Source organism: Patagioenas fasciata, chromosome 2, assembly GCF_037038585.1.
Source record: "Patagioenas fasciata isolate bPatFas1 chromosome 2, bPatFas1.hap1, whole genome shotgun sequence".
In the NCBI taxonomy this organism is placed as follows: Eukaryota; Metazoa; Chordata; class Aves; order Columbiformes; family Columbidae; genus Patagioenas; species Patagioenas fasciata.
The window spans coordinates 146831282-147119639 of NC_092521.1; the positions used below are offsets into that span (position 1 = coordinate 146831282).

Genomic DNA, 288358 nt, shown 5'->3' on the forward strand with positions numbered 1-288358 from the left:
TGAATTATCACACAGTCTGAGGAGGCTTTAGCCATGCGTGAGTCCTGGGGGAGGAGCAGGGGGACTCAGCTAACGGGGCTGTCCAGCCTCATCCTAGCTCCATGCCAGCTTCACCCGAAAAAGCACTCTTGGCTGTGGAGCTCCTGGACACCGGAGCAGTATCCAACCTTGAACTGGTTAGTTTTACAAACAATCTCTACTGAAGAACACTTAGGTGACTCCAAGAGATCGTGCTTTTTATGGTTTGATACAAATAGTGACATGGACTATAGAAGAGTCACCACACACAGGAATCCTAAAATTGTGTAGCCAAATTTATTCTCAATGTAGCTGTATTGGCACTAATGAAGTTACATCTGGGATGAATTGGGCCCTTAGCCTGTGAAAATGGAAACCTTATGAAAATCTATTACTGAGTTAATGACAATGCTGAGCAGTAAGTAATTTTCCAGTAGGTTCCAATACACAGTGGTAATAAATTTCAATGAGGAAATAGTTTTCCTTCTTTATTGGCAGCCAGCCCTGTTTAATCAGACTGCTAGAAGGTGGGAAGTGTCCAGAAATCCTAGTTGCTCTTTGCTTCTTGAGCACACTATCTTTTAGGGCTAGAAAACCTGACTATGTGCACCTGCAATGCACCAAAAGAGCAGCCTCCCGACAGGTCTGCTTTGCACAGCAGCATCCAGCCTCTCCCCCTGCTGTTTCCAAGAGGAACCCCAGGGACTGGTGGAGGAGACAAAACTGATGTCCTGACGGAAGAGTGGAAAGGGATAGCTCCCTAATGCAGTAATTATTACTTGAACGAGATATGGCTGGAAACAACTTCCAGAAAAGTCTGTAAGAAGAGTCCCACTGAAACATCACCTCTGCCTGAGATGGCAAAGCCTGGCAGCAAACCTCACCTCAGCAGGCAGAAAACCTCACCTCAGCAGGCAGAAAACCTCACCTCAGTAGGCAGAACAGGTGGAGAAAAACACCTGTTCCTGGTACAGGTCCATTTTACCCTGCACTCTTGAGAGCAACAACAAATGCAGAACTGTCTTTGCAGAAAGCCTGCATGGGGCACAGACGTGTTCACTATGTATTCACCTCCCTGCCTCAAATTCTCAGTTCTGGATTCAAGGGAATGCGTTGCCATGTCAGTGGACATTGCCACTGAAATTAATTTGGTCTGACTGCAAGACACTAGGTTTCATTGTGTTGCTGTAAAAAATACCAAGGAAGGAATAAAATACTTATTTTTAAAAATGATTTAATGTAATGTTCCCAAATGTTCACAAAAAACAATTTAAAAAAAGAGAAGGAAAAAAACAATACATAGAAAAAAGGTATTCTAATAGCTTTTGCTTTCTAACCTCTTTCCTATCACTGAGAACAGTGGTCTCTGTCTAGCTTTTAACCTTTCTTGCACCTCCATGAAAACTTCAGCTAAAGGATGGAAAAGCTGTAGTCTGTGCTGTCACTTCACACTAACCATACTCACATTATGATACATGTGAATATATTTCATTCACAACAGTCGTCATATCTATAAAGAACTCCAATGGCAGTAATATCTCTAAAGACCTCAAACAATATAATGAATTATAAACTATTCTAACTTTCTTTAATCAGAGTGAAACCGTTCCAGGTGTTCTTTAGCCAAATCACTTAAGCAATGTCCAGATTTCTCTACAAACAATGTTCCATTTGCTAGTTTATAGTTTCCTGTCCTTTGCCCTCTTTAAAACATGGGATTCAAATCTGCTACATCTTAATCTTCAGGAATCTCTTCCTGACCCTTGTGAACTTCTAGAAAATGTCGGTGAAAGGATTGCAGATGTGCCACTCCTAAAAACTTACGGATATACATTATCTGGACTTCAGGATCTGTCTGCTTTTAGTGCACCAAGAATTTTTATAGCTGGTACTGCTGTTATCTCTGACATGAGGGCAGACTCTCACCCTCCCTTTCCTTTCTGCAGACAGCTACAAATGAGCTGTTTAACAAATGTGCTCTCTCCCATCACCCAATATCTATTCCTCATTATGATTTCTCATTGACCCTATGATTATCCTTTGTTGTATACATATATAAGATCATTTAACATTTATCACACTAACCACATATAAATTCCAGAACTGGACAGTTGTAAGAGATTATTTTACAGGGAACCAAAGTCACTTATCTGAATGCTTTGCAGATGTGATCTTGGAGCTGCCTCTGAGTGCAGTAGGAGGAATGTTTACTGTGATCAAGAGCCTTCCACTGTATGCTGGAGAGTGACCACTCTGCAGGATGAGAATCAGCCACGGCCTTAGTCCTAAGTGGTACGATAAAAAAGTTATGCAAAGTGGGCAAAAAGATCTTTTGATGAAGTAAACATGAAAACCTATTTTTGATTCCTTTAGGAAAAACAAATGAACAAATGCTTATCTTTAGACGACTATACTCAGAAGAATATGGTGGGTTTGAGAAGCTTCCATTCATCACTCCTCTGTCACTTCACCTTGTGGTTCTCCATATGATTTCTGAAGCACTTTGGAAGAGCTGACAGTACCCTAACGGCTCAATAGATTATTCCAATGATGTCAGTGGCAATGGGGTTATTGTTTGTTTGCTTTTGAAAAGGTCTGACATATTTTACTTTCCTCAACAGCTTCCTGGAATTCTACAGCCTGTGTTTTTACACAAAATAAAGTGTACTTTGTATTTACTAGCACCTTTTCTCATTTACTCTCAGTGTATTGTGTTCTCCATAACTATAACCTACAACATACAATGAGGATGGAGAATGCAAAAAGCGACCAATAAGCCAACTGCCACTTAAGGCATTCCTTATGTTGCTTAACAATGTGCTGAAAGCTCCCCCAAATTTTGCCTATATTTTAAAAAGGTATCTTAAGATATAGTAGATATATTTAGTACACACTATAGGAATTAATCCAAAAATCATGATTAACAAGCAAAATCACTTCCGCTCATTGTGACATCCTTCTTTGCAATAACCAGGCCCCAAACATCCCCTGTAATAGAACTACAAGTCATTATTTTCACAAAGGAATAAGCACGAAAAGCCAACACCTTTGCATTTATGCATTTATTACTGTGCCCTCAGCAATGGATGTTAATTTGTGCAGTAGCAAACTAGAGTTTGCCAGTATGGAATGGACCAATCAATGCAACTTGTGCACAGCTAAACAGCAGCCACAAAGTAAACCCCAGGGGAAACGCTGTTCTGAAATGACTGACATTCACAGGGAAAATACAGCCTGTAAATGTTCAGTAGATGTAAGGGGGGATGTCATCACATCTCTTCATTTTTACATTTTTTTTTTTCTCCATGATTCTCCTTTGAGGTGCCCTTATATTGGGTTTGCATCTTAATTACACAAGTGTTAGTGTCTGATGAGTGTCCCGGTTTACAAATTAAGGGAAAGTTTATTATAAAGGGATTAGAATGTAGTAAAGTCAAGAGCTTTTGAAAGAAATTGTTCTTAAAAATTTCTTATTATTTGATTTTCTGCAGCTCATCCAATTTCATATTCATGAAGTAAGCTCTGACTTTTTCCACAGCAAAACAGAGACGGAACTGGTCACAGCCTATCAGATAAATGTATTTTCTCACCAGAAAAGCACACCTGTAACTTCATTTGGGGATGGCTGTTTTTCCCTGACAAATGTGACGTTAAGTTTGCAACCTTTCAGAAACCCTCAGTTTATCTATAATGACAAAGATGATGTTTTATGGTGTCACTGACCGATGGCGCAGGGCACCGAGGCCTCCCCGGCTGTGCAGCAGCTGCGGGCGCGGCGGTCCTGAGGGGGATCTATGCCAGGACCGGGTGAAGGTTTATCCGGTACCGCTACCCAAGGCCGCCGCGGCAACACCCACACCTCAGCGCCGCTCCCGCCGGGTGCGGCCCGAGAGCACCGCTCCTCACCGGAGCAGCGGCGCGAACTCGTCCCCGAGGCCGCCGGGGGGCGCTGCGCCACAGGCTACGCCGCCGCAGAGCGGCCCGGGGAGGGGAGCGGAGGGCGGCACGCCCGTGCCCGGCCCGGCCCGCCCGAGTCCGCGGGAGGCGGCTACTCGGTGGGGCTGGGGCTGTGCAGCATCTCAGGGTTCGTCCGCTCCGCTCTACCCGGCGGGCACGGCCGCGTCGCCACGTGTCCCCGAGCCCTCAGGCGCTGCGTACTCAGGGCCCCTGGAAGGCTCGGGGCAGCCCCACAGCCGCTGGTGGTCACCGGGGCGGTCCAGCGCTTCTCTGTGGCTTCCCCAGCCGCTGCGGATACCCTGTGCTCCAGCCCGGGGCATGCCGGGCAGGGCCCCACGGTGGCCGCTGCGTGGGGCCGGGGCCGTGTGGCTGAGCGGTGGCGCAGGGGCCTCCAGGCACGGATCCGCCGCGCCCGGTGCGCACAGCCCGAGCCCCCGCGCAGCGCGGTCACGGCGGGCTCCCGGCAGCACGGCCCGCAGCCGTGCGGTGGGTTCTGCTTTACAGAAAAAAGCTAACTCTTTGGGCTCACCTGATGCCCTTTTTTCCGTCCCCTCCCCTGCGTTTTTATACCTCGCTCTAAGCATTCTGCATTTTTATTTCTACTCTCAAAGCAAACAGAACAAGTGCTTTCTTCTGGTTTGTGCGTAAGCATAAGTGCCCTCTAGATATCATTCTAAATATGTTTATTTACTTTTTTTCTTTTACTTCATCGGATTTCATCTGCAATTTATTCATAATGAAAACAAGCGCTTTAACATTATGACAGCTCTTCTCAGCTCTGCTGCTTGACCGTGATTACACAGTGCTACCCGGAGCCCGGAGGCAGAGAAGTGTCTCAGCAGGGCTGGTTACAGCCCCTGACTGAGGCCCTGCTGCTCTTCCAGCTCCAGCTCCACAGCTGATAAAAACAACCACCATATGAAATTGAGGTTGGGATCGTTTGTGCTAGCACGTCTCGTTCATCCCAGTCACACTATATTTGGTCCAGAATTAGGGAGTTCTGACTTTCTGGATGCCATATTCACCTCTGAGAGTGAGCTGAGAGACCCACCAGTTGTGGGCAGCTGGCTGCAGCTGGCTGCCTGACTTTTGGCCAAAGCTGTTGTGTAGCTCTCTATTTTAAATGTAACAAATTATATATGTAAACATTTAGTAGGGTTTTTTGGTGTTTTTTTTTTTTTTTCCTCAGTCTTCTTGAGATATCATAAGCAGGTAGAAATGAGACTATGTTTTGCTTGATATTTCTAATCTTTAGGAAGTTCTGCGGAGTCTTTTTGCTGTGCCAAGGAAGCACTGACTGGCACACCCTATCTGAGGCTGTGCTCACCTTAGTGGAAGACAGTGTCACCTAGAAGGGAGATCTGTAAACTTTCTGTAACTGAAATTACCTTTGAGGGAAATAAAATATCTTTATTCATATTATCTGTCAGCCTTGAATTACGCTGTCAAGAGAGGACATACTAAATCAGGGAAATAATTTAGAAATATCCAGTTCAGTCGTTCAGTTCTGATTATTTTTGTTCTTCCACAACTTTCATAGTATAAAATAGGGAATTGTGAGAGTTGTCCCTTGAAAGAAATCTGAAATGTCCTGTAGCCACAAAAAGTTTTCTTCTCTACTTGTGTTTGACTTCAAAACACAAAGCCGTATTTGCTCTCTTTTCATGGGAGGACTGCACAGGTGACTGGAGAGTAAGTAGGACTAAGCCTTGATACGCAAGGCAAGTGAAGGTGAGTCAAAAGAATAACCAATAAAAGAATAAAAAGAGGTTTTTATTAAAAAACGTTAAGACCTTTTTTCTTCTCCTAACTGAATACTGACATACAATTAACTCCGTGATGCATGATGTCCATTTAGTTGATGGCCTCGCAAAGAAGTTGTAGCCATTTCCCACATTTGACTGGAGTCATGGGACCTTACAATAAACAGCATGTTGGCCAACAGGACCGAGCGCGGGCTGAGGGTGCACACGTGTTTCAGCACAATGCCATGGCAATGCCACGGTGCAGCCCGGCATGGGAGCTGGGTGCTCACCTGCCAGCGCCAAGTGCGGGCAGAATGAACACATCTGTCTGCACCCACCTGCCCTGAGTCCCCCCATGTCCCCAGAAGGTAAGAAAACGCATTATTGCACAGCACATGCAAATTGCCCTATGATATCTGTTTCACATTTGTGCAAATGGAACTGATTTCCATGTATTCCTGATTAATCTTTAAAACAACAAATCTTCAGGGTTTGCTAGCTGAAGCTAAGCTTCTAAAATCAACTGCCTTGCTGCTGATATACTAGAGTTCATGTGTAATTTCCCTTATCCTGTAGAGTGTGGGGAACTGGTACTTAAGTTGTTTTGAAGAGGCTATTTAGGAACTGAGCAATAGTGCTATGGTGCTGGGTGCTTGGGCAATGCAGCATTTGGGTTATGCCATCTTGTGCAACGCACAACCACTTATTAATTTACACAGAAACAATCTGAACTGGAATTCCAGTTCCCCACACTCCCATCTGAGACACACAAACAAAGCTCAACAGAAGAGGGTTTTACTCTCCTGACTGTACCAATAATCATCCCATACCCTCTGGAGTGTTTTTTCATAGTGCATTTATGGGACAAAGTTTTCCCACTAAAAATGGCTGCAGGAACATTCTCTGTTCATCAAAACATGAAACCAAGTGGCTGCTGCTTCTTGAAAAACATGAGGGTGTTGTTGTGAACACTGATCTAGAATTTACAGGGCAATGGAAAAAATAGCAACCTTTTAGGGAGGTTTAACTCAAATCCCCATGTGCGGCAGCATTGCCTACAGCCTAAAGCCAATTTAATTTTTCTTCCAAATCCTTGCAGTCTGATGCTGTCCTGTGGTTCTGCAGTTGTCTTTGGAAGATGCACAACAAATAACAAGAAGAAGGATATATGAGACATTACAGAGAGCTATAGGAAAAGGGCTCGCAACTCCAAGGAGGGGGAAACTTTGTGCATTTGGCCTCTGAAAACCAAAAAAATGTCTGCAGATAATATTTGCTTTTTCTACACTCCCTTGGGCAAACACAAATAAAGGGCAGAGGGAAATCATGTGTTTGGTTTTTGTTTTTGTTTGTTTTTTTTTTTTTTAAGCTATAGCCTTTGGTTACAAAGGATCAGATACTGTTTTAATCAGTTGATCTACTGAGGAGGGGAGCAGAAAGTTTTAGTCTCAAACTCCCAGAGAAGGTTGTAGAGCAGACAGGAAATCTGTGCGGTAAATGGGAATCTGCTGTGAACTGGTTGAAATGCTGAGAAGTTCTGGTCTGGGGAAGGAAAAAAATAAAAGAAGCCATCAGAATTTCTGAATTTGGTTTCATCTCCATTTGGAATGAAAAGTCAAAATTCATACTCCCCTGTATACCAAGTATTCCCTGAAGTTGAATTTTGGGAATTCAAAAGTGGACTTGTCAGAACATTTCATTTGAGTGAAGTCAGAGGATTTTGTCGTGATAAAGTCAAAGGACTTTGTTTCAGCTTGTGATTTGGAAGCTCATTGACACAGAAAATGCTGGAAGCCTGTTCTCCTGAGGATGTGTTGCTCCCTGAAGAATCGCATGGATTGTTTTGCCAAGCAAACTGAGGCAGATGATGTTAATTGCAATTTAACTCTGCAATGATGGCCAGCTTCACAGTAATTCAAAAGCCACTACAGCAGTCCAGTATGGGGCAGTTTAAAAATCCTCAGCACCTGCAAGGATGCTGGAATGTATCTTTGCTCTGAAATTCAGTGAAAAAGATAATCTGAAATATTTGCAACTGAGGTAGAGGAGGACAACCCCTCATCGGGCACTATGAGCAGCCTGCCCAGTCTTTGTTAGCCTAAGACAGTGATATATCAAAAACGTTTTGACCGCGCTAACATAAATGGCCTTGGTATAGTCAAATTTTCTTGTGTCCTTGGGAAACTGAAAACATAGTTGAAGGCACTGCAAAATACTGAAGACTCCTCAGCTTTTGCACGTAGTGATGATTCAGATTAATGTCTTCAGAAGGCTGTTTGAACAGCCAGCTTATCAAGGTGAGAAAATGACTTGTCTTTACTGTGGTTTCTCCTACTTCAGGAACTGGAGTACTTACAAGTTTACCTTGGCAATTAGTTACAACCTTATAATTACTTATTAGAGTACTAATGGAGCTGGTAATGTCCTTTTTTTTTTTTCTTCTTTTTTTTTTTTTTTTTTGTGCTACAGTATCATGAAATCTATTGAAAAACTTCTGTAATTTTCAGTAATATTTAAAATGAGCATAATTACAGGACAAGTCAAAGAAAATAGTTGTTAGTAACTGGGCACTTAATTGTGACTGGTTGTTAGTTTATAGTTGTAACTAGCAGTTGTTATCCGGAGGTCGGAATCCTTTAGAAAATGTTAGGACAGCCTTGCCAAACAAGCAACAACCCAGGCTTTGGAGGTAAAATAAGTGTGTTACAAGAAATAATGATGGAAGCTTTACAAGTAGATTAAATGTTTACCAGTCAGAACAATGAAAGAAGAAAGAGGAAACATTATCATTAACCTCAAGGAATTATAAAGGAAGCAAACTAACGAACCTGCAAGCAAGGAAGAGCAGGATTTGGACTAAGGACAGGTGTAAACAGACATATTATCTTTGCCCAAGAAGTCCATTGCTGCTGACTTTCATGAAAATAAAATCAGATGCAGATCCCAATATGTACTAATTAAAGAAGAATTTTTAAAAGTTATCTGACTAAATGCAAGCAAAATTTCACAGGTGAGTGGGTAAGGGAGAAGGGGACTATTGGCCACAGCTGGCAAAAAGCAAAGTGCACAGAACAAACAAAAATGAAGAGGGGGGACAATAGTGATTAACTGCAATTGAGCTCTTAATGGAAACAGATTAATTTCAGGTTCTACAAGAGAAAGGCATGAAATATGTACCCTGTTATCTGATCTGATACTGAGGAGGAGGGCAGTTATTTTAAAGCAGATTCATATGGTTGATAAGGAGGAAGGAAATAAAGACAAGTTTAAATTAAGACATGGGAAACCAGGGAGGAACAAAACAACAAACACTATCAAGGAGATGGACTAGATGACCTTGCAGATCTTCTCTCTCTCATGCTTCTTTGACTTCTTTGGAAGGCAGTGTGGGCTCAGTAGTGGATATGTAGGATACCATGTCAATGGCCAACTTCAGCAGACTTGTCCAGCTACACAGAGCCTGCTTTTCTGCAGGCTCTTTGTACTTTTAGAATGACGAAGTTACTAAAATGCAGCTCTGAGTTTCAGCAAATCATATCTTTAAAATACTGGCAACTAGTAGAGGTGCAGCTTTTCTCCTCGTGCAGTTCAAGTGTGCTGGTATCTGCATTGTGAATTATTTTGGCAAGAAGGCTGCTATAAAGTCTCCCTGGAGCCTTATCTTCTCCAGGTTAAACAGCCCAAACTCTCTCAGTCTGTCTTCACAGGTGACGTGTTCCAGCCCTCTGACCACCTTCATGGCTCTCCCCTCAACCCAATGTGTCTCTTATGCTGGGGGCCCCAGAGCTGCGTGCAGGACTCCAGTTGGGGCCTCATGAGAGTGGGCTAGAGGGGCAGAATCACTGCCAAGTCTCTCCATTTTAAAGACAAGAATGTTGTGTGGGACAGTGTCAAATGCTTTGCACAAGTCCAGGTAGATTTGAACTGGGCTGTCCTGGTTGTCTCAGCTCTATGGGGAAAAATAATGAGAAAATACCAGTCCTTGCACTTGGAACCATAGAAGTGTTGAAAGGAACTGCTAAGAGAATGGCTTCCAGTCACAGGAATGCCATCCAGGATTGAATTAAATCAAAAGGTACTAAGATGATAAACGCATATTTCCAGTGGTGCCCCCACTGTATTTAGATGAGTTGGACAGGATTTTTGCACTGGATGCCAATATATTGAATTTGATACTTGCAGAAGACATAACTGAGTACTCTCTGGTACTGGACAGATGTATATGGGAGCCCAGCTGAGAACTAGTGAAACTGGGTGTAGCCAGCCTGCTCGAGTGCCTGTCATCCCCAGCCCTCACTGGCAGTCTTCTCTCTCTGAGGACACGCAAGCTGAAGAAGCACTTCATTGGAGATAATTCTCTAGTCATCAGTCACAGAATTACAGGTTATAGTACATGTCTAGTGCTCATCTAAGTCCTTGTTTTTGGGCAGATGCAAGGTTGTTGCTTTCTGAGTTCTCCCTCCCAGCTGAACAAGAATGACCACAATGGTGGAGATGATGGTAAGGTACTTTCGAACAATCCATACACCAGTGACTTCCTTCCTAAGCACTTATTTTTTTTCCTGCTTGCCTGTAATGTTCTATTTTTATTTGCAGCCATGCTCTGACTGTTAAAAAAGACAAGCAGCTGCAGGGTGGTGTAACAGGCATGACTTCTGGAAAACATCTTTGCCAGAGCTGCACTTCATCCTCTATTTTCCTTCTCTCCTGGGGAACCCTCTTGCTCATACCTAGCTGCCCACCCCTGCACAAAAGGCATTTGAGAATCCCCCATCAGGGGTGGTAGATGGCCAGAAGGACCCTCAGCCAACTCTTTCTGGCCATGGTATCTTTTGGGAGTCAAAGATCCTTCTTCCTCCGTCTCATTGTGGTCAGGCCATTTCAGCCCCCAGGAGTTACTGTGGCAGCAAATGATTTGTGTGAGCGGAACCAGATGTCAAAAGCTTTTCCACTGGAACATCCCATGTCTTCTCTTTCAAGTCTGCTCTGCTGAAAGAACATCTGTATGTTCTAGGAAAATCACGGTACCTTTTTTTTTTTTTTTGTCTTTTATTTTCATGCAAAGGTCAAGGTGCTTCTGTACAGTGGGAAATAATCACAGTCTTATTAAAATTCATGTCCAGCTCTGCACATGTGTGGATTCATCAACAGTAAGGAAAATGTTCTCTCTCATCTGCATTAGCACCAGCCAGAGTGATGAGTGATTCCATCTCATGGGACATGGTCTCCCTCCATTTAGAGAGGAGATCAGCTGTTACAAATAGATTAGGTCAAAGGCTTTCAGTAGCCAACATAGCCCAATGGAAAGTGCAGCTCTCAGACTGAAATTCACTGAGGTGAAAAAGTATGCAGAGCAAACCCTGCACTTCTTGGCCTGTGTTCTCAGAAAGCCATGCTCTTAGTGGTATCAGGTCTATGCTACACCTACATGTCTCGCACAGTGAAAGCTCAAGTATGACATCAGTTGACATCAGCACTGCTGTGTGTTATTAACAGTACAGCAACTGTAGCTACTGAAACCATCTGCAGCAATTCTCTGTAGTTTTGCTAGAGTCAACATTGTCATTGGAGGATCAAGCACCATAGATGTCTCTTAATGAAAGCAATCTGGGGAGTGTCTGACCACTGAAGGCCAACAGATCTGTAGTGGCATTTTCCCTCAGGAACCTGTCCCTATTTTGGTTTGAACAACAGACCTTGATGTTTTGGAAGCTGTATTTTTCTGAACCCTTTGGAGAGGGAGGTTGTGTACTAACAAACTCCAGACACTGACTCCAGACAATGTTTACTAGTCCTGAGAAAACTGAGCTTTCATTAATATTAGTGACTGCTTTGTGGTGCACTGACTTGCTGTTCAGTGTTTGTAAACTTCTCAGTCTGTTCTTCCTGGGTCTGTGGAAGCTGCTACAGGTCCCCCAGGGCAACGATGCAGCTGACACTCAGCTCCTCCCGTCTGTCCTTTGCTTGGGCAAATCTCAGTAGCAAACAAATTGGAAAAACCAGGATCAGTTATCAGAAAAACTGTGAAAAGGGTGGAGGCTCAGGGTCCTCAGACTCTGTTGCAGCTTTAGCTTTATGAACCAACCGCATGTTCTCTACTTCCTGCCTCTGCATGAGCCCGTGGGATACAGTGTGTACAAACACAACTGGAGAAGCCCACAATACATACTGTCTTTTAATTGAGTATATCCTAGAGAGGGAAAGAATAAACATTAGCAAACAATTCTGACTTTCCCCTAACCTTTGTAATGAAATCATCCTATAATTTATTGTTTGATTTTTTAAAATGACTTTTTATTGGATGAACAAGCTCATGTGAGCATGAAAGAGTTCATCAGTCAAGAACTTATATACACAGCTCCTAAAGACTAGGCTCCTTCCTCCCCCCACCAAAAAAAGAGGAGGGAGTCATGAAGAATGCCTTGAGTTGGAATCCAGACAAAAGTGGAAAAAACCCACCCTTTTTGTGTTTTATGGCACTCCACTATCTTTTTAAAGTTATGTTTTCTGTGTCAGCACTCAGCAAATTTAAGGTGAGATAAAGTGTCCATTTTTTTTTTTTTTTCCCCCCTTCTTTTTGCCCCATAGCATCTGGGATCTTAAAACCAAAAAAATCCTTATGATTTATCAGCTCTAATTGTTTCGCAGTGGAGTTTCAGAGGAGAGATCATTAGCACACCCAGACATAACGCAGATGTTCCTGTGATGATATGTCAGCAGACGGAGTGTGTTTCTCTTTTGCCTGCTCCCTCCTTCTGATTCCTTATCTAATCTCATTCCCCTCAACACATTTGTCATTTCTGTTGGTGTGATGTTTGTTAGTGGGGGTGTTGGGGAAGGAGCAGCTTTGGCAGCGTGGCAGTGCCCCTGGGCCGGGCTGGTTCCAGCTGCCAGGGCGGGCAGGTCTCAGGGGTGGGCTGGCTCCTGCACCCCTGTGCACATTGAAACCATCTCATTTACTGTGAGGTGTTGTCTGCATGGCCACGACTATCACGACACAGGAAGGTGTGTCAGGATATGAGTAGGGTTAGCAGGGATTAGCAGGGCTGCAGGCAGCCAAATGGCTGTGTCTGTGTGTCACACTGAGAAAACCATCCCACCATCATTACCTGAGTAAAACATCTCAACTGCTGTCCTGGCTTCATGTCCCAGGGACGAGACCCTTTCCATGCGGCTCTTCATTTGCAGGTTGCCTGGGTGAAAAAGGCTCACAACATTTCAGTTTCTGCAGCATGCTTATTTAAGCACAGTATTATTTATGAAGATTTTCCTTTACAAATAAATGACCTCTGGCCTGAAGGAAAGCAATAAATGCTCTAAGTTATGTTCTCAATCCAGAATTAATCTGGTTGACTGGACAAGGGAGTAAAGAAGGGATGAAACAAGGGCTTAAATTTATAAAGAAGCAGTTTTCCCTCCAGCTGCCTGGCAATCTGTGCTGAGGAGTGGAGAACCTAGGGCACTCCTGAGCCTCAAACAGTAAAGAATAAAAATTGTGATTGTATCTAGAATTTTTAAACATTTTCTTTAAGGAAAAACCCTACAGAACAGAAAAGACAAGAAGGATCCCAGATAGCCATCTTGATAAGAAACATTTCCCAAAGAAAAATGAATAGAAGCTTTGCCAAATCAGAATACTTAGTGCATGGTTATATATAAAGTCCTTCTCCTTTCCCCCTCAAACCTATGCTGCATGCAAGATTTATTTTATTCTTGTCATGGCAAATAATTCCGTGGCTGTTTTCCATTTTAGGAGTAAAGGCCAAACTGTTAAAGTACAATTGCACCCATTTTAAGTTTCAGTATATCTGCACGCATAGTTATAACTCTTAAGACATTTGCAAGTGAAATGTCATACAGAGGCTTCATATCTCCTGCTGTATTTACTGTGTTTCTAATATGAGGAAGCCAGAAATGGGGTGAGAATGCTCATCGACTTCCAGCTTCCAGTTGCTCTTCCTGCTTTCATTAAGAAGGCTGAGAAAGACCTTGAAGAAGGGCTGAGGAGATCACAGCTGTTGCTCTCCCACCCTGGCCGAGATGTCCATGAAAACATGATCCCCCTCCTCTTTTCCACACTCCATCATTCTCCATCTGGAGAAAAGAAGGGAGGTTTTGGTAGCAGCTCTGACTTTGTGGTTGCAAAGGGAGGCAATTTGGGCTTCAGTGCTCCTGAGACTTCTATAGTTCAGAATTACCATTAAAATCAGTGCCTCCAAACAGGAATTCAGTTTTACAACTGACTAACAAATCCAGAATTGTCTTCTTGTGGCACAGATGCTCACATGCTTTTCCTGCTCTGTCTGCACATCACACCACTTCCCTGAATTACGCTCCTCATACTGCACTCAGCATTGGTTTCAGAGCAATGCATTTCATGTCTGAGCACATTTCTTTAAAGCAGAAAAGACACCTACAAACCCAGGGCCCACAGATGACTGCCTTGGGCACGGGAACTGAACCGGAGAAGGAAACAGGGTTGTCTTTGTCACTGGGGCTGACTGAAACCACTGCTGGTAGTGGGACACATTTTGTTAGTGTGGGTAAAATATTAATGATTTGGGATTAAATTAGTCCCTCAAAACAAAGTTGCTGTGAAATACTTCTGTCTGGAGCAAGTCCTGTAGTTTCCTGGGTAACCCTGTTTTCTGCATGGCTAATGGCTCTGGCTTCTAAGCTGCTGCTAAAGAGCTCATTGTGCTAATTGTGCAGTGGAGTAACAGATATTTTCTTTTGCCAGTCAACATGCATTGGTGGGAAATCTGTTCTTGTCTAGCTCTGTCTTGAAAATGAGACTATAACCTTGTTTGAGAAAAGCTGCGGCACTGATGGAAGGCAGACTTCTTTAAAACATTTGATATTGTGGGATACTTTGGTTACAAAGCAGCTTCAGTCAGAATCAGCATGGCCCACATTGAGTGGATTACCAACTACATAGCCAATATGTGTTGAAATATGATTTGGAAGCAGGAGAACAGTGGCAATGAAGTGTCATCACTGAGCAGGTGTATTTCTAGGAGGAATCCAGTTGTTCTCCCATGTTATTTAATGTTTTTAATAAATAATCCCATAGGAAACATGAGCATTACTCTAATATTAACATATATCATATAAAGCATTGATATTGATGCAGCGTATTGATAACAAACTCCCCATCCAAAGGAGAGGCATAAGAAGATGTAGCAATTATGTGCTGAAGAAAAACAAATTTGGACTGCAAATGAGGCACGGATTTTCAACAGTGAGGAGAACTAAATAGCTGGCAAATCACCTAATCAGAATATCTGTCAGATGAATTTAACATAGTGTGTAATTAATTCCCAGGTAACTAGGTGTTCAGGAGATGCAGGTAAGCACTCGAGCATGAAGAATGACAAAATCTGAGGCACAGTATAGTCTTTAGTTTTGTGATGATGGACTGTCAGGCCAGTGCGTAGCTGTCATGTCGGGACCGGTGGAATTGTTTCAAGAGTGAGCAAGGAGATCTCTATGTCTCTGTCCAAGCTTTTCCACAGTGTTTTTCATCATTTTTAAAACACAGTTGCTCCTCACATCCATTCTGGTGACATGTATAACTACCAGGAATAGTTACGGGACGTGGTGCAGGAACAAGTTGAGCACACATGGGAATGTTTGGAATGCCAGTTGCTAGATGCACTGCAGATGTTGCTCATTTGGAATACTGGTAGCTGTTCTGCTCACAGTTATTTCAAAAAATACAGTAAATACTGATATGAATAGCAAATTCCTTTCTTCATCAATACTTAGACCTTTGTAATAGCTTTGTTCTATGTTAGACAATTGAGAAAGGAAAGAAAAAGTGACTGCAGATAGAAGCTAGAATATCTCAGGTGAAAAAGAAGACCCATGATGGGGAAGGGTATTTTCTGTTCTCCACTGAATGGCATTTTAAAAAACAAGTAGAGTTCAATGTTTCTTCACAGAACCTTGTCCTGACTCTGGCATGCTTGTGGGAAAAGCAAAACAGGAACAGTGTGCAGGATATTGTACATTACAAATACTTCAGGCATAATGAATGGAAAAAATATATTTATGACTATAGATGTTATTACCTCACAGATTGTTTTTTCTCTTCTGACTTTCATTGTTTCAAAATTAGTTTGTTTATAAACTAACAAACTTATAAATTGTTGTTTTTAAGCACTTAAGTATCTGGGCAAGTTTCTGCTTTTTAACGAGGGATTGAAAAGTAAAACCAGATGCAGATAAACACTTGAAATTCAGGATCAGAAAGTTTTTGTTTAAAAAATCTTTAATGACAAACAACATCAGCCCGAGAAACAAGTGGTTTCTTGCCATTCACCTTCATCAAACAAAAATAAAACCCCAAGCCTTGAGAACTGCAGTCAGGCAGATATCCTAGATGTGCAAGAGATGCAGGCTGGATCCTCTGTACCTGTATTTCCCCAGGCTTCACATCATTAATTTACACCAAAGGAAAGTATTTTCTTTTTTTGTCTCTTCATCCAATATAATCCTCAAAATTCAGAGTTGTGCCTGAAGGTGGAATACGTCACCCTCCAAAGCAGCATCTGTAACGGATGAATGGATCTGTGAGGCTGTGGAAAACTCGGTACTTCTGAGCTCCAAGTCACCATCTATGCAAAGGGTTTCTTTCTCTGCCAAGCATGCCCGATGCCAGCTGACTTCAGTGGGATCTGCAAGCACTCTGCTTCTGAGAAATACATACCAAAAAGTAGCAGAATTATCCAATTATAAAATTTGCTGCTACTATTATGACTGTGGCTTCTTATAATTAGTTTCAAGGCAGGTAAAGTTTCTGATGCTGAGATGGTCCTGCTGATGCTCATGAGGCTGAGTGGGTTGCACCGACGTAAATCACCACCCATGCTCTCAGCAGGGATGCTGTTGCAGTCCCTCACTGGAATTCGGACTGGGGTCTTGAACAGCAGCAGCATGTATCTCTCCTTCCCAAGAAGAGGAGAAAAATGGCTGAGAGGAAGAAACTTCCGCATTACAGACATTCCAGTTGTTCCTTTGAGCCACAGCCATAACTCTCTCCAGATGTAACCCTTCACTTCTCCCTCTTTACAAGTTTATTTTCCTTGTAAGGAAGAAAAACATCGGAAAGATTTTTGATGGGTATAAACCAAACTGAGGAGTACTGAATGTAAAGAATGAAGAAGGCTTGATACAACATCCAACTGCAGCCAGTGAGCACAGTCACACACACAAAGCCATAGAAGTGCTAAACCACATCAGCTGCCTCTGTCTGGGTGAAGTTCATCTTCTTGGCTAACATTGCATGGGAGAGGAGTGTGTGTGTGCTGGTGCTTACACAGGGAGGGAAATCCTTGCCTTAATTTATGGCTTAAGTAAGAAGCTCTGTGGCGTCTGTAGCTCCTGCTGCAAGCTCTTGGCCAGATGGAAGTCTGAAGGTGCTGCACATATCCTGCCTGGGAGGTTTTGATCACAGCAAACATGTACATACAAGGCTGGGGCAGCTCCACATCTCTCATATGTCTCTGTAGATGCTCTCTGGCGCAGGAAGAAGGTACACAGTGAAAGGACTCCATGTTCACATCTTCTAAGTGTTCTGGTGGGAGTACAGTCATCATTTTGGATTTCACTTTAAGTTTTGGCCGTAGGCACATGCTCTTCCAGTCTTTCTGTGAAGAACACTTCCCACTTTTCATGGCTAGGCAGTCACTGCAGCTAAACTTCTGCCTAGGCCTGACAAAACAGTAAAACACCTTTAGTTCGACAGCCTGGGAGCCCTATCTGACACTATGACTAAGGGTAATGGCGAGGGGACCACAGTCAGGTCTGCTATTTTGGCCTTGTGGTAACAACATCGTGGCAAATATGAAGTGCTGATTGAGGTACGCTGTCTTTTAACCAAAATCACCAGCCTCTGCTCTCTACCCCAAGGAGTTGTGTCCACACCTGCTCAGGCACACTTGCAGCTGTGCCCTTCCCCAGAGAACCAACCAAGCCGAGAGAGGAGCTGCAAGAAGGAAGTGTAAGCCTTTACACAGGGGTAAAGCACAGCTTCTCAAGGAAAATTCAGGCAGATATTTAGCTTTTCCTGAGGTTGCAGGTAAGTCAATGAGCCTATCACATTGGTAAATTAAACAAAAACAAAAAACAAACAAACAACAAAAAAACCCCAACAAACAACATTGACATGAAATAGGTGAACCAAGTAATTTCTGCTGCCACTGATACCTGGCACCTCCTAGATGTTGCGCCAAATGTGGCATCATACTATTAACTTTTTCTTCTCCCAGAAGCCCTCCTGAGGCTGTCAGTTTGCAGAGTGGGGCTGATGCCCAGAGATCACCTCTGCCCTTGGGCTGCTGCTCCTTCACCCTTTGGTGAAATGAGACCCAAAAGGAAGCTTTAGAAGATGTGGACACACTAATTCTCTTGTCCAGGAATACTTACTACTAAGACAATCGCATAGGAACATAAAACATGAAAACTTTTACACATCAGCGGCACCAATCTTCATTTTTGAGAAGGCCCAGGAATAGAAGTAAGGACACGGGAGCAAGTGAAGACCTTCTGCTGAGGCGTGATGGACACCTGAATTGCCACTGCAAAACATCTCAGTCTGGAGCCTGCTGTTTTGGTAGGTGTGAGGTACGGTAAATCTTTTGCAAGGACAGTCTGAACTACTGATTCAATAATTCACATTTGAAAGACAAATCTGCATACACAGATGCAATAGGCAGGCATTATTCCATATTTTATGTCAACACATAGATATCCTACAGAGTATTGTTTTTCTTTTTTCCCCCCCTTCTCTTTTTCTTTGGTCTAGTTTATGTTTAGATTCTTATTAAAAACATGTGAAAGTATCACAAACATGAATTTGGCAGCCAAAAGTTAGGTCCCTAAAGCCATGTGTAGGTATCTAGAGTGGCTGATTTTCAGAGTGTGGCAAAGCAAAGCATTGATTTAGGTGCCTACATACAAATACAGGTGCTTATTTTGAGCAGTCAAATTGGAAAAATTTTGGCCAGTATGTTCGGGAAAGAAACACAAAAATTGTGAACTTCCGAGCATCTGACAAGTTAAATGCTTAAATGATTAGTGGAACATGGCAAGGCTGTAAACTTTCCAAGGCATTCACTGGGAATCTCAAACAAAATATTTGTAATTCGAGGCTTCTTCAAGTTCATTTGTTATTGGCAGGGGACCACATGCAGACTGACTGTTAGCAAACCTAAGGGTGATTTAAGAGAAATCTAGGAGCTTTAGTTCAACAGAGCAATTTGTACCACATATTCATTGGGGCTGCCAGGCCACAGAGGTATCCAGCCTTGACATTGCTTATTCTACTGCAGCTTCCACTAGATGCTCACACTTTATTTCACATACTCAGATGTGTAACAGCATGAGCATTCATTGCCAGGGTTTTTGCAACTGGTGCAGAATACCCTAAAGTCTGTGGGAGGGCCAAAGCCACTGAGCCTGCTCAGACCGTGCTGTACAATCACAGGCTCAAGAAAAGACCAAAGGAGAAAAGGACACTGCATGTGTAACAGCCTCTTTGCTACAGCACTCCACAAAGAAGAAAAAGTGGATACTAGGCTTTATTCAACCCATCAAGATCTGAATAACCATTTATTTCTCAGGAGCAGAGCATAATTAGATGATGAACATGTCTGAGAGGAGACACATGCTTCATCCTCCCCATGGCATCAGTACCACTGGCACAGAAAAGTATGCTGGACACCCAGGACCCTCAGGAGAGCGAGTGTCCTTCTGGCACCCAGGGAGAGGGGACCGTCCTGGGGTGCGGAAAAGATGTGGCCTTGGGAGGGTGCATCCCAGTGTCACCCAGTGCTTCACCCCTCTGCGATGCAGGAAAAAAAGGCGAAGTTGGAACCTGCTATTTCCTCCTTGGCACCAGAATTGAGTGTTGCCAGATGCGCCCATGGGAGTTGCTAGAGAGTAAACCCACAGCTATTGATTCCACTGGCTGTACAAGTCTTGGAGTAACTAGGAGAAATGTTCTGGATTGCCTTGATGGGCCAGATGACTGCTATTTAGGTATTAAGATGCCCGATTTAGGCATATTTCAGAATAGGAAGTCTGCTTATGGCCCTGGTGTGCTATGACCATTGCTTATTATACTGTTCATAATCGTGTCATTGTTTTCGTATGCTTCCTGTTTTATTATATCCATGTGCTGCTCCATATTTTATATTTGAAATGCAGGCTTTCCATGCCACAGATTCGCTCTGTGCTTAGCACACAGTGCAGGCATGCCAACACCCAATTTCTGCACTTCCCCCACAGCCCCTGGTGGAAGCACTGAACAGTTCAATGAAACAGTTGAGACAGTAGATAGTTCAAAAAAATGCTTCTTTTCTACTCCAAGAACCAGCATTTGAGTTATTTGCTTAATGGTGCCTGCCATTTATGGGAGCAGAAGTTCAGGACTTGGAGGCCAAATGAAGGTCCTGATTCTCTTACCAGTCCATTTAAGGTGTAGACATCATTGTCAGTATGCTGAGAAGACAGTTTTCATGAAGGCTTTAGACATCATCTTTACATCTGTGACACAACCCAGCCAAAACAAGAAACTACAACATTAACACAAAGGCCCCACTTCCACCCTCTTCTACTGATGGTGGTTTCATAGCAGCTTTGGATGCCAATATGAAGCGATCCTGCTAAGTTTAACGAAAGCCCTGCCTGGGCCAAGATTTTCACATGGTATCATATTTCTGGCTGCTCAGCTTCAGGCAGGTCTGATTTTTCAGAGGGCAGCCAGGGATTCAGTGCCCCAGCCACTTTACCTTCAACTACTACTTACTTGAGTTAACACCCCAGCCTGGATGTTGCTCAGGGACATGTTTTACTTCCTCAGAATCCTCTTTGATGATCTGATTAATGGTTGTTAATGTATCTGTACCCCCATTCTGGGCTGTGCATCCCTTTTGTTACAGAGGCAAAAAAGGCAACACTCGGGTGTGCAGTAGAGCAAAGGCAAGGCTCTACATTTATAACTTGTCACTGAAAAGCTCCAGAGTAACTTGTTGAGAAGTTCTAGAAATTACATGTAATTCCTAGATAATCTTTTGTTCAAAAGAAAAGCAAGCCTCTTCCCTTTGGTATCCATGGATCCAAAGTCGAAAAGAGAAGTATTTAATGTTACTAGTTCTTCCCACCAGAATTGTTCTACACAACAGCTTGGAAAACTATTTGTATGATATTTCAGTAGCTTTATATGTGACTGGATTGATGATAATGGAATGAGCAGACTTTTTCAGCAGGCCTGAGAGGAATAAATAGCTTCAATCACAGTACTCACAACTACTTTCTTCATCAGTTTGGTGATACTGTATTTCAGCAGTTATAACTTGTGCCCCTAATAAAGCAGGCATAAGCAGCTAAAAAATAACCCTATATGGTTTCACGGGTCTGTGGGGAAAGAAAAGGAGCAGTCACATTCTTCTCCAATACAGGCACTTGAACTTGCAGTAACTGCTCCCTCGAGGCTGACGTTATTCAGCATTGATATAGTATTGTAAGTCTGCTTCAGCTTTAGAGAAACAGGAGAGACCTGGTTTCCATCGGAAGAGTTTATTGTCTGCAAGACATATCCAGCACTGTTCTTTGGTGGCCCTGCTGCAGATGAGGACTTGAAGGATGATGTGCTCTGTCCAAAATTACATGAAGTTCATGGCCAAGCCAACACACAGTGTTTGCCCAAGTTCGGCCCAGCACCCAAGCACAAGGCTATCCCTTCCCTCCCATATCCCTGATGGATGGTGGCAGCAGTGGTTGCCCCAGAGGAAGCTGTAGGGCCTGGGGTGGTGGTGGGGAAGATGTTAATAAAACTCCAGGTACGTATTACATGGGCAGCTTCAGAGATGGGGCCTGCATTAGCAGCCAAGAGGAGCAAGCAGAGCTCAGCTAAGGAAAGGTCACTGGAAGACATTGTTTTGAGGGGTGGTCTGCAAGGAACAGGCCAGGACACTGTCCTGAGACATGGGGTATAAGGAGCAGAAAGAAACATGGGGCAAGAGATGTTACGTGGAGCAACAAGAGAAGACCGGAGAGATGGTTTATCATCAAGAAGGTGTATGAGTGTGTGAAACAGCAGGATATGAGTAACTTTGGGGATGCCGTTCCCAATATGCACTTGGGTATCTGTGATGACAGAACCATCGCAAGCTGTTCCTCACATGACCACTGAGCAGCCCTGTGAGAATCACATGGTGGCTCTACCTTCTCTGACAGGACTGGGCTCTGCCCAAGCCTCCCTGGGGAGGAGGCAGGGTGCCGCCATGGGGTGAGGCCAGCCTTTGGGAGACATGTGGTGCCGAGCTGGGGCCCCATCACATCACATCACATCAATCACATCACATCACATCACATCACATCACATCACAGGGATGGGGAGCAACTGGTGAGGTCAGGACTGGGGAGAGACCAGGGGAGCTGCTGGTGCTGCTGCGATGTGGGCAGGACAGAAGGATTTGTGGCTGGAAGTGCAGGGAGGAGGTGCCGGGCGGCCAGAGGGTGGGTGACCCCCAGGCTGTGGGAAGGAGCAAGGGCACACAGAGCGAGACAGAGGAAGAGAGTGCAGGGAGGAAATGGGGAGGCCAAGCACAGAGTGTAAGGGAGCCCCATCCACACGAGGCCTGGGGCAATGCCACACACTGGAGCTGATCCACATCTCTCTGGGCACTGCTCCTCCTTGGTAGCACTTGTTCCCCTTGCTGCCACCTCCCCTTCTACAGACCTCCTTAGGAGGTCCTTTTGGAGGGCTGAGGGGATGGTAGTTAAAAGCTTGCTGGCTCTTTTTCAGCATGCTTGATAAAGAAAACTCACATTTTTTTCCTGCATTTTTTTTCCACTCTACGAAAATTCCACTTCTGAGATAATAAAAACAGCTAAACATAATGTACATAAGACCAGTATATGCTTGGCATGGCCTGCCAACTGCAGCGATGACACTGAAGACTCCACAACATGTTTTGCAGATTCGCTCAATGAGCCAATGTATCGGAAACCTAATGGCTTCACACAGATGTTGTTTGCTTAAAATGGCTGGAGGGTCAAGTTCAGGCTTACTTTGTTCTACTAAATTACAGAACAAAGACTTGGCTGGTTGCTTAGTGAAATAATGTGTAATAGATACCATAGGACTGACTTTTTGTGTATATATGGACATTAGAAAAGTGGGGTAGAGACTAAATACCCCTTTCCCCCAAAATCAAGCAGAATGTATTCTCATCAATCACGTGGGAATTACCGAAAAGTTGCAGATATGTTCATGAGACAGGAGATACCCTCAGTTTTTTAAACAAGAAGCAGATGGAAAGGAGATGGCATTGAATCTCTGTGATCCAAACCAGTTGAGTGTGGAGGAGCCAACGGAGCATATAACATTAAGCAAGCAGCATCCAACAGAGCAGAGCGAGATGCTCCAGAAATGTTCAGGGCAGAGGGGATACATCCAAAGGACTGAGAATGATTACAGTGTCAGGATTTTCTGCTCTTGTGAGAGCAGCTGCTTCTTGCAGAGTGTGGAGCTTTCCCAGGCAGCCACAGCTGCTGTTGGAGTAGCCCAACCAAGGGAAGAACATGGTCCTTCCCCTTTGCCCTGTGCTCCTGCCGCATCTATCTGTTAGCGAGTATCTTGTTTCCACAAAAGATTTAGTTTTCACTGGTTTGAAAAAAATGTCTTCCTATTACCTTTGGATAGCACAGTGTGTACTACTCCAGTGAAAGATGCCATACAGCCTCAGCAAATACTGAAACAGTCACTTTGAAACAGCAGACATTGGAACAAATTCAAGTCTTATGTCTTTGCCACCTCCTTCCTTCTCTCAAAGTCAATGAAGTGAATACAGCCCTTCATTTAAGAATGAGAGGGATTCACAGATAACTCAATAGTTCTGTCACAGCTGCAGAGATATTTTTTTCTTTTGTTATCTAATTACTAGGGAAATAGCCTTCCTCAAACTTTGTATGACCAATTAATCAGCTGGTCACTGTGAAAAAAAATCACTGTGGTAAACCATTAGTCTTGTTACCTTCTGGGGGCACAACTTCTCCTGATCTGCTGTAGCTGAGCTTTATTTCAAATCCATCCATCTTACTAATCAACCTTTTTGTCATTCCTGACCTACTCTGTGGTAACATTTGTGTGTTTAAAGATTTGATTTCTTCTCTAGAACTTTCTAGCCCTACCCTCTAAGTCATTTATAGTTAACGTAGTGTCCTGCAGCCTCTTAATTGCTTAAATCCCCTGTGCCCAGCCACCTTGTGTTCATACTTGTACCCCTTATGCTTGAAGGGCAGTGCTTCCGTGGTGTCATGTTCTCCTCTACAAAAACAAATCCTTCCTAATTTTAGGCACTGAGAAAATTCAGTCTTTGTTCTTCTCCACAGGAAAGGTTCTTTCTGGTGTACTGAGTCAAACTGTGAATGTCTCATCCCACCGCATAGTTCAATGCTACGTTTAACCCATGGTCTGCCTGTTCTCATATACAGGGCATGTAGCAGAGCATGACAAACTGTTGGATCTTTACAAATAAAATCTTCTGATTTTCACATTAGTTGGCATGGGAGTGTTTGTTATAACAAAGCCAATAGCACCCTTGGAAGACTTAGTAGACACCTGAGATAGCTCCCGATGCCTATTCTGTGCCTAAAAATGGAAAGTCTAGATCTAAGCCTGGGCCTCCTGTTAGATTTCACTGCTAGTTTAAATCTATTTTCTTTCTCAGTTTCTACTATGCTGACCTGACTTTTCCTAAATGCTACTAAAATATTAAAAAACAACAAAAAAACCCAATCAGCAAGGCTATTTGAATAGTCAAGCGCTATCATATATACTTCAAAATGTAAAATTTCTACAATGGATATGAGATGAAATTCATGGAAACTCTTCGCAACTTCAGAGATTATTTTCTGATGCTCTAGGTCTAATGTGATAAATGGAAAATATTAACCTTCATGACTGGGAGACCATCAGAAGACAGATGCTGTTTGTGCTTTTGCCATGCACTTGATTTGGTTGCCTTTTATTTCTCTTGTGCAGGTTAAAGTGTGTCCTTCCCCTCCCAAGCTTTGCTGTCAGGATTGCTTGGTATTTGGTCTTTACAGTGACAATAAAAGAGGGCAGGCACAGGAGAAGTGGGGAATCTAAGGTTGATGTTTTGTTAATATGACTCTGAATATGAGTTTGGGCAAAATGCTGAAAAGTAAGCTGGGCTCTGCAATGCACTGACCATTGCACATGGCATCCTGAATCATGCTCTGCTGCTGTGATCCTGAGCTTGCTTCTGGAAAAGCAATCCTGCCTGACACAGACCAATTTCGGAAAGAGTTGCTGAAATCCACTTTGCAAACCATTACTGAAACAAAGAACAATACACACCAAATGAAATGTGGTGCATCAGTTAAGTAGATGCAACATGATTAAAGCAAATGAAACCATCTGAAAAGTGAGTTGAACAATTACTTCCATTCTTCTTTTCTAAAAATCACTGTGTACAGTAGGGTAGCATCTTGAATAGTTAAGTTCCCCCCAAATACAACATGCAGGCAAAATGAGAACAGTCCTTCAATATTAAAAGCATTCCTGCTGTGTCACATCATGGCGCCTGCATAAGCTAAATTCAAGACTTTTTATTGTCAAGAGGCACTACCATTACACTACATTTTAATATGGATCTTTGCCAACAATCATAAATAAAACACTCACTCATAATTCCTAAAGGCAGTGTGTCAGATGGCATTTAATGAAAAAAGTTTGCTACAATGTTGTGGAATCCCATAGCCAATAGCTGGTTGGGACTTTCTCTCCCCTGCATATCTCTAGGTGTTTTATTGGTTCTCAAAAGGCTTTTTAGTTAATGTGTGCCATGCCCATTAGGAGATCCTTCTTGCTAATGGATGAAAAAATCACAGTGAAAGGTAGAGAAAATCAGTGCCATTTTTAAGAGAAGTCTAACGTGGGAAACCTGGAAAAGCTGTCAGGGCAAAAAAGTTGGAGAAGACAGAAAAAATGGTAAATGAGTTACAGAATGGTGACAAAATTCTTGTTAACAAGCTGGTCCATTAAATGAAAATTGTGTTTGCTAAATACCTTTAAAGATTAAATCCGTAAGTGGCAGCATATCCAAATGTACTGATTCCTGTTATGTACATTCTGAAATTTTCATAAAACAGAAAATGTCACTTGACACTTGATACTTTTAAAATTCTGCTGTATGATGAAATAACTGGACAGCCTTCCTCAAACTCGGCAAGAAGCATGTGAACTGAAAGATGAATGTCCCTCTGTTTACTAGACTGGTGTGGTGGTCATAGCAATAAACAGTTTAAGAGGTTTTAATTTATAAAGTGACTTCCTGTTTTTTCTGTTCTCCCAACTACTGCTGTATTCTCAGCAATTAGCAGCTCACGACATACATTTGGAAGTGTAAGGCTGAATTACTTTTACAGAAGGCTGCATTTAGTAACTCATTACAAGGCTGACATCACTGAAACAAAAGTTCAGTCATGTAGGGATGTGGCAGAGGTTATCGTTCAGCACATTACTAATATACTGGGGGAAAGATTATGTCAACTGCCTGCTAGTGTCCACATCCAGGATGCAATCTCCCCAGGGGATAAACACTCTTGGCAAGCACTGAAACCCAGAAATCTCCTTTGCAAAGCTGTTTGCAATTTGCAGTCAAAGCTATCCACAACTCTGGGACCAAGACTACAGTCCTTGACAGCACACGGCTCCAGACATTTCCACAGGGGAAGTTTAATCTACAAGGATGTAGAAATATAAAACAAAGTTTTGCTCAAAGTAACTGTTTGTCAGATCATGTGCCTCTAATTTGGTTTCCAGTGACATTACACAGCTGCAGCCAATGGATTCCAGCCAGGCCCAGCAGTCACTGAGGTTCTTTTCTTTTTGGTTTAAATTTAGTATCTGAACATGTTTTGCCCATCATTGAAATGGAGAATAATTGCTCAAAAGTGAACCATAGATGATACAACTGCAAAGAACTTATTAGGTCACCTAGTCCCATCCTCAGAGCAATGCAGCATTGAAAACACATTGCAACAAATACTGAACAGAGCTGTGGTGTTTGTTTTTTTTTTTTTTCTTTTTCCTATTCCTTTTTCTTTATTGTAATAATTAATCAGTATATTCAAAAGTTCAAAAAACAACCACAAATGCCAGTGTAAACATGCTTCAGGTATATAAGTAATATAAAGTATTGCACATATAAAAGTCCTATGTTCAGTATCTTCTTATGGTGCTATTGCGTCAGAGTAGGAGCTGTGCAGATGATGTGACTGCAATGAGCTAGCTGATCTTATTTCAGAAGCTGCTACACACAACAATTCAATATTTACAAAAGCTAGAAGCTCACTGTTTTTTCATGGGAGGATGATTTTGCCTGGAATGTATGGGATACAGAGGTTTGCAAATGTGGGACAGGCTTGCTTTGTGGTGCTGTTTATCAGCAGCAGACACTACTAAAGCTAAAGAATCCATAATGGTCTTCTTGCAAATTTGCTTTAGATATGAACATGGAACATATCTTCTCAAGTTCCCTAGATCCTACTTCAATTTCACAGCTCAGCCTGCATGCAAGAAATGGTAAAACTGTAAAATGTCCTGCCAGACTGACAGAAGGGACAATGTCTCATGATTAGTCCTGTTCCCAAGTCTTAGGAAGCAGAAGGGCAGCTATCTAAAGGCAGTGGCAGAATGGATGAGCCCATTCGCCAATTAAGAAACTGAGATGGATTGGAAAGAAAAGCAACTCAGGAAAAGAAAGCGTGGTGTTTGTTTCAGAAAAGGAACAAACCCTCCTGAAGTTTACACACTATATATAGTTTCACACTCGTAGGACTCTAAGACTCAAGCTTTCTGCCACAAATTTCCACAGATCAGAGCTTAGAGCCTCTGCTGAGATAAGGATCATTTGCTGATGGAAGAGAAAGAATGAAGCCTCTCTTCCTTCAGAATCCTCGATCCAGAAAGAAAATAAATCCTAAATGTATATTTTTGCTCTTTACCTCAAAATGACTTTCCTTCTTTTTGTTCATGTTTGGCCGGCTGGCATCATATTTTCTGCATAAATACAAATACAGCCCACCTTCCGTGCAAGGCTTTGCTCAAGAAATAATTATATTCAGCCCTAGACTTTGTTGAAACGAACACGTTAAATAGGCTGGCAGCTTGTAGGCTGTAAAATAAAAGAAAAAAAAAAGGCAAAGATTTCTTTAGATGAACAAAGCGTTAAGGTCTACAACACACATTAAACAGAAGATACAATGGCAGTAGCCATTACATTTTAAGAGGCCATTTCAACAAACTAACAAAGATAATTTATCCTAGCCCAAAACCCCCAAGCCTTCTTAAGATTACCAGTATGGCTGTGATAATTTAAATCAGTATTTCACAAGGGGTTGTATCCCATGTCATCTGCACAGATGTCAGCCATTAGCAATGAGAGGACAACTCTTCCCCTGTGCTCCACTGTGCATGGATTTAGTTATCTGGGTGTGATACTGCCAGCTCTGGGTTTAAAGAGATACAACATGTACTTGTTTATCTTATGTCTTATCTTGTAAAATGTTGCATAAATCTTCTACTTTGCAAAACATTTTATAGCCAAGAAAGATGTGTTCTGTGTGTACAATGGGCTTACTTTTCTATTTACAGGCAAGGTAAGTACATGATCTCTATTTTTTTACTTTCTTGTCTCAAAATCTAAGTTGATGATTATATCAGATACTTATCCTGAAAAGGTGGAAAAATAAATTATTGTGCCCTATTTATAAAGTTCTTCATAGACTACCTTTGTTTTTCAGAAGTACTTTCACAGTACTGATATATTGCTTGTCTCCCTGAGCCATAATTTCATAGAAGTTCTTATTCTTAGGGAGGTGTCAAAGGTATTCTGCATGATACAGTAGCGTTCAGAAGTTTTGTTCTGGTCCATTTTCTAGACAATACAGAAATGGAGGTGTTCTCTCCTTGGGAGATTTGGGCTTGTTCTGGAAGCATCTCAGTATACCACACGTGTTCAAAAGCATCTGCTGAAATGTAGACTGGAATTTGGGATAAACATTCTGTTCAGTGGTGAGTATGTTTGTAAGGCAGTGATCAAGCTGCTTTCTTTGGCAAGGATGGCCATCATGTGGCATGTTCTCAGAACGTTGCATAGATCAGATTACGACACCACGTCACTTGCAGGTACAAAGGAAGACTGGTGGAAAGAAGCCTTCATTTAATCCTCATCATGTTTCTAGTCTCAGGCAGGATTCTGACTTGAACTGTCACTCTCTTCCTCTATGCATCAGTAGTCTTGTTATTTGTCAGCTGTTCCCTGTCAGCCATGTCATCTTGAGGAGGTCTAGCTCTGTCAAAGAAGCCACACTGCAGAAACAATCAACAGATACAAAAGTGTCATGGTAAGACAACCACAGGAAGACTCAGCTGCAGTTTCATTCTTCACTCAGTCAACCTGAAAGGTCAGGCACAACCTATGGCAGGCTGATAGACTGTGAAGCATTTTTGTTTCTATTCAAATCATTCTCTATGAAAAATTAAAGTTTTAGGTGCATTGAGCTTTAAAAATTCAAATGAAAGCTGTCTTTGCAGGAGACGTAAAGTTGGTTTGAATGCTGATACTGCCTGACTCTAATGAGAAAACTGCTAATTACATATCAGCACGACACTCATTCAGAAAAGATATTTAGATTGACAGATAGTAACAATAAAAGAGGTGGAAGATGTGCTGGGAAATGTGCACAGGACTGGGTTGTGACCTAGACTAATGATCACTAAAGGTGAGATTTGTCTCACCTAACTTAACTGCTTAAAAGTCACCCTTTTGGTCAAAAGGTCAAAATTATGTAGGCTTCACGAGAGGTCAAAGGAGAGTAACACCAAAGATCATTTCTCTCGTCCTCCCATGTTTTAGACATAGCTTTTTGCTGTTGTTAACTGTATAGGCAAATCTGAAAAAGCAGCATAGGATAGACAGCTAACCCATAACCTGTAGGCAGTTAAAGGCAGATGGATGAGCCATATCCCAACTTGAGAAGTTATTTTAACTTTTTTCTTTTCTTTTTTTTTTTTTTTTTTTTAACAACAACTGAGGCTATGGCCAAAAACTAAGTTTCCAGTAACTTGTCTTAAAACTTGTGAGGGGGAGTGTAACAACCAACACAGAGCTAGAAAACTTTAAAACCAGAAGATATGACATCCTAATATAAAAGGAAAACTTCTAAAATCTAATTCTCAAAGCTGGGAGTGTTGTTACATGCTGACAAAAACTGGAAATTCCTGAAGTATTCAGAGAAAACAAAGTTAGAGTCACTTCTTTTTGAACCTAAACATCCTGAAAAAGAGGATCATAGGTCTTGGGAAATGGAGCCAAACTCTGCATGCCCATTTATAACCAGACATTAATAATAAAGAAGGACTTTGAAAACAAGTTCCCTGCATAAAGGTCAGTGACACTAGCACGTCAGAAATGCCAAAACAAACAAGACACGTGTATTGTTGCTTTTGCTCCAAACTGTTAAAGATCACAAAATTCCAGCCTCTCTTTTTCTTATCTGCTAGTATCTTCCAGTCTCTTTCAGGGTTTTTTAGTGACAAAAATAACAGTAATAATGAAACATACCTTCCATAAAGCTAGGGTCAACATAGCTAGTACCAGTAGTCCAAGAAGTATTGCCAGAATTATAACCCATAAAGGGATTACAAAGGAGACATTTGGAGTGGACCAAATGACAGACGTTCTGATCTGAAATGAAAAGAACACATTAAATGAACAAAAATCAATCAAGTAAAGCACATCTGATGGTAGAATACAGAAGTTATCAGTATTCACTTCAATAGCATTTTGCAGATTAGAAACACCTATTGCTTGGAATTCTCCCATGTTGGCTTCATTTACCTCAAGTTCCTTCCCACTTGTTCATGATAGTTACTAGAAACGGGATTCGCACATATACAAAAGTCTTGTTGTATGAGACAAACAAATCATTTACACTTAACATAGTAGCAAAAAATACCCGCTGTGCAGATGCTTCAAGATTCAACGAGGAAAGTTCTACTCACATGTATGCAGGTACAGCCTAGGCCAGTACAACAGACTTACATTGAATTACTCTGCACCAGCGTTTGACTTCAGCCCAAACTCTTAATTCAAACCACAACAGATACCAGCTACATTATCCTCAATTTAATTTCTGTTGACAAACCAGTATACATTTTTTTTCATGACTTGCATTTCAGCTAAGAAGTCCAAAATGAACCTCAAGCAGAGTGCATTGTCCCTGTCACAAAGCCAATGCACAGTACAATGTTACGGTCCTTAAAAGAAGCCAAGCATGCAAATTGTTACCTAAATGAGAAATAAGCATGAAATGCTCCCGCTTATTGTCCGAGGCTCTATAAAGCAGCAGGGGCATATAACATGAGTTATGAAAGGTTTTAATTGACTCGGCAAACTTCTCTCTTTAGACTTCCATCTCAACAAAGAGTACTAATAACCCTTCTGTACTTCTCCTTCTGGGGCCACCCACCTGCGTCACCTCGTCCTCACTCTCCCTTCCATACCTTGTACCAATTTATTCTATGCTCTCAGACTCTGCTTGGAAGGCTCCTCAGTCTGAGCTTTCCTTAGCCCCTCAGCCACAATTATGTCCCTTCAGTTCAGTTTATTTTGACAAACTTCCTCTCTATTGTTAGCCTAGGAAGTTATTTCTCTTTGGGGTTTTCTGTTGGACCTCTCTCATTTACTGCTAGTCTCCCTTAAACATGATAAGTATGTGACAGATGGAAATTATTTTTTTCATTACGAGAATGAATGATCTCAATTTTGCTCAACACTATACTTATTAATTCATGGAACAGCATCCTAAGTTTGAAGACTGGACACGACTCTGTAGTCCAGTTCAAAGTCAATTCTATTTCTCTCACTTTTCTCCTTGATCCTCTCTCACACTTTCTCATGATCAGCATAATTTCCTAGACATTTCATTCTGCAAGCACCAGCAGATCTGTCTCCCAGCTACTGTCATGCTAAACTGGAAGACCCTTTGGAATAGTCCTTTTCACTTACATCATCTGTGCAGCCAACTGTCCCCTACTCTGACACAGCATTTAGAAAGATGGCAGTCTGCTGAGGTCACCTGATGAATATTTTTTTTATAGTATCCCTCACTGTTGTGGGACACAGATCACAGCTGAAACTGGGGACAAACACTTATATATGAGGGATACCACTTGCTTTCTACCAAAGCTTACACTGAGGGTTACACAGAAAATTCCAAGACACTGCCCAGTCCTTCTGGGGTTAGCACTTTGACATTGACTTGTACCCCGAAGATGAAATGCTTGCAGTGCTGGCCATACCGTTGTTGATCTAACAAACGCATTCAGCTCATATGTTTTTCTGATGCAGCTGTAAATAATTATTATTCCAAAAGACTTCAAAAATAGCATATACAAAGAAGTCATATGTTAGCCAATTAAAGCAAGAAAAAATATTTCGAGTCAAAAAGAATTAGTAAAAAGACCCATAAAATCACACCCCCAGGTCCCAACAGATATCTTCCTGGTGTGATCAAGTGATCAACTATGCCACTGCAAGGAAACCATTCCCTTCCCCAGGCTCCTCTTTGGGTTGCTTCTCAATCACTGTAGAACTTCATAGACTTTCTGTATCATTAGCTTCAGCACGAGCAGCACTCATTTAGTAAGGACAAAATGTTTTTGAATGGCTTTCCTTGTGTCTCAGAGTGGTACTGTATCTGCCATTAAAATGCAAGGGCAGAGAAAATGAGAAAACAGTCACCTGAACTGTCTGCAAAGATTCTTCCCAGAGAAAAACTTGTTAGGGAAAAAGATGAATGCAAGTAAAAGCTTATGTGGCCAGGGAAATCAGGAGGGATGCGGAGATGCATGAAGCCTGTAGCAAGCAATGAGCTTAGCCGTCCAAGGAAGAAAGCATCTCCCTTCTACTGCCTGAAAATCCTCCTGAATGCTGCCCTGAGGCAAGCCTTGAAGACCTGATCACATACCGCACAAGAGTTAGAAAGTGCTGACGAAAATTTAATGGGCCCCAAGACAGCAAAAACTGAAATAGATTAAAAATCCCAATTCATCCACACCGTGCACTTCCTCTGCTGGCAAAGGCCGTGGTGCCACAAGCAAGATGGCTTGCTAAAATCTTAAAACCATCTTGCCTCACCCACATCCTTTTCCCATGAATCCGTCTTTGTCTTGGGTTTTTGAAAGCAAGGCAAGGGTTGTGCTAAGTGCTTGAGATTTATTTCCTGAGCAGAGGGTTTTTTGTAGTTGTCAGTCTCACTCCTGTCTGTGTGCATTACCAGTAGTATGCAACGCCCCTGGGCTGCCACGTTTTATACTGTGTACAAAGGCTTGCACGGCTACTAAAGCAATTCCCAGTGAACAGTTTGACACTGCAAGTCCTGAACACCCACAGAGCTGAGGCAGAAGCTGGAGGGAAAGAAAGAAAGAAACAAAGCATCCCTTCAGTTTTGCCTGCCTCATTTCACCATTTCTACAGAAAATTGTTCCTTCTCCACCCCATGCTGTCCATAACAGTTTTACATATGATTTTGATTTAACACAAGTTTGCATTATTCGGCTTGGATTTCTGTTCTTCTCCATGTGGTAGGTTTAGTAGTTCAGGATCAGAGCCAGGAAACGTTTTTGGGGGGATTTATCTGTTTTCATCTAAGGCAGTCAATATGAAGAAGTGGAATTTTTACACAAGTGTTGTGTGTTGGCACTGTACATAAGATACATGTTGGCTTTCCTCTCCATTCAGGGCTGGAAGACTCTCTTATAGTGAACACTGAAAACTGTGGTTGCTTCTCTGTCAGGGGTGAAAAGCACCTCACAGACTTGAGAGGAGCCATCTGACTCTGGCTTTTCACACTGCCGAACCTCTCACACCTGTTGTCTGTAAAGCGGTGACAAGGAATGCCATCTGCCTCAAGAACCAAGATGAGGGTGAGACAAACTTCAGAGTTTGTTAGCCTTTGTCTGCTATTGGAAATAAAATCCAAGCTCATCGTAGCATAGACGCTGCCTTATAGTTTCACCTTCAGAAGCACTGTTGTGGCTCCATGAAAGTATTTCTACAGGGAGGAATTTATTTAACTTTTTCTTTTTTTTTTTTTTTTTTTTAATGTGCCACAGTAAAGCACATTGCAAGTAAATAAAAGAAAAAATTTTTTTGCCACTTTTTTGATACAGTTTGGATTTTTCTCCTGATTTTGGTGCTACTCAGTGTAGCTTCACTATTGTCTTTGATTCCACTGGAAGGCAGCACAATGCGGACAGTAGCATGTGTGGTAAGCTGCTTGTTCATCAGCAGGCCCTTGTGAATAGATGGGAATGAGGTTTTACCAGTGCAGACATTCAGAATTGATGGCCAGAATGCAGTGTCTGCTGGTGATATTCTCACAAAGCCATTTTTTCCCCTCTTGTCCTTTAAAAGACACGCTTAAAAATAAACTTACCAAATATATTAGTTACTTAATAGATTTACTGCCCATGATGACCTTCCTCTAATCTTTACTCATTTTGCCTACAGAGACTGAGAAACGGGAACTCTTTAGTACTCCTACATGTTCCCTTCCAACCTTGGCAGCATGATGTTCTTATACATTCTGCAAAAACGCTCAAAATAAAATGTAAAAGTGCCCTTGAGCTTGGAGTCATAATTAATATTGACATTTATGAATGTTTGTGCAAATATATTTAATAAGGAATATAAGCACATTTAAAATGAAAGCCCTCATCACCATGTAATAGCTAAAAAAGAGTTAAAGGCTTTAGTATGACATCAGTTTTACTCACTGTAGGACAATGGTCAAACAGTTTATCCTAAAGGCATCCCCTCTGAAGATCCCATCAAGCATTTAAGAAAAGCAATAATACTCAAGAATCATAAATTCAAATTGAAAAAATTAGTGCTTATTCTAACTCTATACTTTTAATAACAAAAAAAATTTTACCTTGCACATTATATTGATCAAATAGGATTGTATCATTTACCAGAATAATGCCTCTAAGAAAAAAACCTACAATTTTCTCTTGAATGATACAGCTATTAGCAAGGAAATACTACCAGTTGTACAATATGTAGTCGTAATTCCGAGCCTATCAAAATCAATAGAAATACTTTTTTTAAATTTCAGTGAATCTTGGTTTAAGCTCCACTAAGTTCCAAGCAAATTTTGATGCCATTTTCACTCTAATGTTCTACTATAAAAGACTGAGACTTTCTTACATTTAGGTAACCTTTCACATATCTATATATAATGACCCTCTGTTCAAATTATAGTCCTATATTCCGTGATGATGGAAATCAAGACCTCAGTGCTGCAAATCTGTAAGCATATACACATGACTGTGTAGATTACCAATGTGTATGGGATTCTTTATACAATTGAAATTAAATATATATATCAGCCTGAAAAATTGGAACCCAGTGCTGTATGAGTTAAATGAAGGTCATATGCTCTGTTCTTTTAGAATATATTCTCTTCACTGTATAAACTGTAAGTTGTTAGCTGATCATTTAAAATATATATTCTTTTGACAATTAATTTTAAAATATTAAAATCTTTATTCCACTTCCATCCTTGCGTTGTCTGAAAGAAAACCATAAACTTCCAAAGAAATCTTTGGAAACTTTTTAAAGCACAACCAGTGATCTTTTTCAGAAGGAGCAAAAATATTAAGCATTGCCCAACTTCAAGCAAATATTTCTTCTTGCAAGTGGAACATCAAAAGAGCTTGTGCATATAACACATCAAGCTGTAGAGCTGGCAAGCATCCACTGCCATGTCCAGATATGAAACGACATAAAAGCACTATCATTTTTCAACATTTTACAGTTGCCATTACAGGCATTTTGTTGTAAATCATCTGCAGCAAATAACAAGCATTATACTGGCTGGAGTAAGAGAATAAAATGCTTATCTGATCATTTGATAGATCATCTGACACTTGTTGAGAACAGCAGGCTATCACCTGGGGTAAAGCGCTTCAGTCCAGATGAAGGCACCACTATCAACAGAGTTCTGCACAACATGTGTTTCTGGTATGGAACACATGCTGCAAGAAAATATTAATAAAAAGAGCCTGAGTATAACTGTCAGCTTGGAGCCTTTGAACCTTTCTGGATGAATACTGCCTTGAGCACCAAACCTCTCTCGTGAAATCATGTCTGTCCTGACGATACAGGCTGGAGTCACTGGGCATATAGGACCGAGAATTCGCCTTGTGTCTCCCCAGAGCAAGTATTAACATTTATCAACCATTCAATCTGTGTTTGCTCAAAACAAAACTTTATAGCCTGTATCCTCTAAAATATATTCATTGCAAGCTGTAAAGTGCTTTTTTATGTTGCTTTTCCATGTAAGAAAATATTCTGTTCTCTACTGCATCTCAACAGACTGATATGATGTATTTGCATCAGGATTTAACTGGGAAAAGTTTGTACTGAGCTTATCTTTTAAAAGGACTATAGATGATAAATCTTTATAAAGGTGAGAACAACAAGTCTTCAACTTTCACATAACTCTTACAGTAGAATCAAATTTTGCACTCATATTTTGCTTATTTCTATCAGTAATAATGAAATAGAGTGAATTTTAACCATGGCATTAGACACCATGACAAGCAAATTCATTTACATTTCTGCCCAGACTCAACGCTTTGGCACTAGAAAACAATTAAATCAAACCTTTGCCTTCAAGATTATTTTTTCATATAATAATCCATGGCCATGCAAATCTTCCTTTGCAAACAAGGCAACTACTTCAGTATCTATCTATCAACCACATCTGTAGGGATCACCAGGTAATTTCATATTTGCAACTGCTGTGCTGTGACGTGGAAACCCTGGAGAGGCATGCAGACCTTTCTGAAAATCAGGGTATTGAAGAAGCTTAATACAGATAGGAGAGAAGTTGCCATAGATAATCCATAAGTTTGCGTGAGAGAACTGCTGACTGGGAGAAGAGTGAGACCTCTAAACCTGACAGAAACAAGATTCTGAATTTTGCACAAAAAAATTCTTCCAGATTTTTTTCACTCTAAGCAAGGTAATAACACACTTGCTTTCACAGTTTTCTAGTTTTCTTCTAGGTGAAAAATCCATCCTGATTGCAACAAAGCAGTCTGCAGATTAATGCAGCAAGAAATCGTTTTAAAATGGAATTAGTATCATATATCAGCAAATTCCACAGAAAGCAACAAAGGTATTTCCTTTAGGTATCATATCAGGAATTTACACTAGAAACACAGGAAAGACTGATCTCAATATTTTCATCTATAAAAACTCTCACAGCTGTGATCAGAATGACCAAATACATGTGCTTCACACAAAGATATCATTTTCAGTTACTTACTGCTATGCTTCCTTTGGGGAGCTTTGCTGGTTGCACTTTATACGGCATGCTCTTAACTTCGAAGGACACATTGGAAGAAAGAGTATAGAGATCGTTCTTTCTCTGAAATTACATTAATAAAAAGAAATTATTGAAACTCATACTTACACTTAAAAACACTATGAGAAATAACAGAAAAAATACAGAGCACTGATTTCCTAAGGCAAAGGTAGTTAATTTTGGTAAATGATACAGCAATCCTGAAAATTGTATGTGTCCACAAGACAAACACATAATGCAGCTGAAACACAAAGCCTGCATGTTCAAATGGGGAAGAAGGGTTAGATATGCAGAAAGACACATACAGTTGTTTCTCCTATTTCTCTCTGAAACAGGAGACTGGTGATTTTGAAGCATGGGGGAGGTTTATGGGGTGTCTGTATTTTATAATCTTGCCTCTGCTCGTCAATTCCAACAACAAACACAGGTATTTTAAGAAGATTTCCAGGTCTACATAGAGATCAGGCTGGTAGAGCTCCCTGATGGCCTCAAAGGCAGGCTGTGCCTTCCCATCAAAGACCAACAATAGGCACAAACATCTCTGAACTACACTTAGAGAGTGATCCATTTGCTATTGCAGCAAAGCTCAAAAAACCCAGAACAACTCACTTTGCTTTTTTACTATATTGTATAACTGCAACAGGAATGTATAGCAGTCATTGTTTAACTGCTGCCTAGTAAAATAGCTATATAGCTCTCATTAGGCACTTCAACAAACCCAAAGACATGCAGGCAAAACAAAATGTATCTGTCAGTTCTGTCTTACATTTATTCTTGCTTGTATCTATAAAACTTTATTAGATTAGATTAGATTAGATTAGATTAGATTAGATTAGATTAAGCATTACCTTCTCTGTTTTAGAATGACTAAAAACTGTTATACCATGCAGCCTATTGCTACGACTTTTAATTAGTGTTTTCATCTCATTTGGCAGCCAGGTAGGCTCTTACACACTATGTCTGACCAGTTGTGTGTCTCATCATGCTGTTCTGACCTTAACAATAACTCCTGCTATGTGCAAACTGCCTTGAAATGATAGTTAAGTGCTGGTGTGAAAAATATCTGTTATAAACCGGTGTAAGTGCTGACATGTGAATGTCCCTCAAAAAATTCTCAGTGGTTGCAACACTTACTACAATGGTTACAAATACTTTCCACACACATATTTTGAATCCTGTTGAGCTCTTAGCATCATTGGTACCTAACTGGAATTAGTTTTGAAGGCAAAGTACATCAAGTATCAAGTAAATCCTTCAGTTCACTTTGAATTTGACATCTATTTCACTGAATGTTATTTTGCTACAGAGAGAAGAAGCTGCACTGTATGTCCTCTTGTTGTTATCCCCGGGAAGGATGGCTGAGTGGTTACAATTATCTTCTGGAAGCCAACAAATCAGTTTTTAGTTCCACCTCTGCAACAGATTTTTTGGGTGATGCTTATCTTGTATTTCTCATCACATGTAAAGGACATTTGGGGGAAGGATAAGGCTCTACTTTTGAAAAAGTGCTTTGATATGCTCAAAAAAGCATTAGATAAGGGCTCAGAATTATGACAATGACTACATCCCCTTACATTAGGTTTCTTAAGGTAAACAATTTTAATCTTCTGTATGAGAATGTTTTAGAAGACCTTAATAATTTTTGCTACCTGTCTCAATCCTTTCTGAAATACAATGGCCAGAATTCAACACAGTATTTGACTACTGATTTACAGAAAGACAACCTTGCAACTAAAGCAATCTTTCATTTCAACACCAGGTTCTGACAGTCCAGTGTATTTGGAATGTCACCATCACTTCCTGAACACCCTTCTACAAAACTCTTTCTCCTTCCTTCTACTTCTTGCACATTTAGAAGTTCTACTCCATTGAAAAGACTCAGTTCCTATGTGATTACTCAACATCTTTTCCTCCCTGCTAGGTGGTGCTTTTCTCTTGAATGTCCTGTTGCATCAAAGCCAAAAACCCTCTCTAAAAAATGTTTCTCCCCTTTCAGCTGTTTTGTAGAGCAAACACTGAGGTAAGAAGATGTCATGATCTTTTGGGTTACTGTTTCTTTCCTTCACTGATGGAGAAAGGTTTGTTTGCGAACATGACCTGAAATAAGCATAACCTAAATCTTGAAGCCAACTTGGATGTAGTTGGATAACCATGGCCCAACTCAAAGTTTTCACTGAACTGCTGAGCTTGGAAGGCACCTCTGGAGATCATCTACCCCAACCACATGCTCAGAGCAGGGTCAACTAAAGCAGTATGCTCAGGGCCATGTCCACTTGAGTTTTGAATATGTCCAAGAATGGAGACTCCACAACCTCTAGGAGTAATCTGTTCCAGTGTATGACTACCCTCATGGTAAAATGGTTTTTCTTATGTTTAAATGGAATTTCCCATATTTCAATTTTTCATTCTTCCCTCTTGCCCTGTTAGTGGATTTCATTGAGAAGAGCCTAGTTCTGTCTTTACTCCCTCCTATCAGTTGTTTTACACACTGATAAGATCCCGCCTGAGCCTTCGCTGCTCCAGATCGAACAGTCCCAGCTCTCTCAGCCTCTCCTTGTATATCAGACACTCCAGGCCCTCAGTCATTGTTGTGGCCCTTGGTTGAACTTGCTCCAGTATGTCCATGTCTCACTTGTCCCAGGGAGCCCAGGACTGGACACAGCACTCCAGATTTGTCTCAGTAGTGCTGAGTAGAGAGGAAGAGTCACCTCTCTTGACCTTCTGGATGCTCTTCCTAATGCGGTCCAAGAGGCTGTCAGCTTTCTTTGCTGCCAAGGCACAGACAGCAGGCTCATGTTCAACTTGGTGTCCACCAGGGCCCCCACATTCAACTTGGTGTCCACCAGGACCCCCACATCCTTTGCTATTAATAGATCACTGCCTACCAGCTGTTTGGTACCCAGCCTGTACTGAGGCATTGGGTTATTCCTCCTGTGGAAGGAGGACTTTGCATTTCCTTTGGTCATACTTCATGAAATTCCTGTCAGGCCACTTCTCTAGCCTGTCAAGGCCTCTCTGAAGGCCAGATCACCTGAAAACTTGCTGAGAGTGTACTCTGTCCCATTATCCAAGTTATTAACGATGTTAAACAGTACTGGTCTGAGTATTGAGCCCTGGGGTACACCATTAGTGATGAACCTCCAGCTGGACTTCATGCTACTGATCATAACACTTTAAGCCTGGCAGTTCAGTTACTTTTGAATGTACCTCTCTGTCTACCTATCTTCATTCATTCTGACAGTGTCAAAAACCTTGCTAAAGTCAAGATAAAAAACAATAACTGATTTCCCCTCATCCACCAAGATGAACCTCATTTATCTCATTGCAGAAGACTATCAGGTTGGTCAAGCACAATTTCCCCCTTGTAAATCTATACTGACAACTCTCAATCACCTTATTGTCCTGTTTGCAAATGGTTTCCAGATTTTTTTTCTCCATCACCTTCTCAGGCATTGAGACGAGGCCAACTGGCCTGTAGTTCTCTGGATCCTCTTTCTTTAAGATAGGTGTGACATTTGCTTTCTTCCATTCTTCAGGAACTTCCCCCAGTCACCACAACCTTTCAAAGACAATTGAGAGTGGTCTCACACTGACTTTGGCCATCTCCCTCAACACATATAGGTGTATCCCATCAGGTCCCTTGGACTTCTGTATGTGCAATTTGTTTAAATGTTCCTCTAACCTGATATGCCTCCACTGAAGGTAAATGTTCATTGCTGCAGGTTTTCTCTCTGGTCGCAGAGGCCTCATGTTACTCTATGCAGATTTTACAAGTAAAAACCAAAGTGAAGGAGGCATTGAGTAACTCAGTCTTTTCCATGTCCAGTTTGGCAGAAGACTGTATTTCCTTTGCTGCTGATATAGAAGCCTTGTTGATGTCCTTTAAATCACTTTCTAGGCTCAGCTCCTAGTAGGCTTTTGCTTTCCTAACTCTGTGCCTTTGGACACTGCCTCTGTATTCCACACACAGCCTCTGCACTGGGTCAACTGACTCTGCTTCCACCTCCTTTATGTTTCCTTTCTATGTTTGAGTTTTACCAGGAGCTCCTTGTCCATCCATGCAGGCCTCCTGCCACCTTTCCTTGACCTCCCGCATGTCAGGATGGACAGTTCTTGAGCTTAAAGGAGGTGATTCTAGACAATCACTAGTTTTCCTGGACTCCTCTTTTCTTCAGAATCACCTCCAATGGAGTTCTTCCAAGCAGAACCCTCAAAAGGCTGAAGACTATTCTCCTGAGGTACAGGCTTGTAGTTCTGATATTTGCCTCGTCCATTCTATCTTCTTTTTAAAAAACTAGTCAAATATGTGAGTGTTTACTGGTGACATGAAGTCAGCACATTTATTGCCTTCTGGAACTCATTTGGCTATGCCATAATTTTGTTCTTTTAAAATACTGAGAGCAGCCAAATGTTTATTATCAGAACATTTAACCTCTTCCTGAGGGTTACACAGAGCATGAGCAATATGAAGAAAACTGCCTCAAATTACTACATAGGGACAGTCAAATCAGCTCCTTAATATAGATGGCATCTAATGAAAGAGAACTACCGTTGCTATCAACAGTGTTTGAAATGAAAAATTAAACCAATTTAATATTAGACTTGGCAAATAAGTATTTTTATATGCTTTCATGGTACTAAACATCTAGGAAATGATCTTCAGAAAAATAATTTTTCCTTATCGCACCAATTATTTTCCATTTTCAGACTCCAGCCATTCTTCATCTTCTGTTCTACAGCACTAGACTTGTCACACATGTTTCTGTAGTTGTGCAACAATTTGCATTCAGAAAAAAGCCTGAAAGAAAGCCTTGTTTTCAATTCTAAGTAATTCATATTACGCAGGATTCTTGATACAATTTTTATGATTTATAAAAGTAATTTGTAATAGAGAGAGGAGGATATGTTGTATTATAAAAGAAGTAGACATTAGACAGGCACTGACTGGCTATGGTACAGTAAAGGCATTAACTCTCTTGAAACATCATATAAAGGAAACACAGCACTTACAGAAAAATAAATCCTTTCACCTACTGTATGTGGTTTATTTTGTTTTGAGCTTATGTCAGCAATAAGAACATCAGAGGAGGTACTTCCTGTAGATTAATGCTTGGCTGGGGTTAATAACCTTTGGTTGTGACCACAGCTATCAACTTTCCTCAACCCTTCATTAGGCTCCTGGAAATGGTACACATTTCCATCGCTTTACAGCTTTAGAGCAATGGTGAATATAAAAAGATTAGAGAGTATTTTCCTGCATTCACAGAATTATGTGTTTGTGACAAAGGACTTTAAAACAATGATTGTGGCCAGCATCAGCTCTGAACAGGGTTTTTATTTGTACCAACACCTTGGAGATACAGGCAGCTGTCTCTCTCCTACAGCTTTGTTTATCATTCTCAAGGCATTTGTGAGAAACAGCATTTCTTTACTATACCATTTTTTAAAGAGCATGTATTTAAATATTCAGTGTTTACTGGAAGCAGCAGGACCTGTGGTTTGCAATTCAAGCTGAGGACCTCATCATGGCCCAGAGGACGGGGAAGAAGGAATTCAGTGTTAGTGAATGTGAGCAGCTAATGACCAACAGCAGGGAGCCCAGCCCCAGCTACACTGGCCTTGTGGGGTTCCCTTTGTGGTAGGACAAGCAGAGCTGCTCTTAGGCGCATCACTGAGACATTTGCCAGTATCCTGGCAAGCCGGCAAAACACAGCCATCCCCTTCATTGCTTGTGCAGTAGATCCCTACTGGTCTGCTTATTAAGGCTTCTCTCTTTCTCCATGCTTTTGCTTTATAAACAGATTTTTGAACTGAAGCCTTTGCTTTCTTTAACAAGTTGCAAGACACAGAAGCATCCAGAAATGAAGGAAAGTCTTCCCAATAAATATTCAGTGCAGTGTTGCCCTAAGTACAATTGACACAAACAGAAATAATGTGGGAAGTGCTGGAAAATCTTGGACAATTTCAAAGAAATTTCTCCAGGCTCCAGTGGAATGCTGGTGGTTCCTGTAGGAAGCTCAAAGACCTGAAGTTTCCCTAACAGGCATATGGAAGCATTAGAGAGCAGACTAAAATGCAGGGGCAAATCTGTTCCACAGGTAGCTAGACTGAGGGTAGGAGGAGCAAAACTTCTAGGAACTTAAAGAAGTCTGACAGGTCATTGTTCTTTTGCAGGTTTGAAGAGTTTAACTACTGGAAACACTCCCCAGAATGACTTTGTTCTACTGCCTCTACAGAGCATTGTTCAGCTTCTCTGAAGTACTTTTCTTCTGGTCAGATGTGGCCCAGTGGAGCCACCCTAATTGACGGGCATGCACTTTCTCTATTGCAAGCTGCACGTGGCAGTGGAATTTTCCCCATAGAACTTATGTCTGTTAAATATAGATTTCAGTTCTGTTATAGCAATATTGACCTTTCTTGATTAAAACTTGTTTCCATTCATATCTTCTGGAGTCTGGCACATTTTAGAGGCAAGAGGGTAAGCAATATGGTGTCACCTTCCAAATATATGCTTTGGGAATTCATTAGCTTGCTTTCTTTGACCCATACCTCCAAAAACCTGAACTACTGCCAATAAACAGAGTAGCTTATATAAATGCTGAGAGTAGAGGTCACACAACTATTGGTACTTTTATTAATTTGTTAAAAAATGGATGTGTGACTCTATGCATGGGCAAAAAGTACTTGTGTTATTTGTAACAAGAGGGTAAGTCCATCCAAATGCATCTGTGACCAAAGACAATGCACCTCTTCTGCAAGTCAACACATCCTCATTCCTGTCACTAACTTCTTACACTTTAGATATTATACCTTTTACAGTCTTTTAAATAGACTATTTTAAATTGCAACAGAGACAGATATTTTCTTGTGATTTCAGAACACTTTAATATACAGATTTTAATGGTCATCAATTTAAGATGTTTATTTCTTCATATACCTAATATTACCTGTACTTTAGCACATCTAGCAAGAGTCTCATGTTCTGTTCATTAACATTTTGGCATTATTTTAAATAACAATGAATGAAAGCAAAACTAGTCCACACCCAAGAAATGTCCAGCCAGTTCAGCTCCATGCCAACGTCTCTTTCTTTCTAGCCTTCATTCCACACAAACAATCAAATCCAGCATAATACAGAATTTTTTGCCACACAGAGTTTTCTTTTTTACTTATTTTGTTTTTTCAAATAACAATTGTTTGACATAATGGCAAATTTCTTTGGCAACTTCTTCCTTTTGTTATTATACGTGGCTTGAAAGGCAGTACCTCAAATTTATGGCTTTTAATTCCTAGTTTGAATTAAAATAATCTACTTAAACTTCCATGTATGGCTTATATATGACAATTAGTGAGAGACCAAGATAATCTCTCTCATTAATTTTTCTGGTGCTTTCCTACCTCTATCCACAGATAGGGAATTTAGGCTGGCTGCAGATTTATGCTTTGAAAAGACTAAGCAAGCTTCCCTTGATTGAGATGTTTTCCACCTGGCACAGAAAGAGGTTCTGTTCTGAGGCTAGAAAATATTGTTCCTTGGATCATGTCCCACTTACAGATGGAATAATTGCTCCCATAGTAAACAGGAGAAAAAGAAAAGTGATTGAATAAAGAAGCCTGTACAAGAGCTAGATCTCTCATCTGCCTTGCACCACCTCCACTGGTTCACCTCTGTTCTGACTTCCAAGCCCCTGCAAGCACACAGGTACTGCACAGTCAGTGTGGTCCCACTGCCCTGGTCATCTCCATGCTGCCTCCAATGGTCTTGGTGCAACTGAACTGAGCCCTTGTCCCAAAAGCATTACCTGGCTTAGAGGATTTCTACCACACTAAAAAGTCTCTGAATTCACCAGTACTAAAATATGGAGATTCTCAACAAAATTTATCATCAAACAAGAACAATTAAAACATGCACTCCAACAATAGGGTGACAGCTCCAGGTGCCAGGCAGTGAAGGTGAAGGGGAAAGAGAGGACTGAGAGGACTTCTAACTGATGGGCCAAGACAACAAAGTATTACATCAAGCTCCTTCTCATTTTCTATGCCCTTCCAGATCTATGAATTTCTTTTTATTTCTTTGCAGAGGTGCAGCTGCAGCAGAAGGGAACACCACCATTCTATAAAGCAGGGATGTGGGGTCTCTGAAGCTAAGGAAGGAATTGAATTCATGTCTTCCAGTCATGAGTTCTCTAACCACTACCCTACCAGCTCTAGCTTCTTCCACTGAGTATTGAATAAACAAAGTCCTCCTTAAGACTTGCAAGTAATGCTGTAGGTACCTCCTGAGTCATTTTTGGATTCTGCCTTCTGAGAGGACTGAAATATTCCTGCCTAATCCTGACTGGGGTGCCTATCCCCCTGATAAGGGGTAGCCCTCATGCCTCACCCTGATAGTTAGTGCAAGGTACCTCATTGTCTCTGTATAGTGTATAAGAAGCCTAGGTGTTTAGTTTCAGGTTTTGGATTCCAGTCTGGGACCAGGCACTTAAGATGTGGGTGTTGTAGCACTCATCATCTTTATTATGTTAAGCATATGTTTCCATATTTAGGCATCTAAAAAGAAACAGGAGCAGCACATGTTCAGAAGCATTGAAATAACAAGCAATTAACAGAGAAGCCAAAACACAGCTTTGTATTCTATGAGAGCACCCCATTACAGTTTGGCTGCCATGTTTCTGTTGCTTTTCAGCTTTCTCAGATTAAAACTACCTTTTTCTCCCGTCTAACTAAGGGAGTTCATGCAGTCAGTGATGCCAAAATCAAATATTTGGATCTATCTAAAACTCAAGAGAGAAACAATACAATTATATTCAATAACATTAACTTCAAAACTCTTGAGAACCTCACACACTCTATGTGGGGTTTTTTGTTTTGTTTTCTTTGTTTGTTGTTGTGTTGTTTTGGTTTGGTTTTGCTTGTTTTGTTTTGTTTTTTACATTACTGCCTCCCCAAGCTCTCACAGAAAGAGATTTTTTATCCTTGTGAGGAACTTTCAATACAGGCTGAAATAATAGTCAAGAATGAGCTGAGTTCCACTTCTCACAGTGCTCTAAGTGTGCAAAGACCTTGGAGCCTGCAAGGATGTTGCAAATCATACAGATGGTTCAGATTCATCATTTAGAAATACTTTTCAAACCAGATGTTTTACTAGCCAACTCCTGAGTCTTACATTAGAAAGTACCCATCAGAGTTCAAAGAACACTGGGCAAGATCCCCTTGGATGACTCAGAAATACCAGGATTAGACAAATGGGGACATAATAGAGCCCTAACAGAACACAACGTAACATAGCCATGTAAGGTTGTTTCTCTTTTGCAAGAATAAGGCTATTATTTGCTTGATCAGCAAGTCTGAAACCAAAAGTCAGCTTTACTAGAGGGTTGATATTTACAGCCAGGCTTTGAAGTTAATCCAAAAACGTCAGTGATTCTGCTTGGCCTTTGCACAATGTCTGTCTGTCTCTGTCTTTGTTGGCTGGTTGGGAAATTTGGGCTGCTTTATTTACTCAAACATGTCTAATCATTGCATGTCATTTAACTGTTATTCGTTATGGGGGTTTGGGTTTTAAGGTGACAGATTACAACTGTCAAGAGGCAAAGGGGTCAGCTCTTGTCAGTTAAACTAAGTGGAAGAGGAAGGAGTCACTCAATATATGACTAATCTTTTGTGACAACAAAATATACAGGCTGATCTATATAACTTTGATGAAAAACATTATTTATTTCATCCTAGCATTAATCAATCACTTTGAGTCAAATTCTTATCAGGTTTGCATTGGCATATCTATGAGAAGTAAATACATAATGTCAGTGTGTTCTCAGTTTTCATGAGCACAAACAATTTCTTCTGCAGACCATCACACCTTCATTTAGATTATAACAGTTGAGGTATGTTGTATGTCACCATTATCCTTCTTTGGCATATCAAAATTTTGTACATTAATTACATGTGTAAAAGAGTATGGGACATTGCTGTAGAGACAGCAACTTCTCTTTTAAGTTTCTTTACAAAACCATGACCGTGGGGTTCAGTCTGGCCCTTCAGCACGCCTTCCTGGTTCAGAATAACCATATCTTGATTATTTTGACTGTATTTGAATCCTCAGTTTGAGTTTGCAGATTTCAGCCTAGCTAAGAGCAATATTTTTTAAGGTTTACTTTAGTTTACTTCTGAAACAACCTTAGGAACTACCAGTTTGCAGGCTTACTAAGAGCAGATTATGACTTTTTTAGGAAGCTAATTATACTCTGCAGTCTTTTATGGTGATGGCTGTATAACTGTTAAGTTTAAAAGGGGCTGTGAAAAAGGGAACTGTTTTGAGGTGAGTGGGAGGAGGGCAATCAGATCCCATCACACTATTAGTCTCTCTTCTCAAGATATAAGTTTGCACGTGAAGAGGGGGTCATGTTATTCTGGCAACTTCTTAGACATAAATGGGAGGATGCAACACTTCTCTGGGGACTAGAATTTTTTACTTTGAAACAAGTTCCGTGGCTTTAAGTGGAGTTTTCTGAGCCTTTACAAAGCCTGTAAATTACTATCTGAAGGGAACAGAAATGCTTCCTAAGGATACAGATGAAAGGTAAAAATAAAAAGCTGTGTTTGATAGCAAGGGTGTGTAAGGGCAGTGGAGTAAGCAAAAGACGTACCTGTACTAGCATTTGCCATGAGGTCTCTGTACGCAGGGAGCCTACATGATGTCTCATCCTTGTGCCTGCCCACACGCTGGTGTGAGGTTCCACCTCTGCCTTGAGCTCACCAAGTGAAGAGAGGTACAGGAACAGCAAACCTGTGTCCCAAGGCACAGCTGTGACCCTTCTCCACCATCCAGACCACAAGGAGGGCAGAGAAGGGTGTTTCAAATCAGCTGGCTAAAGCATCCTCTGAAGACACTTGTCTGTGTTGCTACTGGCTACAGTGAGGCAACCAGCTCTGGCATCTAACTTCCAAATCACTAAAATTAGGTAAGATGAGTCCCACTGCTCATGTATAAAACAGGCCACTGAATTTCATGCAAATATCCTTCTTCTGAATGTAAGCCAGGCTAACTAAGCATATATTCTAGAAAAAGATTCCGTCTTCATTAAGAGATGCTAAGAAAACAAGACTTCATGTCTTCTGTAGTTAGTTTGTTCCAACTGTTACACATCCTCTGTCACAACCAAAAACTCAACACTCTGTTTCTCATTAAATTTGTTTAGTTTTGGCCTCTTACAGTTATTTCTTGTCACATACTAAACTGGACTTAGAAAAACTTTGAAGAGGCTAATTCCCACTGAAATAGCTGCAAATAGCCTAGAAATTTGGCATCTAAGGATCTGTGCAACGGTTTCATGCATGTGTTTATTTTTTCACAAGACCCTGGGTTTGGCCCTTACAGAGTTAATTAGATCTCACCAGCAGAATGGCAAACAGAATTACTTGAATGGATCCAGAATATGTCATGTCCAGATCCCAGTAAGGTAGCTAGCTAAGGGAGCTAAACTTTATCTTCTGCTTGGTGAAGAAGATGGGGAAGGTTCACTGTGACATTCCTTGGCCACTGCAGTGATCGAAATTATCACAGATTGTTCCAGGCAAGGATAACATCTCTGTTTCTCTTCATGTTTTAGGAACAGCGAACCAGTGCGGCTAAGCTCTTAAATGAGCTTAACAGGGACTAACAAGTGTGCAAAGGTCAAACAGTCTCTTACTGGAATTAGAAAAAAAATTGACTAAAATTCCCATAATATTTTCCAATACGTATATTTTACTAGGAGTGCAGAGATGCTTACATACTGATATTTTCTGTGTAAAATGTTGTAAAACCTTTACAAAAGCTTACACCAGAAGATGTCCATCCTAGTAACCCAGATTTGGAAAGACAGAGAGACATCCAAGCTGTCAGACTTTTGGGCTTAGATTTGAACCAGAGCCTTCCCTTATTTCCGACTAGTAGGTGACTCACTAAGGAAACCTAAATGAAGTACATCCAGCCTAGCCTTCCAAAGCCATTTGCCAAATATGCCTCCTCTTAAAAGCATTGTATTTGTGTTAAGGGAACTGAAGAGAGGATATGAAAGTTTATTTGGATTGGTCGTTAATAGGAAGAAAATGTACTGACAAATCAGGAATTAATTCACTTAGTATCTGAAACCATGTCCTTTGTTACTGAGCTAGAGAGAAATCCCTTTCTCTCAGGCAAGGCAAGATAGTTCTATCTTCTCTTCAGTCATAGCGGTGCCAATTGCTGTTGCAGAAGAAAAAGAGAATGTGACCTTACATCCTGACAGATAGGTGGAAAAGACCTTTAAATGTCATCCTTTTGGTAACCACTGCCATGGTCCAGAACCCTAAGAGAGACCTAAGGCTCCCAACACACACATCCATTGTGGATTTAGAGCCATGATGGTTAGCTACTGAGCTGGCATTTGGCTTTCTGGAAATACTGTCCCATCTGCTCTCTTGTTCCTCCAGGAAAGCAAGTTAAGTGGGGGAGTTTTTTTTTTTTTATTCTAATTTCACATTTGAGGAGAGGAAGAAATTAATTTAAAAGGTGTGAGGAGCTTAATTTAAAGCTCCTGTTGTAAGCTGAAGATCCTCAATTCTCCTCTTGCTACGGTAAGATGTACTGTGGGGATAAATCACTATTCTCCCACAGCTATGGGGAACACAGGAAGGTTCTTGCATTCCAGGTAGAAAGACTGGGGAATCCTAAATTCCTTGAAGAAGAAAGGTGATAATCAATCAGTTTGATCAAAACAAGGTCTGCAGTTATTTCCTAGTAACAGCAAACTGAATTATAAATGTCTGAAGGTACTGCCCAGTGTTAAAGGTATGACAACCATGTAGTATACCACAGACACATGGCCAGCTGCAAGGTAACAGCTGACAGTGCAATTCCTCTGCCTTACACAGTATAAATACAATTCTGTGAGCAGATAGAGTTGGAAATCCAAGAATTTTCAAAGAGAAGTTTATTTTCTCCATCGTCTGCATGGTCCCTTCTTTTTAGTGCTAAGTCACAGACTGTCAATACATGAGTGTTGTATGTCATATGAGCTTGACACATATGACTCTTCCCTAGATTAATGGAGAATGAACAACAATGAATTTTTAAGCTGGACACAATGTACGTCATCTACTGTTTGGCTCCAGCAAAAACCTTTCATCAGGAAAGATGTGATGAAAGCAGAGCATATCATGGAGATCTAAGGGATTATTGATTTGGGCTGGTCCAGGAAAGCAGAAACAAAACCAGGAAAGGTGTTTAAAAATAATCTTGGAGTTTTCTGGTAGGATTCTGCACATGAATTTGAAAGGGAGTGATAGTTAGAAAAAGAAATGCATGCGACCTGAACAGGAAATTGACAACAAAAAGGATCATTTAATTCCATCATTTGTGTTCTTAAATATCTGGTTAAGTAAAAAATGCTGGTGTCTTTGTGTATAGAAAGAGATTTTTGTGTGCATTACCTCCAGGAATGTTTGGGCCCATAGCCGGGATCTGATTTTTAGCGCTGCGCTCTTCCCTCTTTCCAGTTGTCCCACAGTGCAGGAAATGAAGACACACTTCACATTTGTACAGTTCTGTGTATAAATTATACGTAAGTCATACCTATGCTTTAAAAATGTATATATATAATCACTTTCAAATGCTATAAATTTGCAAAACAAGTCAACTTTCCCTTAAAGAGTTAAGTAGTTTGAAATCAGTAATTTAATCTAATAGACACAAGATACCCCATGAATCATTGTGAGAGCTATAAACCAAAGGGGAGATTGTTTTTGCACCACCAATGAAGACAAACAACTACTTGTAGTAATGAAAATAAAAGCAATAATTGTGAACAATATCTAGTTTGAAGAACTCTTAAAATGTCCAGGTATTGATCAATCCTTGGAAGCATGTGCTTTGTCTTTATTGGTTATTTTGTGATTTCAACACTACTTCTTTTTTTTTTTTTTTTTTCTGTTCTCTATTCCTGAAGTCTTCTTTATATTCCTAAATGTTTCCCCTCTTCTAACTTTCCTGGGTTTCTTATTGGTATTTACATGATAGCAGCCAGAACATTTGCTGAGATTCATTACTTGCTCTACTTGAAACTTGTTGTCCATGAAATGTTCCTGATGAGCAGTGATTCTGGCTCATATACAGGACTGAAGACAAAAGCCAAGACATGCAAGTCAAAACTATATACTCTGTTAAAATTTGCCAGAAAAATGTCACAAAAAAAGGTTGAAAGCTGACTGATGGCACTTAAGGGAACGAGCAGAGTCTTGTGGGGTAACCACAGAAATTATATGGTGGTTTGGGGCACAGAAAGGAAGAAAGATCTCATAGAAAAATAATTAAAAGTGTGTGTAAAAAAAAAATTATAGGTTTATATATACAAATGGGTTTATACCTGAAAAGTTTTAGCTTGATTCAGGAAGAAGGCTGAGATTTTAATTGACACATAGTTTTATAATAAGGCAGAGAATCCTTCTTTTACTTATGCTTTATTGACACTCATGACAGAAGTTCTTGTGACCTCGAAAGCAAAGCTGAGTTTTCACAAGTCCATTCCCCCAGGAGATCCCAGAATTCAGAAAAAGAGATGATGATGTATGTAACAGGTCTGAAAACACTCTTAAGGAATCCTCTATCCTTGCAGACAGCTTTCCCCACAAATCTCTATTGTATTACAAGTTAAGTAGAAGCTGTATGCTTAATCACTGTTTTCTGAATCTGCCTGAAAATGAAACTGTAAACCCTGGAACTTGCAACTATAAACCTTTTTTAAAAATGAATATGTCGAAGTATCTGTTTATTTGTCTTTTCAAGTTTAAACATCCTTCGACAAGATTTATTTATCTTGCAGGAAGGAGGAGAGCTGTTTTCATTAATCATAGTGACCAAAAGCACATATTAAAAAAATAAATCATTAGTATGCAAAAAAAGTCTACTTTTGGCTGACATTTTAGGACCTGAACACATTTTTCTATTTTTCTTAATAATGCATTTAGCCTGTAGTGATTTTCAGAACTCTGTAACATTAGAATTAATGGAAGAGAAACCAAATATGTAATAAACAGTATAAACAGAGTAAGAGTTTTGCAGAACATTTTCCCTCTCTGTGAAAATGTGTTGATGAAAATGAAGTTAACTTAAAATTTCTGACAAAAACATACCAATTTTAACAAAAAATAACCTTTGGCTAATCAGTCGTTTTCTAAAGCAACATTCATTTTCCATATATACTTCAAATGTGTTAAAAAAAATTAGTTTTTCTGGATCTGTAGAATGCAATGCTGAAGGCACATAAAATTGGAACAGCTTTCTAACTGAACAAATGACATATTGCTTTTCTATGCCCATCCTGAAAAAGTCCTGCTATATATCCAGTGGTAAGCACTGTACCCAAACCTATCCTAATTTGTGCTTATCAAAAGCATATTGTACTAGGAGACTGCTCATCAGAGTGGCAATTTTATATTACTAACTATGTAGCTAATTACTGTCTACATCAAACAGCTTTGTATTTTAAGATGCAGACACAGGATATACTTATTAACTTTGTTAAGCACTTTTATTTGCTGCAGCAATCTCTATGTTGGCAGCATATGAGCCTAATCACTGAGAAAGATAACTGATAATTAAGGTATTACTGAAGAATGGATTAAGTGTTCTGTGGTATTGACTGGTATGTCTTGGAAAGCCCAGGAATTTTTCCTTCAGCCCTGGTGGAATCAGATGCTTCCCAGGGTACTATGCTGATGAAAGAAATACACAGGAAACGACAGTGATTATTATTTAAAATGGGTTCATCTGTCATTTTGTTCTTAATAACGTTATAGTATTCGTTACTTTCAGATTCTATCTTCTTCCTGTTACAAAAATTGCCAAATTAACTTCCAGAAGCAGCATAATCGTTCTATTACTCGGGAATGCTTAGGTCTGCGAGGTTCTCTTCTTCCTACCAAATTCCAGTGATGTCAAGGAATTGAACCATGAGCTTGCAGTGAACAGCTCAGCAAGAGACTGGTCAGCATGGAAGAAACTCTGCCTGTGGTCAATAAAAATAAATGGAAAGCAGTGACTGCACGAATCCCACAGCTGACCTCAAGGTCACCGAGTTTGAACGCAGCCCCTGAGCAAGGGAAGCTGATACCTACAATGCTGAAGTCTGCTAAAGATGGGACACTGAATGCAGGAATGGGAAAAAACAATCTCCTGAAAATATAGCCAAGTCCAGCTGCTCAGGCACCAGACTGACTAATCGGAACTGTTTTCCTGGGAGAGAGTTCTTCGCTCTTGCTGCTGCATTGTCTGGAACGTTAAAAAACGCAGTGACCTGTCCCATTTGCCTTGCTTGTGGTACTGTAAAGGGAAACTCTTACCTTTCCATGTGTATAAATACTTTCCGAGGGGATCAAATATATTCCAAGCTATTTGTATGTCAGAAGCATTACTTTACATAAAAATGTTAATTTTAAGTGTGAGTTACTCCTTATGAAAGAGCCAGAAAGCTGGTAGTCAAGTTAACAAGAAGAGACCTACATTTCAAAAGTCAGAATCTGAAATTTAATTCGTGGAAGAGGGGCTCATTCTCTAAATCTATGTTGAAAGTCCCAGTGGTAAGTGTGCTGTTGGATGACCACAGAGGTTTGTCTACGAACAGCCAGGAATTTGGCACGCATGATATTTAATGTAAAAATCTGTCAAAAAAGGTTGGTAACCCATGGCATGGTGGTATGTAATAAACAGTATTTTAAACTGAAAGGTTGAAAATCACTCAGAACAGTATTTAAAAGTCTGTAAACAAATTGCAGTCAATCAACAGCCAGCTTGATACATTGCATGCATAGTTTATAGTTTTTAGACAGCTCACCAGTATTTTTGCAGTGTTTTTCCTGTGAGGTTCTGCCACTGTGACATCCCTTCTCTTGATGTAATGAGAAATTGTGGAATTATATAAAAAAGCAGCAAGTTCAGGAGTGTCTTGTGGAATAGCAAACTGCAAAGAGAAAAAATGGTAATGGTAATGACACAGTCATTCTAACATTTGTTCCCTTCTCAAGTGGTCTCAAACTTTGGATTAAAACTGTTTTTTCAATTTAACAGCACAGCCATGAGATTATACAGTCTTCAACTAGAGGCATGACTAGCACAGCAAGATATTGCCCAGTTATAAGAATTACAGTAAATAACATTTTTTTCCACTTTTTACTGGAGTCAGTTTCATTGCTGTACTTGTTTTTGTTAGATACCTGGGGACAGATTCTGATCTCTATAACAGGATAAAGTTGCTGCACTGAAATCTGGTCAGTAGTTCAGATCAGAATCTTCCTATTGAAATTTAATGATTTATCCAGCTTTAGAAAGTAAGAGAAAACAAAATCTGGATTCTAGCAACACAACTTTTGATCATTATTTGTTGTAGATTTATCTTGGTAACAACTTCATATAATGCAACAATTTGTTAATGTTTAATCTCATATTAAAATGCATTCTCTTTAGCTTTATCTTCACGGATTTTTATTCTCTGATTAAAAGCTATTTTTATTGTTGGCAGTTTGTCTTTAATTTCTACACAGAGTACTTATGGCTTCTTTGAAGAAGCCTCAGATAATGCCTGGAAACCCAATTGCTATGGAGGGAAAGATAAATTCTGATTTATGACAATCCAATAATGTAAAACTACAATAAAATCTATGTGGAAGCTTGTAGTAAGGTCTGAACTCAGCTAAACATAGACAAGACTATTCTTTAGATTATAAAGAGCTACATCAGATCCATCTTATCCATTCCTTTAATCTCTGAACAGAAAATACCTTAAACAAATTCCTAAAGAAAATGTTTGTAATTGCAAGAAATGTTGTAGCATGAAAGGGAAGAGAATAGCTATAAACACACAAACCTTTCCACACACTAATGCTGTGTAGTAGTGCATTTGCAAAATTTGTACCATTCATCCGATTACAATTATAAGGCACAAGAAGGAACTGTTTTGACATTGTCTGAAATCTGCATCAAAAAAAATCCTGCCAAGTGAAAGATACTATAGTTTATTAACAGATGAAAATCCCTTAAGAAAAAAATAAGAATATTTTATTTTTATGTTGCTTAATTAGGTTAACATTGTATTTTTGCACTAAAGGAACAGCTACATAGCTAGTAAATCTCTCCCTCAATGTGCTAACATGTGGGAATTCTCTTTCCATGATTCTTTCACCAGCATATACAGGCTTCTTTAATGACGACAAATTAAAAGAACCACAATATAATTATGTGTCTTTGAAGAAACCCTCAATATACGATCACAACTGATACATATGTAGGTCCATTTGAATACTAGATGATTTTTATATTTACTTTATTTTTTCATAGATCCTAGAGTGTTACCATCTTCAGTAGTGAATTATTACAGCAAAGGTTTGAAAACAGCCCCCTGTGATTAAGAGGAAACATATATATCTCTGCAACAATTTAAAAACAGAATTTCACCAGTGGCCTAGATGTTCAGGTTAAAGATATTAGTTTAACCTTCCTGAACCATTAGCATTGAATTGTACAACTCTGTAGCTATTTTATATGCCACATATTTTGCACACTATGCCTTATTTTAAATGGATTCTCAAACGCTCCCTTTAACTACAATGGAATGTCTTGGTTTCCCCACCAGGAAAACCTGCACTGCTTTCTTCTCCTGAGCCTTGTCATCTTGAGCAGATTTGCAGGTCTCTCCAGTTCTTCACTTCTCATTTCAAAACCCGCTTTATCTTTCCTCTTTTTCTAGCCCGGCAAAGCTCTCTGCCGCCATGTGTAACTCCACCAGAAATGTTCTGGAAGAGGACTGTGTATAAAAGCTGCTATACAAGAGGTGTCAGTGACCTTTCAAGAGCAATGCTTTCGATAGTATTATTTAGTCTCCAGACCAGGACTTACACACAGTAATAACGGCTCTGCAGCAGGAGGAGACACTGCCTCTGGAGGAGGTTAGCTCCTGCCAGTCATGTTAGTATCATACTTAGGATGTACCTTATCCATGTGGTGGATTTTAGCTGCTATGTCACTGTTTCCCCAACAGATGTCTCCCTCATGGTACTCCAGTGCCCAGCTGTTGAAAATGTGCCATGTGTGTCACCCTCTATTGTCTACCATAGTTGGAAACATGGCTCCATAAAACTACTTTTTGCCATTAGCCTGGGAAAAAAATGCAACTCATCAGGAATAATGACTCAGGACACAGGTCCATCTAGCTGAGCCCTCTTCTCATCAACACTGCCTGCAAGCAGATGTGGAAGGAAGAGTAAGAACAGGGCATGCATACATAATAACTTTCTTAAAACATACATAATTTCTTAATGCATACATAATAACCTTCTTAGTAACTTTCAGCTTCCAAGTGTTTTCAGCTCAGGGACTTCCTTATCTGCATGAAATTTTTATTCATTTTTTAATCTTCACTGGACTTCTCTTTTGTGAATTTGTCTAGTTTCCTCTTAAAACCATGTAAACTTCTAACCCTGAGTACTTCCTTTGGCAACAAGTTCCAGCCATCTAATACCTGTCGCATGAACCACCACTTCCTTTTGCTTGTTTTGAATCTGGCTCTACAGGCTTCATTTGATGCTCCAATTCCTGTGCAGTGAACACATTGCATTCCTGTGCAGAAACAGGCAGAGAGCCATCAATCCCCACCCACGCTCTTCCCGCCACTTCTGATCTTGGGAATCATATTTGTCTATAGTCACCTAGTTTCTAGACTGAAGCATCCCAGTGTCCTAAGCTCTTCCAGAGGGGAATTTGTTCCATATCTTTGATTAGTACTTTTGCTGCACTTTACACCTTTTGCAAGATTCCTAATATTATTACCCCTTCACACCCACCACTGACTTGAGAGAAAGATAAGCTACAGAAAACAAAAAGTCCCTAAATAGGTCTTCCCATATGTGCACAGGTTTGATTTCTCTGTGGAAGCACAAAGGAAACCCTTCTACAAGACAAGAAATTCAGCAATGAAACTGAACAATCTAATTCATTTCAAAGGGGAGATGCCCAAACACCCTAAGAGAGCTGGGTCTGAAGTCCAAGACAAGCCAGGCATATAATGTCCTTAGTCTCACATGGAATTTTAAGCCAGGCATCCTGCTGTTTATACAAAACCTGAAGGAAGCTGTCTCTGTATCCTCTTCCTGTCTGAAGCAATAGATAAGCATTACATATTTGAAACTTGATTTGTGTATTCATGCTGTTCAGTGCTTTGAAAAGCAGAAATAAGGAAAGGATGTCTAAATTCTTGCAATAATGATTGTGCATCTAAAGCCATATTCTGCTAAGACAGATGGACCATTATTTAATTATTACAGGAAGGCTTCACACAAGCCTCACAATAATTTAGTCTTGTAGTCTTATGTAACAGATGTAACCATTATCAAGTAGGAAAAGGAAGAATGAACTCAAAAATCTTAAAAATATCCAACCAAACATTGCCTGAAAATGTCACTAAGAACTGTGGCACTATTTTACCCAGGAGCTTTGCCCATCTGATAGCTACACTCCCATCTTAGCTTCTTAATTGAAACTTAGAACATGGTGGCTAGGGAAGGGGGATGCTGAACTCCTTTTCACGCACTTGCAACCTGATCCAACCACTGTTTTTGAGATGCTAAGCTTGCAAATACAAATGCAGCAGCTCAGCTTCTTGTTCCTTACCACTCTTGAAATATAGGTGGAAATGCGGTGAAAAAGATTAATAGAAAAAAAACCCTCTCTTTCCAAACTTGCTGTGTTTTGGGTACAAAATCGAAACATTTTCTATCTTCAGTTCCTTATGACTAATTTCCTTTTTCTTCCTCTAGAGAAACTAATCGAAAGAGTGGAATCCTAACCTCGTTCTGCATTCCTGGGTGAAACACAAAAATCAGGCCATAATGTATTTGGTATCCATCAGCTTTTCTATACACTTGTAAGTATATATTCTAGTTCTCTCTCTTAAGTTGAAGACTTGTCTTGTAGTTTTGTGGTCATGAACAATCGCCTTCACTAGAAAGATGTCTCCACTTTCATCCACTGTACCGAATTCAAACCCCTCCTGGTATGCAAAAGATGTATAGTACTTTTAGCATTTGGAACACAGTTCTCCCCACAAGATGTTTAACAGGCTACTGGTTAAACACAAGAAGTGTTGTTTACTCCAGAAATGTCTGGAAGCAGTTATGTTTGATAAATTGGATACCTTGTTTTTGATGGACTAATATGTAGAGCTGTGTTTTACTAAATTTTCTGACTTCGAGCCAAACCAAACTTTTGGGGGGATCTGCCATCACAAACATAGATCTAAAAACAGGCTTTTAGGTACTGGCATATCAACACTTTACTGAGGAGGCTGCTACTGGGCTTCCCCTTGTTAGTGTTTCCTCCAAACTCTGGGATGTCCAGCTCTGCTATAAATGAAGAAACACCCTCTACAACCACCTGAAAGGATGTTGTAGTATGGAGGGTGTTGGTCTTTTCTCCTAAGTAGCAAGTGATAGCATGAAAGGAAATGGCCTCATTTGTGCCAGGGAAGGTTCAGATTGGTTATTAGGAAACATTTCCTTGCAGAAAGGGTTGTCAGGCATTGGAACAGGCTGCCCAGGAAGTGGTGGAGTCACCATCCTGGAGGTGCTTTAAAGGTGTTTAGATGACGTTCTTAGGGACATGATTTAGTGCCAGAGTTAGGTTATGGTTGGATTTGATGATCTTAACACTTGTGAAAAAACTGGTAGAGGGACTTTTTCCTTTCTGCTAGAGTGATAAAAATAAATACAGAATCATTTCCAAGTAGAAAAACCACAAACCTGTCAGGTTACTGACAAAATTGTAACTTTTATGGCTTAATACTGATTAAGCCATAAAATAATTGTAGACTATAATAATTCTTTTATCAAGTGCCTGTACATTAAAACTTCCATTTCTGGGGTACATTCCATGCAGAATACCAGTTGACAGTTTAACTTCATAGGATATTCAAAGCATGTTCTTTATCTTATCATATACTTAGCGCATGGAAATGGTCCCGGGCAACAAAACATGCTAAGAAGCAGCTGTGCAGAAAGAGACCCGACTGCACATTAGTCAGCAGTGTGCCCCATCAGCAGCGAGGCCCAACACCATCCTGAGCTGTATGACCAGGAGCAAAGGCCGTACATTGAGGATGCGATTACTCCCCTCTGCTCAGCACTCATTAGACCACATACAACATCTGGTTTTGGAGCCTTAGCAGGAGACAGAGATCAATACACTGGGATGAGTTCAGCAGAGGGCTCCCAGAGATGCTCAGGACTGGAGCACTGAGGGACCTGAGCTTGTTCAGCCCAGAGATGAGAAAGCTTTGGGGGGACTTAAGCTGTCAAAGGGGAAGGTTATCACAAAAATGGAGCCAGGCTTTGCACAGAGGTGTGTGGTGGGATGATGACAGGCAATGGGCGTAAGTTGAAACAGAAGAGGTTCAGACTGGGTGTGGGTAAAAAATCTTTTCCCTGTAAGGGCAATCAAGAAGCAGCAGAATTTACCCAGAGAGGTTTTGCAGTCTCTGTCCTTGGGTGCTTTAAGGACCAGACTGGACAAAGCCCTGAACAACCTAACCTGACCTCACAGCTGACCCTGCTTGAGCAGGATGCTGGACCAGAGTACTCCTGAGGTCTCTTCCAACCTGAATAAGCCTATGATCCTGAAAAACAAATTAGCTGTAAACTATTTATATGGGAATAAAACCTAAAATTCTGTTACAGTCTTTAGAAATACTTAGCGCTACAATACCTGGTGGCTGTCTATTAAATAAGAAGCTCTGAGTAAATGTCCTTCAATTTAGTGATATTGCATTATTGTGTGATAAAGGATTTCCCCCGCTGCTAACAGGTTCAAGTGTAAGATCTTTCGATAAACAATCCAGTGGTAGGTTGTATCAGACTCAACTGAGGAGTTATGTGCATCCCTTGACATAGCAAAGGTTTACACCACCTTTGGGAGTGCCTCTGCTAAGCACTGCTGTATACTTGACTTCCTCAATTAAAGTACTTCTTAGTCCACAAGAATTTTCAGGGTCCCATCAGAAATGAAAAACTTTGTGCAATCTATTCAAAGCCATGTTAAAAATGACCCTCAAGGAAAACTCTGCAAATTTTCATTTAAAAAATTATCATCTTGTATCTCATGCTGTGATACTGAATCAAAACATGAGTTTCTTCTCATAAGAAGAGTACAGAAACCAAACACATACCATGCAACACAACTGTCACACTAAAAACAATATACACTATCTATATCTTGCTTTTTACCCAGGAAAATAATCTCATGTTCACTGTGAAAAACTCTCCAAAAGCCCCATCCCATTGTGAAGGGCAGGCAGAAAAAATGAAGCAAAATGCAGACAGGGATGGAAATAAAAGGGTCTGACTTACCTTTATTTGCATTGTATTAATAGGAGAGCTCGTTTGACAGTGCAATGGTCCGTGTGTCTGAATATGAAGAATGTAAAGAAGAAATTCTTCTCGACTGGACACAGGCCAACCGACATGGAGAACTGTATTGTTGATGGCACTTGGTCCTATATTGTGCAGCTGCCAAACAAATACCATCAGTACTTTCCAAGGCAGTAAATAACTACAAAAACCACAGCAACTACCACCTTGACATTTTCAATTTCTCAGTGTCCACAGCCTTGAAGTACTTTGGGAAAGATGTAGAGATCATTAATATAATTTTATTGATGAAGGATCTATGACAGGTAGGGGAAAAGGGCCTCTCCACATTAGCTACAAAGTCGGTGGCAAAACTGGGAGAACAACCTTTTCTTATCAGAGTCTGTATTCAAGAAACGCAACACTTTTCCCATTTTTTCATACATATGAAAGACCTGAAATTACCTAGAAAAGTATAAAAAACCCAAACCAAAACACACTAGCAGAAGACACTATACAAATATATACAATGAACCTTAACAGAACACACCTGAAAATAGTAGCTGAAACTTCAGGACACAAAGAATCACGTTTCAGGGTGCAGGAATAGAAGGTATAGCAGAGCTTAAAACAGCTTCTGTGGTTAAGAATTCTATTTTCAACACTTTTGAGTTCGAATTTCCCCAAAAGAAAAAAAGGGACTATTTTTTCTAAAGGAAAATGACAAGACATGATTCTTTTCTGGGGAAATGAGTATATAGAAATAATAGAAACCAAAAAATCTGAGATTTTAAATAGTTTTCTTATATCAGTTTACAATTTGAAAATATCTGATGACCACAGGAAGTTTTGATATGTGTTAACACTGGACATAAGAGCTAAAGAAGAAGAACGTCATGGAGCTTTACTCAAAGTTTCTAGAAATGTGAGAACATCTTTTTTTAAATGTCTAGAATTATTGTGATTGATAAGCTTTATTTTGAACCAAATAAAACCCACTTTTAATCTTATATCTTCCTCAGTGAAGGGCTTCGGGTGGGTGTTTGGGCTCTTTTATTCTTTGCTGATATCAATAAACCATGAAAGTGGTTTCTTTAATCACTTAATCACTTTAACTATTTTAATAAATTTGAAGTGACAGATATATTTCTGCAAACAGCCCAAATGTTTGAGACAGGAAGATTTGTTAGAGATTTTTCAGTTCAGAGAAATGTGTTAAGATGAGGAATTCACAAGTAATATTTTGTATTTCACAGTCTGCTTCATTATAGTTTAATATTAGTCATGCAAATTGTAATCTTACATTGCTGATTAAGATCAGCTGCTTATATTTTCTTGAGTGCTCGTTTGTGAATCATAACCATATGTGAAGCACCTTGTTTTAATAAAGGTCATCAGCACATTCCAAAGATCGACTGTATTCCATGTAGTTCACTCAATGCACTTTTTTCTAACCTGAACTCTTCTTTTTCCATCAATGAATCATCAATAGAAAAAAACAACAACAATACAAGGTAGAAATATGTATACTTCAAACACTGAGAATTATTTTCAACAGAACATTTTCTAAGCAATGAGGTAACAAGTTGCATGTATACCTACAGGGTTTTGTTTGTTTGTTTGTTTGGTTGTTTGGTTGGTTGGTTGTTGTTTGGTTTTTTCCAATTAGCAAAATGTTAAAAGAAACATATTTTTCCCTGTGGACAACAGTCACAGCTTTTAATGAGAAATCAATCAAATAACTGAAAATATTTGGCACTGACTGCAACATTTTTTAACTCTTGTCAAACACTCAAAATGTTTATAGATGCCCCAAATGTCAAGGACAGACTCCCAGCATAAACTGATATCTCCCCCACTAACACGAACAGATACTGGGGTTATGAATTACCAGATTAAGTCTGGGTCATGTGCTAAAGTCAGAATATTTACATTTGTGGCTTTATCTAGTTGCAAACAAAGGCAATAACCCAAATTCATCAGGGTTTCAATGGAAGTAGCATGAGGTCTTGTGGCAACATCTGTAATTTTTACCTCATAAATGTGTTCTACTAAAGGACCAACTTCTTCTTCTTTTGTAGGTTCATCTTTGGGTTCCCAGTTGTGAAGCGGCAAAATAATTGTTGGGGGGTGAGACACCCTGTAATACATAAAACAGGTTAAACCAGTAACTGGTAACACAGATCTGCTGCATTCCTTTCACAAAATATTAAGACCGCTATATAAACCTGAGCCCTTAAGGACATTTTATTTGGGCACATTCATTAGAATTAGGTCAGGTGAACAATGCAATGCTTTCATAAAGTACTACTCAGTTCTTACAGACTACTGAGGGTGTCCATTTAGTTTTATACTTCCTGTGGCAGATGGTCCATTCCAGATAAAGGAGTGACTCTTTCTCTATTTCCAGAGAGGAATGCAGCCTCTCAGGGACTTACATAATTCTCACTGATGAGATGTCTGAATATGTTATCCACAAAACCAGAGTAATGTTACATAAATAAATGTATTTTCTCATTTCCATTTAAAGCCTGTGGATATTTAGTGCTATGCATCTTCCTTCCCTGCAATACATTTTTAGATATTTATTTAACTGCCCTGACTGTAAATTCCTTATAACCTCTCTTATTAATCCTTTAAAAAAGTAGTCTATCTCATTTTACGGGTAGGAAACTCAGGTACAGATAGGGCAAATTACTTCCATAAGGTTGCAATGGAAGCTATTCTATCAAGAAGCTGAATTCCGGACTAGAGCTTGAAATAGCTCTCCAGGCTTCCCAATTGCTTTGCAAATGAAGTAGGAGCTAAGGCATTCCCTGAAACACTGTTGCAACTTGCAACATGTAAATCAAACAAAAATAAAAATATAGTGACTTAATATTAATATCTTCCTCTCCATCTACTATTTTTCCTTCTCTGCCTGACCTCAAGAAAGGACCAAGTACTCTTCTGTTAAACTTTGCTCTTTGAATCATGAGCATTTTGTTTTCCATAAAAACTGGAAGTTCCTTGGAGGAGTCCCATTCAGATGCCAACTTTAAGCTTATTCAGTTGCTGAGAAGTTGGGAAATCAGATCTCAACAATTTCTTTTAGCATGGTTGGTGACTTCTGGCACAGGCGTCTGTCACCTGCTAGCACTGGTGCTGTAATGCTAAGTATTGTCCTTTCTTTACAAGGGTCAGCTCTCACTCAGTTTTGCCAGTTTACAGAATCTTTACCTTAAAGAAAAGCCTTAAAACTTCAATGCTTGTTCTGTCAAAGCTGGAAGTTTGCTGACAGAAAAATGTTAAAATAGAATTGCTAATTACTTTTTTCAGAATATAACATTTGACTGATACGACGGACTTCTACCCACTGATGTTAATTTGCTTTCTGTTGAGTGTAACAGAGAAAGCATCACTGCGTATTACCCCTTCAAGAAGAAATTAGAAGACTGGATGTTTTTTTGTTGCAAATGTTGACATTTTGAAATACTTTAAGAAACAAACTGTTCCCACTTCCAGCTCTTGTTTCATCTACAACACATGAAATGTCTGATAGAAACTTTGCTACAGAATACAGCTCCTCACAGCAGCAAGGGAACCTAGAGGAGAATAACTTAATACCATCTAGCTAAAGTACAACTCTTCCTGAAATTCAGGGTATCCTGCTAACTCTAAATACTTGCCCCAACTTCAGAAGGCTGGCAGTTTGTACTGACAAGTATGCCAGAGGACAAATTTAAATGTCAAACCAAAAAAATAAAGGAAATGAAACATATTTATTAAAAAGTAATTTCAGATGAGGTACTTAGGCTAATTTGTTATCTTTCACAAATGGTCATGCATCCAATAAGAATTTTAATTATTGACAGTTGCTTGAGAATAGGAACTTTCCTGTGTGGTCACAAAGCCAAGACACAAAGACACAGAGACCACTAAGCCACTGCAAAAATTTGCAAAGCAGAAAGTGTACATAGGCAAAAAGAAGCAGGCATGAGGTTTCAAAATATAGCGTTTTCTATCATATTCCCTGTGCAGGGTTTTTCTTATCCATAGAAGTCCAAAATGCAAAGTCTAAATGTAGGCATTCAATTAAAATTATTATAAAGTATACAAGAATATGTCTTTTGACAGATTTTACAGTTATTTTGAGGACTTCTATTGACATGAAAATAGCAAAATCAGGTGAAATTAGACAGAAATCCTCTATTTGATTATTTTATTTTGCATTTAACTTAGAATATATTTAACATTTTAATGATTTACTAGACAATTACTTTTCCTAGACTTTTAGGAAACAGTGATCAGTCAAACAAGAGCACTGAAAAATAAGGTATGTTTTAAACAAAATGCTTATGTGGGATACACAGTAAGAATTCAACCAGCTGCAAATCCTCCCAGTCCAAATTACTTCCTTCCTGAATCCCACATTCTTCCAGTGCTCTTTCAGCAGTGGGAAAAAACAACTATAAAGCTCTTAAATTTTTGTAGAAAAAAAAAAAATAAGCAGAATAATCAAATCTCGGTTATTAGAGCAAGTGCTCATTGAATGAACTATCTAAGGAGTTATCTTAAATTTCTTTTGAATAGGATAATGAAGATTTCTTCCTGTCTCATAGAAGTAGTTTCACATAGGTCCACTGTGCCCGTGTGTATGCATGTATGCATACGCACAACTTGATAATTACTTACTTTTCCTCAGTAAAATCCACAATTATTCCAGCTCCACTTCATGCAACCCTGTGCAGAGCAGCAGGGAAACAAATGCAATGTATTTTCCAATCCAAATGTGGACATGGTCTTTTTTTAATTTTTATCTAGGAAACTGTGAGCAAATAGTTCCCTTGGAGCTGTATGCTCCAGCATCTCTGAGTAATTAGCAAAATCTGTCAACAAAGCTTTTGGGAATTTTCCTTTGTATATGCATGCTATAGCTAAAAAGAAAACTAAGACTTAAGAGAAAAGGAACTGGAAGTCATTCAATTAAATAATTCATCTATATCTAATGATCTGTTTCTTAGCATTGCAGGCAGTAGTTCAAGCCATTTTTCCACCTGTGGGCATGCTCTTTTTAAGAACTGAGGATGTTTTGTCCTTTTTTTTGAAGTCTATCTATTTACCTATTACAGAATTTTTCATTAAAAAGAACACACTATGGCACAGAAAGAACATGATGGAGGCAAAAAGTTTCCAAAAAGTTTTCAACGAATACAAAAAGTTTGTAAGATTTTTCTATGAAAGTGATGAGCAACCTCACTGAAAAAAAAACAAACAAACAAACCAACAAACAAACAAAACCAAACAACAGAATCCACAACACTGGAAGCAAGAAGCCTTACTGAGAAGTCTACTCTATGTGTCCATAACCATTTCATGGACATGCTGAAAATGAGCCAGTCCTTAATCTGGGTGTCCACCTATGGCAACATCCCTGGGAATTCTCAGGTGTTCTTGGTGGATAAGGCATTTGGAGTCATAATATGTCAAAAGCTTCACTACATATGATTGTTTTATGTGGAAATATTCAATACAAAAAAGGAGTTATCATTATGAAATGAAATGGTTGAATACTTACCCTCTGATCTGTACTTCAGCCATAGCGCTGATGTTGATATGGAGGTTTACTAAGTTGCTAGTGGGATTAATCTTGTTAGAACTGGAAAAGATACAAACAAGGGTTACAAACGGTTATTTAGCAGAACTCTAGACTGTTATAGATGCAGCACTGAATACCGCAAGGCCTACAATTAGGAAGCAACGCCATTGGACATATTAGAGCATGGGCTTGCTATTGCTACTCTTTACTCTTGTAGGACACTGCTATTTAAGTTTTATATTATTTGAGCCCATCACATGTTTAATAAATAAGCAAAACAAGCAACACAAGAATCCTATTCACGAATATGATGATACAAATTAATCTAGCTCAGAATATCACGTAAATTCCCTTGTTCAACTTGGCTATTTGTAAGGGTAGGAGTAGTTTAACAAACTACAAGGGGTGTTTCATGCATTAGAGGAAGGCATTGTTAATTAATAAGACAGGCTTTGTTACAATAAAATTGCTTTTTTTGACTCTCAAAACTTGTGACTTCTGCATGACAGACTCTCTGAAGAAAAATAACCAAAATAAACTGTCTTTACCTTTCTTATTTTCTCCCCTCCCCTATACAGATTGTTTACACTCTTAATCCCACTTAGCAGTAAAAACAGATCCCTGTGTTTAAAGTCTAGTGCTCTCGCTCGTTTTATTGTCTTTTCTTACCAGAAATTCTTAGTAGCAAAGGTAGTTTCTCTTACTGCAAAAGGTCATTCCTATGACTCTAGCCCATTCATGAAAAGTTTGCAGGTTCAAATTCACGAAGATAGTGAAAACAAATAATAACAGACTTAGAATTCATTCAATTACGGGATTAATGATACTAAATTTGGAGCTTTATCAAGCAAGTGTGGAAGTACTTCCTTGCTTCATGGAGACTAAGTTTCTGTTGCTGACACAGTTTACTGTTATCACATCTGGGCAGCATCAGTCCAATGGAAACATTCAGAGGAGGCCAGCACTCCCAGCAGCTGACTCCTGAGGAGTAAAGGGTAATACTGCTTTGATCCAGGCTTGCTGGTTACAAATTGCTAAAATTAGGAGCAGGTCTAATTTGTTTGTAAACTAATGCAGATTCCCTTCAAAAATTGTTTGAACTTTTGACGTAATCCTCTCTAGCCATTCCTTTGAGCAGAAAAGTACAAAAATTGCTTAAAGTATAAAAATTACTACACTACTGCTTTGTTAGAATAAGCTCCTCTCCAATTTGTATAATGGTACTGCTTTCTATAGAGTTAAAATACAGATTTTGATCATAGATATTTGGTATTCAAATCTTGTTTGTGTTTTCTAGTATTTTGTAAATTAAATAATATAAATAAAAGTGCCAGGACAGATCTCTCTCTAAGGCCTATATAATCGGCTAGTGAAATCCACATCAGACAAGCAATCAGATCTCAGGACACTACTCAGCCTCTTGCTTATTTCCTATAAGTGATGAACTTCAGTCTTGCAAACCCAAATATTGATTTCCAATTGATGTTTTTGAGTAAATTAAAGGTCTCTCTTTTGAACAACTCAGACAAGAACACAAATTCAGACATGTTCTGTGGTTCCCTTTCCTTCCATTTAGGGAATTCCCTCTTTCTTCCTTATGGATTTCTGTTTCCTTTTTCTTTTGAGATTGTTTTACCTGTTCACTAAGGACACAGAAATGCACAAACTGTAGCGCTGCTTGAGAAAGAATTTACAAAGAGTGAGTTTTAACTGTAACATTCCCTATGTAAGAAGGCTTTTGTTTCTTTGTTTGCTTGTTTTTGGTAGTGTTTATTTATTTAGGTTTGGTTTTCTGTTTCTTTGATTGATTTTTTAAGTAGTTGCATGCTTTTCAGCATTTTAATACCAGTCTGTGGTAACTGTCTTTTTTTTTGTGGCCCAGCAGATTTCCTCCCTTTACATTTTAGTGAGCCACAGTCATGGAGGAAGCATGAGATGTTGCTGTCTCCTGAAATTCAGACTTATTCCTCACTAAATCCTTGTCAGTTTTTCTACGAATCTGACTGCCCAAAAAAGCTCTGAACCTCTCCAATTTCACAGCATGAAAAGGGTAGTGGTGAGAGTCTCTGATACCCATTTCAAACTGTATTGTTTGCATTAATGACCTGACAGTGGACAGTGGTACAGACCGGGGACCTACATGCTAGATGTGGTATCTTGTATCTCTCCCTGTAGGAGTCCATGCCCAGGTCGATGTAGCCTCCAGCTTGCCAGCCAGGCCACTTGGAGAGAGTTGAGGCTTGACCAGGCACCTCTGTGTCTTTGGCTTTGCTGTCCCCTTCCCAAGTTTCTGCACGTCCTGTCTTTCAAGTGTTACATTATGGAAACATGACTTAAACATTTTAAATGTCTCAGGTATATAGTGAACATGATCTAGGGGCCAGACACTAGCAATTACAGCTCTGTGTGTGAGTCAGTGAGGGCCCCATCAGAAGCTCCGGTGTGTATTTGATGAAGACAGATAAAGCAGAAGCCTCGCCACATACTGAAGAAGTCCCAGGTTTGTTCTTGCTGCTGTCCTAACCTGTGGGTTTTTGTCCCCGTGGAGGAGGTACTGCTCAGCATAAACCTGAAGATTCTGCAGCAGTAATATGTCAGCTCCACAAATGTGGAGGAAACTAATGGGAAAATGATAAAGGTTCCCCCGCATCAAACTGAAACAGTTTTCTCTCTTCATACCAGTAAATCAGTTGAGCAGGTTTTAACTGATCTCAACTGATCTCCTTCTGGAAGTGACATGTCTTTATTTTTCTTTTTTTTTTTTTTTAAATTTCATTTTTTAATTTTCAGACAGTATGTTTTTAAATATAGAACTGTGTTACAAAGTGATCACTGCCCATTAATTCTGAACTGGAAAACGAAATGAAAATTTGGCAAATCTGTAGAAGATCCTTGGACCACTGAGCAAAATCAGTTAACATGAATTTTAACAAAATAAAACCCTCAGAATAAATCTAAAATTGATTTTACTAAAAGATAACAAGGCTCCAACTCCACAAATCCTCCTGAAGAAAGCTGCCATAGGTTAACCTATAAAATAACTACTGATACTGATTAGTTAGATTGACCTTCTTACATATTAAACTTCAGATCTCAATAGGAATTCAGAATTTAAATAACCATACTCTTGATAAAACATCTAACCTTTTTATTTGCAGCTCAAAATTGATGCTGAAATCTGCATTTTCAAAATGCTGAACAGAAAAGCGAATGCCTGTAGAAAACTGAGAAAGAAACAAAACAACAGGTTACTAAAAATGGTTGATCTCTCCATATCAGGAAAGCAGTTCAAGATTGCATTTCACTGACTTGTATAGGATACTGTTGCTTTTTAAAATTAGTACAAAACAATATCATCTAGCTGTTTTTGGGAAAAAATACCATCCTGCCTGTGTATGTCACCAGATGGAAAACTTGGCTGGACAGAGGAAAGATCAAGAGGAACAGAGAAGCACATTCCCAGAACACAGCGGTGGGCCCGTCTTCATCCAGACGGCCTTTGCTTTCCTTTGCCAAGCCAGAAGAACATAATGGCTGTCTGGCACCTCTCCTCCATGTCTCCATCCCTCCCTGCCTTCGTCCAGCTCTCCAGAGTTTCCTGCTCCTCCCGTTGTCTCTGTAGCTTTGACACGAGCTGTGTGCTTTAGGTGTTTCTTCTAGAGGCTAAATTAGCAGCTGCTTGATGTTCTAGTTCAATTTGGTTTGAGTTTTATCATTGCAGCTTCTGGGAGCCACAGTTCAGTTCAGAGGAATACAACTTCAAAGTCACATTTGTGGTTCAGTTTGCCACAACTTGCAGCGTGTGACCACAAAAGATAACCTGAAAGAGATAAGGGCTTCCACTGGTGCTCCCTTGTGTTTATGCAGACCTTGCTTCCTTTCTCCGATAATTTCCATTTCCTTTGTAAGGAGGGCATGGAGTAAAGCAGAACAAGTTTATTCAGAAGAGAGAATGGAACTGCAGGGCTAACTAAAGGAATATACAATACAGATGGTCTCTGTGACCTTCTCACTGGACACAGTTACAGTCCCTGTATGCAAGTGGCAGGGGAGCAGTGGGAGATGCCATGTACCCTCCCTTTTAGATTAATAAAAATGTACTTCAGTCTTTAAACTAATGCTTTTAATTGCCTCATTTCAATGGCATGTTTTGAATCTGGTAATGTTTGAAGTACAAATTTTGCATTGAGACTGAGAGCAAAGTCTACAGACTGTAATTCTGTGCAATTTCTCACTCCCTCACCTCCCCTCCTGCCTGATGGCAGAATTTCCTGCCAGATAACTTGCACACTGTGTTTTCATTTTTTTAAAAAAGAATGGTTACATATAACCATATTCTGCATGTGGAGAAATAATCTTCCTGATAAATTAATCAAAAGGCATTAGGAAATGAGGACATCATTCCTTCATCTCTGCCAATATCTGACTAGATTAGAGGGGAAAAAAAAAAGAAAACAAAAAGAGTTGTCTGCTTGGCCTGCTTTCCTTAACACACACGGGGCAGCATTGTCAGCAACGGGACAGGACACAACAATGTAGAGTTTATGTTTGGGACCTAGATTCAGTATCACTGAAGAGGTGGCGTTTTCCTCTGTGGGTATCATTTCAGATATTTAAGCAATGCTTTATCCCAAGCATTTATTTGTTTTTAATTTTCATTCGGTTCTCCTTCTTTCCTCGTGTGCAGTGGTGCCTCATTGAATCTTAATCCATCTCCAGAATGAGACTTAGCTAACATGTTTCAATTACTTCTTTCAGTTGTCCTATGCTGAAAGCAATATTGTCATCATAAAAGAAATGGCAACTTAAAATCTCTGAATTCAGACCATTTTAATTACACAGTTATTCATAGCTAAGCTCTCTTTTTAGAAGTAAAATCTTTAAGATGAAAAGATAATGCTCATTAAATTAAACAGAAGCTGAATAGCTAAATCAGAATAGAGATATGAGCTACCTTTAAGGCCACTTTTTGAAGATTATTTTAACAACTGCATTGATATTTCATTCACCTTTAAAAATATAACTTGATTCTTTTAAACTCTGAGACAAAAATTCCAAATATACAATTCAGCATTTCTCTTACTGTTTTTATTAATCAGTCTATATAAACTTGTTTCCACTTATAGCAGAAAAAAGATTTGATGAATCAAGCATAATTTTTTCCTCAGAGCAGACATGAACTCCAGTTTTGATGATCTATTATACCCCCGAGGCTTAATCCCTTATTTAATACAGAAACACACTCCTACTGTATGAGTCTAATAAGCTGCAGATGTTGCCTTTGTATGGTCGTATGACTTCGTTAATGTCAAGTAGTCCTTGACACTGCTACTAATAATGGGGCAAAGATGCTCACGTGCTCTTGCTGAAAACGCACTGAGGCCAAAGCAGTTAAATCTGTTCGATCCTATAACTTAGCAATCACTCAGCCTCCTTATTTTAGTAGAACATTAATTTTATCAGAATAGTTCAGTTTTACTTAAAATTTTCCAAGTGAAGTTAGTTTCATTAAAATAATTGCATTATTTTCCACATTAGTAACATCATGTATCTTTGAGATACATGGCATTTCTGCTATTACTGATAAGCTTTAATCTGTTATTATGTTTGACGAGATCTAAGAGTATGCTGGGAGACAGAGGGTTAGTTTTAGGTTTCTTTTGAAGTGTCTTACAGTGCACCTGAAAGATGAAGCTTCTGTGCTCTTGGAGCATCAGTTTAGCACATATCAAGAAACAGATAAGGTTCTTCAAGCCTCCCAGTCTTCTAATTTCTATTCATTTCTATTAACTTCCAAATTGTTCTACCAGAATTTATAATAAAACCTACATCTCACTTGCTAAGCCCATTGAACAGGCATTAGGAAGTTTGTCAATATGACCCATTTCAGTGTCATAAATAAGTACTTTGAGCAATCTTTGCCAGTGAGATGGTATCACAGACACTTAGTTTGCGTTCTGGGCCATAATGACAATGACGTATTTTGAAGATGGGAAGTGTTAGACAGCTCTGTAGAACACTGCAGTAATATCCCATGGGTTATATCACAAAATCCAAACATAACCCTCATACTCAGAAGATGATCTTACAGAGTTCAAGAATTCTAGGATTTCAGGGTGCTGAAAAGTCATAACAGTGACTCAAGAGTTAAGAGTTTCAGGAATGTTTGATTTTGACCTAACCCTCCCTTCCCTCTCTCTCACAACTTCCACAAAGAGTCCCTTTCGGACCGAATATTTTGAGAATAACTGATCTCCTGCCAAAGCAGAATTGTTTTTCAAAACTGGAAATGGATCAGAGCAGCCTTTCGTGATTTACACAATTTGTACAAAGGGCTGGTATTTCACTGTTGGAAGTACATTTGCCATCATAAATACATTTGGACTGAAAAAGCTCAAGTCCTTTCACCTTTCCTAAGCTTCCAGGAGAGCTGGTTTCAAAGAAGCTTCAAAGATGAAGTCTTGAAGCTTCCACTCACTATAATCAACCACTTTTGCCATCTGGCTTTGTAATGCTCTATCTTCATATGCCTTAATTTTCAAGGGTTGGATTGTTCTGTTATGAGCCAGAATGTCATTATACATGTTCTGAACCCTGCTGTTTTATTCTGCTATTTCTCTCTTTATGAAGTATTTTGCTCAGGAATATTTGGTAACAGTGCATTTATGGCAGACCTAGAGCTGATTCTGAGGAAAACCAGGATTAGTTACACTGTGATAACCCATAAGGAGGGAGGCGAGACTGGTACTACTTCAGTGGCCACCAAATAGCATTCCCGAAGTCTTCACACTGCAGGCATTTCAAGTCAAGGATGATGTAGCAACAGGGCGTTGGATTCACAGGGGGGAGCGTGAGGGGCTGTAGTCTATCTAATACCTTCACACTCAGACCTTTCCATTGCTTCTGTTTATGACAGTAAGCAAATCACAAAGATTTGCTCCTAGCTCGACATACAATGTCAGTGTCTCTCATGTTTAGTCTTCCTTTTCTCTCGCAAACCCATGGGGATTTATGCTCTCCTTCCCCCCCACTACACCCCACTCATCCACATTCTTGTCCAGTTTTATCTGTATCTTGAGAATTTGCATCTGCCATGAGACTAACCAGAAAACCACTAAGCAGATATCTAAATTTGTTGTTTTTTTGGTACAAGAAATTATCTGCCTTGAGATTTATCTAGTGCTTTGGCCCATCATTGCCTCCCATCATCCCATTATGAAAACTCTATTCTTCAGAAAGATTTTCAAGTACTCTTACTTTTTAGGAGCTTCATTTAGGAAAATAAAACAAAAACCTTTTAGCCCTATTCTCTATACTCATCCACTCCAATAACCATCCAGTCTGCCTTCTTTGTGCAATGTGTTTCCCAGAATATATTTCTAGTATCCCCTTCAGACTTCTAATTCACAGTAGTTCTACAAACAAGGATCCTCACCAGGCAGGTTCCCGCTCCCAGCGGATCCATTTCCTGGAGTTCATTTTTCAATGGTTTCCAGCTCCTTGTAATCCCGAAGAGTCTATCTGGGGCTGCTTGTGACCATGAAGGCAGTTGACTATGAGACACCTGGTCTCACACTCACTTTCTGAAGCTCTGTGACTGATATGACACTAACCTAATCAGCCAAACAAACTTGTTCTACCCCCAGTCTCCTATCACATGACCCATTTGGTTCTTCTATCGAGGGTCTGACTTCAGTGACAGAGGATCTGATGCTTCAACATCATAAGAAGCCAGGAAAATAACCCTCCATAGAGAGTCTGAAGAGTGAAATACTGGACAAACCTTAAGTTAGCAGGGGTTTTGTAAATATGGAAATTTCATTTGTTTCTTTGCAAAACCCCAGGGCCAATATGAAATGCAAACAGTGGCAGTTTTCAATTAAAAGCTGTTGCTTATTCCTCATATATGTTCATGCTGTTGACTGATTCACTATTATTAGGACAGCTTTTTATCTAGGTGTAAATACTTAGATTATTTGTGTCTAGTTAAATATTCATAGCACTTACAAATTTATAAGCAGTGCTAGAATTCCTTTGCAAGGGTATCCAAGACCAAATATTCCTGGGTTCAACAGTTCTGGGACTGCTTTGAACTGCTTTGTCATGAAATAGGGACAAGTAATGACAATTGTGGAAGGGGTAGCACTGTTTCAATCTTCAAACCTATGTTTAATCATTATCTACTGTCCATTGTCAGTCATTATTCAGTTCCTCTTTTGTCTAAAACCAATGCTACACATGTTCCATTTAATGTGCAGTATGATTTATGAATAGCTGTCTTAGGAAAATGTTTAGAATGACATTAATAACTTGAAGGGAAACTTGACTCCAATCACATTTTCATGGATATGGATCATGATATAAACTTATAAGACAACCCTTATGCACATGCGATGAGAATGAAGCAAAAAACACTTTCATTTACTATACATATCCTAAGTAGAAAGAACACTAAAAGGGAACGATAAACAGATCACATTATGGATTTGGATTCTCATTACATTAGTGCAAATTCTGTGACTTAAACCAAGTCACTCTCATTTTCTCTAGAGTAAGTGAAATAAAACACAGGCTCGATCATAATTAATCTTTTAGAATAACAAATCATTAGTTTTTCAGAATCACACTTCTGTATCTTATTACACCAACAATTTCCTGTCCAAGTAAATAATTTGGTTTAGGTGCTGCTTATTGGGACACATTCTGCTAATTGAATAGTTTTCCATTTTCTCCCCTTCAAAATTCAATTAGATAAAAATCAGTAAACACATCTGGTTTTCCCTTACGTTTGCGCCAGCCACCATGGGGTTCCCAAGATCACAAACCACCATTCTAGTTTCATTTTCCATCTTGTAATCACAGCTCAGTACACGCAGTGCCTGTAACAAAAGGACACCAACATGGAGGTCAGAGATCACAGTGAAATGTATCCAGTTGGGAAAGTGATGCCTTTTTGACTGTGACATTTCTTTTGATTTCAGACACCTGCTCAGTGCACTATCAAAACATGTAACTGGTTATTGTCAGACAATGGGGGAAAACCAATACCGGGGAAAAACAAACACGAAAAGTTTCCCAGTACCTTAAGAGCGATGATGAGATCACTCTTTAGTTTTAACATACTGCTTTGCTGTGAATCATTCCTATAGCTGTAATGATTTGACAGAGAAAAACAAGAGTAGGCAAAACTGGGTGAGGGGAAAAGGCCTCACACTAATTGCAATAATTGTATTATCCATCATTAAAAGTCTCTGTACTGAAATTCTGACATCGGTAGAACTTTATTACGGACTAAGTCTAAAACTTTATTTTCCAACCTATAGTAAAGTACTTAGAACATTAAATCCTTGTGCAAAAACATAAACAGCTACCTTTGTTTATAATTTAGTAATAAAGGAGATAGATTTTCACATTATCAGAAATTAAGGTGTTAGTTGTTTATGGCAATAGGTAAAATTTAACTATTTTCCCAGCAATTATTCATTCAAAGTCCAGTACCTAATATTTCTCAGGCAGTTTCATTTGGTAGCTTTGGAGATACACTCATATAATTTCCCTCTAAAGCTCTTAATGTAAAATGTATCCTATGTTTAGGGATTTTTTTGTTTTAACCCTTTAGTCTTTATCACTAGTTGTTATCACCTGTAAATAAAACAGACTGTATAAAAGGAGGAACAGCTATGTAACAGCTAGTAGAAGTTAGGAGACACACAGTAAGACAATGCAACAAAGTGGTTGGTTTTTTTCTCTGTTTTGCTCTCTGGCATATTAAATAAATTAAAATACTTCCATATATGAGCAGAAGTAAGCCAGCTTTGTAAAAGCAGGATGCAGCTAGTTGTTGCTATAGGCTCTCCCAGTACCTTTCCTCTCCCTTGTGATTTTCACAGATGAAGTAATACGTGCAAAGTCATGCTCTCTGTATAAAAAGATCTGGGCAGCCTCCAGCCCACTGACTACCTGTTCATTCCTATCTGTAAAAGCCAGCATGGACATGCTGACCTTATCATTTCCTGAGATTAAAAGAAAAGATAGGGCATGTCCAAAAAGGAGCCCATGTGAAGCATGCCCTCAGTACACACCTCACCGTCTACTGACACTTTTACAATTTGCTAGGAGGAAGCAAAGTTTGTTACACAGCATGTCCGGCACACTAATAGCCTTCGAAACCCATTCTAGCATTGAGAGTGGGTGACTTTTACACTCTTGTCAGCTGGTTAATTAGAGGTGGGAAACAATACATGGGAGAAGAAAGGGTGTTAACACAGGTGAAAACAGGCTTGTCTGGAAAACTGTTCATTTTAGTATGATGTGTGGGTTTATAGTTTTGATTTTGGTTGGGGGGTGGTGGTGGAACTGAGGTCTAAATGTTAGAAAATAAATATTCATTTGTATTTGATACTTTGAAGTTTCTTTATTAATGCTGTATCACACACACCATACAGAGTAAATCAGCCCTTCTCACACAATTTTTTGTCCCTCAAAGGGTCAGCAAATAGAGGAGTTTTACAAGTAGGTTTTCTGCAATTTGGAGGACATGCTCTTACACTGAAAATTATTCATGGTACAAAAGTTGTATGGACAGAATCACAAAAGTAATTTGTGCCAACGAAAGCTGTGACAAAGGGTCAGCTGTGGTAGAATTTCTTCAATACTGAGATTTATTGCCTTTGTTTTCTCACTGATCACCTTTTTTAGGTGCTTAAGTTCAAACCAGGAAAATTAAAACCAGGCAGGAATCAAGCAAGAGCAGAGACTTATATACCTAGAGTCAGTCAGTATCACTGAGTTCATATGTAGCTCAGCCAGATGGAAGGTTTAGCCACAAACCCTTCTACCTGCCACTGGTAGCAATTTATATTTTTATAGCAACACATGGTCTTTTTGGCAGTCTGGAGCAGAAGTAAAATCCCAACAATTAACACATGTGCTCCCAGGGTGCATTTTAACTAGAAAATGATTGGATGCTTTAAGTAATCCAGGCGGCCTACAAACTTGAAACCCTTTCTGGTGGTCTTAGTGATGAATTAGTAATTGATGCCAGAATAGTTAAGCACAACAGGCTGCAAAGTAAAACAACTCCTCTCTTTCCTTGATCAACACCTTCTGATCGTATTTTCTGAGGAAAAGTGGATGGATTAGCTACCAGGTACCAGACTCCGGCTTCTCATCTAGTCGATGTATGAAGAACTAGTGTTTGTCCTTACAAGGTTCAAATCACATCTCATCTAGCAAGCCACCCAGTATCTATTCTAAGAATTTTCAGGTAAGACAAGGAAGTTTCAGGTCTTTTTCCTATCTTAAAAGAGTTACATGCTTTAGTTCAGAAAGGCATGGGTACAATGGCTCAGAGCTTATCCACTGCAATATAAATCTGGCCGTCATATGCAACAACTCTGCAGTTCCCAGCTTGAGCAGAAACAGTTATGCCAAAATATATGTTTCTGGTGTGGAACAAATACCTATTAGGGGTTTGCATTTGCCTGATTTACTTCTACTAATTATTCCATGTGAATTGTGGTTCCTGCCATTGGTCATAAGGCAGGATTGAGCTGTTCAGTACAGGGAACTCTTTCACTGGGCAAAAGATTAGTGCACAGTATTCAGGCAACGGCTTGGGATTCAAACACACAGTCATGCTATTATAGTGTAAGAGCATACCACACAGCAAGTACATAGTGTCTCTGGACCTACTGTTGCCCGTGGAAACGTGAGGTAATATAACCAGGTTATACTTTTTTCATTGCAGCTAATTCCAGTAACTCCACATCTACTGCACATGGACAGTCATTACAAGCCAGCAGGTTTCCAGTAACCTGTAAAGCTGTGGCAATTTACTCATTCACCTGGTCTCTGGAGCTTATAAATGTTTCCACAATACAAAAAAGGAGTAACACATCTGATTTCATTGTAAGTCATTGTATTTCATCAATCAGCTTTTGACTGAAGGAAGTATCAGTAGGTGCAAGAATCAATGAAATTTCAAAATCATATCCTTGAGCTCAGACCACACACATTCACTTGGCTCTCCACTTGCGTATGATCATGTACATCTCTGCAAGATGCTCTCTCTTGATTTGGCTGCACAGTTTATGTGCAATATGCTATAGAATGAAGCCTGAAATAATGACAACTGAGGCAGGTCAGATGTATTCCACAAAGCTAAAAGGAAGAGGTAGAAGGCAAGTAAATTGTCAATTAGTTGTTGACTTTAACACTTTCTGAGTGTAATTCAAATGATATAGAATAACTCATGAGATTGTTCAAAAAAATCAGGAAGCATTCAAAAGATAAATCTGATTGTCTATCAGGCAGACTAAATCCAGAGTAGCTCCATAATAAAGTAGCCTACTATCCCGTATGAGAGTAGCTATTTGAAATGACCGCAGCAGAACAGAGTGATTTGATTCTAAAGATTTTTTTTTCAGTTTCATCAGAAATGTATTGAGGTTTTTTTTTTTTTGATCATTACATTTAATTTATTCTGCTCTCAGTCTACCTATTTTGCTGGCTCTGAGGTGAGTATTATCTCTGCCTCAATACAAGGAATTCTGCAGTTTGGAGAAAAACAACTACACAGAGGTCTGCAAACAGTGATGCATTGAACAGTCAAAGAAATCCTCAGTGCAGAGCTGTAAGAGCATAATTGCAACAGATTCTACCACAAACCCACCTGTCTGCTGAAAACACTCTGTATTAAAGCCTCAAAGTACCCACAGACCAAGAGATCTTTTTTTTTATACCTCAGTGTTTACTGCATACCAGTGTAATAATTTCTTCTGTGTTCTTGTCAAATGGTTCAAATGACCATATTTTTTAAAGCCCTATAGGTTGAATTAATTGAGCCTCTCTTTAATTTCTATTCATTTATACTATGACCTCTAAGAATTTTGTCATTCTGGTAACACATGGACCTCTAATACCAAAGATTCTGATGACTCTGAGGAAAAAAAATTGAAAAAAACCCAGCTAATTCTTATTTTTAGCGGTCTAATTATGTAATTTGTACATGCAGACAGATTGAATTAAATAAGAAAACATAACAGGGAGGATATAAAAGAATGTCTGAGTTTTAAAATGTGGTTTTACATTCTAAATTTTCTTTTTAAAATACAAAGATTGAATATTCCTCTTTCTCATATTCACAGCAGTTTTAGGTGACATATGACAGTAGACATATGACATATGACAGACATATGACAGTAGAAAAACAACTGAATACATACAAGAGGCAACCTCCATCAGCAGTTAAACACCAGCAAGTTTTAGCTTTGTCTTTTTAAAGAAAACTCCAATTCCAAATACACTTAGAAATGATTTTTTTTTATTTATTTAATGCAACTATAATATCATGAAGACTATAGTTTTAAAAATATATATTTAAAGTTTAAAAACAATAGAAAGAATAAACTTGCTTTCAGCACTATATGTAATCCTTATAGAAAATGTACTGGCAAAGCATAAGGGAAGATACTAAGAGTGACACAGATAGCAGGACTAATGTCTTGATCCTTCTGAGAAGGAACATGATGACATCTCTTTGAATGGAATAAGTATGAAAAATAAGAGAATATGAAATAAAGTATGTTTTGTAGTGAACTAAATACATGAAGGCAAAATGAAGGCAATTTTTCTATAAATCCAGAAGGATTCAGAATTTGACTTGTCAAAAATGTATTTCATCTTCTGCAAAAACTGAAGAAAATGAAAAAGTTGCATTATGTTTCCTGGGATTTTAAAAATTTATTTTCAAAATAGAAAGAACAGTAACACTCTTTGCCAACCCTTTCTACCTTCTTCTTATTCTTCTAAAAAACCAGAATCTCCCACCTCTTTTTTCCCTTCCTTTCCCCATGAGTCTACCATGCTGGCACTATGAAATACAATTTTTCCTAAAATAACGAAAAACCCTGAGTAACTTCCGTCCATCCAAACGATAGATATGTGCTAATGTGTGCTGTAGGGTTTGGAATAAGTGCCTCCCCTGACATCCTTGGTAATGGCGAAAAGAACAGCCGAAGATTTCTAAAGAGCAACACAGGAAAAATATAACCAGGTGTAGTATATTGAAGAGGAGTTAAGTTCTATAGATCACAGTCCAAAAAACCAGAGGCTATGCTACGAGAAAAAGAGAAAGAGACAACAGAAAGTAGCTGGTGTCTTTACTTATTTGTTTTGTGTATAAAGATATGCTCCTTAGAAGTGAGGTTGCAGGAAATTTCCATATTCTCATCTTCAGTGACATCATTAATTCTTGTCATTTTTTTTTCAAACTGGGTGAAAAGCCCCTTAATAAAGACACTGACAGAAGGAGAATAAGGAAATACCTTGTAAGTTACTTTCAGCTTCCTTAAAAACATTTGCCTTCAGAAAGGAAATTAACTTGCTTTCTCCCACTCTCACCCTTGAGGCCCTTCTGAACATTCCAGGCACTGACAGGAAAACACAAGCTCATGTTGCAGCAGCTTGGGAGACTTATGTGCAGATGAGGGGATTCAGACTTGCTGTCCAACAGAGAATACATGAACACTCTGCTTGTTTGCAGGATAGTGTTTCGTCTTTGCTCTTAAAAAACAAACAGACCCAAAAAGGAAACACACTTTGTTCAGTACAGCTCAGCAGGACTTCAGTCAATATTTGTCCTTCTGTGAACATCAACACATTTTACATTATTACTACTATTTTGGCCTACCCATAAGATCAAATAATTGACTACAAAGGAAATCAACTTTGTCACATTTAAACTACAATTTATGTTCAACTATTTAGGATATCTTAATAACGGTAAAACACTGGAGTTCTGGGAGTACAAGACAGAGGTGTCCAGGTGTCTGGGGTCCCACAGGGCTCATTACCTCTGATGAGAGCTGAGACCACAGGATCCAAGGTTGAGAGCACTCAGGGGATTCTGCACTATCACTCCCTGCTATTGGTAGGGTTTACTGGTTCAAAATCTGAATGATGTGAATACCTCTAGCCCTGGGACGAATGTGACAGTATTTATCTAGTATTACAACTAAGTTAACAGCAAGAAGCTGGACCTGAGCTGGCTCTGAACAGAATGGTCCTGACCTTGCCATCTTCTGGTCGCACATCTAATCTTTAGCCTGGATTGTGTGAGGAAGGATAGCTGAGAGTCGGTAGAATCTCCCTTCCTAAGAGACACCTCTCTACTTGCTGCTTTCAGCTCGTATAGCCTACATAGGTTAACCTCGCTCTCAGTTCTTCTGCTTTATTATTGCTAATATTTTGATTTTCATTTACCTTGTTGTTGCGTTCAACCCCAGTGTAATCTGCTTCAGGCGGAATCCTTATATGTAGCTCAGCTTCATAGGCTCCTTCCCCATCGTTCCTTGGATTTATCATGAGCATGATAAAGTTTTCTTCTCCAATTATTAGCTGATCTTTATCTCTACATAGAACATACTACTTGTCAGGAGCTAAAACACGCACAATTATGATTTTTGTATGAATAAAGAAGAAGAACGTTTTGCTCTCATAGTATCTGTTCTGGAAAATATTTTGTGAATACAGAATAAAAAAATTTCCATAAAAAGTGACCTCATGGAAAACTATGCCAGCACCATGGACAATCATAGTGGACTACTACAGAACTCAAAAGTTAGTTGTATAAAATTTCAGAGCCTGACTACTTTCTAACAAGAAAGAAGTATCTAGTGGAGAAATTACTTGCCACAGGGTTCCCATCAGCACTGTTTTCTGGAGGGCACAAAGGTGGTAGAATTCCAGTTTTCCCCTTGTGTCTATTGTAAAATGAACCATGACAGAAGATTTCCTGAGACCTGCAAGGGCACTGTGCCCTTTCCTTTCCCACCTATGTCCTGATTTTGATGGCATAGACAACTGTCAGAGGTTCCACACTTGACCTGCTTGGTATATTCCTCCCTCCACAGGAGGAACTGTTGCCATGTTTTGAAATTCTTTTATTCTGAGATTCATCTGTTCACTGTATACTGAGTTCAGGAGAACTGTGTCCCAAGCTCAAAGTAACTGGCACACTGAAATAAACAAACTTAGAATCTCCTTTGAACAAAAATTTGTAGTATCTCTTGACTGAGGGGTGACCTCATTAATGTTTATAAATATATAAGGGGTGAGTGTCATGAGGATGGAGCCAGGCTCTTCTCGGTGACAACCAATGATAAGACAAGGAGCAATGGGAACAAACTGGAGGTTCCACTTAAATATGAGAAGAAACTTCTTTTCAGTGAGGGTGACAGACACTGGAACAGGCTGCTCAGGGAGGTTGTGGAGTCTCCTTCTCTGGAGATATTCAAAACCCACCTGGACACCTTCCTGTGTAACCTCATCTAGGCGTTCCTGCTCCGGCAGGGGGATTGGACTAGATGATCTTTCGAGGTCCCTTCCAATCCCTAACATTCTTTGAATCTGTGGCATTCAGAGAACTAGAATCACTCCTAACAAACACCTGCAAACCTTATTTTCTATGATAACCATTAAACATCGGAAAGTGTTTGACAAAGATACATTTTTAAGTGTATATTTCTCCATTTCTTGGTTTTCTAGATGAAATGGATGCACAAATTAAAATCTGGAAATCAGGTAGGAATGAGTAGCTATACCAAACAACAGAACTGTGTTCTATATGTTTTGTTCTGTTAAAGCAGTTAGAAGTGTCTGGATTTTGCTATATACAGCATCATTTATTTTATTTAACTTACGGCATAGCAGAAAGCTGCAAGTCAGGAATGCACAAGTTGTCCTCCCCACAGTCGACCAGAATATAAGCCTGTATTGTTGTAAAAAAAAATACAGTTAGTACATGCTTCGAAGTCCAAATCACTTCATTAGATATCACTAAGTTAAATATCTTAAATATCACTAGCCCTGCCCTGGTGAATTAATGTCTTTCTCCTTTCCACAAGTTCCTTTCCACCTGAGTACTGTTGGAGACTATTTAGACTGTCAACCATATCCTTAGCAGAACAATATCTTTCAGGCTCTTTCCCACACTAACTTGGTTTCCATATTCTAGAATGCGATATTTTCACAGTTTTGTATGAACACAACAAAGTTTTGGAAATCCTTTAAAGGCCTGCCTCGTTCTATATTTATATTCAATTTACATTCTGAATTAATTAAATCCTTGTTGTGTAATTTCTGGACATGATATTTTCTTTTAAGGAAGATGACACACACAGAATTTGTAAATGCTTTCACATTTATATATTGAAAATGGCATGCAAAATTCGTACCTGTTCTGTTAACGAGCTTTTCTGGTAATAGTTCAATATTGGCTTCACAGACAAGCTATCTTCAAAACTGGATTCATCCAAACTATAATTCAAGTTTATATTGATGGGAGATAATTTATCTCTAAATTCTGTTTCATCCTGTGAGTGACAATCACATAATAAAAACCAATGATTTAATATAATTAGTTCAGATTAGTATGGTATGGCAACAGATTCACACTTCAGTCTTTATTGAAGGTAAAGATATGGTCTTTGACAGTTGCTGGTCAAATTCTGGCCATATGTAATGTCATTAGGAAAGTAAAGTGACTCACCATTAACTGGAATGCCCAGAACACATTGCCTCCACAGCCCCACATCTGGAAGAAGCTGGTTGAGCTGAGTGGACTCAGATTTTTTTCTAAGCATTAGCCAAAAATGAAGCTGTTTAAGAGAGACACACAGAACCAACTCCTATCAGCTACTGTCCTCCTTCCTTTTGGAATGGAAGGAGGACATGTGTGGATTTGTGGAGGTAATATTGTTGGCTTGTTCCATAACCAATAATTTATATGGATTAGCAATGGTAAAACCCCACCACCTTAATACCCTACAGATTCCCTTCCATACTGATTGAGACTCCTCCATTTCACCTCCCACTGTACTTCCAGGACCAGCCTTGGAATCTGCTTCAATTGTATGAGGTAATTCCAGGTGCTCCAATGACCCTTTCTCCTTCATAACTTCAGTTCCACAGTTCTAAAACCATTTAAAATAACCTAAAGATACTTAAAAAATATATAATTTTTAGGTCAATATTGCTGGTGACACTCCTTTAAAATATCTTTTGAAAATGAATTGGCATGACATTTAACATGCTTAGTTGATTATTCCACTGTGAATACTATAGCGTGAGCAATCTTGCCTTTTTGTATCAGGAGATGCAGTATTTAATCAGAGTTTCCAGAAGAGTGCTGCATGAGTGTATTTGTATACAGAGGAACTGTACGCTCTTCTTCAAAGGAAGTCTTTCTTTTATGTTTTCATTGACAAAAGATGAGCCAAAGATTTACATGGGAAATTTTGCCTGGGTAGAAGAATGTTCTGGACACCCCAGTGAGGCATTTCTCATCTCACATTTCCGTAATTTTGGGATCTAAGAACAATGAAAATTGTTCTTCCTTTTGCAGTAGCTCCCTTTTTTACTATTATCTTTAAATCCCTGATACTATTCAAATGATGACGACAGTCCAGAATATTTTAAACAACTTACTCTGAGATAAACAAGAAAGTCCTGGCAATGGAGCTGTTTTTGTCTTTCCATCACAATGGAGAAGTAATGATGTGACTGATGATAATCAAATAAGAGGGTCCTCTTGACAGCTCCTTTCTGTTTCAATGAATCTAATTGCAATTCACCTTTCAGCACTAAAGGATACAAGTAGATATATTATTTATTTATTTGATGTGGAAAGAAAAAATAGTAAACCATTAATTATATATCATAAATACTCTAACAAAGTCTTCCAGGTAAAACTAATCCATGCTTTAAGCGCCCCCCGTTTAGCAGCACACTAGTTTTTGATCCAAAGTACGGAATACATGTAATTTAAGCTTTCTAACTTCATTTACAGATCAGACATGTATGGGACGTCCATCTCTTTCCATTTGTTGTTGTTGTTTCAAAACAGAACATTCTTCGATGGGGTATGTTCATGGTTTTATTTGCAAAATGGTTTAAACTGAATCAAAAATCCTCGAAATGAATAATACAAGCTCTATGTTATATCTATATCTTTTTCACTGTATTTTCTTGCCTTAGGAGTATCTCACTCCTATTAACTTTCAAGGTGTAAGAAAAAAAATACATCTGAAATGGAGTGGGACATGGTAAATTATAAGAATATAAAACATTTCTTACCTATCTCATATGAAATACTTTGACCTTCAAAGTCTGCGCAGACTCTTATAGTAAAGCTAAATATAAAAACAGAAGGAGTAATTATTAGCAGAAAGAGATCTGACCTGGGAATCAGCAGTTCCCAAGTAATCCCTTCCAAGTTTTCCTTTCCTTTTCTTAAAAAGATGTTCACTGAGATCTGTATTTATTTACCTAAGATATTCCCTCAGTTAGCAAGTCTCCTATGCTCCAATAATAATCAAAGGATCTGAATATCTTCTTGGGACAGATATGGAGAAAAGTATCTGTTCCCGCTAATTCTTGAGATAACCTACAGAGATCACACTTGTAATACTATCAGCAAAGTTGCCTTCCTTATGTTGAGCTTCAGCAAACCCCCTTTGTGTGAGGCTGTCTGCAGAAGTCCTTTCTTATGCCATTAAACCTCACTTAACTGTAGCCTTCAAATGACACTATGGATGTTGATTCACGTTCCACGCAGAAATTGTAAATTTAGTCATATTCCTACTTCTTTACAATTATGAGTTAACACATGAAGAACTGATGGTTTCCTAATACACAAGGACAAGAACAACAAAAATGAGAAAATCTTGTGTAATTGCATCAGTGCAATTTAGACATCAGGCCTCACAGGCCAGTCTTGCATGTCACAGCATAAAAGTCTATTTTCTCAAATGTAAACTCATGAACTGCCATAGAAAAGTAAGTCAACATACTTCTTTATGATGCTCTAATGCTTGCCAAACTATGCAGTTAGGAAGGGCTGACATATTATTATTTTTGAATTTTATATTTTTGTCAGGACTTTGGTATTCAGCTTTTTCTGAAGTGTATGTAGAAATGCTTCCTTTACTGAATCTAGCTGACTCAAGATGACAAGTATTTTAATACTGTTTTAATAAGAACATATTTAGAGATAAAAGAATGACAATTTTTTTCCAAATCCTTTTTTGATAGTAGGAACTTAAGGATCAGAAATGTATTGCGCAAATTGACTTTTCATCATGATTGGACGCTTGTGTGCTACTTGATTTTTGGTAAGTCATGTAACTTCTCTGACGACTTGCTCCTCTGACAAATGGAAGTAACAATATTTGCACACTACCTTAAGTTAGGGAAAGGTGGAGTAAACAAAATTTGCAGATATAATTTAAGCACTAAGTAGTAGCAAAGTAGCTAGTGGATAATCAGATCTCGGATGGTAATAAAAACACCCATGCAGAGATAAATTAGGTTTCTTGATAGCTGGAACCCCGTCTTGGACTTAATAAATCCTACGATGTGGAAACAGTTTCTGACAAATGTAAATGTTTTATTTATTTACCTCCTTTTACAGAAATTAAACTGTATCATTCACACCTTAAAAAAAAAAGTGTTCTATCATTTTATTTCATAGCTACAAAGTTTCAGAATTAGTTCCAAATGTTTAAGTTTTCAGAACTCATAAATAGCCACATTTTAAACATAGCAGAGAAAGAATTATGTATTTCTAGACAACACTCTTAGGACTATGCATAAAAATGACTTTTTGTACATGATTCCTCTGTGCTTCAGTGTTCCAATTTTTATCATGGTAAAAATAACATTTTCCTAATGCTCAAAAATGTTCAATAATCCACATTATTCATATACACACACTTCCTGAAACTTTTCTGGTAGGAGGTTTCCTTTCATTCTAACTTTGCAGTGTCAGCCAGTAGACACTTTATACAAGTTCCACAGCTGGCTAAGAGATACAGAAATTTGTCCCATGGGACTGAGGAATTCTTTGCCTGTTGGAGTTTCCCTAGTAATTGTTTTCATATGTACAATACAAGCTTATATCAACCAAGCAGAAAAATTACTGCATGGAAAATAGCAGCTGCTCTTCCGTCATTTTGTAATAGAAACTAAACCTTTAGGGAAGACTATTTTAGAATAAAGAGACAGAAATTAAATTATGCTAATATTAAAACTCTTGTAGATATGAACCAAACATCTTCTGGCTTACTGTAAAACAAAAACGAAAAGTGATGAAAAAAATACATGTTAAAGGAGCATACTTTGTTTTTTTCTCCCCTTTTTAAACAACATCTCACAGCAGGAATACTTTTTTAACAGAGATGTTTTTGTTTCTTTTTCCTGTGCAAAACCCAATTTTTTTCTTTCAGTACACCAATGGTAAACATTATGGTTTTGAAAATTTTTCCATTGTGGCACAAAGCATTCTTAAAAAGTGTTAAAAACTGAACTTCTGAAAAAACATAATTTGGAACAATGAACAGGCTTCAGCCCATGTTGATATTGTAAACTCTTTTTTATATCAACTATTAAAACAAAAGGTGCTTGGATTAAAAAATCAGGACAGATCTTCCAAAAAGGTCAAAGCTTCATAAAGTTCTGGGACTGCATAGTCCTACTGAGTGCATTCCACATTGCTCTGTAGGTAGGCGATTTTCCACACAGGGCATATAAATGAGGAACATTATGATAAATACGAGAAGTTCTATAAAGTGTAAAAGAACAGAGCAATAGTGAAAACCTCTTAACAGCCTCATCCTAGATTTTCACAGCTGGTAGATTTAGGAACTTCCTGGGTCACAAATTGTATCAAATGCACTGAAAGCCCATATATTTTGTGGTTGAAGTGCATCAGAGCTGAGTTTCTTCCTGACTCTTAAATAAACTGCTTCTGGTCATGATTATGTTCTATGCTTCATATTTATCAATTTGTTCTAAAACCTCTTTTGCTGACTCTTACATTTGAGATGATTTTTAAAACTCATCTCCTATGAAGAATGCCTCCAGTGTGGGAAATCCCTCTGACCACCTCTGGTTTAGAAGCAGTGAAAAAATTCTGCAGTGACCTTATCTTACGGAGTCCTCCTTTACACCTTGATATTCTTTTCATCCAGCTCAAGTCCTGGCAGGCTTTCTGCTTCTAAGGTGCTTCAATAAAATGATATGACTAGTTTTTGTCTTAGAAAACTGTTCCTCACAGTCTCTCTGGCAGGACTTAATGGTATTTTATATTCAACTTGCACATGTTTATGTTCTGTTTTGTTTTTAGTTTCCTCATTTGTTATGATTTCCACTTTTAAACAGTATCTTATGTATTTGCAATAGCCTCTTTTATTATCTGTCCCTGGGGTCCTTTCTAAGTGACGACTTTTTTTCTCTAGTGCAGTAAATGTGCCTTTCTGTGGTATTTTGTGCTACTAGTCAGTCTCCAACTATCCTGCAAGCATTTCATATTTGTAAATGATCTTAAATAGTTTTAATTAGCTTCTTGTTTTTGAATGTACTTTTTCTTTTCAAAGTTGAATGCCACTGTGGTGGAGGGTTTCTTTTTTAAAGATATATGTAACATTGTCCTGTACCATGCATTAAAACAAAGCTTTCCTCTGACCAATAGCAGCCAGAAACAACATCCTGTGCTCTGCTCTCAGGACGGCCAGCCAGAGATCTCTCTCTTTTATGACAGACTGATCTTTCTCTTTCTCTAACAAAAAAGGTGGGCCCACCAGCTCTTCGCATCACTTTCACTGTTACAACAAAGATGTACGTTTTGACAGATCAATGTTTCTATGTTTGGTCTGTTCTAGCTGTTTCCTGTTTCATTCATCCAAACACTGTATATGAATTCGCAGCTCGATCCTGAGAGACACGGAGCAGCCCCCCATGCAGAAGGAGACTCAGTGTACCGATGGACTCAACTTTTAGCTACTTCATTCTGAGAATCTGTGAAGTACTGGAAGATTTCAAAAAGAACTCTGTCCTATATAGGTTTTTCAGATAGCCTGTTTCAATTTTTTCTTTTAGCACATTGAACAAAAAGGTGCAAGAAAAAGTTAGGAATAGGAAGTTATCTGAGAAAGAGGATGAAGATGTTTTTTGTTTAATCATGAACTTACCAGGCCACCAAAAGCTGAGAGCCAGGGAGCTGACAAGTTTTATTGTCTGGATTCACAATCATGGGGTTCAGAATGAGCTGAGCATTCACTGTCACAACAGGTCTGGCTCTGGGGGACAGAAACAAGGTTCACTGCATACAGAAGGAGCACGTTAGTACCTAAGTCACAGCAGAGAAAACACTTAACTGAGGTGGCCACAAAGATGCTGGAAATGTAGTGTTACTTGGGAGAAAATGCTTTTACAACGCTGGTCCTACCCAAAAGAACTTCTCTTTTTTATTTTGGTCAGAAACTGGGATACCTCCTACTACGACATTTTGAAAGTTCTTCACAGAAAAAACACAGGTTAACAGCATCACTGAAACAGTATCCTACAAGTTAACAGTAGGTGTGTCCTGGGACAGAGGCATATCAGGTGCACTTCATCACACTGGGTTTTCACAAAGGGACAGTTTGCTTTTGGGGATTTACAGCAGCCCTTTGGCCATTATTTTATACTGACAGATTTGTTTTATACTGTCTCCATTAACAGTGACATCTTGGACTTGCTATCTCTGTTTAAGACTCTTAAAAAAGAACACAATTTGGTTAAAGTAGAAGTTGATCTAGAACATCTTGATCCAATAGCACAGTCAGCTCTGTCTGACATGTCTTGAGAAAACTGACTTTGGAAACCAGGAATAATCATCACAAGATTCTGCAGAGTATGTGAATATATAGCTGTAGTGATGGGAACCATCCCTCTGAATAACAATCTGTTATTAAGTAATAAGAAAATCAATAGCCAAGAGCAAGGTAGAAAACAAATGAAAACAAGAAAGGGTCTATATTTTTTTAAGACAGCAGTACTATTTTACAGTAACTTACATAATTCTGGCAAAACCAGCTTCTTACAAAATTACTCTAATCAAATTTTAATCCACAGCTAAGCTTTTATGAATACTGCTCTATACTACTTCAGCAAGACATTAAAAAATAAGATTACTTTCATTTTTGTCCAATAGGGAAAACCTTTTTTCTAGCAAATTTCAGTGAATAAAAAATTCTGTTTCTCCAATATGACGTGTTGCATATTTGATACACTCTGGCCAGGAAATGGAAAGACTGAGGGCCTCCTGCTATTTACTTTCTTAAATGAAATAGAACACATTTTTATTGCTATCTAAAGTATACACTAGATCTAATTCTCCAGTGTTTCACCTCCTGTGCAGTCCTTCATCACTGCAAAGTGATGCATCACAAAGGATTTGCATGGTTCTTCAACAAGGCAGTAGGAAAACCAGGTCTACTCACTGCACCTACAGTGTTCACTAAAATGAGCTAACTATCCTGTTTTACAAAATTCTTATGCTTTGACAAACATTCAGAAGGGAAGCAGAACATACCGTCTCTCAGTCAGGTACTGTTGGGAATACAGACAAGAAGACAGGAATCAAGAAATATGACCACATTGTTGCAGCAATGGATGGTAAATCTTTAGATGCAAAGAACTGTCAGCATGGGGGGACTAAGAAGGCAGCAGCAGATTTTTGTTTATATATTTGGTAGTTTTAATTTATACCCCTAATCAAACAGTCCATTTAGGGAAAATCCGTAGTCAGCAGTAACTCTGAGATTTGCAAAATGGGATCTCACATATATTTTGTAAACTGAAGCTAAAAGCTGCCATCTTTATTTTCAATAAATAGTTCATGTCTTAATGTATATGACCTCTGAAAGAGTCACTGGAAAATTTCCAACTAGTACCATTCCCTAATAAAGAAATCAACTTTCAATGTTTTGCTTTTTAAATTTCTCCCTGATGAGCTGCACGAACTTTTTGACTGTATAGGAATGTGTGTGACATGGCTTTAAAGGTAGAAAACATACCATTTTCTCTTCTTGTTTCATTAAAAATTAACTGAGAAGTCAAACATTCCAAAAGAGATTTCTTGAGCTTAGACTAAGCATGGAAATTTTCATTGAAAATTACAAGTTTTGAGCATGGGAAAAAAGCATTTGTTTCTCACAAGATGCTGATTTTATCATCTGTAATGAGCATCTTCTACACTTTGCACCAGGGAAGCACAGAAATGTGCGGTTTGTTTATTTGCAGATCATCCTCCAAAGCTGTAAAATGAAAAATCCATTGTATTTGCCACTTACCTATAAACAACTGCTTTTCCAGCTCCAAATGCGCCTACAATTAAATCTGGAAAAACAAAACAGCTTCAGAAGAACTATATAAAAGCCTCTCATACATTTTTTACCAGCCTTAATTAGATTATTTATATTAAGAACGCAGTAAACATAAAACAAATGTCATAATTTCTACATAATTTTTTCACGAGTGTACGTGAAAGAAAACATTTCACATTATGAGAGATGGGCTTATGAATTTCTTCGTTGTATCCACTAAGTGCCAGTCTATTTAACACAAGATCACCCATACCACAATCTCACTTCTCTCCAACTTGTATTAAAGGGGAAAACCCTATACATTTTATTTCACAGTATCACAGTATGTTAGGGATTGGAAGGGACCTCAAAAGATCATCTAGTCCAATCCCCCTGCTGGAGCAGGAACGCCTAAGTGAGGTTGCACAGCAACATGTCCAGGCTGGTTCTGAATGTCTCCAGAGAAGGAGACTCCACAACCTCCCTGGGCAGCCTGTTCCAGTGCTCTGTCACCCTCACTGTGAAGAAGTTTTTTCTCAAATTTAAGTGGAACCTCTTGTGTTCCAGCTTGATCCCATTACCCCTTGTCCTATCATTGTTTGCCACTGAGAAGAGCCTGGCTCCATCCTCGTGGCACTCACCCTTTATATATTTATAAGCATTAATAAGGTCACCCCTCAGTCTCCTCTTCTCCAAGCTAAAGAGCCCCAGCTCCCTCAGCCTTTCTTCATAAGGGAGGTGCTCCACTCCCTTAATCATCTTTGTTGCCCTACGCTGGACCCTCTCCAGCAAACCATTAATTGCCCATTACACACAGAGAAGCAAACCACTTTGTCATCACTCTCATACAGGTCACGTTGAAAATTTATGGTGTTCCATCCTGACAATCCTCCCCATCCTACTTTGTGTTTTGAGTAGTTTTAAGTATTTTGTTCACTAACTTCAGCATTTCATCTCTGTGTACATAAATGCAATGCACAGGTGAGAGGGTGGCTGACCTCAGAGTTTCTCATGTTTTCAGTGTTACAGCAGCATATGCTAAAGCATTCAACAGTTATTTGCCTAAAGCCATCTTTTTCCCCTCCAGTCACCATCTGGAACAGATGGAGTCAACAACACAAACACCACGCTGGACCTTGGGCACATCTTTGTTACTGGACACTGGCCTGGTTTAGGAACCTACAGGCCCAAATGTTTTTTTGCCTGGAGTCACCACACAGAACTATCTATAAAGATGCAGAATGGCTGGTGGATCACTCAGGCTTACTAGAGAAAAGCTGGAGCCAAGTAGTGAGGAAAAAAGATCAATGGAGGAAAGTTCAGGAAAAGGAAAGAGCTGACTTGCTGCTTCCATAGTCTGAGCACTGGTTTGCTTGTGAAGCCCTGAAGTGATTGAGCATGATGCAAATACAAAGCTTTGATGCTGATTAGCTGGGTGGGTTTGGGACAGGTCTGGCAGCGAATTTTCCAGCGCTCTGTCTGCCTTTCAGATGGTCAGGATTTCACAAGTTTAAACAAGTACTCCACATGGGCAACAGCCTGTCCTACAATGAATTCCATTAAATGATGTCCTAATAGGAGCAGGCATGGACAGTTTATGGGTCTGATTCTCTTTTTGTACAACATTTACATTTTTCTGTTTCCATTGGCCTTAGAGAAATATGCTGCAGGGTCAGGAACACTTTAAATAGCAGAAGAAAATGAGTGTTGTTTCTCTCTCCTTTTTGGGACATTTATGAGTCCTTTTCATTAGCAGCTTTTATAGACAAATTACACACAGTACCAAACCCAAAAGATATTTTTTGCTTAAATAAACAACTGATTGAGACATAGCCATTACCATAAAGGCTACACAGAACACATGGCAGAATTTTCCCTAGCAGATCCCTGATAGCAGCACCCACAGTAACAGATTCAATATTTTGTTTTGCTTTTTTTGGTGGTTTTGCTTGTTTTGGTTTGTGTGTGTTTGACTTTTTGTTTGTTTGTTTGTTTGTTTGTTTGGTTTGGTTTATTTTGTTGGTGCTGTTTTAAAGGAAAAGGAAACTTGTTATGAACAGAAGATGAAAGACAAGAAGGAAGCGGTTTCTGCTCTGTTGTTCCCAGCTGGATGCTCTTTATAAATCCTGCAACAGACTTAATTCAGGACGTCCTGTTTCGTACTAGACTTGATAACTCAAAAGGTTTCAGTACAGGACTATGTTATGGCAGAGACTAACCAGGTAGATATCCAAGACTCATCCAGATCCTGGTCTTGTCGTAATCTCACAATCTGATCTTTTGTTAAAAAATAAAGCACTCTGACTCTTCAGGGGCACAAGGGGAAGCTTGAACACACAACTTGAGTATGCTTAATAAAATGCAGACTGTTTCAATCTGAAGGTAAAAAGAACGGAGGGTCTAGAGGAGCAATGATAGGTCACAGCCACCAAAAGACTGGTTTTCCATGAGCAGTCTTTCTGCATTGCCACCTCAGCCAGGTTTGGAAATGCAGTGAAAAAGATGAGGACAGTCAGTCATGGTATCATCACAAAGGCTCTATTTCAGCATAAACTATGGGCAGCCAGGACTGTGTTCATCCTGCTCTCCTTTGAAAGCTTTTACTTTTCCCTTCACATGTCCACATGACCAAGTCATTATATATTCAAGCAGAGTATTAACTGGAAGATGCATTAGGGACTTCACTTTGCTTCTACTTGTTCTGTCACAGAGCAGTAGTTTTATTTCTTCTTTCTTTCATTGCCTTGTGGAGTGCAACTATTACACCCATCATTGGAAAAAAAAAATTCTGACATTGATGTGAATCCATGAGATTTGAATACATCTCAAATCAGAGCACTTTTATAAGCAGAAGTTTTGAATTTGTTGTGTGTTCTGCAGAAGAAAAGTTATGAATAATTTCTGTGAAAAAATGCGTGAGATGTCTAAATTATTTGAAGTCTGGCAACTTTCCCCTCCTAAAAATAGAGAGAAGTTGTCTCTATTCATTGCTTGTCATTGATGCAAAGGTCACTAGGTGAAAAATAAGGGTTTAACAAGCAATTTGGAATTACATAGCAAAAAAGGCCAGCTTAACTACTCTGAAACAGAGCCTGAAGGAAAGTGTATGAAAACCTTTGCTCCCTAGCATTTGTGAGGGCTTTTTTTCAAGCCCAGATGAAAGAGTGTATAAATAGAGAATGAAGGAGAGAGAAGTATTAGAATCACAAAATCTTCCTCCTTTTCTCATAATTCATGTTTTCAAGAGGATGAATGACCTCATAGATTGAAGTAAATAACCACTTTGCCTGTGTCATCTCATGGAGAAGATCCTTTATCAGCTGTTACCCTTCACAGAAGCAGATATCTTTAAGGAGGGGCTGGTAACAGCAGCCGTGTGTTTCTGCCTCGTTACTGTTGTGGAATAAATGATCTGTGGGGTCACAATCACTCTGCAAAAGCTAAGAAAAGAAACATGGAGTGATTTTGAAGGAATTTTCAACTTGCATTTCAACACAGCTTGAGGGTCGTGTGCACTAAAGTCCCAGTTGCTGGAGTTCACAGGGCTTAATCCTGAAACAAGTGTCTTTGGCATGTATAATACTCAACTGAAGTCAAGGGGAATTGTGAAAAATTAAGAAATCCTAATGTTTATTTTAAACTTTACTTTGCTCTGAAGGGAAGGCTTGCAAGATGTTTTTTGATGAAGAAAATCCATTTTATGAGATAAAACTGTTATAAATAGTCAAGAAAAGAGTATCCATAGATGGCAATGAAAGGCACTCCAGATTTTGTAAGCTGGTCTCTTTACCTGGACCTCCTGCCATGTGGCTGTGCCAGATCTGAAACACCGTATGATAAAGGGCAGAAACTCACCACGATTGTGACTAAGCCTTCAACCAACTGGAAGAAGTAGGAAAATCAATCAAGTCCTCCCTCCAGTCTCAACAAGATATGTTTGTTTATTAACTTGAGCAAATTATTTCATCCCCTGGTATTTTTAAAGGACATCTCCATCCCCTGCAAGAGATGCAGCCACGGGGAGTTTGAGCAGGGAGGAATATGCGACGTGCTCAGCACCCCACACTCGGCTGGAGTATGTCCAGCAATCCCAAGAGCGGTGGCCAAGGCACGGTATCTCATCTCACTTCATGGGGGATGGTGGCCAAGAACAACAGCCAGAGAAGGACTCCATAATTGGCACACACTTCCCTTGTGAGAAACCCAAAAATGAAACAATAGTTGAGTCACCTCCCCACTGCAACTCTACCAGGATATAGGCAGGGAAGTGTTGACTTTATAGACTCAGAATGATTTACTGACAGCTTTAAACAGCACTTTGTGTAGTCTGTCATTTTAATTGCACAATATATATAGGGACTGGAAAACAATTAGAATCCTGTCTGAGTACAGATACTAACAGGAATTTCATAAAAGAGAGTGAGAAAACTGCTTAACTGTAAACTCTGTTAAAAAATCTTTGTGAGACTTTTTATTTCCCTCAGCAGACCAGGTGCCAAAAAGGCCCATGATCAGATTTCTATTTGTTTTCTAGGATTTCAGAGCACACTACACTCCCAAATCTCAGTAAGAAAGGTCCAGAATAAAATTTCCTTTAAATGGCCATGACTTCAAGCCTGACCATAATAAGGCACACAGGATTGTCCAGGTCAGCCAACTTTACTCAAGAATTTTTCTTAAATACTACAAATAACCACCACGCAAAACAGAGCAGTTTTCTTCCAGTCCTACCATTCTCAACTGCCTTGACCCTTCTCTGTTTTTCAACCATTCTGGTAGCAGGTCTGTTAAGGGTAACACCTAAAGTGAATTCATTTCAATGCTTCCCTTTTGTCTGAATGAATCCTTTTCATAATACGATGTTATTATTCATCATACTACAAACAAATCCAAAAGAGGGCAATTAATGTTCTACCACTTCAGTAAATCCCTACTTACTGGGATTAATTACTTTATTCCGATATGTAATTGGACACAATATTGTGATTTCTTTAAATATCTCAAAGATTTTAGAAAAGCATACCTGAAAATTACACAGACAATAATTTGCCATACAGTTAACACATTTGTAGGAGATTTTTGGCTTGTCACTACATTTTGGATTGATTATTCATGTGAAAACATAATTAGCTGGTAGAAATCCTTCAGCTTTTCTGCAGTTGCTGGCAGAACCCACGGCCTTGTTCTGGCTCCCATGCTCAGCAGTCCTCTCTTACCAGAACAGATGCAGCTTCTCAATGATTTAGTTAGTTTGTCTTCCACAAATCTCCTAGACCAACTTCATAATTTAATGATCACTAGATTATGATTTGTGATATTGTTGGCACAATGCCTATTGTTCTCAAAAAGAAAATGATGAATGCTGAATAGATCTTGCCTCTCAGAAAGAAACTTGAGGGTTTTCTTCCTGCTGTTTGAGTGAATGTACTTAGCTGATGGAGCTCTTAAATACTCCTATTTTAATAAGATTAGACTGGATTACTAGAGTTCTGAGGAAATTTTTTCCGATTATCACAATTGTTTCCTTCTTAAAATGTTTCTAGAATCACTTGTTTAGATTAACTACATGCTATTCTTAAAATAACAACTCAGTCCCCAATAACAAGGCATGAAGATGCCTTTATACATTTCCCAGTGCTGACAAAGGCTTGACTAAAAAGAATAACTGAAAGAGCAGGCCAACAGCTGTTGAAGATGAACCTCCAGTGGCACTGATTCCAAGGTGACTCTCAAGGTTAACAAGGAAGATTTACACAAGAGTCTAAACAGGCAAGAAGTAGAAATTACAGTGCATCGTTTATTTGAGCAATTAAATAATTAACTAATCAACAGTCTTTGAACAGTGAATTTATCTACAGCACTGCTCTGAATCCACCCACACTGTTAAAAGAAACTGGTTAAATTATCTGGGTTCAAAAACACATTTGAAGAAACCACAGTATGCTGGAGGATATGCCACAAGAAGAAAGCAAGCTTAATGAGTTGAGTAAGTTATTCATTATAAACTATTTGCTCAGCTATTATCAGCCATCAAGTGACTGAACATATGCTGAAATGTGAGGGTGGACACCGTACAGCCTCCAAATGCCTGAGCACTGCAGAGATAGATGAACCAGCTGGAAGTGTCGCACCATCACCTTGGTAATCACAGACTCTGAGCACTCAGTGGGGATCAGCTTTGAACAGATGCCCAGAAGCCAAAAGAAACAAATTCCTTTCCCATTAAACAGATTTATGGATTTCTTTTGTTCCTGTGAAAACTGAACTATGCTAATAGAAAAAGACAAAATTATAAATAAAATAAACTACAACTCAAGATACATGCCTAAACTGAGTCTTCATTCGCTGCTCCAGGCCTTGATAACATGAATAAAGCTCAGGATGGAGCGAAGGGGCTGTAAAAGCCCCACATTTAGTGGGGAGTGGAGTGGAACCTATGTGGAGAGTTATCATGATGTTGCTCAGATATTTCAGTATAGAAGACAGACAGGAAGGCTGTGCTGAGGCAGGGATTTCAGAATTTCTTGAGCAAACCTTGAAGAGCTGCTATTACAGAGAATTCCACAGCTATATAAATTGCCTTATGGGCCTCATCAGTATGACCACAGATAAAGCACGATGCTGCTTTGCCATGTCCTAACTTTGGCACTGAAAAGTGCACCACAGAATCCTGCACATAATTCCTTCCAGCTGCCACCGTATTTGCACATAATTTGACAAAAATATCCCCATCATTTACACTTTTTTTCACTCCATTCACTGCTCCTTCCCTTTTATTTCTTTAATCCTCCCCCTTTTTTTTTACATGACTCTCAATCCAGAGTAATTGCATTAAGTTAGTAATTACTATAGCAGCATAAGTGAGACCAGATCCCCGTCCTTTGAATGTTACCTTAGTACCTGAAGAGTCAGAAAACCATGAAATAGATCATCTGTTGAAAGATGTTACAATTATGTCAGTGTTAGTAAACTAGTGTTAGAGAACGTGCCTGTGTGTCACACCGGCACTGCCTGTGATGGTGTCATTAGAATGGCCCTAAAGCAGCTGGCCCAGGACAATTATTAGTCTCCAAAAGAGAGTGCCAGAGTTCAGAGTCAAAAAACAGTGTATTTAATTTACTAGTGTAGGTGCAGTTTAAGAGGACTAATTGGTCTTTTCCTTCAAATCCTGGATACATACTGTGTACTGCAGAGATACTGAGTATCTCAAGTAAATACGGTACAAAGTTTGCCAGTGTCTTGCCTGGAAGACTGGGAAAGCTGCATGTGGTGTGTTTTTTTAAATAGTCACATCAAAAAGCACAGAAGTGGCTTGGTACATTCAATCTATCTGACTGACACGCTTAATCTGCCTTCTTCTTACTGCCTCCCTCTCACTAGCCTTATCCGATTATAAAGGTTGGTTGGGTTCTGCCTGACTCTTACATGACTACAGAGTCATGTGCTGTGGGTACCAAAAGTTCTCATAAGTTCTACAATTCATGGAAGAAAAGTCTGCCAAGGGCTACTGAATTTTAAGATGCCACCTCCAACTCAGGAACACCTTGCTCCTCCAGTTGGTAACAGCTAGGTGAATATTCTGGGAAACATCACAAAAACTGTACAATTTCCTAGATATCTGTTGTTGGCCACTGCTGGAGACAGGCAACAGTTCTAAACAGATCTTTAATCGGTATCAGTATGGCTGTATTATGTTCTCCCCTGCTTGCTCTGCTACCCCACCATTAGTCCTGTCTGTGATCAGTTTTCTCCCATATTTATTATGTAATTGGGGTCCTGGGGAACAAAAGGGTCTTCCTCTGCCTTTCCTAGATAAGACCAGGAAGCAGGAGGTGGTCTCTTTCCCTTTGCTGGCCAGGAGCCGGAGGAAGAAGAGGAAGGAGAAATCACTCCTCCATCCAAAGGAAAGCTGAGGTATTTGAACAGCACTAACTATTAGACAGCTTTTGTCTGCTCCCTGTTTCCTTCTCTGTTCCTTGACTGTGATTCAACCTCACTTTTTAGGAACTGTATTCCCCAACTTGTAACTCAGTCTCTAAGAGCCTTGATTCCTGGGCTCAATCCAGTGAGCCCCGTATGAAGCTCAGTGGTCTGTGATAAGAAGCCACACAAGCAGGTGGTCTTTTCTGGCCTCCAGGTCTGTGACCTGCTCAAACAACGTTAATACATGGTCAGATTTAATGAAGGTCTGAAAATCTAAGAGCTCCAAAAATGTTTCACACTGCAGTAAAAATGAAAAGGCAGAGTAAGTCCCACCTCTCAACCTCTCATTTCCCAGCAGGGATGTGCCTGCCTCATGAACAATGTTAAGCATGAGGATTTGAGTAAGTTGTACAAGCACAGCTAAAATTATGAGTCCTCACAAACTGGTGCCAGTCCTTAACCTCTCACAATCATGATCCCTTTTTGAGCTCATTTACCTTCACACAACACTTGAACTCCAGTCATGGGAGACCTAATTGCTCAGAGAATCTCACCTTAGACTGTAACAATACACCTTTATACCTGTGGCCAGACATTACAACTGGCTCTCATTTCCAAGTCTTTGGTAACCCAGCTTCTGAGAGTCCGCATACTTCAGTCTTATTACTTTTTTCCTTTTATAAAATGGCAGTTTTTACAATATACAGATTAAAAAGCTTAAACAAAAAAGTTTGAGATTTTTTAATTCAATCTTTCACAACTCTCTTCAATCACAACTAGTAATTCTGCAGGCATTGAATTAAAGGCTAGTTTCCTAGGCCTTCTATAGTCAGCAAAAAGTCTGTCACTCAGCTGACCTAAAATAAAACTTCCTTCCTATTCCTTCCAAGTTCAGCCCCTCATTTCCTCTGCCCTTGAGCATTTCCATCAGGAGACAAAGAAGAAAAGCTCTTTGACACAAGAAGGGTTACTAAATGCATGGCCTGGACTTGTATTTCCCCATATTATTTATTTTCTTTTTTTTTTTTTTTTTCCTTTTTCCCATAGGAAGGCATTCTATTTTTGTGCTAATAATATGCCATGGTTGTGCTATTTTTACAGCTCTCTTTTGGTACTTTAGGTCTTCGTGAATTAAGTAAGAGGTGGTTGACTGACAGTAAGGTTTTCTTCTGTCATTTTTGACAAATTCTCACCAGTATTCTGGACTGCTCATCCAGATATTCAACTGAGGGACAGAGGGAGAATCTAATTACTAGAAATGCAGATGTGGTTGTGTTTTGTTTTGTTTTTTCTAAAATAAGTAATTCATGTAATAAAACCAAACCATCTAACACAGAGTGGACTGATATCACAATGTGAAATTCTGCAAGTAGGATGTGTAGTGGAACTAACAATGGCAAGTAGAATAACTCTAAGAAATCTCGCAATTGAATTGACTACAGCAGTTCCTCAGTACACTTTTAGAAAGACTGAGAGCCATCACCCAAACTTTTCACCCATTAGTTCAAAAGGTGCTCCACATAAAGTGTGCTAATAAACTAGTTAGACTTCTGCTCTTCTTTCTTCCCCACGTGCCTCATAGAAGACCTGAAAGAATCTCTCCCTTCCCTCTGTCTATCTTTTCAATCTTAGAAATGTCAGGAATGCAATATCCTGTTTTCTTTGGTTTTGCTGGGGGCCTTACAGATGCTTTAGGAAATGTTTAAATGCTGAAACTTTAATAAAGAGCTCCATTGTCCAAAAGAACCTCATTAGTCATGGACAATGAAAGACTATTAATAGCAACATCAACAATATGCAAACAAAAAGTCAGAACAGTGTTTGAAAGCCCTTTTTTTCTCAAATGCTAAAGATTGTCTCAATTCAGCCTTGTGATAGCCTCACTTTATTACTCCTCAGTCAGCTTCTCTGTTTTTAAGACAGCAATTTCTCTTGTAAACAGTCTTCCCAGCTCTTCTGCTCTTGAAAAAAAGACACCTCTTTCAAGGTTTTTACAATCCATCACAAGAACTTAAAAGAGATTACATTTTTGTCCCCTTGAAAATCACAATTTTCACTTTTGAAACAACACAACTTGTAAGAATACTTGTATTGAAATAACCCAGGCTAACTAAAGTGATTTCATAGTAAGTGAGGGAAGTAAAGACTACTACCATTATACTGTGGATGAATTTTTCACAATAACAAAATATGTAGTTTTACTGCACACCATTGCTAAGGCTTCTGAATTGTGATGAAAAGAAACAAACCAGATTTGCTTCTAGATAAGAAAGTAAGTACGAGTACATTTAAAATAGCTCCACCATTCAGACTACTTATGATGCTATGAACATGCCTCTTAAAATAATAAATACCTTCCCCAGCAAAACTCAACTAATGTTACAAACATGATAAATTTGAATGCATGTCAGCTATACTAATAAGGAAGAATCAAAGCTAACCTAAACCAGAAGAGTCCATATAGCACAATGAAAACATAAAAGGAATGAAAAGACTCAAATGAAATATCTGCCTTTAAACAATGTCTCTGCTTTTTTGTAATGCGGTCAAAGCCATAAAGAATTTATGTACAGCTCAGTGTCCCTTCGGACAGCAAAAAGCAACTCAGCAACACAACCAAGTCAATCCCTTCTTCTACAACACAATATGTTTTTAATTAGGAAAGAATGCCAGGATGAAGGCGACCTTACAAGCTCAATAAGCTGAGAGCATTCAGTTTTTGGAAGGGAGGGGAAAGGGTTAAGCTTTTTATTGTAAACTTCACATGTTTTATGTTAATGTAACTATTTAAGCCCTTTCTTGACTTTCTGATCATGTCTTTTGACAGGAAAGGGAGTATTTGTTTTGTCTGATTTTAACTCTCAGGAAAGTAAGCTAGAACTATTCAAAAATGTCTATTCTTTATTCTGACCTCTGCCTCCCGAAAGGAGCAGATGCATTTTCCAGAGCATGGAAGTATGAAATTCCCTTACTAATGGAAAAATCTTACCTGGGTAATCATTCTTGTCTACATCTGAGTCTCCTCTTAGAGTGAAGCCAAATCCTGAGGGCATGGACTGTGAGGCCCAGGCTCCATTGAGAACCTGGGAAGGGTTAATGTTTAACCCATTACTGTATCCATTGTAAATGAACACTTTCCCTCTTCTGTCTTCTCCTGCAAATGGTGCACCAATAGCAATGTCTGCAGTGCAACAGAAGAATAAAAAGAATGAGTGCAATTCAATTAAAGCAAAAATTAAGTCCCTGCAGGAGAACAGGAAGCCTCTACCATGGCGTCCAGTTGGGCTGGACTTCATGGAGGGATTCCAGTACAACCCAGTGAGGGTGTTCTCAGCAGTCACAATCTGGGTGCTTCTTCCCACAGGATGAGATTTGGATTTTATGCACCCTGAACATCAATACAATCTCATGGCTTCTGATATGACTTATTGCTTGTACAGCAGCCACACGTGAGCAACATTGTCTTGGAGTCTAGCTGTTAGAGCATCGTGAAAAACATCCCTCAAGTCAAGGAGGAGTTAAGTACGTTAATTTTTCCCTAGTGGACCAACTATATTTAAGGCTATTGTGCAAAATATCCAGGAAAAACTCCTTGGGGCTTTAGATGCAGAGATGCCTGCTTTGCAATTCCCTAATACCCTAGAAATAAGAAGTAAGGAAATGCATGCAGGGAAAACCAGGGTGTTATTGACTATGTCTAGGAAGCTAAGTCTAGGAGCTCAAAGCCTCCAGGCTATCTCAGATAATTAAGCAAGTTAGTTTACTTGGACCATTTTCTTGAATTTACGCTCCCACTTAGCTTACATGAACATTTTGTTGTGTGTGTGCTGTAAGAATTTGAAAAACGTCCCATTATGCACCTGTTTCTTTCAGCGCCTAAGTACCTAATTCAATTCTCAAACTCATTCAAGCATTTGAGGAGAGAAAGAGAACTCTGCTTTTAAACATATGCAACATCTTGACTATTTTAATGTAATTATAGTCAGAAAACAACATACAATATTTTTATTCAAATTAACATGCTAATATTTAATAAAAAATAGTACTGTAGTCAATATGACTGTCCTCCTATAGGTAAGCTTTTGATGGTTTGGCCATCAATATCAGTTTCACTAGGATTAGAGTAAATTCTTGTGATTTTCAAGGTCAGCTACATGTTAAGAAGCCTTTTTCAGGCACTGCACAGACACTTCATATACACTGCTTAGCTATTTTGAATTTCAGTGTTATACAGAGATATATATTACTCCATTACACATGAATTACCATTATATCCATCTTGATTGAGATCTCCAAGGTGCGTGATTGCGCTGCCAAATCTACCAAACACTTCAGTGCCTGTCAGAATTTGTGCATCTCGGAAGAGGAAAGCACTTTCTTGCAGGTATAGATAAACTTGCCCAACTTCTTTAGGCTTGCTTTCAAATTCTCGTTCCATAAAGAGAGGGGCGCCAACTAGGATATCATCTAAACTGGAACAGTCAAACAAAAACCAGTGTCACTGAGAGATTGAGTGTAACCAACACAGTTCATGCATTTGTTAAACAGGAAGCTGATAATTATCACAGAGTCATAGACTAAGTGAGGGAAGAGGGCACTTCTGGAGTTCTAGTCCAAACACTCAGTCAAAGCACGGTCAATGAGGGAAGGCTACCCAGAGCCGTGTTCACTCCTGTTTTTAATATCTCCATGGATGGAGACTCCACAACTTCTCTGTGCAACTGCTTCCAGTGATTGATCACCCTCACAGCAAAAATGTTTCTTCTTAGGTTTAAACAGAATTTTCTGTCCTTCAATTCATGCCCACAACAGATACTTAAAAGCTAAACTTTGCAGTTAATGATCCAGAAGTCAGGAATTTAACTCAGAGGGGATCCATGCTACTAGAACAAGTTCTGCAGATCTATCCTGTTAACAGCACTAGTGAGAGGCAATTTTCAGTATAAATGTAGTTTTAAAAAATTATCCATCAGTAAGTGAACAACTGAACACAAGTTGCCACTTTCCAGCATATTTTTGAAGTAATGTACATAAAACATGTGTAGACATCAATTAATGGAGAATAACTCATCACTAATTCAAATGGAAGCTGGGAGACAAAGCCAAAACTTTATTTCTAAAAATACTTTCATTGAATGTTAGGCACACAAGTTGTTGCAGTGCTCACAAAATTTGCTGTATTAATTATTAAAGAGAAAGGACATCATAAAAACATAGAAATATGAGGCCTAGAGGGAAAAGTCCTTCTGTCCATTTTGCTATTCCAAGAAGAATCAGTAAAAGAAGACAGGCTAATCAAAGGATATTTTGCATGTTGTTCTAAATAGGGATGTTTGGAAACACGTTGCTAACGTGTTCAGGGAGAAAAAAAGACCCTTTACTGGACAATAAAGAATAAAATCAAGCAAGACTGATAGAGATATGACAAGCAGAAATATTCTTAATGGATTTTTCTGAGATATAAAATGATAGCACCGGATTAATTTCTGAAGGTTGCCCAAGACCTTATATACTAATAGTACAATTCCCATTCTATTAAGTGGACATTGGTCACCCATATTAAGAAACTCTGTTACTGAAAACAACCAATACTACTTGATCCCAGAATTTTTAATTTGTAAAACATATTCCCAATAGTGATGTTTTCACAAAGGCTTTACCTACTAGTGAAATAATTCGTAAAATTGCACTACATTGGTTTTGCCAATCTTGATAGAAAAAACCCCACATAATTTAGGAGCACCTCAGGTACTAATTGACCATAGATAAATACTAAGGTTATAAGATATGTACCCTAGAATTTGGTACAGAATAGCTCATCTAGAAGCTTTTTATTCACATTGTAGAACTTACACTTTCTATAAATTGTGACAAAGTACTTCTAGAAATGTTATTTTTCTATTAAGTTTCATATGTTTCCATAAAGGAAACTGTAATTCAAAACGTCAGGTCACTTTGGTACAGTTGTTCTATTCTTTATATGTCTGATTTTACCCCATGGCATGGATAACTTAAAAAGGAAGGAAGCAGATGCTGACTTAACATCAAAAGTGGGATTTTCCTTCCACAATAACATCAAAAGGCCTCCTCTACTAATGGAAGAAGTTGGTGGCCAGGACAGAATGTCAGCTGAAACAGTTGCCATGAAGCAATAACAACAATGAAAACAGATCACGAATGCTCTTTTTTTTTTTTTTTTTTTTTTTTACAGGTTATTTTACATATGTCATGTACTAAAAGCATTAAACAGCAGCACTATCACCAATTATTATTTTATTACATCACAGTCCGGATATTCTGGGTAAGACTGGGACTCCATGGTGTTGTGTACTGTATGAACTATTAAGTAAAATAAAATCTTGGCTCCAATTAATATTTTACACATGAAGGACTGTAAAACTAAGGGACGATTTGTTTAGAGGTTGTAAGGAACCAAAATATTCAGAGTCAGAAAGCTCTCAGTACATCAATGTAAAATCATTAGATACCTAGATACCTTTGAAACTCTGGTCCATAGAGCAATATCGAGAGTGCCTAAAATGGTGAAAGGAGAGAGGCAGACTATTTATCATCTGCAGTGGCCTAAAATTCTCTGAGCAGAAGCCTAACCCAGAATACAAGATGCAGCAGGTGAGACAGAACGCAAGCAGACAGGAGCTGGAATCTGTTGTACAAGGATCACAGCACCTAAGCTGGAAGTGCACAGTGCTGGGCTGTTTTTCTAGGAAAACTTCTACTTTGTTAAAATAAATGACAAAGATTGTACAAAATACATTAATAGTCCAGGTAGCAGGGACCAGAACCCCATAGCTAAGCTGGGTCATCTTTTGACGTGCTGAGAGAAAGTTGGGAGGAAGGCAGCCATCTAATCACACTAAGCAATTTCTAAAATAGTTACGAGCAGCAGAGATACCTGGAACACCTGCAGCCCTTAGTTTGTCTTCCCTCCAGGTCTTGGTCTGTCCCACCCATACCAAAGCCTTCCTTTCCTCACTCTCTTGTTTCTCCCACTTCTCTGTCAGTGCCAAGCTGCTTCAGCAAGTCATCTGCAAGAAGGAATTCTCCCTCAGGCAATTCTAGTATTTTTCTCCTGTTGTTTATTTGTTTTTCCTGCTGTTGTTGTACAGAGCAGTGTACTATAGCCAGCAAGAAAGGATTCTTCAGCTACCCTGCTCTCTCTGATCCTTATTTACTTATTCCTGGTTTCCCTCCAAGCAGGTAATAAGTTGCTGCTTACACATTTTATAGTCACTTTTACCTTTAAGCTCCTACAGTTTAAGTATTTAGACACCAAGCAGTCAAGGGGAGTCACTTGTTGGGTTATAAGCACCTATGTGATTTGAATTATTCAGGGTATTTTGTGAAGGAGGGTATTTCAACTGGCTTTTAAATTGTAGGAGTTTATATTTGCAAAACTGGAGCTCTGAGCCAAATTCAGGTTGATGTGATCCCTTTTAAAACAGTAATATTAAATCATAAACTGCAGTTCAGTGTGCACTGGTATTTTGAACTGGTTCCTTAGATTCATTTCACTACTGCACTAAGATGTTGCAGTTAACATAAATTGTCTATTTCTTTTTTTTCCAGCACAGAAAGGTAACCAGCCAGTATTGCTTCCCTTCCGACGTAATAAAATAAAAAAATCTTTAAAAAGCACAAGCTGACCACCTGCTGAGACTTTGCAGTTTCTTTGTATCCCACTGGGTAATAAAAAGCAGGAGTATGGGAAATGTCAAGAGGTCAAACTATAACTATGGGAAGCTTAGATATAGGCCAAATAAAAGACCAGTAAACAGTTTATTCCACTATTTTTATTGGACTGTTTCAGTCTAAATTGAAAGTGCTCTCTTTTTTTCCTCTTTACTAGGAATGTAATCTGTAAATTGATGGCAAAGCTTGATTTGTTAAGTTTGATTGTGGATTTTTCATTATTAGCTGTGGGCAACTAAACAGTAATTCAAACAATATCTTCAATTTCCATGTTCTGCCTACAATCCTGATGTGGTGCAGATAAAACTGCAGGAATCACCCTGGAACACCTGCAGAACTGCTGGAGTAGAAGGTCCAAAGAGGTTTTTTTTTCCTAGGATAAGCCTAATCTTTGAGCCACATCTTCAGTCTTGTTACAGCAGAGCATCATTTCTATTAATCTTTCCAACATATAACTTAATCAGGTTTCCTGTACGGATAAGTTGATCACTACCTCCTTTGTCTTTAGCTGCACAAAAACCCCAAGTGAATTTGAAGTGGTCATTTCCCTTTTGACTCCCTCCCCTTTTTTTTTTTTTTTCCTCTGTTTTACTCTCCCTTTCAGATAAATATTTCTACCAACTATATGTGCAAACCAGCAAAGACAGACCACATATCTAATCAGACATGTTTATCAAGTAGAGCTTTTTGTGTTTTGTTTTCTGTGGGATGTTTGGATCTCAGAGAGAGTAATTAGATTTCTTTTAAGATATAGACTGGGAGACCACACAGGCCTCAACAGCAGTTTGATTATATCATTGACATAAACTGTGGCCTTAGAGGTACACAGAAAATATGAGACCTGCCAAGTAACCCTATGATTCACAGGAAACAACCTGCAAGTGAAATAGCTTGGTTCAGTGAGAAGTTAAATAGGAAGTTCCCTGAAAGTCTAGAGAGTGTCTATTGTAACTCATTGTAACGTTTCTCCACCCTTTCACATTAGTAATGCATTATGGTAAAATTAAGCTAATCCTGACTCTGTATACCATAAAAATATGAATTTTCAAAAGCTACGGTACAAAGATAAAATTTGGCCTTAGAAACTTGGAAAGATTTGAGCACTATGAAGCCAGGGCAGAAACCATTGAAGCCTTTCTGGTTGGCTGGTTTGGTTTGGAACTGTGTAACATTTTATCAACTTGTTACTTTTCTCTTTTCTTGTATCCCTCACTCTTTGAGGGGTTACTAGTGACTGACGGGAAGCAATGATTCAGCCCAGAGAAATGGTTTAATGCACTGTGTTTAAGAACCTAATGAGAAATACTCACAAGAAAAAAAACATGAAACAGACACATCCGAGATATTTTGCAAAAGGCAAGAGTATGCCACAGCACTAAATATAATCCTGGCTCACCTTTGTGCAAACTTCCAGGCCTCTGAGATTCATGGATTGTTATCTCCTTGCTAGAAAGCTAGTATCAAGATTCACTTACTAAAGTCCTGTTCTTCTACTTTAATCAGACTTTACATTGGTTCAAAGTTAGCAAGAGGTTTTTTTTAACAGGGCCTGAAATGCCTGAGTGTCCTAAGCATGACTGTGGGAGCTGAGCAGCATTGTCCCTCAGACAAGCACAATACCTGTCAGAGCAGCTATCATAGCAGCTGTGGGCCATGGACAATTTTTGGTCCTCTGGATGACGAAAATGAATGGCCAACCAGTAGGTGCTGGAATAAGGAGCTGATTACACTGGAAAGCTTTTAAAATTGAGAAGTGAGGCTACAGATGGTCCACATGTGAGAAGACTTACCTGATTTTGAGAATGGGAGGAAGAACTTCTGACTTTCACCTATCCCCAGCAGTAGCTAGCACTGTTTATTTACACTTCTTCTACCTTGATCTGTTTTCTAAGGTTTTGGATATTCCTGTTCTGCCACACTGCTTTGTGCAAATGCTCAGGAAGATAAACTCACTCAAACTAGACCTGCAAATACTTGTGCCACTGTGACTGCACAAAGATAAGCCTATGTGAACAATTGAAAATAGAAAAGCAGAGAAGCCAAGAGAAGCATCTTGAGATATGAAGCACCTGAAAACCTGTGTTTGTTAATAAATATCAGGCATTGCTTCTATGAATGTTCAGTGGAGCTGAATATATTTAGTAACCTACCCATCATTGTTAACATCAGATACTGCCACAGTGTAACCAAAATAAGACGCCATCTGGAAATAAAAAACAACAGATAGGCTTTCATATCAGATATCAATTTTTAAAAAGTTTTACCGATAATCCTCTTTGTTTCTACGGTTATTTATTCTGAAAAATATTTTATATATTGTTGAAACTTTTTAAATTAAATCATATCCTCTATAGATATAACACTTCATCACATAGTTGCTTGACATTACCTGTTCACCAGTGAAGTTCTGGATAAACGTCAGGTCTGAAGAATTAATAATTGAGACCTGGTAACAGAAAAATACGGAAAGTTTCAAGCATATATGGAGATGCTACAGGATAACATCACTGCAACCCAATTTTACACACCAAAGGATGGCCCAAGTGGCCAAGAAAAAACATCAATTATTCTGTTTCACCACAGTTTTCTTCTATAATATTGAACAAATCACTAAGATTTCATGAGTCTCAGGTCCCTTGTAAACAAAATGGGGAAAAGACTATTTTCCCTCCCTACTGGACAACTGGGAATAGCATCAAATCACAGACTACCAGCTAAACAGTGACTATACTAGTACACATGAAAACATTAACTTAAAACTTAAAGAAATACACATATACATACATACATATATATATATATATATACACACCTTTACTCCAAAAAATGGTATTAATAAATTCCAGAGACACAAGGAGTCAGGGGTCCACAAAACCAGAGAAAGTATCTGTGGCTGGGATCTCTGTTTCCCAGTCAGGTTAGTTCCGAAACTTTTTCTTCCCATGGGGTGACAAGATGCATCCACACACATATTTGTTTTCTCCCTTCACTTCTAACTACATCTCATGACTCTTTGCATCTGGTATTCAGTGTATATACTTAGAGCACTGAAAATAAACACCGAGTATGAACAATCGGAATTTGGACTTCACTGTGGACACAGGACTGCACATGAAATATGCCAACCTATGGGTAAGTTTAGGTCTGATAACACTCAGCGGGTATAGGGATACTAGTGATACTCAAAACATGTTTGTAATTGGCTGCTGAAAACAAACTTCAGAAGGGACTAAGTGCTTAATATTCGAAGCCCAAATGAATAAGGCATTTCTACACAGCCAGGTTAGCGTGAAGGTCAGTGGCAGTTTTCTCAGATTAGAAAGTTTAGGATCAAAGAGACAGAAAATATAATGTAGCCTTTAATCTTCCAAGTGGTCTAACTGCATTCTCACTGCAAAAAGGATAAAATGTGGGTCCAGTACATACATAGCCAAAGTTCTGTGCGCCCTTTGGGACTCCAGCAACCAACTCTGAAAAGACAAAAGGTCAACAGTGAACTGGTTATGCTGAGCAGTGCATGCAACCTGTATCCCATGCCACTCAAATATTCCTTAACCCTTAGGATTTTGCGTTGTTATCTGTATCAGAAACACCTGCAAATCACTTCAAGACATGAATTCATAAGATTTTAACATTCATTCAGTGCATCTAGTTTCATTAAATATTACATCTTAGCTGTTGAATACACTCATCCACAGATCTCTTTCTGTCTACCGTTACTTAGCATAGCATAGTAAAATAAAAGTCTTGGTACAATTCGGCTTGTTACCTGACAGCTGTGGATTCATGGAACCAGTTATAGTTGTGGCATCAGAAAGTAGAGTACAGAAGCTAAGCACAACTGTCCTTACAAATAACCCTTTTCTTTCTGGCTGCACATGATGCCATGAAAGAGCTCAATGAATTCTGCACAGGTTATCTAAAAGTATTACAAGGAAATTTTTGTTAGAGGAATTTGGGGAAGCTATTGAACAAGAACATGAAACACTGGACCTGGCTGCCTTCTAGGATGAAATTCTGCTCAATGGTGAAATCTTAAACAATTAGTGGAAAAAATGGGAAAAAAAAAAAAAAATGAAGAGCAAAGTCACAGTTTTACTGTCTCAACCTTCCCTCATTAGGACATCCACATCAGAAGACAGCAGCAGGAACTTCAGATACCAGGGCACCTCAGACACCTGGCTGTAGTGGCCTAGCATTTCTCTGTTCCTCTCTGGGTTTATATCCTCCCCTGTGCTTGAATGTGTTTTGTCAAGGGGAGATGGAAATAGTAATGAATGATTGAACAGGACACAGGATGATTCCTAGGTCAGACAATAATGTAATTGTTTGTGCCAATCATCCATGTGACTTACTTATTCAAGAATCATCAATTATAAAAATGTGAGTATGCACCAAAAAAAACCCAAACCAAACCAAACCAAACAATATATATATATGTGGTTGCAGCCTTCCATTACCAAGCACACATCTCTTTTTCCACATTATCGCATTCAATGAAAATAATCTTTTTTTTTTTTTTTCAGCCCATAGTAGCACAGGCCAGGAAGCTCTATTGGGATTAAGTAGCAGCAGTTCTGAGGAGCTGAGTTCATTTCTAGAGTTGTACTATGTCTCTGTTGGCTCCAGTTCCTCAGTGCACCGTGCTCTACTTTATCAAATCATGAATGTAGAGTCCTGGAAGGTGGCGTTTTATAGATTGTGAAACATTTCAGGTGAAGGTTTCATAGTGGTGACATTTGCAAGCAATGCCATTAAGTCTGTGAGATGCCTGGTGCTTTGCGGATGACAGCTGTTGTCTAAATGCCAATTATTCTAAATATTTTCTGTACCAAACTTGCTTGATCTAAGAACTTTTACAAAGTTTCAGGCATGGTTCTGTATTTGGACATTTATATCCATGTGCATTCAGCATATCCTAATTCAAGGGACTAATTGAACATTTCATCTTCTTGTAGAATGTTTTCTCTCCCTCTAAGCCCAGGTTTTAATAAACGGAATTAAATTCTTCCATCTCTTGCTGTTAAGTATAAGGCTTGGAGTAGGAGCGAGAGCACAGCTAATTCCTTCTTATTGCATTATGCCTGTGCAAGAAAATATAAAGTATGAAAAAGGTCAGCTAATGAACTGCCCCAGGCACCCCATCCTTAAGGCACATGAACTGGGACTAGAGAAGCTTTTATAGAGCGAAGAGCTGTTTTCACCAACATGAGCTAGCACTCTGGTATGCACACGCGTCTTTGTCAGAAGCAGCTGAATGTTATCTCCTAGCATGGGCTGTGATGTTTATGTGGCAGTCAGAAGTGTGATTGCAGCAGACACAGACATTTCCAAGCCATGCTGCATGTGTCCAAGCAGATGCTAAGGGCCAGCAGCCTCTGTGCAGGTCAGTAACTCGAGTATGGGCTGAAGAACCTGACAGGACTGTGCTGTTGGCTCCACTTGTTACTACTGGTCAGCAAACTGGTTAAATTAAGTGAGCCTGGATGGCTCCACCTATCATGCTGTCACAGCTCTAAGATCCAAACAGATGCATGAGCATGAGAACATAACAACAGATTCAGACTTTAGGGTTACTTAAATCCTACTCCGTTATGCTATAGCTTCTACAGAAATATTTGCCTCTGAGAATTTTGGGTACAGATAGCTTAAGTCTCACCAGCGTTTCAAATGTATAAAAGGTATGTTCTTGTGTAGAGACCCAAAATGAGGAATGTAATAGGTGCATGGCCATACGGTTTCTATTCAAGTGTACAGCTTCTTACCTTGTTCAGAATCTCCAGTAAATTCCCCAGCAGCCACTGAGTATCCTGATTAAAGATAAATTACAAGCAAAACACTTGATAAACCATTTCTTTCAAAAAATATGCAAGGACAATCAGATTTGTCTGTTCATCTGATCATCAGAATGCAAATTTTTTTACATTAGTATACTAAAAATGTGTGGGAAAAAAGGAATAAAGTTTATTACATTGTTATGACTAAATGAAGTGTAGGTCTGAATGTATAATAAATCTATTTTCTCCAAAAATGAGCTTCTAAATCATTAATCATTTATCTAAAAAAACAGCAGCTACTATGGTGGTTTGCCCTAACAGCTACTGACACAATTTAGGTCTTCATTACCATACTTTATTGTGTGAGTATCCTGGTTTAGATGCAGTTAAGTACCTAATGGAGCTTTAGTAAACCTGTGAGGCAATTGCTATTGACAGAGTAAAGACTGTAGTCATGGACTGTAGTTTCAAATCTGTGGGCAGAGACAAAAGGATACATCTTTGCCCTCAAATTCCACTGCATCTTTTCTAAAATTATGCAAAGAAAAACCTGTCTTACATGCAGAGAGATGTGAATATCACGCAAATTCTTAGAGATCAGTATTAATAAAAGGTATATAAAGAGCTATTTTTTCCTATTTAATACATAATATATTCAAACTGACTTCCATTATTGCTTACTTCAACTGTAACTTCTAAATATTAGTGAGAATAAATGGGGTATTTGTGCAGTGCTGTACAAAGTGCTGCAAAACAGAATTTTCTTTTATCTATTAAAAAATGAAATAGTCTTTAATTACTTTAAACTCAACCCACTGTTTTGGAATAAAAGAAGACACAAATGGGAAAATTGTGTATTTCTGCTTAATTATTAAACATCAAATAACAAGGACCCTAATGAGTCATTTAAGATCTCAAGCTTCATACTCTGTTGCTGTGCATAATCTTAGGATTGTTCATAATCCCATTGAAGTATAGCAAACTATCAATTTGCAGTTGTGCTTAAAGCAAAACATGTTTAAATCCTCTCACAACTGGGACATTAGTAGTTTAGGGCTTGTCTTCGCATTTATATAAGTCCCATGCTTTTAGAACAAATCACTAACTGACATAGAGCTTAGCTTACCCATGTAATTGTCATCATATGAGGGCGGTGCCACTCCTGTTTGCTTCTCTCGTGCCAGTTTCCTCAGAATATCCTTGAAAGAATAATTTGCAATGATGTCCGCAATACTTGCAGTGATCACCTGACCTGGATTCAAACAATGTCATAAATGAAAGGGACATAAAGGAGAGACAGTTTCTACAAAATAGGGCTAGCAGAACAACAAAACAGAGCTGCAGGGGATAATATAACACAGATGCAAAGAGTAAACATCTTCTCTCAATCTTTCCCCATTTTTACCCTGAAAGTTTCAAGAGTTCACATAAATCAATACAACAAGGCATTGAGACTCTGTTGAACCATGAGTTGCTTGTTAAGTAATTCTTCTGATTTATATTTGTCAAAAATAAGACCAGAGACTGGTTATCTTAAACCGAGAAAACAATGAACATCTAGAACGTTTTCCACAATACTTTCCGTTTCACATCTTAGATCAAGTTAATCAGCCAGATGAACATACCTTGCCAATAAAAACTACCAGGCCCGCCTACTATCAGGTCTCCATTCTACAAAAAGCAGAATTGAACAAAATTACACAACAAAAGAACACAACAAAATTAGCATGCATGGGAAAAACAATTTAAATGACTAAAAGAATATCAGAATCATGATAAAGGAGAATAGCCCTGTTCAAGGAAAGGGTGTAGGTGCGTGGATGTGCACGAAAATCCAGAGTTAAATAAAGTTAAGATCACCTTATGCATCTTACTTGGACAATTTTTTTTTAGCACTAATGTAGTATACTAAAAAATTGCTGATTATTTATAACAAAACAAAGCATAAAAGAGGGTCTTCAAATTCAGCGAAGCAATAGTACTGTTTTATAGAGAAAAATACTTTTGTCTACCCAACAATGAGGTCTTTACTCCTCAGCTATTAATTATGTGAATAACAATGTAGCTCCAGAACAACAGCAATGATCAAAGTTGTGTGATGTCCTGGTGCTGTACTAAAGGCAGAGGTAATAACAATAGTTGAAAAGTTTACTCTTTGGTCCACAATATTGCTTCTGGATCTTCTTCACATATAAGAACAACTTTCCCTTAAACACTGCCGCTTCCACCTCCACAAGAGAATGTTCTTATACCCAATGACAAGTCTGCCTCTAAAAACATCCTTATATAAGCTATTTTAACTTTAAAAACTAGCTGGTGCTTGCCCATTATTTCCTGAAAGTCAGGTCTCTGGAAAGCATCATAAGCGGGGCACACTGAGACAGAAACACGCACAATTTTTTGCCTAATTATCTGTGAAGACAGACCGAGCAAAGTCACATTGGACTGCAAAGAGATAGATAAACTGGTGCTGACTGCAGTATTTCTTTTATCAGTGAAACCAAAAAGTTTGAAGTTTGCAAAGGAAGAAAGGACTTGCAACAACATCATGAAACTTTCCATATGTGACAGCATGGGAACAAACTTGATCACTGAGATGATGTTTAAACAGGGATATATCAAAATTACATTTGATTGAAGTACTTCAGAAACAGAATCTCACCTTGTAAAAATCTAAGCTGAAACCTGCTTGACAAAAGCCTTGTCCCTCAGGATCTGCATTGCCTGCAATTATGAAGGTATAAGTATTTTATTGATTTCACAGTGCATGGCATGTGGAAGACAGCTCACACACCTCTGGAACTGTAAGGCTGTAAATGGAAAATTACCAAAATATGTGAAAAGATGTGCTTTCACTTTTAGAAGAGGCAGAACAAGTCAAGACTTTCTACAGGACCCTGAACATGCAGCCCCCTCGTGAAGATTTTGAAAAACAGGACCAGTTACTTGGGTCATCTGCTCTCATGGCCAAGGAGGGACGTTTGCAACAATTACCAGGAATTCAGTTTGAATACAAAAGTGGAGATACAAAAGTGAACAACTTAACAAGAAATCCTAGAATGGCCACCAAAGTCTGCTCTGCCAGAAACATGAAAATAAGTGTTTACCAAAGCATTCTCAAAAAATGTTGACAATAGTGCATGGGTCACCATGGGTCAATGTTCAAACAACATCCTGGTCATCTGTACTACGGCAAGGGAAAGGGGCACATGTCCTTCGCATCGGCCAGCCCTTTAATGGAGATACATCTGCTCAATGAGGACTGAAGTGTAATATAATTTTGGATGCACATTTATACATGCAAAAACCTCCTTCCTGCTTTTGTACTTTTTTATTTCTACTCTCCAAATCCTTATTTAATTGTACATAGTAGGCTGATATGCATTTTAGGGATTTCCTATGAGTGCTGGACTGCTGGAAGTCTGCAGGATCAGGAAACAGAGAGCAGGAATAGCCACTTGAACTCTCTTAAACTGGCATAAGCCTTTGGCAAAGCCCCAGTGAGACATCAGAAGTACACGAAGTAGATCTTATTGTCACCATGCCTTACAGATTCAGCTTCTTTCTCTGCCTATACATCCAGGGACAAGGATTAGAGTTTAAAAGAAAGACTTAGCACAACTCAGTTTAGAACTATACTACAATGTGAGAAAAGGAAAACCACAAAGTAACACTGAATGTACAGGCAAATATCTCACGTTGCTTTAGGTGTGCAGATTTTCTGGCAGATCATGGAAAGTATTACTGGGCTGTACTATGAGACATCTGTCAGATGTCAGGAAAATCCAGTTATGTGATATGATTCTATCTCTAGATCTCCACAGGAAAGAGATATTTCAATTATGTGAAGTGTCTACTTTTTCTGTAAAATGCTTGTTACTTTCTTGGCAAAATAATCCATTAGAAACTCAAATGTGGGAGTACAGCTCGTGGTAGAGGAACATTTAAAAGGTGTGTTTTGAAATTAGCCCATGTGCACATGGCAAGAATGCCAGCTGCAACAGGAGGGTCTTGTTACAAGGGGTATGATGTGGAACTATATTCAGAATTCTTGTGTTATGGCAAGCACATACAGCTTAAAACTACTAACCGTCTCAGCTAAACTGAACAGCACCACAGCTTTGCTGTGAGAGTTTCACCTGGAAGGGACAAGTAAGCCCATCACATTTGCTGTCTTACACACAATACCTTTAGAAAAGCAACTGAAAGAACAGTTCTCTGATCTGTGAGTGCAGAAACTGCCACAGACCAAATGCCAGTTTAAAATGTTGTCTGGCTCTTACCTAGATCTGTTTGCTACATTTTAAAGCCATTTAAATAATTAACTTCTCTTTCAATTATATAATAAAGCATCCAACTGCAGGCATATAATTTAATGTTGATTTTTCTTTAAACCCTCATCCAATGCAATAACGCCATACAGTACTCTTCATACAACTAAGACTACGTGAAGACTGAAGGTAGGAAAACACTGAGAAAAATATCAGTTCCTCCAACACAGGATTTTTCCTATTAATACTTACTGTTGCGACAAGGTGAATATTCAGCATAGGCACTGAAGTTCTGAATTGCTACATAGCAGGTGCCAACAGGGTCCTTCTCAGGGGTATCTTTAAGAGTTCTCCAATGATATAAGGGAGCACAAGCCTATCAAAACAGAAACAATATCACATGTACCTTTTACACACTCACGTGTCTGGCAAATGTAGTTTTTAACAAACAGTGGACAAGGATTCTCCCAGGTGTTGTATCATTCATGTAGTAATGATAATAATGTATTGACAGAAGAAAATGCAGGACCACTGCTTCTTATAATTTCATTATAACCTGAAAAGTGTAGTCTGATCTTTCGCATACAGCCCTTAGCAGGTGAAATCTGTCAGGGACTACAACTCATATTTAAGCACACGTCACAGATAACTCCCTAAGCCTGTTTCACAAATAATAAGTTTGCTCTGTTACTGCTGAATGCACAGGGCTTGATATCATAGTTGATGATGCAGATCACATCCATGTGGCTGTAGAGACTCCCTACTCCTGTCCTGAGATGTCTTAAGATAATGACTGTCACAGAACTGCTCTGATTCTACTTATTAGGAGATTTGTCAGGGTGTTGTTCATATTGTGTATCACAATAATCAGATTTTCTGCCTTCTTATAAACCCCCAGTTCAAATTTTTGGAGGGATGATACAGTTGTAATGCATTCAACAGGCTCACAGTGAAAAGGATTTTGCTCAATAAACTTCAGTTAGTGAACTAATATTTACTCTTCTGTGTTACAGTAGTGGTGTTACAAACATGACAATATAAGGATAAAATATATACCAGTTGTGTTGAGGGAGAGATATTATATTTTTTTGAAAGCAATTCAAATAATTGGAAACATTTTTAAAAAGATAAGCTGTCAGGTATGCAAGTCATTCTTCAGGAGCCCCTGTGCTTGGGAATGGACACTACCTCTCCCTACAACCTTGCCTCTGTAAGATACAAACAAATCCTCCATTCGTGTCCTCCCTTGTCTTACTTCTCCAAACAGAAACCTGTCTACGTCTGGCAAGGCATTGTTATCATTCACATCACCGTATAAGCCTCAGCTCTGCAATCAGTTCCAGCTGGATGAACCACTGGGCTACTCAGCACTTAACATGAAAGTCAGAGCTTCTGGAACACTGGTTTAAGGAACACTGACTCTTACCATGCCTAGAAGACCTTACAGATTAAAATGTACCAGAGAGGAAAACCAGAGTGTAGCAAAGAGGAGTATATGTCCTGTGAAGGTGATTTTAGGTACCTTTGACATCAAGCAAAATGGATTGAAAGAAGAACTCAATATAAACATAAATATTGATTATCACATTTGTGGTTTAAAAAAAAGTTTCTGACAACTTGATGATATTTTCTTTTTCTCTCCTTTCAGTCTACAAAGCATAAAAGACAGTTTTCTAGTTTTGCTGTTCAAGTTTTTACCTGAAAAGTGTTGGCTACATCTCTATTTCAGAAAGCCTGAGAAGAGTTACCAGGAGCAAAAGAAAGTTTTGTCAGTACAGACACAGGATATTAGTCAATGATGAGGTTTTCTGCTCACTTGAAGATTCAGAAAATGGTGGTAAAGAGCTATTGTATTTCAGTTTGTGAACGGTCCTTTAGGAGAGTACACAAAAGGAAAAATCTTCAGCTATTTGTAGAACTTTTTAGAATTCTTTCATAGCTCTGAAACAGAAGAGGTCAATGTTTTATTCATTACCTGTTTCATCTCAAAATCCTTCCCTAGGTTAACCACAAGGCATACTGTATAAAGGAAAGCATTTCCTTTGGATACTTCTTCCCTTATGACTACTACTTAAGTAATAACTGGAAGTTTTAAATAAATCCCAAGACACAAACTAATGGCCATTCTATTTACTCTTATCACAATTATTTCAGCAACATTTTCAATGTAAACCTGAGTGCATAAATTGTAAATACAAAATGTCTGTGTATAAGTAGCATAACCACTACTTTACTAAGCAATGAACGTACTTGGCCCCTGCTGGGGTCCTCTATCAAAACAGGTAAAATGTTCAGTGAAACTGGAAAACAGACATTGCACTTTGACAGCAATCTTGATTTGGAGTTTTTTTATCGACTGTTTTGCAGCTCTTTTACCATGACTATGACACAGTTTTTCAAAACAATATAAATGTGACAAGAGATCAGCACTTTCTCTGCTAACTGATCTTCAGCACAGGTTCTTGTCTTCCATTACATTCTGCATTTAACACTCCAAATAAAGCTTCATAATACAAAACATTTTATAGCATAGAGCTACTTTGTATCTCTAAAATATACCATTATCTGTTTTTTAAAAAAACACCATTCACTTCCATAACGATATGGCATTCTGCTGTTTTTACCTGGCAGTGGCATCATCTTTACTTGGTCAGTTCAACTTTATTTTATAGGCTGCTTTCATTTCTTGAGTTATATGCATCATCTGTTCTATAATTTATGCATCATCATAGACTTGTTACCATAATCTACACATAGAGAACTATTAAAGATAAACATTTGAGAAAAACAAACATGATCTCCAAATGAATACCAAATGCATAAGACTTACCACAACTTTTTCTTTATGAGCTTTGACTGTTGCTCCAAACCACTGATTTGTCTTAAACTCAATAGGTTCTCTGGTGCCATTGACTTTAATTTTCCTGTTGTCTGACAAAGAAAGAAGCAGCATGTTGACAGCTTATTTTTAAAATTATTATCCCGTGAATTACAGATACAAGTGAACACACTATTGGATATAATACATTGCATCCACTGTCATTGTCCTACCAGTTCAATACGAACTGAGTGTTCTGGTATCATTCGAGGTTTTCCCTGGTCAGTGGAAAAGAGCTCACCTAAATCCACATGTGAAAATTCAAAATAATTACACTTAAACTTCAGAAAACCAAAACAAAACAGAAAACCACAAACAACAAAGGACTGGAAGAAGAAATCCTGCATTGCCCCCACAAAAAAGAAGAGTTTACCTGGATTCTGTGATGAAGACTGAACAAGAATCTACAAAAATAAGCAAAAAGCCCTAAAAACTTTTCTCATAGGTGGTAGAAACTTTCCATGTGAAAACAGCGTGTTCCATAATTTGTTTTTGTCAAACAAATGACATTTCTCAGCATGCTTATTCAACAACCAACACTACAGATAGCACAGGACTTAGTTTCTAACAGAACTACATGTGTACACACTGTCACAAGAGACAGCTTCTTAATGTTGCTTTACGTACACTCTTGCAGATGTCAGCATAAGAGAAGCCATCTGGGCAAAGACTCAGGCCAATTATAATGCATTTCAGGTTTTAATAAAAAGCAGACATCCCTTCCTTTCACCCTGGGTTCTCTGAAGTAAACTGATTTCCCATATGTTCATGAGCTATGTTCTTTCCTTAACAGTCATTCCTAATGAACTTCTCAATCCATACATAAGCAGGGCATTACTCCTTCGCCCTTGTATCTGCATTCCCTTATGTATGCTTCTGGTTCGTATCAGAAGAGATTTCACAAGCATCAATCCTTTTTATTCACTCTAAGCAAAAATAAAACCACATACTGTCTAACTAGGAACACAAAGAAACCCCAACAAAACAAAACAAAACAACCCCACCTAATCTCAGGTTATATTGTATGGATTTACACAGTTGTTGTTGTTTGTGTTGTTGTTTTGTTTTGTTTTGTTTCTAAATAAAGAAAAATACAGCTGGTATAATTGTCACCTTTAAAAAGCCAACACTTCCTGGGATTTGTCTGACAGGAATAGAGGAGATATCTGAATGCTTTTCTGGGACGTTGGATCGCCAGTTACCTCAGCTCATGGTAACCTCCCAAATGTTACAGATATGAACTGAATTAGACAGAAAAATGTATGATATCTGGAGAACAAGGGTACGCTATCTCTGTATGTTTCTAATAAACATGAAGGAAAGTTGAATGAGAATGAATCTGTGGAAGTTTGAAAAGTCTGTGAGAAATCTTTCTTCATACCAATATTTGTTTCTGTGTAGCACCAATCACAGGAGCTAGTATGGAAATCCATGCTTAGAGAGATAAGAGAGAAATTTCAGGAATATTTAGATCTTAAAAATTCAGAAATAAAAATTTTAAATAACTTCTTAAATATTAATTTTTAAAAATACATTTTATTTAAGTTAGGCACAAACATCAAGAGTGTGGGAGACAGCGACTTTGACACACTGCATGGTAGGAGCTGCTCGCTTCTACTTTGCTGTTGGCAACACCACTTTTTATTATTTTTTCCAGTGAAGTCAGACCCTTTCGAACTTTAAAGGTTTCTTTTTCCTTTTTTAATGCTCCAGCAGATCCAAACACGATCAATGTCCACAGATGAGGTCTTGATAGAAACAAAGCTTTTGAAGCTTGAAAATCAGCCATGGTCAGCTTACGGCAGCCAATGCTGCCCTGGCTCTGAGGATACTCATGACCAGGATTCTAACTTAAGAAGAGCTTACATTTCCAATCAAAACAGCACACTTGTCTACTGGCAAAGTATACTAAAACTTGACAAGATGTTACATTTTAAAAGTAGGACAATCATTTACAGCATTTATAAAAAGCATAGCTGAATCTATCAGTAAATCTGCAACTACACACACCCACCCCACTTAGTGACATATGGTGTAGTATGAATCCTTCAACAAGCGGCATGGGATTTTCATTATAAAATAAGTAGTAAAATATCACATACGCACAAATTAATAAACAGCTTTTTCCCCTAGATAAATCTCTTTTCACAGAAATTCTCTAATCACCTTTGTTTAGGATCATCACTGGAGCTATGGAGTCATATTCCCAGTTTCTGAGGTTGTGCCTTAAAATCCAGTGTAGAGTTTCCTATCTAACAAGCATTCAGTATTTCAGATTGCTGTGAACCAGCTACTGCTTCCCCTATAACCTTATCACAATTAAGCTATATACACAATTAAATTCTCTGAATACACCTGGACTGTCATTACTGTGCCCTGATTGTGTTCAATTAGACCAGACTGAATGAAGCCACTGTAAATGTCCACTTCTGAGCTCATCATCCACTTCCAGCTGAGGACACGAACTAGGGTACAGTTCTTCTCGTCCTAAAGCAAACATCTGAGGTCAGAAGAACCGTGGCTTAAAAGTATATTTTTACCAACTCTAGGTAGCCATGGCTGGGCAGCTTAGACTCAAACAAAAACTATTCATTTACTCAGATAAAACCCAATCCCATTATTTGTTTGTTTGTTTTTTGTTTTATTTTTAAATAAAGTTGTTATTTCTGCCTTAGCTGCTTCCTTCAAAATCATGTTATCTAAGCATTTAAAAAAATAACATGTCTGTATCCTGACAACACCCTTACATGACAGGGAAATATCTGTCCATGTGTTATTTATGGGGATCAGAGGTCCATAGGCTATATCTACGCTGTACCTTACCCACAGGCTAAGCTATATTTCTGTGAGCAGCAAAAACTTGGCTTGAATTCAGGTTGCATTCAAATGTCATCTTCTCTTCTGGAAGAGAATGCCTGGCCTCTTTTAGGAAGGAGTCCAGGCTATCTTATATCACTATACATGACACTAGGATAGCCAGAACATAAAGTAGCAGCTGGGCTGGGCACAAAACGCCTGAGCCTGTCCACAGAGTGGTCCAGGGAGCACCCAAGTACCAGCTGGATCCCTTCAGAGCCAGCCCAGGAGCTGTTCCAGATGGTCAATGGTCTGGATGACTTGCAAATTTGGCCTGAAACTCAGCCCTGGAGTCACTCATAATTGCACTGCCTAAGACGCTGTTGCAGATTAAGGCCCACACAACCAGGAATATGCAATGAGCAGAGAGATGCGCTCTGAAGTAGAAAAGTAGGTGCAAAGACATCCTTAAATTGCATTTCAGCAACCCAAAAGCATTTAATTTTCTACTGCAGGGTCCAAGACTCCTGTACCATGGTACTGCCCCACAATCCAGCTTCAGTGGCATCTCTGGAGATGGTGAAACGTGACTCTCAAAATCAGTGTTCCTTTACCCAGTCTTTTAGACTTCAAGTACCCAGGGGCTACAAAAGGGCGAAAGGCCCCTTAATTTGCCAAAGCAGTAGCTTGACAAGTGGAAAAATTTGAAATCAGATGGTAAAATGCAAACCTGTTTAAGAACAACAGTGCAGAGATTCATTTTTAGGAATCAAAGCCTGAACCCGGAGCAAATGTTAATGCAAATCCATTATTTGCACACCAAATTTGGTGCTTTTTATGGGGATTGGTCTCCTCTCAGTCACTGAATCAGCACATTAAACTGCTTAGCAGGCATGAATCAAACATTACTCTCATAAATACTTCTTTGTTGTAGTAATCAGGATCTGCATAAGAAGCAAAAATAGATGTATTTGCAAACACTGATAGTGGCTCATTGTGATTCATTCAGCTCTTGAAAACTAGAAATACAAAAATGCAGCATCTATTATAATTTGAAAATACTCAAATGAACAAAAGCAAATAAAAATATTTTCACCAAAATTAACACAGGACAACAATGATTTTAATCAAAGCAGCAAATATGTAAAACAGCTGCAGCTCTTTCAGGTAAGTTCTCACCCTTCAGACCTTTGAAAATTATTATCTTTACTTGCTCCATGTGTGTTTGCATGTATGTGCTGTATAAATGCAGATGGCCCTTAACCAGGCATCTGCAGCAGGCTCAGTTACACTCCGCCCTCTAACCTGTACCTACTCAGACTACACCCAGGGTGGCAAATCCCTTTCAAATACTTCTTTTGATATATGTATGTGTGTATGTATCTAAGCACATTAATATTATACATATAAATAATTATAGAAAATAAAGAATGTAATACATATTTCATATATTTATGTATAACGGTATATACACAGAGTAGAGGTGAATGATCACCTCAACCTGTCCATATTTATAAAAAATTGGAATATGAACATATAAAAACAACAAAAATTTATATTTATACAAATATATACAGGTCAAGGACCCTCACATGGAGACAACACCTGGACTGCCGTGTACAGGTTTGAAACACCAGTAAGAGACTTGCAGGTGTTTGGTTCAAACAAGAGAAAGTAAAGGAAGATCTATTTGCACTTCATCCACTGTTCAACAGGTAGAGAGAAGAGAGAGACAAAGGAAAATAGGCAAAAGGCAAAAGCTACGGCTCTTCACAGTGAGGATGATTTAGGACTAGAACAGATTCCCCAGAGAGGCTGTGGCATCTCTGGCTTTGGGTAGTTTCATAACTTGGCTACACAAGGCTCTGGGTAATCTAATTTAACTTTGAAATGAGCCACGCTGCATCATTAGGGTCCTGCCTCCCAGGAGGGAAGAGAGAGGGAAGGATTTGCCCTGGCATACACAGTCCCAAATTCTAGAAGTGAGAGAAGAAAGGGGGTCTTGTCAACCCTCTCATCATGGCAAAGCAACTTTTAGTATCACTATTATAAAAGTTTCCAATCATACCAGTTGTTACTAAGCAAGATAAGTCAGTAACGTTCACTGGGTCATTGATATTAGAGCCTCAATAGAGAGACAAAACACAAATGCAGAGCTAAGTACCATGATCTGGGGAACAAAGCCAAGCAATGGCCTTCAACATCAACACTGGGGAAAAAAAAGGATTTTAGAGAGAGTAAGGACATGCAAAGCCCTTGCATGACAAGAAGAGTTGCTTCTATTTTTAGATTTATCTGATTCTGCAAACATCTATTTAATTTCTGGGTTTTTTTGTGCTTTAGATGCTATTCATATGACTTACTTTAATTTAATAGATCATATCTAGAGAGCTTTATTTGGACTTTCATTCCATGAATCAAGAAAAAAAAAAAATAACATCATCAAACCCAACAGGATTTTTCCCTAAGTACATTCTGATCAAAACCAAATTAAGACCTCAGGGCTTGAACTAACATAACTAAGGGTACTTTTTCTCCTTCTTTAGATAAGGCCGAGACTTACCAAAGAAATCCATGAGGGTCTATTATAAATCAGAATGCTACAAGTGAACCATGAGGCTCTAGATAACATCTTATTGGCATAGTGGACTGAAATGTGTCAACATGTAAAAGTACAAAAAAGTTCTCCCCCAGCATTTTCTCTTGAGATGCAAATTCTTTTTATAACAGGATTCTAAGTTTTCCCTAGAATCTTACCATCTTCACAGCTAATGATTTTTTCATGTAACTAAACCTCTTTAGTCCCACTATATATCCTTTCCTTATACAGTACCTGGATTCTGTTACAATCAGCTCAACTGCTGGCCAGATTAGCTCATGTTTTTTATCAACTGCACGTTTGGCCAGAACTGATCTACATTCCCCTTCCCTGTTCCTCTTCAGAGGCTGTTCAATTTTTCTCCAACTGGTTTAGAAAAATACAACCTATTTTACTAGAAGTAGTAAAGTTAACCAACAGCAAAGACAACACCCCAGTGAGTTCTGGAAACTTAAGGGAAGTGGAATCTAAGATTCTGCCTTTTGGAGCTAATTTAAAACATAAGAACTTGTTGCTGTCTGTTAAGTATCACAATTAAAAATGACCATTATAATGAGTTTCTGAAATATGAACTATTAGCTTTTTACCAGATTTCAAATGCAACAGTGCACTTCAGGGGGCATTTAAGTTTGCTCCTGGCTGCAACATGCTTTCAGTGGTTCAGAAATTCCCCAGTTAATCAAGTGGGAGAAAGTTTTCTTCATGTTGCTCTCCTGCTACCTCTCCTGGCAGCTGAAGGGAAGAGCAACCAGCTTGAACACAAGGACTTGGTAATTCTACCTCACTGCTAAGGCAGGAATAGTCATTATGGAATGAGGTTTACAATGAAGAAACTGTAAAGGAGAAGTTAGCTTTGTGCAGGTAAGAGAGGAAAGACAGATCACGGCTCTTTAATATAATGCCAGCACTTGTTCCCATGTTCTCTCATTGAGTTTCAAAGGGGTTTAAAAAAAAAGTGTAGGGATTGGATGAGGTGATCTTTAAAGGTCCCTTTTAACTCAACCCATTCTATGACTCTATGAAAGGGTATCACAGCCTCACACTGCAATGCAACAGGACAACTTTATAGAGCAGGGAAACAAGGGAGAAGCGTCTCTGCCCCTTAGTCCGTATCTCCTGGAGTAAGGGGATACTAAAAGCCCTTCCATTGTAATTTATCTCAGTTCCTTGCTGCAATGAAGCAGGTTAAATCACCAATTGTGCTCTTAGGGCCAGTGCTTTCAGCTTCTTTCAGACTCTTCCCAGAGTCTTGGCCCCAGCACAGAGATTTAGGGAGCTTTAAAGAACTGCAAACATGGGACTACAGAGTCAGTGCCATATCAGCAGCGGGAAACATGCAGAGTTCCTGCTAAAGCCTCTGCTTGGCTGGAGGCCCTGTCACTGGCCAACCCTTATGGGAATGTCTGGTTACATGACTTGCTCATGGATGAGTCCGCTCATATCCTACAGCATGTCAAAAATTCGTCCTACTTCCCTCCTCTGCCCGCCTGTCAGGAACAATATTTCACCAATAGGATTAATTACTGATGCCAGCTTGTAAGTAAAGCACCTCATTACTTTGGAAATCTCTGGATTAGCTACTGTGAAGAACAGATATAGGTGGCCTGAGAAATTAGTGACAACCTGGGACAATTGCCTGCAGAACAAGTTCAGCTAGGCAGTATGACTTTTAGGAATGGGCTGCAGATACTACTGCACCTCTGTTAACTCTAAGTCATCTCCTAAGGAGACTAGTTTAGTCCACACACATTTCCACATTAACACAATTTATGCAGCTGCTCAGAACACACAGACCAGCTTGGGCATCCATAGAATCACAGAATCTTTTTGGTTGGAAGAGACCCTTAAGATCATAGAGTTCAACCATAACCCAACTTTAGCAATAAACCATGTCCCTAAGAGCCTCATCCTAACATTTGCACAGTGTCACGGAGATGACTTCAGGAGTAGTCTTCGCTTTGAGTATCAGTGCTAGTAGTAAGGAACCCAGACTGCATTTGGCAGCTAGAATATGGCACTCAGAAGTAACGACACATTTTTTAAAGTGTTTTCATATCTTTCACTGGGAAAGTGTTATGTTAGTAACCAATGCAATGCCTATGCCCTCATGTGATCTTTGTTTCTGAGAAAAAAGGAGAGATTCAGAAATCATAAGGATTTGTCTTTAGTCATTAAAGCTTACATGATACAAAGAATAGAGTTTAGTCCTGAGTGTCAGAGCCTGTGTGGTGGCTGGGAGGTTAGCTGCACCTTGCCAGTGACTCTGGGTACAACACCTGCAGTGTCAGACCTCTGGAGAACAGATCCACTGGGGAACATTGCAGTTGTCTTACACCAGCATCCGGGTGTTGGGTCCAGTTAGGCTTAGCACTTGTATTGTCCTTTCAGGACTCCATGGCACACAGGATAAACTAAAACTTAAGTTATTTCAAAAATGGAAATATATTATTCACAGAGAAAAACAAAAACTCTTCAACAAAATAGCCTTTACAGGACCAAAGACCATCCTGTGTCCATGCTTACCGCCATAATATTAACCTGAGCAAGCCTAAGTTTTTCACTAAAGTGTCTGGCACTTACTTGGTTCCCTCAGATCACTTTCTGAACAAGTACCCCCTCTATCTAAGGCAATATATACTTTCCAAATTCAACACATTCTTTTTTTCCTCCTTCGCTGACTCACAAGCATGTTCTTGTTCATCACTGCCTCTTAACAAGCCTCAAGTGCTTGTGGAGAGAGATTTTATTCCATTTTAGGTTGTTATACTCTACAGCCCCATGAAAAGGTATATCTATGCATTCACTCAATAAGCATCTTGATACCCATAAAATACAGGATAACTATAAATTAGTAAAAAGCAACTCCACACCTGTAATACTGTCACATTTAAAAGTGTCCAGCATCTTGACTGAAGCCATCACAGAATACTAGTCATTGTCTTCACTGTTTTCATTTAGTAGGACCAAGATATTAACAGTTAATACAAATAACTTCAAAGCATTTGCAAATAAAGAAATCTTCTCTGAAGTTAGGTTTACTGTTATTGTGGAAACAGTGAAATAATCTGTACAGTTACATATGAGTCTTATCAATTAAGTGTCCACTTACACACTTATTTGTGGCAGTAAAAGTCCAGATAACATCCAAGTACACTGTATGTTCTCTCCTCAATGGCAGAATATAACTTGCATTGAATGCAACATACCTGAGCTTCACTGGTGCACCCAGCCCTAAGAAACAGAAGACAAGAGCCCTTATGCTCACAGGTAATTTAAGCCAGCGGTTTTCAGCCACTTGGATTTGTTGTTTTCTTGAATGTTTACGTTATAGTGGAAATTTCAGTTTCTGTGACCTTCCACAGTTTTGCATATCTAGCTTCAGATACCATATATGTGAATCTGTTCTTCTACAAATTATTTAGAAGTCCTCTATTAAACTCCTGTGGCTGAAAAAGACTGATCTAGTAAATTCTTTCTCTATTTGTTGTGTCACACTGCCTTTTAATTGCTGTATTTTACTCTCCCTTTCTTTCTATTTCCACTACATTTTTACTTCTGATCTTAATTAAGAATGTTTTCAATTATTCAGCAGGTTTTTTGTTGTTTTGTTTGGCTTTTTTTTTTGTTTCTTTGGTTGGTTTGTTTTGTGTTTTTTTTTTTTTTTTTTAATTGTGCTTAGTGAATATAACCGAAAGAAATTATATTATCTGGTTAGAGTCAAGAAAAAAATTACTTAAAGAAGGAAGCTTTGTATGAAAATGCATCAAAATTAAATCTTCCAGCTCTGAAGCAGCCTCTGTAGTTTCTCTGGTTTGTTTCAGAAAACACTCCCAAAGTTTTCCAAGACTTTCACAGATCTCCTGTGAGGCACGAAGCATTACTCTTTAAAATTAAAGCACTAGAGATGAATTACCAGTCTAACAATTACTGGGTGTTTTTGTGTTGGGAGAAAGAATAATCTTGTCCTTCAGGCACTGGAGTAAGAAGAAAAAATCTCAAGTCAGTTTCCAGTACCATCACCAATTCCTGTATGATCTTTGACAACTGACTTTTTTCTGTTTATCAGAATAAATATAAAAAATAAGAATATAAATATAAAATGAGAATAACAGCATTTCTGAGTTATGTTTTAGGGAGAAGGCATAGTGAGTACAAGGTATCTGTACAAGAAAGAGACATAAAGTGAAAATACTCCTCACAATTATCTATCCACATCCCATTAGGGATACAACGGCTAAAGGCTTCAAAAGGAACTGTGTGTAACAGACTATTTGAAATAATATCATCTAGACTATAGCTCACATGGACTGCTGTGTTTGGTGGAATACTGGAAAAGGTGGAAAACTCACTCCTCTAAGTAGCCTATTTTGGAGAGAAAAAACTGACATGAAATACACATCCATACCTCAGCCAAGGGAGTCACTTAAAGTGGATTGAGATGGCCCTCATGTTGCTGGTGACAGGAATGGCTGTTGGTACAAGTTATGCAAACCTCCTCAGGGTTCCTGTCTATGAGGGCAGCTGGTCATTGCTGAATTGTGTGAAATGGCACCTTTACTGTCCTCAGTATCAGAATTAGACAGCTAATGATAACATTGCTAAACCTGCCTATACTGGAGTCCCTGCTCCAAGACCAGTGCATTTATATGTACACAGTGTGCTCTATCTGGCTTAACTTCAGCTGTCTACAAGTCACGCATCTACCCAGGGGACACAAACAACTGTCCCAGGCAGACTGAACCACACTGGAGTTTCCAAGCTGAATAGTTGGGTGGTGCAGACCAAAGCCTTGTTGATAAACTTACTCATCAGTCTCTGTTTGTACCTTTATTTGAAACACAGTATCTGCAAAAAGGCATCTCTGACAAGAGTATGGAGTTGTCCTGAGTCTCTCTTCAGTCAACTTTTCTGGAGTTCCCCTGAGGGAAGCCAGATGTCCTAGGTTTCATCACTAGGTTTTCATTCATTTTTCGTAATACCCCTTTAAAATGTGTTCTATTTTTCATTTGCTCTGTAAGTTTTCTATTCAAACTTGAAATTAATTTGTATAAACAATATATTCCATTTCTGTTACAGAATATTGTATACATGGTATGTCTGTACATTCACATTTATATATAACTGTACGCTGTACATCATATTACATGCCCAAGTAGCCTCATACACATATGCATATAGGAGCTACTTCTTACTCTGTTTTGAAGAATGCCCAGAGTGATGGGAGAGTCATCCTGAGCAGAGCTCCTAGATACAAACATAATAATAGGATGTGTGGGTGGCTGGAGCTGGAAGGGGTAAAGAACTGCACTGCTGACTTGCTACATTTAAGTAAGCTCTTCCATTTTGTGTTCTCAGAAAACAACAACAACAAAACACAAAACAAAACCCCAAAAAACCCAAACCACCAAAACAAACACGAAAACACCCCCAAAACCCCACAAAAACAAAAAAAACCCAACCCACCACAACTGAATTGTATTGTGTTTGTATATAAAAAACCCACAAATGTTAAGATTAAATATAACCTAAAGAATCATAACTTTTGCTTAATGATTAAACTGTCAAAGTCTGCCTAAATAAAGTCTCTGCAAACACTAGGTTTAAATTATTTTCAAGACCCAAAAAGAGACAACAGAAAACATAAACAGCCTGAATTGCTTAAAACGTGTGTTCTCTCTAATTAAATAAGAAACATCTGTGTTGGGATTTTGGAAGTGGATGTAATCTACCCACATTGTGCCTAAATCAGTTTGCATCTAGCTTCCAGTATTCTCAAATAAAATTCCTGCTTTCTGAAAAGAATTAAATAAGCATGTCACATGAGGTAATTCATCCGTCTGAAGAGACGGAAAATCCCTTGCTGAAAATAACAGTAAAGACTAGCAATCTGATTTCCAGGATTCAGAGAAAAAAAATAAGTGTTTTCAAAATGAGGAATCTGCCACAAACACCTTAATTAAAGCATAGGAAAGGCACTTATTAAGATGAACTACACACAGATCCTGGAGGTCACACTCCCGGGTTTTCTCCGGGGATCATTAAACCCTTCCCTGCGAGTGCCCATGGGTACAGACCCCCAGGAGCGGGATTCCTCCGGCGAACTGCAGAGACTCGGATCAAAGTGACACAGCCCACTGTTGTGCCAAGGGGGATCCGAGCCCTGCCCCGTCCTGGACACACGTTGCCATTTACTCACTGGTGTTGTCAAAGGGAATCTGCCTGCAGCGGGCGGCGGGCCAGGCGCAGTAGTACACCGCTCCTCCTTCCACGATGTCCGGCTGCGTGGTGTTGGCTTTGGGAGCTCCCACCAGGACACTGACCCTGCGAAACACAACCGGGAGTCACCGGGGCGGCGGAGGCGATCCGGACCGACGGGCGGCGGCCCCGGCACGGCGGGACAGGGGCTGTCATCCCGAGAGTGGCGGGCGGGACGCCGCCGTTTGCCCACCGCCTTCCCCAAGCTCGTCGGCGCCCCCAGCCCCGGCCCGGCAAGAAGGGCGGCCCGGGGGTGCTCGCTGAGGCACGGCCGGTCCCATCGCCCCCCGGGGCTGCGCTGAGGGAGCGGTCCGCCCGGTCCACCCGGGGCGGCACTCACGTGCTGGGGTCGGGGATGTAGAAGTCCACCGAGTACCCGAAGTAGCTGCCCGGGGGCCCGCTGTACACCGTCAGCTTCTCCTCGTCCAGGTTGAACGCCACCAGCGCCGGCGCCCCGAGCAGCGCTGACAGGAGGAGCAGCGGGCACGGCTGCTGCCAGCGGCGAGCGCGGCCGGCCCCGCGCCCGCGGCTGAGGCGCAGCATCCTCGCCCTCTCGGCGGCCCGCTGCCGCTGGCGGAGCGGAGCGCAGCGCAGCCGTGCGGTGCCGCGGCGGTCTGGCTGCCGCCGAGCGCTGGCGGCGGGGCGGGGGGCTGGCGGGGGCGGCTCGGCCACACTCACCCGCCGCCGTCGCCGCGGGGACAGGCGCACTCCGGCGCCCCCTGGCGGCTCGCGCTCGGCGCCTGAGGTAAGCAGCGCAGCGCGGAGTCCCGCGGCTGTCGGCGGCCCCGCGGAGGCTCGGCGCGGAAGCGCTTCTTCCACGGGGCGGCATTTGAGCCCGAGGGACCCCCGGTCCACCGGCCTGTGCGTGGGCTCCGCTGCAGCTGGGCAGGGAGAGGCTCTGGCGGTCGGTGGGCCGCCCCTCACGGAAGGGGAAGCCTCCCTGAGGCGGGGGTCCCGCCGTCGCTGGTGTCGGTGCCACGGCCCGGCCTCGCACGACGCCTCCGGCATTGTCTGCGGGAGAGGACGGCGCTGACAGCGCTGTCGCTGCGGTGCGGATATCGGGGACCCGGAGCGGCCCTTGTTCCCCACCACCGCGGCCCGGACAGGGTTTCTCCGTCGGGTAGAACACGGTACTCGGGGTGGTTTGCGGCACTAACCAGGCTGTGACTGGCGAAAGCCATTTGTCGCACTAAAAAATTCCACCGGTGAAGCCGGGAGAAGAGCACGCTAAGCAGGACACCCCCTTAACTCTGCCCAGCGGAGTTACCCGATGGCTACGTTTGCACACATTCACCAGGGAAGATAGCAGAGTTGAGACTGGTGGTTTCTACTTGATTTTCTCTCGACTTCCAGCATTTTCAAGAGTTAAAACTGAAGAGTCTGATAGCTGAAAATCCCTTATAGAAAACTAAAATGCATGTGAAAAAAAAAAAAGCAACCCACATGGTGTTTTAAATAGATGGACCCAATTTGAAATCTATACTGCTTTTAAATTGCGTCCATCTTTTTGAAACGCCCCGTAGACCTTCATCAGATTGTTATGTGTGCCAGCATGGCTATTATTAAAAAAAAAAAAAAAAAGCCAACTGAAAAACCCTTCTAACCACAGGAAAGATGTAAACCCAGCCACACAGTTCAGAACACATTAGGAAATGGGTTCTCCTGCAACTTTCTCTGTTTGTGCTTGCCTGACTACATAAAGTATTCAATATGTAAAGGGGGCACCTTGCAGCCACAGGGAGGAAAGCATCGCTATAGGCCTTCACCACAGCTCCCTGCAGGAGCAAGTGTCATACCTCTTCTCCCACAGAAATCACCAATACAGCTTTATTGGATGGGGCTTTGAATGGAGCTTTTAGAAAGCTGCTCTTGTATCTTCATTAAAGTAATTTAAAATGATGAGGTTGTGTAACTCCTGTCTTGAATTGTTCTGCCCCTGCAAGCCTCATAACAGTGTTCTAGCTGTTTCTGTTAAGAATATGCAAACACTGACTCTGTCTAAAGCACTCCCTTCCCCTACAATGCTAAATGGGGCATTACACCCACATCTTGAGGGGTCAGTATTCATATTTGTATCTTTTCTGGCCAACTCAGAGGCAGGAAGGAAAGGAGAAATATTTTACTTTCTATTCAATCAACTCTCTCAGGAGGAAAAAAATATTGTTTTGCAGCATTTATAATACAGATGTGTCCAAAACAATATCAGAAAAAGATCAGAAGAATAGAAAACCCATTTATAAACATGCTACAGTAGAACATACCTATGAAAGCAGCTGAGAGTAGTTTGTTTTGTTCTGAGGTTCTGGTTTCTTTACTTGCATGTTTTCTTTATTTTAAGTGCTTTGTGGCGAGATTATTCAGATAAGACTGACATTCCTGTTCACAAAAATAGAACCAAGTGTTTATTTCCAGCATTAACTGTGTGACCCTTAGCTGTCCCCACAGGCTTGTAATATTCCTTAATTCTTCTTGCCTTACATTTGTACCAACTTTACTCTTGCTATTCGAGTGAAACATCACCATTGATATCATGTCATTATTTTACCTTGAACAAGTATGTCTTCAAGATCTGAGCACCAGCAATAAATTCAGAAGTACCTCAATGACTTGTAGGGTTAACATCTACACTTAAAAGTCATACAGTTTTCAGGCAATTGAAGGCATTCAAAAGTTGTGTTGCCTTTTGCTAAATAATAATAATAATAATAATACCTTGCTTTTGTTCAGCACAACAGTCAGTTCCAGTGCTGTCACAAGTGAAGTTGCTGGGGCTCAGATGGCACACCAGACCCATGGCACTTGGGAGCGAGAAGGCAGCTTATTCTAGTGTTGGATCCATCTTGTACAGATCTATCCAGAGTTAAAATTCATTAATTAGCACAGTTAGAGATAGGTGAGTGTTCACACAAATGTAAAACAGAAGGGGCACAGCAAGAACACCGGCAGCTGTCATGTACCTCTCTTTCAGTCTGAAATACATGCCACCTAACCTGGTTGGTTTGACCTAAATTTAAAAGAGGAAAAAAATGCTTCAAATGGCTATCAGTGCTAAAACCTGATGGAGAACAGGGCAAAATGAAAAGAAGGAAGTCTCTTTCAAGATCCTCTTACCCCCAAGGTGTTAACACACAGCAGTCCCCCTCTCCTTACTCTTTTACCTTTTCTTCATATGAAGAAGAGAGACATGAATGTAGGATATTCCAAATCAAGTCAACATCTTTTCATTGTTCAAAGGACCTGCAGTGTTTCCATAAGTAACCTGGATCCATTCCGATCACTGGAAGCTTATTCCAGATCTTGCTTTCCTTAGGCTTTAGAATTGTTTGGACTGGACATTGTGACCGGCACTGCTCAAGAGGTAAGCAGTTGTTGGTAGACTGAAGTTTGGTCTTCAGCATACCTGTGGCCTGACACATTAACTGCTTTGAATATTGAACTAAAAAGTCTTAACAGGCTTGAGAACCTCACTTGAAGCCACGACAGAGAGCTTTTGTAAGAACATTCAGCCAAGAGTCCAAAAGTCATTACCTACCCTACAGAACAACTGGAAGGTCAAATATGGGACCAACTAGTTTATACACAAAAATACAAGATGCACAGCGTGGATTTCTACAGCTTATAGTATGTGCAGTTGGTGAGGTTAATATGTCATTATGGCCTTTCCAATCTTAAAACAGATCAGTCAAATCTTCTATGGGAAGTTTTGCCAAAGCAAAACTTAAATATTAGTATTTCACAGAGGCTCTATTATGAAAGCTTTAATCTTATTAATGCCATTATTTAGTAATGTATCTGTTAGCAGAGGAAAAGTATTTTGAAGAATCATGGGAGATTTTAAAATAAACCTTGTCAAAATTTCTGGCAATTTTACTGTTAAATCTTTTCAAAATATAGCATAGACATTCATCCTCACAAGGAAGAGATGAGGGAATAAAAGAGCATACAGATGGATCTGATAAGCAGAAATAACTGTCTGAAAGTTAAAGCCAAGAACTTCAACAGAAATATTCAAAAGTAAAGTGCCCTGCAAATACTTAAGTGATTCACAGTTTAAAGGGGTCTTCACATGGGTTATAACAAGGATATTTACATTTGGATTTGCACTGGGTGGGATTTACACTGGGTGCTTACCTTGAACAGCTCAGGCTTTAACAAAGCAAAAATACATTTGTTAGCCTTAAGCCTTCAAATATAACTCACCTGGGCTAACATGAGGCACTGAAAGTAGTCTTTCCATGATTTATTTAGACAATGTATTTACCTGTATTTAGCTGTAATATTCAGTATACATCAAAGTGGAAATAATTTATCTTTTACTACTCAACCAGCAGTTGATCCCGGGGCCCCTTTTTTAGCTCATCCCTTTGTTATAAAAGTGAATTCAGAGCAAAGATACACCAACACATAGCTGAAAAAAATTCTGTTTCAAAGGGCTTCGAGACATGGGAAGGAGGACCCAGTTTTCCAGACTGACTACCCAGTGGCCTGCCGACTGCTCCTGTTTCCAGCTACAACACTAGTTGTCTCCCAGAAGATACTGATCTTTCCTTGGCAGTTAAAATTGAACCACTGTGCAATATGTAAAAAATAATTTGCCTGGAGCATTAATCAAAATCTCATTTAATTGCATGTTTAGTTCACGTGCTTTCTTATAGTTAGCATTATCAATTTGCTCTGGTTAGTTAAAGCATGTACTTAATCCTGTAGAGTGATCTGGTATTACTTACTGACTGAGCCACAGTTTGCAAACTGCAATATATACATACATGTATACACACATGTAGCCTAGGTATTTGGCACTTAGAGCAGAACAACTTGTGAAAATTATACAGGTTTCTGGTCATTTTTGTATGGAAGCAAATAAAAATACCAGATATTAACACCCCACATATTATAAGTCTGCGTTCTAAGTAAATGCTTTTTTAGGGGACAAGAGGTGGCTTTCCCTGAAGTCACAGCATCTCTCATCTTGTTCATCGGGGAGGAAAGGCCAGGGAGGTTCCCTTGGCCGAGGGAACTGGCGCAGTCCCATTAAGCACTGTTGGTTCCAGTAAGCACTGTGAGCCCTGGCAGTCCAAAAATGTGAGAAGCAAAACAGGCCCAGGCCTCAAATAACCGGGCAGTATGAAGGAAAGATTCAGGAATAAGGGTTCTTACACCACACTAAGTATCAGCTGAGTTTCTCTGGAGTACGGCGGAAGTTTTTTACCCAGAATAATGCTTATATATACATTTCACATCAGATGGGCTTTACATTTTCTTTTTCTGTGAGAACGTAAATTGTACCTGACAGTGGACTAGAAAAAGGCTGTTAGAATAACAGATCCAAGCTATGATTCAGTGCAAGTGCTGGTGTGAGATACTCTAGTACAAACCAAGACACACACCAGAACCCAGGAGGAAGAGCAAGAAAAGTGTATTTTCATCTTCCAAGACAGCAGTGCCAAGTCTGCCTGAAGACATTTATCTTAAATGTGCAAAACCAGCTAAAGCAAACACCTAACAAGCCTGAGTATTTTAGGAAAAGTAAAGTTTCAGACTTGCCAGACAATCCAGATTAAAGCAGATTCTCTTAATTAATTATCTATATACTTTTGAGTAGCAATGCTACTGTTGCACAAGGCTTTTAGCATCAGGCCCACAAAGCAGGACGAAATATGTGTATTCTAAATATAGTGAATCAGATAAGACGCATAAAGGAATCTTTTCAAATTATTGTCATCTGCAAAGGAATTATTTTTTCAGAAAAAGAAATCTCAAAGAGCGGTAAGATACACTGCTATCAGTTCTGTAATGAGGAATGTTTGTGGCAGTTTTAGAAGTTAGGTGTTTAAACAAGTCCTCATGGAACTTGTTTGGTAGGTGGGGGCAGGACAGGGCTGCAGCAGTGGCCTCTGTGAGAAGCCACCAGGAGCTGTCCCCATGTTGCACAGAGCCAGTTCAAGCTGGCTCCGTGATGGACCTGCCACCGGCCAAGGCTGAGCCTGTCAGCAAAGCTGGTGGTGTCTCTGTGTGCACGTAGGTAAGAAAAGAGTAAAAACATGGTGTGGCATCTGAGAGAGGACTGAGAATGGGTGAGGGAAACAACTCTGCAGACATCAAGTTCAGTGAAGAAGGAGGGGGAGGAGGTGCTCCAGGCACTGCACGAATCCCCGCAGCCCACAGTGCAGCCCATGGTGAGGCTGGCTGTACCCCTGCAGCCCATGGAGGACCCCATGCCAAAGCAGGTGGATGCCCCAAGAGACTGTGACCCCGTGGGAAGCCCACACTGGAGCAGGCTCCTGGCAGGACCTGTGGCCCCATGGAGAGAGAAGCCCACGCTGGAGCAAGTTTGCTGGCAGGACTTGTGATCCTGTGAGTGACCCAGGCTGGACCAGTCTGTTCCTGAGGGACTGCATCCCATGGAAGGAACTCACACTGGAGCAATTTATGAAGAACTGCAGCGTGTGGGAAGGACTCACACTGGAGAAACTCATGGAGAACTGTCTCCTGTGGGAGGGACCCCACACTGGAGCAGGGGAAGAGCGTGAGGAGAAGGAGTGGCAGAGATGAAGTGTTATGAACTGACCACAACTCTCATTCCCTGTCCCCCTGCCCCACTCAGTGGAGAGGAGGTAGAAAAGTTGGGACTGAAGTTGAGCCAGAGAAGAAGGGGCAGGGGCAAGGTGTGTGTTGCTTTGTTGTTGTTGTTTTTTTTTTTTTCCCCCTCTTTTCCTCACTATCTCTGTTTTTAATTGTCAATAAATTACATTAATTTTGAGTCTGTTTTGCCCGTGATGATAACTGGCCAAGCAATCTCCCCGTCCTTATCTCAACAAGGAGGTAAGGAGCTTTTTCATCTGTTTTCTTCCCCTCTTGCTGAGCAGAGGGAGTAAGAGAGTGGCTGGGTGGGCACCTGGCAGACAGCCAAGGTCAACCCACCACAGAACTCCACTGTTCACCCTTTTCCAGATGGAAACCTAAGATACACAGTACAGACTTGCACAGGACATATCCTCAAGTGTCTCTTTCTGCCACTACTATAAGCTTTACAGTGCAAAATCTCCAACAAGGCTTTCTCCCCCACACTACATACCTTATTTTCAAACAAATCAGTTTGTTTTCCTGTACGATGATCATTCTAGAATAACGTTATCCACACATGAAAAAATATTTTTAAACATAAATAGGACTGAATGCTAAATTCAACCCTGCTGGCAATAGCATAGGCTCTGCAATCACAGTCAAGATGCAATAAACTGTCTTTTGTGTGCTTTTTTTTTCTCCTCCCCCCTTGTTTTTTCCCCCCTGCAAGATGTGTTCAATTCAAAACCTGACATTTCTAAGCCCATGGTCTCTTTTCATCATCTTAGAGAGGCAGTAACCAAGTTTGATTAAAACCAAACTTAAAACAATACATCATGATCCAAGGAAAAGATTTTATTTTAGGGCTAACAAGTTGATAATAAATAAAATAATATAATAATGTAATAACAGATGTTCTCATGCACTTAACACATACAATAATGCTGGCTTACACTGCTGTTTGGAGAAATTGAGAAGAGGTATTTGGCAATATCATAAGTTTGAATGGTTTAAAGGTTATAGAACAAGAAATTCTTTCTGCTGTTTTTACATTTCTTTTATACAAATTCAAATAAATATTAATACATCTATTTTTCTTCAGATTTTTTGTTCACTTTTAACATGCCCGATAACTAAGCCACAGTAATATACAACTGCCAAGAAAAAGTATTTATGAATTATACTTATTAATTACTTATTCCTAAAAATGTATCATATTTATGTCACATTGTGCAAGCTCTTTAGGTAAAATTAGATTTTAGGAAAAATTGCAGAAAATTTAAAGTCATTAAAACATATCCAGTGCAAAGGCCAGTCTAGTCCACACATTATGGTACTGTAATGTAACCAATATAATTTAAATAATAAAACATGCCTATATGATTCAGAGGAAGCCGCATATGGTTTATGTTTTAAAGATCTGACATCTAATACGCAGATTCTGCAATATCAGATATTTTTCAAATCTTCATGAGATGGCAAAATAATGTTAAGACATTATAAATAGGCTTTTTTTTTTTTTTAGGATAACTCACATTAACAGTACTACAGTGGCCAAAAAAGACAAACTATTATAATAGAAATCAATCTGATTAAAAAATTAAATATTCCAATTAACACTGAAAAAGTGTTTGTAATCATTATTTACAATTCAGCAATGATACCAGTGTATAACTTCACACAGTCAAAGTGATACCCCCTTCCAAGCAAATACCAGCTGTCATATCTCCATTCAAGTGTTCGATTGTAGTATGTTCTTTATGCACATCTCAGTTTAAAGAAGGAGATCGATCTGTGGTCCAGAGTAATTCTATGTATGGCCATTTGGTTTGCAGGCAGCGTTTTACAGGAGTATCGTCAGTCTGTAGCATTGGCTCTTCAAAACCCATAACAACTGCTGTGCCTTCTACATACATGACCTGTCAAAAGAAAAACAACTATGTCAGCCTGTTTGTTTAAAAATTCTAAAATGAGAAAGATGAGATGGTTCTTTTCACAGGGTTAGGAGAGGATGTGTTATGATACTTTTTTTTTTACTACAAAAATCAAATCTGCGAAATTACATATATATATATATATATATATATTTTAGTGAAATGAGGCATGAAATAAAAAAAAATAACCCTAATCTCTTAGACTCGAGTATCTGATCAGGCCACATTCATTTGACTGTTTACTTCTGGAGACGGTAAAGGGCAAAATGGGGAAAAAAGTAATCTAGGAAATGCAAAAATTCTGAGACAAGAGATGTTCTACTACTGTTACAATGCAATATTGTTATTTTATAAGGACAGTGTTCCTTAGACTTAACTTTATGGAATTTATCTTCCATGAAATGGAACTTCTGTTGCAAATCAGCTCTATTCATGCAACAATATTTTAAATGCTACAGGCAGAATCCTCTGAAAACAAAAATTTGTTTAAATTTTCTTGATTATGTATATATGCTCAATTGTAAAGATAAATGCATCTTTTAATGCTTTTGCTGCATTTTAGGGTATGAGACTGCTGGAGATTTTATAAGGGTAATTTTAAGGACTTGACTCCAAGCTATTCCAAAGACTGAGTATATACATCTCCTTACTTGAAGTAATACGTCTTGAGTATATACGTCTCCTTACTTGAAGTAATTTTTGCTCCCTATGTCTATTAATGCCTTACACTCTTCTACCCTAAATTCTAATTCAGAACTAACTCAGAAGCAGTCATGGTGTATCAAGGACACCCCTCCTTCCAAGAAAGCTGAAAATGAAAGAGGTCACTTTTGTACCCACTGAGTGGTTCAAAAAAAATATTGATTTTTTGATGCAAGGCTTTTTTTCCCCCCAAAATCCAAACATCTTAATTTCCGTGTAGGGTTACTTACAGAAATTGCAGTTTGTCTGTGTTACATCTCCATTGTCCTTTACAGTTCAGGTCCCCATTCTCATGGATAAGCATGAGAAATGCTATGTTCGAAACTCACAGGTTAGCCAACCAGTACACTATACAAGCTAAAATATGAGTAGGAGCACAAAGCAGCTTCCAATTCCAAATGTATAATTTTAGAAGAAAATTATCAAAATAATCGTTTTATAAAATGTTTGTTTCAAGTTAAAGTATTTTGCCTGTAACTATAATCAATTTTGCATATTAATTGTTATTAGGGCTAGACTGATGTTTCTTAAATCTTACCTTTTCATTATAGTTAGATTGCTTCAGTCCATTGTAATGGTAAACAGTGAATGACTCTGAAATCCTGGAGTCCTAGCAGAAAGAAGACGGTTAATTTCACATGACATATACATCCTGTCCCTTCTCTTTACAACTAGACAGATGCATTCAAACAGCAAGTCATGGTTCTTCTGTGTTCACCTGGACACTCTGAACTACATACAGCTTCAGCACTGACCAGGTAGAAACTGTCCTAATTTTTAAAGTTGGACACCTTAAGTAGTGGCCACATTTCTGTGTACTTATGTCTATTTGGATGCTACGAAGTTAAATATTTACTAAGGACCAGATACAACCTCCAACTCTCCATTTGAGAGCTAAAAAGTAATTTACACCTGTGCCTGCCTAACTGTGGACTAATTGTGAAGACACCTGTGCAGCGGGGGCCCAACGGCAGCTGTTCTGCCATTCTCAACCATTACCATTCCAGGTGTTTAAATGCTTTAGTCCTAAAAGGACTGAAAAGCTTTACTCAATCAAGGAACACAAATCAGGTGTAATATCATCTCTTTTATACCTGCTGGACCAGGCTCCAAAGAAAAGCTTATCCTTTTTTAAGTACATGGAAGTAAAGGCTGGAATGAGAAGATATCTGCTCAGTTACAGGACATCCATCAGGTTATGAAAAGCCCTCATTCATTTTTCTCCTCTTAAATGATTCACAAGCCTTATCTCTGTACGGGTCTCTCATGGCAACCTTGGCTACTCAGTGGCAGGAGGGTGGTGAAAAGGAAGGTAAGCAGTAACTCTGTTTACAGAGATAAATAAAATGAAGCTTTGCTGTGAAGAAAAGAGACACTTTTTTCCCCAAGGAAGGTATGCTCACCCTGAAGAAAAAGAAGTGCTGCTTTCCAGTTCCTGTCCCATGGATGTTAAGAATTTCATGCAGTAATTGTTTCCCAAAAAAAGGCTACCAAGGAATTCAGGAATCCTCCTCCCCAGGTGACTGTCGTAAGCACTGAAGAGTCAGGCTTGCCCTCTCAAGCTGAATGATCTTTGAATATTTTTATTCTAAGCCAACAGCTTTGAAGAGGAAAGCTGATATACCTTCCTGCTTTTGATGTGGAATTTAGTAATTTCTAGGAGAGCAAGAATGGGGGTTTGAATATTCTCAGCAAAGATGGAATTAAGGCAACAGAGGCAACAGCCCCAGCTGACAGCTGTTTTCTCCTCCAGCCACCCCTGGCCTGCACTACCAGACAGCTTGGGCACAGCCAAGTAGGGAGGATGGGCCTTTGCTTTCTGAACTTCATTCTAAGCATCTGAGGCCTAAAATTAAGCAGTGGAGTCTTCAAGATTTGCAAGTGTAAAATAATTGTAAGAAATAAGATCAATTATATTCAGTTGTAAAGATATTTCCACTTCTGGATATACAAATGAAAGTAAGAAGAATCAGTTGGGAAATACACAATGCAGATGTAATTCTGTAAATCTCAAGAAAACGAACACTCTAACTCCTTCTTTTTCCTGTAGATGATGAATCATCTCTTAATGATGTATTCAGTCCCTACCATCTTTGGCTGTGCAGTTCTAGTGTCTTCTGAATGACCAGATTGTTCCATAGTACAGAATACTACATCCAGACAGCGCTGCAAAACCCTTAACAAAGACACTCTTGCTGAAGGCATTTTGAAAATATTAGTTTCACATTTCCTTGGTTATAAAAATTAAGCCATATAGTTTCAATGACATGTTAAGCCACAAAAGCCTCCAAAGAAGTACTCCTCTCAGCCCATTTCTGGCCGCCACCAGTGTAGCTTTCTGTCCCTGGGGAAACCCTCTCTCTTCTGCCAACACAAGCATTTGCACGGCCGTGGAACGAGTCTCCACAAGCCTGCAAAGGGCGCGCTCATCAAACCAGTTCCCTCTTCTGGTTTATCACATATCTGTACCAAGAGGGTCCTGGTGGCAGGAAGGAGGGAGCATGAAGGCAGGAAAATGTGACCACAGGGAGGACAGGACAGGGGTGCTGGGTGAACGTGTCTATCTTTATGAACATATGGAACAGACTGAGAGTTTGAAAATAATTTCCCATTACCCTGGCAGATACTGACTTCCATATATGCTAAACATAACCCTATTATGACTTTTTGTTAAACTGTCACAAATTTTACAGTATTAGAGAACTACATAAAAAGTTTTAAATATATTTGCAACCTTTTCCAATTTGCTAGCAATTACAGCAGACATTTGTAATATTGATAAAAACAATAAGGTCACTTATTCTCAGAAAAAAACTCAGATGAACTTTCTAAGTAACCAGTTCAATTTCATATGCAAAATGATTATGTTTCCTGAAGTGAATTTTAGAACTTGTCACTACAATGGAGTTTCCTTCCAGTGTGAAGCTGACAAAATCACAGACACCTTATGCAAAACAGAAGCCAACAGTTTGTTGTGTAATACAAGAAGCTACTTGCTGGTCAGTTGTGTTGAATGCATGCAATACTTATTACTAAAAATAGCTCTGTGATACTGATGGAAGTGTTTTGTGAACCTCAAAGACAAGCAAAGTGGACAACGCTCTACAGCAATAAAGCTATATTGATTACCTGCTCAGGGAAAAATTCTTGCAGAAAGGGACCCAGTAATATAATGCCCAGTCCTTCTGGATCTAATTTGGTCTTCATGAGGTTTACACTATGACAAAAACATTGAATATAAAAGTATGAGTAAGACATTTTTATTCTTGCATGACGAAGTTATGCTGTACTACCACAGTACTGGCTGCCAAGTATAGCAATACTATTCTATTTTTAATCATTAAGTGACAACTGCACCAGAATGGCATGCAAGTTGCCAAAACATGGTTATTTTTAAATAAAAGTAATCTGTTCTTTTAAATTAAATAAGTGATAATTCTGAAGGACCACCATATTTGGTAAAATAATTTAAAACCCATATAATACAAATCCAGGTTTACAGCCCAAAAGGCATTTTGCTGTCTTGTAAGCATTCTTGAACTTAAGATACATAAACCAGTCATCTTTTAAATACAGCTCCCTAACTGCCAAACAACCTGCTTTTAAAAGGAGATTTGAGAAGCCTCCAAGATTTTCTAAGTACACTGAAATAAAATTTAACAGATCCATTTCTTATTTACATCATGTTCTTGATGTCAGAGAAGCCAAAACAAATAAATAATGAAAATATTAACAGTACTAATCTGAAAGCCTTGCTGCATGAATATGGTACAATTTCAGGTCACTAAAAATGAATGTCAATTATAACTTTATATTTCTATTTAAAAAACATATCTCTACAGGCATCAGATCACTTAAACATTTATCCGCATCTACCTATCCTCTTGCCCAAGTTATAAGTTGTACCGTACACAGAAATGTCCTCAATGGGTCAAACCAACAGAGCGTCTTGCCCAGTATCCTGTCTCTGACCCTGGTCAGTAGCGGGTGCTTGCGACACAGTACAACAGGGCAAACACGCAGTGATATCCTTAGTCTACCCTCCCGTTTCCAGCAGTCTGCTGCTCAAAGACATCCTCAGTGAGAGGCAGTATCTAAAACACAAAGATATATATTTTTTCTTTCCATGCACGTACCTAATTGGCTTTGAACCCATATACACTTGTGGCATTTGATAAACGCCACTCATAAAATTAAAATAGAACTATAGACACTGGGAATAAGTATTTCCTGATTTGAACCTGTCATCTGATAGTTCAGTTTGATGACACCTCATTTTTGTATTGTGACAAGCAATTAACAATTATTCTCTATTTATTATGAAACTCCTGATTTTAGAAACCTCCCTCACATACCAATGGTTGTCTGTCTTTTCCAGGTTGATCAGTCCTAACCTAGTTCTTGCTTGTAGTAATGACATTCTGTACCTTTGATTAGCCTTGTTGCCTTCCTGATACCTTTCTACAATGTTCTTTTTCAAGATGGAGTGAAATTTCATGCATTTATACAATGGCGTAATTCCTAGAAACCCCACTCCATTCATCTATCCCTGATTATGGGTTTAAAATCTGTTTCCTGAATGGCAGTTATCTAGTTCACAGCCCAAAAATGTGTCTGTAAAATCAGGATTGTTTTATCCCACATGCCCACATGCCCACAAATCTACATTTACTGCATTGACACTTCTCTGTTACCCTGTCTTCCAGTAACTTCTGCTGCTCTTCCACACCGTGTTTTAGTACCTTGAATGCTTTTGTGTCAGCAGCAAACTACTATATTAATGCCCACCTTCAAATCCTCACCAAACTTCACAAAACTAACACAAATTCCTGTAAAATTCCTCTACTGATTTCTCTCCATTAATAAAAAACGACATTTTTATTCTTTGATCAGTTATTTACCTACAAGAAAACCCTCCTTCTTATCCCATGTTTACACATGAAAGATTTACATGTGAATTTTCCCCAAGTGGAGCTTAAAATGCTTTTGTAAGTACTATTGTCTATTTGTCACCTTCTCGTGCTGGTACTGTCTGGACCCAGGACAGTTTACAGTGGGATGTAACCTAAAACACTTCAGCAATTTCATTCTGATGTTTCTTCAAAAACTGGGGGTTTTTACTTATCTTGACACCTCATAATCTTACCTTACTCTGACCACTCATAAAAAGGTTTAAGTGTGGAAACCTCCCCGTAACTTTCCCCAGAGAAGATGAGAACTAATCCCTATTGTCTTCCCTAGTGAATATGAAGAGGAATTCGATACTGTTCTTACTGACTGAATTATTTTTAATACTGGGGATCACCTATCAGAACTACAGACCTTTTGCAAGCCTCCTGGTTCTGATGGGCTTAAAAAACCCACTATTAGCTTTTATTTTATAACTTTGCAGATTAGCCGACAGAAGATTTCAACTCTGCTTTATGTTGTTCTTACATTTAATGTTCCATAAATGTAGATATTCCCCTATGTTTTTCACATAGGAACTACATTTCCTTTCAGAAAACACCGTCTTAGCTTCTCAGAGCTGCCTCCTTCATTGCCTCAGTTTTCAACCACCCTGGTCTCTTCTGTCAGGGGTTGCGGGCAAAAGGCGTCTTTCTGTCTAAGCTCTTTTTGAATATTGTTGCATGTAAGCATTTTATCCCTCTGGCTACCACTTTGTCTTTACTTTTAAGTATCTTCCTTTCTTGGTCCTACCGTAGTACTAGTAGTAAATTATTTGGCTTCTTTTTGTTTCTCTCTCAATACGCACAGGATACATTGCACAATTCTTAAGAGGGTGGTTCTGTTAAGGTCCTTGGAAGAAGAACTTTAAAATTCAAAAACATGACTGTGGTATCCTACAAACTATGCTAATTTAGTATCTAAAAGTTTCACTACTCAAGTGAAACTACAACTGACTTGCAAGATACTGGACTTTCTTTAACCCTTCTATTGTTCATTCTTACTGCTCTCAAAGTACAAAATTTAAGATATTTCAGTAGCTGTCTCAAACCTGCTCAAATTCTTGAAATGCTGTAACAGAGTTCTGAAAACACTGTGCTTGTAAACAGAACCAAGGCAGATTGAAGTAAAGATAATTTTGAAAATGCACTTAAAATTATGTCAGAAAACTAAAGAAAGCTACATGTTCACTAATGAAATACAAGAACTGTTTAAAAATGCAGACCCATACTAAGCTTTTAAGTATGAGCAGTGCATTTTAATAAACGTAATACAATTTTAATAAATTTAATACAATTTGATTGCTGCATGTTTCAACTGAGGCTTTTTCGTTCAGCAAATAGCTAATGCCATTTAGTATTACTGATATTATAGCAGGGCTACCAAAACAAGTGCATGCATGTGCTTCAGTCACTCCAGTGCCAGGTCTGGCATCTTATGACTGTTACGAATGTTGGGGTGTTGACACTGGTGGCCTTTGTGCTGTTATGGCTGAGAAGTGTGGGGGGCCAAAATCCTCCCGCAGTGGTCAAATACAGATAAGGTAAAATGTTTTAAACCAGCTAAACCTAGATAGACAGATACACTCATATCAGTGCCCTGAAGAATATCAGGTGTTCTTGTAGAAAGAAACAGACAAAACAAACAAGAGACCTGGGTTCTCAGATTTATTTACTAAAACACTAGAAAACGTTACTAAAATCACATGCAATGGCATTCAGTATTGGAATGGCTAATCCACCCTGTTGATGCACAGCTGCTCTACAAAGTTTTCCCCTCTATAATTCTTAAACTCTAAGCAGGTCTGACTGTTATTCATCTTGAGTACTGAGAAGCTTAAAGCCTTGGATTGGATGATCACGAAGAATTTCCATTTAGTTCTTGAACTAAAAAATGTAAATAGTACTCTTGGAAGCAATGCCTTTAATTTCACTTACAAACAAACAAACAAAAATCAACCAGAAAATCCTGCATGGAATTTGAAATGTGTTATTTATACTTGTGTTTCACATTAAATAGACAGGACATCCAGAACCAAAAGAGGGTAGGTCCACAAGATGGTAACATCAGACAACATTTTTATTTAAGAGGAGATGTTTCAAGACTGAATATTCCATGGTTTGATTAGGGCTTTTCAGTGAAGCAGGCCTTCTGACTGGCTCTTCCTACATCAATTTATATTCAACGTGCTATGGACTATAAAATAGGCCAGGGCTGTGCCACAAACACCCTGAGGGCCAAACAGCCAAATGGAAAAACTGCTGAATGCAGAAGGAAGATTTTTGCAGATTTATTGAGACAGCAGAACAAATACGTCAACAGAAAGTGTCTCAGACCTATTTAAACTATGTTTTTTTTTCTTTCTCTCCTTTTGAAAAAATCTTTTGCAGATTTCACCACTCATTGACATAATATGAATGGCAGCCTTTTGGTCTTGTGTTTTCTTTGGTTTTAGTTTCCTCAGGGTCTTTTGATTTCAATTTTCCCTCCTATTTTCCACAGAGAACAGCTCAGGAAACTTCCTTGTACTTCTTAATATTCAAAAAGAGGGAAAATGGCATCGATCAAATTTCAGATGGCTGTGGTAAGTAAACATGCAGCCTTCACAGACATTCTACAGGAATAACCAATTTAGACCCCAATAAACTAGTCTGTATGTTTATGAAAGAACAGAACCATCTCTTGGAGATGTGAGAAAGTTCAAGCACATGGTTCTCCTTTCTGGGTTAAGCATTTAATGGCAAAACATGGTAAGCTTTGACACTGAAGGTTAACTGCTCTCACTGAATATTAGTCCTGTCTGTCCATACAAGATCTAAAATAAACTACCTTTTTAATCTGTTAGTTTTAATTCTAATCCTAGGAATCAAGGTGTCATTTCTGGAAACAAATTACAATTATAAACACTTCAAGGTACTGAGTGTTGGTGGAAGAAAAAGTTTAACTGAAGCCGTTTCAGCCTCAAACTCTGCAGACAGACCCCGCAGTAACGCAACACTCATCCGCCTCTGAGCACCTTGGTTGGTTGCCTCTTTTGTCACAGTTTCACCCTCATTAATGCACAGAAATATATTCACAACTGCCTCCTCACTATGTAGTAATGCAGCAGGTCTGAAGGGTTTTTTGGCTTCTAGTTATCACTACCGAAGTTAGAGACATTTTAATTTTAATTCCTCCCATTTAATTTAAGGCTGACTTAAACACTTCAAAATAACATTCTGTGCCTAGAATGCAAGCTTGAGAAAATCCAGAAGAAACCCTAAATTATAATTCATATATATAGTCAACTGAACGCATAAAACCACCTAGACTGTAATTAATATGCGGTTAATGATACTTCTGTAGTATTTACATTTTATTATACTTACTATTCAGGATCTGAAACAAGATCCAGAGCCTTCATTACATCTTCTAGCAGAGTGTCAGGTATAAAACCATTATCTGAAGAAGTAGCAGAGCTTCTCATTAGGAAAATAAACAAAATGCATTCCAGGAGTACAAATTTTTCTCAAAAATACGAATACTGCACACCTTTCTCTCTCAAATTTGCAAACAAATGGTGGGGTTCTAGAAGGAACACAGTTTTCAAACAACTCAGAAATTGTGGGTTTATCATCCATACACTTAGAAGCTGAATACTTGCTAAGAATTAAATCTCTTTGTAGCGATTTCCACTAGATACCTTGGGATAATGACGGTACATTTTTTCCTTTTAGTTAAAATAGCACCTGAATGTTAGACATGCTCTGTTTTCCAAAACATAAGAAAATTTTCTGCATATGGCACATACATTCAAGAGCAAAGTTTCATGAAGAATGAAATCATAGCAGAATTACTTTATGAAAACGTAATATAAGAGAAATCAAATGAAATTGAAACTTTATGTTAATTACAAGAAACTTTACAAGGTTAAAAAGCTTATGCTCTAAGAACTCTACCTCCTATTGCACAACATTGTACTCAACCTCCCTTACTACTGAATTCTCAGAAAATTTCTTCATATCACTTGCAGCTGACTACCATATTGAAAATATCTTAAGTACTAAGTATTTCATTCCTTTCTTAATCAGCTCAGGTGTAAACAGCATATTACCCTGGCATGGAAAAGACAATGGATTTGAAAGTGCAGTATTTGGAACAAATTTTGGAAAACAATGGTCCTATTTTTGAACAGATACCCCACACAATGCAATAGTTTTTACTAACTGGAATTTGTCTTTATTGAATGAGTAAATTCTGATTATAAAATCTTGTTTCAGGAAAAAGAACAGCTCTTACCCTCAGGGTCATATGTCTGGAAAACCCTTCTAGCTTGTTCTGAAGGTGCTTCAGGAGCAACAAGGGCCATATCCTTCAGGAAAAAAAAAAGAAAGAAAACAAAGGAAAAAAATCTTTCAAAATATTCTTAATTTAGATACAGATTAGTAAGGAAATGTTTAGCCATGCTAAACAGGTTTGGACCTTAAATTAATGAAAATTTAAATACAACAGAAGAAGAATTACAGTCATTCAGCAATATTACTGACAGAGATGTAAAACAACCAAGAAACATGTTAGAGATCATTCCACAAATTCCTAGAAAAATTTGATTTAAGTCTTTTCATGCAGATGTTGTGGCACCAGAGCTAATTGGAGAGTACATGTATTATGTGGAGATTTAGATTTCTAGTATCATTTTTTATATCTGAAAACACCAGTGAAATTCAGTGAGTGTACTACGTATACATCGAAACATATAAAAATTATTTATATAGAAAGCTGTGAGAGAATGTGTTGAAGCCCATTTCACAGAATGGCAAAGCACAAATTTGTTATATGCAGGAAAATGTGTGATTTCAGTAATAGCTGTTGTAATGCTTTTATTTATCTGTGACTTTTATAATCTCAAATACAATAATGCTTTCCAAAACATACAGAGAGGCACATGTCTATCTCCAGCAAAAAAGCATATCCCTCTGGTTTTAAGCCAAAAGCATTATTATAAAAAAGTGAAATTGTTTAAATCATTAATAAGAAATGAAAGGTGCCATATAAAGGGTAAGAAATGCACTATTCAAGATACCCTTTAGTTTAAAAAGACACGAAGAGTTGATGTTCAAATAGAACATGAAAATCCAAAATAGAGCTCCAAAAACTGCTTGCTAGAAGTACTTAAGTCCTACATCTCCTCTTGCAAATTTGTGATCACTTTGCTCTGAGGGAAACACTGCATTTTATAATACCCTCTCTATAGTTTTTCTTCCCGTCAAAGCGAAAATTTAATGTTACCTGCTATGCTACGAACAGCAAACACAACCTTGCCAGAAATAGCAGCATTGACATCACTCTGAAAAACATTAAACCCTGGAAATACACTTTTGTTCACAGTGTATTAACTGATTAGTTACAAATCAAAAAGTTACCTTACACTGTTTTACAAAGTATACACAATCTTTTTATTTCCAGTTTATTTCAACTTTGCTTTCCAAAGATGACTTAGATTTTCTTGAAAGAGAAAATCACATCAACATCCTCTCATGGTACCTGCATGGGCCAAGAGTGAACTTTGGTCTAAACTGTACAAGTCTGTATTGCTTCATTAGAAGGAAGGCACAGAAAAGAAATCAGAAAACGTAAAATTAAAAGATGCATAGTGACCTACTGTTCTTTTAACAGATTAAGAAAACTGCTTCAGGAAAAGAACAGAAACAAATCATATATTTGACCACAATTCCACTCTTAACTGCTTTCTTGTAATAGCTGACTTCAAATCAGCCAAGAATTTTAAGTATACACCTAACGGCATCCAGCATATACTTAAAAAACTTCCCTAAATGAAAGACAACTGCTTAGGACACACCAATAGGGATGACATAGGACACAACATACGCTTAAAAATAACAGGCCACAATTTTACTTTGGGCACATGAATGATACAGCTATCATGGGCCTAAGGTGCCTATAGTGGGGGTTGCAGAGCTCCCCCCTCATTTCCACGCACAGGAGAGACAAATACTTGGTCTTATACAGGATCATATTAGACAAAAAGTTGGAAGGAGACATCTGCCCTATCTTCCAAGGCTCTAGATCACCAACCCATTATATTTTCACTCCTAAGGGCTGCTCCATTGCCACTTGTGCACAATGCAAACACCTACACTATCAAGTGATGCAGCACATGGAGGGAAGGATTTGGGTTCACTTTTCTGTGACGTATTAAGGGGCATCCACACCACATCTTTGCTGGCAATGAGGCGTGCGTGAAACGTCAGCCCAAGAAGCACACTGTGCAGGAGCAGAGCCAGCTGCTCTGAGCCCTTGTGTTCACACTGCAGGCTGAGCACTTTGGGCTTGTCTCGTTTGGAGAAAAGGAGGCTGAGGGGTGACCTCATGGCTCTCTACAGCTTCCTAAAAAGTGGAGGTGGGGAGGGCGGTGCTGAGCTCTTCTCCCAGAGATCCAGTGACAGGACATGTGGGAACAGTTCAAAGCTGCATCAGGGGATCTTTAGACTGAACATTAGGAAGCATTTATATACTGAGAGAGTGGTCAAACACTGGAACAGGTTCCCTAGAGAGGTGGTTGATTCCCCAAGCCTGTCAGTGTTTAAGAGGCACTTGGACATGCCCTTAACAACACAGCTGAAATTTTGGTCAGCCCTGAACTGGTCAGGCAGTTGGACTAGATCATTCTGTAAGTCTCTCCCAACTAAAATTATTCTATTCTATTCTATTCTATTCTATTCTATTCTATTCTATTCTATTCTATTCTATTCTATTCTATTCTATTCTATTCTATTCTATTCTATTCTATTCCTTTTCCTGTAAAATTTGGTAATATGTGACCAACACTTAAATATTCTGGAATACTCCGGAATTAGAAAAGTTTCATTTTGGGGGGGTCAATATTACAGAAAATATTAAGCAGGGGTAGATTTCACTAGCAGTGAGTTACAGTACACTCTTGCAATGAGTTCTCAGTTTAAAATAGATGATGCCATAGTATATAGAGCTTCATAACCAAAAAATGACCAGTGATTTTGATATTTAGGATTTAATTCTAAATAGGGGGTATATTTATGGCAGGTTCTTATTAATGAATTAGCAGCTCATGGAAGCAGCGTAACAAAGGAGAACTCGTAAACAAATTCCCTGGTTTGGAAGGATATCACCAAAGTAACTTCCAGCTGCACAGACAAATTAACTCCAATGCAAACTACACCGTTCTACTTCGGTTTAAGAGTATGCAGTTCTTTCCACAAAATCTTAGTGTAATCCAAGAGTAAAGAATATCATTTCTGTTGTCCTCCCTCCAAATTATCTTGTTAATGTAGTACTTTCTATAGTTTCATGTGATGCAAAACAGATTTTAAAAAATAAGTCTCCTGCAACTACCAACAAATTTTTGATAGTTCAACAGCAAATAATGTGCATTTCTGTTGGTGTTTTAATTTTCCTTAGTTACTTCACTGCGTGTGTACATGGGAAGAACTTAGAGAATAAGTCACCTGAATGTATTACACTCAGCAATGAAAATTCTATGTGTCTTTCAACAGAACTTTTAAATATGGTAAAGCCTCCCAATTATTACATGTTAACACTTTTTTATTCATTAAGTGTGATTTACTGACGCTCTAAGGAAGTAATTTCAGGAAGCAACTTAGAAAAGTTACCTGCGTTGGAGAGATGACTAAAAAAACCCACCCCCTCATCTCCAAAATAATTCTAACCTTTCACTGAGACTGTTATCCTGTAAATAATAAAAAATGCAAGATTTTAATCCTGTATATACAAATCCCATGCACCTCCTAACTTATCATGTCATTTGTTTCCAGTATCAAGAAAACTTTTAAAGTTCAACTAGTCTGTATATCTGTATCCGGGGTGGAGAAAAAATGTAACATACCTCCTTCAGGCAGCAAAGTTGAAAATGTGACAAACATCTAACATAAATGTATATCAGCTGCCCAGGCTGACATTTCAGTGTATGTGCCAAAATATACCCCCCCGACCCAGACTTATGAATTGTATTTTGATGTATTCCATGCGCTGAAAGTTCCATATAAGGGAATCTCATCAGCAGTTAATTATAATTATTTCCAATAGTAAGTACATGTCCCAAAATCATGTTTCGCTCACTGGCTCTTGTGATAAACAAACAAGACATTTTATGTTACTTTGAAAAATTATTCTCATCAGTAGTACCAGCTATTTTAAGATCCCATGTTTACCCTGAGAAGCAAAAAATACTCTTCATAAGTTTTAATGAAAACATTCCAGAAGTTTTCAATCTACAAATCAAAAGTAGAACATAATGGCAAAGCTGCACTCACATCCTGGCTATGAATTTTCAAAAAGATTCTGCCCTGAAAGTCCTGCTTCCCTTGAAAATTAAATCTGTTCACATATGGACTGCTGTGCTACACCACTACTGTTGAGTGATACATTGAAGAATTACATACTGTAATACTAACTTTCTTCTTAAAAAATTGCTTAAGGACAATATAGAAATAATGATAATTTATCCAACAATTTAATTTGCCACAAGAATGCTGGTTATTTAATCCAGTCTTGTATTACAGAGAAAAGTGTGCATTTTTCAATGTCATAATCAGTAGCTTTCAAGCCAGCAACTTTTCCAAAATGGTTTCCTAAGAAAACAAAGTTGATGGGATCTCTGAAACCAATTCCCACCCCTCTAGCTGACTTCTGAATCCATTGCCCTATTTCGATTTTATTCGACAGAGGGGATGGAGTCTCCCAACTGGCTGCTGAAACCGGAAGCCACACAGGGAGGAAAGATAGAGGTTTGTGCTCCCAGTCAGGGAAGGCAGAACCCAGCTGGGAATCACCATGTTCGGCAACAGGGAGACAACCAGTCAGCCAGCACAGGCACAAGCCTGGATTTGTGACCGCAGGCCTGGCTGCTGTTTGGTGAACCATCGCAGGAGACGTGGTGGGTTACTGTAGCAGGTGTGTGTGTGAAGGGGAGAGGGAGACAGAGAGGGGCAAGACAAAAATGGAAAGGAAAAGGGTAAAAAAAAAAATAAAATTAAGAAAGAGTCTAGGAGACAAGCTACTGGAAGACAAGCTTCAGGTGGTCTGCTCTGTTCTACTCAAGGCACAAGTTAAACAGGGTGAAATATAATACCCATCTCTTCAACTGCCATCAGCGGCAGTTTTTAACAGTAGGGAAAGTAAAAAGATAAAACTCAGATCAATCCCAATACTGTGAGACAACCCAAGCAATACCCAGTGCATAGTGAAGAGGAAAGAATGCCACTCGATCTCACTGTGGAGTTATTAAAAAATAATTTGATTCTAACCGGAGGGAAGATTCTTTCGGAGATTGTATTTTGAAAGAGAAAAGATGCTTCACCCAATCCTACTGATGTACGACGTGACTGTAGCATTATGACTTGGATTCACAAGCCTTCCACACATGACCAGAATGCATTTCAAACCGGACAGCACTCTAAAATAAGAATGTGAAGCTTAAATTCCTCCTGTGGCTGTAATCCATCTGCAGTAATCTTCAGATCTGTAAGAGTCACATCCAATGTCAGTATCCTGGAGGACAAACAGACTCAGAAAAAGTCTCTTTTCAAATGGTGAAGGGATCCTGCCACGAAAACCAGAACTGATGAGGTGCTCTTAACAGCCTGAGAAATAACAACCCACTTAACTCAGGGAGAACAGACAGAATGCAGCTTTATTTGGTGGAAAGGAGCAGAAGAGTCATACACAGCATCACACATACAAATGAGGTTAAGTGTCCTAAAGGTGTCAGATACAGTTTTACTTGCAGAAACTGGTTAGGAAGTGAATTGGAGAAGCAAATGTAATGTAGACTGGTGTCAGTTCACAAGTAGGAAAGCTACAGAAGTAAAAAAAGGTTTAAAGTCTTGCCGTGATATAAAATTTAGTTGTTGACTCTCATTGAGACTGAGAAGATTAAACAGAACCCGGGCATTAATTGAAACTAAATAAACAGCTTTCTTGTAGGTCTTCCTAGGAGCCAATTATCAAATCAAGGAAAGAAGAAGAATCCTTCTGATCCAAAATAAGAGGCTGTTATTATCGCCATACAAAGAACTGAACAGGTATGGAAAGGCCACAGATCTTTTCTCCTCTTAGGCACTGCTAAGTAGAAGTTGAGATTGCTGAGGTATTTGGTTACTGGTTCTAAAAATACCCATCAACATAGCATCTACTGTCAGTTTAAGCAGACTATTGTGACAGGTCCCTGAAAAGGGACAGAGTTGGAGAATTATGCTGTGTCAAAAAAACAAATGAAATCCTACAGTCCCCACCTGTAAAGTCAATACTGAAGCGTTTGATGTTATTTGACATCAATGTGATTTGAAAGACTCTGAACAGAGTCTCACTCTGAACAGAGAGATGGCCAATGAAGACAGGTTCAGGATTTCCATTTCTGCTCAGGGACATCATTCACATCAGTAGTTTGGAAGGGCCAGTGCCCATAGTTGTTGCAGTGACAGAAGTATCCTCTCCAGGCTGCTTACAATGCTTTTCTTGTGCTGGTTGGTGGAATATGAGATTGTTCTGTGGCATATTCTATGAAAGAACGCTTTAAAAAATGTCAAACAACTGGAAAATATCCACAGAATAATTTAAGGAGTAGAAGATTTTCCAGCTTGAGGCCTGTACATGGAGGAACTGAAGGAAAGGTCCTTGACTTAGCTGTCTCTATACAAGAGCTCTGCAGCCACAAATGTTTCCACTTCAGGATGCTGGGTGTCAAAGATCATATCCTGGATCCTCCTCAGCCTTGAACAGGGGCTTTTGGTCCACGTGGGATCCAGAAAAAGCCAAAAGAAAATAATTTCCTTGAACAAGAGAGAGAAAAGACAAAAAAGGCAGTGTGCCACCCCCAAGGTAGTACAGTTCTTATCATGGGTCAGAAAATATAATACAGGCCTTGTAATTCAGACCAGAAAAAGATGACACAGTTTATCTGAAAGCGTTCATCAAGGGGCAGAGGTGGTGGTGGAGGAGAAACATTCACACAAAGCAATTTGTTTCAACAAGGTGGTTGAAAGGAAGCAAACTGGCTCCAGTAGCACTCTGCCTTGTGAGTAAGAGTGGAAGGATTATTGTCTTTACTTCACAGTACATGCAGTACCTGGCTGGTGCTGCAAATGGAGGAGTTCTCAACAGGCCAGAAGGAAAAGCCACACATGGACGACTGTTTCAAATCCTTTTTCACTCTCACCCACACTACTCAGACAGAAAAGAGAGCCTACTTGATCCAAGGGTTGGGTGAGGCTGTGGAGGAAAAGCAAACACAAACCAAAACCAAAGAGCAAGAATTAATAACAGAAATCTACAGCGAGCAGGCTGTCAGCCTATCCAGCTGGAAAGACAGGCTTTCAACATGCACCCAGCTAAGTCATGGAAACCACAATATCTGCTCCATTCCTGTGGGAGAGGATGGTTTAATGAGACAGCCAACAAAAAAGCCAGCATTGCAGTTTTTCAAAAATAAGAGAAACTCAAACTGCAGCAAATACGTGTTTAACAGTTACACTGCCACAGATGTTGGTGGTTTAGTTCAAAACGTTACAAGAAGGCAACAATTCACTTGTTGACATGTAAAAAACATAAGGGCTTCTTCACCATGTTCCCTGCTTTGCAGGACAGATGACAACAGATTACTGTAAAACAATAAAGATTAGATATACAGTCATCTTTTTATTCAAAGTTACTAACTTGGTTTGCTCATCATCACAGAACAAAGTCTTTGTTTTGAAAACAAAAATACATTACTGGAATTACAGACCAAGAGTCAGCAAATTTGAGTTTACCGGAATTCTTATCTAATTACTAAATTACATATTCTCCAGCCACAAATTTAATCTGAAAAGGCAGCTTTTCAAATTACCCGTTGTCTGCCGTATTCGAATTTCCCCCCTCTCCCCAAAAGACAGAATACAGTGCTATACAAAAGCCAAACTTTATTCCTAAGAGGAACCAAACTGGAAGCAGGCAAATTCCATGGTTTATGACTTCCAAAAAAACTTCAAAATGTAATTCACTCAAGATGAATGGTAGCTTCTATTATCATGCTACACTTTTTTTTTTTTTACTTTAAACATTTTATATTTACATTAGATATTATTTCTATATCTATTTCAGCCTATAGACATGAAGCATTTGCTATACTGCTATATTGCATGGTGAGTGTTAATCACAGAATCACAGAATGTTAGGGATTGGAAGGGACCTCCAAAGACCATCCAGTCCAATCCCCCTGCCGGAGCGGGAACACCTAGATGAGGTTACACAGCAATGTGTCCAGGTGGGTTTTGAATGTCTGCAGAGAAAGTCTTTTTGGCAATTCCAATAAGGAGGCGGGAGATGAAGAAGTACAACAGGAACATTTACCAGCAGAGTTAAAAGCCAGTGAAGATGTACTGCAAAACTTCAAATCTTCCTAAATGCAGTTCTCACAGTACTGTAAGCTGCAGCTAATGTTGAAATCAGCTTCAAGTGTTCAGTTTCCCACTTAAACCACATAATTCACTCTTGGGATGATGAAAACCCTCTGGTTTGCTTCAATCCAGAATGATACTTTTGAAAATGGACCAGGGGAATTATTTTGTAACACAAATACAACGAAAATATTTCTAAAAGACAATTAGTAGCCTGATTCATGATTCTAACAGTGATATCTTATGGCTTCACACGTGAAATGCATGAGTTCTGTGAAGTAATTTAGAAAATATATTAATAATTACATGTATTCCCTTGTTATTTTGCACTGTTGAGTTGTATTTTAGGTAATCCTCATACACACGAGTTGATACACATGTGGAGGAAATACTAAAAATTCCTAAACTTTACACATTTCATGTATTATAAAAACAGGATCTCCTCTTTTTTCATATTTGGATTTGGTACTTCAGGTAGCTAATTCCAGTAGTAGCGGAACAGAACAATTAACTACAAAACCTAGTATGTTTATTCCTTTAATTAATACAAAACTTATGATATTTTTCTCCTTAGAGCTGTCTTATACAGTAAAGCCAAACTCACATATCACTCTAATGACATTAGTTTTCTTAACTCTGTATAGGCAGTCACTGAACTTTTTGTCTCCATACATCCACACTGTCTCAGTATTTCCATATCAAAGTCTCTTTAACATATTCAAGTCTTAGACTGAAAACTTTAGGACCTCTCTGTAACACAAACCAGCTATTTTGTAAGTACATGTATAAATGTATATGCATACAAAGATTCCCTAAACGATCAATTGGTAGACCAAAATGGCATTGGACTCCCTATAATACAAATTAAAATGCAAAAATATATTAATATATTTCATGCCCTTCTTCCATAAAACAAAGTAACACTGGAAAAAGTGCACTTATACTGAACTCAGGTTACTACCCTTTTAGAAAAAAAACAAATATATTATTCAGATAGCTAAACAAATGTAACTTCTGATGTCAATACGAGGAGAAATAAAGACAGAAAATTATGGTAATGTCTTAATATCACTAAGTGTGCTTCACCTCTGCTAGGAAGACCTAAAAACTTCCTCCACCATACACAGTCCCCTCCCTCTGCTTTTGTGTATTTTTTTCCTCCTTCTACATTTAGACTTTCAGTTCATTCATTCACATATCCTAACCTGAAGTAGAGCCGCCTTAGCAAAACATTATTCTGTATTATTATTATGTACACAACAAAATTGCCATCAGCATGAAAGAAGACAACACAGGGATGAAAACCTCATTTTTTTAATGCTTCTCAAAAAGTGGTTAGAAATGGATAAGGCCAACGGTATTTGTGACTGCACTTGTAAAAGGTTTATTTCCTGACATGCATTGGTTTAGCAACTTTGACAGTCATGCATATTTACTTGTTGAAAAAGTATGGAAACTAAACTCAGCTTTTTTCCGCCTCCATGTGCTGAGGCTGCATCTTATCACTAGAACAGCATCTTTTACCTCTGCCTTATCTCTCTCATACATACAGTCATGCCAAAGTCTGATGTGAAGACTAGAGCATACCATTGCATTTACATACTTTCTGGAAAGGAGTATTCTGCTGCATGAAACACACACCCTTCTTTCTGTTCTCCACTTGATGCCAGATTAACCATTAAGAAAGCTAGTATTTTCTTCCTAATTGTCTGCATACTGTTCAATGATTTGCAAACCAGCAGGAAATGAAAGTGCACTAAATTTACTGAAGTCAAAGCTTTTGAGCTAAGACTGTAGAAGGTCTTTAAGAGAGTAAAGTAGTTTATGCCTGTCCCCTCCATCTACTCATGAATACTGAATGAACTACAAATTGATTAAGGTGTAATAATACCTGTTCCACTATCAAGAGTGCTCAAATAAAAAGGACAGGTTTATTATTTTGGGGAAATTTGAAAAATATCCAAATACACACAGAAAGCTAAAGCGTAAAATCATTTTGAACACTAAAAAGCCAAGGTATAAACATCCAAATGAAAAAAGGGTTTTTGTAGCAAAGTTGTATTTTTCAGGCCAAGATCTACTGTGAGCCTTTAACCATTAACACATACGCAACTCAGAAGCCATCAGACACCAGAACGATTCTAAGTTGTGCTGTATAATACTCAGTAGCAATAACCCAATAGAAGGAAGGGTCTGTAAATAAATTACACAAAGACATATACATATAAACAATACCTCAGTTCAGAGCATTATGTGCAGACTGGAATAGCTGCCAACATAGAATCTAGACAGCAACTGGTAAATGTTAATGCATTGAGTGAGGTGGACATGCCTTGTGATTCAGAAAAAAATGAATTAAAAAAAAAGTAACATATGAGAGCACATTACATTAAAAGAGTTGTGTTTAAGAAAACTTCAGGCCAGTACTTGCTGGCTGTATCCTATTGCTATCTGAGCAACAGCATAAACAATACTTCGCTATTTAATATACCTGAAAACAGAACTAAAGTGATAATTGTGGCAGAACTGAGTAGTAATTGTACCTAGAAAGGCCGGGGCACCTCACTAGGGGAAGAAGCAAATGATGGAGGAAAAAGTCATCAGCAGTTTGTTTTTCACTTGATTTGGAATCAGGAATAACAATTTTTCACACAACACACTTCTCTAAATATAAATTTAATTGATACTTAAAAACTGCAATACTATTTAAAACTCTATCAATTTATTCAACATATTTTAATAACAAGCCGGGATGCCTATTTCTCCAAATTTGAAAAACAAAATATCTACCCGTCATGTGATGACTCAGGCCCAATGTCTTCGCTATTGTATCAAATATAGCTGGAACCAACATTGGTTTCACACCTAAAAGGGATACAGAATGACACAATGATGTTCTCCGCCTTTGTTTCTCTGCTGTATGTTGACTTTCAGAATTTACTCAATACAGTGACTTATACATTATACAATTGCATTTAGCAGTGTCTTTGACACAATTACTATTTGAAAGTCACTCTGCATATAGTACCAAAAAGAAAAAAAAAAACCAAAATGTGTTGCTTTAAAAATCAGCCTTTCATATGATAGGCTAATATACATACAAACTATATGTTGCTCATACCCTCCTTTCTGAAACAGGAGGCTATAAATCCTTCTAGATGCTACTAAGTACTCTTATGGGGCAGGACCCAATCCATTGCCTTCCAGTCCCTGCTTTCAGTTTACATATGAAAGTAATTTATTCTAATATGAGGAAAAGGAAAAAATATTCCTCAGGACTGCTGTGCCTACAAATGGACAGTAAATGAACCACCATTTTTATGCCGCTTTGTGCATTTTTCACAACAGGCGCTTTACACGTTCACCACTACAATCTATTCCACTACAAATATATCTAACTAATTTTCAGAAAAAATGTATAATTTAAGCTATAGTACAAATATAATTTCCTGGAGATGACTGCGGATTAGTCTCAAATATGTTCCCAGGGCCTACTGATAACATTCACAAATCAGACAAAAGTTTGTTTCTTAACCAACTGAAATGCAAACTCAGCAAACTGAAAGTAAACAGAGCATTTGCTTACAAGGGAACTAGGAAGTTGGAAAACTGAATAAACAGATAACTACTAGAATCACTTTTCCTAATTGTATCTAAAATAGACGTGCAATGATTAACAATACAATGTTTCTAAAAATGGTTAATGTGATATTCATGGTCATTACTTAAGCATATTTTCTTTGTAAGTTTTCCAATTCTGAAGTACTCTTACAAGATATTACATTGAGAGCTTAGTGGTGGGAGTGTTTTATTTTGAATCTTTAGATCTAAATTTTGCTGGATCAGAAGTTCCGACTGAAACTGCCCCACACCCCATTTTACAAGTTTTCATCTATTAATAGGTTTGGAAACAGCATGTGAGAAGTCAGTACAAAGCCATTCTTTCATCTGCCTCAGCACAAACCGGTATCAAAATGTGCAACATGTCAGGAGAAAGAATTCAGTGACACAAAAATTGGAACAACTCAAACATAAACACATGAAAAGTGATATCATCTAAGCAGCCCTACTCTCAACTACTTCATATATAAAAACTGAACCTTCCCCTCTGAAAGAAAACAGATGGATGAGAAGTCTCTTCCCAAAAGGAAGTAATTTGCTTATTTGCTTAGGGGTATATACAATTACATTTCATGGTCTGTATCAGGCAACCATGAAAAATGTCCTTAAATGATCACTGTGAAAGCTGTACATAATGGGGTAAACGGTAAAATTTTTCTAAAACCTTGGAGAACATATAGATATGATTAAATGGCTGAAATTAATCAGAGAATTATGGTAAACACAGTGAATGCAATTCTTCTAATACAAGAATATTTGATTAAAATTAAAATTCACACTCTTACATCTCTCAGTTTAGTGACTGCACATTACAATTTCTGTGTCTCAGCTCTTAGAACAAATAATGCAAAGAGATAACTCATGACTGAGTTATCTCTTTGTGATCTAAGCAGGAAGTCCTCACAATTGCTGCTCATTAGTATGGGATGCACAGCGATTCCGACGAGCAATACAAGCATTACAGGACCTTGGCCTAATTCCTAAATGTTCTCACTTTGGTGGTTTTGCCACAAGTTACCAAAATGCTGACCACTGCCCAAAGATTCCCTTCTCCAGTATTCAAAGACATCAACTTTATCACCCAACTTCAGGAACTGGAAGATCACCAGAATGCTCTAATACTTTCCACATGCAATTTTCACAACATATATGGGTATATTATTGTACTCTGTTCTTGATGAAAAATAATCATGTGGCCTTAGATTCCATGGTTATGACTTTATCTTCCTAGCTCCACATTTTTAGTTACAGTACTTGCCTAGAAAAAATGAAATCTGTATAGCTCGATCTCCAAGGCCTCTTTAAAACTGTGTGGCAGGGACTCGTAACACTCCATCATCCCAAAAACACCTCAAAGACCCCCAAATCCTGAGTAACTAGAGTCCTTCCTGACCCCTGGAAGATGGAGCGATGATCCCATATCACCAACCCTAAAATCAGAAAAACCAAGTCAGGATCCACTGAAATCCTGAAAACTTTAGTACAGCCTCTTGACTTTCTTTGATTTAGGATACAATAATGTACGCTATAATCATAGTGTTTCCAGTCTACTGTGTTTGAATAAAATTTGGCATCTGTAACATCTATTACTGGATTTCTTCTGGCACAATGACCTATGGGTCCTAGCCTTCTACCTCTGCAGATCAGCCACACCTGCCCACCACAGACATGTCCACCTCAATCTTCCTACTCAATCCTTCTGTGGTCCCCTGCATATCCTTGCTCTTCTTGGAAGTCCAGAGTTCTCCAAGACACTTTGTAGGCCTGAAAGGATGTCAGAGAGGTGGCAAAATCAGAATTAGGTCCTCATGTCTTGGATTGGAGAGGGTATATTAGGCTTCTTCACAACCTTCTCTTCTTTCCCAAACCTTGTGCAAAACATGAAAAAGAACATGTCCTGCAGAAAGTTGCTATAGCCACTCCGAGGAGCTTTAGTTTCTCCACTATTCAAAAATTCTTTTAGAACAGTTGAAGTACAGACCATTAAAAACTAAGAGGAGACAGAGAGATGGGATTTTTTCTTGCAGCTATCACAGTTCCTTGCTCATTCCAACAATGTGGGAAATGGGAAAATAAAAGGAGACAGAAATGTTTCTCCTAGGTAAAGCTAAAAAATTATTATGGCCAAAGCTTCTCATGAAAGCTACCTCCACTTGAAGCCAAAGCTACATTTCTAATGAAAATAATGAGAAACAGAAATACAAAGATTTCATAAATGACAGTGCTCCATATTTGTTATCTTTAGAGAAAATACAGCCACAATGACTTTGGGCAAATTGAAATAATGAACTTGTTTCATTAAAAACAAACATGCCACCATACACTATTGCATCACACATAAGGTCTATGTTATTACAATGAAAAGTTTAGACAAAATCTAAAAGTTACTTGGATAAACACTGGTGTGAAAGTCACTTAACATGAATGAAAAAAACACAAGTTTCCCCCAGAAAACTTCCCAAACAATAAACAAAGAAACCACCCAGAACTGCCTATTCATAGAAACACACACCTGTAGAAGGAACAAATTCATCTTGAAGTAAAATTTAAATTCCTTTAGCAATAGCATTTACACTATGATGCTTAAACCAACCAGCAGAGTAACTTCAGTTGTCTTTGAGGGTCCACAATTCCCACAGGAAACACCCTCCTCTAACATAAACGTTTAAAAGGGGTCTATTCCTGCAGAAAGGAACTCTTAAATTAACAGCTAATATAAATATTTGAAGATTCTCTGCTGATTTAGCCAAATCAGAGCTATTGTCAAGAACAGAGCAGCATTCATCTCCCTGCTCTTAATCAGCACACAGAAAACTTAAATCCTACTTTCGCCCAGAAATTACTGCTGCAGTTGCCTCAGAAATCTCTACTCTTTCTACCAGATACCCAGACTGTCCCAACCACAACCAACTGCATTTATTCATGGAAAATAAAACTCTGAAAACACACACTCTGTAACTATTTCCTGAAGCGTAATTCTTCAAAATCTGATTTTGATTCCTTCTCTTATAAAGACTTTTTCAGAATTTCATTACCTGCATTCACTGGTCATGGGAGCAAAAACAAAAAAGGAAGGGTGGTGTAGATATTTTTTGCTGCCTTCCCAAAGTAGAAAAGTTCTTGAGTTAAAGGGTAGGTACAATTTATTTGGATATCCACAGGTTGCTTTTGCAGAGACCAGAGCTGTTAACACACACTAGTATTGGCTGAGTTTTTGCATACACATCTTATTTTCTTTGATGGTCATTGACATTTTCTCTTGATGTTCTGAGACTAAATGCTATGCCCAGTAACACTCCCCCTAGGCCTGTTCTGGTAAACACCACTGACCCAAACTCAGGATCTCGTATAGCAGTGTCAATGTTGCTCAGGTGTCCCTCTGTTGAACTTTGATGAAAAAGATTGTTTAGGGAGAGAAATGAATGTTCTCTCTTCTGAGAGACAATACAATCAAGGATGCTGAAGAAAGGCCCTGAAAACATGTAGAACACGTTACAGTGATCAAAGTTAGAACAATAAAAAAAGTAACCCAATACCATAAGTACAGTCCCAACACAGCAAAACAGGCACACTTTCCTTGAAAAGCAGTAATTTGTTACTTATTCATATGTCTCAGCAAGGAGTTTCCTCTCCTTATCTGATTTTTCAAGTCTACAATGCTTCAACTGAAAATGGAGAGCCCATTCTTCTGTGGCCTGTGTGCTCCAAGACCTGGGAACAGATTAAGGGAATAGCTGAAAAGCTTACACAGCTCCGAAGTGTCCCCAGGGGCAGCTTCAGTCATCTGAAGTCACCAGACATACACTCATTCTATGCTGTCATTTCACTTTCCAAGAATCTGAATTCAAGCTTCCACACCATATGAGTTTGCATGTCAGCAGATAGTACTGAGAAAGCAGCTATTAACCTGCTGTTGTTGATCTTATTGTCTGCACTAAAACATTTTCTTGTAATACTTCACGTAACATTTCAACCTGTTGGTATTCTTTTATACAGTGTCTGACCACACTCCGACATTCCTAAAAGTTCTGAATAGTCTCAGGTTGTCATAACTTCCTACGTTACTAGTACTGTAAAATAAACAAGAGTTGACCATACAGCATTTGATCCAGACCATCACAGCCTTATCCCTGCATGAAATAATTTAGAGCCACCCCCCTTCTCACTCTCTCTTTTCCCTACAATAAAATAAAGACTGTAACTTTAAAGTTGATTTTTAGAGGACATTTACAATACTGTCTATTTGCCTTAGCACCATCTGACAGAGCATGCAGGGATACTTAGTGTGTCAGATGAAAGCTTCCTTGTTTATTTTTGTTGGCCTGAGGCCCTTTGAAAGTTTTCTTATTCACTGAAAGGGAGAGCAGGGAGAGGCAGAAGTGATGGCAGCTTGGATTTCAGTGCCACTTTTTCAGGGAAAATCGACCTTGTTGCAAATGCAGAGTCCATGACCACCAGAAATAATAGCCGTCCTTATTTTTTCACGAAGTGTTAAATTTCGATTGTTGATCATCAAGCAACTTTCTGGCCTCACATACACACAGCTGTAATTGAAACAAAGAAAATATGCTGGTACTAATTAAGTTCCCTGCTAACATTTGTTTCCCCTCCCAATTATTCACACAAGTGTATTCAGCTCTATTATGATACGCATACATATCAGACTTCTGAAGAACTATTAGGGCAATAGAAATGTTTGCACGTCCTTTCCAACTCATTACATACTCATCTGCATAACAAACTGTAGTATTTTTGCTCAACACAGTCTATCTTAGAAGTGAAAATATGGAAGATAGGAGGTGAAGCTTAATTTCAGATGTTTCCAGATTCTATTTCTTTGTCTAGAAAGAACACTTCCACTGAAGTGGGTGATAGTGGATCAAAACATTGTGATGAGTATTCTTGTGCTTCCATGTTTTGCATAGGAGATCATACACTGCATTTCAACTTGTTGTGTCTGCATGGTTGCCTCCAAAATATCTAATTAATTGTTTGGCTGCTGACAGGTCAGCTAAGTCCCAGGAAGAAAAACCACTTGTATTCTCTTCAATCAAAAGTGCTTTTTTAAGGAAGAAAAGATTTCTGAAGTTGTTTCTTTCTACCTCCAATTTCTTGTAGTAAAATGAGGCTAATAACATCTCTGTACATGTCAAATGAGTTTTGACCATCCTGATGTGGAGATGAAGACCATGCAAACAGAATGAAATTTCTATTATTTTAGTAACAGGGGAAACTGCTGACCCACTCGTACACTTTTGTTAAAACTAGGAATTGACTCTGCTGTCACCATTTAGGGCTATTTCAGTTACAAGAGAACTTAAGCCCATTTACATGCTTCAGCTAATTTATTTTTATTTTCACTTTAAGCTATAAGTGTGATCTTCAGCCCAAAGATCCTGTGCTGCACTTTGCTCCTTCATTAAAATCCACTGAAAATGCAGAAAGTTTTAGAATGGCAGCTACAGACAGATCTATGCATTTTAGAATGTATGACTGAAAAACATTTCTTTGAAAGTCACAACTCCAGCAGAATGGTCCACATTTAATGTAAATATATTCTGGCACACAGCAATAGATGTCTATAGTATTTAATTCAAAATGTTCTGAGATAGAAAATCAAAGTGGATGGTGGGAGGACAATGTTTATTGCTGTGCTCCACCTCAAATGCAGAAATCTGAGGGAAGCACCTGAGCACTAGGGAACAGCAGCCAACTTTCTTTGAGTGGGGTGGGATGCAGAATTTAAGTAAACTCTTCTGCTTGTTGACTCTCCATGCTCGAGAGAAGTGCACAAGACAGCTATGTCCCATTCCCTAATTTCCCCACGCTGCTCATCCATGGTGACAGTATCCTAAGACAACTGCTTTTTTCTAGGATTCTAGGTCAAATTACTCAGCTAATGACAAAAGTGACTGCTATTCTGCTTAATTGCCTAATATTCTTCTTTTCAAACGTAAGGGTGTAGGCTCCTGTAAATCATGTGCTGTATTTTTTTTCAAACTGAATCTGCACTGCTTTTGGCTCCAGACTCCATCTTCCTCGTTTCATTTTGAAGATTTCTTTCTCATGCAATCAAACTTGCCATCAAGCTGAAGTTATGTTCTCAGTATCAAGCCCCATCTACATAACTACACACACCACTTAAACAAGTTGCTGACTGACCATTGGCAATGAATTCAAGTTTCTTCCTGTAGTTTTTTGGCAAGTAGCTACAACAGATAAGATAATGGATTGCTGACAAAATTCTTATTTCCAGTGACCCTGACATCTCTGCTCCACCTGAAATGCTCACCAAGCCTCACTTTAGAAAGGCCGAGGTCAGATGTGCAAACTATATATTCAAGGACTCTTGGAAGTTTTACACATCTTCAGCTCCCACTTCTTTAATAAAAACAATTCTGGGAAATTCTTTGCCAAGCCTGTTGCTTCCTTTTGCTGCTTTTTAGTACCCAAGATATTAATCAGAAGCTGACACTTTCCCCAACCGAACTGGAGCTCAGTGAAGAAAGAGGAACCGAGCTGCATTGGAGGCACCAGATGTTGATGCCACATTACTTTAAACCCAGCAAATAGCCCTCAGCCTCTCAAAAGAAAGAGCACTACAAATAGATTTCTACCTGGAAATGGTCACCATAGACACAAAACATCAGAAGATATAACAACATTCTGGACAGGTACACTTGACTTGTACAATGGAGTAATTATGCCTATTTGCATCAGACTGCTACCTGTACAACCCGGTACTGACTTCAAGGGTATAATTCAGAAAAATTGTGGATAAAATTTCAAAACTGAAATTAAAAAAACTTTACTAGGAAAGACTGTTTGGGGAGAGAGGAAGGCAGAAAATAAACACTCAAAGGATGATAAGGATTCTTCTGCTACCATGGTGTAGGGAAGAAAGAGCATTTATCAGACACAAGGATTTCAGGGAAGCTCTAGTATAGCATTTGTATCAGAAACTGCAATAAAATATAAAATGTGCAACACAGACTAATTAAAGGATTTAAAATTTAAGTTTAAAGGTAAACAATACTGCTACACATAAACTTCCAATGTACTGTGTGGAGTTGAGTTTTTTCTTTGTTGTTTTGTTGGTGGTGGTTTTTTTACAAGAAAAATCTCATGGGTTTTGTGTCCTCTTTTTAAAGCTTAGGTCAAAGTTTTCTTTGAGGAAATCCAACAACTCAAGAAATTATGCCTTTGTCATGTATTCTCATAATTATTATAAAGATTTGTACCTACAATACTCATTCACTTTTAAGATATTAAGTACAGGAAAGTTCATTCCTAACAAATACTAATAGTACCATTTAAAGTTTCAATTAATACTTTTAATCAGAAACACATGTTCTATACAAATTTAAAAAGTAAGGAATACAATTTACAATCGTCAACTAAAACAGAAATTGTTTCCTCAGAAAACTCATCTCAAGAGCATTTAGTATGTTCCACAGATTACAGTACATAACTGACAGAATAAATATAAGAAATTATCATAACAGTCCTGATAACTATTTTTGATCTAGATTAACATTTGTGAAATCACTGTCACTAAAAGGCACCCACACAACTATTTTCTTTTAATATCTCTCTTGCACTATAGAAATTGAAGACAGTATTTATCCCAGGTATGGTATTCTAAAGCATACCCTTTCCCCAGCCCAATAAACTAAGATAGAACAAAAGACTTCACTAAAATTTATGAGATATCATTAAACCATTCGAACAATTCTGTCCTCAAGGGAAGGCTTAATTAAAAGGTTTGGTGACTACATTTTTACATTAAAGCCACATGAAACTCACATTGTAGCAAGATCTGAACTTTGAATTTATGAGGTGCCTGAGGTTATCAAAAATCACATCTAACATACCTTGGCAAAAAAGACTGTGAGGTGTGTTTCACTGCCAAGTATCCAAATGGGAAATTTTGGAGACTTCAAATACGAGCCAACCTAAAAAGTTGCAACAAAATCAGAAACACAAAGCACATCCAGGAAACTCATCTAGCTACTGATCAAGTTAGTGATAATTCAGTTAGCGAAGTCCCAACTGCTCTGAAAACTGAAATAAAATGTCCAATAAAATGACAAAATAGTGTAAAATACTGAGATTCTAATTTTGATCACTGATTCCTGTTTGACTTGGAAAACAACATAGCTTATGATAATTAACTGAAATAAGACATCAGTGATAAAGTGGTAACAACATCCCTTATCCCAACCTTGAAGACATGCCTCAAACTCCGCAGGAGTAAGTACTCCTGTGCTTAACAATACTATAATCAGATGCTAAACAAGGTAGAAGTCCACTGGTTTTGGATGAATCCATTCAGAATCGACATTTATTTAATAAATGAAGGGACAGTTAGTTACAGTCAATACACCAGCGCTCTGCAAACTGCATTATCCTCTTGATTGAAAAGGAAGGAAAGAACCAAAAGCCTTTTGAAATTTAGAGTATTAATGCTGTTTCAAAAGTAGTGTTTGTAAAGCACAAAATTTCTCAAATAAAAACCTTAAATCAAGAAATTCTGTGTCACAACAGGAAGAAACTATATGAACTAGGTTGCACTTCAGTCACAGATGTTCACAGATGAATACATAAAGTAACTTTTAAGTCTTGAATATACTATATTCAGAACACATTTACTTAATAGTAGTTTTACCATTTTTACTTATGGCTATTTATTTTAAATGGAAAGCAGTGATAGCATAAAAAAAAAACAAAACCGCAGTGTTCACAAGCCACTTTGGGACTTCACAGTTTCATAACCATCTACATAACTTGCAATATGCTTTATTTTAGCAAAAACATAGGCTTCTAACTAGCTATATTACATTGGTGCAACAACGTTCTTATTCAAATATTATCAAACAACATTTACTCAATAAGATGCATTTAACAATTTTATTATATACCTGTATTATTGTTCGCAGTTTTAATTTGAAGTTGAACAAACTGTGGAAGTTCTTTAATATCTTCAATTGTACACAGTGTAGCTTTTAGTAACACTGTTAAAGAAGCCCACAACATCTTAATAAAAGAAGCATTTTAAATGATGCAGAAAACAGCTTACCTTACAATATCTCAGGGATTCCATCAATGTCAAAAAGCCTACTGTTGCCTGCTTATGTATACCAAGAAGTTCTGTGCAAAACAAACCAGAAAAATTATTAAAAAAAAACAAACCCCAAACAACCTGCGAACCCTCTTTTAAGCCATTTTTTCTTAATTCGAAAATTGGTCAAGTAACAACAATTTTAGAAGTCATGCAGTTTCAGCCACAACGGTAAAACATCAAGTTATAGTCAGAAACCTACAAAGGTTTAATAATTTCCCCTTTTATAAAATAAGAAGACCCAAAGGCATGGTTTCAAAAGTTGCTGGGTTTATTACTAGATGAAGTACTTGTAAATTACACCAAAATTATTCACAGAAAAATTTAAGAGAAACAGCTATCTTGAAGGGGGAAAAAGTATATATGCATGTATGTATTTTTCTTTCCTTCCCTTTTTAATTTTTAAGACTTCCCTTGCTATATTTACCTTAATCATTTCACATTCTGAATAATAAAACATAATTTTGCAAATAACATTTTTATTAGTAGGAAAGAAATTATTCACTCAATTTGATTTTCTGTACTGACTTCCACTTAATGTATCATGCAGCTCTCAAACACACAGCTGTCAAAAATAGCTGAAATACTTACATACAACAGATTGGAAAAGCACTTACAGAGCCTTATTTGAGGCTCTCTAATTAAGAATGAGAAAGTGCTTCAAAATTCAAGCTTAGAAACTAGTTATAATCATAAGTATTTGAAGCAGCTCTGGGCTTATACATGATCTGAACAGTGCAAGTACTGTCCACTCAAAACAGCTCTGCTAAATCCCTAAACATTGTCTAAACAAAGAGCAGCACATACCTGATCATGCAAATACACATGGGAACATCTACCTCAATCAATTTAACAAGATCTGTATCTCCTTTTTTCAGAGAACTTTCACTTCTGTATTTGAAAGTTTCCTTCTAAAACACTAATTCTCAACTATATTTTTAACATTGATCAGTCATGGACCTCAGAACCATAGCAAATAAAAGAAACTGTTCTAAATTTAAAAGATTTCTGGACTTCCAGAAATCAGTTCTACATTTCACTGTAACTCCCAGCAGCAGACATGGTATGCCATGCTTCCTTCACCAGCTTCAAGTTCACCTCACTGAATTTTGCAACACTGTAGAACAGTTATTACAGTAGTAGATTAACTTTATCCTCTACTATTAAGCAAAAAACCACCCAACTCCAAAAAAACAAAACTCCCAAGCACTAGTTTGTTCCCTGCCTTTGTGGCCCGGAAGTAAAACTCCTTCCTTAGAGTTGTCAGCTATACCTATTTAAAGGCTCTACTTGCAGTGAATATTTATTTGATTTGAAGCTGTGCTTTCCAGGATTAGGATTATCTTCAAACTTGCTTGGAATTAAAACATTCGGGGGTGCACAGATAATACTTTGCAGAACCCCATCACCTCACTGACTTACAGCTGTGTTGCTATAAATTGCTGTACACTGAGACAGTTCATCCTTTCTTTGAGCCAAGGGCAAGAGAGCTAGTCCAGTTAAAAAAAATAGTGAAGGATCCTCCAAGCTAGGGAATAGTTATTGTTCAGATAGATATTGTTCGTTCATTCAGAAAGATACTGTTCATTTATATGTGCAATGAAAGGAAACGAATGGCAGAAGTAAACAATAGTACATTAAAGAAATAATTTTAACACATCACATGTATTTCTTAACCATTAACAAAAATTAGTGTAAAGTTCAGTCTGCTGAACAAAGGCTTCAGATTCAGGACCTGATGCTTGGAACAGAACAGCAAAGTCACATATAAAATTTACTACTCAGAAAATAATCAGATTATTTAAGTATTTTGTTCCCCTGGCAGACAACTAGATGAGAACTCTGTCCAATAACTAGAGAGAGAGCTGGGATCTTGGCTACAGCAGCAGATGTAGAGTCTGAATGTCCTGACTAGCCAGTAGTCAAGCTACAGAGATCATACATCTGAAACCTATTAGACCAACTTCAGCCTGTAGTCACTGGTCTGCCCATGTCTCCTTCAGAATTAGCCAACAGACAAGACAGACGCAAAAGCAATAATCACCCTCAGATGACTTATGAGGAAACAAAGGGAGACTAGCTGTCCTAAACCAAAGTTAATCCCTGTGAATATCCTCACCCCACAGAAAAAACACCCCTGAAAGAGATCTGGTAACACCAAATATCATCTAAGAAAATGAGTGTGTATGCCTCTTGTCAGAAAGTTAGTTTCTCCTTTTTTTTCTAAAGTATTTTTGCAAAGTACTCAAATGTCTAAAAAGGAAGAAAACCAGAGCCTTTAAAAACCAGTCAGGCTCAAACTAATGAGGGTTTTAAAATGTAATAACATGGTTACCAACTGTATCCAAATACCACCACCTAGTGACAACATGAAACACCACAAAGTCTTGGCACTAAGAAAAAGCAACTACAGCATTATTTGTATTCATACTAAATTGCTACACTTCACCTAAGAATGACAATGTTTCAAAAAGGAGAAAAAATATGCACCTCCCCATACCCTCCTACCATGAATAACTGTGGTAAAAGAAGAGATTAGAGTAAGAAGAAAGGTTTAATGGGGGACATGTAGATAGTTGAAGAAGAGGGATAATTTCATTCATATTTGTACCAGTGGTGGCCAAGAACAATTCCAATTAGTAACTCCTGCCCTATTCGGAAAATACACAATACTGTGAGAGTTGCAGCAAGTATTCAAAGTCATCTTTGTTTTAATTCACAGAAAGGTAAATGACGTATACTCAAGAAGACTAATAATGAGACAGCGGTGCCAGCTGTGAAAAAACAACAAAATTGGCTAAAATAACTGTACATAAGACAGACATGTTTAAGCCTGCAAATCCTATGCAGCCTTTCAGTACTTAAAAGGGGCCTATAAGAAGGATGGGGACAGACGATTTAGCAGGGCCTGTTGCAACAGGACAAGGGGTAATGGTTTTAAACTAAGAGAGGAGATTCAGGCCAGACATGAGGAAGAAATTTTTTACAATGAGGGTGGTGAACACTGGCCCAGGTTGCCCAGAGAGGTGGCAGATGCCGCATCCCTGGAGACATTCAAGGCCGGGCTGGATGGGGCTCTGAGCAGTCTGATGTAGTTGAAGATGTCCCTGCTCATGGCAGGGGGTTGGACTAGATGACCTTTGAAGGTCCCTGCCAATCCAAACTATTCTATGATTCTAATGAAATTTACTATACAACACTTAAGTAACTAGACGAAATAAGTCTCTGAACCATTCATGATTACATTACATATCAAAAATAAAGGAGGTGTCAGAAGACTAGGAAAGATAAAACAAGGCACTTACCCTACAAAAAACAACAAAAAAGCCTAGTGGAAAAAACCCAGGAGAAAGGATGATTTTAACCTCCAAAGGGTCTCGAATTAGTAATCAATTAAAAAAAAAAAAAAAAAAGGCAGCCAGTACAGGCTCATCAATACTAGACTGCAATAATCCAATCTAAAAACCCTGTATAAGAAGTCTATCAAATAGGGATGAGAAGAGTTACATATAATATCCAAAAGACATTCCGAGAAGTCTGATGCTAAAGTACAGCCTGTATGGAGTCATAATCGGGTGGAAGTCTAAAAAGTCTCAAAGGAGATTATACTACTCGTTCATTGTCAAACCAGAGCATTTCAATTCAGGTCTTGCATGGATTTGTCTTGAACCTCAGTTCAAGTCAGTATTTTCAGTGATGACTTAAATGATGGAAAATCCTTGTAAAAAGCACGCTGATGAACCTGAGATAGACTTCATAGCAGTGGGAGAGAGGATATGAACACTTTCAGAATTCAAAGTGTTCCTGCTTTTAGATCATCTTCTCTGTAAGATGAAATGCAATAAACACAAAAGGCCCCCAATCACCTCAGTGGCCTTCCACTGGACTTGCTCCACAACATCAATGTATTTTTTGAGCTGCGGAGCCCAAAACTGAACACAGCACTAGAGATGTGGTTTCACAAGAGCCAGGTGGAGGGAAAGAACCACCACTTCCCTCCACCTGCTGGCTGCCATCCTCCCCATGTAGCCCATGACACAGCAGGCCTTCTTTGCCAGAAGGGCACACTGATGACTCACGTACAACCTACTGCCCACAGCAACCTCGGGTCCTTTTCTACAAAGCTGCTTCCCAGTCAGCCAGAGCTGCCCTGTGTTGTTGCATATGCTTCTTCCATCCCAGGTGCAGGACTTTGCTCAATTTAGTTGGGTTCCCTTCAGTCTCTTTCTCTAACCCAATGTGGCTGTTCTGAATTGTGCCCTGTCTGCAGTATATTGACCAAGTTTCCTAACTTGCAGAGGCTGCCCTCCCTTTCACCATCCAGGCCATCAGGTACCTTATTTCAACCTGTAGCTGACAATCCTGCATTCACTGATCAAAGATTCAGTGCAAGGATGTTTTATTTCCATTTGAAGTCTGCTTAAATCAAAGGACAATAAACAAGGAGACTTTCAAAACAGAAACAGAGCATACTCCAAACCTGTAGGTCAGCATCTCACAGAATGTAAAAATTAAGAACAAGCATAAACTAGAATCAACTTACTCATTCCTGAACATTCTCTGTCTCCATCCCACACATTAGAAACAGCATGCCCCGTCAACAGGAGGTTAATCAAACTTTGGCTATATAACAGAAAGAAAGAGCCTATTAAAATGGTTATACAATTTACTTCTGAAATAGTGGTTATCTCTATCAAATTTGAAAAGTATTGTATTGCCCAGACAGTTATGCAGACATTCTCTAACTATATTCCTTTAATCAGTGTGTATTTGTAATTCAGCAATGCTAATATGATCTCAATTTTTTTCCATCAACAACTTGATATATGTAGTCCTGAATTTGAGAATTATTCCTTTAAAAATTCAGCAACAGAAGCATTTCCTCATAACTGATGCATTAAATGGAGTAAGCAGTGAAAAAGGCATGCTATATTAAGTGTTGGGTTTAGCTATTGTAAAGTTGCAATCGAATCTTTGTCGTAACATCAATAATTTCCTAAAAGAATGATCGTTTACAGAAACATTAAAAAGTATCCCACTCATCTAAGTGGTAGCAACCATATTTTGCAGCTTACCTTCCATGACCATAAACAGGATCTATCAATGGCTCAGTTGCATCTTCAATTTCATTTTTTATGTTTTCAATACCCTGCAGAAAAAATTACAAATACTTTTGCTCTTTTAAGGAATGAACTGCAACACTTACAACAACAGAATGCAATAGCAAAACATAGAAGGCTGATGCTCTTACATTAATTGATACCTAAACACAACTGTTTCTCTTGATAAGAGATGGTAGGAATATAGAAGGGAGGATGTTTCCGAAACCTGACAATTGCCCAGATAACAAAAGAAGATGGCGCATTTCAAGTTTTTATGCTGGAAATGTACTGCAACACGAATGAAGATACCAATTCATTCACGTATCTAGATTTGACTTATTTTATTGGTTGAGTTTAGTGTTCACGTTTTACAGAAAAAAAGGTTACAGGATCAAACTTTCTCTTAACAGAGAAACAAACCAAACACACACACACACACACATAAAATATCAAACAATCCACAAACCTTTGTCAGTATTACAGAATACAGAAAGAGCAATACTCCAAATCTGTTTGTCCACACTGAATATTGATCCCAAACTGCAGCCTTTAGTTCAGGGAAGCTTTTGAATGCTCGTTTGCTAAAGACAAAAAACCCAACAGAACAGGAAAGTGTATTTAAATAAAGCATTCAAATAGTGTCACAGAGCAAAACCAAGAATTATTAACACACGACATGAAAATGTCCAAGTAAAAAGCAGAGTAAAACAGGTGTTACATACAGAATGACGCAGCAGCTCTTTTGGAGTTACTATAACTGTCACAGAGTCATTAGTATTTACCCATCAGAAGATAAATAATTCTGGGCAACGTACAAAAATGAACATAGTTTCTATATGCAAACACTAACTACAAAGTTACATACAGTTGTGAAAGAGTCAAGTGGCTTGAACCAGTAATTCTACAAAACAGTTACTGAAATTGGGAATAGACTGCATGTCACCAATATGTTTGCATTATGTACTGTATGTTCTAAAAGACATTCAGTCCATAAACAGTGGAGAAAAACTTCCACTTAAGCAGGTAAGACTATCTTTCAGGCCTTCAGAGTAATTACTACTTTTCCCATTAATATTTGCTTTTGTTAGACTCCAGCAAAACACAAAATGTTTAAAACCATGAGTGGTACATAAACATTTCGGAAACTAACTGGTTGTACAATAGGGTTGCTGCCTGGATGATATTGTAACACCAGGTGATCATACATCAGAAAGAAAAAAGCAAAATAAAAACAGAGGAAAGGAAGAGATTCATCACGATTCCAGTGAAGTAATACACTTTCTACTTCTTGGGATATTTAGAACTAAATACTGCTTTTCAGAACACAAACATTAGTTCTTATTGAGTAATACAAACTAGATCACACTCTCTGCTTATCTTACACAAATTCAGGTATATTATTTACTTTTTGATTCCTTGGACACTTTCAGTAAGTCTTGTTTAAAAAAGAAACAAACATCTACAAAAATATATCCATAGATGGGTTTACTCTCACAAACACTTGAGATTTTTAAGCTACATTATCAGTGGAGTATACAAGGCATAGGAGGCAAAGTCAGTTCTGAACTCCATCACTCAGCTCGCTCTGAAGGTGTATGCCAGAGTGTTCACTCTCATTGAGAACAGACTGAAAAATAACTGAAGTGGGTACCACAAGTCCAAAGATCAAGGGGTGAGGTAAAGTTACAAAAACGTTATATTTTCCTCTTTCTTCTTTCCTCATATGACAATGGGCTTAAAAGAACAAACTGTAACTACTACTGATACAATAAGAAGCAATTATTTCAGTTCTAATTAGTAACATTTTCCACCTCAAGAGTTTTTTTTAATTGTGCTGCTTTTTATTTCCTCTTTGGGGATTTATTTGTATAACGGTTACAACTGTTCACTGTGCAAATAAAAGGCTGTTACCTTTAAAGATAAACTCACTCGAACTGTAAGCTCTGCATTTACACCACAAAAAGAAAATAGTGTTTAAAGTATGAACCAAAAATTCATTCTTGTATCTGAAACATTTTTATAAATGTTTCTTACGCTGTCTCAAATAAAGAAAAATACTAGCTGACATTTTTTTCAGCATATATAGTACAAGTATTTCAGATAGAATCACCTGTGAAGACTGAGTATAAAAAATTGCGATTAACATCTTTATCTTAAATGTACCTCTTAATTAGCTGTGTTCATGTGCTTGAAATGCACAAGTTATTCAGCCAATTTTGCACATTACATTGCTCCCGTTTTATTTTAAAGCCTAATGCTTACGCGCAAAATAATATTCCATTTTAAATGGCAAAATGCATGGAAAAACCACCAAAACCCCCAAACCAAAACTTGAAATTAAAGTTTAACCTGATGCATAACACACAAAAAGCTCCCCAACACACCCCCTCCTTTCAGGGCTGTGAATATTAGTGTAACTTCAAAATATTGTATTTTAAATGTTCCAACATATTACTTACTGAATTAATGCATGAAATCGCTCAAAGCCAAGCTCTTCGACAGCCAAGGCAGCTATACACAAGAGACACTTTTCAGCACTACACATAGCAAAAAAATGACACAAGATACACACAGCAAGCTACTATACTTTCAAGCTTTAATTAGATTCTCAATTTTTAATCCTCCCTTGACATTTAATTTTTTTAACTGATTAGTATAAACTAATTTAATGCAACATTAAGATTCCACCATACAAATTAGTGAGAACATTTCTATTTTGACTAATCAAATTATTAAAAGCACAAAGCCACTCAAGTGCGTAGACTTGAAAATATTTGCCAAATACTAAGCTATTGATTTTGTACAAAAAAGTGGCTGCCACAAAGTCATCAAGCATATGCATACTATAGATATAGTTTTGCAGGTCAACAAGAAATACTATTTCCTAGAAAAGCAAGCGTGATTATTTGGATCATTTTATCAATGTAGGTAAGCTGTATTTTTTATTCAAATATACACTTCTGTTATTGAAATTTTAGGGATTTTTCCCCCTTTTTGTGCTTACTTATTACAAACAAATGAGTAGAATTATTCTACACAGTGTTTTCTTTTAATAATGGACAAAAAGCCTTTTAAATAAGTTTCATGTCCAAGACAGAAAAAAAATACAGCACTAGTGTCTTCCCAAGTTCAACACAGGCTTTATACCTTTGTTCCCCTCACAACATTTCCGAATCAAGGAGATAAAATGAACTTTCTAAATCAAATTTCCTTCTACCAACAGGAAGTTACACTCATCACTGTGTAATTATCAAATTCTACAGGCATTCAAATAAGACTGCAGCAGTCTTTAGTGCCCTCTATGTCTATAAGGACTTTATCTCTCTGCCAGTAGAATAATATACAAACCAGACAGATTTGCTTTCTGATAAAGGCCATTTAATGCTGGATATTTAAATAATGTCTGACCACCTAGCTACTGAATTTGACTGCATACAAGTCACTGAAGACCTGAAGCCATTAGGGCTAAGATTACTTGTCGATGCTTCTCACGGGAATTCCAGAAAGGGCTTTCTATGCACTTTCCGACTGCATTTTGAAAGAAGCACTTGATTTGTCAACATGCAAATACAACGTATTCTGCAGCAACAGAATACTTTTATTTTCTACTTCAGAAATAAGGCAGCAGTTGCCTTCAGAGTGCTTGTTTCTGTCTTCTGAAAAACTACAAGGAATTGCTAAAATTAGGTTATCAAGAGCAAAACTAGACTTAGGAAAATGTATTTTTAAGATTTTTTTTTTAAATATGCAACCTTGAAACTAAATTGCAGAAAATGCTACGGAAACTAATCCTGCTCTAAGAACACATGATTTTGTAAGCAGAAAGTTAGAGGGACTAAATCATATAAAGCAATCTTTGAACCTGGGAACTTGCACTACTACAGCCAATGCATGGCCAACAACAAGTCACTGGTATACACCACAAAAGCAGATGAAAAATGCTATTGCATTCAGTAAGTGTGTTCAAATCCACCTTTTGTTCACACAGCAGGATGACAGTTTCACTCTGTTACTACAAAACAGAGTAAAATGGCAAGAGAACTATTTGAAAAAAAGGGAAAGAAGCAGAAATCCAAAAGAGAAGTGTAGCTCTGCACAATCCAAACAGGGCTAAATAAAGACAGTGTTTAATAGAGAGGAAAAGAAAGAACAGCAATAGAACATGAGCTGTATGAGAAATACAATTGTATAAAAACTCTTTAAAACAATATGTGATTATGCTGTGTCTAATCATATTTCATGGTTTTATTATAAATATATTCCCATATGCAATTCCCAAATAGCAGTAGCCTGTCATGTGGAACTGTAGCTTTAATACTCCCTCACACACATAACTCATCTCTTGAGACCTAGCAACTATGACAATGCCCGTTTCTATTTTTATTGATTACAGCAACCAAGCAAGAAATAAATGTATTCCTTTGCATTAGCAACAGCGGAACTCTGCATTATTAACAATACCATCTTCTCCACATCTTTGTCCCAAGTCTAACCAGCCAAGGAGCTGGTTTATAGTTAAATAGCAGAACAAAAAAAAAAAAATCCCTAACAAATATATCTTGAATCAGGAAGTGTATTGCATTATACATACAAGATAAAATACTGTTTGAACTGTAGGGGATATACAAGAGCTACATCCACTGTCTAGTAGGGAACATAGAATATGGACAATGAAAGAGATTAACGTCGCTTATGACAAAAGCAGATTCTTCATGGTAAATGCATCCAGCTCTTCCTAAGCACATTCCATGGTATTAGGGACAAGTCAGGCAGAACTTGTAGACTTGTAGAGAAATACGAAAAATGTAGATATGTAATAGAATGGATTAGTTTATCAAGTGTCAGTGTTGAGAGTAATTATTAATCAAGTGTGTGTTTAAAAAGACTTTCTGCTGAACATTTGCTGCAGTGAAGAGTTCTTTAGAATGAGGCAATATATTAATAAGCAGGACAGTAAAAGCCTGTTGATAACTAGGCTCTGCTTCACCTTTTCTTCAAATGAAACTTTATAATATGAGCAAGAGCTTCAGAGACAACTGGAAAATTCAAAGGAATTAGGAGTTTCAGACTTACAACTGTCTTACTATTAACTTGCAAAGGAAGATTTTTTTTTTAATAGAAAAGTTGTATCTACAAGTTTCTGTATAATACTTTTTCGTAATTAATTTAAAAAGTGCTCACTTTTGAACACTTATGTGTTGACCTTTTGTTTTTTTCAAATAAGTAACATTTAAATTATTACTGTTTGAGCCTTCTAAAGCACATGGAACACTTGATCAAAGCAGATGAAGATGACTTGTAACACAAAGAGCTCCAGCACTACCAATTGCTCTAGCTAACTGTGCATGTATAAATCTACTTGCACAATGCCTACTTCGTAGTTATGCCACAAACTGACGAAGAACACATCAGTTCCATCAACAGAAGGCACCTTTATAAGCATGTTTTCATGTGAAGAGTTTTTCATACTTCTTAATAAAAACATTGGAACCAAAACTCAAAGAAAAAGCAGCTTATCTCTTAACACGTTTGGTATCTCCTATTAAAAGACTAATAAATACACATCTCAGTGATTACATGTGCTTAATAAATTTTCCATGTTGCTGGCTCCTCAGCAGTTAGATATGACCGCATGCCATATCTTAGTGCAAGGATCTGATGAACATCATCTATTGATGTCAGTAACTAATGAAGGAATCAAGACATCTGCAAAAAGCAGGTAAGTGAAAAATTCTAACCTACAAAAAAATTCTGTTTATCTGCTAGAAGGTGATTTGATTAAACTGTTTTGGTACTACACAGAATCAAACAAAGGGAAAAAGGCTACTTATCCACAATGGCATCCAGAGTATTTTAGAACAGATAAAACTTCACAGAATTTCCTATAAAAACTCTTCTGAAATAAAGCAATGAGTGATACATCAAAATATTCATCCAACGTTAGGAAGCATATAGACTTTTCCAAATTAAAACCACATGAGTTCCCAATAAGTTTCAAAATTAAACTGAAAATATTAAGGAAATTGCCCAAATTCAAGAGCAACTCCAGTGACAGCACATTCCTTTCTAGAAAAAAAAGAACGATGCCTCTAATTACCACAGACAAAAATCCATCTATTACTAATGGAATCACAAAGGCAAAAACCCCATCTGTATCATAATAAAAAGCAGTGGCCCCTGAAAAATAATGTAATACTTCACTAAGCAATGGGTAATTTAGTATAGAAATATATCTTACAAGTTTGTTCCTCTTGCCGACTAGATTCTGCAGGACTTTCAGAAATACTAGCAGTTTCTTCAGTTGTTTTTCCTCTTATCCACATTGCCAGAGAGTATGATTCAGAATTATCAGAGCAAGCCATTTCCAAAATATCACATAATGTATGACAGAGAAGGTTCTTCTGCTCCTCTTCTGAAAGAACAGAAACCTAGATGAGTTTGATTGCTGCTAATCAGTATCTTATACAAGTTACTGGTATCCTTTTTTTACCTCAACGTCTTCTAAATAATTGAGTTTATTACTTTTATCTTATTAATTATTAATGTTAATTGCTGTTTGACTATACTGGACCGAAAAATTATAAAGCTATCTTTAGAAAAATGTGGTTTAATCTGATTTCTAATCCATTCTCTTTCCTAATAATAGATTTCAATCAAATATTTCTAAAATACAGAAATACTACAGACAGGCAAAGACCTCACAAATGAGAGTTTTGAGGCAAATAGTGTACATACTACATGCCTGATAAAATGGCACAGGAGCACACTTAAACAAAAAGGAACTGTAAAATATTTAGATACTAGGATATGCTTTACAAATAATTAAAGCAGAAAAAAATAAAGAGAAGAAAAAGAGGTCTCAGTACCTGGACAATCTCTCCAAGTAGAATTTTCACTGGTAAAAAGCCTCTTCAAAAGGAATGCCTTTGTTATCAAAGCAAAAATAATATTGAAATACAAGACAACACCAACTTTTACATTATTTCACAAGCTTTATACCAAAGCATTTTTGCACATTATTAGAAGAGTTTCAAGCTGCTCATTGTTCTGTGAGAGATCCTGAGCCTACAGTCTTTACTGATTTTTCCCATTCAAACTAACTACAAAGGTGGCCTCATACCTACATTCAACATTATTGAGTTTGAACCTCAAGTACCCTTCAAATACACACAGTGCATATTTATATGAACACCTTCAGACTCACAGGACTGCAGTAGGAGGCACAAATATTTTGCAGTAATACTGATGAGTAGTACAAGGCAACTTGAGTCATTCAGACAAACCCCTTTAGTAGTTAAAAAGCTCATCTCATTTAACAACTCGAAGTCCCAATACATGTCATAATTCACAGATCAGATGAAAGAACATCTATGCATCTCCATGTCCCTGCTTTGTTTTCCATCAACACTAATGTTTCAAATAAAAAAAAAAAAAAAAACAAACAAAAGTTGTGTTCTAAATTACAGAGAAGCAACAATGAAAGAACAAACTTTGGGAAGCGGACTCTTGGTCTTTCTGACTACTCTATAAGATGCTGTTTCAGGTATTTGTAGCACCTTAAAAATACCTGCTTCAACTCTCCATTCCTCCCTGACAGACTCACCCTGGTCTCCTGTCACAGATATTGCACACACATCTTTTTTAGCAATTCATAGCAGCAGTAGGCACTGCAAGATTTGTCTGATCCCATCTTCCTTCCCCAGCTGAAACTCGGCTTACAAACATGCTTTAAATACATAATTACAAGGAAGTTGAACTACATATAATCCTGGGAAAACACTGTCAATAAGAACATTTATTATGTTAAAGACTTGGCATGCCCTTTAAGGAGCTGGCTGGTCCTAGTCTTTACTCTCTCCACTTCCCCCAAATAAAAGACTTGTAATTCTAACATCAGAGACCAGACACGCTACATCTGGTTTTAAGATCTCAGGACCAGGCAGAGCCATGTTACAGAGTGCAACTCATAATAAAATACTTTTCTGTTGATTGTTTACAACCTCAACAAGTGGTGCCCCTTCCTGTGGTACAAGTTCTTTGGTGGGACCAGTGTTCAGAGCGTCCTGAAGTAACCATAACAGAGGTTTTATGGAGTAAGAAAATCAAAAATGCACAATTGCAGTTGGTTGAGTGTATCTGAAACACAAGTGAAATCCTAAGCATGTATCCAGAATAAAATACATTCACCTGACATAATTCGATTATTCTGCTAAGCAGGACTTTGAAAGTAGAACATTTCTCCTTTTCTTCCATAGCAAACCTTGTTAGGTTTGAAAATTGATTACTTCAAGTATTTCTAATACAGTTTGCTAAAGCAGCCATTGTGACACACACATTACCTTTCTTCAGGACAGGGAATTTGAGAGATGAGAAAGGATTAGGATTTCATCTCTATCTGTTCTTTTACTTGTCTGCTTTATCTTGTATTCCCCACTTTAAAGTTACCTCTGCTTGGATCAACCTGCTGCACTTCCTCAAACAAATCCAATTCTGCAAAATTATTGTTCAAGATCAGCCAATCTCTGCCTTTTAACTGAGATTTTATCTCCTCCACACTACAATTATGAAATCAAAATACAATTGATCTGCAGTTTTGAAAATATTTTAGTTCCACATATATAAAGAACATATTTTGGGCTTACTGTTTTTAAACCATTCCTACAATAAATGCATCTTACCTGTACAGGTGCAATCACTGCACAAGGGCCACCTTCAAACTGTTCTAATGCAGTTGATTCAGATTCACTAAAGACAAATCCTGTCAAATAAAAAAAAGACTATATTTAGTGAAGTATGTAAACAAGCACGTTTATGTATACTCCTTTCCTAACAAATGACATCTGACTCATTCACCTTTAAAGATCTGATAAGTTCTCACCACTTTTTCCCCTGATAATGCAACAGAACATGGTTAAATTATCTGAAGAAAAAAAGTCATGAATACAGGTGAGAGCACAGAAATGAATCATTTATCTCAGCAATGAAATCAGGACCAAGAGGGCCAACAGCCAGGGTTTTAAACAAAAGGATTTTTAACAGTAAAACTGTCACTAGTGCACACGTGGCTGGATATGTAAACCACAGTTTTTCTTTTACTATGGTTTATTTCTTACAAATCAATTAAAATTTGCTTGTAAATGATAATATTTTGTCTCACATATGTAAATAAAAAAACCCGCTTTAGATCTTCCCTGAACATGCATAATATATTTCTGTTCCATATGAAGGGTAGAGTATACCTCTCACTGATCTCATTTTTGGCCTATCAGTGTTTCTTATTCAGACTGAGTAACTCAAGTATTCACTTGTAACCACTGAAGCAAGCCTCTTCATGGTGTTCTTTCACAGAAGACACACTATACTTACTGAGATGCAAGATCACCTACTTCCTCCCTCTATCTTTAATGTATTTATTTGTATTTCAGAATTGTTTTACAGTCACCTAACAGAACAAATGCTGGAGCAATTACTACAAAATTGTTACTGCCTTGCCCTTAAACTTGTCTTCAAGACAGAATGATTCATAGCTTGCACTTCTCATAGAAAAATGCATATACACAATTACCTGGATGAAGCTGACACATGGCAACTTACAGTAAGTGATATTTTGCATCATCCTTTTAAGTGCTGATAAGATTGTGCTGAAGTGACTCTACTTCAATGTAATCTAGAAACCATGCAACTGTAGTCAGCAACTAATCAGCAAGCACAAGCAAGAGGGGGCAGGAGAAAGGGGATACACATGCATATTTTCACAGCAGTGTAAGCCTCAGCAGAAATAATATTCAGCTCTGCTTTTCCACTATTTCTGCTGTTGTGTATCATTACATGCTGCCATATCAAAAGCATTCCTCACCTCTGGATGTGAATTTGAACCAGGAAAATGCCTCCCCCCACTGTGCATGACAGGACACCATCCCAAGCAGCACAGGAGAGGACGACTGCATGTTTTGTAGGCTACATTTCATCAAAGAAATGATAGCTGTTCAACAACAATGTGATTTTTTTTTTTTAAGATGGATCAATGAAGCCACAGTTTATTAAAAAATGGCTTTTCCACTGTATCTGAGAGAAGGCTTTTTTTTTTTTTTTTTTTTTTTTAAACTGAATGAGCAAATGTGCATGACAAAGATGTATTTATACCCAAAATCCAGATGCACACCAGCATACATACTCAGATCTGGCTTCACCTAACGTAGCAACAAAGCCCCATTAATCAACCCAAGTTTGCACTAGGGTCATTTCACTGGCCCGTTAACATGCCCTGATATGAAATATCACCAGTCCTTTAAGCTTTCTGAATTAGTTTGTGCAGGCCTATCATATTAAAAGGTAACTCTTCCTCTATCTTGAAGCATTACCGCATGCCATCTAAGCACACTGCAACAACAGGGTTTTTTTAGTTGTTTTAATGATTTAGTCACTGCAGAAAAACAACATACTTGGATGTAGTACCATTATACCAGACTTAAGAAATCTTGCATTTGTTTCACATTCTTCAGGCTTCTTATAGAAAGCATGAACTTTCTCAGCTTAACCCTGCCCTATTTTTCAAAATTGCTTCCTAAAAATAAAGAAAACAGAGTGTGATACGCCAGAGTGAATACAAATTTGTGATAGGAAATTCAAAATCGATATTGGGCAGAATTTGACAGAATACAACCACAGGAAAAAAAATATATATAATACGTAAAGGAAAATTTCATTTCTTTTTACCTAAATGCTGCTTAATGCTTAATAAACATCAAGGTTCTAAAAGTTGTTGAGTAAAAGAACGGGTTTCTGGGATTTTGGTCTTGCACGCTTTTTTAAAACTAAAAAATCTGAATTCAGCTCAGGTAAAATTTCAGAAACTAGTAGTCTGAAGTCCCGCTGGTTTCAAGTCCATCTCAGCTTGCAATTGCACCTACTTACCTTTTTTGCCCTCCACAAAATCTGCATCTTGGGCCAATCTCTATAAACACCCATCAACCACACACTCTTCCTTATGATTGATAGGAATGGCCTGGCCACCCTCTAAGTGACCAACCGAGACTAGCATCTCCGATCCAAGCTAAACTATACTTACTCTTGCTCTTAACCGGTCATATATATGTCATACAGTTTTTTTACTCAAGATAAAATTTTAAGAACAAAATAGATGTAATGCAGCCAAAATATTTTTAATTAATCTGCCTGCCATTTGTCCATGAGTATAATTATTATCATTTACCTATCAGAAATATAAAGTAGTATAATTATCATTCATTTTCCTTGTCACTTACCATGCTATTAAATGTTCTATTTACCTCATTTTTTCAACATCACTACTGCTCTACTGCTTTAACCTTTCTGGCTGCGGAGGAGGAGCGGGGACAGGGGGAAGTAGATCTACATTCCTGTTGGTAATCAGTGTATGGCCGAATATTTGGAGCTATGGTGACAATGACATTTCCAAATCTGTCTTTATATTCTTTGTCCACCATTAATCACACAACACAAAGTTTTATTCTCCTTATTTCCCCAAATCGTAGCATTTATCAAGGCCCAAGTTTCTTTTCGTACACCTAATTCTTAGCTTTTCTACATACAGTTTGCCAAAATGAACGTATGACTTAATTACCTGCTCTTGTATTTCATTAATACTCCACATCCTGGCTCAAGGCACCACAAAACCCATTCATTTTTCTATTATGACAACCTCACCTCTTTCCTGCATCTTTTTATCATTTTCCTATTTTAAAAAAAATACCTTCTTTTTTTAGATCTAAGACACTCTAGACATTAGTAACACTGCCATTTTACAAAGGATGCTGTATACCTGCAGTGTTTTCACTATGCAAGAACCAATTCTAGCTGAATGAAAGAGACAAGGGGAGTAGCTAAAGAGCACACAACATTAACCACACCAGGAAAAAAACTTGCTCTGTCTCTGATCCAATCTAGCTACAAAGATGCTGCACTATTCATTTTTTCTCCTGTTCTCTGCTGAGCTGGCCTCTCACCACCAAACTGCATTTCTTTTACTCTTTTGGGATACAAGAACTGCCTGACAGAAACACTAGAATAATTCACTATTACCCAAGTACATAGTTCACAACAAGTCTTAATGTTTCATCCTTTCAGCAGAGCTGGGTGTACAATGATAGACACATTTTGTGCATGGCTTCAGGTTTTCGAAGTGCATTTTTATAGTAAAATGAAACTTCTGAAATTTTCTGTGTGAAAAGAAAAACAAAAAAAACCCCATTTTTTCCCACACACAAAAAGAAAGAAGCATTTACTACAGCAATACCACAACAAAACTCCAGTTAACAGGTTGCGGATAAAGAGCCAGGAAGTCCTGGAAAGGTCTGAGGGAAGTATCCAAATTACCTGGTAGGCTACTGCTAAATTGGGCAACAAGTTCCCAGAAACAAGGTAACATTCCAACGTGTCTGCCTTTTTTTCACATCTTTGTAAAACAAAACAGCTCTGTGAAACTTCTGAATTTTGTCTGAAACTTCTGAATCCGTACCCTGGTAAAAACCTGCTATGTGAGCACCTTTTATTTTCTTTAAGCCTGTCAGCCTTATCCAGAGTAAAGAATGAACTCACTAGCACCATATTCTTCCATAAAGTAATAACAATGTCTTCTCAGATATTCCTTTTTGGGTCCAAGCAGCAGCAAAGAATTTTAGGTGGCACTAACTATTTTGCTAATTGTGGTACAGGGCTTTTCAAATTCTTAATGCTCTATGTGTATTCCAACTACATTAGCCACTACGCCCATTAGCCAGAAAATACAATCTTCTTGACAACTTCACATACATGTTCACACCCCATTTTTTCGAAATGAATGGTATGTTCTCTTATCTTTCCAGTTTACCAGTGTTGAATAGTCTGTTACTTACACATAATGACACAGACAGTCCCTCAAAAACTGATATTTCTGCCTCAAAGCCTAACTTTTCATCCCGCAAGTTTCACAAGAGGTTTTGTGTCCTTCAGAACGAAATCATTTTAAGACAACTCTGCATCACAGAAGCAACCAAAAAAACCCCCAAAACAACAACTAAACCACCAAACAAACAAAACCCAAAACCAACAACAAAAAACTGCAACAACAGCTTCACAGCCATGCCTTTTTAAGTCAGGAATCAAAACAATGTATTTAAAGCTGCCAATGCAGCAAACTGAGGGAATTACTGTCCCTAACTTCCAACAGCATATCCACACTAGCCTGATCAGCTCTGTTAACTGATCAGTCTGTCTTCAGCTTTGAGCAAAGGAATACGATGGTTAACACGTCTGGTGTGTGATGAGGATACCTGGAAAACTGGTATGTCTACTGGGAAACCAACTGGTTGGAGTCTTACTTTCCTCAACACCCTCCTGTGGCGGATGCACTCGACTCCCTCCCTAGCCAAACCAGCAGCAGTTTGGTCCAGGCTCCAGAGAAGGTAAAGCTGTAGCCAGGACAAGAACTCCTCCCAGGAGACCCACAGGGAAGCAGAATGGCAACTGAACACCGGTGGCTTGTGGGTACAGGAAGTCTCGTGCGGACTTTTCCTACTGTATGCAACTTGACTACGAGTCAACCACTTCATTCTATAACTACGACAGCCTGGATGAGCCCACTTTGAGCTTTCCCTGCTAAATAAGTGAGCTGTATGGCAATGGTTTTACTACTCAAAGGTCAGTGGATGAGCCCAATTCAAGTTCAATATTAATTATTTAGCTCAAGTAGATACACACCAAATGTAACGGATTATTTAGAGATTATAAGGTTGTATGATTTTTAATATACTTTGATTCATGTTACTTGGTAGATCAGATTTGCCAAAATTTTAAGCTCATATTTACCAAAAGCAACTGCAGACTACAGTAAACGCCTGCAAGATTGATATTTTTTTATTTTCTGAGAATTTTGTTTCCTGAAAGTCTGTTTTGCAATGGGCCTCGCCTGAAAGTTTGCCACTGGAGCTTTAAAAATAGGCTCCAGAGCGAAAGGTTACCAGGGACATAATGCCTTAAAGTTTGCTTTTGCAAATGGCTACGGACCTCCCCTGAAAGTTCGCCTTCGGAGCTCTAAATACAGGCTCGAGAGTGAACAGTTATCAGGGAGGGAAGACGCCTGAAAGTTTGCTTTGTGAACAGATACAGGCACCTGGAGAGAACATCAGCAGCATTCGGCTTGGCATATTTCCCCTATGCAGTAAATAATAGAGTGAACCTGCCACCGAACTCTTTTAAATCACGCTTCTCTTTAAGAAATCTAAACATTGTTCTGCAGCAAGCAGAACACTAAACTACTCCCCTACAACACCTCCTTACTTTATACTTTTCTTTCCAAACAGAAATTATAGTTCTGAACTTCCAAGGGGTTTGAGAAAGGATCAGACGATATTCAGAAACTATCTGAAATAAACATCAGTGGTGGCACTAGACTGTAAAAAACAAACAAACAAACAAAACAAACAAAAAAACCCAACATCAAAGTAGTTGTTAAAGCAAGTGTCATTTATACTTCTTTGATACTTTTGGCACATACGATGAAAACTTTGAAGCCTTTGGAAATAGTAAAGCTTGATTTTTATGTTTGTTTGGCTTTCTTTCTTTTTAATCTTGATGAGTCAGTGTTGACAAGACTCCGCAGCAGGTAAATGGTGTAGAACTTCTTCGACAAAATAGAAACTGAAAGCTGGGTAAATGTATTATGTTGCTACATAATGTGAGACTGACTTACTTGATTCCCAGCACAAGACCTCCAAACAACACACCAACTTGCCATCATGCGCTTTTACTAACAAAATTGATTATATTAAAGAGGATATAGAGAAGACAACAGATATACTACACAGTATAGTTACAAGACTTTCCTTAAAGACAGATAGGAAATAACAGCTCCTTTCCAGGAACGTGAAAGGCCTTTTCTATTAATCTTTCACAGGATCACAAGTATGGGCCATTACAATGTACATTTAAACAATTTTTAAAACTGCTCCAATTTCATACACAAACAAGCTAGAAAATGAGAATTTTGGTAATCTAACATTACCAGTTAAATAATTAACACCAATTCTTTTCTTCAGAGTTTACAAAAACCTTGCACTGAAACAGCAGATCTAAGAGAGATTTCAGTAAGTATCTATATTTGAATAAAAATAACCCATTCACTAGGAAAAGTAATGGCTGGACTAGGTCTGCTTAAAGTCTAGAACTTGGGAGGAATTTGGCATTTTTTTCTTTATATATTTCTCCCTGAATTATCTGAATGCAGATTAACCTAAGGAAAACAATCTAAGAGTCTGGCATTGCAGCCCATGTCCTGTGACAGAGGAGAAGCTGTGCAGCTACCAAATCAACACCACACATGCATCTACTGAAACTACACAGATGACAAAACTCATGTTAAAATAAAAGAAGAACAAGGAACAGAGGCGGCTAAGAGCATCCTTTTGTTCCAGTCAATTTTACCATGAGATCTGAAAGTATATTTTTATCTACAAATTCCACTATAAATTGTAAATTTTCTCCAGGAATTATGGTTGTTCTTATTACAATCTTCATAACCATTACCAGAACTCTTCAAATCCCACAGTAAGTTATAGAGAAGGATATTGTTCCCTTCTTTCAGCCAGGACAGGTACACAGACTCATTTCTTGCATATCATTTTTATTGGTACGTCTCTGTACTATGCCTGGCAATCACAGTTTTAAAGGAATACCTGAAAGTCCCTATCAAAAAATAAACTATGTGCAGGTTGCATTATTTAAATATAGAAAAAACATCTTACAAATACCCCAGGTTCCAGGGTTATTGTTGCTTTATCTCTTGTCACATCCTAAAGATGGTATGCACCTGCTTCAACCCGCAAAGAACCAGTTTAAAATAATTAAAAACAAAAGTGTGGGTTTCTGTCCCAAGCCTGTCCCCACTTTTGCCAAGTCTATTTGTGACTCCCATTTCCCTCACACACACAAAAAAAAGAGCAACTTATGTTCATGTTTCCATGAGCTATGTAAAATAATGGCACAAGACGCTGCTGAAATACATTCAAGGAACACATTTGCTAACCTACTCTTCTAAGCTCCTTTGAAGATTCCCGGCAAAAGACGACCAAGCTGCAAAAAATATTATTTAGCAAGCGAAACTGCTGCATCATTCTTCCCGTGGGCCCCACGCGGAGTGGACGGTGATGCAGGAACATGAACGCAAACAACCATCCTTGTCCCCTCCGCAGAGGCGCGGGGAGGCCCCTGCCCGCGAAACGGCCCCACACAGACTCATGGACACGGCCGGACAGGCGCCCCGGAGCCCCGCGGGGGCGGCGGGGAGAGCAGTGGGTGTGTCCGGGCAGGTGGGCCGGGAGCGGCGGGGCGGGCCGAGGAAAGGCCCCCCGGGGGGAAGGCCGGGCAGGCACCGAGATGGGGTAGGGGCCGGGAGGGGAGTGGGGCTGGGGTAGGGCGCACGCAGGTACCTTGCGCCCAGCGGCAGAAGATGGTGTCGGCCAGCCCGCGGGGCCTGGCCTTCTTGCCCCACACCAGGTGGACAAGCTCCTGGCCCGCCTCGGACATGGCGGGGTGGCGACGGCCCTGCGGGCGGGAAGGCGCGGTGGAGGCGGCTGTGGCGGCCGCGTCCCCTGCGCAGGGGAGGGGCCGGGCCGCGCCGGGTGGGCGGGGCCGGGCGGGGCACTCGTGCGGGGGGCGGGGCCTCGCCGGGCGCCTGGAGGAGCCGCGCATGCCCAGAGGCTTTTCCCCCCCCCTCCCCAGCAGGCCTTGCTGCTTCCGCGGGCGCAGGAAGCCGGGAGGCTGGGTCGGCGGCTGCTGGTGGGAGCGTCGTCCCGGTTTGCTCTGTTCCCCTCCGCCGCGGTAGCGACAGTGGTGTCGGTAGCCGGGTAGTGGGGAAGGCCGTAGCCCGGCGCAGGTCGCATAGCGTGTGTGTGTTGTGGGGGCGCCTGGCTGGGCGCGGCGGCGACCCCGCGGTGTCGCTGCCCGGGTGTGAGGCCGGTGCGTTCGGCGCGCAGCTCCTCGCAGCGCGGCGCCGCTCCCTACGGGCTGCCCTGACACGTCTTGAAAAGTTGAACGGCGCGGAGTGGCTTCGGTGAGGCATGAGAGAAGGTGGTGGCGTTTTAACGCTTAATGTGAAGGTGACAGTAATCAGTGTAAAGACTACATTTTCCAGGACATATCAGGAATTCATAATCATATCAATATAAGTATTATATTTACAGAGCTTTGTGTATTTGTTTTGTAGTGTCTTCTGGAAACACATAACATATAGGTAAAATGTAGTGCTTTCATGTATGCACGAAATATTTGTACTGTGTTAGAGAAAACTCTTACCAGGCGGTACCTATATCCCTACAACAGCTTGAAATGAAGAATGATGGGCAGACACGTGATTTTTCTTAAACGAGTGGTGTTAGATGGACATCCCATGAACTTAAAAAATTTCAGATTTGGGAAATAAATTTGCTTTATCTAATTTAGTAGTGATTCCTTTCCAGTAGAGATGCTAGAAATAAAGACCAGGTATTTTTGTAAAAGATAATTGCCATTTTTTTTGAAAGTTAATTGCCGTTCTAATCGGAATTCTTCATGGTCAATGTGCACAAGCTCAACATAGACCGTATTAAACAAAACTCTTCAGAAGGGTGGTAATCATTACAACTGACAACTCTTAGAGAAAAGCGTTTCAATCTTAAAAATTTTCTAGGTGAAACTGTATTGCATGTGCCACTTCAAATTCTTTGTGTGGCATGCAGATTAAATTGAGCTGTGATATCATGCCCATCCACTTCATCTTACACTTAATTACTTTTATGGAGATTCAGCGTGTATTGAGACTGTTACATGTACAATCATTCTACAGAAAGTATGAAACAGCCAATATCGGGATATTTCTAAGCTTTCCAACATGTCATACCACAAATTGATCAGAAGGTGGTGTGGTTGTACTTCTGATTTTTAAGCATTTTCAAAAACTTACACAATTAAGCATTTTCTGAATAACTGCTCTCAAGCCATCAATTTCCTTCAATATTGATTAACAGAATGGATTCTGGATTTGCATAAGTAACGCTTATAATGCACACTTTCTGATTTTTAGCATAAAGAAAGAATAACTCCAAAGAAGTGGATTGAATTTAATCAGAATTTAAGGCATCATAACAACAGAATCATGTTCTGTACATACTATAATAAAGGCCATTATGTCATTAGTTTTTGTGTATTTTGAATAAATTGTTCAGTAAAATGCAAATTTTCTTTTAGTACTTTGAGTGTAATGCTAGGTATAGCAGGCTTGAAATCGTAAATGTCCAATGAGCTGGAGGAAAATATCAGAGTATATATATTTTACAGTGTACTGAATATACATTTGAAATAATTCAGAGAAGTATATGTATCAAGATTATGTGATAAGGCAAGCATAAGTCAGCTAGTTCAATGAAGTTCAGACTATCTGTTGGCAGAAGGACTTTATAGGAGGAGAAAAGAACTGCCAAGTTTTAGCCCAGCTCTTCAAGATGTTTTGAGGAAGCCAGCTTATGTTTTCAGGGATTCTCGGGGTGCAAGCTGACGAAGAATTCTGTGAACAAGTAGAGAATTGAGGGGAGAAGGTGCTGTGGGCCAAGGATGCTGAATCTATAACTGGACGGTGGCCGCTGCTGTGTGGAAGAGGAGTTGGAGGCACCAAAAGTCTGGAAAAGCTCCTCCTCTACGTCCCTCCCTGGTGTGTTGGATTGTCATTGTCAAAAGGAAGTTAGAGTGTCCTTTAATTTCAGGGGTGCAAACAAGTATTCACACTGAAACAGATGTAAGGAAAAGTTCAGTCACAACCTAGGGAGTTGTGAGCCGGAAGAGGGGCTGCAGTTTTAACGTGTTCTAAATAAGCGTAGCTGTTTTACTTCCTCATCATAGAGTGGAAGAATGCTTATCAGACCCACATCTGTATTTATAGACCCACAGATGAGCTGGCAGCTAATGCTTCACTAAGGTCACGATATCAAGTTAAACTGAATATTTCTAACCTGAATTAGACTGACGAACACCCATATTTTTGTGTAGTAGCAGTTTATTGTGTAGCGGTGACAGGCTAACGACCTGCGTTGTGTAAAACTGATTTAACTTTTAAAATGTCTTGCCAGCTACTGACTGTTGCATACCTCTGGTATTGCTAATTCACTCCATATAATTTGAATGCAGAGATGAGAAAACACATCGTGAGTGTTACTAAACTGACAGAAACAAAGATGGTAATGAGAGACACGAGATGCAGAGTGATTTGACCCATCTTGATTTGGTTGGCATAGAGCACATGGAATTCAATATAGACAAATAAAAATGAATGAATATGGGAACAAGGGAGCAATGCTGGGCATATGTGCCAACTGGAACAATCTGCCATGTGCTGGTTGGGAGAAGCATTAGGAAATTATTTTGGAAATACCACTGAAATCATTAGCCTCACTAATACAAATGGTAAAAGGCAAACCGTACAGTCAGCTATAGCAAACAACACTGAACAAGAGCGAGATTGGATGTCATCAGTTATGACATCTCTCATGGATTACCTTTTGAATTTTGAGTATTTGTAAGCTGGTGATATATTGCATATGCATACGAAAGAATTGGACTGGAAGATATGTATGTATGAGAATTTATGTAGATAGTTGGGTTGCAGTAAGGGAGGAGGAAACTAAAAAAAGGATTAGGAGGAAAGCATACAAGAAAACTGGTATTTTGGAATTAGGAATGCACCAGGACTAAGGGCTCAGACAGGTCTAATATCAGGTTGACATGTATACGTATACTGTAGTTCAGAAACAAAATGTATGTGGATTGGAGTGTGCACTCTGAACAAAGAATGTGCAAATCAGCACACTAACACATAGAAATAGTATTTTCTACAACTATGACACAATGTTATTTAGATCTTGTTTCTGTGGACTCTGGGATGTATGAACTGTACTATAAAGTCAGGGTTTCACGAAAAATAAGAATAAAACAACAGACCTCTCTGCATATGGGGTCTTTACCTCCTTAAAAATGTTTAGAGATAAGCAAATCAAGAAAGATTAAAAATCACTGCTCTGTAGCATTGCCTGAATGTATTCTGAGAAGTATGCATGGATTTGAGCCACTTTTTCAAGTAGTTTCTGTTAAATGCACAAGTGTTTTTTGTGTGTGGTTTGTTTTGTGTGTGTTTTTGTTTTATTTTGTTTTAATGTTGGAGTGCCATCATGTGGTTGGTTTGCTGACTTACTGCGCACTTTTAGAAATGCCTGTAAATTTTCTTTTTCTCCTCTTAAATAATATGCACTATTCACTTATTTGTTTTTCCATGTGAAATGCTGTCAATTCCCTCTGCAGGCTGGTTTGGAGGTTTTGTTTTTTTAGGAAAACATGGCAACTGCCATTCTCTCCCTTCTAATCCCTAATCCAAACTCAACTTGGTTTGGCTTGATTCTATTAATTTAGTATGTGAGATTTTAGAATGGTTCTTTGCTACATAGAAGAAGGGAAAGAACGTAAGTATGTACTCTGTATGCATGCAGCCCCTCTTGGTTTACCGAATGTGTTTTTTAATCATTAAACATTTTCATGAAAGTTTTTGGATTAATTGAGAGTTTATGGATTTACTGCTGTGAACTGTTAACAGACTGCAATACAAGTAACAGACATTGTACATTTTTGCCAGACAAATCTCAAAGATCATCCACACTGAGATAACTTTATCTTAATTGTCTTTAAAAATGCATTGTCTGGCTTGGATGGTAGGAAAAAAAAAACGTATATTAATAAATGCCAAGCTTCTTAGTGCATAAAGTTCTGAAGGGAATCACAGTGGTGGTGTACGACTAAATTTTTCTGATATTAGTGATGACCTGTACTTGAGGATTACAATTAAAGTTTTCTACAGTTCCGTTTTCTGTTTACTTCCATTTGATTACCTCCAAGCCATCTCCCAACAAAACAGAAATCACACTATCAGATCTATAGAGAAAAAAATATCACTAAGAAGTTGAAAAATTGTAGTGGGCTAGAAAAGGCCATTGAACAAATCATGAAAGTGTTTAGTTGTCTATCTGTTGCTTGGCTGATGAGAAAGTATCTGAATTTTGTTGACAGTGCTACAAGAAGTGTTATGTACTTATTTGCTCTTGGGATGATTTCTGAGAAGGAATCTTGATATCAAAAATCCTACTCAAAATCTATTTGTGGGCACATTTGTGTCTGGGGAGTAATTAGTGTCGCCAGTTTACAAAATGCTGCTCACTCCCTCTGCTGCAGCAGAGGTAGGCTCTGGACTGTGGGTAAGCAGCAAGAATGAGTGACATCGACCCTTCCAAATTACTCTCAGTTAAGAGCTAAAGATATAATTTTAACAGTGATGGCAAAGTGCTGTGGGGGAGAGACGCTCATCCGTGGTTTTTTTTGCTCAAGTCAGCCAGTGAGACGCTATACAGAAGAGACAAGAATAAAAGGTCATCCTTTTATGGCTCAGTGTTGCCATCCTGAATTGGGGGAGCCCTGTGGGGTGTGTTGCCTGGTGAAGAGAAAGGTCCCATATTCCTGGGAATGGGCAGAGTAAGTTGATTTCTGCCAGCAGGAAGATGGGAGGAGAAATCGGAACACAAAAGAGAAATTCTTCATACTGTGGTCCTGAGGCTTGCATAGTTAATTTTTTTCTCTCCTTAGGCCTCCTTACTTTGAGAAGAGGGTAAAATTTCTTATATTTTGACTTGTGCATCAGCACCAGATTCCCTGAGAAGGTAGACTCCAAGTCTTAAGAAACATAAAACTCTGGTGTCTCCTGTTTTCCCTTTTTAAATGATGAACTAGTGCTAGATTTGAAAAAGTTTGCAAAGGACTGATTCCTACTGAAATTACAGAAAAGAGAAAATGGGCAATTTCTTGGTAGATATTTGCCCTCGGAATCTGTTGATGAGACAAAATGAGCTACTGATTGTCCTGAGTGTGTGTTTGTGGCTGACATCCTTGATGGAAAGGGGAGGAATTCCTGGAGAATCACAACTTTCCGTGATAGCCAACAGAGCAAGTTTAAAAGAGTTCTTTCTTGCGTATATACTGCATATATGTTAATAGTATCTTAATGGTATAGATAACATTAGTTTTAGGTAAGCTGTTTAAAACTGCTGGAGCTGTAACTCCCACCATTTGCAGAGACACCGATGAGGGAATATCCCTATGTTCGTAGTAAAATGTACATCAGAACATAGCAATTCCACTCACTGTTGCATTTTATTTAAGATTCATAAGTGTAAGTGTAGAAAAAAAAAGTATGATAAAATGGACTATTTTAGAAACAGTAATGTATTCACTTTTTGCAAGTTACCATGGTGTTTTGACATTGTTTAAAGACAAGAGTCCTTTTTTTCCCCTCCCAGAGCACACTGAGATTTTCTGGTATTTTCAAATAAAGTCATCTTATAGAGACAGGTAAAATCTAAACATCCATTATCCTTATGTGGTCACTCAGTGTATGGCTCATAGCAAATGCCTTTGGATTGTGGAATGCAATTTTTTGGGGAGAAAATGGAAAAAAAAATAGCATTGTAATTGGCAAGAAGAAGTCTGTAATTGTTAAGATTACTAGGGATATAATTAAATTAAGAATGTCAAGTACCAATGCAGTGATGCCAATAATAGATCTCTGTCTTTAGTTACAAGGGGCTCAAGCAAGGTTAATGAGACATGAATGGGCTGATAAGTTGCTGTGCAGTCACTGCCCTCTGAATAACGGCAGAGTTTATCTGGCACTGCCAATGCAGAGAAGAAAAGTTAAAAAGAACTAGTAATGCAGTTAAATTTTTAAAAGGCATATAGAATCATCCAGCTTAGTAATGTGAACTACATTCCAAACCAAGAAGTTATGAGGCTGAGGCAACTGGGGCTGTTTATCCTGGAGAAAAGGAGGCTGAGGGGAGACCTTATCATTCTCTACAACTACCTGAAAGGAGGTTGTAGCATGGAAGGTGTTGATCTATTCTCCCAAGCAGTGAGTGAGAGGATGAGAGGAAATGGCCTCAGGCTGCGCCAAGGAAGGTTCAGATTGGATAAAAGAAAACATTTCTTCACAGAAAGGGTTGTGAGACATTGGAACAGGCTGCCCAGGGAAGTGGTGGAGTCACCATCCCTGGAGGTGTTGGAAAGACAGGTAGATGAGGTTCTTAGAAACACTTTTTAGTGGTGGACTTGGCAGTGCTAGATTAACAGTTGGACTTGATGATCTTACAGGTCTTTTCCAACCACAACTATTCTGTGATTCTATAAAAGACTGAATTGTTTGATTTAAATAAAACTGAATTGAAATATATTAATTGTACTGAAATGTTAAAAGAATGAAATACACAAAATTTAGTCAAAATTGGACAGGAATGTTTCAGTTATGCAAAAGGACTTGTTTCCTGCAGAAAATTCCATCAAAGCATTTAGACCAGCTTTTATGTTTATCTTGGAGAGATTAGGGAAATTTAGTTTTAGTGAGGAAGTTTTGTTTTGAATCAGGCGATGTGTTGGAAGAATGCAGAATGAAGAGGTGGTTCACACTGCTGCTGGGAGAAAAGAAAGACACTCAGAAAGTCGTCTGTACTAAAGGGACAAGAACCTCATTCCCTAAGCGTGGCAATCAAAACCATTTGCCCATTTAAGTGTCTTGCTCTCTTATTTTTTTTTCATTCTCAGGTTTTCTTTTTTAAATTCCTCTAAAAGCCTGACAGAGTGATAGTCCTTTATGTTCTCATCTCCTTTTCATCTACAGTACTTATGTTTAATGACACTTGCCTTTTGTTTCATTTTCCATCTTTAACCATTGTTTCGTCTCCTTAAGTATTAATATAAATGTTATTGCTTTTTTATTCTTGGAACAATCTGTTTCTTCCCGTATAACATTTTGTCCTTCAGATCTGTTATGAAAATTCATTATTTCATCTCTTTTCGCAGAGCTGGCTGAAAATCCCATCTACTTTCTATTGATACTCTTTCTGCAAGAGTCTGTGAGTTCCTTGGGCCTGTGACACATTTGTGTCTACAATGCATTTTGCAAAAGGTTCACATACACATGACATTTTAAGAATACATAAGGAAGAATGCAAGGACAAGAGATTGACAGGCAGCAACCATGTTGGGAACAATGAATTGTTCAGGGGAGATGCTGGGGAGTATGGAGAAAAGCACCCGTCAGATGAGAAACCTTAGGGGGAGGGAGGTCAGAATTGGTTTGAGATGGGTCTTTCCTCAAAAGATGAATTCCTATTTCCTCTTTACGCAATGTTACCATCACACCAAAATAAATCATAGGATTTTATACACCATAATAGCTTACATGTAGCTTGTTGTATAGACTGTGTATGTGTGAGTCAGGTGCTCATGTTCGATGTTTCGAAGAACGCAACCAGTGGTTACTTCAGATAATTTAAATGAGCTGGTTTACTGTATTTGAATAAAAAGTCTTAGCCCACTAGAGGGTGTTGTAGTTCTTAAAATTGCTCGAATAATGTTACTTAAACTAAATTCAGTGCAAAAAATCCTCAGCACAATCCTGTAGTTTAGAAATTAAGGATCAGAGAGCTCTGCTGATTTATAGCAGCTGAACATCTGCTTTGGAACACACAAAGTTAAGGATTTCAAATTTACGGTTTCCCACAACAACCATGACTTGTCCCCGTTTTACACACTGTTGGCATTTTTACTGACACCTTTTATTCTTGAACATTTAAGCAGCTTTATTCTTTTTTTTTCTTTCAAATTTCTCCATGTACAAAATTCTGCTGACATTTTTGTTTGCTTCCCGTTTTCTTAGTTTCTTTATAACAAAAGAATAAAGACTAATAAAATCTAATACCCTTTCTCCTGTCATTCTAAGTAGCAATTGATAGGCATCAGAGCTTCAAGGGATGGTTGTGATCTAGAAATGTCTGGATGAATTAGGAACATATTCTCAATACCACATTCCTCTCTCAGTTAAAAACTGTGTAGATAAATAGGAACATTTCCTCAATACTACATTCCTCTGTTAGTTAAAACAATCTATTCCTGAGATAAAATACCTAGAATGATTCATGGTACTTATGGACCATGGATCCCCACTGCAAGTACTAGAAAGGATTTTCTTTGAAATTTTGCCATTAGATGGGAAGAAGTAAGTTTCACCATTTTGTGCAAATTCAGTTTTCTTTGGATTTTGTGAAACTATGAATTGCAGAAAGGGCCGAACCTATTAAGAGGTGGCTTTTTTATCTTCTTACTTCCCTTCTAAATAGCTTTAGGTACTATGTGCTCTTAGAAAAAGTTCTTAGTGAACTCCTGCCTTTGATTTCCTCTGGAAGCTATAATATCTGTATTTCAGTGTATAACCATCCATTAGACTTTAACGATCTGTTCAGTCTTCCCATTTGATTGTCTCTTATGCCGTTCTTAGTGCCTCTTGTGCAATTGCCTTGCAAGTCACATATGCTCACTCTCCTGTACATCTTTCCACAGCCTCATGCTTTCATCCAGCTTTCCTTAGCTTCTTGACAATAATCATTCGCCATCGTCATCATCATTATATTTCCAGCACCAAGTGGCCACTCAAATCTTTCCATCATATGTTAGCTGTTCCACCTTAGTATAGCTGTTATGTAGTCCTCCATTTTTGTTGTGTTTGTATCTGCTGTCCATCTTTAACATCCAACACATGGCATACTTTGTTTTTAATACTAAGGAGATTTATATCCATGAATCCACATTTCTTCATTTGTATCCAGTATGTTTTCTATTGATAAATCCATCTTTCAGATGAGAAGAAACTAATGACTTGCAATCATTCAGGCAGAAAGTTTGTGTAACTGTGCTTGCATTTTTTTTATCTAATTTGGGCACGTAGTCAGAGCAATCACAATTACAGTGACTGTGTGAAAGGACAGTAATTGCCTATGCTTATTAGGCACACCATTGAGAGCATTTCTTTTCCGAAGATTTATACTTAAAATCATTAAGGCCTTTTCATACAATTAGAGGTGGTGACAGTCCTCTAGCAAAATTCAAAAGTATTCAGTGATATACCACTTACCTATTTCTCAACTGTAGATTTGACTGAATATATTTTATGCTTTTTATCTCCTGCTCCAAACTGCTGCTTGTGTTTGTTACTTTGTAGTGGTGATTATATTTCAGCGTAGTGGCAACTAATATATTTCGAATATACATACATACATGTAATACATATACACATGTAATTATTTGTGATGTTTGAATTGCATTTATTAAGTGTAGTAAAATTCTTAAACAAAGAACATTAAATAAAGCATTTTGAAGCGTATATTTAATCATGGCAAAAATCTGTTCTTCCAGTTAAATGATTTCACTATTTGATTGTAAATGATTATGGGTCCAAACTATTTGAAAGAATCAAATCCATCTTAAATCGTGAAATTCTGGTTATTCTGCCTCACAGCAAAGTGAAATTTTGCCAGAGGTTTAAAATATCAGTACTGCAAAGCTATCCAAAATTAGTGGAAAATTTAGCCCCATTTTCTTTTAAAAATATATGCACTCCTGAAAAGTAAGGCTAGGAAGAAAACTGCTCATTCAACACAACAGTGGGACTGCTGCTAACACTACTGTTAAGAAAAAATAATCAACAGATAAATCCAGAGTATTATGGCCACTTTCATCTTAAAATGGCTGGTTGTGGAAAACAGAGGAGACAGTCTGATACTTGAGCATCTTGTTGAGTCACTAGAAACAGTTGAAGTTGAAATGCTTGTTATTAAATTGTATGAAACTGGTAGTGTTAGAGCCTGTTCTGCAGTTTGACGTATGGTACATCCTTGCATAGTCTTCTGCAAAACTTAGCATTACATGACATGTGTGTGCATGAGTTTCAAAAGCCATTCATTTCTACTATCATTTCACTTTTTTTTTTTTGTTTTAAAAACCATCATAGGCAGTTAGCATTAGTATACTTTCAGTGGCATCACCTATGTACGGAGAAATCCTAGGGCAGCTTTCCTCTCCTCTTTCTTTGATAGCTTCATTCTGGAGAAGTGCAGCTGAAAGCAAAACTCAAGAGCTTGTCAGGAGCCGTGAATGTAAGTTTGTGCTACGATGAATCACATGACGGCAGAGGAATATTTTTAGCTTGGTACCTTTTTCACGTGACATTGCAAAGAAAATCAATGTGCAGTTAATGTGACAAAAATTTCAACAAGTGGTGAGTATTTCAGTGAAGAAATATGTCCACTTTAGGCAATTAGCAATGAAGATGTATAAGCAAAATGTTGCACGCCGGAGCTTCCCGTATTTTTGCATTTGCATGAGGAGTTGTGACAGAGCACGTGAAAATCCTGACTCCTTTTTATTTAACTTCAGAGGGCATCATGTTTGCAATGAGCACAACTCTGGGTAACAGAGAAGTTTCCTCACAAAATTTCAGAAGAAAACACAAGGCCAGCAGGGAACTGGTTATGGCTTCCCAGATTTCTGGATTTATTTTTTTTTTCCTAGTTTGTACCAGTTGGAAATGGTTGCTGAACAATTGGTTCCAGTGTCCTCTGGCCATTCATTGTCTATGATAAGATTCTTTAGGTTACCTATATATCCTCTGTGCCATGTCGTCTGGGAGGGACATCTGTATTCCATTCTGTGATTAAATGGCTAGCTGAGCAGATCAGGGGAGGGCAGTGGATGTTGTATACCTTGAATTTAGCAGTGCCTTGAACAGACTACCTGATGTTCTTATAGCCAAACTGGTGAGCTGTGGATTGGATAAATAGACAGTAAAGTGGGTGGAAAATTATCTCAGCCACTGAGCTCTGAGGGTGATCACAGGTACAAGGCTCACCTGACAGCATGCCTCAGGGATTGACACCAACCATGTTTGTCTTCAGTAACAACTTGAGTGACTGGATGGAGTGCACGCTTTGCAAGTTTGCAGATTATATTAATTGGGAAGGGTGATCAGTACACTGGTAGGCAAGGCTGCTGTTTGAGGGACTTTGTCAGGCTCCAGAAATGGGCTGTCAGGAACTTCATGAAGTTCACCAAAGGCAAATGCAAAGTCCTGCATCTGGGGTGGAAGAAGCCCATGTAACAGCACAGGGCAGCTCTGGCTGGCTGGAAGCAGCTTTGTAGAAAAGGACCTGAGGTTGCTTTGGGCAATGAGTTGCACACGAGTCATCAGTGTGCCTTTCTGGCAAAGAAGGCCCGCTGCGTCATGGGCTACATGGGGAGGAGGGCAGCCAGCAGGTGGAGGGAAGTGGTGGTTCTTTCCTTCTGGCTCTTGTGAGACCACATCTCTAGTGCCGTGTCCAGTTTTGGGCTCCCCAGCACAGAGAGTACATTGACATAGTGGAGCAAATACATCAGAGGGCCACTGGGATGCTTTGGGGGCTGGAGCATGTGATGTACAAGGAGAGGCTGAGAGATGTGTTTGTGCCATCCTAAGTAAAGAAGGCCAATGCGACGGGGGCAAACTTATTGCTGTATATGACTACCTAACAGGAGGATGTTGAGAACACAGAGTTAGACTCTTCTCTGAGGAGCACTGTGGAAGGACAGGAGGCTGTGATCAGAAATCAAAACATGGGAAACTCAGTTCCAGTACAAGGGGAAAAACTTTTGCCCGGAGACTGGTTGCCTGGATAGGTTGTAGAATCTCCATCCATGGAAATACTTTAAACTCAACTAGGCACAGCCTTCAGCAGCTGGATCTAAATGGATGTACGCTGAGTAGGGAGTTGGTGTAAATGTTCTCAAGTGGTTCCTTCTGACCTAAATGAGTCTGCCTAAGGGATTCATTACATAGTAGTCAGGGAATGTGTATAGGCTAACTGCAGTTAGAGAGATCTATCTTTCTTTATTGATATTTTAAAAGTAGAAGGTACAGGTCAATGGAGTTTTCTTTTGCAGGGGATGATATAAAGATGAAACAACTAAAATGAAAGAAGAAGAAATGAGTTATGAGTTTTCATTTGTATAGTATGTTACTTGAGTCTTAGAAGTGCATGAACAGTATCATATTTATTCCACCTTCTCTGTGTCTTCTTGATATTTCAGTTGATATCTTCTTTTCTCTCATAAGAACTTCCTAGGAACTGCATTCACTTTGTCATTGCAGATAATCGTAATTGTTTGCACACACTGATGGTGATCTGTCTGAAAACTAGACTTTTTGCTCCTCCTCGTCTAACTGGGTTTTCTGTAACTTTTGATTCCCAGGCTAATTGTTGTTATGATCATGATTATTGTTAATATTATTATTATGTGTATTCCTACTGCTGAGAGAACTTTACTAGTATTTTTTCCAGACTTATCTTCTGTGGAGAGGCAAAGTCATTTTACTGATGCTAAACTGCCTTGAGTCAGCAACTGTGTACAGAGATTGCGTGAGCTACACAGTGAGTGCTTTGATTAGCAGCTTAGCAGTTTTCTATTTGAGCTGAAGTCTCTTGGTGCCTTTCCACCCCATTACTAGCTAGAAAATTAACAGGCTTTGAGATTTTCCTCTCTGACAGTCCACTGGTTGAAAACTTAAAAAGGAAAGGTTTGTATGTAGGTAGTAATTGGTTATGGGGTCGTGTTTGTTCCCTCAGGCTAACGCTCCAGAGAGGAAAAGCACCAACACAAAACCAATGTGCAATATATACTGAAGTCCAAAGTCTGATTTCAGATAGGTTGACTGTTGCACATTGATAATTGATCTGTTTCTAGCCATTCTTGGTTTTCTCTCTTGTAATGTTGTGGGTTTTTTTCCCCCAAAGTTATATATTTTTTGTATCAAATAATTTTATTCAGGAATAAATGGTAGTTATAGAGACATTATAGTCTCACTATGGGATTAAATACACAGACAGTTCTGGGTGACGATATATAAATCATAACAGTGTACTCCATCAACTTCCATTTTTATACACATAAGATGAGGCATTAAGTACAGTTTTATCTTGTAAAATGAAGAAAGAGAAACAATAAGAATTTATTACACCCAATAAACAAAAGGAAAGAAAGGGAATAGAATTTAAGAAATAATGTGGTAACTCAAAACAATCCAGAGTTGAATACTAAATATATACGCTATATATCTAAAGCCATTCAGTGTAATAAATAACATGGAAAAAAACATTGTAAATCATAGGACCTAGTTTTGTTTCCATGCATTGTTGTTTTATGTAAGATCAACCAGGCCTTATAGGAAACTACAGAGAATTTTTTTACGATGTATTCTGCTGAACTGGGTTTATGTAGGTGGAGACAATGAAGTAATAATGTGCCAAATGTTTCCCCTGTTACCAAATGTTATAGCTAATTGCTGTTTGCCTGTGGATCTTGCTATAGCTGGGTCTTTTGCTGCCTTTGAGCTTCTTAATAGGCATGGTCTGCAGTATTTGATTTCCTTGCTTGACTCTAAGTTTTGATATGTCAAAATTAGTATTTTAGATTACTGAACAGAATTAGGATTCAGCACAAGAATTTGTTATTGACTTGCTGGAAATTAGGTCAGGTCTGGAAGCATCGTCTCCTGCAGTATGTTTTTGGAGTATTTTTCAAGTAAAATTTAAAATACATTTTTAAAGTATTTTCAATAAACATCTAACTCTTTTGTCAGTATACTTTTCATAAGCATTAAAAATATATTATCCTCTTATATCTGCTGTGCATGATAAAGAAATACTGTAGTGCTGACTTATGTAATCAGAACCTTAAGTCCAAAGAGGCCCAAAATCAGATAGGTTTTCAACAAATGATTTTGAAGGGCTGCCATTTTTCTGTACTTACCTATGACTTGTCAACAAACTGTGTTAACAGAGCATTTTTCAAGAACCAAAGCGAAACAACTTTCACAAGGGCAAGTTTTTATAATTGGGTTCTATATATTCACTTTTTGTAACACTCAGCCAAATACCAATAGTATTTCCCCAGACAGAAGACAGTCTCTTTCCTGTTTCAGAATAAATGAAACAATAAGCTTGGTTAGGATGGTGTTGGAAAAGTTTTGATGTTGGACGCAAAGTATGTCATGAAAGTCGTTTCCAATGCCTGTCCAAATATCTGTTAGTATGGAACTTGGCATGAATGCCAGTACCAGACCTTCAGCCTTGTGTCAGGTTAAAGATCTGGCAGAGATTTGCCAGATGCTTTTCCAGCAGCTTGCCTGGAACACTGATGGCAATAGAAACTCTGCTTGGTCTTTTGAAATATAAATCCCTTTAGCAGTATCTCAGTATGGATTCCTAGTATCAAATACTGTCTTCATCTATGGAGGTTTTGGATACAAATGCTTCTTCAGAATTATCAAGAGTTGAATAATGGGAGAGAGATCTGTGTTATTTCACATCTAAAGTTACTTGAGAAGTTTTACCAAAATAATCACCTGCATGATATATTCAGCTCCAACTAGAGTGTTCAAAATCTTCTCAAAGCCATACTGTTACGGTATGCCTAAAATGAAAACCTTGAAGACTGGTCATCCAAGACACATGATCACCCTGAAGTGTTTAATAACTGCCAATATCTGTTTTCAAGATGGAGAAAGCAATAAGCTACACAGCACCAACTTCTTTAGATACTTGCATCATGCTTGTTTCTAATGCAAAAACTGATAAGGAGTATAAGGTCCACTGAAAAATACCTTCCTCATTACACCTCATTTTTCTAAGTTCCTTTCTAGGTGTAAGAGAAAGAATTACATAACTGTGAAAGGGAAAAAAACTTTATTCTAACTATAAGCTAGTGAGGTTGTTTCATATTAAAGGAGAGAAAATAATTAAGTTGGTTGAAGGAGATCAATTTAATCAAAGAAGAAAACAGCTGTAAGACTTAAGATATCACCAAAAGTGAGGAAAAATAAATGCACAAAACCTGAAAACCTTATTGGCATCTTGTTAGGAGAAAAATAGGTTACTAGTGTAAAGGTAAACTAATTGTAAAAAGTAATAATAGTTATGTCAATCTATTCTGTAAATGGTTTCAACTGTACTATTTGTTCTGGAGATCATGCTTTTTTGCATTTTTTCTCAACCTGTTACAAGTGTGATTTAAGGTTAACAAGGCATTCCTTCCCCAAGCCTGTAACTGTGAAGTGGGGCCATTTGACCTCTTAACAAGTGCCCTAGATGCCCAGCACATGCTCTGCAGCATCTCAGGTTTGTGGACTTGTTCCCTTTGTTCCCTCTGCAGTAAACAGGCAGAGAGCAAACACCACAAATGTCAGGGGAAGCAGCAGACTTTTCCAGGGACTGCTGGTGACATTGATGGGTCTCTGACATGCCATCAGGTACTCCTGTGCAAGCCAAAAGGTAAAGATCATAGGTGTCTCTTTTTATTGCTTTTATTTAACCTGAATTCCTAAAGAAACAGAACATATGCAACTATTCTTTTGGTCTGTCTGTACATCTTTCCTTTCAACTGCCCCTAAAAACTTTTGAACCCTAGAAACTAATTTCAAATAACGTGGGCGATGTATCTGATATCGTAAAGGTAATGAATTTTGAGAAGTTTTGTGAAAATTGATATTTGGATTGAGAAGATTCATTCACTGCAGAAAAGACGTGGAGAACTTATATGCGTAAGAACACTTGGAACCACAGCATGTGCTGATACAGAAACTGGCTGGTCAGTCACCCTGTGTGTGCCACCACCAGCTGGTCAGTACACGTTTTGCCCATATAAACCGCTGGGATAAAAGCAGGAGCTGTGGCAGGTGCTGTGAGGGATGTAATGCATAACCTTTGAGGGGAAAAGGGCTCATTGTTTCTGTTGTTCATAGAAAAATATTTATGTCATATAATTCTTGTTATAGTTCATTGTAGAATATTTATGATCACAGCTGAAAATATTGAAACACACTAGTGGATTTATTCCTTGTTTTTAATTAACTAGTTACACATATATTTTTGTTTTAAATAGCTTTTTAAAAGTATCATATTCACAGTGGGGTCCTGGCCTAGTCAACTATGTGCTTCTAGTAAAACGAAAAGACAACTGGGGTTTTGTTGTTGTTGTTGTTGTTTACAAGTCATATGATGTCTTCCACAAGAAATTCTCATGGTTTCTTAAAAGTGCATTTTTGGTTTGGAAAAAAATGATCTTTTGTAAGCACTGCAAACAATGAAACTTATTTCAAGTATAGTTACAATTATCTCTCTGGGGTTTTTTTTAATTAATATAATTTGAACAGAACTTCTTAAATGAGGAAAAGTACATGATTTATTAGTAGTTCTGTCACCTGCTGTACTATAAACCATGTTATATGCTAGAACTTTGGTGAATATGTAATATAGACTTCAGGGTCAGTTTGCAGAATGTATTTGTCTAGAATAAAGTTAACTATGAAAAATTTAGTGCAATCTGTTTATAAGTTTTTTTACTGTTAAAAAAACCCAAAAAACAAAACCCGAAAAACCAAACCAGAATGAAGAAGAACAACAAATCCAAGATGTTCTGCTGTTGCTGTTAAAGGGATTAGGTAATTTACACTGCAGAGCTCCATTTCCAAACTTAACCCCCCAAACAAAACCATTGTTTTTCAACACTGGGAGAGTATGTGCTGCTCCTGGCTTCATTCTATTTTGATGAAATGTGTCATTGATAAAAGAGAGTTCAAGCTTCCCTAAACCAATTAAAATGTTTTTGCCTCAGGTGGTAAATAAAAGCACATGATAGAACTAAAGCAGACTGGGAGAGTGGTAATCAGTACAGTAGTTCAGTATTGAACAATATTGAACACTGTAACAATAACACATAATAAATCATTTTGAAAGGTACATTGGATATATTTTTTTCAAGGACAAATAAAGTATACTTACAAGGATCAAAAGGACACCTTAGTTATTTTTATGTTCTATTTTAGAAATTCTTGACATTTCCTTTTTAAAGTAGCTTTAGCTTGCTCGACTGCAAAATATTTATGACAATAGTTCTGAGTATGGTTCAGTTAGATGTAAATATGGTTTATGTAAAGCTTTGTCTTGGAAACAATATGCAATTGTAATGTTTCAGTTTTAAGAGCAATATCTTGATTTTTATACATTAATTAACTTGATCTTTTAAATGTGAGATGTAGTCAACCCACTTATGCTCATCTCATGCAAGCCAATGACAGAGTTCACCTTGTGTTGTTGCTGTACCATGTTTTCTTTTACACAGCTAATTCACTAAAAGAAAAATCATATGTATTATGAAAAAAATTACTAAATCCACGACGATATTCCTGGCAATTCCAGCAGAGTCGGTATTTCACCCAGAAAGATCAGTAGGAATTCAAACAGACTGTTATTTCCATTTTTTTCAGTAGAATCCTATGTGAAGGGTCAGTTTGATGCAGTTCATTCACCCAAGTCCATGGAAGATAATGGTTAGCAAAAGGAATGGCAAAGTATGCTGAAAAACAAATTGAGTATGTTTAGAATTGGAATTAAGCAATGAGGCAAAGTAAAATTTACAGTATAACTTTTGTGTTCTGACCTTCTTGAAACCAAACTTTATATTTTTCATTTTGAGTAGAATAGAGAATAGACTAGACAATTTCATTTGGAAGAGGCCAACAATGATCAAGTCCAACTGCACGACCACTTCAGGACTGACCGAAAGCGTGTTGTTAAGGGCATGTCCAAATACCTCCTAAACACCGACAGGCTTAGGGCCTCGACAACCTCTCTAGGAAGCTTGTTCCAGTGTTTGACCATCCTCTTGGTAAAGAAACACTTCCTAATGTGCAGTCTAAACCTCACCTGGTGCAGCTTTGAACCATTCTTATAACTTCCTTTAACCAGATTATGTCCTAATTTGGGTTAATTATTGTGCATTTTCAATAAGAACTCATCTATTTTTGAGAAATATTTACATCTACCAGTGAGGTATACTCATTTAAGAAAATGAGCTTACATTGCTTTTCTTTGAATTGTCAAAATTTCCTTATTTGAACACAAGCATGCTGAAATACTTGACCATAAGCACAAGCCTTCGCAGAGCCCAGTTTTACCCCAGTCTCTGCAACGAAACAGAAGCAAACAAATCTTGTACTTACTTCAGTTGCTTGCCTAATGACTAAAGTTGTGTTTTGCTTACTTGTGATCGCTTCTGGAATTTCTACCATTGTATCTGTTCCCCACATATTGGGGTTTTTTGGGGGGTGGATAATAGATTTTACTGTGATAAGACAAAACTGACATTCTCTTCTAGATTTGTTGTCTCAGTAAGTCATTTTTACAACTATAAAATTCTAAAATGTACAGGAAACTTTACAAGCATTTTTCTGTAAAAACTGTAATTCTCTGGGCATAGAAGAGTTAATGAATTGTTGGAATATTGTATGGTTTTACTTCCAACTTTTTACAAGCTACATTTTTTCTTCTTTGCCAAATAAATTTTTGAGCTGCGTTACAGGTACCAAGAAGGTAATCAAAGTCCCCATGATCAAAACTGAGTAACAGGAAAAAGTCTTGCTATTGTATTTGTATAAAATGACCATTATTCATTAGGTACCAGCTTCTAGCTGTGCAGTGACATTATGCTTAACAAAGAGGTATTTGTATTTGGCCAGTCTAAAATAATTAATTTCCCATATGTTGAAGCAGCCAACAGACTAGACAATCCTGATATGTAAAGATCTATTGCATAGGTCATTGCATCATCAGAAGTTCAGTGTTTGGTCCTGAGAGATCACATTACTATGAATGTGAAATCTAATATGTTATCTTGAATTATACCAGAGCATTTGATTACATTCTTGTATTAAGAGATAAAAGATGCACTGAAAACTGACGGCTGATAGTTTGAACAGCCTGCCTCACTTAGCATGGGAGATGTAATCAGCTGAAATTTTTAGTTTTATCTGTGAATTTTTGCAAACTGTTGTCTTACATTTTTTTGTTCTGTTTTGTTTTGTTTTGTTTTTTTCTGGAACCTGTATTGGTTGAGGTGGATAAAGGACAATTGCTTTGTGATAGAGTACCAGATAACATCACAACTAACTTTATTTTGTAGGCCTTAATAAGAAATCTTGAGTTATTTAATATTATTTAATCAGCTTGTGGATTCAAACAATGTGATCATGTAATGCTAATTTATTTTATTTTGATGTATTCATCCTGCTTTTATTTTATTCTTTAGCTGAATTACCAAAATACAGATTTTTGGAAACACGTGGTTTGGATATTTCTTTTCCAGATGCTAACTTTATAACTCTGTTAGAACAGAAGGGCTTCATGCTGGTGGTCTAGGTATCCTTTTCCTTGAGAAATTAAAAGTGGAATAGATGAGAAAAGCTCATCCAAAGTGTATTTTTTGGCAGAATTTAGTAGCAGTGGACGTAAGTGACTGTCTACCAAGTAGAAAAGAAGCTACATGTCATCACAGGTTGCTCCTTAAAATGCTTTTTCCTGCCACGTCTGAGGATATCCTCCAGAGCTCTCCAAGACAGTGTTTTGAAGTCAGGTTGTATTGAGGTTTAATCTGGCCCAAGTATTGTCCATAAGTGTCCATTCATAATAATGTCACTGTCAAGCTATAAACAGTGCTATAGACAGTGGTTCTATTTAAGAAGAAGTAAGAATGGGATAAAAAACCCCTTTCCTACTGGAAAATTTCCCTTTAGGCCAAATGAATTTGCCATTACTGTTGGAAATTTACCACATAATGCCAGGTTCTCCAGGTCAAAATATAACTAGGATTCTGAAAGTAAATTCTGAAGGACCACAGATTGGCTAAAAATTAGTTGAAGTTGACATGGAGTTGCTTACTGTGTCAGTGTGCCCAGAGATCCTGTGGGAAATGTCTTAGATTTGGGTTGAGCTCTCATGGGCTGCAGTCCTCATCAGAAGGCGATGCACATGCTGGAAATGGAAGTGAAAGTGAGTTTGATTAGCTTTTGCTACTGCTTAGGAAAGCTAAGACCGAATTTTCTCTCTTTCCCAAAGGACATTCAAAGTCAAGGACAGTAAATATCCTTCAAGAAGGGAGTTTGAAGGTATTCCTAGTGCAGCGCTGTACCATGTGGAATACCCTGCTTCTATTATGCATTAGTTGGCCTCTCAAGATAAATATTTGCCTTCACTGGAAGGAAAGAGCAGCAACAAAAATATAATGCACATCATTTGCAGCTTTAAAAAGTGCAAGATAATACGCCCCCCCCCCCTTTTTTTTTTTTTCGGTACCACTGCTTGGGGACCTGAAAAAGGGATGAAAGTTTCAGTTTTCTGTGCACTTTATTAACAAATGTACAAGACAATCATTGTCCCAAAAAGTTTACCAGAAAATTGCTACATCATGAAAATGTGGAAAATGACAGCAAATGTGATAGAACCAAGAAACAGTAGAGAAAATTTCTGCATGAAGAAAAAAGACTTGAATTTATTAAATGATATATGTATTTTAGCATAAGCCTTGGTGCCTTCTGTTCGTCTTTTTTCTTTTTACATCTCTGCTTTCTCTACTGACAGAGTAGAAATTTATGAAGTGATGAAAGAGGACCCCCAAATTACAGAAAATAAAGATCTTGTTCAATCATTCCCCAGTGCTTTGGTCTCATTTTAAAAGACAGCAAAACCATTACTACCTTCCTGTGTCTATACCAAATTCTTTAGACCATTAAGGGATTTCTTATATTGGTTCCATATTTTTCCAAACTTTAAACAGCAGATCAATATTCTTTGTTCTAGATTATCCTAAGAAACTGTTCTTTATAGCCTTCAAATGCTTGTGGCAGCCCTTCATAGCTTCATGCAAGGTTTGATTTTTCACGCCATTACTAGCGGCCACCAAACACGTGTTTTGCTCTGGTTCCTCTCCAATGAAGCATAAGGAAAAAATGTTGCTGTTTTCTGAGCAATTAGACAAACGTGCAGTCCTAAAAAGACATAAAGCTTACATGAGACGTATTTTACTGGGCCATATTTAATGTACATTTCTTTCAGTAGTAGTCCTAGCGTTTCTGTTGCCAGTGCACACCTCAAGCTACTTGCTCTGTCACGAACCTCCACAGCCACTGTGCCAACAGGTCTGGTAGTGGGGTTCCCGCTGGTAAGCCAGGTCAAGAAACTAATAAAGACTGCAGTTTCAAAAATAAAAAAAATTAAGGTTATTTTTAGGATATCATCTGTCTCTATAGTACCAGGAGGTGATTTGCTGTTTCAGATGCTATTCTGGTCTTCCACGAACCATTTTGCACAGAGCGATTTCTTGCAGCTCACTCCAGCTGTATTTTGTTTACTAAAAGCTGGAAAGATAAACAACTTCAATCTTTAAGACTCACAAATAAAGTGCCAAATATATGTACATATTAAAGATATTTAATCAGTGTGATTTCCTTCAGTGCTTTGTAGTGTAGCTGTTCTTATTTCAAGGTTATGGTCTTAATTGTGCTGTGTTTTCCATTTTACATTGTTCCCACTCTTGCTCTCAGAAGACTGAAGAAATATTACTGCTCTTACTGTAATATATACACTTGAGAAAACACTGAAAAGACATGTTTGTTAAGCACTCCAAGCAATAACTGAGCATTGATGTGGCTGCTTTGGCCACATGCTTACTGATTTTGCATCAAAAGGTAGGAAACAGAAAGTCATTCCCAAAGTGATCTTAAAAGTACACCCCAGTGAATCCACTCTGAGCAGATATAAACTGTCAAACCATAGCTCACTGTCTCCAGATCTTGTTGCTCAGAGAACCATCTCAAATAGCTAAGTCTTGGATTCTTCCTCTTTGATCAAGCTCTCCAACTGCTTCTTTATTTTGTTATTGACGTGATTCTGATGGTTTACAGAGCAGGACTTGGAACCCCCAAGTTCTGGAATGGGAACAGTGTGGCTTGCTGCCATCTTCTGTTTCATCTTTTTCTGCGCGTGTCAAATCCCCAGCAGTTTTAGAGCAGCGCAGTGCTTTTGTGGGTTTGACTTCTGAAGAAACATGTTTCCAACCTGAAATATCTAAACCACTCCTATGCTTAGTAAAGAATGGAAAACTGCCATACTGGCTTCATGCTGCATGAAGTTTCACATGTTTGTGGAATCCCTCTGCTATAATCTTTACCAAAACCCGTTTAAGAGCAGTCCAGATCATGTTTCACCTCTTCTTCACTGCTTCATGTGATTGTTATGGTGCTGACACCTTCAATGATCCTGCTACTCTCCATCCTGATACTGCATTTGTTTTTGCACTGGCCAGGCCTACTTATCTCCCTCTGGACTACCTGCTTGGCATGTGGGTGAAGACGACATATGAACGGTAGTGGAAAGAATACCCCTATCTCTTTTTTGACTTGAGTAATTGGTCAATGAGCTATTTATCTTAGAATAAGTTGTTGAGGGAGTCAGGTGTCTCGATATCATCCTTTGTATTTACAAAGAATGCACAAAATGACAGGAACTATAAGCCTCTTTCAGATAGCACTTGGCATAACTCTTGCTGGGCTTTTTGGACTCCCAGTGTTCAGGAGATATTGTTGATTTATTGATTCTTTCTCTTCATGTCTTTGGTCTTTTTGCCTCAATTGCACAAAATGGTATTCTGCAAAAATCCTTCCATGTGCATAACTGATGTGCCTTTGTCTGTAATGTGTGCCTGCTCCTAAGTTGATGCAACTATTGCTTCACATTATGTTGTGCCATGTTCAATGGCATCTTACAATTCTCTCCTGCCTACTAAGAAAGCACTCAAGTGATCAAAGCGGAGCTCTTCCTGTAACAGATATTAACCTAAGTACATAGGGCACACTAAGGTATGTGACTGGTTTGATGAGTTTAAATGTTTTAGAGTAACCTGATTTTAACAGAAATATCTGATACAAAATTGATAAAGTGCTACAGTTGGAGTGAACATGAATTAATCAACAAATTGTGTTAGAGAGGTAAAATAATGTAGTGTTTGTTCTCAAGTGAAAGACAAGGAGAATAAACAAAGAGAAGAATCCCATGCCTCTAGGAGATCCTGGTGGATATTAATCCAGGCCTTCTGAGTGGAGAGATGAGACGTCTGGCGTTGAGTGACCTGAAAAATATCTCATGCACACACATTTGTAAGTAGAGCATTGTGCTCCTTGCATCAGATCTTAAGCCAACTGAGCGGCGAATAGGTGAAAAATCAAGTTTATAAAATTCATCAGCTACTAAACTAATTACTAGAACTTGTGGGTTCCAGGCTTTGTAATACAAAACTGAATTTTATTCATTTAAGGCATGTTGCAGCCATGTGCCTTTGCCATCACTTTTAATAACTGTTGCCATTGGTGTTTATTTATGAATTATTTTTTCCAACAATTCACTGGGAAAGTGTCCTTGAAGGGCTGAACTGGCTGCACTGCTAAGTGCAAGGGAATGCATGCTTTGAAACTTTTTCATGTCATGCGAAAGTATGTCACCTGGGAAAACGTGACTCCTTAAACGTTATTTCATGGTGGGGTCTTTCTCCCCAAGTCATGCTCTCTTGACAGAAATACCCTGAATTAACTCTGCAATGAAGGCTAACAGCCTACTTGAATAGAAACTGTGGCCCTTGAATTTTATTACAGAGCTTTTACTCCTAGACTTTTCCATCTCACTTTTTTTTCATAGTGTAATGCTATTTTTCAGGTGAAGGGGAATGAGAAGAAAAATAGTAAATATTTTTAGGATGTTTTCTTCACCCACTTCTAATTCCATTCTCAACGCTACGAGGAAACAATAGGAGTATCACTCTGGCTTTAACCAATAATTTTGGATCTAAATCCAACTGTCATTGACATAAGCACAAGTCTTTTATTCTTCTGTAGGAAAAAATAATAATGGTCTCAAGTATTGTATGCAAGCTCAGTTTATAGAAATTTGCATAGCTTGAACGCAAACAGTAACAACAAAAACACCTGGAAGAAATGGGAAAAACATAGCTATGCCATTCCTCCAAATTAACAGAGATTTATATATATATATATATTTTTTTTTTTTTGACCATGTACCAGGAATGCCAGGAGTATTGAATATAATGAGATTTTAGGAACAAAGAAAATGGATGAAATCATTGTATATGTTTGGTAAGAATCGGAACATAGAACTCTGCTGTTCCCAATTAACAGCAGAGCAATACTGAAACATATTTCATTAATACGCAGGTAAAGGAGGTTCTCTGCTAATCAGAATAAATAGCAGCATTGAACACAGAGCTGCTACAGGTCTTTAAATTGCTTTTGCCTTGCTATTTGGATATAACTGAACATAGCTTAATACATTTTTTACATGATGTAATTTTATCCAGCTCATACAATGTCAGGGTAATAATAATGATATTCTAATATTAATGCAAGCACAAGATATACATATTGATGAATAATGGTCATATGTTTTTGGATCTCCTTGCCAAGTCGTATTAAAATGACAAATAATTGCCATTGCTTCAGAGAAACGGTACAGGCTCTGTAGTCAAAAAGCACATTAGGGACCTACAGCGTCCATTTGTTATCCTTTGTCAGGAAAACACGGTCCTTTAATGAAAGTGAATGAAAGGACACTGATTGAGGACAGTGACACTAAACCTCTTTCTCAACAGAAGCCATGACATGAGTATTAATAAGCAGATTGAAAGGTTAAGACTCAGCTTTGAAACTCTGGAAGCACAGTAGAATCTGAAGTAACTCCCCCCTCATAATACGGGGGAAATCACAGTGTAAAATGCATTGTATAAGCCTTCTGGCCACAGGAGGATAGAGCAGATGGAAATTGGTTCCCAGACAATTCAGGCAAATGCCATTTAAAATCTTAACCCAAATATATTTTTGTTCAAGTTTTGCTTTTAATTCTCTGTCTTGATAAATGATCCCCTTCCTTCTCATTACCCCCTCCGTCTTTGCTCCCAGTACTATAAAAATGCTAACAAAATCAACTTGCACATTTCCCGAGTATTAGTAAGAGTAGCTAGGAAAACAAGGGCAGAAAGATGTAGCCCGAACAAGTACAAAGCAGTTACCTAGTGTGATGCCTTTAGTAAGAATTCAACATGTATGTTACTTGGGTGAAGATTTTTGAATGCATAGTGCATTATGGTGATCAGTTATTAATTACTGAGAACCTAGAGGAGCCAGTTGGGATCACAGAAGAGTCTGAAACAGGCAGTCCCTGATCCTGCTGAGCTTTGTGCAGGTGCGTGGTCCCCCTGGAGCCAGTGGAGCACACAAGAGGCAATGTACGTGTATGTGTGTGTCCCTGCAGGATGGTGGCTGGGGTGGCTGTGTCTCTCTTGATAAGGTTTTGCTCTCTGAAACTCTGTACAACCTGCACGAACTCTGTGTGCTCACGCTCCCTGACCACCTTTGCAGATTTCTGTTCCTTTTGTAGTCCCACTTTTCTATGCACAGAAAATGTCTTCCAGGAATCTGATGGTTTTAGTGTTATAGGAAAAAACCCTATAATACTAAAATATCATTTTCTCCATGCCAGTAGCAAAGCTGGGCAGAATGCCCAAAGTTTAGAGGTGTTTGAACGCAGAGTCTGGTCTGTTCATCACAGAGATAAAGTGAACTGTGATGTTCACAATAAGATTTCAGTAGCTTCAAACAAGTGAGAAGACTCTCACTGCATGTCTTGCCTCCTAAAGATCTTACAAAACGGCAAACCATTGCACGCGTTGAAGAAATGCATTTAAATACAGATTTAAATGTATTTAAGTGGTTGTAATAATTCCAAATTAGTTTGAAATACTTCGTTTATCTTTAGGCAAGGCTAATGATGATGTGGGCCAAGTCTACGCCAGCAAATTAAGAGGGCCTAGGACTATTTTCGGATGCAGAAACCAACAGCATGGCATAACCCATGTCCATATTATGAAATGTTTTTAGTCTTCAAATGGGTTTCCTCCATGCATGCATGCTGAGACTCTTTGCCAGCTTGAGGTAATTCATAAACTGTGCTTAGGAGTTGTTTGAGACAGCCAGTTGAAACAGGGCAAAATTGTATCAGTAACTTTTCTAATAATTGCATGATAGAGCAGTTCCATTGTTCACCGGTGCTCTTTTGTTTAACGGCACATCTGTAGGTAGCAGGCTGGTAGCAGACTAATTTCTTTAGTAAACAGTCATCAAATCAATAGAAGTTGATGTTATTTTATATTCAATGTAGAGAGACAGTGGAGATTTCAAGGATGAAATGGCCACAGAAAATAATCAAAAAGGTGACTGTGAGATGATTCAATTTAAATTAAAGAAAGTATAAAAGTAATTTGGACTGATCTGATCAATGGAGAGCAATAGCAACATTTTCTGTCAAGCAAGGGGCCACCATCTGTTGGAAATAACAGAGGAAAAAAAAAGTGTGCGCTGGTGAAATGATGGGAATCCTGAGCTCACTTCTGTGTCTTCTGACCAGCTAAACTGCACGTGTGTTGGATCTTGAAGCTTTCTCTTGGACCTCACCATTAATTCCTTCCCAGGGGAAATCCATGTGTGTTATTAGCTAGAAGATGCGGTTCACTCCAGGCATTGCTTCTCATATACAGATAGGGAGAGCTTAAATACCTCTTTAATTCCCTTTGCCCTGTGTAACCATCCAACCTTGTTTCAGCAAACCCAGTACCTCATACATCCCACACATACAAGCAGTGTCCTCAGTCTGATGTTAGCTTGGCATACTGCTATTCGATTTCCCTTTCATGTTGGGCACCTTAACTGGAAAGTGACAAGAGAATCAGTATTAATTCTTAGGGTCACAGGTATATCGCGCAGGCACCACAGGGGGCCCAGATCTTGTGCTGTGTGGTTTAGACACAGTTGGTGCTCACTAGAAAAAGGACTGTGTGTCCTAAACAGTGTGGGCATGAGTAATTCTGCCCCATTTGTTGCTGTGTCCTCTGCTGTGACCTCTAGTAGATGCCTCAAACAATGTGGATGCAGCGTTGGTCAAAGTATAGCTATGAAACTGTAAAAGCGAGCAGTCATAGGATAGATCAGGTGGAATGTTTCTAAGAGAGAAGGAGATGTGAATGACATTTTATAAGGCCCTGGTGAGATCTCATCTGGAGTACTGATAAAATTCTGCTCACTTATCATCAATAGAGCTGAAATCAAGCAGAAACAGTTGCAAAAAGAAGTTCCCTGGATGATGAAGGAACTGGGGATCACAACAGGGTTTTATTAGCCTTGCAAGAAGTAAGCTGGAAGAGGATGCAATTACTTTAATGACATCAAGAAGGTGGACATAAGGGACTGAGAAGAATTGTCTAAACTCAAGTGTGTTGTTGACTCTAGACAAATGAGTATAGATGAATAAACATGAATAAATACATTTAGGCGAAAATCTAAAGAAAAATTGCAAGCTTTAGGAAAGTGTGGGCTGTGGAGGCAAGACACCTAGTTTTTCAGATGGAGCTTGATGAATGTAGGAAAGGAGTTACATACTTGGTTGTTTAGGATACCACAGGGCTCATGGTCCAGAGATCTCTGCATGACTATCTATTTCATCTGTCCCAATATTTGGAGAAATCTTGCTTATATGATGCATTCCAGTGTTATAGTTTGTTAGCTGCTCTTTTAACCTGTAAGAATTAGAATAATTTTCATTCTTGAAACAGTTTATTTTTATGTTGAAAACAGTACCTATGTGATTACAATGCCTAGCTGTATCAAGTACAGTGTAAAATATAGATACCTGTACCTTAAATGAGAAACCGGATGCATACATTCAGAAATGCCTCACTGACATATGTATTCCTTGAATATTTTCACATAAGGATAGTGTCATGCAATTTGAACTTGGAAAATTTTGAGAATTTAGCCCTTGATATGTGGTTTGTGTAAATGGAATATCTGCTGCCTGAGATTTTTTAACATTTTTCTTCTGTTTTGCTTCATTTCTGATCTGCAGTGAGGCTTGTTCTGGCAATGACAGGAGGGACAAATTGTTCATAGATCTTGTGTGCCATTCCTGATACAGTATATTTTCAGTACTGTAGTTCTCATGTGTGACGTTAGAAGTAGTTGAATGAAGAGACAGAACGTCAATATCTTGGTAAATAATGGACTTATTTTTCTTGCTGATAGTCTGGTCTTTCTGGAGCTCTCTCCCAGAATCTGCGGCCCTAATGAGACTGCCTTCCACGACCTAGTAATGGGCTTGCATTGCTGTATTTTCTCAGGGAAGGAGTCAGTTTTGAGGAAATTTAAGAAACCAAAGTAGAGGATCTGAAGCTGGTTATATTGCACTGGAATTCACTGCAAAACACTTTTTACATCATCTCATACTACAATACAATATACTCTTACAATTTTCCTTTAAAAACCAAGAGTTAGCTTTATGTCTGTCTGGTAAACTCAGTGAATCCAATTCAAGAAATATTCTGAGTCTTCAAATGGACTATAGCAGTCGCTAAAGACATTCACAATGCTGGTTTCATATCAGTTTTATATTTATAGGAATAATACACATGCAAAATGTGTATTTAAATGTGTTTTAAAATTTATTGTTATTGAAAACAGCATCAAATATTACCTTCATTGAGAAGTATTAGATAGAAAAGTATCCATAAGGCCATTTTAATACTCTTTTCCCTAGTTAGGCAGTCAGTTAGGCTTTTAACCAGTGTTTAACAATACTTTGTGCCTATGGCCCTTCATATAGTCAGTACCTGCTATTGTGCTTAACCTGAATAGCAGCCTCACTTGTCATAGTTTCATTCAGCCGTTTATTATTCACAGCTTATTAGAGTGGGAGTTAAAGACAGATTGCTCTAGTTTTCCATTTTTCATGGAGGTTAGGCAAAAATATTTCCTAGTGTAACCAACACAGAATCCCACTATGAGAGATGCCATCACCTTGTTAATTGTGGGAACTGTGGGTGCTGTAAGCAGGCAGCCCTTTTCCTTCATTGCAGCTTGGGAAATTCTCCGTCAGCTGAAGAGACAACAGCAAACACATACCCACACACTGTTTATCATCTTGGATATCATCCCCACTGATGACTGTAAAAGTTTGTTGCCCCGGAAAAGCAGGAATAGGAAAAGATGTGAGCAGAGCCTATCCTTGACTAAGCACTGCTGGCTTCCATTGAATTTTGTGAATGGGCAGTGCTTTGGCCCCAAGGCACCATCTTGATGAACTTTATAACAAATGAGTAACATATGTCTTCAGCAGGGCTGTGTTACTCCTGCAGCGGTGAGCTGATGAACCTTCCTGTATGATTAGACTTGGAAAGTTCCAATTTGTAAGTAAGCAAATAATTAATGCTTCAAAAGACTACTTTTGTAATGTGATTTTAATGGATTAATTTTTGCACTACATAGAGAATCTAGTTTAAAATTGGTATAAATGTAGGTTTTTTAGTGAAAAAAAGTGAAGTGTCGAAATCAAGACAATGTATTTGAATACAGAATTGGATTAATATGATCACATTAATCACATAAATGCAATAAAATATAATTTTGTTTCACCTGTGTTTATTGGAGATGCCCAGTTCAACAGTTACTGAGTAACGTGCAGCTTCTCAGAGAGATTAAGGTGTCTAAATAGTTTTGATGTTTTGGGAATGAATGCTTTAATTCAAATGTGCAAGGAACTGAACAGACTTAATTTTTCCCACTTTTACCTCCGTCTTCTTTAATCTCACCATGTCTGAAATGAAACTACTTATGTGCATAAAGTAAAGCCTGTACCTAGATTAAAGTAAAGCCTGTACCTAGATTATATTCTTGCCTGAGTCGGGATCAGAATCTTCAATTTTTACTTTAAGTTAAATGATTTCAGTGCCCCATCTTGTTCCTACATAAGACATGATTTTTCCTTTGGTTTCAGAAGGAATAGAATCAAATGCAAGTGTTCTTAACTGCCTTGAAACAATTTATACAGAAGACATTAATTCAAGTCCATAACTGGGACAAACCCAGTGATTCTTGGGCAGAATTTGAGTGGATGGAGAAGTCAACAACTATCTCTACTTGCCAATGAAAAGAGAATCGTTTGAGCTTGTCTGCAGAACCTGCTTCCCTACGTGCAGTTGTTGCTCCGAGTCAAAGGATGGCAGATAATGAAGGTGCCGGTCAGACTGGATGGAACTGAATAATTAAAGAAGCTTGTAATTTATGTTTCCATCAAATGCTGGAGGATATAGCCCTGCTGCAGGAAAAGAACTGGCTGTCATGTATGTGAGGCGTTTTGCAGAAGATATTAAAGATGAATATTGGACGCATAATTAGATTTTCTTGGAGGTATGTTAGTAGATTGGAGGTAGATCATGCAATGATATCTATTATCTCACATTACCCATACTTTGATTAAACACTGCTTATATTTCTGCATCTCTAGAGGATATTTTTCCAGATTTTTTTTTTTTCCTAGATTTTTCCCTAGAATAAATCTGTTTTAGAAAATGGAAGATTATAATCACTCTCTATGTGCAGCATGCCTTTTTTGTTTTCTTTCTCTTCATGTTATTCCCTTTACATATTTCCTTCCCCCCTTTAATTTAATGGGAACCATACACAGAAGCCAGGCGGATAAATGGACTGAAACCCTGTTAGCATTTAATCTCTTTTTAGATAAATGCAAATATTGCTGTTGATGGTACTGGAGCTTTGTCCAGCAGTCATCTGAGGAACTTGCTCATCCATTTTTCACCGTGTGTCCATTACTATCAGTCGCTGAAGATTGTGATCCAGAACATTCGCTCTTGACGAAAACAATAGAATTAAGCCACAGGGCTTCAGAAAATTGCTTTCATATTCAAGCAGTGCTACACATATACAGACACCTTGTTGATGATTTTCCTGCCCTGAAGAAAATATATTGCTGCTGCCACAAACCTGTCTTTTGGCACTTTGTCACTTACAAGTGATGATAAAATTGCAACAAAGAGACTTCTTTTTAATCTCATAGGTCATCGTTTGTACTCTGGACAGTCCTCCTTTTGTCCTCTTCGTTAGTTTAGATAAGGTGCGAAAATCCTTTTAGTTGCCTCTAAACTTCAGTTTAAAATAAAAAAATCCAAAAAAGTCAGCCTCAATGTACCCTCAAATTTTTAACATGACACCTTTTTTCTTAATGTTTTTCATTTAGATCAAAAGCTTTGTGTGCATTTTAAATATGTATATTTTTAGGCAGCTGAATTACAGGCAGCTTTTTTGATTTATAGATTTGCATCACACTACAAACCTTTAGAAAGACATTTAATCCCTTTAATTTTGTGAGAACCTCAGAATCATGTCATAATCATATTACTGAAATTCTGAGCATTATTATATCCATTCATTACTGCTAAACGCTTAACACATTTTTTTAAAGTCAGTTATCCGGTGCAGCAATTCAAAGTTGCAGGAACATTTTGATGGATAGAAAGATGGAGAAATTCTGAAGAAATCCATGTGTATGTTGAACATTTTGAAAATAGGCTTTCGCACCATTTGTGCAAATAGCAATTTATCTGGCTATATATATATATTATATTTTTATATTTTTTAAAAAATATTTTAAAAATATATTTCCTCCTACATTTGCTGAGAGATTTTTCTCATCTTTGCCAGTTTTTTCATCACCTTTATACCTCAATGAAATCCCAAACCTGTCTGTGACCTAAAAAGCCTGCTACCATGGGATTTTGATGGAGCAAATGCTGTATTTTGTCTCCTGTCTGCACTCTTTTCCAGTCTGAGCCTCTTCCAGTGGAAGGTATGGAAAGAGCAAAGAAGAAAAAGAGACTTAAAAATCTCCTGAAAAGGGCAGCAGGAGAAGGTACTGTTGCAGTCTGCTTTCCTCCGTTCATGTTGTACATCAGGCTTTTCTACGTCTGACAATGGGTACCCAGGAGCAAGACCAAGTAGGAATGAGGTGGAACCAAAACTGGTGTCATGCTTTTTATATGGGCGTTAAACATACAGTTTAAAAAATTTAGGGGTACTATCAACACCTAGAACAGATGCTCTGCCTTTTCTCATGTTTTGGTCCACTTGATTACCATCAAGCAGAGGCTGCGGAGGCATCACACGTTCCCCAGGACAAGCGAGAATCAGCTCCTGTGATCCCCATTTCACACAAGGGCTTGAAGAGAATGTTCAAAGGAGGAGAGGGACAGACCCAGAAATTCAGAGTTTACTGATATGACTACAACCTCCAGAAGCCTAGAATGTTCGCAGTTCCTCCTATAAGAAAGCCAAGCATTAAGAAACACAGAAATGGACAATAGGTTCCTAAATAACCATTAAAGGCCAAACCCTTTGCAAATGCCCAGGGGAAACAAGTCTCATCCCTCTGGATGAAGGCATCCCTGTCTTCAAACCAGTCACTAATGAGCACAATAAACAGATTACTCATTTACCTGGATTTGGCCGCCACAAACAGAAATGTCCTGGGCCTCCTGCCAGTGTTACTATCCCTCATCTCCTAAAATCATTGCAGATTCACAAATATAAATTAGCAAAAGCAGAATTAGCCACAATGAGCCTTCTTGCTTCTTCATGAGACTTCACAATGTGGGCTGAACTTGAAGATCATGAACCAACATTGTCTGGTTTAATTATGATTCTTGAAAACCTTCACAATAAATAAAGATGCATGCATAAATAGTTGAGTTCAGAAAATTATTTTTCCCCTAGGTAAACTGACCTTTTAGAGCTACTAATTATTATTTTTCATTCTTATATTTGCTTTATTAATTTTTATTTTCTATTATGTATTTATAGAATAAATACATCCAGACACCCTTTCCTTGTTCAGGATTTACACTACAGTAATCTTCAAAAAGAAATTATTTAGAATGGAAACAGATTTCTATGTGATCTTGAATAACTGCAATGGTTAAGAATACTAATGCAGAAATATTCAACCTAAGTTTCACAGCCAAAGAAATAGTCTGCAGTGGAGAACAATATTTTGCAGGAATTATTAGGCCTGAGATATTTGGACTTTAGATATAAAAAAGAATTCCTCAAAAAAAAAAAAAAGAGGTGTAAATATTGTTGTTCAAAATAATCTGTGAGTATAGTATTCTATTACAAATACTCATATAGTGATGGGATGTTACTTTTAAAACAAGTTCTCTCAAACTCTTTTATTACATGAGTAACCTTTTCCTGACCCTATGATGATCACATAAGAATTTTCAAGGGTATCATAAAAATGCATGCTCTTCCATGTCAAAAATAAATAAAAAAAGGCAAGAGCAAGAGGATTTCCTCAACTAGAGACTATAAAATAAAGCAGAAAATTATGAAAAAACCTCCACAAAATGATGAAAAGCACCAACAGTTTTAAGACTCTGATTGATGGAATTTTCTCAAAATTTTAGGAGGCTTTCAAAGTGTTAGTGCATTTCACAGCAACCACTGGTAGTTTCTGAACTCATATTTTAAGGCTGTATTTATACCAGGGGCTCAATTCTGAACTCATATACAAGTATAGGTCATAAAATCAGTCATGCTCTTGCTGTGCTCACACAGGGCTGCTTGTGTGCCTGTGGCAAACCCAGCAGCACAGCTTTGAGCCTGTCCTCAGGTGTTCAACCCTGCTCACCCTGTCTCACACAGATCTGCTGTGCCAAAATGGGACTGTGAACAGCAGCTCTCCTGATTCAAATGCTGTCTTATACCCAAACACTCCTGGATGAGCTGTTACAGAGCTGTCATAGTCAAATGCAGGAGCAGCTCTGCTGAACCAACATAGGTGGCTGAAGCTGGGGCTTCATCTTGTCCTGCATTAGGAACAAGGCACCTCTGTCTCCAGGCGGTACAGCTGGGACAAAAGTGAGCATACCATGAGCATGGTGAAGGGTATAATAGAGACAGGAATATTAATGTAATTGTGTTGTGTTAGCAATTCCCCCTGGTTTTATAAAACACTTTTTAAAATCAGCAGGTAACTCAGGATTTAGTGGTAATTTTGCCAGCTCTGGCATTTTGCCTGTATGTAGTTGTTAATGTTTTTATTCAGTTTTATTTATTTCTGCAGCAATCCTCTAGTATTTAATAATCTCTCTTTCTCTCTATATATATATATTTTGTTTAGTGAAGCAAAGCTTTTCTATTATAGTCCTGAATCCCAACACTTGGGATCCCCATGGTAACCCTGGCAACCTCGTTAGCATGGTGGGCAACGGCTTCAGCACCTCTGGCTGAACAAAGCCGAGTCCTTTCCCTCAGCCCGCCAGGAGCTGCCGATTGAGCTGAAGCACATCACCACTGCTGAAATGTCACCTGAGCTTTTGGTGGTGAGGCTGCAAGGATGATGCCTGCATGCACTCAGGCATTTGGCTTTGAATGATCACATAATCTCTTTTTTCTAAAAAAATACTATTTAGATTAAGCCTATAATGTCATTTTTGAGAGGGTGTTAGGGTGCTACCACATAGTTCTTCATCAAGATAGGTGGCAGGGCTGATCCCAAACATGCTTTGTTGGCTTTTGAGATTTTGTCATTATTAGTCATACTAGAAACTCTAAGGCAAGCTGTTTCAAATTCTTTTTAATCCACTAATTGAGTAAACAATTCTGCATTTGCTACAGACATTTCTTTTTATAAAAAGAAGATATTTAAAATCCTGTTCTACAGGGTTCTCAAGCACTCACTCTGTTAGCATAATCCATAACCTATTAACATAATCTGTATTACATTCTCCAGTATCGTCTATTAAACTGTGCATCCATAACGACATGTGAAATTAGTATGCACCATACAGATCTTACCTGTTTTTTTTTACAGGCATTTCCCAAGAATCTTTCTTCCCATTTCATATATGTATACTTAAAAAAACATTATTAGGAAGAAAATTTTGAACTGATGGGCATAAAATACAGAACGTCCCTCTCTTGAGAGATATTGACAGTTGCTGTGGCTTCAAGAGGGAGCACTCTACATAGTTAAACTTCCTTCAAACTGAACTGCTGTAAAGTTTTAATTCATAAATTCTCACTGCAGTCCTTTGTTTCAGGCAATCCTGCTAGGTGTTCCATGTCTTCTCTCCAGTATCTTTCCAGTTCACAGGTTGCTTCAGTTTTGTTGCTTTCCAGGGTGCTGACTTTAGTATGTTCATGTTTCTGAGAGCCAATATAGTTACCTTTTTTCTAGTATTTTTCAAAAGAATTCTTCCTAGAAGGTTCCAAAACCAACTGAACATTCAGAATAGTAAATGTTGTTTTCAGAATGTCTTAAAATTTTGAAGCAGATCACTTTTTTTTTTTTTTAATGTATGTTACTGACTTAGTTTACCTATTGATTAAAATCCCAGGAGATGAAAGTTTGCTGTTACTTTTGCTCTTCAGATTTTAGTATGTGAAATACATTGATTTATTGATATTAGTTTAACCAAGCTAAGAACTTCCTCAAGTATTGGGGCTTTCTGTTACAACTGGAGTTGATTTATGACATAAGATTGATAAATAATTTCTTCTTCATCTATCGTTGTGGATGGGAAAGGCTGAAGTGATAGACTTACTGTTCAAGTTTCTATGTAGTGCAAGCCTATGGCAAAATTGGAATGAGAAAGGGACAAGAAGGATTAGGTTCAAAGTTATAGTTTGAATTAGCATTGAGATTGGGATTGAGGCCTGATCTGGCAGCTTTATTCCTTGATCCTCTGAGATCTTGTTCCTGTTAGTTTAAGAGCTAGGTGAGTGCTGGTGGTATAGCAGTATCTATATGGTTGTGGATAGTGTTAAGGTCTGTTATATTTGCTTAATGTTTGGATTCTGCTTATCTGTAAGTATGACAGCTGGTACCCACAGGGTCTTAGACTTTATGTGCTTGTTGGATGATGTTTTTCATCATAACAATATTAAAAATAGGGTTGGATGTAGGTTGGTAATGGAAAGGAGTTGGAGCTTACTTTATTTGGGTGTGTGGAGTATGCAAGTCTGGCATGCTTCCTCATTCCCGTAGATTTTTTACAGTTTATCACCACTACCTGCTGTACCAAGGGTCAGCAGGCTGCAGTTGAGGCTCCTTGTGCTCCAGGCCAACTTAGAGACCATGCCACCAGCGGCCTTGAAGAGGCCCTTCCAGGGAGGTTTGCAAAGGAGCCTCAGCCATGGATCCCTCCTCAAGTTTACAATTAAGCACAAGGCTGAAAAGACAATGAGTGGTTCACAGCCACGTTAAGCCATGTGAAGGCCCAATCTGATTTAGGCTGGGTATAGTTTTTGTATTTACATGAAAGAGGACATCTAATTTGTGTGAACTGTTAGATAAGTTGCTTGATACTGGTGTTGATACTGTACACAGATCTAGCTGAGAACTGATGAGAAAATTGTGAAATTATTTCTGTTCTATTCTGAGATAGGTAACAGCAGCCAAGCAGAGCTAGTTCACATGAGGGCAGAGGTTCAGCACGAGTTGATTTTATTACTCAGTACCTGGAGGTCCTTGTGTCTGCCAGACACACTCTTTTCCAGCTATGGAAAGGACTGCTGGATAATCGTAAGCTGGGATGACTTCACTGGCTAACCTGTGGATTTGGTCAGACAGGTAAATGACCTGAGTGCTTCATCGACTGCTCTCTGTAATCCTTTTATGCCAGCCTAATGTTAACGATAATCCTTAGTCATAGCTTAGACACATCTCCCCCAGCCAAAATAACTGCTCTTCCATTTCACATTTATTTTCATCCTATTTCTTCAGGTGTTAAGTTTCATACAGTAATAATAACAAAAAAAAAAAGTAGTTTGTTGTGTCTGCAGTACTAATTGAACTCTAGCTTTAGAGCTAATAGCAGCAAAGGGTAAAAAAATTTCTCTTATGGCCCAAGTCCTTTTCCTGAGTCCCTGTTCTTTCACGATCATGTAGCAGAAGTAATATTTTGTCATCTACATTTTGTAAATCTAATCAGAGCTCTTACTAGCACTGATCATTATCCAGGCACAGTTAACAGGAAGAGAAATATTAACAAATCATATGCTTCTTGCTCTACCACAGTTGATTTGAACGTCAAGCCATAAAATTAGCTTGTGTAACCCTGGCCGAATCCCAGTCCTAATGCTGAAATTAAAAACAGTCTGGGAGACCTCTCCAACACATGCACAAAACATAAACTGTTTGTCTTACTCAGAGTACCAGCCTTCATTCTAGTTCTGTGGGTCTTGGAGCACTTCAGCTTCTTCTTTTATAATCACAGCCTCAACCTCAACACTAGTGGTAGCAATTCAACCTTTACTGATAAAATACAATGCAGATCAAAGTAGTCTCAGCACCTTTAATGAACTCTCAGGGACTGTCATGCTTTAGTTGGACTGCTTTTAAAATACAGGGCTTTTTCTGTTTTCAATCCTAATGCACTACTTCTCAAATATTGTATAGTGAGAGGCTCAGATGGGGCTTTATTTCACATTATTCCAGAGCTCTGAATATATAACTATTTATAAGCAATGCATACTTATATGATCTTAGGTGATGCTACCTATAGTACTACAATAGCCTTCCTAGAGGCAACAGTAGGATTACAGATAAATGTAATCAAGCAATGTTTAAACTGTAAAATGCCTCATAGTTAGAAAGTTCTGGAAACAAAAAGACTGGCAGGGTGAAGCATAAAATAATACACTCCAAATATTAATAACATTCTAGTATTATCAACTTCATAATGATGACACCTAATAATATTCGTACTGCAGTCTAATGTTTATAATGAGGAAAGCTACCTTTGTGAACCACTGAGCTGGCAATTAGTGGAGATGCGAGTGCAGTGGGATGTGCGTGGCTGCTCTGCACTCAACAGCTCCTTACTGGTCTAGCCAAAACTGCACAGAGATCTGGAAACCAAACACAGCAGAAGCCAGAACAGACAATCAGTGATTAGATATGTGAAGTTAATACAAAAATCACATTACTCATAGTAATACAGAAAAGTTTGGGCTAGACCATTTTGTGTTTCATTGCTCCAGTGTGTTTGCTTTCTTCAGCAAGGGTTTTGTTCCAGGGTAAGCCATTTAAGTCTGGCTCCAATGTGCAGTTTTCCTGCTGTTTCTTTTCCCTTGTATGTTTAGCTTTCCAGGGAACCTTCAACTCTCACTGTTTCAGTATGAGAATAGGAAGTTTCGTCTGAACAATATTACTCCTGTAAAACTGTAGTATTACTAATTCCCACAGCAGGTGTATTGTTTTTCTGATAAAGGTGACAATAATTCTACACATTCAATTGTTGGATTATCGGGACGCTTTCATATTAAGAAACTCCCTTTAGTAGCCTATTTACAGGTAATTTCTTTATCTTCTTAATAGTGTCTTGAAAATTTGGTGACAAGGTTTGGTAACATATTGTCATTCAGGGCATAATATATCAACTGTATCTTGCTGGTTTCTACAAAGACCAAGGTGGGGAGATCTGTTATACTGGCACATCACAAGGTCTTTCAAAACAACAGTGCAAAACACACTGTTCCAGACACATCCGTTCTCTCACTGTAAAAACCTGCAGCACAGTCAGCCATGGAAAAAAATGGCAGAACTCTTAGATCCTGTGCGTATCAATGCGTAGGGAGTTCGTCATGAGGTGATACTTTTGGAACACAAACTGTGATATACAGTCATTACTTTGAAATGTTAGAGAATAAGTTGGGAGGAAAAATATAAATATCCACTGTCTTGGGGTGCCAGAAGGCATGAAAAATCACCACCCAATAAATCTTGTTGGGCTAAAAAATGAGTTTGTGGCACCTCTAGGACTGAATACACAGGATTACCTGATTTATGGGAGTTATGAAGTTACATGGTGCCACTTGAGAGGCCCAAGGCAGGGAGCTGTGCAGTTGAAGGATAAATAGTGATTATATTTGATTTTCAATATTGAGATAGAAAGGAAGAAACCTCAATCACTCTTTGAGACCCTGTTCCGAAAATATCTTTCTGCCAGATACAATGGCATTTGGGCAGTTCCCAGTACCACATCAGGGTGGTCCTTTACTGAAAAAGTACTATAATAGCCCAGAACCAAATACTTAGTGGAGATGTGTATTTTCAAGCAAGTAAATTAGGGTAAGTTTTTTCTTCTGCAAGACTGGGATGTTTAGATCGTGATGTAAGTGAGAGTTATTCAAACCCATGATCGAGCAGCTGAACTAGGGAAGAATTAGTTTTTAGATTTCAAATGTGTGTACATATGATTGGTAAAAGACTTTTTCTGATTTGGCCACATCCTGCCTATATTACTCTTGAAAATAGTTCTGATATCTAATTAATGGAATAGCAAGGAAATAGTAGTCAATGCAAGTAACTCAATTATCAAAACTACTGTGCAAACAGTAAGCACTTATTTCCTGTTTGTTTATTGGGACCATTTCCCCAATTTCTTTAAGATACCATTAGCATAAGGCAGCAAGTTCATCTGTTGGAGATGGTTTAGGTGTAGGTGCTACTGCCTTGAGGCAGGGAATGGAGTAGAGGGCTGCTGGAGTTCTTTTTTTCAGTGGTTACTTGAGCATTGGAAGTACAACTTGGTTCCATTGAATCTATCTATCTCTTCACAAAGCAGACATGCCTGGTGAATCGCACTAATTGAGAGAAGAACTATGCAGAAACTGAGGCTTATTTACTGGAAAAAAACCCAACAGGATAGTCTTCTGCTTGAACTCTTGAACAAAAAAGCTGGGTTGTAAGAGATGCCGAGGGCCTCAAGCTTTCCCTAACTCTGGTTGGAATTCTGGAAACCAAGTATTTAGGGAAAACCCTATCAGTTTTGTTTAGATTCCTACCTTTAGATAGCCTGATTTGTTCTTTTCCTTCTTCCATTTTCCCAGCTCCCATAACTGAAATTGTTTAAGAGCCTTTGATTGAAAATATGAATCATTCAGGCAAAGCTAATGATAATACCTGTACTTCAGGTTCCTTCTTATCAGAATGGACTTCTGGCTTCAATTGCCTCTGAAACTCTAGTTCTTTGGGAGACATTAATTGCAGATACCACAATTTCCCCCAAAACTTCTTCACTTCCTTCCTCCTTTCTTTCCTTCTTTCCTTGTTTCATTCTTTTCTTCTTTCTTTCTCCTTCCATCTTGCCCCCTCCCCCCCTCCCCATTTATGTCTCTCTACTTTCCTTCCTTTTCAATAAAAACATAATAATGGGAATAAGGAAATTGTTGCCCAAAATTGAAAAAGCTATGTTCTTTCACTGTTATCCTTCAGTAAAAACTTGAAATGTAAAGGTCTACCACATGTCAACATGGGCCAATTATTTTGAGCAATGTTTCTCAAAGAAAATTTTCTGTGAAAATTTTACCTTGACAGAGCATGCTGAGTGGCTGGAGAACTCCTGTGCATTGAGCAAATGACACACACACACGCATATGCATTTATGCAGGGACACGCACACTGCCACACCACCCACCTCCAACTGAATGACTGGCCTTATACTGTCCGGTGCTGTGGCCACTGAGAAGGACTTTCCCTGCAATGGTTCCCTCCTATGGTGTGGCATCAGCTTGATAGCAGATGTAAGAATAAAGTCCTTGAGAGATGAATGCTTCCACTGCTGTTACTCCTACAAAATGTATATTAATGAAGCGAGCTGAGGTTTGGAAAGGGCATGGGCTGAACAGGCTGAGGCTGATCAGAGGTAAGATGGGGAAAGCAGATAGAAGCCATAGGGTAAAGGCAGAAGGATGTTTAACTTCACTCCCCTTTCTAGGCTCTGAAGCTCAGTCCACATTTAGGAGAAAACTTTGTTTCAATACTCCGTTGGCAGAATATTTTTTTTCCTGTCAGATGTCCACATAAGAGATAACAATTAATACATGAGCTCAACCAGGAAAAATCTGGACTGTGAATATAAAATTCTCTTCCTTGCAAAGGAACTATCTGGGGCCAGTATGTTTCCCTGGCAGAACTCCCATTCTTCCAGGTTGCATTAAAAGAATGTGAATATGAAGAAATCACATTAAAAAAAAAAAAAAATTAAAGTGAAATTGTGGTTGCAAAATGCAAAGCATACTTCATTATGCATTTTTTTTACTGTGTTTTCACATGCAATTTTGTTCTTAAAAAATATGGCTTATTCTGACTGTGGTGTGGTATAAAGTTAGGTACATTAAATTGGTTAGCTGCTTCGGTTTTATTTTTTTTTTTAAACCAAGTATCCCAAACAGAATTAAATTTTCCTACTAAGCAAAATTAAATTTTCCTTTCAAAAGGAATTAATTTGCTTCAGTTCTCAAAAATACACCCCAGGAACCAGCCCTCAGTCAAAATAAAGCTTGATGAAAAATAGAAAGTCTTTGTTATTCCTGCAATGTTATGATCAAATTTAGTACTAAACTTTATTAAGCGATGTTTCACTTTTATAATTTAATAGACTAGCAACTTCGAAGTGTGCTGTACTTCCAGAAGTGGTTAAGAAATCTACCTGTGCACCTCATAAATAATTCTGGCAGGTAAGAGCCAAAGTGCTACTATTCTATGAGCACCTATGTATAATTGTGTAGTGGACTTCCACAGGAACATCATGGTATTATTGAAGATTTGTCTTGAAAGATTTATCTTACTCTGTTAAAACAAGTCATTAGATTTATCTCTTTCAGTATCATAGGTCTTCATTGAGTCAAATAAACCATATTTTGTTTACCGCCCTGGAAAGATATAAATGCTAAATACTCTTTAACTTTATTTTATGAGAGAGAATATTATATTCCTCTTTCCAGTGACCTTTTATTGCCTTGTGAATAAAAAAATAATTTACCAGACAGAAATAACAGCCAGAGGAAGGTGGGATTTATGAGCATGCCAACTCCACTAAAACCAAAGGATAAACATAATAGTCCCAGAATAAAAATGGTGAATTATCTAGTGCTCTATTCTTAAAACTTTAAAATAACTTTTCTCAGAAAATTAGAGCTTTACTCATGTCATCATGGCAGAAGTAAAAGAATACACATTCTGTTTCTTCTTCTTTTTCTTTTTTCCCTTCTGTTCCTTGTATCCTAATGAATCTAAGAAATAACTAGATATATTCTATTTGAAAGAAAGGAGAATATGAAAGAATTGTCCATTCAGTCTATAATACATCATTAAATACATGAGTTGCAGAACATCTCTAAATTCAGAACACAGTGGATTTGTATATTATCCTAGCAGTGTTAAGTATTACTTTGTTGCAAGTAATTGCATGAAGCCTACAACTTTTCAAAATAAGGCAAACATCCGGTTTCCATGCTGGACTTTTGCTCTATAGAATATCTGATTTTGAAATGCAATCTGCTTTGAGAAGTAATTGTAAAATGGCAACTTAGTTTTCCTGAGATCATCATGCTAAATTCCTTGCTGGAGTCCAGAGAGACTAGTTCTCCTACACTTTAAGAAACAGTTATCTTCTCAAAATATGTGGTTAATCTAGTTCCGTAATCTCAATTTGCCTTTTAACCCACTACCCATTTATAGTTAATTCTGATTTTTCTTTCATTTGAAATTCTTGCTGAGGTTGTGCACATGACCAGATCAGATTCACAGATATATAGTTGATTTTGTAATTTGAAGCCTTGCTTATTTTCTTAAATGTAAGATGCTCACAAGTATTAGTTTGATTATTTTTTCAGTCATATGTCGCTGCACCTGTATTGACAGATCAGTTCAATTGCTTGGCATTTACGTCATACATTAATATTTTTTCAAAAGACTTCTAGGATGGGAAACAACTTGTTTTCCCAGCCTTGTTACATTTCACACTTTGATTCTCTTTCCAGCTGGTATTTAGTAGTTTCCAATTCTCTACCTGCTCCAACGAGCCCATGGGATCCTTTGGAGAGGGAGAAGAAAGGGAGAAGGCAGAAAGGTGGGGGAGAGGAAGGTGTCCCTTTGCAAGGTGCCAGTGAGCCCCCTGTCTTGGAAGGCTTCAAGCTACACATCAGACATGAGGGGGGAGAGCGACAGGAGGGGGAAAAAGGAGCCCATGCAAATTTGAGGAAGGGTAATAATTTCAGGGGAGTCAGCAGAAAAAGAGAAAGTAGGGTAGAGTCTGTCTATACTAGATCAGGGCAGGGAGCAGTCCTTTGTTAAAAGGGGTTCATTATGACCTACTGCATAAGGATGAGATGGTTGCTTCTTCCCAGGGAGTGGACGGTTGAAAGGGAAGCACATAGCACAGCGCTCTTTGCACCTTGCACACTCCCAGTCGAGTTGCACTCTCCAGGTTCCCATCTGTCTCTTGTGAAAGCGCGTGGGATGGGGTATAGGAATATTGTATGTTACTACAGTGGATCAGGTGAGGAATTTTACCCTTTTTCTTGAAGGTTTTAAATTTATATTTGTTTTATTCTTATTTAAATTATGTTTTTCATATTACCATCAAACTTATGCTTACTGATGAAATTAGTATTCTATTTCCTAAGCAACATGTTCTTCTGTAAAAACAAAACCAAACAAACCCAAACAAACCCCGAACTTGTTCTTAGTTATCTCTAGTCTGGAGACAGTGCTTAGCTATAACTGACTGAGGAGGTAAGTGAACAAGGTTGCTGGAGTGGGTGGCCTTCATTTCCTGATACTTTCATTTGACCTTGTAGGGACTCCCATAATTAGCTCCTTGGTGGAAGACTGAAGCGAAGGAGCATCTTTGCATGTTACCTTTCTCAAAACCATTCACATACACTTATGAGCATTACACAGAATTTGCTATCTTTTCCGCACCACAAGGTAATAAAGTCAAAAGCTGAAGTGAATTATGATTTGTCTTTTTGTTCATAAGATGAAATGAGTATTCTACTGCCCTAAGATTTCATAGATTTTTATGCTAAATTAACAACAAAAATATTTGTGAAGAAAATGTCCTTTTTGCACCTGTAATAAAATTTTCTTCCAGCAGCGGCAGCTGTGTCTGTTCCATGTAGATGACAGGCTGACAAATGGAAAGATTATTTCTGTTCCTTCTTTCATTTGAGAGTCATAAATCTGAAAAATGCCGAATAGATTTTTTTGTGCATCTTATAAGATTTTATAGGAAGATCCAAGACAGCAGAGAGGGCACAGTTTCAGAATATAAATTAAGGTCTGTACTGGTACCACCAACAGTCACTCAACATGATTTGACAGTATCTTTGTCAAATCGATACACAATGTTTTGTTGAACTAGTGGAGCAAGTGGATATGTCTGATAAAATAAACAATGTGTTGTCCATGCCATTGACACGAATGCTTATTTAATAAGATCATTTTGATTCAAAGTCAGTTTTCATATTTATACTATTGCAAATCCTGCAGAAGCAGTTGCGTCAGCCATCTGTATAACTTCGTAGTCCGTAGAGATGCAGATCTATTCAGCTTTGTCTTGAGGTGTGTATACAGTGCTACTGTATCGACAGTAAATGCTATGATAATTTATATTCACACTGCATAGGCAGACACGAAGCTTTATCCTTTCTCAGTGATGATACAAAGACCAAACAAATGGGATCTGAAGTTATTGGTCAGCTCAGGTGCTCTTTGTTGTGAAGCATTTCACTCTGTGCTGCTCTGGAGACAGCCAATTTGAGGGCAGTAATTACGCCATGGACCCACAGCTCCACAGGATTTTTTTCTTGGTTTTCAATACAGCAGTTCCAATACCAAATTTTCCTGAGACATAGAGCTGCTAAATTTAAGAAAAATATAGATCCCTCCGTACATATCTGTGGCAATTCAAAGGCAGTGGATTAAGTTGTATTTGTGCTGGTGAGCAGCTAAAGCCAGGGAAAATGTCACCCTGGACCACAGTACAAAGCATTTTCAGGGGACAGTGGTGTCAATAGAAACTGATATCTCAGGTCACTGACACAATCAGATTACAAAATCCTCACTAAGCCTTCAATGACATAGCTTACATGTAATTTTATTTAGCTGTTCTAATGACAGCCTAAATAATTTTCAAATTATAAACCTGTTTCACTCTATCCTTTAAAAAATATTTTTATTCCTATAATTATATGCCAAACCAGGTACTCTCTATTAATTGAAATATGAAGTTTATATAATCAGAGAGCACTTTAATGTAATCTTCGAATGCATGAAAGGCCATATTGCAATAAGGGTTTATGGTTGTCTGATTACCCTGAGAAAGTTATTTTATTCGTAGTGCAAAAATGAAAACCAGGTGGTGGCAGGTTCTGTTCTTTAACTGTGTGATAACTTCTCCATCATATAAGCCCTTCATATCTCTGGTAGTGAAAGAGATACTGGTTGGTGCTTGATCATGGGTGAGCCGAATTATTTTTTTATGGAATAGCTGAATGTAGTGAGATTGATACGTCTTTCTGTCTCATTCTGCTTCCACAGAGCCAGGCATGTCCCCTTTCTATTTCAAACATCCTGAAACCTTTACCTTCCCTTCTTTTCATTTTCAGAGGCAATGGCAATCATCTTTTATAGGGAATCTGTATGAAGATTGATCTCTCACTTCTGAGGCCTTGAGCAGAATCCAGGGTTTGTGCTTGTTTTGCACACAGATTGAGACACAGTGTGTTTGAAATTATAAAACTTTATTTTTTTTTTTAAATTTAAAAACTGTAAAATAGCTTTTAACTTGAATGTAGAAGTCCTGCTTTGGTATAACTCCCTGGTCTTTCTTCATACATGAAAGGACGACCTAAATCAGAGAGGGCGGGCCTTTGCCAATGGATTGGTGTCTTCAAATGTGGTGGGTGGGAGGTATGAAGCTCCCCATGTGCCTCCCCTCTGCCTCCTACTCCGTGTGTTCAACATCCATCTCCAGATGGAGTGAAATGGGGAAGAAGCAGGGAGGTCGCTCCGTTCCTCCTCCATAGCGTGGCTGCCTTCATAGGATGATTCAGGAAATTATCCTTTTTCATGCATTCCACCCTCTGGCAAGCATCTTCCCCGCAGAGGATGCCAGAAGCATTTCTACCTCCAGGAGGAAGGAGATAAAAGCGTAAATAACATTTAAGAGTTAACTATTTTTGGCTATGTTGCACATTTTCTCCTTCAGAAATTTGTTTTGTGTGATCTCGCTGAGGCAAGTCGGGGAGAGAACACGGAAGACATTTCTACAATTACAAGTGCTACAGACCAGAGGTCAGCAGCACAAGTGAGATTCAAATATAAGGAAAAATGGGAAATCAGAAAGAGCAGAGTTACTGACGCAGTCGTGATGGCAGGACTCCCGCAGGTGCTGCAGCTTCTGTGACACTGAGGAAACCTGTCCCACGACACGAACACCACTCCTCCACTGAGCACCATGCCAAAGTGAGATGCAACAATGTCCTCTGAGAAAGACAGCACCATTTTTACCTTGACCTAAAAGAGATATTTCTGTTCTGCTCTGTGAACAACTGTGCTGAGGAAGGACGGCTACCTCTTCATGTACAGTCTCCTACAACTTGTTGTCTCTGAAAAGACACTGATGAGTTGTGGATAGGCTCTACCACTGGTCCCAAGTTCTTCTCATTCAAAGCATTTTGGACCATGGCTATTCATAGTTCTCATCTCTGCACATTCCCAAATCTGAATATTTGAATACTTTTTTTTTTATAAATAAATGTATCTCTGCTGGTAATTTCCCCATTCACAGGCTCCAGTTGCTCCTATAAGTTCTCTCCAGTTACACCTAGCCTGCCAGGTAGCAATGCTGCACTAATGTCTGGGCTAGCACCACAACACTGCCTCTGTCCCTGTAAAAGAAAACCTCGGCACACAAACTAGTCAGAAACAGATTTGTTTGAACATGATACAATCTGCAGGCTGTACTTAATTCATAGTCTAAATATAGCCTCTGAATTGCTCCTTGTGCTCCCAGGGTCATACATGAGAACGAAGAACATGGTAGGCAATAAAGGGCAAGAAGCTCTTAGAAAGCTTTTATTAATTCATAATCATTTTTAAGAGAGTGCTTCCCTATCTTTCTGTTTACAAGGCAGTAAACAGCACTAAGGAGTTCTCCTCCACCACCAAGGGGGATGCAAAGAGAACAGGCCTTCTGTTTTTGAGCTTCCTGTTGAGACTGAGGGTTTGGAAGATAATGCTAAATAATTTTTCTGTCTGATTTGATACAGGACAAGGTTTTGATAGGTAAAATATACCAGTGCAACAGATACATGTATATGAATGCAGCCCGCATGAAATACATTAAGTATCAGTTAAATGTTTAAGTGTCATGAATTGTAGTTATAAATACAAAATAATGGTAAAGCTATTCTAGTTCTAGTAGTGGTTCTACAAAACAGGATTCTTGACCCAGTGCTGTCTAGCACTTTCGTTATTAACAATTATCTGGGGAAAAAAAAATCCTAGCAAAGTTTGTAAATATCCCCAAAACCATGAGATAAAACAACAAACAAATTTGCTGGCATTCAAACAGATCTGTTCAATTCAGGCTCAGATATCAGGGACAAAGACTACTACATTTAAAAATGCACCTCTAGATACCGAAATTCTGAAAAAACCTTTTGGGGTTTGGAGCAGATGATCTGCTGTTCAGTCCTGTGGCAAGAAGAGCTAATGTAGATAAACAAGATGGTCTCAAGTAAGGAGGTTATACTGGGGAATATTTTTTCGTTGTCTCTTGTGATATGAAACCTAAATGACAGATAGAAAAACAGAGCATGGCAGATTCAAAACAAACGAAAGGGATTCTTTTTTTTAAATGCTCCATATTTAAACTGCATACAATATCATGGGTACCAAAACTTGCAGTAATGAGACACGTTCATTTACCTTCCATGGAGCACTCTTGAGCATAGATGTGTCTGTATTTGTCACAAAACTGCAGACTGGTAGAGGGGTTCAGAAAATATCACTCATTTCTTTCCTTTTTTAAACTTTCCCTGAATCATCCACTACACATCACTGTGAAAGATAAGACATTTCTCTAGCTAAACCTTGGGTCTGACCTAGTACAGCTAGTTGTATGTTGTTGTTCCTAGTATGGCTATATTTACCATCCTGATATATGATCAGCTCTCTAATACTGTGTCCAGTTCTGATGTTCACGATACAAGAAAGAAACTGAATATTTGAAGACTGTAAGAGTGTTTTAAAGTATTAGGAAACAAGTCAAATACTAAAGGATCCTGTTCTATTTCCCTTAATAAGTGCAGGGCTAAGGGACAGATTGCTCATAGTTCAAAAGTATCTAACTGGGAAAGGCCAGCCTTAACAGAAAAAAGGTATGCGTGACAGTAGGATTCATCTGGATAAATATAGATGTCTGTAGCTGAGCTGGTCCATCTAGAAACTTTGTGTGTCAATGCAGATCTAAGCAATCCTTCCAGTGGATTGGAAAGCACAATTCATCTCATTCTACAGTAGCTGTCTAAAATGGGTTAGATGAAAGTTTGTATTTGTTTCATTGTCTGTGAAAGGCACCTAGTGTGACTAACACAGTTGCAGATCTCTACTGAAGGTGCCCAAAGTTGGCTGAATCTTACTCCTAATGTCTGTGAAATGATTAGTAGAGATTAGTAACAATAGTAGAGTACAGACTACCGCTCAGTGTGATTCGTGACTGGAACGAATTATGGAGGACTGAGATGGTTCTTCTTTCAAAGGCTTTTTGAAAATTAAGTTTACACTTTATTTCGTAGAAAATAAGCCCTAGTTGAAACACATCTGTTGGCTTTGTGCCAGGTGACTCCTCTGGCTCACGTTGCACAGGAGGTCAGACTATTTGAATCATAATGATCCTTCCTGGCCTTAAAAACCCGTTCCTTCAATCACTGCTGATGAATAGTGGCATGTTTTCAATGCCTTATTAAGTGTCTTTTGATCAATACAGATGTGTCATTTACCTGCAGGGTTTTCCCCACAATTGTTAGCTGCTGCTGCTGTGTTCTTTTCAAAGGATGTAATGTTACAAATCAGTTTATGAATCAGAGACATGCTGAAGTTTTCCATCAGTACCATAGGGCACATTCAACAATGGCTCAGAAGGTGGTAGACTTCCCCCTTAGCACTCTGATCCATGCTGTGCAGCCAGAAGTGAAGCTGCAGTGTAGCACAGCCTTTTCTATTAATATCATGGCAACATCTAGCCCTGTGTAGCCAAATTTATCCTTGCATCACTTAGTTTGCTGTGAAAATGGCTGAATTTAAAGCTTGGAGTTTAAGGAGAATCTTTCCTGATTCAGTCTTTTCTGTCACTGACAGGTTTATCTGTAGTATAGGATGCCTTTATATCCATCATCGTCATATATAAAGAATAGATAATGGTGTGTGCATGGCTGTGCCATGAGTGTATTGTATGGTAGGGATAATAAAAAGTCCTTCTTTAGGGATAATAAAAAGTCCTTCTTTAAATATGTTAATAACAAAAGGAGGGGCAAGGAAAACCTCCATTCTCTACTGGACTTTGAGGGAAATATAGTTAACAAAGATGAGGAGAAAGCTGAGGTACTTAATACCTACTTTGCCTCAATATTTACCAGTCAAACAGATGGCCCTCAGGATAACTGGCCTCTGGAGATGGTTGACAGGAATAGGAAGCCAAATAGTCCCCTTGTATTCCAAGAGGAAATAGTTGGTGGCTTACTGAGCCATCTGGATCCTCATAAGTCTATGGGACCAGACGGGATCCATCCTAGGGTGATGAGGGAGCTAGCAGAAGAGCTCGCCAAGCCGCTCTCCATCATCTTCCAACAGTCTTGGCTCACTGGGGAGGTCCCAAATGATTGGAAACTGGCAAATGTTACCCCAATCCACAAAAAGGGCTGCAAAGCTGACCCTGGCAACTACAGGCCTGTCAGCCTGACCTCGGTGCCTGGCAGGGTGATGGAGCAGATCATCCTGAATGCAATCACACAGCACCTCCAGGATGGACCAGGGATCAGACCCAGCCAGCATGGGTTTAGGAGGGGCAGGTCCTGTCTGACCAACCTGATTTCCTTTTATGATCAGGTGACCCACCTAGTGGATGAGGGGAAAGCTGTAGATGTGATCTATCTAGACTTCAGCAAAGCCTTTGACACTGTCTCCCATAATATACTCCTTCAAAAGCTGATAGCCCATGGCTTGGACAAGTGCACTCTCTGCTGGGTTACGAACTGGCTGGAGGGCCGGGCCCAGAGAGTGCTGGTAAATGGGGCTGCATCTAGCTGGCGGCCAGTCACTAGTGGTGTCCCCCAGGGGTCAGTGTTGGGTCCAGTCCTGTTTAACATCTTTATTGATGATTTAGATGAGGGGATTGAGACCACCATCAGCAAATTTGCTGATGACACCAAGTTGGGGGGCAGTGTTGACCTGCTGGAAGGCAGGAGGGCTCTGCAAAGAGATCTGGATAGACTGGAAAAATGGGCTGATTCCAATGGGATGAAGTTCAACAAGGCCAAGTGCCGGGTCCTGCACTTTGGCCACAACAACCCCCTTCAGCGCTACAGGCTGGGCACAGAGTGGCTGGAGAGCAGCCAGACAGAAAGGGACCTGGGGGTACTGATTGACAGGAAGCTCAACATGAGCCAACAGTGTGCCCAGGTGGCCAAGAAGGCCAATGGTATCCTGACCTGTATCAAAAATAGTGTGGTCAGCAGGACAAGGGAAGTGATCCTTCCCCTGTACTCTGCATTGGTGAGGCCACACCTGGAGTATTGTGTTCAGTTCTGGGCCCCACAGTTCAGGAGGGATATTGAGGTGCTGGAGCGGGTCCAGAGAAGAGCAACAAGACTGGTAAAGGGACTTGAGCACATGACCTATGGTGAGAGGCTGAGGGAGCTGGGGTTGTTCAGCCTGGAGAGGAGGAGGCTTAGAGGTGACCTCATTGCTCTCTATAACTACCTGAAGGGAAGTTATAGTCAGGTGGGAACTGGTCTCTTCTCCCAGGCAGTTAGCAATAGGACAAGGGGACATGGGCTTAAACTCTGCCAGGGGAAGTTTAGGCTGGATATTAGGAAGAAGTTCTTTACGGAAAGAGTGATCAGGCATTGGAATGGCCTGCCTAGGGAGGTGGTGGACTCACCGTCCCTGGAGGTTTTTAAACTGAGATTGGACATGGCTCTTAGTGCCATGATCTAGTAAATGGGCTGAAGTTGGACCAAGGGTTGGACTTGATGATCTCTGAGGTCTTTTCCAACCTAGCCAATTCTGTGATTCTGTGATTCTGTATCCATGTTTTCATTAAGTATAATGGTAAGGAAGCACATTAATGAAACTTAGTGATCACAAATACAGTTTTACTTTGTATTGCTGCCATTTAGAATGACTAACCAGTACTTGCACACCGTAGCTGTGTTCTTGGAATAGCTGGTATGAAATCGCATTGGGTCAATGCAACAACAAAAATGGTTTTGACTGGTCTGAATACTTCACCAGCTACAAAGTTTTCTACTAATTTTGTAAAATCTATGACATGCATAGTAGTTCCTGACACTGTCCCTTCATTTTTATTGTTGTTATTAGAAATTCTGCATGTTTAGCTTCTATTTAAGGGTTGATCAAGGATGGAATGGGGGAAGGAAATGTTGAAGAATATTATAAAACCAGAAAAATATGTTTCTCATGGGCTGAGAGGTGATTAGTATCACTGGAAATAATCATCATCTCATCCCATTTGTTTTCATCTCACAAATGAGAACAGCTGGGAAAGCTATATCTGAAAAGCTTGAATTCTTGGTTCCCAAAGCTGGATCTCCTGTTGCGGGTGCTCAGACATCTCTAAGGTACTATAAGCAAGCCCAGTCATAAATCACAGAGACTTGCTGTTTACCACTATGACTGATCTTCAAAAACAGGATCAATGCAGCTCATTCCTGAAAATGAAAACAAGTGTATATATAAGAGAAAGTGTCAAGAAAGACAATGTTAAAAAGAAGGTCAAACTCTAATTCACCTTGGTTCCCAGAAACATTCCTTAAAGACTTCTGATAAAAATAATTTCATAACGTGTGTGCATTGCATTATGCCCACCCTTAAATCCAGTCCTTTAAAGATAGTTACTGACTTATTTTTATTAAAAAAAAAAATCTCTAATGTGGTGGCATCCCTTCTCATCAAACAAGGCAAATATAGATGGATTAAATGTAGTTTTCAATGGTATTTTTGCTGCTAGGAGGCTTACTCCAGGTTTTCCCTCAATTTTGGGTGATTGAGGGGCATCTTTTTGCACAGTTTTGTGAGAGGCTTGGAGAAAAGCAAGTGCTTTGAGGCAGCAATGCATAGGGCAGTCTACATCCTCCAGCACAGGGAACTGCCTTGTTGTGGGGAGGAGGCAAAATCAAAGCTCCTGCCAATCTAATTCCTTTCTCCTCGTACAAAGTCAAGTCATTACTCTGCAAAGAAAGATCTCTCTCCCTCTCACAATCTGGTCTTTAACTCCAGCATCCAGCACTGAGACACAGGAGAAATTATCACAGCCTTTGGCATCTCTTTGCTGTGTGCCAGCTGAACCACAGTTTGTTCCTTCCTGAATACATTCTGCAGCTGAAGGAGCAGGCTGAGCTATTATCATACTTGTATAAGGTGAAATCAAAGATCCTTCCAGCCCAGTATCCTCTTTCTGAGAGTGGACAGCAGCAAATGTTCTGGCAAGAGTGTAAGAAAAAGGCAAACTACAATGACAATCTCCCAGCATGTTCACCCTGACTCCAGAGATTTGTGTCTCACACATTTCCTCAGCTAGAGCCAAAATCTGCTTGTCACTTTTCTCCATAAAATGTTTGCAACCAGTGCTGTATGTTGTTCTCCCTAGAGTTGATCCTCAAGGTAGCAATGCCACCATAAATCCAAAGTATCTTACTGTTCATCAGTTTGCATTACATTCTCCACAAGTTACAACAGAATCAGGCTTTCATCTGGCAGGTTGCCTCTTTTTTACTGGCACAGGTTGAAACATGAATTTCAGAGGCAAACCCCCCTCCCTGACAGGACTCACTAACAGAATGTTTATATAACTTTGCTGACTTTCGTGGAGATGGACTGCATTTTCACTGGACTCTGTGTCATGTTTAAAAGCTAATCTAGAACAGAAGTTTTTGCATCTGTTACAGTTTTAGTGTAGAGATGTGTAGGCATGGCTGGGTAGATGGGTAAAGGAAAGGTTTGCACCACATTCTGGTGCCAACTTGAGCGCTCAAGTCTTCTGCAGCCAAGAGAAAAAGAAGGCATGTACCTTGGCTCTGCAATTATCCTAGAGAGATCAGATTCCCCCATCTAGTTTCTAAATTTGGAGCTAAAATTCAGACACATTAACACCCTTCCCATTACTCCAACATTTTCCAGTTACCAATTTTGATTTAAAAATAAAACCAAGTGCCTAGATCTCTGACAATCTGCAGTGGCCCAGCATTTTGCCCTGCAGCAGTTTCAACTCTGGCAACAACAACAGAACTTTTAGGAATAAAAACTCTGACTGATTTTCTAGTTAACTTAATTTATTGTAATTAGCTTTACTTAATTATACATACAGCTGTTCTGCACCCTCAACATAGCTCAGGGGACTGTTTAAACTGCTTAAGTCTAAATGTCATGTTTTAGCACAGTATAGAGCACAGTATTCTTTTTCTCAGGATCTGGTGGGAGGGAAGGGCATCCAGCAGCCCATCTTTCTTTCCTCTCACTCTCTCCACACCCTGTCAGCACATCCTCCTCCCCCTCTCCTTTTCGTCTTGGGCAAGGAAGAGATATCTGTTTCTCTGCTGAACCTGACACTTGCTCAGTGCACCCCAGTGCTGCAGAGATCACCAGCTTCACCCCTCCCCGGGACACAGCTTGCTCTCTCTGGTAAATCTTACCTGATCTGACCAGAGGAGGAATATGCCTCAAAGACAGTCTTAACCATGACTTTTCTGTTACCTTTGCACCATGGCTACATAGAGGTATTCTTCTTCCTTATCACAGATGAAGGGTGGAAATATTTACAATATTGAATCTCCTGTTACAAATCTGATAAGAAGACCTTCTTCAAAGTAAAGTTTCATAAGGACTTTTTCCACCCTGTGTGCAAAGCATTCCTGTACTCCTAAAACTGGCTAATGAATTCTCCGTCTAAATCCCCCGAGTGCAAAAGGCAGCAGAATTTCAGCAAATCAAGCACTTACATAAACAATCACCTGGACTCTTGCACTACGTTTGTATTCTTTATTAAAAGCAGGTAATGACAATATTTGAGGTAGATTGGAATTTTAATCTGCTTTTCTATCAGATGAGACTATGCAAGGTCACCTTCACTGAGGTTCAGATACTCACATGTGCACACTACATACATAGATAACTAGTGGTGACCAATTTTGAATGTGTTGTCATTTCACTTATAATAGTTCATTTTTATTCTTTTCCTTTTATTAATCCAACACAATTCTGATAGCCTTATCTTTACCAGGTCTTTCCTGTTTTGTCAAACTTTTGAAAGCAGGATGTAGAAAGTGCTGAAACATCTTGGGGATAATTACTCTTCAACTAATTTGAAGCAGTAATGATGATATTTTAGAATTTTATGGAGCAAATGTTTTATGTTTTATTAATTGCACTTGTTCTTTCCTTTGGTATTTTTCCTGATGTCTAATAGCCTTCCAGGTTTACTGTCTAAACTACTCCTATGCTGCACATCTTGTACCCCAAAAGAAAGCCTTTATGATAGAAGTCTAAAACCCAGATGCCGCCCTTCGGAGAAGGAAAGTATTTATGAAGAAAACTTTAGTCAAAAGCATGTTCACTAGTTGTGATGGGGAATGTCTGGCAGACTGTGCTCTTTCACAAACCCGGGTCTCAATGCATGGGTTCTGTTTGTCTAACACAATCATGGTTTGTACCACCATCCTAGCCAGGTACCTCGGAAAGTCTAACAGATATAATAAAAAAAAAATAACTATACATTTTCCGCATATCCATCTGCTTCTTCGTTTGACTATGAAATTATTAGACACTTTTGTAAAAATTATTGAATATCTAGATACTAGTTAAAGCACCCAAATCTGCCTTTCTAAACATTCAAATTAATGTTCAAAGGGCAACTTGTTGCTGAATAATCTGTCTCTGTATCCTGATTTTTGTATAAATCACCCCTGTTCTCCATGCATTCCATGGCACAAAGTACTGCAGTGGTTTTTGTCTCACAATACTTCCATAGCTTAGGAAAGCACCATTTAAGAGATGGGAATAAAACACAGAGCCTCTGGCTTCCACATGATCCTTCAAGATGTTTGTGGCAGTGCAGGGACATTGTGTTAGGCTCTGGATCCTCCTTTGACTATTTTCTCTCCTCAGTGCTACTGATTGGTAAGGCTGAGGACATCAAGCTGTAGCTTCTTAGGCAGACTAAAGCATATTTTTAAAGTGAAGGTCAAATTATTCTTTCCTAATTAATTCTTGGTTATTTCTTGTATACCTTGCAGAAAAAAACATAGCTTTGCACAGCAGATGGAGGCCTAGCCATCCTGCTGTGGCCCTCTGAGTCCCTGTTTTATAAATGAACAAAACATAGAAACAGATACATGCCTGACCTCTATTCAGGACACTTTCCTACATTTAGAGAGGCTAAGAGGATGCAGGTTATACTATTTTCCATGAGTTTGGTTGCTATTTTGTCACAGACAGGAGTCCTGGAGTCAAGTAAAAATAAAGACTTCAGCTGTCGGAGGGTTTTGCAGCACAGAAATGGTCAGTGGGGCTGTGTGACTGTTGTGGTGGGGGCAGGAATAGTTATGGACTTCTTACTTTAAGGGCATCTTTGTGCCATTCCTTCTTTAAAAAGCTGTCAAAATTTGCTTTTATTTCTTATCATTGGACAATATTTTTTCCCTGTCTCTTTTTGCTATCCAGAGAAAGTCAGAGGTTTGTGAAGCTGAAGGGGTGGTTTGTGTCTCACAGGGTAGTGTGCTCTTTGCTTAGCAGTTCTCAAAGCCCCTGCTAAATCTATCAGCGTTCCTGCCATCATTTTTAGCTGGGGCCAACCAAAGCAGAGAGGTCTTTAACTGCAGGGATTACCAAGTGATCAACTGGCAGCCTGAAAATGGCATCTGGAAAGACCCTGTCTTTCTCTGACAAAGGAGGGCCAAATGAAAATCTTTAGAGAAGAACTGTTAAAAGTCTCATGGAAGTCAGAGTCTTCTTCCTCCAAGCGTAATGAGTTGAATAATGGGAGATGAGTAACATCTCTGTTGCTTTACTGAAAATTGTTCTGGACCCTCAAAATTACTGTTTCCTTGGTGTCCGCACCAACTGTCAGAGTAAGATCTCCTCCCTTTCAATATTCTTAAGGTGTCCAGGACTGAGGCATGAGAAACCAAGTCACATGAGAAGGCAGAAGAGTAAGGCTCAAATTCACAAAGGGGCTGAGGTAGAGGTGCTGGTACAATAAACGGTTGCTATTGTCTAAGAAGTCAGGGTTCAGCAAAGTGGTTCCTTGAGCAAACTGGATGTTAAGCACTCTGGGATTAATTTCCTAATGCCCGATCTGTCTGACTGGTCAGCAGGGAGTGATGCAGCAACACTGAGAAAACTGCTTTGGGATTTACAGTCCCAGAGCCCTCCCTGATCTTAGGTACATGCAACTAAGTTGTCCCTTGGATATTTGCATCTATCTCAGTCTTTTCTTCAGAAAGAGATGGCAGCAGGGGAAGGAGAGGTGTGAGAGGTTGACTGTCTTATTACCTGCAATGATGCAATGCACTTAAACAGGCTGTGCAACACCTGAGCTAATTTTGTCACTCTTATTTCATGCTTAACATCTTTTCTGAGGATTCCAAATGCTTCCAAAATTGAAAAAAAAAATCCAAAAACCAAAACCACAATCCCCAGCCTCCCAAAGCCCCAACCAAAACAAGAAAGTATGCAGCAATATTCCTTGGTAGAAGATTTTCAAAATAGCTGTTATTCCAGACAGAAGTGTATTACTCTGATATTGGAAATAAAATATTCACATGATTTTGGTACACTCTTTGTGAGCTTAAGTGTGTAAATCTTTGTTGGCTTCCTGTAGCAATAAAAAAAAATATTTTAAAATCACAAAGTAGACAGATATTGGAGGAAAACTCTAGACCTAATGCTCAAATATCTAGCAACTGTTTGCTTTTAATGGACTTTACAAAACCTGTTGAGCAAACACAATCCAAACTAAATAATGCTGATTGTACTTCTTCCCAAGAATAAATAATTGAAAAGAATCAAATGATAAATGAAATGGATGGTACCCCATCAAAGCAAATGGTGATAAATAGAAACACCTTGATGTTGCTAACACTCACACTAATGTGAACTGGTCAGTATAATTTATAATAATTTTTTCTTTACCTTTTGCAGGCTGGATCTTTATGCTAAATCTGATGTTAAAGTGATAAATTAGGAAGAGGAAGGTTGTCTAATGAGCAAGTAGCCAGCAATATATCAAAAAACCCAAACAAATCTAGGCTGTTACCAATCTGTGGGTTTTTTTGGTGTTTCTTTGAGGGTAGAAAAGCATTCTTGGTCTGAAGATGCAGTCCAAAATGTAAAAATATTTTATGGCCCTTTCTGTATACATGCAGGATAAGCATACATATATGCATATGATCTTCAAATATGTAAAAAAGGCTGCAAGACTGGAAAAAAAATCTGCAGACATAATCAGTAGAAAAGTTTGCAGTTACTTGCCTGTATGTGCTTAAACATGCAACTGTACATTTGCATTTCTAAAAGTGAAGCCATTCATGTTGTGCATGATATCTAACTCACTAAAATGGGGAAATGCTCATTACATTTAATGAATATTTAATCAAATGCTTAATTTTCTTACTTTTAAGATAGGATGCAGTTCCTCTAGGGAATATATTTAGTCACAGTCCAAATACCCCATAATTATCTTCATTATTCCATTCAAAAAGTCTTAATGAATAAAGAGGCAAGACTCATTTTTGTCCTACAAAGTTTCAGAAATGTTGAAAATTTAAACCGTGCAAATATCAGAAATCAAAATATTGAGAATTTTCATGAAGCAATAGTGTGGGTGAAACTGGCATTTCTATGATTTCAAATATTTCATTTGGCTTTTTACTTCTGTGTCTTAAGTAACTTAAACGTCCATATAGAAGTCATTTTGAACCAAAAATCCAGCATTTTGTTTTTCTAGATAGTCAATTTTGTGTTGTTTATGTAAATATTCTTTTCTTTTTGTAACCTAAAATGCAGATCTTTTCTCATATTTTGGTTTAAACTTTCTTTTCAGCAAGAAAACTGTTTATAAAAAAAAAAAAAATCACTACTTATTCTGTTGCTGATTCCACAGGGTCCTCACAACCAGCAAAACTAGGAGTATTTTCGTTTTTTTCCATCCTATTCATGGGTAAATTTCCTTAAAGTGTTTCTAATCTTTAATGATGTTGCACATACAAATCTGGGCATAATTTTCTCTGAGAGTTGCCTGCTGAAAACACCCAGCAAAGACAACCCGATGATGGTGATGGTTTGCCTCAGTGCTTTCCTCTCAGTGTTTCATTCACTATCAGAAAGACCTGGTCCAGAGGTTTGATATCTAGGTTTTTTAATGGTGTATTAATATCTATATGAAAATTATTACAAGGAGAAAGTATTATTGCTTATTAAGCTCTGACTCCCCATGCTAGTAATGTTGCTCTGAAGCAAAGCCTGTCCTTGCTATGATCTTTCAATTTTGTTTTGTTTGTTTGTTTGTTTGTTTTGTTGTTGTTGTTGTTGTTGTTTTTCTTGATGGCGATCCCATATTTTCCTGACTTTTCTGCTCTGGTTATCATGGGAGAACCCAGATCTTTCTTCATTTTCAATTTCATTGTAGAGGACGTGTATGGCAGACAAACCTGCAAGGCTTTATTTTGCTATCCCCTTAGTCTGGCACAACATGGTAGTGCCAAAGAGTGTTTCTGGCAGATAACACCCTAGCAGACAGCTGTGTAGGTAAACTTAGGACAAAAACTTCAGAGAAATGCAAGATAACCTCCTGTGGCTGTGGTGTACCTTCTTCTCATATATCTTGTAGACTAAAAATAGGCTTTTGTGTTTATCTACAATTCGTATTTTTTATTTTCTGTGAGTTTCCTATTAATAATGGACAATAAGCTAATTAAAAAAAAAAGTTTCTCTGTGTGCTTTGGCTCTCTTATAGCTGAGTTAGCAACTCTGGCTACATGCTGAGATGACTGGTAGAGCTGCAGGCCCTTATTGCCAGGGTCTGCAATATATTTTCCCTCACTGGTAACAGGCAGCTTTTTCTTCTTCTTTTAAAACTTCTGGTAAGCCTTATTATTCCAAACTCATGGAAAGAGAAAGACACCCAAATAGATACCCAATGAAAACCTCAGTGAGTCCTGCATTTTAAAAAATCCTGAATTTGTTCTTTTTAATTAAAAAAAAAATATCCTTTATCCACATGGTCACTTTTTAAAGCTTTAGTCACAACATCCAAATTTCACCCTTATCTTCCAGCTCACATTTTGTGCTTCTTCCCAGTTACCACTGGAGCTGAGAGCCTTGCAGGAGCCCTGGGACTTTGAGAAATACTGCCATTTCATCCACAGAAGCCTGAGTTTGATACATTAAAGGTACAATGTTTTACCTGCCTTCAAAACCAGTTGCTGAAGTTCCCATTTGTATTGGTCTTAGAGGAAATCTTTGGTGAAGCAGGGACCTAAACCTGGAGCACTTGGTATTACACCGTCTCGTGCATGGTTGAGCGCAGCTTATTGTCTGGCCAGATTATATCAGATCTTCTTAGAAATCAGCAACTCTTTGAAGACTTCTTGTGGTTTTATGGGGAAAGGAACTTAAGAATATGGACTTATAAATATCTGGAAGGGTGCATCCTGCACTTTGGACAGCCTGAGGGAGCAGCCTACTACAAAGCAAGGGCTCGGGAACATCCGTGGAGTGCTATCAGGGAGCATTTGCAGAGGTAATGAATCATTTGTAAGTAATAGATTTGATTTACTCACCTGGAGATAGTTTCCTTACATTTACAGAGGTAAAGCTTCTGTCTGGAAACACACATCAATGTTCTATCTGACCTATAGTAAGAAAGTAACAAGCGTTTTTATTTCCTAGATACCATAAATTGTTTTTTGCCATTGGGATATTGCAACATTAGATACAGTGGGTATGAAGACTAGGTATTAAATATTTTTCAGTGTCTGAGAGAAATAACGCAGCAGATAAGTGGGCCGGGTATGTTTATTAAAATCAACCCTTTCTATTTCAAACATTTTCATCATACTTGAAGTTTGCCCTGTGTAAATCTAGCTTATTCATGTGGTTCTCATTAAGATGTTATGTCTTCAGGAATCCACATGTGAAATGATTTCCTTTACTCGAGCTGCACCAGAGCAAAAGTTTGCATTCAATTATTTCTAGAGTATTTACCACTTAAAACTAAAGTGCTCTGTTTTGCTGAGTTGAGTCATTGGTAAAGGGTATGCAACATCCATCTTGTAACCAACTGTAGTCAGACCCTTTAATTAATGGCTTGGGATTCTGCTTTGTCTTTTAAAAGGATAAAATCTAATTGTGGTTCAGATTAGGCTGTCTAATGAACATGACCACAAAGCAATTGATCAAAACTAATAGGGTGAATAGTTATGCCTACGTTAAGTAAATCTCTTGTTTGTTTTGCGTAAGTAACCTAAGGAAGCATTGCAAACATTATTGATGCATTATTTACTTCACTGGAATTTTAGCCAAATACTTTGCTGTGGTTCAAAGACAGAAACTCTAAGCCATATTTTCCTAGTACTAGGAATTGATTATTCATCTTCCATTTAGTATGATATTAAAAAGATGCTGTTTTGAGAGTTTTTTGATATGGCACATGTAATTTTAATTCAGCTTCTAACCTTTTGGCAGGAATATTCTACAGGTTTAACTTCACACGTGAAAACAAACCAAAAAACTATGGACTATTTTATTTTTAATACTGAAAGCAAGCCTTATGTCCTAATTAGGCAGAGTGGGAGATCAAAAGATAAACTTCCTATTTTTCAGTAGGTTTGTGGTGTACTTGTAGGCAAGAATTAGGTCAGAGTATGAAATCCATGCTCCAGATGCAGAGTAAGTATTTCACACTTACACAATATAGTGATGTATCTCCAAAGTTCATTTTTCTCAGTCTTAAGTTAGAGAAAATTTCTGTCACCTGAACAAGGATTTAAAGATAAAGCCCTGTACAAAGATTTTAGAGGATTAACTTGTATGGTGCAATTGTTCAGATACAAGGCTCTCACATTTAGGTATATTCAGATTTGCAAACAAAAGTCTAAACTCATTTTACGTATTTTTTCTCACATGAGGCAAATTTCTTAAATAGCCAGCAACTTTTTCAAGTTTGTTATTAATGAGAATTTATATGGGAAGGCCAGTTTAAGATAATAATTATAAAAGTTCTTGAAATGAGAACCATTTCTTGAAATGTTATACTAAAGATGTGGCACATTCCGTAACTTTTAGGAAAAGCTATAAAAAGAAGCAAAAGAAGATATAAGAAAGTTTACTAGACTAAATGTAGATGCCATGAGTTTCACAGAATCACAGAATGGTGGGAGGGCACCTCTGGAGATTGTAACTCCTGATCAGAGCAGGGTCAACCACAGCATGTTGCTCAGGGCCATGTTCAGAGAGCTTTTGAGTATCTCCAAGGTTGGAAGTGCCACAACATCTCTGGGCAACCTGCATCTGTGTTTGACTACCCTCTGAAAAGCAAAAGGCCAAAACCGCAAATGGTCAACAACCAAACCAACACAGAACCGACACGAAAGTAACAGAATTAACAGAACCCTCAAATGGAACCTTAACCCTAAGTTCAGCTGGAAAATCTGACTCTGGCTATACACAGCGTGGTGCTAACAGTAGGGAATATTTAACCAACCTAGGTGTCAATCTAGGTGCTGTCCTGCTATTCTCCCTCCCAGCTTCTATGAACATCTGCAGCTGGAAAGTTGAAAAAGTCTGGTCTCCTTGGCAACAGTCAAATATCAGTAAGTTCTTGCATTCCTTTCACACCAACTCCAAAACACAGACCAGCTACTAGAAAGAAAAGCATGGGAAATTCAGTTTGCTATCACATTATTCTCACACTCAATCCAAACCAGAAGACCGTGGTAGCTACTAAAAAGATTCTAACTACTAAGAAGACAATTAATTCAATTTCAGCTAAACTAGCACATCTGCAAAGCAAATGTTAGCATCTAATCTAGCTGTCCAAAGATGTCTTTGTAATCAATGGAGAGAAATGAGCACATCTAATAGAAGCAGGATGAATTGCATCCTAGAATTATATCATTCTTTCTATTGATAGTAGAGGAAATCTAAATGACTGAGATTAGAAGCCAAGTACTAAATAAGAGACACTCCACCCCTAAAGCACAGTTTAGGATTTACAAAGCCAAATCCAAGAAGAAGGTCTTCTCTGCCTAAACACTTGACACCTATTTCCATCTAACTCTATTTGGGAGTTAAAATAAATTTCCTGAAATGTCAGTTCACTAAGGAATACTTTCATTTGGAAACACGATAAGAGAAGAAGTACCCATCTTTTATAGAAGCACCTGTTCACCAAAGCATTCACCCAGATGCTGGAAGAGGTGAAAGACAGGCCCTCCTCAGCCTGGAGAAGGTCAAACCTGTAGCCCTACTAGCCAGGAAAATTTTTGAACGACTACCACATAACCTAGTTGGAGCAGAATATTTTCCAATGTGGTAAAGCCGAATGACAGTACAGAAAAGAGATGCAAGATTTGCAAAGTCAGTTAAATCTCAACTTTATAGCTTTGCGTAGGCATGGACAGAAAGTTTGTTAAAAAAAAAAAAAAAGAAAAAAAAGAAAAAGAATTTATTAGCATCTTGTCATTAAACAACACTTACAGAGGGAATCAGACCTCTCAGTTACTGTCTGGTGGTGATGGGAGTCTCTGCTGCAAGAGTGTCTTTGGGTGGATTGAGACTCTCAGAGCTGCTGCTCTGCTTAGTTCTCATCTAGTTGGCTCATGGTCCCACACAACCACTCCAGCACATGATTATCTTAACTGCATACCAAAAAACTCTTAAATAACTACATACAAAAAAAATATGGGTTATGGGACCATTTCTGTAGCTGCAGGAATGATTTCTACTGGCTGTTTCCAAGTGTCTTATCTATGTGTATGTTGATCAGTTCTACAGCAGAAATGGCCTAAGCATCTCTAGGACACTCCAGCCAGGATGCTAATCAGTGCATTTGAGCATACACAGTTGTCTGGGGAGAATCTCCAGAACTACCTGAAATTCCTATCTGGAGAATTCCTGGCACAGTCAAACACTTTGCTGTGAAGGAGCTACATTGAGCATCCATTGCAAACCAGTCCACTATCTCAAACCAGCACATTTTCTCACTGAGGTGAATGATTGGCTGCAGGGTCCTTGACTACCCAGGGAATTAATGTCTGCAGCGTGCACAGAGGCACAGCCCTGATACCAGCTACGCCGCCATTGTAACTCCATGGCGTACTAGATTTTCTTACAGGTAACTCACTTATGCGTTATGTTCCACAGCTTTGCCACGTTGCCCACCAATGAAAGGACTGTCCCATGACTTGTCCACACTAAACCATCCCCAGAGGAAGGGCAATGGCCCAGAATTTCTCTTCCCAAGCTTGTGTCATTCGGGTTCCTCCCTAGGGCATGCATTTTCTGGAGCACAGTGACTAACCCCAGTAGGAGCAACAGGGCTGTTCCCACTGTGCCTGCTTCACAGCTTGCTTCTAGGGCAGTCTTCTGCAAATAGTATATCTAGTTTTGAGCATTATTGAATACTACAGAATCCAAATATAAGACAGAAATCCATGGGAAATAGTCTTTATTAGTCCAATTGCTTTAAGAGATTGGTTTTTTGTTTTGTTTTGGGTTTTTTGTTTGTTTTTTGTTTGTTTGTTTTTGTGTGGGTTTTTTGTTTGCTTGTTTTTAGATTCTACACATCACAGCCAGCTTTCCATCTTAATGTCTCCCTCACCCATTTAGACAGAAATGTGTTGCTCCGAAATGCAGAAATTTCTGCAGAAATGCCAGAAATAGATACATGCCATGAATAGCTCCACATAGCTTACATCTGTAGTTCCAACAATGAGAGAAATTAATATATTTCTCAAAAATATTCCTATGGCAAAAAAGGCAGGGTTCCTTTCCATTTTGTGTACAAGCCAATGTAGAAGTATCATGGTTTTAATTGCATAAAAGCTGCAAAGAAATTGCAAAACCAGTCAGCAAAAATGTAGAAATTACTCTTTTAGTAAGAATTTCAAGGATTCTCGCTTTCATAAATAATTATTTCAAAATATGAAGCAAAATTGTTTCATTAATGAGAGGGGAAAAATAATGTAAAACCACAAAACTCTCTGCTGTAATGAGGAGGAGATAAGAGGGTGTTATAGATTTTTTTTTCACATATATCTGAAATATAGGCTTTATTAAGATCACTGTAGAAAGCCAACCCCTGCAAACGGAATCAGAAAGTAATGCATTTTCCTTTTACACACCAAAATGCTAGTCTCTAAAATATGAGATCCCAAAATAAAAGCAATGAATCAGTATAATAAGAAATGAAGAGGTAAATGTCAGGGTACCTTCAACATGTCAAAAAAACAACTGTGGTGAAGAGATACTCCAACAAATTGGGATTTCCAGAAGAGATGTATCTGCCACACTCAATTTTGGTAAAGAAAATCTTCAAAATAATACTAATTTGTGTAAGTTGTTGGTTCTCCATGAAAAGAAGGAGAGATAAAACAGAATTGCTTTTTTTTCCTCTTTTATTTACAACACCATCTTTCAGTAAGACAGAAATTGCACTGAACAGATGTGGGAGATCCAGACTTTGCAGAATTAGCAAGGAAGCTGCATGAATAGAAAAACATGAGTTTGCCTCCTTTCTATAAACAGCTGAATATGCTTCAGATGACGTGATGGGGAGAGTGTGGGATGTTGTTGTAGAGGTACAGCCCTGCAGGAAATCCGTCAGTCAACAGAGAAGAGTTCTGTTTACTTTTGCTAAGAAAGGTGTTATCAACACAGGTTCTGGTTCTGGTCAGCGAGGCTGATGAGCTCCACCCCAGCATTCCGAATGGCTCAGCATAGGCAGCACCTATTTGCCCACAGGCACAAGCAGTTGCTCTGACTGCTGGAAAATGTTGATTGTCCAAAACTGTCAATTAGCTGCAGAGCTCATTAGGTTGTCTCTCTCCACATCAGGGGCAATATTTTCACACTTTTGTGAATACCTTCAAATATACCATCTGGCTCCATCCTGACACAAATACACTGTGTATTGAGTTTAAAATTTTTGTCACTAGAAGAATATACCTCAGTGATCTGAGCTGAGAATCAGGACTATTACCTTTAAGCATCCACATTTAAAATTGAACTTACTTTTAGATTCCCTTGCAGGAATGTGATGCGCTAGCAATCACAAATGGCCCAAGAGACAGATAACATATTAAATGAATAATTTTGAACTCAGTAGGTGGTATGTTTTAATTCAAACGTGTCTTAAGCCTAAAATACCAAGCTTCTCACAATTAAAAAGTGGTTCACATATTCCAAATAACAATCTAAACTTTACTTTCAACGAAATTCCAGACATTTTTCAAGCTTTAATTGTACTTTATAACATTCTTGTAAAGTAGTATGGAGATACATACAAGTAATTTCACTGTCCAGTATGATGCAAATGGCACACCCTGATAGAATTGCACAGGTGTCTAGAGCTGGGGGGGCTGGGGAAGATGAAATTAGAATAGAACGCATCCCTTAGGGACAAGAAATTCTCAAGTCAGAGGACTGCTCAAGTTGAGGAGGAGTCTGCCTGACAGATAATATATAGCTTTTCCCTCCCCAGTTCCCAGCATCAAGAGGCATAATAAAAGAACTCTTATAACTTTGTAACAGAGATGGGTCTGGCACTCTGCTAGCTAGTGAGGTCTCCCCAGGACACTACAAGAACATCAGTCTGACTAATAATTTGCTGCTGTGACATCTGTGCACCTGGGAACGTCTGGCTGAGTTTTCATAATTGTGAAATACTTTATTGTTTTGTATATGGATCAGCGTGCTCAACATAGTAACAATTCAGACTTCCAACACTCCATGATTTGCTGTTGACTGCTATTTATTCCATCCATATCTCATGCTAATAATTGTTGTCGATATTAAAAAAATGCATTTTTGTATCTTTCAGTAAATGATCAATGTCAAACAAAACATTTTGCTGACAAAAAGTGATATTGCTTATATGAGTTCTCAGATACTTGAAGGTGGAGTAAGAAGAATAAGATTAGGATCTAACAGAGATTTGATCACTGTCATCTCAACAACAAGATGTCGACAGCTAGAATAAATAACTTCTCAGGAGCAACTTGTTAAACTGGGTTAGAAGAGGATCTGTAATGATTTGGCCTGCTCTAATACCTCCTGCCAATCAGATTATATTTTATTACTCAGCTGAACTATACAGCATGATTCAGTTTGTGCTAAACTGAAGGGGGTCACAAGATACAAGCACTCATATTTCCTGCAAGCATTTTGGCAGAAAATGCGGATAAGAACAAGAGCATGCTGGTGTCACAAGAAAAGACAAAAGGCTTCATGAAAGGTATTTAGGGCTAGGAGAGTGCTGGTCTCGGGCCAAGTTGCCACACTTTGCTACCTAAAAAAAAACTTCTCTCTGCTTCTGTGGCACACATCAGGAAAAACTCTGAAAGTATTATATATGTCAGCTCACATACCATCAGACGTCCTTGAGGGTAAGTTATGGGGCACCATCAGCCACTTCAAGCAAGTAAAGGTCCTTCCTGAAAAATATGGGTATGGAAAAACTGACAGCTACCAAATTCAGACCCACCCAGATCACCAACAAGAAATGGATAGCATGGCAGAAAAGGGTTGTAGAGCTAAAACAGGCATGGTAATTTCATAGCAATACTGGTGCTAGTGTCCTGAACAAATTATATTGTACCTTGTGGTTTAGAGCATTACACCTTCTTTTATAAATCGACGGAACATGTAGCTCTTAAGCAATCTTTTAATATGCAGCATTCTCCGTTTGTAAATATATTTTTAAACATTATAGTCGGGATATCTTTGTTTTCTTGCAGGTAGATGGATGCAAAGACAACATGCAAGTGTTTTCTCTAGCTTCCAGATTATGGTATCATTCCTCTCCATGTTCTCTTTCAAAACAATTTATAAGTATGTGGATATCAGAACTGAATGCAGGCTTTCATGATTATCCTTACTGATACTATGTTCAAAACCAAAATCAACACTCTTCTCTTAGTGTCACCTCTTCAAAAGGAGAGATTTCCCTTTCTGGGTCAGAACCTTTCTGACTTTGGACCAAAAGAAAAAAAAACCAACACCCTACAAGTTAAAGCTGGAAGACCTTCCTATTCCACAGCAGCCTGGTGCTCAGACACTTCCACTGGAAGAAAAGTAGTAGCTTCTGGGAAATACGAGGATTTCAAATCAAATTTTTCAATTTTTTGAGAAACTGCCTGTCTGATCATAGTATAGTCTGAAATGGTGGTCCTCTGAAGCTGTGCTGCTGCATTGCAAGAAACAGAGCCTGGAAGGTGCAGAATTGTGTTTAGACAATAGAGCCTGTCTTGGCATGGCAAGGTGCAACCTTACCAGGACGTCTTACGTTCCCATCTCTCCTTCAACAGCTGTCTTTGTTTCACATGCATCTGTGTATTTTTTTCATTAATTAAAATAGCTGGCTGTCCCATCTCATTGCTATTTACCATTCCACTGGCGCTTGTGTTGACGCCATTACTTGTAACAGTGATTTTGTGTGTAATCATGGACAAAATCATTAAGTAGTAAGTAGGCAATGATCCGTGAGGAAATTCTAGAAACACAACCCCTGCTAATAAGCCATGCACAAGCACTTAAAGAGATAAATCCTTGAATGTAGTTAATATGCGCCTTACTACTAGGTGCTATTTTAACCTTTTACATGTGAATATTTCTTTTTGTCCCTGCATTTTTGATTCTGTGGTCCTATCTGAAATACCTGCTTGCTGGAAGAGCACAAGGAAACTTAGAGTCTTGGAATAAGTCTGTATCACTTAATGAAGATCCTGCCAGTATCCTGTGGAGCTGGTGGTGCCTGTGTTGCTGAGACAGATTAAAGCACACTGATCCTGACCTGATTTTTGCAACTACCATAAACACAAATCTTTACCAAAGTTGTTAGTTGCTGAGTCACACACCCTTGTCAGCTATTTCCTTTGGGTTGCATTTTCTATCTTTTTTTCCCTCATCTTAACCCATTCACGTCAGAGATGATGTCTTTTGCATCACGCATTTGAAGCAAAATTACAAAACAAATGAAGAATACTTCTTGTGCTGTCTTTCTTATGGTTTTGCTGTGGGCTGAAGAAAAAAGGAGGTGAAATGTGAGATAAGGAAGCAACTTTTCCAACACCTTCTGTTTCTCTCAGATCACAAAATGAGAGTGTGGGTTAGGGTGAAGGATGAAGGATGTAAATGTTGAGAGGTAAGCACAGAAAGGATTTTTTCCTATAAACCTGTATGCAATGCCTTTGCAATCTTTTGGTTTGTTTGAGCTTGGAAAAAGAGCTGATTTGCAGTTGAGCTTATCCCATATGAACAGGCATGCTGGTGTTAAATTGGGAAGAATGACTGAGAATTCTTCTCTGTCTCAGGCAAGTTATTAAGATTCAGAGTCAATCTTTGCAGGAAAGGAGAACAACTGTGAACAGCAGAGCTGAGTTTGCCCAAGGACTCTGGGCTGTGGTGGTGGCCTGGGGGCAGCACGTTTGGGGCAGACGTGCTTGTCTGTCAGTAGTCAGCATCCTGAGGGACTCCTGGGGAGCAAATTCAGGACCAGAAGATGGAAAGAAAAAAACTGTTTATTTAGGGAGGCCATGCCAGAATAAAGCAATCAACCCTCACTCTCCAACTCCAGGGTTCTCTATAGAGCTGCCTAAACTTATTTTCTGTGATGCCCCACAGCTTTCCAAGGCTCCCAGTCCACCACAGCTCAGACTGCAGCAGCTGCTCATAAACGTGTGAAACCAACAGGAAAGGACAAGTAACTTCCAAGGACTTAACGCTGAATTTCTAAAGGTTTGCACCCTGCTTTGACCTTCTTCATGAAAAGCTGGAGTGATACTCCTTTTCTGAGAATATTTTGGTCCAGTGCTCCTTGCAGAACTGAAGGATAATACAGAGTTGTGATTAGCCTGGGCAAAGCCAAAGTAGTTTGAACTTTGGTGATCTTACACAGGTAATCTAGACTTTATGACAGTCTGGGTTTTGTAGAAACTTCTTTAAATTTAGAGTTAAATCCTCTAGCTTATTCATGAGAAAGCTAAACTCCTGCTACCTTTTCTGGAGCTAAGATTTTTTCCTTCATTGCATTCTCATTATATTTCAATAGAGAATTAAATTAATGGACATTTATTGACACATCAAATCTTTCTGCCTGCCACTGAGACACCTGTGTATATGAAACCCATCTACGTGGTACTTACCCTCTTCTATTAAAAAAAAACAAACCCTTACTGTGATCACTGATATGCTCTTTCTCTGTCCCTCATCCTATAAGCTGAGACAATTTTCACACTTGGTTTACAGGGAGCCAGCTGAGGCAACTTGGCCAAGGTTAGAGAGATGGCATGCAATGCAGGAATTGCATAAAATCCCTCTAGAGCCACCTTACTGCTCAGGTTGTCCTTCCTTTCCATTGCAATATGAATCTAAACTGGGAGACACAGGTGCTCCCTAACCTGTGCATCTGCACACACCCTCTGCCCACACTCAGGCAGCATGTTTAGTAGAAAACTCAGACAAGCAGGAAAGGAGAGAATTGCACCGAGCTCCAGCAGCCTCTCTGGCCTGGATGCCAGAGGATTGAGTCTGAAGGCCCCAGTATGGAATCCGCTTGCACAGCTGTGAAGACAGCACTGCATCTTAGAGATGTCCAGCTGTTACCATTAACTGCTAATTTGCAAGTCACAGATTTGAAGTAAGTATATTAAGTATCAAAGGTTCAAATTCTGTGGCTATCTAGTAGCCTAAAGGAGAGGAATGGTGACTAGATTAATTTTTCTTCACAGTTTTATGTGGAAATCCCTTGGGTTGTTTATAAGAACTCAGAATTCTTTAGGCATTATATTGTTCACATCTTGTTTGCTATTAGAAATGAAAATGTTTGATTAATCCACAAAGTGAGTGTTGATCCACATAGAAACAGGAGAGAACGATTGGAACTGTCCTCCTTAATTATAACATCCTTCTTGCTGCTGTCTCAGTCAGTCATATCATGTAATCCTTTTCTCAAAATTATCTCATTTCATCTTAGAGTAACTTCTTAGGGGTTTTTTTGTTCCTGCTGTTTCTGCAGGAGGGCAATTCAAGAACGCAACTTTTCTGGCAGGAGACTAGTGTCCAGCCTAAGTTTATCCTCAGCTCAATATTGTTCATACACTAATAAAGTATATTAACTTAAACAGCTCTTTTTTTTTTTTTTTTTTTTAATGATTTCTTCTTTTCACGTTGCACCCCCAGACAGTGATCACATTCCATCTCAGCCTGCATGTTGCAAGGTTTGCAGATCTAATGCTTCAGGTCTTGGGCTTTTCCTCCCTTGCTGTCTGCCCCGTAGCCTTTCTCCATATTTGTCATATATTCAGTCATTGCTCCTGCCGAGAAGTCACCAGCACCTGCTATAGCTTTACATATAGTGTCTTTCCAGTGTCTGGATGGACACTGATGACTCCCTGATTCTCCTGAATACATTCTAAGCCATTCATCCCTTTTGCCCGTATGTCCCACGCCACGGACACTTCTATGGAAACTGTGATCATCTGCAATACTCACACCTATTTCTTCCTCAATGATTTCTAAATCCATTCCCCTTTCTACATTTTTTAGAACTTAACTTCTAGGAAAAAAAAAAACCAAAAAACAAACTAATTCTAGGTTGTAAGCGCATGATTTTTCCACTTATATTTTTAATTTAATCATAGTTCTTAAACTCTAGTCTTCAAGGTCATCATGGCTCTTCCTGCCCTAACAATCCTTTCTAATTTCATGTCATCAGAAAATGTCATCACCATAGTCTTGTTTTTCATATCAGGATCATTAAGAAAATATTAAGCAAGATCTGTGCTGAAGATGATTCTAAAGACGTCTCAAGTATCATATTTCTTCCTTGAATATTAACTTTTGCCCCCTCCTATTTGGTTCATTTCCTATGTTCCTCAAAGTCCTACTGTGACCAGCACTGCTCTGTACAATTGTTTCTGTGGTGCTTTACTGAAGATCAGACAGATTAGATTTCCTGCACATCATTTACATGGAAAAAAAAAAGTTGTTGAGTGAACATACTGGGTTATTCTGACAGTATCTACTTTTAGGATATCAGAAAAATAATGAGAATCTTATGGTGAGTTTTATCCTATCTTCTTTCTACAGCACTGGCAACAGCAGTGCTCTGGATGGTGCATTTGAACAGCCAAGTGAGAGCCCTTCCACCACTGCCCACCACCTCTCCAAGCACCTGCACCACCCAGGCAACACCAGCCAGTGCTGCTGGGAGGGAGGACACTGGGGCCCGTAATTTTTCTATCTTGGCCTGATAAATCCTCATCTGTTTACCTCTGAGTCTTTGACAATACCATTCTCACACTTTGTTCTCAAAACTTCCAGATGTCCATCGTTCTGGGATGATCATGAACTGCATGGTAGTTGCTGGGATTGCTTTTCTTCTGTCCTCTCTTTCCTAAAAATAGATATCCTATTCACATGTCTACAGCCCTCTGATACAGTCTTGATTTTATGAGCTTGTCAAAAGTATTTTTTCTACCTTTTTTTTTTTTTTATAATGTTAGAAAGGCTTTTAGTTTATCTCTGTTGAAACTGAGGACTTCTATTCATCAATCTTCAGGCCATATCCAGTCTATCTTTAATCATTCTTTCTTAGTCTCAAAGCATTGCAGCCAAATCCTTGTATTTTTTAATTATATGAATCCTTTATTTCCCCTTCCATATCCTTCTACCTCCACCCCCTTTTCTTTGGTAACTTTAAGTTTCATTTTTTTGGAGAGTCTCACTCTATTTCAATACTTTCAAACACCTTCGTTTTCTTTATTGATAACTTCTCTCTTCCTTTGCTTATAATCTTATTGCTTAGCCCTAGTATTTCCCTTCAGTTCTGCAGCCATTCTTTTCAAGGTTTTTATCACAAGGCTTGTTTACATGTTTCAGACAATTGTGTCTCTGAGATGCAGAGAAATCTGAACCTCTCTTACATGCTGGTTCTGATGCTTTTCAGTGTTCCCTCAGTTAAAATAATCACTTTTGAAATGGAGAATCTTAAATAAAGACCTTTTTCGTTATTAATGCCTTTAACCTGGGACATGAGATATCCCATCAAATGCTGTTTGTTTGGGAGTTAATATTAATTGGCTGCAAACTCTCCATGAAAGAGAAAATGTAAGGCTAATGCAGCTCCCTGACTCGCCTCTGTCACTGTCCACCCCTGAATTCCCCTGTCCCTCCATGCAACAAGAGGCAGCAAACTGATTCGGCAACAGGGGCTGTTTTTGTAGCAGACACTCTGCATTTGTTAATGGTTTTCTCCTTAGTTTACCCCAAAGGTAAATCATGGTACCATTTTTTAAAGGAAATGAGGCATTTAGAGGACAAGCAACTTGCTTCAGGGAAGAAAGTCAGTCTACCCCAATGCTAGACATTGCCCAGATCTCCTAAGGCAAAAGCCCTGGCTGAACTAGCTTCACCACCATCCCTTGTATTCCAAATAAATTCATCCCTGAGAAGAGCAAGTTCAAGCTAATGTTAGACATGGATCACAAGCTGAATGTCAAGGATGATCAAGCTCTAGAAAATGTGATGTATGAGACAAGAACAAATGAACAAGGATAGTCTAACCCAGACAATGAGAGAATAAATGATAACAGTCCTCAACACAACCACAGTGAGGAAGGGAGAAATCTATGCAGGAGTAAATAGGAAAAGAAATAATGGACTTGAATTGCTACAATAAAGTTTTATCACATATTAAAATATATATCTCATATGTGTGTACATAAAAATGGTTAAGAATAGATTGACGAGACAATCTGCAACACCTCCACTATTGGCAGTCTCTAAGAAGATATTAAACAGATTAAAGTAGCCTTTCTCAGGGAGGGCTTGGTTATCACTGATTTTTGCCTTGGAGATCATGAACAGACCATATGAGCCCTGGGGAACCTTGCAGATCTATGATCCCATGGCAAACACTGAGAGGTCTAGGAAAGGTCTGGCCTTTCTTGCATTTGCTCATCCATCCCTTTTCTATCTACAGACTCTCCACCAAGAAAGTATGTAAGTTACTGAAATAAATCAATCTTTAACAAACTTGACATGTCCTGCTTTTATGAGAAAACATAGTTTGGTGAAGGCCAGAACAAAGTTGCAGAGCAATGCCTTTTTGTACATAGTGGCATAAATACTTCTTTTTCACTACATGTGCTACCAGCTGGAGCTCATTTTGTTTCCTAAGAACTCTAGGATTTATTATCTTTATATTGGCAGATAACCATTTTGATATTGCTACTTTCTTCCCATTCCTTAATATTACTCAGATGAAGGACAGGACTTTCTTCTGATAAATTCCCCATCATTGACTCTATTCTTTCTCTCTCCATTTGTTTTCTGGATAATTTTAGCTGGCTTTTCTAAAATGGCCTTCATTACTATTAATCTATGTCTTCTACAATATCTAATTACAGAAGGCTATCATACACATGAGTTTGTGTGAAAGCTTTTTATATTTAAACTCTATAACTTGACTCTATAATTAGAACCAGCAGATCATTTTTTATCTGTTTGTCATTACTTTTAGTGTTACCAGTTCACCAACTTGCAGCAGTGGCTGCAGCTGCTTCCTCTCTGGTCTGCATTGGGATGGGGCTAGGGAGGTCCCTCCAGTATCACCCCGCTCCAGTAGCTCTGCTTGTCCTGTCCTTCAGGCAGACAAAGAAATTGTAACAGCAAAACAAAGGGCAAATAAAGGATGACCAAGACAGGTGCTTTTTCTTCACAGGTTTGCCACTATGGCATATTTGTGCCCTGCTGCCTCCCTTTTCACTGTGATCTTTCACGAAAATACTACAATTTCTACATTTATGTTAGACATTTAGTGAGTTTTGGCATGGTAAAATGTTTTAATCTAAGGGAATTTTCTATTACAGAATGGAAAGTGACTTCTTTTTTGTGGAAGATATTCTCAATATTCTTTAAAAAACAAAACAAAAAAACAACATCAACAATTCCAGTTTACTTTAAATTAGTTTTGTTTCTCAACTGTGAACAAGTTGAAAAAATCAGCCATGGATGCACTGATAATCTGGGAAGAGGCCCAAAAAATTGTTGAAGAAAATCAAGGATAGAAGGACAAGAAGAAAACTTGGAAAAATTTAGCTTGTTGTAAATAAGACATGCTTTTAATACGCAGAAGACAAGATTTAGGGTAGGGAAACATTAACAATCTTACAATCTGCAAAACGGATACTAAGGGGGATAAGTAATCAATTGTTCAGCATGGGGAAGAATAAGATGACATTGGCTTAATTTGCAGCAAAGAAGATTTAGGTTTGACTTTAGGAAAACCTTGCTAATTATAACAATAGAAAACTTAGAAAGCTATTGTTCCAGGCTACTCAGAGACGTGGCGGAATTCCCACTGGAAAGTTTCAAGAATATATTTCCAGAATGACCTCAATGTGTTTAGTTCTGCCTGTTTATGGAAAGATATCCTGACCCAGCCTGTGTTACTCTGAACTACCTTCCCTGTACAGTTTCAAGGAGAGAAAATGGAACATGAGAAGATTGTTCTCAAATTTTAGAAGTTTCAATGGTGATTCTCTTTCAAAACCTCTAATTCTTTAATTTATTTTCAAGAAGAAGAAAGAAAAAAACCTCTTAAAAACCTCTGAAAATTTCAGCGTGAGGGCCATTTTGCTCAGGCTGTAAATGGAGGTGAACTGGTGTCACTGCCATTTGAGCCCGGGAATATACCACACATATTGACTGGTCAGCGCGACAAAGTACTTTTTCTTAGTCCTAAGACTTATACTGCAGGAAGAAAGACTCTAGAAAATTGGATGTAGATGGCAGCATCTCTTCGAACTTGGCGTCACTTCAGACAATTCGGAAGAGATGGTAAAATCCACCAGCACAAAGAAAAAAGCAATTAGTTGGCTACATAAAATGAATGGAGAGCTACCTCCTTCACAGCTGGAGACACACACCACAGCAATTTTGGAGACAGTCTCAGGTACTGTAGAGGGAGAGGTGAGGAAAAACAAACAAAATTAGATTGATTCATAATTTCTTCTCCTCTCTGCAGAATAATTCCCAGGAATCGCAAGCAGCCTCTCCAGAGTGCAGGTTCTCAGATGCTGTGTGTGCTGCAGCTTGGCACTTGGTGAGCGTATTCTTCCTCGTGGTGCCTGCTGACAGGTCTGGCCCTGCTACCATCTGGCTTGCAAAGTAATGAGACCAAATGAAATGGAGCTTGAAGAAATTAACATTCTTTCCTTAATCTATTAATAACTGAAAAGTGTTGATTTTGGTGACAGCTAGATACTTTATTGTGAAGCAGATTGGTTAATTAGAAGCATGTAATGAAGGTTATATTGGATATGTGTATCCCTTCAGAAACACACATATTTTTAATAAGCAAAGTCTGGTTTTTCTCACAGACTTAAATGGTCACGGAAAATGCTATGTGTGAAAAAATACACAAAATGGAAAAAAGACAATTTTCTCCAACTCTCCGTTGCTGCTTTTTTACAATGCAAAACGTCTTTCTATTTAGCTACCAGCTAAAAGCCATCAGCATGTGAAAGGAAGCGTCACGCACGTGCAGATCTCTGCATGACTACCACTTCACTTTATTTTCAGGGCTCCGAGGGCCATCTTCCCAGTCCAAATAAGCACACCAATGGCCACCTTACTTAATAAGGAAAAACATTTCTATTTACCCAACTTAGCTTCCGTCAGAAGCATCCCATAGGTTCATTCATGTTCTTCTGCCACTGGCAGATGCAAGACCCAGCTGACTCACAGGCATTTCTTACTTGTATCTAAAGTAGGTTCATGTGGATTTGTGGATTTGAATCCATTCAGATTAAGTCTATTGAACCTTTGCATAAACTGGAAGAAATAGAGACTTTGCTTGATTTAATGAAATATATTTTAAGCTGATCTAAAGCCACACTGGTGCAATTTTGAATCTAGCCATCGCCTTCTGGTAACATGTTATTCCAGGCGTAGCTTGTTCTCATGTCAAGGCTTTCAGATTGAGGAGCTAGCTGTTAAAAATATCTCCTATTTTCCTGGCACAGTTATTAACGGTACAAGTTGATGCTTGCAAAACTGGTGGTTGTTATTTTAAATATCAGCCTTTAAGTAAATGCCTTCTCATTACCACTTTCCAAATGAGTAAGGTACTGGGAGTGAAGGCACAACTCAGCAGTTCCAGTGTCTCCTGCAAAGACCTGGTGTTGCTGCCTCTGACGTTTTCCTGCCCTCTCCATCTTCAAACACTGTGCAGTGGTGTCAGCTGTCAGGGTTAACTTATTAACTGTGTCAAATGGCAGGTTTTTACTCTTGATCTTTAAGCTCATATTCCTGTAGTAACTAAAATGCCTCATTAAGATTTGCTGTTGTTCACCATGAGAGACGTGCAGGCATTCGGACCGCTGCTTCTTGTTTCTCCTCCATCTCTCCACTGTGATGCATCATCCCCTCTGTCTCCACCTCTGTACGGGCTTTGCTCTGAGTTCTGTTCCCGTCAATGCTCCCCTACCACCTGCAGTCATTTCTTTCTGTCTACCTCTCACTTCTTCCCTTTCTCCTTCCAACCACTCCCTAGATTTTCACTCCCCATCCTGCAAATCTTGCAGAAAAGTCAGGGGATGTCTTGGGGGGCTGTAACAGCCCATGCCAAACCCTGTGGGAGCACTGGGCACTCAGTCCTTGTGAGTCTGCAGTTGCTATCCCATCTGCATCACACTCAGACCCAATGCCTGGTTTCTCACTTTTCATCCCTGGCACAAAATGGGTCCAGCAGGACTAATTAGAGGAATATACCTGATCCCACTCAGATCAGGTTCAAGCATCTTCAGAAGCTCTGTATCGGGTGGTCTTGAAGAGGTGCTGTGGGTCTGGGTCTGTGGAAGGCAGCTTCTCCCCAGTGGTCCCTTCACCCTTGTACTGTCACAGGCTGCGTCACCCCTGGAAGGGTCCGACATGCCCCTGCCATGTTCTGCCACTGGCATGGGTGTGCTCCAATAGCATCTGTTCAGCAAAAGCTTAGCACTGGCTCTGGTAAACGATAGTCTGTATTTAAGTGGTGGAAGTTCAGATTTTGATTATCAAATTAGATCAGAGAATGACTTTTGGATTTTTGTGACATTTACCATACAATGATCTGTTTCTTTTCCCAAATGACTGCGCTCATCAGTCAGTTCAGATATTGCATTCCTATTCAGTTTTGAAGGGTAACAGAGTGCTCTTCAAGTTTGCAACTGTAGGTCTGCTGACTTGCACAAAATGGCTGCAGTTTTCCTTGGGGTTCTTCTTCCCCTCCCACAGGCCCATGGCAGCGGGTTGTATGGCCTGGTGGCACAAGGGCTCCCTACTGATGTTAGGGGTCTCTTTTCCTGGGGAACAGACACATTCATGTTTGTGCTATAGTGACAGTATCAACGGGCAAGAAAAGACAACAGCAGTATCGTCAGAATGACAGAATAACACATACTTCTCTTTCCCATCCTTTGAGTGGCTCCATTTCATCTTCCACACTGCTCATTTCAGGGGGAAAAACTGGAACCAGTACTATCAACTGGATGCATCCAAAGTTAGGCTTGTTATAAAATTTTTAGACAGCTGAGTAAAAGTATTGGCCTAATTTCCAGAAAGGCTCAAAATCACTTAATTTTATCTCTGCACCCCTGGAAATTAGGTATCCCATTTAGATGTCTAAAAATCAATTTTGTTGTTTAATAATAGTTTGTGTTGAAATATGTTGTTGTGAGAATGTCTGGCTTAGATATTAGATACACTACTATTGCAATTTCTAAAGAATAGCAACAGAACAAAACCCCAGAGTATTTTATTCAAAGTGGAGAAGGCATTCAGGAATGTACCAGTGGGGTGCACTATTTGGACAAGAAAAGCAGATTTCAGGAAAGCATAGGTAGAAATGCACAGCTGAACTATTCAGCAGAGTAAAACTAGAAACAAAAGAAGTTAAGTTTTGCATATCTTTTATTACTTCTCAGGAGATATTACAGGTACATCAGTGACCTCTGAAGAAAGATACTTCTTAGAATTTAATTTCTATATATGAAGAGGACATTTTACATTTGAACACAAGTGGGTGATAACCTGAGGTCATGGAACAGGAGATCCTATCAAGTGCTGATGAAAAGAAAAGAGGGGAAAAGCAACCAGTTTACCACTTTACCCAGCTTTCTTTCTGTATTATGGTCTCCAGGAGATGTAGATGTGCCAGAACAGGTCTGTGGGAGGAATCATACATTTCCAACGTTCCTTTTTTTTTTTTCCTTTCACCAGAGCTATAGTTAGACTACTATAAAATTGCCATTTGTTTTGGAGAGGATTTTTTTTCTGATCTAGTTTCTGGTTGTCTTTTAAGCTGTGACTTACACCACTGCTATCTTGCTAGAAGTTGTTTCTTTTGATTTAGAGTAGCAGTAAAACTCAGCAAAGCCCACCACAGGATCTCAGAGCGTAGTCCAGAGCGCTTACTCTCAACTTTGCAGCAACCATACAATTTGTGCACATAATACCTAATCCTGCAAGTGATACTCAAGGGAATAGTACCACTGACAGCAGGCATCTAAGTTTAGCACCAGATTTGAAGACTGGCAGACAGTCAATAACACAGTCCAAAACTGCTGCCCAGCACTCCTACAATAACAGCCACAGCTGAAGACTATAGTGCACCCACCAGACGTTCTACAACAACATGCCTGGGAGGTGTTCCTGCAATAGTCTTGATAGTCCATGAAAAACAAAAAAGAGAGAGAGAAAAAAAAAAGCATCTTCCAGATATAAAATACTTTGAGACTCCATTCGAACTATTATAGCTGTGCTAAAACTGGCCTTGAAAATTATAGACATGCTACTCATGGGTATGAAAAAACATCGTGTCACATACTAAATGGAGTATTGTTGATGCATTCACAAATAGCTCTGAAAAATTACATAATTTAATGCACCCCCCCCAAAAAAAAAAAAATTGTGAACACTGTTAAAAAATTACATGCAGTGCCATCTGTTGGCTCCTTTGTTCTTATTCCATTGAATCTTTGCACATCCATTGAAGGTTACTGTTGCTGTCTGAGTTGCATAAACCCAGCATGAGTAAAGAGAAATGATTTATTTTGTGAATTTTCAAGTTCAGAACTTGTGAACTGCAGCATTTAGCCTTGTCACTGATTGAGCTGTTTTATAAAGCATTTCATTAATCTTACTTCGTTGTATAAGTTATTAATTTTAAAGGATTTGTTGCTATGTGTTTTCGTAGTCTAATAAAAAATGAACAAGTTGAAGTGGAAAAGGATATGTAGCAGAAGGCTTGTGCCTTTAGGGACTGACACTAGTTATTAGACACATATCTTAAGGAATCTGAAATTCCTCCTGGCAGGTGTATCATAAACAAGGAGCTGCAACTTATGCTCTGACAGTGCTGAGCTACTTGGCTATTATAATTAAACTTACATTAAAAAACCCCTCCTGCTGTTCCCCTCTCCTTCTGGAAAGGCTAGCAGTTTTCTTCAAACAATTATGACAGTATTTCTAACACCTCTGCATTCATTTTCAGGATGTAAAACGTCACATGCTCCTTTCCATGGCCGGACTGCAAATCCAGAGGAGGGGGAAGGGAGCACAGGAACAGGGAACAGCTCTCCGCATTAGAGATGGGCATGGCTGTGAAGAGCAAGGCAATGGCAGAGGTGATCTTTTCTTCTAGCCCTATTTTAAGGTCAAGTGAAATAGCTACACAACTGTCTTGGTAAAAATAAAAAGAACATCCAAACAAGAAAACTATGTAAGTACTACCAGAACATTACTGTCTCGAGTTGGCCAAAGATCGACATGCTGTCGTTATGCTATATGTTTAACTCATGTCATGAGGATGGCAAAGTCAAAGGTGAAGCTTCCTCAGGAAGTGTGACCTCTTTGATTTCTTCTCCGATCAAGCCCAGTCTCTGGTTTTAGGCTCTCTCCTAGGCTGGTGTCCTCCCTTGAGTCTAGTGTCCCACGCCCCTGTTGGCTCTGAATCTTTTCACAGTCTGGTTCAATTCTCATCATTAAATTGCACCCTTTCCCACTGAGTCCCATTTTTGTCCCTTTACCTCTTCTCTTAGTTTCAGTTTTCACCTACCTGCAGGCTCCCAGTTTACTCGAACGTGCCAGAATATGCATATTATGATTGAAATTGTCAGGCCATCTAGAAACTAAATTTTAATAAACCTCTACTGATCCTATGCCAAGTGAATTTTCAAATTGCAGTTTGGGTGAAAATCTGACACATATGAATGCAGCTTTCTGGCTTCCCCATCTTCGTGCTTGGGGCACTAGAAGTTTTCAGCACCTCACATGCATTAACTTGTGTGAGAGATTCAGCTTTTCTGCGAACAGTTTTTGGTTGAATTCTCCAAAACCAAATTTATTCTCCAAATAAAAACTCATAGACAGAGCACTTATGAGCACTGAGAGCTTTTCAAAGTTATAAACAGACAAAAAGAGGGTCCAAAAATGGGAATCGATACCAAATCTTAGTTACAGCCAATGCTGGGATCTTATAATATGAACAGATACCTGAGTAGCATCTATACAGCATCCTGTCCACCTGCTGTTTCAAGAGGTATCCAGGCTATGTCAGAAAATGCTAGCACTTCCAATTCTTCTCCAGCCAAGCCTTCCAACTGTAAATCGCTAAAGTGCACAGAAATATTTATAACTAGCATTCATATTGCTAATTGAAATATTAGTAGGAGATACCAGCTGCTTCATGTATCAAAATACTGACATTCATTACTATTGACTTCATTTTTTTTTTTTTAATTTTTATATAAATTTGGTGCTCATAGAAGTGTGCTACTGGAGTTGAGACTGTAGGGAAACAGTAATCTGAACATGAACTCCAACCCTATGCTCTACCCTGGCCTTTCTAAGAAATTTACTGCTGAGTGAAAGCCTGGGCTTGGTTCCTTGGAAAGGACTAAAATAATAATTTGACTTTTTCTACGTTCTCTTACTCAGCTGAGCAGGAAGAGCACACCAGATATTTGAAAAGCTTTATGCTACCCATATGGCAAGGTAGGCAGTTATATTAGCAAGAATAGAGAGAGAAATGGAAAAAGAAAATCTTGGGGAGCCTTGAAAGATGCTGCTTTAAGGAAGCTTAACTCAGTCCCTTCAGGGTGAAGACAAGTTTATCCTACACATTGCCAATTCGAAGTTACATGCCATTTTCTTAATTGCATATTTGAATGATTAAGAAGCACTGCTGCTAGTGTTATGATCACAAGAGAAATTAATGTATGTTGTCACTGCTTTTGGAATGATTTGGAATGTTATTACATGTATAACTACATGTATATTAAATGAGACAATAATGGCCATTTTAGACTTTTTACATAATATAGAAATGGCAGACAAAATTTCATTATTTTGCTCATGCAGCCTGATAACAAGTATAAGCCTCCTTCTTGGAAAGACTGACTCTGTAATTGGTATCAGTCTTGTAGTAGCAATCTTGCATAACTTGGAGGATTTATTGCAATCTAGATGCCCCTGTCCTAGGCATTGTGCAAACAGGCAGAAAAGCTGGACCCATGGCAAACAGAAATTACAACATTAATCTAAGAAAAAAGTTACAAGGTGTCAAGGTAAAGAAAAAATACAATTTTCCTTGTAGTGTATATTAGAAGTAGAATTGCCCATTGCCATGGCCACCACACTGTGACTTCATGTTTGATCTTACCTAAGCCATATGTTAACTTTTCATTTTATCAGTCCACACATTTGTGCTATGTCCAAGTGATGTCCAAGAGGGTTGCAGGCTCATCACAGCCTCAGTAGTCAAACTTTGAATGTGGACATAGAGGAGCACTGCACAATCAAAAAGCAGAGATTTCATTCTCAACATCCTACTAATATAACTTCAGTGGGGATGGACTCTCACTCCAGTGTGACATTAGAGAGGGCCTAAGGCATTCATACTCAGCATCCCTTAGAAACAGGTGGAGAATTACTGGTTAATCCTCCTTTACTGGTTAACTAGCAAAAATCCAGTAAACCACATAAAATAAACTAGGTATTTGATGCCTTTGACAGTAGGACTATCTCCTTCATTGTGTCAGGACAAGGCATACACTGGACACAGTTACTCTGACACTGAGTTTCCTTCTGTTTTGCTGCACTAGATCTTTGCACTTCAGTTTTGGCGTTACTTCCAATGAAATAACACAAGTGAAGAAGAAAAGGACTTCCAGAACTTCAGTGTCACTGGGGTGAACTCTGCTGGTGGTGGGACAACCCATCTGGGCTCCTCTCCAAGGATCTGCATAGGTGGGCTCTGTCACACACCAGCTGAGTGCTAGAGCTGACTGGAATATTTCAGCCACAAAACTTGGCCTGAAAAAATCTCACTTGTCAAAAATAGCACTTAAAGGGAAAGCATGTAGTGTCACTGAGAAAGGTCTTTCAGGTTTTAGATAGAATTTTTAACTGGAAAGGAAGCTTTTCTTCCCAGAATTGGTCATCCAAGGCATAATAAACATGGTTCGCTTCCCCGCTCTACCTGAAGTACATGTGGGATTTCAGCCTGCATTTACCACTGCCTTGTTTAGCAACCTAGGTGCCAGTAATTAGTTATTTCGGGCTAGACTGATTTATTTTCTTTAGTGTTTAGTGTGTTTCTTGTTTCGTCCTGCTATGAAAGTGGTGGGGTTTTTTTTTGGTGTTTTTTGTTGTTGTTGTTTTGTTTTCTGTGGGGTTTTTTATGTTTGTTTGTTTTGTTTTTGTTTGTTTGTTTTGTTTTTTTTTTCCCTGACAGAATGTCTATTGGCTGCCCAGACTTACCGAGACCATCAAAACTCTGCCACTAGATTTTATCCTATAGGAGTTAGGAAATATATTGTTTGTTTTTTGGTTTTTTTTTTGAGGTGGAGATAGTGCAAAGCACTGGTAGCAATGTCTGTCCAAGACCACTAAGGAAGTCTGGAACTACAGTAATATTTTCTATTTTGCCTAACCATGAGGCCATTGTAAGCCACAAATCTTAGGCAGAGATGTATCAAGATCGATAGCAACTCTAGATCCACTGTTTCTAAATGAACTAAATACCTCAGTAGCCCTGGCCGGAGCACTTGAACTGGACATGCCATTGCTGAATATACATGACCTATACTTTATCACCATTTGCAAAGACTTCTGCAAGTAGTTTCTGAAATCATGAAGGCAATGTGATCTTTCTTTCTGAAAACACAGCAGCAGCTTGTTTTGTCTTGTTACTTTATTCCCTCTCATCTAGTTAGTGTTACCCTAATTAAAACCAGTGATTTGAAGTTCAGAGCCAAAATTCAGTAATCTTTTCATTGCTCTTTGGAACATCTGCATAGGCTTTTCCATGTTTGCTTAAGCTGGTTTCATTTTTAATAAAATCTTGTCTGGAGAGTGAGGTTAGCAGACACTTTGTTAGCAAAACAGCAGCTTAACAGCTGGGGAAGAAAGATCATCAGCTGCCCTGTTGCTATAGAGTCTGTCTCTGGCTGTTTTGCTAGTCAAGTATCATGCCTTCATATTATGCCTTTTACGAATATTTCTAAGACAAGCTTGCATCACATTGGATTAAATCAAATCCTGCCAGTTTTATCTCACTATATGTAACAGCATATTATCAATTAACTATAAGGTACAAGAGCTCTGACAGCTTCTAAAATGCAAGAGAGCAATTTTCTGAGGGCTAGAGGCTAAGGACTTCATTCTGCAAAGAAATTAATGCCAGTTTAGTGCTGCACTTCTTGTATTTCTTGTTTCATTTTGCAATATCAGACTCTGCATCTCAATTCTGTAATCCAGTTCATATTAACTGCACCAAATAGCTCTACAGATTGCCACAGGACACTGGTTAGGCTTAAATGCTGTGTATAGTTGAGATGTACATACAAACCAGAAACAAAACGTAGAACACAAAACAGGGAAATAGCTTACAGTTATAGAAAAATAAGACTAGGACCAGTCTTGAGATATGATCTGCTCTCTTCCTTCTCCCCCGTGGCAGGATCAACTCTGACTTTGCTGTTCGCAGCAGCTGGCCTTGGAGCTCCCCAGATCCAGTGATGCTCTGGCCGGCATCAACTGCTTCCTGCTGCCCCACTGGGTCATCACCATTGTGAAATTTAACCTCCTGTCTCACCTGAGCTTTTTGTGCTACAAGTTAAACTCATTTTTCTTTGCTTGTTTGGACAGTAATCTACTCTTGTGTGATATTTCAGTTGCTGCAGAAAGAAAATCTCAGAAATCAAAGATTACAGGTTTATAACTTATCAGTTCAGAGGCCCTCCCTATAGCTCTAATGTGTGATTACATGTTCCACCACAGATTAGCCAGGGATGCTGCTTTTCCTAGGTTTGCAACAGCTCCTGTAGTAGTGTTGGTATTTGGTAGATGCTGCCAGTGCTGTGTTTTGCAATCACATGTAGTTATTTTCAAACACATCACTCCAACATTGAGAGTGCATCACCAATTAGTCTGAATGGCATCTCACACTCCCAGCTGCACTGACTCAGTACTGTACAACTGTGCACTTCAGAACCATGTATTTTGCTGTTTTGCTTTGTTCTGTGTCCTTTTTCACCCAGGCAATTGTCTGCCATTAGAACCATTTGCTGCCTTAGAAACTTTCACTCAGATTGTGGCAATTCTAACCCCAACAAAAAAAATCTTTTTTAAAAAGCGAAAAGTCCCTATGGTTCATACATCTCCAGTGTGGTAATATGGGTGCTGAAAGGCCAAAGGAAAACTTTACATTAAGAAGGCATGTTATAATATTTGTTTCAAGAGCATTAACATTATACATCTTGAACGTGTTTTAAAATATCACACTCACTGAACTCTTAATTACATTTGAACATGTAATAATGATGCCAATATTTTGTAAGTTATTATAAAAATAAATTTCTTCAGAGATCTACAAAGTAACCATTGACAACCAAAGTTTCATCCTGTTAAGTTCACTGCATCAGCTTGGAAAGAAAATTCTTCCAGGCTATTATGTCTCAAATGCACTGTCTAATTAATCTATTAATATTAAAGACAAACAGTTGCCAGTCCTGCAGTGCAATTTGACCCCTTGTGCATTCTCTCTATAGCAGATCCATTATTCCAATGCAATTAAACTCTTTCAGTTTTTTGCAATGATTTATAAATAGTAATTTGTAAGGCAGCAATCTGGGTTGGTGCCCTGATGAACTAACACATATACCAAGGATATTGCTAGGTTTCAGAGCTTTTATTCTAAGATTAAAGAAAGGGAGGGGTTGTGGGAGATAGAGCCATAATACTGTAAACACATCTTTTTAGTTGCACCTTTTAAAATACAGTGTGTTCAAGAAACAAATGATTTGTGACAGGAGCATCATCAAAGTTTGTATACATGAGACTTAAACACCAGAATATAGCTGGTAGTCTTTTAAACAGACTTCTGTCAAAGACAGAAACTCCCAGATGTTCATGTTACATCCCAGGTTTAAAAGTAATTTATAAAGGTTTAGATAATGTAGAACAGAAAAGAGATTAATCAAGTTCTCATTTAACAGAGACACAGAGAAAGAAGTTTCCTCTCCATCTGGTACAGCCCAGTGGTTCCCACTGCAGTGAACTGATAGTGCCTGTGGTTGCTTTTGGTGCATAGTTCACACTTTTTTGAACTTCTCCCTCCAAGGATGAGGAGGGAAAAAATCCCCAAAAAGTAAGGTGTCCCTGCTTCACCTATGTATTTATTATACCACTGACTCTTTGAAAGTTCTGTACATTAACTCCACAATAAGAAGCTATCCTTAATGTGTCTTTCCTGCTGGTCTTTACAAATTTGAGTGACTGATACATCTGCCACAGGTATACACTTCTTGCAACCATGTATTCAAAGAAAAAATTATAATTATGTATTTTGTGGTTGAACTTGGAAGAAGTAAATTCCACATAACTATTTGAGTGTAGAGATAAGAAATTTCTCACTTCCATACTGATGGTACATGAGACTGCCAATATCTGTTTTTTCTTACAGTTCCCCTCCCAAAGTGTGGTATTCCTTGTTATTATTACTGTCCCTCTTTGCTGTCCCAAGTTCTGCAGTGTGTCTCCATGTATCAGTGCTTTTTAAAAAATGTCAGAGCTTGAACATGATTTAAACTAACCAAAATAATTTATTTAAACCTAAGCTAAATAACTTTATATAAATTTTAAAATAACTTCAAAGCTTAAAAATTGATTTAGCTAGAATTAAAATATCAGATGAACAGTCATACACAGCAACATAAGAACTCATGAAAATTTCATTAATCTTTGTTTCTGATAAACTTCGTTCCCTTGATAGTTGCTGTGATTACCTGTAAAGGCCAAAAATTTCATTACTGGACTGAAGTTCCCAAACAAAATGAACACCAAAATACACTGAGCTTTTCAGACCTTTTAAAATTTCGTTTGAAACTTAACTTTTCCCCAGTATTTCCATACAGTTATATGCAATAGAATTAAAGAGAAGCTAGATTTTTACTTGTGATGATATTCTGAACTGAAGCTTTAGAGAACACTATGTGTTACAGGATACATGAAAGAGATGTGATACTTGGCAACACCATTTTTGTTTCATTACCATCACATCCAAATGCGGAGAAGCTGCTCCCGGCACCGCTAACATTTACTCCTCTGGAAACCACCCAGTCCGCCATCCTTCCCCAGTCTGCAAAGGAGGAAGATGGTGTCTGGAAGCAGTGAGGAAAGCTGGCTGTTAAAAAGCATGCTCTGAGCACAGATTTGTTTTGAGTCAGGCGGCACAATATCTGCCTGTGAAGGAGGCAGGCTTTTGACGAGGCTGTGGGCAGACCTGGCTCAGGTGGTGGCAGGTTGCAGATTCTCCACCAGCTGGTCTGGAGCCTCTCCCAAGCCGGTGGAGGAGAGCAGCTCCTCCTCTTCAACCAGCTTCTAGCAGTTTTCAGTTTTACAGAGGAATGAATAGGAAGAGTGTACCTACTGCTTCTCAGTATGGAATAGGAGAAACCTCTTCTTTTCCTGGCTTAGATAACTCTCTCCTGGACTCTCACACTTCTCCATAGTGTATGGCTATGATCTTTGCCCTAATCTGTTTCTACCATGTTGTGCAGTGTTACTGTTGTCTGACAGTTTACCTGGCCCTCTAAGCCACACAGTACATGCACAAGATGCCATTGTAACCATAACACATTTCCACGTCAGGCCTGTAGGCTGACTGGAAAGATGTAAACGCCTCCTTTACCACACGCTGCAGTGCACATGGTAATGTACAGCAGTGGTATTCCCTAGCAACAAAGTGTGGGAAAAATCTTGATCTTTGAAGTTTAGAACTTGAAAACAAAGGGAGCGAAAAACCATGAACAGTCTGTGAAATAAACCTTCATGATGAAATTAAATGCAATTTATTTTTTTAAACCTTTGTATCTTTATAGCCATCTCACGAGAGGGGGACAATTTTGGAGACATGACTGGATACGGTTCCAGTGGGGATTTACTCCTGCAACACTGATGACTTGACAGTGTGTGGGTCTATTTCAGGGACTACACACTGTATTTAGCAGTTTTATGTTCCCTGGGAGGTAATCAGTGGTGAGGGTGCCTATGAATGTGATTATGGGGACCTCAACATACCATATGTTCTATAGGCTCAATGTATGGGAAAATGATTTCCTAATTTATAACACATCTGAAACAGCTGCTGTTTTAGAAGAAGCAAGTCCATCACTTAGGATTCCCAAGAGGAGTCAAATCGTCACTTGATACATCAAAGTGTTGGATTGACTTCTCCCCATGAGGCAGAATATAACTGCTACTGTATTTGATCCAGACACCTGACTGTCTTTGTAAATTGAACAAAGTCCCTGGATGCCAAAATTAAATGGTGATTCAATCTAAAGGAAATAGGGATTTTCCAGCTTTCTTGAAGGAAACACTGCGAAAGACGGAAATCTTTCAAGAGGGGATACCCCATAATTGTCTGGGTAGGTGAGGCATGCAATCTAGTTGTCAAGGATGAAAGAAGGCTTTATTGATATAAGAGTACGAAAACTGTCACTGTCAACTGAAGAAACCACTACTATTTCTAGAATGTCAGAATGCCTACAGAAGATTACCTCTGGGTTAGTTTTGCTTAAGCCATGCAAGACCAAACCTGTGCTGGTCAACAAAAGAGCCATCTCTTCAAAGTGTTCCTCAGATATTATTTTTGTCTTCCATGGCATTCAGCCTTCAGTAGTGAACAGTGTACATCTTCAGACTTTGGTCTGAACCTGTGAAACCCAGATAAACAAGCAATGTGGAACCAGTTTTCAGAACACCTTTTTTTTTTTTTTTTTCTGTTTACTTTCTAGGAAACCTTGTCCTATCTCCAAACTGAAGACCAGGCCAAAGTGATGGATACACCTGTATATGGAATTAAAGTATCTGAAATTAAGATCAGTCTACAAGACACCACAGCAGCTTTGTTTCTTAAGACGGTGATAAACTCAGGAGTGCTTTTGCATGCTCAATCAAGAGGGTCTAATTTTGGAGCTATAGACTCTCTTAGTATTCCTGAAAAAGCGTTCTTTGCCAAAGAGGAAGCTTGCCATTAAAACAACCCTTTCACTTTCCAAAAAAAACCCCACAAATCAAACAAAACCTAGGCAAAATTCTAATTGAAGAGTTCCTCATTTTATTGGGACCTTTGCTATAGATGTATATGAAAGGTGTTCCTATACAGTGGTGATGTAAACTAATTTGAAACCAATAAAATCCAAAGTTTGTCAGGAACTTTAAAGGGAAATCTAGGCATCAGGAGATGAAAAACATTCTTTGCTTAGGACAGTTGTCTAGTTTTCTGAGTTTTGAATGGCCAGATGCCAAATAAACCTGCAACCACCACAAAAGGAGAGAACTAGACAATGATAGACAACTCTCTCAACTGCCACCCCTCTAGATTTAAGAAATATCTCGGGGATATTGAACAAACCATAGAGAGAAACTGGAAGTAGGAAGAAAGTCAGAGTTAAGGGATCCTGAGACTCACAGTTCCTGATATCTATGTGTATAGTATACCTATAGATATCAATAAACAAATGATATGGGCCAAAATTGAGGTGCTGGGGGGAAAGGAAAAAGGATTTGATGATTTGTAGTTTTACAGTGTCCAAAAGGGAAAAAGGGAACAGGGAACCCGTATAGCTCAAAGTATTGATTGATTGAGTACTAGGGAGATCAACTGGAAGAACAGAAAGCAAAAATCTTTCTGGAGTTGAAGAAGAAAGCTAATTCTTGGTCCAGAAAAAAAGAAAGAGGTCCAAGGAGAATGAAGAGAGCAAAGAAAGATGAAAAGGACATCACAACAAATTAATTTTAAGGATTTCAAGAAGCTTAGCGACAAAGTGGAAAAGGGAGATGAAAAAATGTCTGGGAAAAGCTTGCTTTATATTTACTGGGAGCACTGGTGCTAAAAGCTGAGCTGACAGGCAGGAGGTAAGGAACTGAGCAGAAGGAAATTATTTTATGGCTTACAGGAACAAGTAGCCAAAGGGAAAAATAAGTCTTAATTGATGCAAGGTCTTCTAGTTTATTCAGAAAAAAAAGTACAATATTTTTCCTGTTAGTTACTAGGGACAGTTCTTGAAATGCAACAGCTTGTTTTAAAGAGCATATGGTAGGGGGTGCTAGGCAAATGCAGCAGACAATATGTTACTAAAAGAAGAAGATCTCTTTTACATAAGGAGACATATGTAATCCAAATTTATCCACACCATATCATCAAAATGGGTATTTTAAATCATACCACCTATAATATTAATATTCAGACTGCAATTGCTCCATAAGCTATGTACAATCAGTCCTTTCAGATATCACATTAAGGGGCATCTTGAATCTTAGATGTCTAGAAAAAGATAGAGGAAGGAGAGCCAGGAGGTTGCTGTGATAAGTGATGTGCTAACCCAGCCTGGTCACATGCTGAATCCAATAAATGGTCCTGTCCTTTGGAAGCTTCTCAAAACTCTGCAACCACAGGACTTTCTCCCTTTATATAAATACCTTTCCTGCCTACTTTAAGCTCTCTTTGTATATGTGCTCATAACTTAAATTTGTTTTTCTGTAATGCTATTTTTATGGCATTAAGATTTCATATCTCTGCAACAACATGGTTCTCATTGCCACCTTTTGTCAGCTGCTTCAGTTTTATATTCTCTGGCACAGTGTGAAGAAGTTTCTGATCTGCCCTCTCTTATCTCCACCCAAACTCTTTTGTAAATGAGCCACAGGGGAAAAAACTGGCAGCACTCTGCATTTCACTCACAAAATTATTTCTGTTTAAAATAAAACTTTGTGGTTTGTTTTTTTTTTTTAATAAATTTACAAATGAACCGTGTCACAGGATGGAAGAACAGATTTTATTAAAATCAAAACTAATTATGAATGCCCACCTCTGTAACATGCCTGAACAGGAGGCAGAGTTGAAGGAGGATGTGGGGGGCAGCGCCTGGCAGCAGGGATGGTGTGGGAGCAGAGGGTCCCACAGTGGGCTCTGCTCTGCGGTCGGGCATTCAGGCCACTGGCTGTGGGAGCTGGGAAAGGTATGATGCATGTATGAGCCCTGGGCTAGCTGGGATGACTGGGAGGTGCGAGGGGCTCTGAGCAAGAGGGCAGGAGAGGCTGGCACAGCATGCAGCTCCACAGGCCCTGTGCAGGCAGCGGGCACCAGTGGCAGCACCTCTGAGGAAAACCAGCTTCAGTGTTCAGTTGACCACCTGTATTCATGCTGTGTGTGACCTCAACTCTTTGTGTAGGTTGCAAAGGTGGAGTTGAGAGGAAGAGCACAGTCCCACCTGTACACTTTGTTTTTGCAGGGGAATCGAAAACCCCTCGAGATACTGCCCTGCAGCCAGCTCGGAAGCCAGCCCACAGGTTGCATGGCAAATATGGTAGCATGTGCTTAAACCTGAAGCAGATTTGGGATGCTGTAGATTGAGAACAGATGACTAATATTTCCTGTTTAACAAAAAAAAAAAAAAAAATAGAAACAGAAGTCATGGCAACTTCAAAATAACAGTAAATCCTATGTAACCTAAAGGAATACATCTTCTTCCCAATTTTGAAATTCTTGTTGCTTTGGTAATACAAGATACTGTGATCCTCTAATGAGCAAAGAGATTGAGCTTTAATGTTGCAAATATTATCATTCAGTCATGATCTTTCTATAGACTTGAGCCCCTTGACTCCTTTTCCATGTGCCTGACACATTATCCTCCCCCTGAATGCACTGTTTCTGCCAAAGGAGCAAGCAATACATATAGCTGCTTGTAAAAAAGAACAGATTCAAAAATGCAAAACTTTCATGAAGGTAAAACACACGTGTCATACCAAGTTAGCACCTCATTATCTATATATTATTGACTTAGCTGAGAGAGTGATTCAAATAGGCCTTTATTTCATACAAAGGCTAATTTGCATAGCAATATCTACCAAGAGTCTATGCACAACTCTGACAAGATAATAGCCACAAACAAAAAATCATTCACAGCATTCCCTCTTTTTCATTCTCCTAACACCTCTCCTTCCTGCGGGATCTTGCAGTATAAAGTACCTTTCCTTTGTGAGTGGCAGTTTCCATACCAACCTTGCTTACCTAAGCACACTTAGAAAGAGCTGAGATGAAAAGGCTGAGGTTGAACCTGACAGCAACTGCACCCTGTGCTCAGGATGATTGTGGGTTTGCAGCCCCCACATACGGAGGTGCTCACCACACAGCACTACGTCAGGAGCATAGCTCCTCTGGTGAACTCCCAGTGCCAGGCCAGGTGTCTACATAACACACAGGGAGAACTAGATATGGAAGAATGGGAATCACAACTGAGTGAGGGGACACCTCATAACAGGCAATAGAAAGTGCTAAAAAGGGAAGAAGTCTTCCAGAATTAGACATCTGTTTCTTCTCTGGCCCCAGACTTGAAAAACAAATGTGAGATTCACAAACAAACAATCACTTAAGTCATCCATTTGGGTACAGATGACCAGCTCCCTTTGTTGTTTTTAAAAAACATCATTTTATCAGCTAGTCTGGTGTTCAGATCTGAGTCCTTTCCAGCACGAGGCAGATCAAGCTCACTTCCTGGCAGACAAGGCTAAATACCAATCCGTACATCAACCAGAGGTGAGCCTCCTGCCTGGTACATGCTCCCTACTGCACAAAAACAGTGGGAAGGTTTTTAGGGTCAGAAGGAGAGACCATAGGAGTAAGCTTGATGTTGTAAACCTCGAACTATAGTATTCAGCTCGAAGGGTCCTACTTCAAGCCTTGCCAAAACACATGAGCAAACACACATGCATTTAACAGTATTAACTCTTGTCATGCAGTCGCACTGCATAAAAGAAATGATGCAGTGATCAAGAACTAAACTCCAGGAATCTGCATGAAAAGCAAATGCTATAAACATCTAGCACCTCCACATCCCTGTTTCTGAGCAGAAGATCTCTTGCTGAAGCCTTTTCTTCTCTTCTAGCTCCTGTTTCCATCTCATGCCTCTGACCACACCTCACATCAAAGCCATGTTTCCAGCTTTCCCTTTGGCATTCCTTTTCTAGCCTCCCTCCAGCTGGAACTCTGGGCTTTACTTGTCTTTCAAACCTACTTTCATCCATTTTTAGGTCCTTAAACTCCTTTATGGAGTTTATGCACCTTCACACTTCCAGTGATATATACTTTGAATATTAGCTTTGGCATCATAACTCTGGAAAGATGTTTTCTCATTGTCTTGCTGCTAATTAAAGCCAGCTCACTGAAGGCTCTGATCCACAGTCCCAGGTGGCTCCTGTCCCTTTTGTTTGGTACACAGTTCTTTTCCAGGTGATTAGTTAGGGTATTTTTAAGTGGTTTTCGAAGTCAATGTTTGCTAGGTATGGCGCATTAAATCCACCCATCAAAACCATGCTGATTATATTTTTAAGAGAAAGTAATTATTAATCACGGTAGTTAAATTATTCATTGCAATTTTGAATTGGTCTGCCACTTTGAAAATAAACAGCTTGTTTTGCGTTTTACATATGTTTTAGAACTGCATTACTTAACACCCAGCTGTAAGCCTAAGTGAAATCAAAGAAACAGGAATCTGTAGGCAGATGTTGCATTTCAACATCTATTCCCACACTCAGCTCTGAAAATCTTGTGTGCAGAATCCACTTTCCCTGAGATGATTCAGTTCATAACCAATGACTCAGCATCCACAATTACTCTGGGGCAGTGAGGCAGAGTATGTGTGTCCTTTGAACTGACTCCATAGACCATTGATCCCAAAAATCACTCACTGAAGGCAACAGGTGGTTGGACAGTATAACAGGAATAGGTTTATTGATTTGATCCCTTAAATAAAACATTATGAAGAAAAGACTGTCGCAAAAGATCTGCAGATTATCCAGCAGGCTTGTGGCATACATCTCACTCCTGATATAAAATATGCATGATACAAACACCCTGGGAGTCTGGTTCTTGTTGTCAGGATTGTGTGACACGACAGCAGCAACCCAAGCAAATGGAAAGACGTATGTGAACAGCCTGTTTACATGGATATGTGACTGAGCATTAATGCTGAGTTCATTCGCTTTATGCCTGCTAAAAAGCTAAATTTTCATCTATACTTGACATTTAGCACAGGTTGAATCTTTTCATATATTTACATTAATTTCATGTTTTCAGCCATCTCAGCTCTCACTGACTATCTAGGCTCTCCCATATCATTTCAGAGCAAAATCAAACAGTTGAGTCAAGATTTAAAGCTAATTCTGTGCTGAAAGGACTGCTCATACAATTAAGAATGACTGCAAGGTGATTTAAGAACCTGCCACCTCCCAGCTGAACTGGGCTCACAGGCCACATGGTGTTGGAACCCAGTTTGGGTTTGGCTCAGGAGGCTCAGGACCCATGCAAGGGATGTGATTACCCAACCAGCTCTTCAGATGCAGCACAGAGGATCTGCAGAAGTTGTCTCACAGCCACACACCTGGGCTGGCATCTCTCAGCATCCCAAAGGCCATCGAGGATTAGCGCTGGTGTGCTTTTCCACAGCCGTCTTCCCGGCTGGACACCGGTGTGATGCTTTTGCAGGGCTGCATAGCTCACCAAGGCAGCAAGAACTCCTCACGCCGTTGCTGCAGCTCACCTCTCAGTTGTATCAGGAATTACACGCTGACGTGGGTTGTGGAAATTATTCCCTCATCTGAGACCCTGCTCACAAAAATATTTTGGGAACAGTAACAACTGATAAAAATATGCTGCTATAATCTATGCCAAGACAATGGTAAATTTGATATAGAAACATAGCGTGTCTGATGTTTATGTTATTCTGCAGCCTCAGCTGTGGGCCAGGACTCCTTCACACTAGACGTTGTACAAGCCCAGACTGAAAACTGTTACTGGGAGTTTTCTATGTAAGTAAGTGATTTGATGAATGATGATAGTCTCAGTTGTGAAAAGTATTGCTCTTGGAGTATAAATCCTGCTATTTTTATCTTCAGTCATTTGTTAAATATCCAAGTAAACTTAGAAGTTCCAGAGACACAAGCTTTCTCACTAAAGATTTTGAATAATTTCTGACTTTTGTTATGTCTCTGCCCTAGAGCTGCCCTAACAAAGTTCTGACAAAACAGAACTTTAGGAAGTTGCAGAAACTCTCTATCCTTGCAGAAGATTGACAATTGCAAAGATATCTCACCATGGAATAAAATACATTCCAATTTGCTATGTATTTTTCATGTCTAACCTATTCATCCATGACAATAGTGGAAGAGCCAAAACATGACTTCACGTAAGAGCATGTAGGTTAAGGATGACAGAAAAGGTGCAAGGAGAAACAAGGGGTGCAGAGCAGCCCTATGGAGAATGCAACTGCCTCCTGCCATGATGAAATATCTCCAGAGGCATAGAAGGAAATTCTTTAATAAATGTGCCCTCCTGGAATATGAAAATCTAGCACCGCTACACTGGCACAAAAAAGCAGGTCATCCCAAAAGAAAGGGTTGTTTCCATATGATATAGTTAAATCATGTTATGTATTCTGTTCATTAATGCTTTAAATTGTTTTCTTAGTTATCTTACTTATTTTAGATTAAATCCTCTTTCCAGTTGGCAGTGTGAGTAAACAGCTTTAAGCTGAGGTTTTCTTCCTGGTGGTGGGAAGAAGGAAGGATTCCACATTTAACAGTGTGCAGCTTCTATCTACTGTAGAGTAGATGGGGGCCCCAGCTCCATTTTGCATACT

The 288358-nt window shown here is 38.8% G+C and overlaps 2 protein-coding genes across 5 annotated transcripts; both read right to left on the bottom strand.

The window, feature by feature from the left end:
- Positions 1–24721: 24721 nt before the first annotated feature.
- On the bottom strand, positions 24722–132212 carry ITGA8 (integrin subunit alpha 8). Of its 2 annotated transcripts, none has more exons than XM_065831106.2 (30): positions 131959–132212; positions 131524–131648; positions 119885–119985; positions 117307–117430; positions 115446–115507; positions 114409–114454; positions 113910–114035; positions 112772–112816; positions 110433–110476; positions 109396–109452; positions 109157–109209; positions 103563–103768; positions 102286–102477; positions 91362–91407; positions 89217–89324; positions 85324–85379; positions 84676–84830; positions 83424–83561; positions 82890–82957; positions 81451–81598; positions 74973–75065; positions 69331–69410; positions 66166–66246; positions 62643–62748; positions 60609–60767; positions 54053–54178; positions 50655–50768; positions 37164–37265; positions 30386–30508; positions 24722–29130 (listed from the first exon to the last, which is right to left on the bottom strand). In XM_065831106.2, exons 1-30 carry the CDS (start codon positions 132123–132125, stop codon positions 29044–29046), a joined length of 3138 nt encoding a protein of 1045 aa, XP_065687178.1. In that variant the 5' UTR covers positions 132126–132212; the 3' UTR covers positions 24722–29043. The 2 variants fall into 2 exon arrangements, with proteins under 2 accessions (XP_065687178.1, XP_065687177.1); XM_065831105.2 differs by having other exon boundaries at positions 131923–132196.
- A 6768-nt stretch (positions 132213–138980) lies between these two features.
- MINDY3 (MINDY lysine 48 deubiquitinase 3) lies at positions 138981–192636 on the bottom strand. Of its 3 annotated transcripts, none has more exons than XM_071805182.1 (16): positions 192447–192590; positions 186447–186568; positions 184683–184762; positions 182871–182928; positions 182243–182416; positions 178464–178515; positions 176471–176585; positions 175978–176051; positions 175446–175525; positions 170861–170931; positions 169656–169736; positions 150008–150080; positions 149098–149170; positions 143912–143999; positions 141321–141392; positions 138981–140065 (listed from the first exon to the last, which is right to left on the bottom strand). In XM_071805182.1, the coding sequence occupies exons 2-16, from the start codon at positions 186460–186462 to the stop codon at positions 139916–139918; spliced, it is 1257 nt and encodes a 418-aa protein (XP_071661283.1). In that variant the 5' UTR covers positions 186463–186568; positions 192447–192590; the 3' UTR covers positions 138981–139915. The 3 variants fall into 3 exon arrangements, with proteins under 3 accessions (XP_071661283.1, XP_065688962.1, XP_065688960.1); XM_065832890.2 differs by having other exon boundaries at positions 186460–186568; positions 192447–192589; XM_065832888.2 differs by lacking the exon at positions 186447–186568 and having other exon boundaries at positions 192447–192636.
- Between the last annotated feature and the right edge of the window lie 95722 nt (positions 192637–288358).

What these genes read in the sequence shown, in the direction of transcription:
- MINDY3 (XM_065832888.2), bottom strand. Translation starts at nt 192,543, where the DNA reads ATGTCCGAGGCGGGCCAGGAGCTTGTCCACCTGGTGTGGGGCAAGAAG. An exon ending in CAGTGATTGCACCTGTACAG is followed by an intron (nt 182,929 to 184,682) that starts GTAAGATGCATT and finishes TTGATAACAAAG; the next exon opens with GCATTCCTTTTGAAGAGGCT. An exon ending in AATCCCTGAGATATTGTAAG is followed by an intron (nt 169,737 to 170,860) that starts GTAAGCTGTTTT and finishes GCAACTTTTTAG; the next exon opens with GTTGGCTCGTATTTGAAGTC.
- ITGA8 (XM_065831105.2), bottom strand. Translation starts at nt 132,125, where the DNA reads ATGCTGCGCCTCAGCCGCGGGCGCGGGGCCGGCCGCGCTCGCCGCTGG. An exon ending in TTTGAGCTGCAAATAAAAAG is followed by an intron (nt 66,247 to 69,330) that starts GTTAGATGTTTT and finishes TATCTTTTCCAG; the next exon opens with TTCTAACAAGATTAATCCCA. An exon ending in TCCCCAAAGGAAGCATAGCA is followed by an intron (nt 30,509 to 37,163) that starts GTAAGTAACTGA and finishes TTTTCATTTCAG; the next exon opens with ATCAGAACGTCTGTCATTTG.